This window comes from Aricia agestis, chromosome Z (genome assembly GCF_905147365.1).
Source record: "Aricia agestis chromosome Z, ilAriAges1.1, whole genome shotgun sequence".
Classification (NCBI taxonomy): domain Eukaryota; kingdom Metazoa; phylum Arthropoda; class Insecta; order Lepidoptera; family Lycaenidae; genus Aricia; species Aricia agestis.
Genome location: NC_056428.1, coordinates 21,746,989 through 21,961,330, shown reverse-complemented (window position 1 = coordinate 21,961,330; position 214,342 = coordinate 21,746,989). Strand labels below are relative to the sequence as shown.

General features: G+C 35.9%; 3 protein-coding genes and 1 long non-coding RNA gene across 5 annotated transcripts; 1 reads left to right on the top strand and 3 right to left on the bottom strand.

The window, feature by feature from the left end:
* Positions 1-25,980: 25,980 nt before the first annotated feature.
* Positions 25,981-125,309, bottom strand: LOC121739445 (putative serine protease K12H4.7). Its single transcript, XM_042131929.1, has 9 exons — positions 124,898-125,309; positions 118,321-118,508; positions 113,892-114,127; positions 112,737-112,872; positions 111,860-112,007; positions 93,881-94,046; positions 28,871-29,003; positions 27,593-27,762; positions 25,981-26,687 (listed from the first exon to the last, which is right to left on the bottom strand). The coding sequence occupies exons 1-9, from the start codon at positions 125,099-125,101 to the stop codon at positions 26,575-26,577; spliced, it is 1,494 nt and encodes a 497-aa protein (XP_041987863.1). The 5' UTR covers positions 125,102-125,309; the 3' UTR covers positions 25,981-26,574.
* On the bottom strand, positions 36,148-45,788 carry LOC121739446. The gene is made up of 3 exons (XR_006037449.1): positions 45,698-45,788; positions 43,862-43,866; positions 36,148-36,158 (listed from the first exon to the last, which is right to left on the bottom strand). It is a non-coding gene; the product is annotated as an uncharacterized LOC121739446 (long non-coding RNA).
* A 6,329-nt stretch (positions 125,310-131,638) lies between the features above and the next one.
* On the top strand, positions 131,639-180,510 carry LOC121738489 (probable citrate synthase 2, mitochondrial). The gene is made up of 9 exons (XM_042130560.1): positions 131,639-131,772; positions 152,138-152,299; positions 153,012-153,241; positions 153,866-154,022; positions 154,414-154,613; positions 176,748-176,880; positions 178,705-178,850; positions 179,340-179,502; positions 180,223-180,510. The coding sequence occupies exons 1-9, from the start codon at positions 131,728-131,730 to the stop codon at positions 180,382-180,384; spliced, it is 1,398 nt and encodes a 465-aa protein (XP_041986494.1). The 5' UTR covers positions 131,639-131,727; the 3' UTR covers positions 180,385-180,510.
* A 9,835-nt stretch (positions 180,511-190,345) lies between these two features.
* LOC121738488 (RUS family member 1) lies at positions 190,346-209,662 on the bottom strand. Of its 2 annotated transcripts, XM_042130558.1 has the most exons (11): positions 209,459-209,662; positions 208,971-209,091; positions 206,768-206,929; positions 199,865-200,003; positions 198,213-198,370; positions 197,537-197,678; positions 197,016-197,224; positions 195,881-196,137; positions 191,347-191,545; positions 190,509-190,618; positions 190,346-190,451 (listed from the first exon to the last, which is right to left on the bottom strand). In XM_042130558.1, exons 2-10 carry the CDS (start codon positions 209,047-209,049, stop codon positions 190,509-190,511), a joined length of 1,455 nt encoding a protein of 484 aa, XP_041986492.1. In that variant the 5' UTR covers positions 209,050-209,091; positions 209,459-209,662; the 3' UTR covers positions 190,346-190,451. The 2 variants fall into 2 exon arrangements, with proteins under 2 accessions (XP_041986492.1, XP_041986493.1); XM_042130559.1 differs by lacking the exon at positions 190,346-190,451 and having other exon boundaries at positions 190,464-190,618; positions 209,545-209,662.
* Between the last annotated feature and the right edge of the window lie 4,680 nt (positions 209,663-214,342).

Below are 214,342 nucleotides of genomic sequence, written 5' to 3'. Positions count from 1 at the left end.
TAGCGCCCACGCCCACGTTCTTATAAAGCCTTGTCGGACCAGCAACGTCTTCTGTCAAATTCTGTAATCAAAGTTAAGGTTAAAGTTAAATTAGCCTTAACTATAACCATAACTTTGACCATAACTTAAGAGGCCTCTGGTGCAACCGAACCTTACAGACCAAAATGCAAATTGTATGGAAAAGGAAAAATATGTAAGGGGAACATTGCCCAGTCAATTTAGTAGGATATTATTCGCGATATCGTTTAACGGCCGTTCCCAATATTTGATCTATCTCTGGTTTTGCCCTACTAGAGATAGGAATAACTCACAATTGACATAAAATATATGTCTCTAATGTCTAATGTGAGCTATTCCTATCTCTATTAGGGCAAAACTAGAGATAGATCAAATATTGGGAACGGCCGTTAATGTCTATAGTAAACGTCATCTTTTCCAAAATTATCTTACTGGATTTTGATGCCACCTGTGCAAAGTTCATATTTGCGTGAAAAATCAAGGTGGGCAATGCTGGCTACAAGTCCAGGTAACTTTACTCGGCATGAAAATCAAAAATTATTCGAAAAAAGCTGGCAAAGTTGGCATGTTTCTGGATTCTATAGTTTCGGATTTTGTTTACCAGCCTCCCATTATTTTATTTAACAAAATTCAACCTGTTTATACGAGTAACACAAAGCAAAACATTTAATTAATGACGCTACAATAAACATTGTATAATTCCTTAATGCTATGTTTTTGTCGTCCGCTTCTTTTTATACACGGCAAAAACAGTTCAAGGTATTTCAGAATGAGTTGGGAGAGGGTGTTTATAAATCAATTGTATTTACCACCCTGTGTGTATTTTATCTTGATTCCTGCAGCCTAGCAACTGCACAGTAGCTACCATACTTGTGGCGCTATCTGTTGCTAAATTGCTGATACAATTATTAGGGTTTGAGTCTTAGAATTTTCGTTCATTCATAAAATTAAATAACTTATCTATATAACGGGGTTTAAGGCCCTGAATGGCGCTATTTAAACAGAATTACGTTAGGAAATGCTGTTAAGTTGAATATATTATCCATACTAATATTATAAATGCGAAAGTATCTCTGTCTGTCTGTCTGTCTGTCTGTCTGTCTGTCTGTCTTGCTTTCACGCCAAAACTACTGAACCGATTGCAATGAAATTTTGTACACAGTTATTCTAGAGTCTGAGAAAGGACATAGGCTACATTTTGATGTGGGAAAATATCTTATTTCCATGATAATATCGATGAAAATTTATTCGCATTGCGCAGGCCAGCGCTCATCCCGGGGGTCCTGGGTTCGAGTCCCGCAGGCGGAACAAGTTTTCAATGTTCCTGGGTCTTGGATGTGTATTAAAATAATATTTCAAAAATCTTAAATATATTTTATGTATAATATTATAAAAAATCCAGAAATATATCGATGCAATTTAGTTCTAATACGATTCAACAGATGGCGTTTTATATTATTTTAGTTCTAATACAATTCAACAGATGGCGTTTTAATTTTTTACTTAAATATATTTTATGTATCTATACTTCTATACTAATCCATACTAATATTATAAATACGAAAGTATCTCTGTCTGTCTGTCTGTCTCACTTTCACGCCAAAAACTAATATTATAAATGCGAAAGTATCTCTGTCTGTCTGTCTGTCTGTCTTGCTTTCACGCCAAAACTACTGAACCGATTGCAATGAAATTTTGTACACAGTTATTCTAGAGTCTGAGAAAGGACATAGGCTACATTTTGATGTGGGAAAATATCTTATTTCCATGAAAATATCGATGAAAATTTATTCGCATTGCGCAGGCCAGCGCTCATCCCGGGGGTCCTGGGTTCGAGTCCCGCAGGCGGAACAAGTTTTCAATGTTCCTGGGTCTTGGATGTGTATTAAAATAATATTTCAAAAATCTTAAATATATTTTATGTATAATATTATAAAAAATCCAGAAATATATCGATGCAATTTAGTTCTAATACCATTCAACAGATGGCGTTTTATTTTATTTTAGTTCTAATACGATTCAACAGATGGCGTTTTAATTTTTACTTAAATATATTTTATGTATCTATACTTCTATACTAATCCATACTAATATTATAAATGCGAAAGTATCTCTGTCTGTCTGTCTGTCTGTCTGTCTCACTTTCACGCCAAAAACTAATATTATAAATGCGAAAGTATCTCTGTCTGTCTGTCTGTCTGTCTGTCTCGCTTTCACGCCAAAACTACTGAACCGATTGTAATGAAATTTTGTACACAGATAGTCTAAAGCCTGAGATAGGAAAACAGATGGCGTTTTATATTTCACTTTATTGTAACAGAACTAATCATACTTTATTATAATATGTTTTTATTCATAACTAGCTGTTGCCCGCGACTTCGTTCGCGTGGACTTCAGTTTAATAGCGCGCGGTGTCAACAAAATTGGTGTCAAATTAAAAAAAAATTAAAACCCTGGTGAGTGGTAACCCCTTAATAATTATTCAAAATACCCAAAAATAGCTGTGCAGGGTGCACATAATATTTCATTATTTTAAATTAAACTTTATTTATGCCAAATGAGTAGTGAGTTATTAATAAACGTGTATAACAATCGAAAGAATCGAAAAAAATACATTCAGATGGTACCATCTCATATAGAAACACGCTTGAGTAGCGCTATCTAGCGCGATGTAGGGTCTCTTAGCGCCATCTCATTATGAATTTTTGAAATTTTCGATCGCGGAAAAACGAGACACAATAATAGCTTATCTTCATGAATTAAATAAATGTACGCATAAACAACCCCTTTTTTCAGTTAAAAAGTCTATGTCCTATGTCCTTTCTCAGGCTTTGGACTATCTGTGTACAAAATTTCATTACAATCGGTTCGGTAGTTTTGGCGTGAAAGCGAGACTGACAGACAGACAGAGATACTTTCTATATATTATCCCTTGGTATATTTTGACCCTGGTTATAACGAAATTTTGTCAAAGGTTTTATGAAGCTTTGAAATGGACACCAACTTTGTTTATTTAAATTTTAAAGTTGGTGTCCAATTTTCATTGTTTTAAATTTCACGTAAGTATATATAGGTATCATTGTTTTAATTTTAAAACAAACAATTTAGCGTGCCGCGGGATTACCTTCGCTTTTACGCGAAAGCTACCAAACCGAAAATGTTTGGTCTGCGAGTTACGACTTGCGACCTCCTCCGTGGACCGTGAGTAATATTTTGTATTCTGTGGTTGCGAGTTGCGACTCGCCGGCCGCCGCGCCGCGCCGCGTGCTTTAGGTGGGGGAAACATGTCCAAGTGTGTCTACCCGAACGGGCAGACACGTGAGGGCAGACTATTGTGACACACGTATGCGAAATTGAATTTTTTCCGATAGAAATTCATTGGTATTTGCTTCAAATTGATTACAAAATTGTGCATTAAGTTTTTTTCGTTTTTGGTTTTCTTTAGTTAGGTCATCGCATTGTATTTTATTCGTCATTGTTATATTTTGTTGGTACATTTATACTACAATTTCTTCGTTTTGTTTCTTTAATTGTTATTATAATACTTAATTTAATTGTTAAGTATTTAAATTAATAATTTTAATATGTTTAAGTTGTATTATTAACATTTAGTTTTTATGAAAAAATAAAGAATTTAATTTTTATTTAATTGTTTTGCGTGTATAATAATGTAAAACAATACGTATTTTTTCGTGTTATTATTGCTCTTAAAAAACCAATTTAAGTTATTTGTAAGTAATTTGAGTATTTAAACGTAAAATATAAGTCGTAATCATAATAGGAAGTTTTTCTTTGTACCTATTTAATTACGTTGTTTTTATTCTAATATGCCTAGGAGACGCAAATCTGATCTAGGGCGAAGTTCTAGCGGAGCTCGCGCTAAGAGAATCGCTAGAAGCCAAGAGTCTGAAGAGCACACTCAAACCCGTTTGACTTTAGATGCCGAGCGCCACGCATCTCATAGAGCTGCTGAGACTGAAGAGCAAAGCCAAGCCCGGCGGTTTTTAGATGCTCAACGTCACGTAGCTCAAAGGGCTGCTGAGACCTTGGTTCAAACTCAAGCACGACGGCTTTTAGATGCTGATCGTCACGCGGTTCTGAGAGATGCTGAGACCTTGGATCAAAGTCAAGTGAGGCGGCTTTTAGATGCTGATCGTCACGCTGCTCTGAGAGATGCTGAGACTTTAGAACAAAGTCAAGCACGCCGACGAATAGATGCTGATCGTCACGCGGCTCTGAGAGACGCTGAGACCTTGGATCAAAGTCAAGTGAGGCGGCTTTTAGATGCTGATCGTCACGCTGCTCTGAGAGATGCTGAGACTTTAGAACAAAGTCAAGCACGCCGACGATTAGATGCTGATCGTCACGCGGCTCTGAGAGATGCTGAGACCTTGGATCAAACTCAAGCCCGGCGACGGTTAGATGCCGATCGTCACGCATCTCAAAGGGCTGCTGAAACATTAGAGCAAACACAGGTGCGAAGGGTTTTAGATGCTGAGCGTCATGCATCATTATTTGCTGTAGAGTCCTTTGAAGAATCGCAAAGACGACGTCTTATAAATGCTGAACGGGTGTCGCAGAGGAGACGCGCTTTTACACGCAATACATGGGATGCATTCCATGAGGCTGCTTTTTATTATGACCCTTTGATCGATTATATTAATCACCGATTAATTCTTATAGGACGTATGGATAAAAAGTGTACACACTGTCAGGCATTGAAATGGAAAGAGGAAACTCCGGGTATGTGTTGTTCTGGCGGCAAAATATCACTTCCATCCCTTGGTGAGCCAGAGGAACCTCTAAAATCTTTACTTTTGTGCGCCAGCAACGAATCACGCCGTTTTTTGAACGAAATAAGAAAATACAATTGCTGTTTTCAAATGACGTCGTTTGGAGTAGATAATGAAGTTGTTATGCCCGGATTTTCCACTACGTTTACAGTCCAAGGACAGATCTATCATAGGATTGGTTCCTTGCTGCCAACAGGCGAACAGCCTAAATTTTTGCAAATTTACTTCATGGGAGACGAAAATAGTGAAGTTGATCGCAGGTGTCAAACTATCCAAGGAGTTGAAAGAGATATCGTTTTAAAAATTCAAAGAATGTTACATGAGCATAACAGCCTCATTAATACTTTCAAAACTGCGTTGGAAAGAATGCCGGGAGAAGAATACAAGTTGGTCATGCACCCTGACCGTACACCAAGTGGGGAACACGAAAGACGGTACAACGCTCCATTAATCAATGAAGTCGCAGCCGTGATATCTGGCGAACAGTTTGCTTCCCGTGATATTATTTTACACACCCGCAGTGACACATTAACGAGAGTACCTGACACACACAAATTTTACGACGCGCTGCAATATCCGCTTATATTCAGCAAGGGGCAAGAGGGGTATTACTTTCAAATACCTCAAGTAAGTCCTGCGACTGGCTTGCCCTTGCCCAATAAAAAAATATCTTGCATGGATTTTTATGCGTATCGTATCATGATTCGAGAAAATGATTTCAATATAGTATCACGATGCAGACAACTGGCTAATCAGTTTTATGTAGACATGTACGTAAAAGTTGAAAGCGAAAGATTACGTTACATGTCATTAAATCAAACCAAATTAAGAGCTGAGAACTACATTCATCTTCAAGATGCTGTGGCAAATGACGGTAACGTGAATCCTAATAATTTAGGTAGAATGGTTATCTTACCGTCTTCATTTGTAAATAGCCCCAGGTACTTGCACGAATACACTCAAGATGCTTTTGCTTATGTACGTACTTATGGTTGCCCTGATTTATTTATCACTTTCACCTGTAACCCCAAATGGCCTGAAATAGCTGATGAGTTGCTGCCGGGACAACGTGCGATAGATAGGCATGATATAGTTGCGAGAGTTTTTAGACTGAAAGTTAAAAAGCTAATGACTGTATTTAACAAAGGAAAAATATTCGGAGAAGTATTATGTTTTATGTATTCGATAGAATGGCAAAAGCGCGGCCTACCACACGTGCATATTTTATTGTGGTTAAAAGAGAAGTTAAGGCCTGATCAAATAGATAATATAATCAACGCTGAAATACCGGATCCAAATAATGACAAGTCACTGCATGACATAATTGTTACAAATATGATTCATGGCCCGTGCGGACATGAAAATCCCCAATGTTCTTGCATGAAAGATGGCAGGTGTACCAAAAAATATCCTCGCGAGCTTATTAAAGAGACTGTTCACAATGATAACGGATATCCACTGTATCGTAGAAGGGCGCCAGCAGACGGAGGTCTCACAGCATCTGTAAAACTCAGAAATGGTAGTTATGTTACTGTAGATAACGGTTGGGTGGTTCCTTATACCCCTATATTGTCCAAAATGTTTAACGCCCACATAAATGTCGAAGCTTGCAGTTCAGTTCGCGCTATAAAATATATCTGTAAGTATATTAATAAAGGTAGTGACCAAGCAATTTTTAATTTCAGGAATACAGAGGCCGCTAATCCGATCGACGAAGTACGTACATTTCAGTCTGGGCGTTATATCAGTAGCAACGAATCTGTGTGGCGGCTCTTAGGATTCCCGTTACACGAGAGGCACCCAACCGTCACACACCTCAACGTGCACCTAGAAAATGGTGAACGTATCTACTTTACTGAAAATAATTTTCAAGAACGATTATCTTCACCTCCAAAAACGACACTTACGGCTTTTTTTGACCTCTGTTCCAAAGATGAATTTGCACGAACTCTTCTCTACGTTGAGGTACCGAGATATTACACTTGGAACAGTACAAGGAGAGAATGGAAACGCCGAATTCAGGGGGTACCTGTTCCAAATTGGCCTGGTGTCAAGTCTGGAGATGCCTTAGGTCGTGTATACACTGTCCATGTTAGTAATATGGAATGCTTTTGTTTAAGAATGCTTTTACACCATGTGCGTGGGCCAACATCTTTCAAAGATCTTAAAATGATCAATAATCGAGAACTTCCGAATTTTCGCGCGGCATGTAAGGAAAGAGGTCTATTGGAGAATGACAATCATTGGGATATAACTCTAGAAGAGGCTGTACAATGCAAACTTGCGCCCAAGGTAAGAGAGCTTTTTGCTATATTAATAGCGACATGTGGACTTTCAAATCCTCAAGAATTGTGGGAAAAATATAAAAATTATATGGCAGATGATATTTTACACAGACTGCAAGAACATGATCAAAATGCTGCATACAATGATTTAATTTACAACGATGCCTTAACAAAAGTTGAAGATCGAGTGATGGCAATTACTGGAAAAGATTTATCTGACTTTGGACTGAGCAGACCACACAGAATTGGGGAAGTTAGTAGTGATTTAATGCGAGAACTAGATTATGATACTGATTTATTAATGCAACAAGTAGCAGAAGCCCTTCCTCTTTTAAATTTTGAACAAAAAATTATTTATGACACGATAATGCAAAAAGTTGCCAGTGGCCGTGGTGGTTTGTTCTTTTTGGATGCTCCAGGGGGTACAGGCAAAACGTTTATTTTAAACTTATTATTAGCTGAAATCCGCAAAGAAAAAGGAGTCGCTGTTGCAGTTGCATCATCTGGAATAGCTGCTACACTGCTAAGTGGAGGACGAACAGCGCACTCAGTTCTAAAGTTACCATTGAACTTAGCTCATGAGGAAATGCCGGTATGCAACATAAGTAAAAGCAGTGGGCGTGGAAGAATGTTACAGCAGTGTAAGTTGTTGGTTTGGGATGAGTGTACGATGTCCCATAAAAGGGCAATTGAAGCACTTGATCGCACAATGAGGGATATCAAAGGCAATCAGGATATCATGGGAGGGATGGTCGTACTTTTAGCTGGTGACTTCAGACAGACCCTTCCGGTAATTACTAGGGGTACACCGGCAGACGAAATAAATGCCTGTCTCAAAGCATCTGCATTATGGGTTCACGTGAAAAAGTATTGTCTCACCACGAATATGCGAGTACAACTTCACCATGATTCCCAAGCCGGGCAATATGCTGCTACTCTTCTAAAAATCGGAGAAGATCGTATGCCAACTGACTTTAACGACATGATCACACTGAGTCGTGAGTTCTGTCAAATTGTCGATAGCTCATATGACCTATTAAATAACGTTTATCCGGATCTTCAAACAAATATGACCAATCGAGAATGGCTATGTGAAAGGGCAATTTTGGCGCCCACTAATGAAATAGTTAATAAAATAAATGAACAAATCATGTTAAACGTTCAAGGAAATGTTGTCGAATACCTATCAGTGGACAATGTTATGGACACTGAACAAGTTACATCATACCCTACAGAATTCCTCAACTCCTTAGAATTATCAGGAGTGCCATCCCATAAGTTGATACTCAAAGTTGGTGTTCCAGTCCTATTAATGAGGAATCTTGACGCTCCAAGGCTGTGTAATGGTACTCGGCTACAAATAACACATCTGGGGCACAATATTATAAAGGCTACAATCATGACTGGAATGGCAAAAGGACAAAATGTCTTGATTCCCCGTATTCCAATCATACCTACTGATTTGCCATTTCAATTTAAAAGAGTACAGTTCCCTCTCAAAGCAGCATTTGCTATAACAATTAACAAAGCCCAAGGTCAGACGCTTAAAGTTGCAGGAATTCATTTAGAAAAAAAAATGTTTTTCTCATGGACAACTCTATGTGGCATGCTCACGTGTATCGAATCCAGGAAATCTTTATGTTTTGGCAAAAGATGGCAAAACAAAAAACGTTGTTTATAAAAACGTACTTACTTAAATGTGCTCACTGCTCATATTTTATTAAGCCTAATTATACTATTTCCATAACATCCTAAGCATACCCAAAACACCAACCAATTCAAAATTATTCAAATTATTTTTAAATTAATAAATGTACCACCATACCTGGAGCATCCAAAAAGAACAAACCACCTCGGCCACTATGGCAACTTTGTTAATTAAAATATAAATTATATAATTAAATGAATATTAAGTATAATATATATATACGCCGGTTCATCTCACCGTGTTAGTTCCCGAACCGGTGGTAGGCACCGTAGATTATACGTTCTTCTGACTTTCAAAAAGTGTATTCATGATACCTATTTTGAATAAAAAGATATTATTTTATTTTATCCCGGCATTCCCACGGAAACAGGGACCACCGCGCGCTGTAAAATGAAATCCACGCGGACGGAGTCGCGGGCAACAGCTAGTATACTTATATATCTTAAATCTACATGGCCGAACTTCGTATACGGTAACGGAAGCTCATATGAAGCCGGGTATGTATTATTTGCCTTTGATCTGGATCGTCTATCATACAGACAGAGATACTTTCGCATTTATAATATTAGTATAATATTATAAATGCGAAAGTATCTCTGTCTGTATGTCTGTCTCGCTTTCACGCCAAAACTACCGAACCGATTGTAATGAAATTTTGTATACAGATGGTCTAAAGCCTGAGAAACATAGGCTACTTTTTTACTGGAAAAAAGGGTTGTAAGGGGGTGAAAATGCGTAAATATGTTCAAATTAAGTTAGTTCCAAAAATTCATAATAGATTGCGCCGTGCGTCTCATACATCGCGCTGACACTTGCTCAAAAGTCTTTCTATAAAAGGTGGTATCCCATCAAAAACATCTTGTAAAAAATCATATCAATATTAAAAATATTTTACGTTCTAAATAAATAGATCAACTTGGACATCGCATGGAGGCTGGAGCGCAATAGACTAAACAATCTAATTTTAATATAATAATTATGTATTTAAATTGTACGATACATTGTGTTTTCATGCAATGTCCAAGTCGATCTATTTATTTAAAACGTAAAAGATTTTTAATATTGATATGATAATAACTTACGTAATAACTTGAGATAGAAGGTCCCCTAGGTAGGGACTGAATAAATTAACCGACTTGGTATAGCATGGATCTCATAATTTTTTACGGTATAAAAACTGAGTTGCGAGACTTGGTTTTTTAACAATAATAATTCATGAACTTTGCGTTTGAATACTTTTTTTGACTTAGCCAATCTCACTTCCACTGGCAGTGCATTCCAGAGGAGGAGGAGGATTTATTATATCTTATTTTTTTATATATACATAGTGGCTGAGTGGATGAGCGCATTAATTTATTATTTTATTTTTAATTTTTATTAATTTATTTAATATATTAATTTATTAAATAAATTGTTATTTTATCGCATTCTTTTCGAATAGACTTTATTCTAATGGTAAAGTGTAGGTATGTGGTGATTGAAAAATCAGCACTTACTATATACAATAATAATAAATTACAAGACCACAGCAACTAATTTTTCCCCATTGATTGGGCACCAGTCACGTATCTGGTAACTCGATTATCTACGCACACAGCAATATTTGTGCATTGTTTTACACACACTACAATATTGAGGTGCCGCATTCGGGAATCTGTGTTTCCTATACAGCGCGGTATCTAGTCGAGCGCGCACGCGAGACCAATCATTTATCTAAGGTCGCTGTTATAACCTCAGTGGTCACCTTTTTCTCACTTTTTGGCATGGCATTGCCATAAATTGAAAAATATTTTGTTTAGTTTTTATGTCTCTTTTGTTAATGTTTTTTTTTTTAACTTTAAAAAAATTTTAAAATTAAAAAAAACCTAATGACCTCATGCGTAATATAACACGTTACACGATAATGTGTGAGACAAAAATATTAATATTGGCTACTCGTAACTTAGCTCTCTTCAGATAAAACGGACTTCATAGATTCTCCGTGTATTCTATTGATCCGATGTTTTTTTTCTTGATTATGAACAGAAATGCAATTTATAGTAACTACTTAGCATTTAATATGCGATCAATATGCGTTAGACATTACGTTTGGAGACAATAACCCTTTTAAAATCTTCGTTTCTAATATGGTTGCTACTTTTTTTGCAAATACGAAAATACTGATTAACATAGATTTTGTTTTACTCTCTTTACCGACCATCATAGCCGGCCGAAGTTTAAAAACCTGTCACATGCGGCATGTCTATAAATGAATTTCCCTCGTTGTATAATATATCTATCGACATCTATCGGGCTAGTTTGACACAAAACATAACGTCAGCTACCTATCTTGCCCTAAATGACAAGTTTAGGGCCTAGAGACTTGAAGCTTAGAAACGCAACAAGTGCATATTTTTTTACAACAGATGGCGCTCAAGTGAATTTCGCGCGTAAGCTATCATAGAAACAAAAAAATTAAATATTATGTGCACACTGCACAGCTGCTGCTTTGATTTAAGGGGTACCAGGGTTTTTTTTTTTATAAAAGCTTTTGACACCAATTTTGTTGAAATAAGATATAGGAATACGCTTATCCCAGAATTATGAGCTGGGATAAGCGTATTTCCAGAATCACGTAAAAAGAAATTCAATTATAAGTTTTAATAAAAGTCTATCCTTTTGCTTACGCCCAACTGACAGTTGTAGCCTGTAGCTGCAGGTCTGAATTCGAAACCTTTTAAAACGATTCAATTAAAGCAAGAAACTGCCTTTAGAGCGCCTTCGCACTAAATCAGATCCACATACGTGAAAATAAAGTTGACCTAGAATTGTTTCTATGATAGCTTACGCCCGAAATTCACTTGAGCGCCATCTGTTGTAAAAAAATATGCACTTGTTGCGTTTCTAAGCTTCAAGTCTCTAGGCCCTAAACTTGTCATTTAGGGCGAGATAGGTAGCTGACGTTATGTTTTGTGTCAAACTAGCCCGATAGATGTCGATAGATATATTATACAACGAGGGAAATTCATTTATAGATATAAGTGACCTGATGATTGGATCCATAAGTAATCGAGGGAACTCCTCAAAATTCAAATGGAAACATATGTTTTTTTTTGGTTTCATATGAAGCATTTCAGGCATATGTTACCAAAAAGTAAGATTTTGCACCAGGATACACCATGGTTCGAAGGTGGCGAACAGAACTCCTTACTCCTTATAGATACATATTTGGGGGTTTCGGCGTTGTCTTAAGAACTGAAAGCATATACTACTATGCAAATTTAATTAATCATCATCATCATCACCACTATTCCACCATACGTCCATGAGTAATCGAGGGAACTCCTCAAAATTTATATGGAAACATATAGTGATTTCGATTAAGTATATGAGAAGTAACCTAAGCATATGCTATGCCAGTCACCAGCCCATGAATTATCTAATTATAACCCTATTATTGGTACTTTTAATCGTCTTTAAGATTGAAACCCGAATTTGTCGAACGATTTAAAAAAATATAATGTTATTTCAATGTAAATGATTCGACCTTGGTGTTTAGGTTACCAAGTTAGCAATTTGATCATAAGATCTTTGAGGTATGCTAATCTCCTTAAAATTTATACGAACGATTCCGAACGAACGAAGCATAATATTATATTGTGTTTAGCTGATGAGTTTTCATTAGTGTAATGATAGAAAGAAAGTCACTGAACAGACCTTTAGAGCTTTTAAAGACAGGCGTATGAACATACATTTTATCATTGCTTGATTAACGCCAAGCATATTATACAGTGGTATATGCTTGGAGTTGCTTAAGCAATTCTGAAGTGGTAGTGATCTCAGACAATGAGTTCTCACATCATGAAAGTGTATCCTGGATCCAAAGTCACTAAGCATACTGCATAACACATTAGTCTGTATAGGAAACCTTATAAATGACTAAAAAGAGTGAAATTATTATTTTTAACAAAAAATTAAAACCGACTTCCAGGGTAAAAACAATAATAATTTATAATGAACAAAAAAGTATTAAATAATTTAATCATTCTTACTCTTTGAAGTGCCTTACGCATAATTCTCCTAAACCTCAACTATTTCTGTACACAATATCTTCATTATTTTGAAGTCGGTACCAGTTTTAAATATAAAAAATATTTTGTCATAGAACTCAGTATTATTAGCTGGTACCGTCTTCAAAATAATGAAGATTGTGTACAGAAATAGTTGAGGTTTAGGAGAATTATGCGTAAGGCACTTCAAAGAGTAAGAATTATTAAATTATTTAATACTTTTTTGTTCATTATGAATTATTATTGTTTTTACCCTAGAAGTCGGTTTTAATTTTTTGTTAAAAATAATACTATGTCTACGTCCAACATTTTGAAACCTGTAATTGTTATAACTATTTCAATAGGTACTTGGAATAATCTGGCCGAAAAAATAATGGAGGAAGGTTACATTTATGAGAACACCTATTACACTATAGAGTGTAGGGGAGCCCGGAGCAGCTGCACATAATATGAGACGGTAGAAAGGGCGCCCGTATTGCTAGCCCGCACGGGTGTCCCGGATAGCTGTGAAGCTAGCCTTAACCTACACGGTTGGGTACGGCTACGGAAAATTTCATTAGACGATGACAGGAGTAAATAAAATTCCTTCAGCCGTAAATGTTTAATTGCTCCTAAAACATTTGACAAAAATTCCAAAAATTGAATTAACATTGATTAAGCGAGGAATAAAGTTTTAGAACAATCTCCGAAGTTATGACTTTTGATGCCAAAATTTGGTAGATAGCATAACACACATCTTATGATTTTACAACCAACCAACAGTCTTCAATATTTCTTTCTACGATAATAATAGGCACTGTATAAGAAATCAGAATGTAGAACGTTTTTTTTTCTAATAAAACCTAAAAATATATAACTCTTTCTGACAACTTTGATAAATATAATAATTATAATATCATCATGTAAACAAACGGTTTCATCAAACAGAGCTAAATCGAAAATCCCAGAAACAATTTGCGATTTAAAACATGCACAGTACACTCATTCCCACATTATCCTTTCACGAATATAATTTTATAAAAAAGTGGCTATAAACCATAATATTGTGTTCAACCCATAAAGTTAATATACCTAGCGGAATAGAGAAACATAGGCCTGAGCAAGCGCAGTTCTGTAAACAAGTGCAGTTCTGTAAACGTTCTGATAAAAATCACAAAATCATGCAGATAACTTGTGACCAGCCGTTATCGGCTATCGTCGCGAATATTCTAGCTGCGTCTTCGTTATCGGGCTGGTGACGGTACATCAAAGGGTTGTAGCGCGCTTACAATTCGCCCTGCGTGCTCGCATATGCACGTGCCTTATACAACGCGCGACGGCGCCGTTCACGATTGATAATAATTCGTAAAAATGGAGTGAAGCGATGAAATGGTGTGTTGAGATTTCTTCATAATTTTTAAAATGAGCCCATCATATGGGATCCAAAAAACATCAATCATAAAAAAGCATATGGTGGCTGAATGCTGATGCATGGCGTCGTTTGAAAAGGCAATTCCTTGCTGGCATCCATACATCTTCTCTTTCTGGGTTTCTTTTTAGATTTCAATAAATGCATTAAGTTATTATTTGCAAACATAATAATATATAAGTAGAGGTCGTCGTCAACCATGTTCAATTCAAATGCCTAGATGACGTCATCTTGGATTACATCTAGCACGATAGATCGTACAAAACAGCGAAGAGGCATATGCGATCACTGGTTTATCGCGATAACTTTTCTAGCGTACAAAACGCACGAAACTTTGCCACACATAACATTATATATATTATATAATATAGGGCGATAGACACATGTGCGGCCGCAGCATTAGAAAGATACTTGTGTACCTAAGTATACGTAAACAAATTTTTACACACAGACGTAAATCAATTTCAGTTTCGTTTAACAGCTCGAGATTGTTGCTCTATTCCGCTAGGTATATTAACTTTATGATTCAAACGTATATCTAATAAAAATATAGCTTTACTTTATCACTACAATTAATATAGACCTCATTAACTTATCACTCAGAGTCCCTCGTCTTGTATGCATCTACCTCCAACATTTTGAAACCAGTAATTGTTATAACTATTTCATTAGCTAATTGGAATGATCAGGCCGAAAAAATAATGGAGGAAGGTTACATTTATCAGAACACCTATTACACATACATCGAGATAACATTAACATCTAAATTCAAATTCAAATCTACTTTACTCGTAATCGTACTTTAATTCCAAGAGCTCATTTAAATAGTCTATCCAGATGGCTTTCCAACATCTTAAAATCCATCCAAGTTACCGCCTCAAAAAGAATTGATCATATTATCACAACATTTAGAACACGCGTTTAATAAAAATGCAAAGCTTTGTTATATCTCATCTTGACATGACCATTATTCCAGCAGTTGCTACATGTTTCCCATAATTGTCACTTTAGTGTCGAAATATCTTTTTATTTTAATACCTTAGATTAGGTCTGCGTCTGCCACAAGGTCCGAACCTCAGGTCCGAACTCATCTAAATCCGACATACATGTCAAAGTGGATGAAGCCATGAAGGTAGTGTAAGATTCAATGATATTCTATGTTACTAACAGAAACTCATTGGTAAGATTAGTCAAAAATATCATTTATTGACAGTGGATATTGTATAGCATTTAAAACGCATTTGAAAACCAAAGTAACATAGAATATCATTGTTGAAAACCATTTACTCACGGACGTAAAAAGTAAAAAAAATACGGACGGATCGCCATTAAGAAATGAGTGAAGCACCCTTAATAAGCCCAGGCGATCATATGTACACATCTTGCACAAACACTCGCACTGTAATAAGCCGATCGTACCGCCATTACGCAATTAGACCATAGACATAATATATACTGTGTCTTTGTCATTCATAAATAAAAATAAATATGCCATCTTGTGTTGTAAAATGGTGCAAGAACAATACAAGCTTACACAAAAAACATCAAGGAATAATATTTCATAGGTAAGATAACATATTTTTAAAGTATTTTGATAAAATAATGTAAATATTAATTCAACTTCAACAGGTCAGTAATGTCCATAACAAAGTGGGGAAATTTTCCCCAAACCGGGGAAAATTTTAAATTATTTTTAAATAATCAAATAATTAATTTTATTGTCTTTTATTAGTGTCATGTAAGTATTTAGCATACTATTGACCAGTAATTAGGCAGGAATACAATAATAGGGGTGTAGACAGTAAACGAAATCTAATACAAATTATTGTTTTTTTGAGAGTTTGTATAATAGAATTACCGAAAATGGACATATTTTACTTAATAACTTTATAATATTTTTTATATTTAGTAAGTGATTTTTTTAATTGAAATAAGAGTGTATTTATTTTTTATACATATTTTTAGGTGTGACAAAATACTTATGTACTATCAGAGAAGTTGATTCCTATGCAAATCGGGGACCTAAGTAGTTTGGTTGCGTTACGTCAAACCCAGCTGGCAGATCACAATTAACATTGAATTGACATAAGTATTCGACCAAATAACGTTGGTCTGTCAATTGCATAGGAATCAACTTCCTTGATGGTACATCTGTAAAATAAATATATTTCCTAAAAATAGTCTACATCCCTATTAATTTCTTAATTTACAAAAGTGGATATAATTGTTGTTTGACGACCTATGTGGTTCAGTGGGTGGGCTGTCGGTAGCTCAAGCCGGGGGTCGCGGGTTCGAATCCTGCCGACGGAACAAAAAGTTTTCAAAGTTCCTGGGTCATGGGTGTGTATTAAATATATGTATCATATAATAAAAATCTTAAATATATGTATAGTATAACAGTATTAAATATATTTCCGTTGTCTGGTACCCGTAACACAAGTCCTTCAGGTACTTAGCACGGGGTCAGACTGACGTGGTGTGAAGCGTCCTTAGATAAAATTGTTGTCTTAGATTTCCTTCAGTAGTAGGGGAGGGAAGGTGCTATTGGTGTAGTCACCCGAGCGTCATTGAGTCCTAGTAGGAATGAAAATATTGAATGGACCTCTAGACCAGGAATAAATTTAACACCATGTTAGGTGATTTGATTTGACGTTAGCGCATGGTAGAACTCTCGATAGCTCTAACAGGCCGTTAACTGATTTAACAAGCCATTATTTATTTAACATTACTTGATTGTTTGATGAAACGGGTTACGGGACTTAAGTATCTTATATCTTTTCGTATACAGGTCTCTTATATAGGTTTCGGGGGCGATAAATCTGTCTAGCTAGGAATTATTTTTAGAAAATGTCATTTTATTCGTGTTTTATCGAATACCGAGCAAAGCTCGGTCAAATAGCTAGTAATAATTTTATTATTGTAAATGTTTGTACATAATCATTATTACTAATAATGTTATGTAAATAATATACTTCTCTGTACGTAATATGTGTTTTTTTTTTCTATCTATAGAGTCATAAAAATAATATTTTCATTATGACATCTTTAACAACCGCTTACATTTCTGAAGCTAAAAAAACATAAAAATATGTTTAAGTATAAAAAATACATTTTACTTGTCTGAGTTTACAAAATTTAAAAAGTAGGGAAATTTATGATTTATATGGCAACCCTCATATCACGCACACGTCCTACACGGGCGGCCATAACTAGGCTTCACTCGTGATTAGAGAAGGTTACGTCCGTACTTTTTTTACGTCCGTGCATTTACTAATATAACTTTTTGTTTTTTCATTACGTACTATCATCAAATATAAAATACTGCCCTTCCTACTCAGTGTCCTTCTCTACTCAGAACTATTCTTAGACCCACCAATCCGTATCTCCCCTTTACACTTGAAATAACAATACAAAACCAATTCTCATTTAGATCTCCCACAACGCTTTTTTGATTAGTTTATTCTGAGTGCCAAAGTTCCTCAGTACTGCCCTCCAAGTCCAGTCCACAAACTCATGAAACAAGTCAATGAGCTCATAGGAACAACCACATATTATAACACCGATACGATATAATTATACTTCGAAAGAGATCCATATTGTGAAGCTTAAGTACATGTAGATACTAATCATAGAAATAAACAACATTGTGCTGGTAACGCAACGAAATTTGACTTATATGGCAAGTATTAAATAATTTTATCATCTAATATAACAATACTAATTGATTGTTCGAGTTTTATCTTGAGATGATATAAAGTTGTAATGAAATCAGGATAATGTTTATAGCCCAATATTGAATATGTGCAATATTATTTTAATAAAATGTTCAACAAACATTTCTGTAGATTCATGCGATGATTTTAATTATTTTTAAATTTTACTTCATAAACAGTCCTGAAACTTTTATGATAGGTGTAGAATAATTAACTGTTGCTAGATTTTTAAAGGTGGTGCCTTCCTCCAATTAGGCCCACCTAATTCCAACCATCACTGAAGAAGCAGCTGATAAATTTAACTTTATATTTTTAAATAGTATCTTAAAATAATTTAGTCCTATCATTTACATATATAACAGATATTAGGCAAACATAATCAGATGTTTGAATAAAATATAATCATTACGTAAAGTACATTAATGGAGACAATCTTAGAAACACTTGAATAACTGATTATAAAAGTTTTTGAACAAAAAAGTAGTCTACTAAGTCAGGTAAAGTCAAGGTATAAAAATTTACATCTACTCAATATAATTTTTTATGGTTAGGTTAACACTTACTTATCTGCGACAGTCATACAATCGTCGATTCGAGTCGAAAAGTCATATGATAGTGCTAGATAGGTCTACTATAAATAGACACCAATAACATGAAATTACAATACTTTAACATCGATACAACACTTAATAATGTAGTATTTAATATGATGTGAGCTATACGATAATATTAAAGACACACAGTTAACCTAAACACGCGATTAAAAGTTCGATTATTGACAGGTGACAAATAGATACAAGTCACAGGTACAAAAATTGAGAAAGTAATCAATGATATAAAAATTTGGAGGCAATAGAAATCATCTAATATGGAAAATGGTAAGCTCTAGCACGATTATTGTTAAGAGAGCGAGTATAAGAAAAATCAAAAATATCAAATCGGGACATTATTAGGCTGGGAGCAAATACTATAAAAGTGATAACGACAAAAGGAGAAGAAGACTACAGGCGGGGTAAACGTGATAAAATGATCGACGAAGATATGAAGAGTAGACAACGACAACGCGAAAAACATCAGCGACAGTTATTTACAGGGACACGATTACGCGGGAGGGAATTCGGTGCTTTTATAACGATAAGTGAAACTATAGAGATAGACGATTTACATGACGACATGAAAAAGGGAGAACAGGAAACAACAAATAAAAAGTCGACAAAATCTATATACCGGATGCAAAATGGTTAAAATTTATTACTTTTCTATCGACTTGTCTTACAGTCGTGACTGCAGCAAACCCTGCAAAAATAATGTACTCACAATTGCACGTTATAGGCACCTAGTGACTCAATTTTTTTTTCTATAAGGGCCCATTCATCGCAGTCCGTCGGCTTATGCAGGCCTGCATAGACGTAGACGTTCTAAAATGTTAATTTTGGTTCACTGTTTAGAAATAAGTAAATATTTTTTTCATTTTTAATGATTTTGTGAGTGACGTGTTACATAAATTTTAATCAAATGAAAAATTCAACAATAGCTTACTCATATGCTAATAAGCCAGTTCAGTGCTACTATAATTGAACAAATTAGTATTTGTTAGAAATCAAGGCCTATTCATTACTTTTGTCTACCGTAACACTTTCCTAAATCAAAAATACCAAAACCTTAATAATCACTTACTTATCCTTAGTCACCTTAAATGCTACCATAATATCTAAACGTTTTACTAATTTCACAATTTTCAGTAGCAATCCAAGCGCGCAAACATACACATAGGAACATTATCGACTATCTATATACACCTAATGAATACGGAAAAACTGGCGAATGGCTGAAATGCCTAATTTGGTTACCATAACCATAACACTACGTAACAGCTCAAATGTAAATGGTTAAAAATCTCTCTGAATTATAAAAAAGTGAGGGTCCGTGCATAAACAATACACCTACGATTTTCATTATACACTCATTTATATAGGTATAAAAATAACTTCTTTCCTATTTATGTAAGATCCAGAGGAGCAATAACGACAGTGAGGTGTGACCATACAGTGTACCAAGTTAAAGTACTTACCAATTACTTTGCAGATTCTACCTTTGACTAGCCAATCGTGGGTGGATATCTAAACTTAAAAGGTAAGTCGCTAACATCCTACACTGTATATTGTGTAGACCTCTCAGGCGAAATTACTCATCGAGACCTCGCAAGTTGTTTGTACACAGACTGTTCACTAAGCAATAAAAAAAATATCTGTCAGCGTTTAAGGCACATGGCTACGAAATGAGCACCCATAAGGGTTCCAAATTTCTATTTGGTACAGCTCAAAAAATAACTACTTGTTGCACATTTACCTACTCTAGAAAATGTGCAAAAAGTAGCCGCAGACCTTAGACATCCGAATTTATTGCTATAATTGGAAACGAAATATATCTATTTTGAAACAGAATTTGCGTTATTTTTTAAGGTATACGAAATAGAAAGGAACGGGTTTTGAACCGCTAATTTCGCCTTCTACTTTTAACACGATGTAGATGTAAAAATATCTATCCATAAAAAATAGTCCCGCCGATTTGTAGAGACACCAAAACGCTTAAATTAAATAACACTAAAACGCGACATTTAACAGTCTTGGTAGGCGCAAACCTGGCCAGGATAACAAGGTAAAATAGACAGACCGGCAATTATTATATATGATACAACTCGATTGCTTACCTTTTGACCTAGAGCCGGCGACTGGTCAAAAAGTTCCCTTTGGGGCAAATCATAACGATCGATGAAAAAAGAAAACGTGAAGCTAAAATAATCTTGAGTAAAAATTACCAGAAACTCAAAAATTTTATAGTAATCAAAATTAAATGTTAAGCCTTAATAAATTTACAATTAATGTTAACACCCACAAAAGCTGATGCTCTATACAAATAAACTGGGATATTGAAGTATTGAAATTAGAAAATACTATGAATCGCCAAATATGAAGCTGTGATAAAAATAAGACAGTAGTTGATATGAGTTAAGAGGCCCACGAGCGTCAAGCATGAGGTAGTTTTCCGTGGTTGTGATATCTATAGCGGTTATGATCAAATGTCCGAAAGTTTTTCGTTTCTTTAACTCAATTACACGAGAATCGAATATAACAGTGTAAAATATTCGTTAGTAAGGAGGTAGGTGCGTAGTGATCATTATAAATGAAAAGTTTAAAAACTTTAATACTTATGTATGCATAAATATGGTTCTAAAAATTATTGCTTTAATATAATAAAGTAACTAATCGTCGCTAAGTCCTAGTCTAAATATTTTATCAATTCCATTAATGTTTAATAATGGTGATCTAAAGTTCAGAGTTTCCCTCACATAGAATAATAATGGTGTCGAATGATTAAAAACAAAGAGAACTGTTTGAAATACATAGACAAAGCAGGTATTAATATTATGATCAATGAAGATGAGATAACAGTAGAAGTCAAAACATTATTATAAGTTAAAAAAGTAAATAAAACGAGAGTAACTAAAATGTTACTGAAACTGAAAAATATGAATCCCTATAATATTAATGACATAAGATGAATCATCTATGTAAAGGAAACTTATATAATATAATGGAAGATCGTTGCGAAGCCTTAATATAACGTTCTGCAATAAGAATGTTACTGAAACAAATACTATTTTAAATTTCAGCACCATTCTCAGATAAATTATATAACAATCGTAAATATTCAGGAAAATTTTTAACCATCAAATCGACGGGTGCAAAGTAAAAAAAGTCATCTGCAATTTTGAGTTTTTCGTTTTTTTGTAGAAACTAGCTTAAAATATCATGTTCTACAACATACCAAAAACAAAAATTCAAATATCACCTTATTTTTGGTACTTTTGTCACGTAAAAGAAGACATCTACTCTTGTTTTGTGAAATTGCACGATGTAGATGCGGATAACTACCGCTGGTCGTCTATACGCGGGACGCGCGGGGGTCATGTTATGCGGCATAAGCGGCTATCTGCCATATAGCTTTTTCTACGTTGCGATTGTGATTTAGATGTCTCAATTTACTTTTGCAAATTAGTATTGTTTATTATGTTTATGAGTACCTATTTATGTTAATTCTTATTGTTAGCTATATTAATTGACTTCTAATTTGTTACTGTTATTTTTTACTGTTTTTTCATGTTCAGAAAGTCCAAAACGACTTTTTAAAGAAGTTGAAAGTTTCCAGAACATAAGTGATAGATTTATAGAGCAAAATACTGTGTTGCCCGATGAAATTATTGAACATCTTATAGAAAACCTTGATGTGTCACCGATGAAGACAAATGAATATAAGTTAACTTTGTAAGATAAGTCCCCATGATCTGAATACTCTAGGCCAGTCACACCAGTTCACTCTCAGTCTGAAATATAAAATGATTTTGAAAATTTGTCGATCTCAGCAAATTAACAAATACGCCAACACCCTCAGAATACAGTTCATCATTTCAAGTCCGCCGCGTCCATTATCAGTATTAGATCAAAATATTATATATTCTTTTTTTATTAAACAGATACTTTGATCTCATATAATCTATGACCTGCTTGAGTTTATTAACTCAAACAGGCCATCGAGTATATTGTCCCTCTCAAACTTTAAATCTTCTATAGACAACACCATTGATGCTTCTTCGGCAGTGGAGGCATCAAGTGAATGTTCTACGCCTTCCTCGTTAAACGGTAGAAAAAGACGTCAGTTAAATATTGATCTAAAGAAAAGGCGATTGAGAAATAAAGACACGTGTATTGATACGAGACGTATTACGTCAAATTACGACAAAATTTAGGTAAACAATTACATCAGTCCAGAAATGGTAAATTGCAACCTGCGTAACATCATATCCCGGCATTTGCAAGTTCTCGCGAAGTTTTTCTATTAACTTATCTTTGACCGGTTTTGGGATCTCTGTGATCACGAGAAGCAATTGAGAAATCGTTGAAATAAAATTTCATTTTGTGTTCTGAAGAATCGTATGCACCCCTCCGATGGTGTAAAACGTCCGGCGATGCTTATGATGTTATAATGAACCCATCATGCTTACAAGTGCCAAGTACAAAGACTTAATAAGCCTCTGCCTAAATTATAATAATTTACAACATAGTTCCTGTACTGATAATGATACTGAATAATTTTTAAATTAGTTTAAAATAATTAAAGTATTGACACAGAATTTCATTTTTGTTGTGAGAAAATACGATTTTTACGAAAGTAAATGAATGATTCCTAAGTATATCCATACTAATATTATAAATGGGAAAGTATGTTTATTTATTTATTTGTTTGTTTGTCCTTCCTTCACGCTCTAACGAAGAAACAAATCGTATTGTTTTTTGGCATAAACTTAATTGAAAGGATGAAAAGTAACATAGGCTACTTTTGGTCTTGGAAAAACATCATGTTTCTAAGGGAGCTTACGGGAATATTTGCAATTTACGCGATTTTCAAATTCCACGCGAGCGAAGCCGCGAGCAAAAGCTAGTATTTCATATTTTAACTTCCTTCTAAATCGTGTACCTTGCACCGAATCGACAACGTAGAAAAAGATATCTACGCAATTATGTTCTGAACTTGGTGTGTTTAAGATGTAAAACGTTTAACTACATATTTTAATAATATAACTTACTTTTAATAATAATTTTAATAATATAAAGTGTTACACTTTACGTAGTTACTGATAATCGTACTAGTAATCGGTAAAAATACTTCAATAAATATAATTTTTAATTCCCACGTAGAAACGACCAAGTGGTAGTTAACTCAGTTGTCATATTTTCAAGCGCAATGTAGATGCAGACAACTACAATATCTCGTAAATTAAACATAATTAGAAGAAATTAAATATACATGTGGATTCATTAATAAATAATGAAACAATGATGAAAATTTCAATAAATTTGATCGGAAATTGACAAAATGGGAGCATTTTTTCCTATTATGCGCTCTCCTGAAAAGTTGCTGTTTTGTAGATGACTCTTTTTACTTTGCACCCGTCGAAATGTTTATCACTATCACTTACTGCCGCACTCAGAGACGAACATTAATTAGGTACTTAAGTGTAATTAAATGAAGATTTTGACATGAGCTCCATAAATTGTCAAACTCTTCATTAAATTGAAGTTTAATCGTCTCTGAGTACGGCCGTTACTCTAATTATTACTAGTAATTTAGCCTTATCATCAACGACAAGTAATTCCATAAGTACGGGACGCAGTCATAAAATTACAAGTCGGATTTACCTATCTATTAAATAATAACCAGTTAGCCCTCCCTTGCAAAATATACAACTTACATAACTAGGATTTAATCTAATAAGTTAAGAAAATCAAGTAGCCTATGGTATATCGTTATAACTTATTATAAAAAAAATGATAACACCTTAGATCAAAAGTTTTATAGACCTTGAATTCTATAAGAAAGCAACAGAATTATATTTAAAAAAGGGGAAACGGAAAGCACTGTCGTTTCACACTTTTTAAGTAGCAGGACCTATTCCTGGTTATAACAAATTAACTAACAAAAAAGAGATTCTACCAATCCACTGATCTGGCACTTAAATTCGATATAAAAATTCTAATTTGATAAAAAAAACAGGTAAATTGATTGTATTTATTATTCATATGTCGATGAAAAATGATAAGTAAGCAAAATTGAATGATGTGTGAACCCAAAAAGTTTAAAAATACCGGCATTAGATATTTAATTACTTTCAACAGAGTATATTGTAAACAATTTTGATGATTCACCAATTGAATCAAGATATGACTGCCTGCACTTGAGTCCTAATGTAGAAGATAGGTTCTGCGGACAGATTATGAATTTGCCTTTAATACAGGAGAAAGCATCTACCTAGAGCTAGACAATGGACTATTAAAAAAACCAGCAAGGCATTATTAGTACCAACAAAAAACTCTTAGCAACTAATACCTTTAATAAGAACTTATTGGAATGCCTTCAGTATAGCCACTTGCAATCGTAGTACAACAAGAAAGGTTACAATAAAAATTGGATGTTTGGGTGTTTATTGGGTTACATTGATAATAAAATCTATGATAATATATCAATGATATATACAGTAATTGTTATTATATCATGTCGATACTTAAAAATTTTGTAACTATTCACTACCACAAAGCTTAAAAGCTGGACAAGGCTAACGACAAGTGATCTGCTTCAATATCTATTTAGATTAATCGGTGACAATTTTTCCCTGTGACAAAATAATTCGTAGCCTATGTACTGCCATTTAAGGTTTTGGCGAAGGATGAGGTAAAAATTTTGAAATACCTTAAAATATAAGATATTTTAAGATACTTTTTATTTTTAACCAAAGCTAAATAATTATATATTTTATCGTTTCGTTTCACAGTGCACCTATGATATTTTACAAAAACTTCAAAATGTAGCTAAATAGCTACAATTTTAAACTATTAATAAGATATTTTATTGATAGTAAAAACTACCTCAATTCAAAAACTTAAAAGATTTAGAGGCAAACATTTACTGGATCACATTACAGACTTTGGGCAACTGATTCTATATTAAGTCATTTAAATTATTATTATAGATTTAACTTTAAAGTAGGACTAGTTCAGACGTGTTTAAGTGAAGTGTGTATTATGAATGATGTAATTTATGATATCTATCGCACATGAAAACTAATTGTGATAAAATAATCTTGTTGACTTAATTTGTCATGCGTCATTACATATCTTGTCTTTCTTTGTCTCCTATTTCAAAATATCAACGATAAATTGCAAACATATGAATGTAACAATATATTGTCTGACGCCGCCATTGTCAGCAGTTGCTGTTACAATTTTTTACTTGCATTTTTCAACAGTATTACGATCAAATATTTGCAATACTCAAGTTGCGAATCTCATAGGTGGTAACCTTAATGTCAATCCGCACCAACAGTCTTTACAACTGAACGACCCGACGAAAAAAGAAAAGAAAATAAATGAAGGAAATAAATCAAACAAAAATTATAAGAAAAACATTATTTATGTTTAAATCGAAATCAGAGAACAAAACTAATGAAAAGCAGAAGTCTTACTTACTAACTAGAACAGTCGTAACTTGTAAAGAGATAATTCATAGCCTATGTGTAGAAGAAACACTAAAAACACCGAAAATATATTTGGAACGCTATACTAACTTAATATTAAACACCGACGCTAAGTTCATCATAATCTACTAAAATAACATTTATTACCAATAATATGTTTTCTTTGAGTTACGAAGGAAAATCTTAAATCAACCACTGTTGTTTTTTTAAGGAATTTAGCACAACAATTTGGAATTCATTATTTTACGTGGGGCTAGATTGGGGACAGGAAACCTACAGGACTTCGAGACAATAAATAAAAATAAAGTTATTATACAAATTTCAAGACTGAACTAAAACAAGACGAATTGTCGAGATCCCGAGAGCGAAATCCTTAGATGTTGACTCTACATCATTATTCCCACATTTAGTATTTTACACGAAAACAAAAGATTAAACTGCGCCGTAATTTGTTACTATAGCTAGCCTAAATTTAAAAAATTCCTATTGTTTAGTTTAGATTGGAAGATAACTACGGCAGATCAATCCATGAGCTGATGTACTGTTGTATCTCCACTCTCGCTTCAACCAAAGCCGCCGAATCCCTTTCGCTCGATGGATACATATTTGCGCAATGCGCGGTTCCTGGAATAAAAAAATATGGAAAGTATTATATTACAGCGGACGTGGATTGAACACGTAAGAATAAATGGTTAGCACTAAGCATCCGTCATTAACCCAATAAACGTATAATAATAGATAATAATATAGATATTAGATATTAATATGAATTCCGATTTTAAAAAATCGCAAAAAGTAAAGCTTAAACGAAGCAAAACGTAAGCTGGGTACTCACTTAAAGGTGTAGCATGAATGGTATCAGATACGGTAATAAATGAGTACAGAGTATAGAGATGACGCCATTAAAAAAAAACCTCAAAAGTTGCCGTCGTAGAGTTGTAGGTCATACAATTCTCTACAAAAATTATTCAAAGTTTCCGCCTACTTAAAATATTTTTCTTATTGTATTCAGCTTCATGCGAATTTCTCATAGGTCGAATGTTTATTTTTTCTGGAGTATTGGTGGGCTCGAGCATACGTAGTCACTTAATACCCTTTCTGATCTAGGTTGACTTTCAAGTGTCTAATTTGTCTGGGCTTTAATTGCACTTACACAACGAACTTGCAAGTCGATACAATACATGCAACACTGCTAATTGAGTAGGTACCCAGCTTAATAAGCAAACTACCTAGTTTGCTAATTACCCATGTCGAAAACCGTCAGCTTTTCATTATGTCATAACTCATAACTCATGTGCTTCATTTGTTTGTACCGTAAGTATTCCCGCTGTGTTTTGTTACATCTTGTATAATGTGACAAAATATATTATTATCGCATACTTCATTTTTATTATTATGTTTGTTAATAACAATACTACTCTTATCTAAAATTTTCTCGCATCGCAATGTAATTTTTTTTAGGTTTTTTTTATTCTAATCTATAAAAAAATCTAATCTAAAGTTTACAATAAAAATAGGGAAAATAGTACCGGGAATAAAAATTGCCGGTGCATTGTTGTTTTTTGTTGTAGTAATTCCAAGCGCGTGCCAAGGATCAACTGATCCGTGGACGTAGACTATCCTTTCTGCAGGAATATTAAGCCCACCATAAAAGTTGTTTGTCCAGTCCGCTGCCTTGTTTACAAACTCCTGGTTGAATCTGTAACAATAAGAAATATTTTGTGGGTACAAAAGTTCATACAGATTCATGCAGGCATACAGATTCAGAACAAAAGGGAACGGGATCCCCATTCCCCACACTAGTAAATATTATCTTATATCTTTAAACGAGCAATTCTTGTATATAAATATATAATTGGAATCTCGGAATCGGATCCAACGATTTTCATGAAATTTAGTATATAGGGGGTTTCGGGGGCGATAAATCGATCTAGCTAAGAATAATTTTTAGAAAATGTAATTTTATTCGTGTTTTATCGAATACCGAGCAAAGCTCGGTCAAATAGCTAGTATTGTCTAAGAGATCAAAAAGCTGGACAATATTTTCCATAAGATTTCGTTTTCTCGTAAACACACTTAAGTTATAATTATTACAAAACGATCGCAAAATAAAAGAAAACTGATAGTTAAACATCGCATTGCCAGGTAAGAAATGCACATAAAATTTGATTTACAAATATAATATTATATAAAATTTTGTTTTAAAACCTATATATAGTATATAATTACCTCGCTTGCACCATGTCTAAAATTGATAATTTATACAATAATTTTATTGTGGAAAAAAAAGTAATATACTTAGCAGTAGAATAAAACAATAAAACTTATCCTAATGCTTACCAAAATGGTCCTGTTTTATTTCGAAGAGTTTAACACTATCTTTACACTAATACGGGTTTGGTAATTGACAATTTTTCCAGTTTTTAAAAAGAAATCTTGAAATCTACCCACGAAAAAATCTATGAACCAGGCAGCGGGCTTGAGACATCCGCTTGGCGGGAGCTCGACAATTCGAATGAAGGAGAGTCCTAGAAGCTGCTCCTATTTATAATTTGAGGCATAGGTCCAGAAATTACCACTGCGCGCGCAATAATCGATACAGCTAGCTTATTAAGTCCTAGGTTCTGAGATATCAGACAAAGGAAGTCCTAGATGACCTGTGACCTATTATAGTAGCCAACGCCCTTCAACCGGAAACGAGAACAAAGATAAAGATTAAATAACTTTTTATGTACAGGAAAATAAATAACAATCCAACAAGTAAAATAGTACATTTGCAGGGTGTAATAAAATTTTTACTAACTTACTTTTTTCCAAAAATATCTTGACATTGTTGTATGAAGAAGTCTACATCAAAATGATTTCCGAAGACCTCCGTTTCACCTGATGATGTTTGATAAAAACCAAATTCTGTGCATGTTTGATACATCCACTGCCTACCTGAAAGTAAATAAATTTAAAACAAACTGTTACTCAGAATTATTAATTAGATGAGTACAAAGATGTTGGATGTAATATAATGTTACCGAGGGAGCACAGGCAACATAAATCCCCTACTCAATACTAGATGGCATGAGGTGCGCAAGTACATACTCGAACCTTCTAGAAAGGTCCAATGTTTGTTTACGTGTTTTAATTTAAACCTTATGACTGAGTCCATAAGGTCTAAATTAAATTTGCCAAAAAATTCAACTCACTGCACTTATCGTAAGGACGGCAGTTTTATTGTGGTACATGCTCGAGCCTCCTACAAAGTTCCCACGGTTGTTTACTTGTTTACGTGAATCGGGAACTTTCTGGAATTCGTCTCGCCATATAAAAAGCCGCAGGCAGGCCCGGCGAGTCAGTTCGAATCGAACTATCATCAAGCGATCTTCGGAGTGAAAACAAGTGATCAATAGTGAGTGAATCAGTGAACTTACGACTCGGCAACGACCTAGGACAGTGATAGTGCTTAGTGTTTTGGACTTAGTGCTTAGTGTTTGAGACCTAGTGTTTAGTGCAGTGTTAATAAAGTCTTCAAGAGAGTCAGCAGGTCTTTCTCTCCAATTCCTTCGAACCTAGCACGTAACAACTGGTGTCGGAAGAGAGGATTTGGAGATGTCATTGACTCCGAGAGAGGACTTCAAGGGAAGTGTCAGGACAAGGGCGCAGCGAGCTGCTGCCATTGACTCCGAGAGAGGAGTTCAAGGAGAGTGTGAGGACAAGGGCGCAGTACCATTGACTCCGAGAGAGGACTTCGAGGGAAGTATCAGGACAAGGGCGCAACGGGTTGCGGAGGCCACACCCACTGAGGACCAAGCTCCGCCCACTGCGGGACAAGCCCCACCCGCTGGCCCCGCCCACTGACCACGCACCCGCCCACTGACCACGCCCCTCAGGCCCCGCCCACTTTGGACATGGTCACGCCCACTGGCTCCGCCCACCAGGCCACGCCCACTCAGGCCACGCCCACTGGCCCCGCCCACTGGGCCCTACCTGCTTATCTAGCTTATCGTCTGCAATGATGGAGGCACAAGACCGCAAGCTCGGCGCTTTGCAGGAGTCTCAAGAGCAACAAAAGGACCCCCAAGAGAAAGCGCTTCTATCTATAAAGGATGTCAGTGACACGGTGACTACGCTTCGTAAAGAAGAAAAGGACGAACGAGTTACCGGGCTAGGATTGGATATGGAAAATGTGAAAACCAACATCACCGAACTACAGAAGAAAGTAGTGCGCCTGGAAACCACATCAGTCGCGACGTGTAGTGGAAATTCTGGAGTGGCACATGGGCCAAAGGTAAAAGTGCCACCATACGACGGCACTACTTCTTGGAATGCTTCTCGTCAGCAATTCCAGACTGTTGCTTCCGCCAACAGATGGAATGATGAACAATGCCTGACCGCTCTCACTGTTGCGCTCAGAGGGCAAGCTTTGTCGGTCCTAGAAGCGCATACAGGAAATGGGTTTAAAGACCTGATGGAGGCACTTGAATCCAGATACGGGGAGCGACACCTGGAGCCCGTGTTTCGTGCCCAACACCGTGACAGAGTCCAACGCTCAGGAGAAACTGGTCAAGAAGGCAAACCCAGGAGCCAATTCCAAGATGGTCGACACGAATATTGTGCAAGCATTTGTCGACGGGATCAAGGACCCGGAGGTCAGAGCTGCAGTGAGGCTACGTCACCACACCTCGCTTAAGGAAGCATTGGCGCACGCTTTGGAGGTCGAGGCTGTTCGGCGTGACATACGGTAGACCTATAAGATCCGCGAGGTCTCTGAAGAAGTCAAGGAGGTTAAGGCTTATTAATAAAGAAAAGTTTTGGAGCCATGTGCTACAAGTGCGGCGAGAGGGGCCATCTTCAGCTCAACTGCCCACAGAAGGAGATTAAGGCTCCTACGAAGAGAAGTTCTGGAGCCATGTGCTACAAGTGCGGCGAGAGGGGCCATATTCAGCTCAACTGCCCGCAGAAGGAGACCCAGATGGCAAGAATGAGGAGGCTCGAGGAACAAATGGAGGAGCTGAAGAAGCAAGGGGCTTCGTCCCCTGTCCGAGATCGAATAAAAGCCAGGACTAAGGGGCGAGTACTGGCTGACGCGGAGGAAGCCCCGATAACTGTTATCTCCCAAGCATGCAGCGGGAATAGTGATTCAGGGGACTATTAACAGGACGGATTGCAAAATGACTCTAGACACAGGAGCCTCTAGAACGATAGTGAACCCAAATCTGGTAAAAGCCGCAAGAAGACACAAGAGGAGAATTATTAACTGTCGGCTCCTTACTGCCTCCGGTCAGTCAATACCCGTCCTGGGAGAAATGTCAGTTACGATTAATGTAGGGGGATCCTCATACCCTCATGACGTGATCGTGGCTGAGATTATGGATGATTGCATCTTGGGTTTGGATTTCATGAAGAAGCATAACTGCAGAATTAATGTCGCTGACGGAGTTTTCAAGTGTGGTGAAGAAGAAATTTTCATCCTTGGAGGCGCCTGTGGGAAAGTCGCATGTGTAAACGAAGTCATTATACCTGGACGAGCGGAAGCTAAAGTGCTGGTGAAACTACCGCCAGCTGGAAAGAAGAAGTTAAATAGATGCGTGTTGATCGAAGACACACCTACCAAGACATCAGCGCAAAAACTGATGACGGCGAGAACCCTTGTTAGTGGAAGCAGTAACGTTGTGGTCAGGGTTTTGAATCTTGGTGATCGCGAGATCTGCTTGAACAAAGGTGACGTCATTGGAAAGTGCGAGGAAGTTGTCTGGATGAGAAAGTGTAGTTCGATCACAGGCTCAGACTCAGCAAACACCAGCAACTATGGAATAGTGACTGAGCTACTCGATGACTGCAAGAGTAATCTGACTTATTCGCAGAGCATGAAAGCTAAGAAGTTTTTACAACGCCACGCGAATATCTTCTCCAGTCAGGAAGGCGACCTTGGAAGAACGTCGATGGTTCAGCACAGGATAGATACCGGAAGCGAGAACCCAATTTGTCAACGAGCGAGACGGATACCCATTGCAAAGAAAAAAGAAGTTGAAGGCCTTTTGGAGGACATGAGAAGACATAAGATTATTGAACCGTCTGCGAGTCCTGGGAGAAATGTCAGTTACGATTAATGTAGGGGGATCCTCATACCCTCATGACGTTATCGTGGCTGAGATTATGGAGGATAGCATCTTGGGTTTGGATTTCATGAAGAAGCATAACTGCAGAATTAATGTCGCTGACGGAGTTTTCAAGTGTGGTGAAGAAGAAATTTTCATCCTTGGAGGCGCCTGTGGGAAAGTCGCATGTGTAAACGAAGTCATTATACCTGGACGAGCGGAAGCTAAAGTGCTGGTGAAACTACCGCCAGCTGGAAAGAAGAAGTTAAATAGATGCGTGTTGATCGAAGACACACCTACCAAGACATCAGCGCAAAAACTGATGACGGCGAGAACCCTTGTTAGTGGAAGCAGTAACGCTGTGGTCAGGGTTTTGAATCTTGGTGATCGCGAGATCTGCTTGAACAAAGGTGACGTCATTGGAAAGTGCGAGGAAGTTGTCTGGATGAGAAAGTGTAGTTCGATCACAGGCTCAGACTCAGCAAACACCAGCAACTATGGAATAGTGACTGAGCTACTCGATGACTGCAAGAGTAATCTGACTTATTCGCAGAGCATGAAAGCTAAGAAGTTTTTACAACGCCACGCGAATATCTTCTCCAGTCAGGAAGGCGACCTTGGAAGAACGTCGATGGTCCAGCACAGGATAGATACCGGAAGCGAGAACCCAATTTGTCAACGAGCAAGACGGATACCCATTGCAAAGGAAAAAGAAGTTGAAGGCCTTTTGGAGGACATGAGAAGACATAAGATTATTGAACCGTCTGCGAGTCCGTGGTGCTCACCGGTTGTATTAGTGAAGAAGAAAGATGGCAGCACAAGATTTTGTGTGGACTACAGACGTCTCAATGATGTCACCAAGAAGGACAGCTATCCATTACCTCGAATCGACGACACTCTGGATACCTTGAGTGGAATGAAATGGTTCTCGACCCTGGACCTGAAATCTGGATACTGGCATGTGGAAATTCATCCAAAAGACAAAGAGAAAACAGCTTTTTCCACCGGTAAAGGTTTATGGCAGTTTAACGTCATGCCCTTTGGATTGTGCAACGCACCTGCCATATTTGAGCGACTCATGGAGGAGGCAGGCCTAGTTGGAGAGGCTTGCTTGGTCTACTTAGATGACGTCATCATTGTCGGCCGTGACTTCGAGGACCATTTGCAAAACTTAGAACGAGTTTTCGCCAAAATAGAGGGGGCCAAGTTAAAGTTGAATCCGAAAAAGTGTCGTTTATTCAGGAGTAAGGTCAACTATCTCGGCCACGTTATCTCCAGTGATGGAATCCAGATGGACCCGGAGAAACTGGAAGCAGTTCAAAATTGACCAACACCTAAGAACAAAACCGAAGTGCGAGCATTTCTCGGCCTATGCTCCTACTACAGGCGTTTTGTTAAGGGATTCTCAGAGTTAGCCAAGCCATTGCATCGGCTGACAGAGGATAAACGACAGTTTATTTGGGACGAGACTTCTGAAGATTCTTTTCTTTCCGAAACTGAAGAAACATCTGTGTGATACACCAATCCTGGGGTATCCACAACCTGAAGGTCAGTTTATAGTCGACACGGACGCAAGCAACACGGCCATTGGAGGGGTGTTATCTCAAAAACAGGGTGAAAGAGAAGTTGTAATTGCATATTTCAGCAAATCTTTATCTAAGCCAGAGAGAAACTACTGTGTGACAAGAAGAGAACTCTTGGCTGTCGTAAAGACGCAACAACATTTCAGCAAGTATCTCATTGGCAGACAGTTTTTACTGCGAACTGATCACGCAGCGTTGAAGTGGCTACTACAGTTCAAGAACCCGGAAGGTCAAGTAGCTCGATGGATTGAACAGCTCCAGGAGTATGACTTCAAGACCGAACACCGCAGCGGAAAGTCGCATGGGAATGCCGACGCACTCTCACGAAGGCCGTGTTCAGAAGACTGCAAACATTGTGTTAAGCAGGAATCTAATGAAGTAACATTAAAGTTAACGAAAACAAGTCCTTTGGGTCCATGGGAGAATGATGCTATGAGAGAGGCTCAAGAAAGAGATGACGACCTTCGACACATCATCACATGGAAGAAACGGGGTGACGTAAAGCCAATCTGGAGTGATGTTGCACCCACTGGCGCTGTCACTAAGGCGTACTGGGCGCAATGGGACAGTCTGATTCTTCAAAACGGAATACTTTACCGGAAATGGGAGAAGACTAACGGCAGAGAGTTCCATCTTCAGATAGTTGTCCCAAGAACGAGAGTACCGGATGTTCTCCGTGAAATACACGATGGCGTATCAGGAGGTCATTTAGGTGTTAAGAGGACGTTAACAAAAGTGCGAGAACGATTCTACTGGTTGCATTGTCGAGATGATGTACAGGATTGGTGCCGTAAATGCACTACTTGCGCTGCAGTGAAGGGACCACAGACCCGGAGCCGTGGGAACCTTCGGTTGTATAAAGTTGGCGCACCGTGGGAACGAATTGCAGTTGACGTAGCTGGGCCATTTCCCGTGACGGAATCGGGAAACAAGTATTTTATGGTCGTCATGGATTACTTCACCAAATGGCCCGAAGTGTTCGCCATACCAAACCAAGAAGCTACAACAGTAGCTTCTAAATTAGTCGAAGAAGTGATATCTCGGTTTGGTGTGCCTCTGGAAATCCATTCTGATCAGGGCAGGAAATTCCAATCGCAGGTCTTCCAGGAAGAGTGCAGAATTTTGGGAATGCATAAGACGAGGACCACAGCGTACCATCCACAGTCTGATGGAATGGTTGAGAGATTTAACCAGACCCTTTGTCAGAGAAGCATTTGGCGAAATTGGTAGATGACAAACAAAAGGACTGGGACAAGTATATACCGCTCTTCCTTCTGTCGTACCGTACCGCCGAGCATGAGAGCATAAAAGCTACCCCGGCGTATGTCAATTACGGTAGAGAACTGCGAGTACCAGTAGACCTCTTGACAGGAGGGTCACCGGAGGAACCGAAGACCGTACAAGACTATGTCTGCGATTTAAGGGAAAAGATGCGCTATATACACGCCATGGTTCGGGAAAATGGGTTACAGTCAAGTGAGAACATGAAGACCAGATACGATCGGAAATCGAACACGAGCGGCTTCGAAGAAGGGTCACTGGTGTGGCTGCATAACCCAACTCGCCGAAAAGGCAAATCTCCAAAGTTGCAGACCAAGTGGGACGGCCCATACAAAGTGGTTACCCGATTGAATGATGTGACTTACAGAATTCAAAGGCAACCAAGAGGGACATTCAAAGTGGTACACATAGACCGTCTGGCGCGTTACCATGGCAGTAACAATGATGCTCGGGACGAGCATCTCTAAGAGGGGAGTAGTGTTACGGTACATGGTATACGGACACGTGGTGCCATTTAGCGACAAACCAGCGAAACTTACCGAGGGAGCACAGGCAACATAAATCCCCTACTCAATACTAGATGGCATGAGGTGCGCAAGTACATACTCGAACCTTCTAGAAAGGTCCAATGTTTGTTTACGTGTTTTAATTTAAACCTTATGACTGAGTCCATAAGGTATAAATTAAATTAGCCAAAAAATTCAACTCACTGCACTTATCGTAAGGACGGCAGTTTTATTGTGGTACATGCTCGAGCCTCCTACAAAGTTCCCACGGTTGTTTACTTGTTTACGTGAATCGGGAACTTTCTGGAATTCGTCTCGCCATATAAAAAGCCGCAGGCAGGCCCGGCGAGTCAGTTCGAATCGAACTATCATCAAGCGATCTTCGGAGTAAAAACAAGTGATCAATAGTGAGTGAATCAGTGAACTTACGACTCGGCAACGATCTAGGACAGTGATAGTGCTTAGTGTTTTGGACTTAGTGCTTAGTGTTTGAGACCTAGTGTTTAGTGCAGTGTTAATAAAGTCTTCAAGAGAGTCAGCAGGTCTTTCTCTCTAATTCCTTCGAACCCTAGCACGTAACAATAATTTCTTAACAACGACAATTCTCAGGCAGCAATTGAATAATCCATATAAGTACTTAATGTCTCTAATGCACACATTTAAATAATGTTTTTGGTAAAAGAAGTTATAATTTAGCCTTTTCTTTCAATATAAAATTATTAACGCACAGTAAAGAATAGATCCAGATGGCGCTTGTGAGCCAAAATGAGTTCGCACAAACCCTGAACGTGCAACAAGTGTGTCCCTTGCCTTTTTCAATTTGTTTTGAAGTATGTGAAAAGCTTAGTTCCTATGTGGGGCTTTCAATTTTCGCGAGCTAGTAAAAGGGCTAAAGATTTACAACTCTGCCGTTTGGAGCAGAAGCATGTTCTTATATTCTTTGCAATTTTTAAATACTTTTATAAAATTGAATAAATCAGATAATAGGAAACCCAATTTAAGTGTCAATAATAATTAATAAGTCATTTTAGTTCACAAGGAACCGTAACCTTTGGCATTCGATGTAAATCAATAATTCCTAGGACGCCACCCAGGCTCTGAAAGTACATCAATAAATGCGGAAAGCGCAGTCGCTGAATTGCAGGATGCACTTTGCGCAGACAACGCCCTTGGTAATACGCAGTGGATAATTCACAAATAATTTTGTAGTTAAATCGTACAAATTCATCTGCTTTTAGTACCGTCCCATGTGTCCATATAGATTATGTTAGAAAAAAAAAGTATTTATCTTAGGACAGTAGCAAAAACCATGCACTTTATTATATTTTATTTATTTAATGTTAATAATATCAAAGTAAGTCTCAGAAAACATATATAAACTATACCATAAATCTTCTAAAATTGATATGCAGAGGGCCAAATTAGTACAGTAAATGAAGGCAAAAATCAAGTGCAACCGCCGATTTCGTTGGAACTCCATCGATTTGGATGAAAATTTGGGATTAAGTACGATAAACCCCCAACTTTAAAAGTGACATACGCTCGTAATGCGTTTTTTTTTTTAGGGGTGAAATCCACCCCTTTTGTTAAAAATAGAAAAAATGCACATTTAACCATTTTGGCTTAACTAATAATTGTGTTTAATTTGATAAAATAAATGTTTTTAAGGATTTTATTCACGATTTGTGATTATATTATTAATTATTTTAACCCTTTTAGCAACCATCTTTTTGATCGTGATAAAAACATTTTTTGTATTTCAGAGATTTAAAATCGCATATTTACATTACATAAACAGTTTGTTTAATAATTATGATATAATTTTTGGATAAGAGTGAAATATAAACCTCTAAAAGTACTGCTCTACTCAATCTCTGTAAAAAATGTTATTTCGTTTTTTTCGAAATTTTTATTCCTGAAAACTACCTCTTGTCTGAATAATAAGCTTTAAGTTTTTATTTTAAGTTTTTTATCAGCTTTACTGAGTTCGATTATTTTTTTATAGTTAAGATAAATTTTATTAATATCTATATTTCAAACATTTTATTATTTGGTCCAAAATTTTCAAACAACGATTTCAAACTACCGTCTGTGCAAAAAATTGACGAAAAATATAAAACTGTTGGACTGAAATATTTAATAGACGCACATAACATAATAATTTGACGACCTCTGTGGCTCAGTGGTGAGCGCGTTGGTAGCTCAAGCCGGGGGTCGCGGGTTCGAATCCCGCCGACGGAACAAAAAGTTTTCAATGTTCCCGGGTCTGGATGTGTACCTATTAAATATGTGTATCATTTAATAAAAAATTTAAATATATGTATGGTATAAAAGTATTAAATATATTTCCGTTGTCTGGTACCTGTAACACAAGTCCTTTAGGTACTTAGCACGGGGCCAGACTGACGTGGTGTGTAGCGTCCATAGATATTATTATTATTATTATTATTATAAAATCCATCTCTTGTCGATTAGACTTTTACCGTTCCGTTTACTTTCTCAATATTGAAAGACTTGAAAAGATTAACATGTATTTAGTAAGAACTAGATGACAGCTGCAATCGCGCTGGAACCGAACATTTTACCGAGATAAAAAGTATAATTTGTCCAGTCCCGAGTCTCTAAGTATTTTCATACAAAATTTCAGCAAAATCGGTTGAACTGTTTGGGTGCTAAGAGTTACCAGATAGACAAAAACACTTTTTCATTTATATTAGTATAAATATACCTATTGACATTTGACAGGTTTTCCTACAATATTTGCATCCCAAATCTTTGCCACAATTTTTTTTTTCGAAATAATATATTCGTTTTATCACAATAGCTCTGGAACATTAAGTTATCGGGTTCATTTATGGCCCATTTTAAAGGTAATTTGAAGAGCTTTAAGATCGCATAATGTGATAAAAACCTCAATTTTGTTTCACCGCGTTTTTCTTTCAAAATACTATAGTTAATAGCTATACAGTGGAGGTGCTACATTTTGAGTGGCGAAAGTTTACGCGGAATCCAGAGACTGTACGAGCAAGAAAGCCTTCCTCGTCTTCGTAATAGCTGATTGCAGTTTCAACTATGTTAAATGTAGACAAGATGGAAGTAAATAAGATTTAGAGGTGGGTGGTTTTGATTTTTAATTACTTGTACTGTGTACATAAGTTGATTGAATTTTCTAAATACGCCTAAATGCAAAGGATGTGGTTTAGATTTATTATTTTCTAAAGTGCTTATTGTTCGTAATTAAAAAGTTGTAATTTTTCATTCTTTTAATGTGTATCAATCAATTTTATTCTAAATATACCTGTCTACGTCCTTTACATTTTGACGGTCCTAAGCCCGTCGCGCATGTGTCCATATTTTGTGGTGTTTGGTAGGATAACTTTCGGAGGCTATTTCTCAAAATTTTAGTACTGAGTGATTATAAAAGAAGAAATACATATAATTTTTATTTTACTTTTAACAAGGATCAATATATCCAAATTTGGCAGGAAGGTTAAATTGCACCCTGTATAAACATTAGAGTAAAACTACGACATCGATATTCTTTGTAGTTTTTTTAAAGAGTGTCAAAATTGGCCTTTATCCGGGTCATAAATTTGCATAAAAAATAATAAAAAAACTAATCCAGTAACATTGATTTTGTTTATACCAATTTAATAAGCACTTAATATTAATACTAAACGTTTTCTCCAAATTTGGTTAACCTACTGTGATCAAGTAGGGAATTTATTATTTTTATTTATGAATTTTAGTTTTTCATTTTTAATTTCGCAATTAGAACGAATTAGAAAAAGTTTTAAGCATGGCACGATAGTGTGAGTAATCCTTTATCAATATTATTAAAAATCAAATCTAATAACATCTGTATCAGACGTTATATCCAATTCAATTTATATTCGGATTTTTTGCTAGGGTTGTCACTAAAGGTCTCTTGTTTGATTTATATTATTTATTATCTATACTAATATTATAAAGCGGAAAAGTTTGTTTGTTTGTTTGTTTGAACGCGCTAATCTCAGGAAATGCTGGTCCGATTTGAAAATATCTTTCAGTGATAGATAGTCCATTTATCCAGGAAGGCTATAAGCTATATTTTATCACGGTAAAACTAATAGGAGCGAAGAAATAGAGGAAAGTGTGAGAAAAACGGGGGAAATTATTTGAAAAGGCTTATTTGAACGCGCTAATCTCAGAAACTACTGGTCCGATTTGAAAAATTATTTTAGTGTTAGATAGCGCATTTATCGAGAAAGGCTATAGGCTATATTTAATCACGCTAAGACTAATATAGTCCAATTAATATAGTAAGTTCACCTCGGAATTTGAGATACCCAGCTGTAAGTCTGTAAATATGTGTATATTGGCACCCTAAATGCTGTCTCAAAACCTACTAAGCCATTAGTTAAAAAATACACAACATTTTTTCCTTAAATTTTGGTTTTTCTATGCTTAATTCACGAAATTCATAACGTAAGCCTGCCTGCGTTGCCTGTGTAAGCGTAGTCCATAAGTTTAGCTATTAAATAAGACCTTTTTTATTGATAGGATATTTACATGAGAAGTATTGGTCACATTTTTTTTTTATGAAATAAGGGGGCAAACGAGCAAACGGGTCACCTGATGGAAAGCAACTTCCGTCGCCCATGGACACTCGCAGCATCAGAAGAGCTGCAGGTGCGTTGCCGGCCTTTTAAGAGGAAATAGGGTAATAGGGGAGGGTAGGAATGGGAAGGGAATAGGGAAGGGAATAGGGTAGGGGATTGGGCCTCCGGTAAACTCACTCACTCGGCGAAACACAGCGCAAGCGCTGTTTCACGCCAGTTTTCTGTGAGAACGTGATATTTCTCCGGTCAAGCCGGCCCATTCGTGCTGAAGCATGGCTCTAACACTTAAAAAGTGGACTTGTGTGGCTTTCACACATTTAATGTGAAAGCACGATAAAAACTAAAATGGCTGCCATTTGACTACCGTGAGAGAAAGAAAAAATTTGAGAGCCAATTTATTGATGAAATATGCCATACATCACGACATTAAAGGATAGGACACCGGTGTCACGACACATTGAATATGGCGCGTTTTCGACCGGAGGCACTGGTTAACCTGAAGTGATACTTTTGACCGCGCGCTCTCCGCCCTCTTTATCGGAAACGGTTCACCATATAAAAAATTTTTTTTTGAACAAAAGTTGGAGAGAATTTTGTATTCTACATTATGGTAAAAAATATAAATAGCTAAAACCCATAAGAAATGAAATATTTACAAAAAAAGTGCGAAAAACCGATTTCTGTGACTTTTTGACCTTGAAATTTAATAGTTGCGCACACCCTACCCTACCATATGTAGGTTTTGAGACAACGTTTAGCATTCATACCTAATTTAAGCCTAAGTTGACTGGACCAAATAGGAGCGAAGAAATAGAGAATGTAGAAAAAACGGGGTAAATTATTTGATTCGACTTATTTGAACGCGCTAATCGCAGGAACTACTGGTCCGATTTGAAAAATTATTTCAGTGTTAGATAGCCCATTTATCGGGGAAGGCTATGGACTATATTTTATCACGCTATGCCTAATAGGAGCGAAGATATAGAGGAAAATGGGGAAAAAACGGAGGAAATTATTTAAAATTTCTTATTATCTTAAGAAGCTACTGGAGCAATTTTTAGGCTATTCCGCTAAAGACGACCCTCAACACGAATTTTTAAAGTATAGTATTTGTTATATTTTTTTATTGAATTATAAATAAAAAGATGTATATTTACTAGCGAAAGAACTTTTATGAGTAAAAATTGTAATTTGAATGATTTAGAGCATTTTGAAGTGATATCATCTAACAGCGCGAGAAAAACTGCTTATGCCACACATGATGATGAATGATCATTTTAACTCTAAATCACTATCTCGAAGTTGAATTTCATTACATAATATTGACTGCATAACATAAGTTTCTATTTCGGTGCAAAAAAAGCAACAATTTTGAAATTGTTTTCAAACATTATTAAAGGAAAATTGCTATGGTTGCACCCGCGATAAAAAAGGTACAAAAGTTTAGTTTTCTCGCTAAAATATGTTGTTAATAATTTAAAACTTTGCGAAAGTAAGGAGAAATGTGAGGGAAATTAGAATTAATCATTGGAACAAACTATTTTATTATTTTTAATAAAAAAACAGAACCTTTCAAGTGGTTGCGCCCGCGATCGAAGCAGTACAATTGGAAATGCAACAAATTATTTTTTGACTATTGTAGTGATTTTCGTCTTATTTCATATTATTAAGGTAAGCAATAACGTTAGATTATATTTGTTATTAATACTTTACAAGTAATTACAAGATTTATAAAAATTTGAATGGAGTCACGTCGTGTTTTATATTTTCCGAAATATTTCATGTATTACTAACTACTAACAGATGTTTAAAAATGATGATTTATATTCTTTTATTTTTAAATATTTTAGAAGAAATGCTACAAATGACAGGAAAAATTATAAATATTTAATAATTTTCTTTGAAAAAAAAAATTTTTACTTATAATTCTCCCCTATTATTTTAAATTATAAATATTAATTTTGAATTAAAGGTGTTCGGTTTTATAACAATACATCAAAAAAGGTTTGCTTAAGTTACATTATTTAATTGTTTATAGTGATTTAGATGATTTCTTTTCTCAGATCGATAAATGACTGATAATTAAAAAATAATAAAATTTTAAATAGTATTATTACAATTTACTAATAATATTATGTATTGCATATCAAAAATGTAGAAATTAGTCGCAGACTTATGAATAAATTCAATTTCTTTAGACTCGTTGCGCCCGCGACATCCTGATGTTGCACCCGCGATCGTGAAAATTGTTAATAATTCCTAGTACTAATTACTTTGTCTTTTACACTTTTGAAATATGGGTTAATAAATTACTAAAAGTTCCACAATTAGCAATATTCTCAAATGAACTCGTCCGAGTTCTTAATAGAGGACCAATTTGGTTGCACTCGCGATAGTATTTCAAACATGTTTTGTGGCTTTTCTTAGATTAAATTTTAGTTTACATTTACAATTTATGATTGAACTAGTTAAAATGTATCCCTTCAAAAGATAATTTATTAATAAATATGTTTTATTTTGTCAGTAGGACGCTTTAAGTGCGTCAAAATGTTGCACCCGCGATAATGGAATCGCCCTTTTATGTTATTTGGCACACATGAAGAATAGACCACGTGAAAGGACATAGGTTTCTTTCTTTGCGGAAAAATGTACGGATTCCGTGACATTCCCAAATTACGCGGGCGAAGTAGCGCGGAACATCTAGTTATTTGTATATGTCGTAGGATGATTTGATAAATCCGTGTTTTCGCGAAATCCCTAGAATTTTCGCGAAAATTCGATTTATCAAATCATCCTACGATGTCGTAGGATGATTTGATAAATCGAATTTTCGCGAAAATTCTAGGGATTTCGCGAAAACACGGATTTATCAAATCATCCTACGACATATATATTATTTAAGTATGGTATTAAGTGCTTATTCAATTGGTATAAACAAAATTAATGTTACCTGATTAGTTTCTTTAAAATTAATTTTAAATGCTAATTAATGACCCGGATAAAGGCCAACTTTGACACTCTTTAAAAAAAACTACAAACAATATCGAGCTCGAAGTTTTACTCTAATGTTTATAATATAGATATCAACTACCTAGTCTTGCCATAAATACTGACACAAAAACATTTTTTTTTCTATTGCAAATAAATTTTATTACTTTTACAGTGTATTAGTTTAATACATAAATATAAAACAATTTAAAATATTAAAAGCTTATTCAAATTGGCCTTCATTGGCTACAATAACGTCCTTTAACCCGTCGACATTGTGGCCAGTTATCATTAGAAACACGGACCCTTTCCATGGGAAAATTCTTCACTGCCAATCGTTTGGATTGTTTTAGTGACTCCAAATTATCACGGCATTTACAGCAAGCCATACTCTCTAAAACCGACCAAAAATCATAATCCGGTGGATTAAGATCCGGGACTAGACGACGCCAGTCTTTAGCTCTGATGAAGTCCGAAACGTTCGTTTCCAACCAAGACCAAACCGACCGAGCTTTATGACCCAGCACCGAGCCTTGTTGGTAGGACCATTCTTGATTATTGAACTTGATGTTGAACCTTAGAACTTTAAGCATAAATAAAACCATTTTGTTTGTTAAAATATTGCTTAATTGTAAAAAAAATCTCATCTGTAAACAAACATTTTTGTGACCTCCCTTTGCGTACCGCTTCAGTAGTTGTTTAAATTTTACCATCCTTTCTTTTTTAAATTATCAGTTAGGAAATACCCACTACGTCTCTTGTAGGCTGAAAGTCCTTAGTCATCATTTAAAATACATGACATGGTTCTATCTTTATCTCGTGAGATAAATTTTTTACTTTCGAACCGATTTTTTTTTCAAATTCTTTCCCTTACTGCTTTAACCACCTTTTTCGTACGAACACTGCGTCGACGGCCAAATATTTTTCTGCCACAAGCAGAGGAGGTCTTATTGTACTTATTAATGGCCCGGTACACAAACATTTTACTAATACCAAGCGTATGGAGAGTTTTAAAAATGACATTGGACTCCATACCTACTTTGTGTGATGCAATCACAGCGATTTGGTTCTTTTGATCACCCCACTCCATTTCAATATCGCAAAATATTGTAAAATACATTGGCGCCAAAATGAGAAAACACAATAAACAAACATATAAAAATTACAGAATCCAAATTCAAGTGTAATATTTTGTTTATTTTTACTAGTGACAGTATTTATGGCCAGACTAAGTATAGTATTTTGAAAGAAACACGCGGTGAAAGGTTTTTATCACAATATGGTTCGACTTAAAAAAGTCCTTGGATTTTTTAAAATAGGGGTTTAAGGTCCCGGGTTCATGGTTCTCGCAGTAAAAGTTAGGCTTTAAAAATTGAGACCTTTGCTTATTTTTTGGAGATATTGTTAAAAATTACCAACACTTGCGAATGGTGCAATAATACAGGATACTTATATATTTCTTTTAATAAAACATCCTGTATTATTGCACTAGCCGATAATATAGCTTATTATAAACAATTTAGGTTTTACCGTAGATTACCGATTTTACCGTATATTGTTATATACGGTAAAATCTAGGAAAAGTTAGATTTTTAAGGTTTTATTATTTTTCTATACATTTCTTAAAAATATTAAACAACTAGCTGTTGCCCGCGACTTCGTCCGCGTGGACTTCAGTTTATAGCGCGCGATGTCAACAAAATTGGTGTCAAAAGCTTTTATAAAAAAAACCCTGGTACCCCTTAAATCAAAACAGCTGTGCAGTGTGCACATAATATTTCATTTTTTTAAATTAAACTTTATATTTTATACCAAATTTTAAAGCTTATTTAGCCCCACAATTACACAACTTTAACCATAAACTATTTATCATTGATAGGTTTAAGGTTACGTCACTGTATATAATATAAAGTACTGACTTATTAAATAACGTAAAAAACAAATAACAATCGAAAAAATCGAAAAAAAACAAATGTACGATGATACCACCTCTTATAGAAAGATGTTGGGCAAGCGTTAGCGCAATGTAAGAGACGCACGGCGTCATCTAGTATGAATTTTTGGAACTAACTTAATTTGAGCAAAATTTTCGTATTTTCACCCCCTTACAACCCTTTTTTCCAGTAAAAAAAAGTAGCCTATGTACTTTCTCAGGATTTAGACTATCTGTATACAAAATTTCATTACAATCGGTTCGGTAGTTTTGGCGTGAAAGCGAGACAGACAGACAGAGATACTTTCGCATTTATAATATTAGTATAGTATAGATATACTAAAATAGAACACTTTCCTCAAGTATGCCATAATATAGGTTTTTTTTTTATGGACGCTTCACACCACGTCGGTCTGGCCCCGTGCTAAGTACCTAAAGGACTTGTGTTACAGGTACCAGACAACGGAAATATATTTAATACTTTTATACCATACATATATTTCAGAATTTTATTATATCATACACATATTTAATAGGTACACATCCAGACCCGGGAACATTGAAAACTTTTTGTTCCGTCGGCGGGATTCGAACCCGCGACCCCCGGCTTGAGCTACCAACGCGCTCACCACTGAGCCACAGGGGTCGTCAACTTACTTTCCAGAAACGATTCCTTACCAGTAACAATATAAATTGATGCAATAATACAGGGTGCTTTTTGTGATTTTTTCTTACCTTCTACGTTAACTTTTTTCTCCCATGGTTTAGAGATTTTTCGTCATACAATAAAAGGTTCAACTTTTCAAGCCCTTTCATTTGATATATAAAAGTGCCCCTCCTTCTTTAAAGAAGTTCGTTGTTAAGTTTTTTTAACCGACTTTCAAAAAGGACGAGGATATATTACGTTCAGCAGTGGTTTTTTTTTTAAATATGTGTTCAACGATTACTCCGCCGATAACAAAACACGGATATCCATGTACACAAGCTTGTTACGCTGCGGATTCCTATGAAGAACGCCGACGCAGCACCTGACCACAGTCACGCGGCAGCGTCACAAGGCGCGGAGTCAGCATTCCTCAGTTTACAGCATTTTTGCAATAGTTATTTGCGACACTTGTTATTCAATCGTCGAATAGTCGAGTCACTTTTAATTATAATTTAATTGTAAGATTTAATCAATAAAATATTTTAAGAAATTTTGTTTGTAGCCCTCGTAAAGGATATCGCATTCGTGCGCGTGCGATCGCTACTTGACTTCCAAAAAGTCTTCTAGTACAATCATTTGGTGCTTAAAAAGAGGGTTACCTGGTAAGTTTTCCGGGAGTTTTGAAAATTGGTGATTTTATAGATTTCAGCGTGCTCTTTTAGAATTTTCACTTTACATCCATACATCCAAACAAACTTTCGCCTTTATAATATTAAGTAGGAAGTAGGATGGAAAAACAGTGCGAGCGTACCCTTTTAATACTCTGTATTTCCTAAAGTACTGATTGAGATTGTACAGTAAAAATGTTTGGACGTAATTTATAGGAATAATAATTTTTCTTATGCATCTTAATATTTAATAATTAATGTAGAAGTCACTAAAGAGATATAATAAATAATTTTCGAATAACAAGCAAAAACCTTGGAAAAGAGACCTTTCCCCCCCTCCCCAACCACCGGCTCTTGTCCCACTCTCGGGGACTTTTAGTATATTCATCTAGACACCTTTAGGAACAACTGTAACAACTTTCAAAACTACACGAATTATTCGGCCTGAATTCCTTAATTTTCCCAGGCTATTTCTTAATTTTATTGATTATTTTTCCGACCCAAATATCGACCAATAGAATTGCACCATTCGACGTCACGTGGTACAACCTACATGGTATTATACTGATAATTTTTTGAAAATTTTCTCTGGTAGTTGCTATATATAAAAAACAAAACATGATCCAGACAAATTAACCACACGTCAAACTGACAGGTTGAATTCAATTGTGAAATTTGGAGATTTTGCATGAAAATGAGTCGATTTGGAGTTTGTTCTCTGTCCACCATCGATAAAAAAGTCAAAGGAAATGTTCCTATTAATACGGAGATGTCAGAAAAACCGTTTGGAACCAATTTACTACTTTTTGTACTGAGAGGGATACACATTGAGTGCTGAAACGAGTGAAGCGCAATTGGCAAACATTATGAAAGATTACGCTTACAATATGAAGAAAATGGATGAAGAAGACTATAAGGAAGGTACAATAAAAACAATGTGGAATCAGACTGCCAAATTACTTCAAGAAAAGTATTTGAACGATTTCGACATCAAAATCAACCCATTTTCGGATGCTGCATTCAAGACCGCTCGAGGAGCTCGTGATGCCAAGCGTAAGGCTTTACAATCTATTCCAGAAAAACGGAGGGCAAGTGCAGCAGCGTTGGAGGAAAAAGATTGGGATGCAATGACCACTGTTTGGGACGAGGAAACTCCTGATGGCCTCCAGAAAAAATTATTCATGATAATATCAGTGGAATTGGCTTGGAGAGGTGGTGAGGGCAGCATGGCGTCAATACATCACTTCAAGGCAGAACAGCGAAATGACGGGGAAACAACTGGGAGAATTGAATACAATCCAATTTTCAGCAAGACCACACAAGGTGGTGATAAAAAATTATCAGACAGCAAGTGGCTGGTGGAGAATCGGGAAATCCCTGACAAGTGCCCAGTCAGACTGTTCCAGAAATTGAGAGAGAAGAGAGATGCCAATATCAAGAGCGACAGACTATTCCTGACCCAAAATCCATTCTGGAATAAAGTTCCAGGCGCTAGGTGGTACAAGGATTCCCCAGTAGGCCAAAACACGATTTCAAAGTGGGTTAAGGAGTCAGCACAAAAAGCTGGGCTTGACCTTGGTAACAAAAAAATCACCAATCACTCCAGTCGTGCAACAGCCGTCTCCAATCTAGCGAAATCGGGCCTGGGAGAGCAGCAGATAATCAAAATAACTGGACATGCCAACAGTAACTCATCAAGCCGTATCTCCAACTCGACCAGGAACACCACGAATTAATTGTCAAGAAACTGCGAAGGAGTGAGCCTACTGCAGAAAATGCCATCAACAGCATAAACCTCATGCCATCTACCTCTTCTGGGACCATTACCGATAACTCTGACTTGAAGAAAACATGCACCAATGTTTACAACAATTGTATTTTTAATTGCACTAGCCTGAATCTTAATTAAATGTTGTTTTATTCATTATGAAATTCTTATTTGTTAACTGTACATTTCGTCTCATGGTGCAATTCTATTGGCCGACATTTGGGACGCAAAAATAATCCCCCGAATACCACACGAGCTTCAAAATTATCTGGCATTTCAAAATTATCTGAAATACCCGATAATTTTGAAGCTCTTGTGGTATTATAAGTGAATGTTCTTCTCGAAAAAGAGACCATAAAGCAGCTGTAGCATAATATCAAAAGGCATTAGGTTGTGTTTTGGGCTGACGCTGACGCCACTTTCTTATAGGGAAAGTTCATATTAATTTACGGTAGTTCTATGCTTTTTATGAGCATTGATCCTATTTTTTTTAAACGCCAACCGCGGGAGATGAGATCCTGACGTGGATATGCGGGACTCGCTCGAAAGCCCTACCCACTAAAACTTGGCGGTGCTATGTTAAAAAAATATATTGAACAGATTTTTAATTATTTTGTAACAATAAATGGATGTTATCAGAAGATTAAATTATTTTATTCATCCGATAATCGGACGATTAAATTATTTTAATTATCCGTTTAGCGGACAGCTAACAATAGCCAAAAAAAACCGTGAAGAACTCGGCTCACCCGACATATTATATTGATGTCAACGGAAAAATCTATTTTACAAAATATGGTTTATGCGGAGACTGAAGGACGGTGTGATCAATTACTATACTTAATTTTTAAATACTATGACGTAACTATCAAATGACTTTAATGTATGTTTTTGACTTTACTGTTATAATATTATGTTAAAATATGTAATAAGATCTTTTAAAATAAGACGTAGTTACTTAAGGCACGTTGCATGTTAATTAGAATAAGATCTAAAGAAAATGTTTTGAAATAATAATTAGACAATATTTCCATGCCAATGAGGCAGAAATTTTGATAACATACATAAATATTAAGAACCATTGTTAAACAAATTTCCTGGAAATAAATACTATTCTATTTTACTATTCTATTTTATTCTATTAATATGAAAAGTTGAAAAACAATAATTATTGATTATTTTGACAAAAAATGGCATGATCGTCGTCAAGAATGGTCAATCACCAGTAATTACGTGCAACATAATCATAATTTTGGTAATGATACAAACAAACTTTTGGAATCATTAAATGCTAAAATAAAAATAAATGTTGTACGGCATTTCTTAATTTTATTGAATATTCTTCTCGAAAAAGAGACCATAAAGCAGCTGCAGCATATCAAAAGGCATATTTTAGATTGTGTTTTTGGCTGACGCTGACGCCACTTTCTTATAGGGCAAGTTCACATTAATTTACTGTAGCTCTATGCTTTTTATGAGAATTGGACCTAACACAGAAGGTTTGCGTTAAAAAAAATATTGAACAATTATTTTATAACAATAAATAGATGTTATCAGAAGATTAAATTATTTTATTCATCCGATAATCGGACAATCAAATTATTTTAAATCCGTTTAACGGACAACTAGCAATAGCCAAGAAAACCGTGTAGAAGTCGATTCACCCGACAGATACCTATTAAATTGATGTCAACGGCCTTGGTTCGGAGCCCGACATCACATTAGACAGAACTAAACAGTAGGCCGACTCAGAAGAGTTCTTGAAATGAATATGTGTGAATGTTTTTTTTTACTCGTTTACTTTATAATATTATGGCAAAAGAACGTTTGCCGGGACAGCTAGTAACAAATGGGTTCCAACTCATTCTCTATTCCGAAGTTGATGAAGCGAGACAATTATGCCACCTAGAAATTTGCCATGGAGACTCCGAGGATCCGAACGCGCGGCAGCCCCAACATCATCCTGAAAATACTCAGTGATAAGCTGGACAGCCCCCTCCTGAAGCACTGGGTCTATGCACACGTGCATGTATCCGGTGCACCAGAGGGTGGCAAATATTTAAATTAATAACATTCATTTCCTGCTAGTTTAAGAATTTTCCTATGGGTTATATTTTACCTGAAATAAACGTATTTTATTTTATTTATTTTTTAATGACATGTCAAATCACCTAACACGGTGTTAAATTGAATTCCTGCTGTGGAGGTCCGTTAAATATTTAACAGGGTGTTATATTAGTTAAAACAACAACTGTCAAAGACAATATCCAATATCAATAAAAGAATCTGTTTTGACTTTTGAGTGCTTCCGCCACATCCTTGCATATTTTTTATTATTTTTCATAGTGATGAAATATTATTATTTATTTTCATTTTGACAAAAATTCAGCTCTAGAATTTTCCTTGACATTACAAATACACTGACTTGTATTAAAATTGCCAAACGGAAATAAGTAAATAAAAGTTTGTGTAATGATTCATGTTTTCAGCTTTGACAGATAATAATTATACAATGTGTCCCGACACCGGTTTCCGATCCTTTAATGTCGTGATCTATGGCATATTTTATCGACAAATTGGCGCTCATGGTCGTAAAATGGCAGCCGTTTTAGTTTTTCTCGGGCTTTCACACTAATCTGACCAGAACTGCACTTGTAAATATCCTATGAAGATAAAAAAGGTCTCATTTGATAGCTAAATTTGTGGACTACACTTACACAGGCCATATTATGTTATAAATTTCGTAGAATTAAACATAGAAAATCTCAAGTTTAAGAAAAAATAAAATGTGATTTTTTTATTAATGAAGTGATTCTTCAAAAATGATTCTCCGCGTCACTTTCGTGGGAATTTTTTATTTTCGATTTATCTTTAAATAAATTCAAATACCTTTAAGGTGCTCTAAAGATAATAAATACGATCTTTAAGGCATGTAAATTGGTCCATAAACTACTGAGATAGGATTGTTAGGACGAACGTTAGGAACCACGAAAGTTAGGATTGAATTTCTAGGAACAAAATATGGATTGAAATCTTTTTTCCTAAAAAAATAAAATAAATTATTATTTATTTAATCAGTTTTTATTAAGATCAACAATACTAAAGAGCATGGAACTTTAATTTGTTGCTTAATCTGTCAAGTAACTGGTCCTGAAATGCTGTGATTTTTTCGAGGTTCAGGTGATGGAAAGGCAATAGCGTGTAAATAGCTAAATTGCCTGCGGGTAGAGATGGGCACGTACCTGGGTATTTACCCATCTACCCGGTATTTACCCTCACGTACCCGGTAAATACCCGTATCTACCCAAAACGGTGGGTAGATAAAACTCTATATATGAACAAAACTTTTTTTGCAACTTTTGTCAAATGTATCGCTAATATTTTATTTCTATAGCTTTTATTTAAATTTCTATTAACCCAAAATGGTGGATAGATAAAACTCTATACATATACATATTTTTTTTTGTAACCTTTGTCAAATGTATCGTTAATTTGTCATTTTCATATCTTTTTTTTATTTCTATTATTTATATAATAATTATCTATTATTTTATATAAACGGTGTTATTTATTTAAACATTTCAAAAAGTTTAGTTAAAAAAACTTGTCTTCCACTCTGACGCTGGCAACTCCTAAACGGAGAGGCTTACGCCAAAAGAAGAAGAAGAAGAAAAAACTTGTCTGGTATAGTGCTAGTGAATTGGATACAGTTTGAATAGATTTTGTCTGTACATATTATTATTATATCATCTACTAGGGTAAGTACCATAATAATAGGATTTATTTTATTTATGTTATATTATAACAATTTAGTTTCAAACAAAACTACGATTTATTACATTTTGTTTTTTAATAAACTTCTATAATAATGACATCATTAACGTTATTTACATTACTTAAAATCATGGCTAATATTGTAAAACACAATAGTGAAAACATGTAGCTAAGTTTATTCGAACGGATAATATTTATTGAAGTGATATCTAACCGTTATTAGTGTCACACTCACAGACAATGTGACAGTATTTGAGTTGCAATAAAAAACATACTACAATCCATTTTCATTTTGATCGCGGACTTCCAATTAATTTTTTCTTTATAAACAAAAGATTATAATTCGTGTGTATAGGCTTGTCATTTAAAAAGATGATAGTATGCACATTGTAGTGTATCATGTATCTAATGTTTTATTAATTAAAATAATGTATGTTAAAAGCGTAGGTAATTTAAAACAATATTGACTCAATGCACTCCTACTCCATATTTAATCTAAAACTGTGCCAAATTTCATGGTAAAAATATATGTTATAAAGCGTAGTTACTTGTTTGTCATTATTAGTAGTCAGAATTCCCTAGAATATTTTTTTTATTACTATCAAGCAAATTTTTTGTGAGTAGCTTCATTTTGATAAGATAAACAACATTTTTCATGGTAAAAATATATGTTATAAAGCGTAGTTACTTGTTTGTCATTATTAGTAGTCAGGATTATCAGCACAAGAAATTATAGCAAATAACCTATCAATATACTTATAATGTATAATCATAGTATAATATATTATAATTATAATATTATAATATAAATTATATAAATCTAATTACCTATATCATAAAATTTAAAAGTAACATTGTCCTACAAATAGAACAATCCATATTTTAGGATCATCAAATCAAACTATGAAATCCTTTCTGTCTCTGTTAGCTACCACTTTCAAGATTTTTCACAGATAAAAATGTTAATCGTCTTATCAAAATGAAGCTACTCACAAAAAATTAGCTTGATAGTAATAAAAAAAATCTTTTAGGGAACACTGACTATATTTTTTTAACATTTAGCATTTTAGAAAAAAATTAGACATTTTTGAATAAGTTAGTGACATTTTCAATGTCACTTTACCTTTTTTTCTAAAATTTAAAAGAGCTTTATCGTAATAATAAAAAATTTAATTAAAAAAATCATTTTGTTGAAGGTCAACCATGGGCAAACCGAAAAAGGAGTTAGTTTGGAAACATTATCGTAGATGTGAAGACAGTGGCGTTATATGTTCATTTTGTAATCATAAATACAAAATTGCAAACGTTAACAAAATGGAAAATCATTTAAAGAAGTGCTTCCTGTGTCCCGAACAATATAAAAACTCAATAAAAGAATTGAATAAAGAAAACGATAACCCATCAGCTGAAACATCAAAAATTGACATAGAAAACACGCAATCGAACACTACATCGGCTGTTTCTAACTTATCATCAACTTCTTTACCTGCTTTTGAAGATAAATTTTCAGAAAACCAAATCAATACACTTCATAGTGAACTAGCTAAAGCATCGGGCTCGCCATTTTCAATGGTGGAACATCCACTGTGGATAGATTTCTTTAAACGGTTACAGCCTTTGTACAAACTGCCATCACGAAAAGCTATTTCTACGACACATTTAGAAAAAACATGCCGAAAAATGCACACTGAATTAATGGATGAGCTCAAAGCCCAAAGCTATTTACATTTACAATGTGATGGATGGAGTGATTTACGTAATAGAGGAATTATGAATTTTATAATATCAAAACCAGAACCGATGTTCGTTAAAAGTTTGGACACAGAATCAAACAGACATACGAAATACATATCTAATGAAATATAACTTTTGAAGGAGTGAACTTACAGAAAAAACATAAGAGACAATTTATTTAGAGCGTTCAATTTCCTTCAAAAATATGTATCGCACATCCCGACATGTTAATTCAAAAATGAGTTTGTAAAATTCCAAATTTAAAAAAAAAAATTCCCATGTTATTTAAACGTAAAATAGAAATTCATGATGAGCGACCTTTCAAAATTGATATTAAGAGCTCCCGTTTTCACAGGCTTCTTTTTTCATTACTAGGAAGATATTTCACTGCGGGTTTTGAAAAAAAAATAGTCGATTTTTTTGAACCGGTCTAGTATATATACAAGGTGTAACAAAAATAAGTGATAATACTTTAGGGTGTGTACGTGTTCCTTATAGAGAGTTCACTGTGAAAGTAGCAGCGCTAAAAATGATTAAAATGTCCAGCTGCGTGGAAATGTGGCAGCATCCTGAAAATCTATTGCATCGCTGGAAACCAGTTCCTTAATGACGTCGCAGAACACGGCCCACATTTCTACTCATAATTCAGTAGATCTACGTTCCTACCTAGAGAACTTTAAAATGACAAATAATAAATTACGTTATGAATACAATAAGCACTTTATAGTCATTAAAATATACCATTAAAAATTAATAGCAATTATTTTATACTTTCATTTCATCCTTACCTCAAGCTCACAGCAAGTCATAAAGCTGTTAAGCCCGGAAGAAGCTCTTGTGTTTTACCATAGAGCCAAATTAAATTCTTTCACGAGAGATCAAATTCTTTGAATTTGAAAGGAAAACTATCACGGCTAAAAAGATTTCGTAAGTTAGGTATTGAGTAATAGTTAATCAATAAAAAAATTTATTCGTAAAAGTACAAAGGAACTTTTTGTTTCAACTTAACCCTTAATTAATCGCGTGGGGTGTCACACACCCCAGAGCAGGTTTGCATACTCATAACATTTTGAAATTTGAATTTACCGCGCTGGTTTTTTAAGTAGCTTCGTAAATAAGCGTAACGTTCAGGATTTCAGTTGCAAGCGGCGCTCGGTGGTAGACGGTAGAGGTTGGAGAGCGCGTTTAGGGTGCTCGACACCCCAGGTGACTGTAAGCGTAGTCCAAATTGCCGGTAACTTAATTTTATTATTTATTTTTTAATCATTATATTTTGACAATGAAATGAATTTTAATAATTTTAAATGTTATTTTATAACATTTAAAAGGTTATACTTTTGTATTACAGTTTTTAAAACATTGAATTTTGAGAAATATTGAGGGTTACAAAAGAAAGCCTGAAATAATTCATTATTATAATAAAACAAAAGAAGGAGTTGATACGAATGATCAATGTGCGCCAATTATAATGTAGGAAGACGAACCAAAAGATGGCTAATGGTGATATTTTTTATCTTTTCAATATCACAGGTATCAATTCATATTATGTAATTTACAAATCTAAAATTTACTCGAATATACTCCGAAGAGTATTTTTGAAATCGCTTCGATGTCGATTTAGTTAAACCTCATCAAATTTCAAGAGCAGGCATACCCACATCACCACGACTGGTGCAAAAACGACTAAAAAGGCGTCATCAAATTGAGGAGCAAGAATCTTTTTCTGAAGCTGGAAGATCACAGTCATACAAAAGGTGTCATATTTGTCCAAGAACTTAGGATAGAAAAACAAAGACTGTTTGTTATAAATGCCATAAGCATGCGTGCAATGATCATATGATTGTAGTCTGCCAAAATTGTTATGAAGAAAACTAGTACTTATATAAAGTTATTTAACAGATTAACTAGTCGTTGGTTATAATGTTAATATTAATTGGTAATTTAAAATAACTGTCATAAAACTGCGAAGTCTTGTCACGTCATATACGGGTATTTAATTACAAGTTGAAGGAAACCAATAGTTATTGTGATTGCTTTTTGGGTGGAGAAATAGAAAACGTTCCTCATTATTATCTTTAATGATGGAAAATGGGAATAGGTTTACAGCAAAAGAAAAATCGATCGTCCATTCAATAGATATAATTTTAATAGAATGACATAACAAATGACAGTTGTGAATATCATAGGAATTAAAAAGTTAAGAAACCTTGATTTGAGGTTTACATAATATACTTGGATATTTGTACTCTAGTACGTATATTCCAACAGTCCCCCTCAAATATTCAAGTAGTAACACAATCATAACTATTTTATAATAATTAATTCAATGTTTAATTTCTTATTGAAATAACTTAGCTCAAATTTACACTGAACTTAGCTTACTGAATTTAACTAAAACAAAAATATATCACTTTAACTATTAAGTATAGATTAACTTCAATCATAAAAATAATTAATTTCACAATTTAAATTAAATTTAATTTACTCCTTATTTCAAGAAACTTTGGAGTATGTACCATCTTCGTGAAGATATCAGCCAGTTGATTTCCTGTGGAAACATATTCTAACTTTATTACTTTGTTAGTAATTTGTTCACGAGTAAAGTGGTACTTTATGTCGATATGCTTCGACCTTTTATGATTTGTTGGATTATTGGCTATACTGATGCAGCTATTATTATCCTCAAATATAATTATTGGCAATTTTACTGGAATCAAAATACTATTTAATAAGGATTTTATCCAAATTGCTTCTCTAACTGCTTCAAATAATGCCATATATTCGGCTTCTGTTGAGGAAGCGGCGACAGTGTTTTGCTTACGAGTATTCCACGATATTGTACAATTATCGAAAATTTTAAAAACATGTCCAGTTGTACTCTTTCTATCAATTAAGTCGCCTCCCCAGTCAGAATCTGCATAACCAACAACCAATTGTTTAAAATTACATTTTACATAGGTCAACTTCAAATTAACAGTGCCTTTTATGTATCTCAATAAATGTTTTAAGCATAGCCATAACTCCTCATTATTTTTACTTTGATATCGACTTAGAATACTTATTGCAGCACAAATGTCTGGCCGGGTGCATAGCATCGCATACATAAGACACCCTATGACATTTTTACAAGGTGCATCATAATGTACGTCTGAGCTTAAAGCTTCATAATCTAATGTTGATGGAAATGGTGATTTTGAAAGATTACAATCACTCATGGAATACTTATTCAAAACACTTTTAAGGTACAAAGATTGATCTAAAGTTAATTTACATTCAGTTCGTTCTATTTTAATGCCTAAGAACAGTTTTACTTCATTTAAATCTGTCATACTAAATTCTTGCATTAAACGTTTTTAATATAAATCCATAATTTGTTTATTTATGGTACATAATAAAACATCATCTACATAAAGCACAATGTATACATTTTCATTCATACTATTTTTATTTAAAATATATAAACAAGGATCTACCTGTGAATGTTCAAAACCTATAGCCTTAAGAGTATGATCGAAACGTTCATACCAACACCGAGAAGATTGTTTTAAGCCGTATAGCGACTTACTTAATTTACAAACTTGATTGGAATCCGCTGTAACGCCTTTCGGCACTTCCATATAGATATCCTCTTTAAGGATTCCATTTAAAAACGCGGTTTTTACATCCATATGATGGGCATGTAAGTCAAACTGATTTGCAAGTGCTAAAACAAATCGTAAAGTTGTAATGCGTGCTACTGGAGCGAACGTTTCGTCGTAGTCTTGTAAGTATTGTTGTGTGAAGCCACGAGCGACTAGTCGCGCTTTATAGCGTGTAGGTTCACCCAACTCATTCTTTTTAATTGTAAAAACCCATTTAGAACTAATAATATTTACATTTTGAGGTCTTTCTACAAGACTCCATGTATTATTACTTTTAATAGACTCTAATTCACTCTCTATTGCTTTTAACCATTTACTAGAATCATCTCTATTAAAAATATCGTCATAATTATTAGGTAACATTTCATTTGTTGTAAGTGATAGATAAGAGTCAGGATCATCCATTTGTTTGTAATCAATTGCGGGCAATTTTTGAATTCTTTCACTACGTCTCAGTTTGCTAGACGAAGGTTCAGCTTCTGAGCTCATGTGAGGACTACTGTGTTTGTTGCCTATTAACTTTGCCGATTCATTATAGGGCTTATTAATTTCGGCGGGAATTTTTACTGGTACCAAATTGTTGACAGGTCTAGAGGATTCAAAATTCAACTCGTCAAATACAACATCCCTTGCAATTAGGAAATGATTATTTTCTACATTAAATAATTTATAACCATTTTGGTCGTAACCGACTAGTATGGCTTTGAAAGACTTTTCGTCAAACTTCAATCCCTTAGTTTTGTCATGAACGTAAGCAGTAGAACCGAAAATTTTTAAATGATTAATTTTCGGTTTTTTATTATGCCACATCTCGTATGGTGTTTTATTATTAGGAAGCGCTTTTGTGGGAAGCCTATTTGTTATATATGTAGATGTTAATATAGCTTCGCCTCAATATGACTTATCTAACTTCGCACTTGTAACCAATGTTCGCGCCATTTCGGTTAACGTACGATTCATGCGCTCTGCGACACCATTTTGCTGTGGCGTGTACGGTACAGTCAAATGATAAGTTATTCCCTTGCAAACGCAGTAATTTTTGAACTCATTAGAGAGATATTCTCGCCCATTATCGCAATACAAATTTGTTACTTTGAAGTTAAATAGATTCTCACTCTTAGCTACAAAGTCTTGGAAACATTTAAGTACCTCAGACTTAGCATACATTAAATAAGTAACATTGTAATGCGTAAAACCGTCAATAAAAGTTACAAAATAATTTTTATCATCAATAGTAGTAGGTGTAATCGGGCCGCATACATCAGAGTGAATAATAAACAATGGTCGGTTATTATTAATTTTATCTTTACATTTAGAAAAAGGTAATCGAGCTTGTTTGCCAAGTATGCAAGACTCACACAACTCATCTGTAGGTATTACAATATTATCAAAAATTTTACAATCGCGTTCATCAACTACATTTTTCAAAATATTAAGTTTCTGCTTATTTAAATGGCCAAGTCGACCATGCCACAACGTATATTCTTTTAAACAATCTTGTTGTTTTACAGAAACTACATTTAAATTATACTGAGATTTATTAATTTGAAAAGTAATACTAAATAAATTATTTAAATTCTCACCAGTCATGTAACATTCTTTTTTTTTACCAAAAATTTGAACACCGTTATTACCAAAAATAACCGTCATACCAGCCTGTTGCATGCGATTTACCGATAATAAATTGTAACGTACCTCCGGCGAATACAAAATGTCATCGATTGAACCTAAAATTCCTAAATTAGTGGTTACTTCTATTCGTCCTTTACCGAACGCAAGTATCGAAGCTCCATTTTTGGCAACGCCGATCTTCAGGGGTGTAGGTAATTGCACGTAGGAAGTAAAAACATTCTTAACATTTACAATATGATCTGTCGCACCAGAATCTAAAAGAAAACAAATCGTATTACTGTTACAATAATTTGAAGTGCGTAACTTACATTTTGATAACATAAAAGCGAAACCGCCCTCATCATTGTCGTTGCACGGTTGAACGCTGTTTGCAGTTTTCTTGATGTTTACAGATTGATTATTTTGTTGCAACTTCTTGAAATATCGACAATCCTTCTTGAAATGGTTTCTACGTCCACAATAATCGCAATACATTTTTGATATTTTATGCAATGAATTCCTGGGCATATAATTATTTTTCTTTTGAGTGTAGTAATTGTATTTGTTTTTATAAAAACTTGACGACTTATTATTGGCGTATTCCCTGTTTGCAGGGCTTTCAGTCCTGTCGTAGGTTCCGCCTTCAATTTTACTTCGTGATCTAGTAGGCGAGTTTTTACAAACACCGAATTTAGCTGCTCTTCGCTGAGTGTTTCCAACGCAGTAATAACGCCGTCTTATGAAGTGGGTAGCGTGAGCAATAGATGCGATATTTTATCCATTTCGTCCAGCCTGGCACCAGCGGAGATCAATTCAGTTACCAAATTATCGAAGCTAGTAAAATGTTGTAATAGTGTCAAATCCGGCTGTAACTTGAGGTTCAATAGCTGTTTTCGCAACGCTAATTGCATAGCCAAGCTCCTCCGTTCGTAAATCTTATCCAGATTTTCAAAAATAGATTTGGCCGTTGCTGATCCCTTCGCAAAATTTAAAAATGCGTCACCCAAATACTCTACGACTGTACCTTTGGCTATCATATTTTTCTTCGACCATTCAACATCGGCATCCTTTGGAGTTTCGGAATCAACAACACATAGCACTTGAAGTTCCTCCAGCAACGATCTTATGCGAAATTTCCATGTACTATATCGCTCGCCAGTAAACTGATGGATATTTCTCTTGTTGCGCGAATCCATTATTATTTATGCAAAAAAAAAAAAACTTGTATTTTACTTTTAGCTACAGTTAGCGACCTGGGCCCATTACCTGATGGAAAATGGGAATAGGTTTACAGCAAAAGAAAAATCGATCGTCCATTCAATAGATATAATTTTAATAGAATGACATAACAAATGACAGTTGTGAATATCATAGGAATTAAAAAGTTAAGAAACCTTGATTTGAGGTTTACATAATATACTTGGATATTTGTACTCTAGTACGTATATTCCAACATTTAAACGAGCAATTCTTGTATATATATATAATTGGAATCTCGGAATCGGCTCCAACGATTTTCATGAAATTTAGTATATAGGGGGTTTCGGGAGCGATAAATCGATCTAGCTAGGAATAATTTTTAGAAAATGTCATTTAATTCGTGTTTTATCGAATACCGAGCAAAGCTCGGTCAAATAGCTAGTTATTCCTAATTCAACAACATCTGTGGCTCAGTAGTGCAGCACATTGGTACGCAAGCCGGAGGTCGGGGGTTCGAGTCCCACCGTCGGAACAAAAAGTTTTTCTGTGTTCCTGGGTCATGGATGTGTATTAAATATGTAAATACACATCCATGACCCCGGTTAATATAATAAAAATCTCAAATATTTAAAAATCTCAAATTTAAGAAGCTAATTTCTGTGTAATTTTTATTTAGAAATAAACGTCACAACTGTCTATAAAAGATTAAATGACAGTTTCGAAAACTTCCTTATAAGGAAATTTTGAGCTTGGAAATTTCTAAAATTCCGGAAATATTCCGGGGTTTTCACCCCTAATAGATATATACCATCGCGGAGTTTTCTGTAGACCTTTTCAATGTGTACAATTATACTTGGTACATTATTTTGATAAATCTCGTAGGATTCAGCCTGCGTTTGCAATGTAAGCGGAAAAAAATGTAATTATTTACGACATCACATTAGAAACCCCAACAATAACAGTATTTCTCCACTATTTAATAACTAATGTTATTATACATATAACCTTCCTCTTGAATCACTCTACCTATTAAAGAAAACCGCGTCAAAATCCGTTGCGTAGTTTGAAAGATTAAAGGGAACAAAGGACATGAGGGAAAAAAGCGACTTTGTTTTATAATATGTATAGATGAACATGGCACGGTCCTATGCTGTTCTGGTTGCAGTGCGTCTGTCCATAAATCTTTGCTGCCATTGGTTGCACTTTGCGCATTGGAGATGTATTTGGATCAATATCAGACACGATTTCTAGAATAATACTGGTTTAAACATCAACAGATTTACGACCCTAAATTTTTATTTAAGTGTGTATCCCATCTTAAAGAATGTTTGTCTTTGAAATGTTGTCAATGCACAGGTTTGGGAATAGTTTCCAAAAATTTGCTCCGAAAGAAAAGTTGTAGATAAACAAGACAAGAGAAAGAATATTACATTACAAGTAACAACAATCAAAGACAATCAATCACTCGATTAGAATAATATCTTATAAGTACTTAAAGACAATTTAATATACTTAGTGTTAAAAATTAAAATAGTGTTGAATTTCAAATGCACAAAAATTTTAGCGTTAGTACTGCATCGTTACCAAGTACTAAACGCTTGTTAGTAGAATTTGCAACGCGCTTTTGTTGCGATCTTACTACTACTTACTACTTCAACCATAAATAAAAGAGTATAATTCGTATGTATAGGCTTGTCACTCAAAAATCTGTCATTTTTCCTAGTAGTAGTGTCGTAGTGTGTGTAACGTTTTATTTGTTAAAAATATAATTATATTAGTATTGGAACCGACCGTAAAATCCTGCAGGAATCGTTTTTTTCCATCAAATATATTTTAAAATAATCTTTAGAACGTATAGAACGGATTAATGTTGGGTTGCCTTGTCAAAAGTAGCCGCAAGTACCTCTAATTAAGTTGATCCTCAATTTCATTCCTTCTTAATTCTCTTACTTTTCTATTGAATACACGCAAGTTACGGGCTTTCATTTTGCTCAATTAGAGTTACTTGCGACTACTTTTAACAAGGCAAACCAACATTAATCCATTCTTCTAAAGATTATTTTGAAATATTTTTGATCGAAAAAAAAAAACGATTCATGCAGAATTTTACGGATATATGATAAAAGCATAATTTTAAAATAATATTAGCTCGATGCACTCCTTCACCATATAAACTATAGGTAACTGTGCGAAATTTCATGCACCTACGTTTCCTCGTTTTTCGTAAAAACGGTTACAAAATTTTTCTCTCACGTATTAATATATAGATAGGGCTAGTACGTAACGTTCATACTGCGTCTGTCCGTGCATATTGATTGCAGCTTGCACCACCGCCCAATGGAGGTGACCCCTCCACTGCGCTGCGCGGTAGAGGTGACCGCATGCCTAATTGTTATGTGCAGGAAGGCTTCGCCTCATTTCACTAACGAAGAGGGGTCAATGGAAGGATTTCTCCCTTACTTACCACTTATTAAGACTGTATTAGTGTACCATATTATCCATAAAGTATTAGAAAATCGTCATTTTAGGAATTGAATTTGTACGTTTTAGTAAGTGATGACAAACAGAGACATTACAGGACACTCTTAAACAAAATATAGGCTAAAGCAATTAACTTCATGGAATTTCGCGACATTTTCAAGCGTAATCTCTGCTAAAAGTTGATAAGGAGTTAAGAGTCCGTATAAGAAATTTTGCTGATTTCGCTGATTTAACAGACGTGATTTAAGGGGAGGTTATTCCTAAATTAGCAGGTCGATGTCTGTCAGTGCGAATATCGACGTAAATGACATTAAAATAAAATTCATATCAGCGCGCCTTGTACAGTAGCGGTTACGACGCTCGCCGCGTCCATGATAGGGCGAAATAGGAGAAAAAACCTTTTTACTTAGATAAAAAATAGTATAACTAAACATGTATCCGTACATTTCCCTGTAAAATTTTAATAGTAATCGAACTATCTAAATTATTTTTTGATTGAGTCCCTGTAAGTCCTATAAAACTCAAAATGTTTTTAAAATCGAGGTTGTTTCGGAATTTTTTTATCGAGTAAAATTATCTGTATTGTGTTTCTAACTATAAAAGTCACTAGTTAAAAGATGTATCTATTAGACATGTATATATTTTTCAGTTTTTTTTAATGACGCTTTCTTTAAAAATTACTCATTCTAGAAACGTGAATTTGGAATAACCTAGCCTTAACAGTTAAAATACAGTATTTCTATAAGTTTTAATGCACAACATATAAGAATATTTCATTTATATATATATATATATATATATATATATATATATATATATATATATATATATATATATATATATATATATATATATATATATATATATATATATATATATCTACACTACTATTATAAAGAGGAAAGATTTGATTTTTTGTTTGTTTGTTTGTTTGTTTGTTTGTTTGAGTCGAATAGGCTCCGAAACTACTGGACCGATTTGAAAAATTCTTTTACCATTGGAATCCTGCATTATTTCTGCTGAACATAGGCTAATTTTTATTTTGGAAAAATATAAGGTTCCGTAAGATATTTGGGATTTTCGGACGCAAAGTTTAAAAAATCAACCAGAAAAGTTACTTATTTTGCGTACGCTGCCTAAACTATAAAAGATAGAGGCATAAAATGTTCTAAGTAATTATAGATCTTTTAAATATCTACAAAAAAGTCCGCGACACACTATACCTATCTATGTTGAGTGAGGCACAATAACCATTTTTTTATTAAAAAATCTAGAATTTTTTTTGGACTATATTTAAATGCGTTTATTTAAATCATGCTATTGACCCTTATCAAAATAAATTATTTCATCACTAAGTACAGTTAATGTAGATAATATTTGGTCTTTGAATGATTAAAATTGGACGTTTGGTTTTAATGTTATGGCGAAATTAAAATATTACGATTTCTGCTGCACGTTGCGAATTGGGCGTCAAGGCGCGATGCGCGGGTGTGCGTGCGGTAGGGGAGAGATTTAATTATCAGTGCCACAGACTCGCCCGGAGAGTCCACGTAAATATTACCTCGATCGTGGGGATAGCAGACACAATAGATTTTCAATAGTTATGCGACAGCCGGGTGCTGCTTTATTGATTTGATATAGACTATCGTGCTTCATTATTATAATCCTAATTTCAAAAAAGCTTTAAAAGTTATGACTACGAAAGTAATATTTTTAGAACTTTTTAAAATAAGTTTTGAATGACTATTATTTTTGATTGCTATTATAATTAATTAATTTCTTTAACTATAAATCTCCGATAGCGGCAGCCGGCTGCCAGCATAACAATTGAAGATCTATTGTGTCTGCGATACCCACGATGCCGATGCACGATGGAAGTATTAATGCATATTTTTTAATCCACACTATTTCTGCTGAATATAGGCTATATTTAATGAGAGAAAAAAGGGAACCGTATTAAGTGTTAATAATTGTGTGAAAAATCTACCAAAATATTCCTCCTTGCTTATGCTTTATAAATTATAGACTATACTTACTTATCGCAAAGTGATGTACTATAGTCTTATAGAGGACATTAATATCAACGTAAAAGTCCGCGATATCGTATGTCTGACTACTACAATTATTATTATTATCTTACAATAACTACTTTTTAATCTAAAAATATGCAATAGTAACGTTGCGCTGGTACAAACCATGCCAAACTACTTATCAGCAGGTATTAGTACTTACCAGATTTAATAATCTATACTTAATATTATAAATGCGAAAGTATCTCTGTCTGTCTGTCTGTCTGTCTCGCTTTCACGCCAAAACTACCGAACCGATTGTAATGAAATTTTGTATACAGATAGTCTAAAGCCTGAGAAAGGACATAGGCTACTTTTTTTACTGGAAAAAAAGGTTGTAAGGGGGTGAAAATACGAAAATTTGTTCAAATTAAGTTAGTTCCAAAAATTCATACTAGATGGCGCCGTGCGTCTTTTACATCGCGCTAACGCTTGACTAACATCTTTCTATAAGAGGTGGTATCATCATACCTTCGAGTCCCGATTTTTTTTCGATTGTTATTTCTTTTCTACGTTATTTAAAGTACTTAATATTATAATATACATTATACAGTGACGTAACCTTAAACCTATCAATGATAAATAGTTTATGGGTAAAGTTAAGGGGGCTAAATAAGCTTTAAAATTTGGCATAATATATAAAGTTTAATTTTAAAAAAATGAAATATTATGTGCACACTGCACAACTGTTTTGATTTAAGGGGTACCAGGGTTTTTTTTTATAAAAGCTTTTGACACAAATTTTGTTGACATCGCGCGCTATAAACTGAAGTCCACGCGGACGAAGTCGCGGGCAACAGCTAGTATATATATAAAGTCGTGTTTGTTTGTTAAAACACTTATAACTCGAGAACGGCTGGACCGATTGCCATGGTTTTTGATTTGTTGGATTTGTTTCCGTCCCGAATAGCAGAATACATCTTAAAAACAATGAAAACTCGATATGTGTAATGATTAATGAATATTTTATCATTTCAATAGATGCTGATTTGTTTATTACATGTCAAACATTTGTTGTCCAATCCTGTCAAATAGTGTAACAACTATTTTTTTTTGGAGCTTATGGCCTGGTTGCTGAGACCTTTAGCCCGGCCGCACATTGTCCGCAATTTCTGATACGAAACATTTGAACGTCGGCCGGACCGCCACACCGCACACTACGTCGGAAGCTGGCTGAACCGGCAAGACTAGACGATAAAGTACGAGACGTCATCTTGCAGGAGTCAAAGGGCGAAGAAGGTCATGACAAATTTACCGGCGAAAATTAACAGCAGAGTCACCGGGAATTTTTATAATTTTGTAATTTAGGAGACAAGACTTATTTTATTACTTATTGATTATGTTTATTTTTATGAAGCATTTTTGAAATAGGTTTTGATGATTATTGCGCACATGTTGCCTCCCCCGGGAGTGTATTTATTTTTTGTAAAATGTCTACAAACTAGTACACCTCCCAACGCTACAATCACTGATCTCGTATCGAAATTGAATATGCCTTATTTATAAGCTTTTCAATGTAAGTATATGATTTTCAATGTATATGATTTGAAATAAATAAATTATTATTATTATATTTTTTAAATTTTCTTTTCTCCCTTGCGGGGTCCACTAAAGTTGCGGGCTTGTGGCCAAGCAACTTCAGGTGATGAGGAAGTTTAATCATTAATTGACAAAAATTTACGGACGATGCGACATGTGTTGAGGATGACTGCTTTTTGTAAGGTGATGTAAGTGAGAGGGTGAATGTCAAGTGTTTTGAGGGACGTATGTAATGTTTTCGGTATTATACCAGTAGTCGAAATAATTATGGGTACGGTTTTGACTGAGTTTACTTTCCACTGCGTTTTTATTTCTATTGTGAGATCGGTATACTTAGTAACTTTACTTGTATGGGTGCTTGTGAGATTGTGTGTGTTGGGTATGGCGATATCTATGAGGTAGACTGTTCGGTTTTGTTTGTCGTGTAGTGTTATATCTGGTCTGTTGTGATGAACGGTCTTGTCTGTTAATATTGTTCTGTCCCAGTAAAGTTTTTATTATTATTATTATTAGTTCAGGTAGTGTTACGAGTATATTTGTTTGTTTTAGACATTAATTTTCGAAAAATTTTTATTAACCTAAAATAATACCTAAGATTGCCATTATTGGTTTCGCCACCAGAGCCATTGTGTGCTCCCTGCTTTATGGCGAAACACTAGAATCACGACATTTTCCTTCGGTTTTCCTTCCTGGCGCTATAACTCCAGAACGCACGAACCGATTTCCACGGTTTTGCATTCGTTGGAAAGGTCACGGGCTCCGTGAGGTCTATAGAAAAAAAATCAGAAAAACCTTCAAGAGAAAAGCAGGAAAATAGGGAAAATAATTTTATGGCAAAACAACGTTTGCCGGGACAGCTAGTTATAATCTAATGTTAGAGCTAGATTTTTTTTAAAGTATTTTAAAATAATCCAACTCAAACCCGCGACAGTTTTGTGATTATTGCTGTAAAAAGTTTAGAATATCACCTGTTTATGGATTGTATTGACGTCTTAACGTTATGAAAAAAATGTACTGTTGAGAAAGTCGTCTATCGTTGGAATTGCTTTTTACCACTTTAATATGAAATAGTTGAGTAAAAAAATATGTAACTCGGCAAAATTTTAGAGAAAATGGGCAAGGAATTGTTGTTAATTTCGGCAACTTGGAGCTGTAATTCATTAAAAGAAAACGACAGAAATAATCTATAAATAAAATTCTATCCAATTCGATACTTAATCGAAAAAGAAAAAAAAACAAATTGTGCCAAAAACACGGTTCAAAACTCTTCAAAACAACCTTTATATTACTCGCCGCAAGGCAGCCTTAATAATTTACTATTATTTATTCAACAAATGAACTTATCAATATAAAAAGTAGATGTCCGAATCTCAACCCAAGCCGATATGCTCGCTAAGATTAGGCAGGGTCCGCATCAAGCGAGCAGCCTCGGGCGAGGCATGCTCGCCGAGGGCGAGGCGGACGGGCGTACAGAGAGAGGCAGCCTCGCTCGAACAGCCCGAGCCATTGCTCAGTTGAGCACAAAGACATGATGGCACCGCACGTACACACAGCCGTGGCAGCTTATGCTTTTATTACTATACACAACTCTAAAAAATAGTAGAATCTCGTCTGTATGATCCTAACAGAGACTCCATTTTTTATAGATCCTTAACAGGAATATTCATTTTGCGGCTGATTTCTCCAAGAATCTTCCCTCATCCCCCTGTTAGTGTAATTGGGATCCCTGGCAACCCAAAGCCATACATTTGCGGCGTACAAAATTATTAGTTGTCGACACTGCTCGTTCATTTTTGAACGCACAAACCAAAACGCCCGATATCCACATTGCGCGAGGCAAACGACTGAGGCACCATTGAGAAATCAAAAAACCGACACCGGCCGGCTCGACCGCGCGCTCGTTCGCCCAAGCGCGCAACGTCCACACCAAACGAGCGGTACGACGCAAAACGCGCGCGGCGGGACTCGCCCGAGGCTGCTCACTTGGTGTCGCCTATTCACGAAAATCGGTCGAGCCGTTTCAGAAGAGTTCAACCACGCACCCCGTGACAGGAGAATATATTAGATTAAAAATACGGATATATCTCTGATTATTAGAGACCGGATTATATGCAACATAAAAAGCTTGTTAAATGCATGCAAATATGCATGAAAAATGTTTGAAATATGCAATTAGCAGAATATGCAAAATTAAATGACTAAAAAATAAGTATTAATTTTTTTATTTCAATATACGTATCAAAGTACGCACAGTAACATTATATGACAATTGACATTAAAATAATTATTTTTTTGGAAACGTAACCAATCGAATATTTTTCTAAATATTCAGTGGGAAGATTGTATCTACGATCATATTATATAATATTTTTGTAAATGAAAAGGCTCGCTCCACATAGGTGGAACGACTTTGTAGTAGGCGAGCGCGACGTTCTTCTATCTCTTTCATTTTAGTATTGAAATTCGTAACTGTCAAAACAAAAGACGCGCACGGCTACTGACTGCATTCGAAATGCAGTAGAAAGTGACAACTATTACTCAATTATAGCTCTTATATTTTGTGGCTGTTATTGTCAAATTTGATCGCATTTCGGAACTCATGGTGAGTAAAAATGTTTTGAATGTACCGATAATATTATGCATCATAACTAGATCTTAGGTAAAATATGCTATTACTTATGGAATGAGAATGGCTAAATCTTATAAAATTACTGTTTTAGGTCACCAAGACCAGAAAACAGAAGAAATATACACAGATGTGAACATTATTCACGCCGATTTGGTCACGAATGGACCCGAAGCTGTCCCAGACCCAGAACCACAAGCGCCGGCGGTCAACTTCGACCCTCCGGTACCGACTGACCCGGATCTAGATCCGGAGCTAGCTGGCGTTAGGTGAAACCTCGTCAGATTCGCCGGATTATGGCCCAAAAATATTAGATAGTCAAGCAAAATTATGCTGCCAATTTTAAAGAGGGGTTTACCTAAGGAACCCGAAGAAAATCTATTAAAGCAGTACATTATTCCTGATAATTGTCGATTATTGCAGGCGCCAAAACTAAATGCGGAAATAACGACCGCCATTCCCGATATGGTGCAGAACAGAGACAAGAATACCCTGTAAGCCCAACAACAACAACTCGGCGCGGGCCTCACAGCTGCCAACCGAGCCATGGAGCTCCTCCTTGGGGAAAAGGGGAAAACAAGAACGAGGCTCTGAGACAACTCGGCAACGGATGCTGTTTGTTGACCGACCTCCACTACCAACTTACCCAGAGTCGCATTAAGCTCATAACACCCAGTCTCGATAAGACGTGTCTCAATGTAATAAGTGACGCCGAAAGAGATGAGAATTTGTTCGGAGAAAAGTGTTCGGAAAGGATAAAGGCCATCGAGAAGCAGAGTCTACAATTAAAGAGACTGACCCCACAATAACCGACAGCGAGTACATCCCAACAGGCGGATACCCATCGGGCTTTTCACCAGGGAAACTGGCGAGCCCCTCTTCGCTACCCGTCGAAAAGGGGGGGCGGGGAGGAAACCGTCGGTCGGCCTCTTTTAAATGCGATAATTTTAAGAAGCCTTGGAATGCCCTGAGATTCCTTCCTCATTTTCTGATGTTAAAATGTAAATGTTATAAATCATTTCCAAGGCTTCTCCTAAAGATAAGCATGGTTAGAAGAAGCCTTGGAATCTCTGTGCTGTCTTTCATGTAATAAAATGTAAATGTATTAAATGATTTTCAAAGTTTCTTCTTAAACGAGATATCGTTAGAAGAAGCCTTGGAATGCCCTGAGAATGCACAGTGGTTACTAACCTCTGTGCTGTCTCATTTTCATGTAGTGTAAAAAGTTTAATTATCCATTATGTCTACAGCGAGTTACATAGTAAATGTACCAAAATTGAAGAGACATGAAAATAATGATGATTGGTCATTTGCAGTGAAACATTTTCTTGTATTGGGAGGGAATCGACATGGACGACATAATATTGCCAACGATCACCGAAGCCGAACAAAGAAAAGCAAAGACGAAACTAATAATGACCATCGATCCATCGTTATACTTAGTTAAATTTAATTGTAATTTAAAAATATGACCTGTTGATGGGTTGAAATAATGATTTATTTATTTATTTATTTATTATAAGTACATATTAATAAAATGAAAGTACAATAACGTCGGTATGGAATAAGTTGAAGCAATTATTCGATGACACAGGATTCTCTCGAAGAATAAGTTTATTACGGACATTGATCAACATTCGCCGGGTTAGTAGGGAACATGCAAATAGCAATATTTATGAAAATTTTGCTATTAAAACGTTAAAAAAACATAAAGGAAGGGCCACTGCAAGGTTAATCTTATCCATACTAATATTATAAATGCGAAAGTATCTCTGTCTGTCTGTCTGTCTGTCTGTCTGTCTGTCTGTCTGTCTTGCTTTCACGCCAAAACTACTGAACCGATTGCAATGAAATTTTGTATACAGTTATTCTAGAGTCTGAGAAAGGACATAGGCTACATTTTGATGTGGGAAAATATCTTATTTCCATGAAAATTTCGATGAAAATGAATTCGCACTGCGCGTGGCCAGCGCTCATCCCGGGGGTCCTGGGTTCGAGTCCCGCAGGCGGAACAAAAAGTTTTCAATTTTCCTGGGTCTTGGATGTGTATTAAAATAAAATTTCAAAAATCTTAAACATATTTTATGTATAATATTATAAAAAATCCAGAAATATATCAATGGAATGAACATTTTAGTTCTAATAGGATTCAACAGATGGCGTTTTATTTTTTACTTTATTGTAACATAGAACTAATCATACTTATTAGTTAGTATGTTTTTGTTTATAGTTTTTAATACGTTAGAATATGATGTTTAATAATATTATAATCCATACTAATATTATAAATGCGAAAGTATCTCTGTCTGTCTGTCTGTCTGTCTGTCTGTCTGTCTGTCTGTCTTGCTTTCACGCCAAAACTACTGAACCGATTGCAATGAAATTTTGTATACAGTTATTCTAAAGTCTGAGAAAGGACATAGGCTACATTTTGATGTGGGAAAATATCTTATTTCCATGAAAATTTCGATGAAAATGAATTCGCATTGCGCGTGGCCAGCGCTCATCCCGGGGGTCCTGGGTTCGAGTCCCGCAGGCGGAACAAAAAGTTTTCAATTTTCCTGGGTCTTGGATGTGTATTAAAATAAAATTTAAAAAATCTTAAACATATTTTATGTATAATATTATAAAAAATCCAGAAATATATCGATGGAATGAACATTTTAGTTCTAATACGATTCAACAGATGGCGTTTTATTTTTTACTTTATTGTAACATAGAACTAATCATACTTATTAGTTAGTATGTTTTTGTTTATAGTTTTTAATACGTTAGAATATGATGTTTAATAATATTATAATCCATACTTCCATACTAATATTATAAATGCGAAAGTATCTCTGTCTGTCTGTCTGTCTGTCTGTCTTGCTTTCACGCCAAAACTACTGAACCGATTGCAATGAAATTTTGTATACAGTTATTCTAGAGTCTGAGAAAGGACATAGGCTACATTTTGATGTGGGAAAATATCTTATTTCCATGAAAATTTCGATGAAAATGAATTCGCATTGCGCGTGGCCAGCGCTCATCCCGGGGGTCCTTGGTTCGCGTCCCGCAGGCGGAACAAAAAGTTTTCAATTTTCCTGGGTCTTGGATGTGTATTAAAATAAAATTTCAAAAATCTTAAACATATTTTATGTATAATATTATAAAAAATCCAGAAATATATCAATGGAATGAACATTTTAGTTCTAATACGATTCAACAGATGGCGTTTTATTTTTTACTTTATTGTAACATAGAACTAATCATACTTATTAGTTAGTATGTTTTTGTTTATAGTTTTTAATACGTTAGAATATGATGTTTAATAATATTATAATAATATTATATATATACTAGCTGTTGCCCGCGACTTCATCCGCGTGGACTTTGGCAGCGCTGAAAGTGCTCGCCTCGCCGCTGCCATTCCGGTGTAGCGCGGCCCTTAATTAATCAAAATACCCAAAAACAGCTGTGCAGTGTGCACATAATCTATACTAATATTATAAATGCGAAAGTATCTCTGTCTGTCTGTCAGTCTCGCTTTCACGCCAAACGCCAAAACTACCGAACCGATTGTAATGAAATTTTGTATACAGATAGTCTAAAGCCTGAGAAAGGACATAGGCTACTTTTTTACTGGAAAAAAGGGTTGTAAGGGTCGTAAATTTGTTCAAAAAATTCATAATAGATGGCGCCGTGCGTCTTCTACATCGCGCTGACGCTTGCTCAAAAGTCTTTCTATAAGAGGTGGTATCATCTTACATTTAAGTCTCGATTTTTTTCGATTGTTATATCTATTCTACGGTATTAAATAACTCAATACTTTATCTGTGCAGGCAGTGACGTAACCTTAAGACCAAATTTCACCAACGACTGTTAAAGTTAATGATCGAATTAGTATCACGTTAGCTGTTTCGTTTTTCATATGAATGAAAGAGAAGACAGGATATTTTAACAAGCTGTTAACACTAACAGACGTTGGTGAAATTGGGGCTAAACCTATCAATGATAAATAGTTTATGGGTAAAGTTGTGTAATTGGGGGGCTAAATATGCTTTGAAATTTGGCATAAAATATAAAGTTTAATATAAAAAATAAAGTACTTATTGTGTGCACACTACACAGCTGTATTGATTTAAGGGGTACCAGGGTTTTTTTTATAAAAGCTTTTGACACCAATTTTGTTGACATCGCGCGCTATAAACTGAAGTCCACGCGGACGAAGTCGCGGGCAACAGCTAGTAATATATAAAATTCTCGTGTCACAATGTTAGGCCGCGTACTCCTCCGAAATGGCTTTACTGATTTTAACCAAATTTTATATGCATATTTAGTGGGTCTGAGAATCGGCTACTGGGTACTTATTATATTGATAAGTGCATTTGTTGAATAAATAATAGTAAATTATTACAACTCGAGACTGACGGCGACCATTGTTTGTGCGACGGGACGGGACGGGACGTTACCATGGTAACATACTTATTTAGTCACTTCAATAAAATAATAATAAATTTTGACAGTTTTACCGGAATACATTGGAGAAAAAATTTCTTTAGTATCTCGATATCTTCCGCTTTTGGAAATCTTTAAGTCAAGCATGACGACATTTAGTTTCTTTTTTTATTTTTATTATGGCACTTTTCTATAAAAATTAAAACCATGGCTAGTATCGAGTAAAGGGCGGTAAATTCAAAAAATCGATGTATAGCAACCCTGTCTATAGCCGGAATTATAGTTTTGATCTACAAACTACGAATAATAAAGTTCCTTAGTTTTTATTATTCGTATTTACATTTAATCGACACTGGCCATGGTTTTATAGCCGAAGTGCCATAATAAAAAAAAACAAGAAACTAAATGTCAAAAAAAAAATGCCGCTGCTATAACGGTTGCTATGGAAAGGATGGAAAGAGTTTCTTGTCTTTGTCCACTGAAACTCAAGTCGATGGGTGGCGAAATGCTCAGGAAAAAGATAATAATATATAGACATGGGAAAGAAACTGCCATTACTTTCTTCCGAAGAATCGACTGGGCAACGGCGTGCTAGCTATGCAGGTAGGGCCATTGTCAATAATTGTCAAACAGTAGTGATGTCATACAGACTATAGATCCGTTTTGGCGCCAAAATTGACAATTTTAAACTGCATTTTTTGCAGTAAATTCCAGTGTTTTAATTTTTTTAATATACTTGTAGTCTATTCTACATGTAGTTCTTTAAATTAAACATAAAAATATTGCATCTTCCCTATTGTGAAACAATGACTCAAATAGTGGAAACTGCTCAACGATTAAATAATACAAGTTTTGAAATCAGCGATGAATGGTTTGTATCTTTGCTGCTAGCTAGTCTACCAGATAAAATTTCGCCGATGGTGATGGCGCTAGAACAAGTGCTTTTAGTGTTGCATTCTTAAGGTGGTTCGTTTCCCATACAAAAAAACAATCGACATTAATTAGCTAATTTCATACTATTATTACATAAATTTATATGCGCATCCATTTATTTTGCAATACCATTCCCGCGAAATATATTTAAAATACTTTATTTCACACAAGTCACATTTTTATTGATTTTTTATAAAAATACACATATTTGTGGCTTATGTCACTTTTTATAAAAAAATCAATAAAAATGTGACTTCTGTGTGAAATAAAGTATTTTAAATATATTTTGCGGGAATGGTATTGCAAAATAAATAGATGAGCATATAAATTTATGAAGTAATAGTATGAAATTAGCTAATTAATGTCGATTGTTTTATTTGTATGGGAAACGAACCACCTTCAGCATAGATGATTGGTATATAGACAATGGAGCGAGTGTTCATAATATGAAGGGCGAAGCGGGAAAGTTTAACAGAGATCCGACCAATACGCGACATAAAAGAAATAGTTGTTGCAAATAGATCATCAATGCCAGTAATGTGTACAGGTGATACACAGATCGTGACGTGTGTGAATGAATCTCAGTTTGACAAACCTGTTCGAAATATTTTGTGCATTCCTAACCATACTACAAATTTGTTATCTGTAAGCCAGTTGATAGCAAATGGAAACAAAGTATCATTTCTGGCCCTAGAACAACTTGAAACCAGAGATGCAATTGGCATAGTGAAAGCCCTTTGTTCTTGTTTACAAAAATATGGACTAAATAAAAATAAAATGGTTGGATTTGGAACAGACAATGCGTCAGTCATGACTGGAATTAATAATGGAATGTATAAAATCCCAAAAAATAATGTACCTAATTTAAATCTTATCAGATGCATTTGCCACTCTTTACAACTTGCAGTATCGCACGCTTCAGAACATACGCTACCAAGAAATATCGAATTCTTGATTAGAGAAACGTACAATTGGTTTGCCCACTCTACAAAACGTAAAAATGAATATCAAGAAATTTACGAAACAATTAATTGTGGTGCACCTTTAAAAATTCTGACACAATGGAAAGAACTGACATTACATTTCGGGCTTTGTGATATCGATGTTACACTGCAGATCTATTATATTTTCTATTTTTGCAAAGTGCACTAAATGATGTGCAGATTGCATTGAAAAGCTTTTAAAGCGAAAGCGCAAATGCTCTTAAATTATTAAATGTGCTGATTACACTTCTATGTTCAGTTTGCAACAGGATACTGTTACCGAAGAACGCAGCCATTACAGATAAGGATATCTTAAATATCGACCGAAACCTTAAATCGGTCCCATACATGGGCTACCTTTTTGAATCGGAAAGTTAAAAAACGACGTTAACAGCTGTCACTATATCAGCCATAAAACGTCGCTGTATTGAGTTTAACGTGAAGCTAGCCAAGGAAATTCAACAAAGATTGCCAGCTAATTATAATGTGCTGGAATTGATGTCATAATTAGACCCAGAGACAATACTCCACCTAGGTAAGGACAATTCTATTTCAGAACTAGCCAAAGAACTTAGCTATACTGCTAGTGACATTGACAAGATATTGAATCAGTGGCACCATATCTTTTTTATCCCGTGGAAAAATACATAAACGTCGTTTGTATTTTTCCATTGCCAACCAATTATAATGTGCTGGAATTGATGTCAAAGCTAGACCCAGAGACAATAGTCCGCCAAGGTAAGGACAATTCAATTTCAGAACTAGCCAAAGAACTTAGCTATACTGCTAGTGACATTGACAAGATATTGAATCAGTGGCACAATATCTGTTTTATCCAGTGGAAAAATACAAATGATGTTATAAAATTTTTGGGTGAGGTAGATAATTGCCGAAACGCAGCAGGTATAAATGACTACTAGTTGATCGAGGCATATCTTCGTTATCTTTACCCCAATCGAGTATATTTTCAGTATCATGCATCGTCAAAAGCAAACTACTGAACCAAATTGCTGGTTCTCTTCTAAATGCGATAATTTTAAGAAGCCTTGGAATGTCCTGAGAACCCTTCCTCATTTTCTGGTGTTAAAATGTAAATGTTATAAATCATGTTCAAGGCTTCTTATAAAGATAAGCATGGTTAGAAGAAGCCTTGGAATCTCTGTGCTGTCTTTCATGTAAATGTATTAAGACGAATATCTAAGCAAATGACCTTGGACGTTTGACGCGGAGCGCCATCTGTTTATGAATCAATGTAGGTTGCCAAGCTACGGTAAGTTACATAATATTTCCGCTAGATCTAGCATTTAGCAATTTATTTTGCAGAGGTGGGCAGAGTAATAATAAACAGAGACTACTTGTTTTTCTTTTCGAATTAATTAAATAAAATAAATATGTACATAGAATACTTTTTTATTTTATCCCCTTTTAACCCGTATTTTATGTATGTCCCGTATTATATGTATCTCGAATACGGCTCAAACGATTTTCATGATATTTGGAGCGGGGGAGGTTTCAGGGGAGAAGACGCGGAGATGAATGTTTCATTTTTTGCCACTGAAATAGAAGTCTTTCAGCTTTTTCTACATTTTTGTTTCCCAGAATTCCTCATCACGATGGATTATTTCCGTTTTAACTGGAAAGTTTTTGCCAGACTATATACCAAAAATGCATTTTTTGCTTCTGGTTACATGAAGCTGGCCCTTTATTTGGTAGAACCATGCGTGGTTTTTATTTATTACAAAAAAATAAAAACCATATAGAAGTGCAATCCATATAGAAGTCTTTCAGCTTTTTCTCCATTTTTGTTTCCAAGAATTCCTCATCACGATAGATTATTTCCGTTGTAACTGGAATGTTTTTGGAAGACCATATACCAAAAATGCATTTTTTGCTTCTGGTTACATGAAGCTGGCCCTTTATTTGGTAGAACCATGCGTGGTTTTTATTTGTTACAAAAAAATAAAAACCATATAGAAGTGCAATCCATATAGAAGTCTTTCAGCTTTTTCTCCATTTTTGTTTCCCAGAATTCCTCATCACGATAGATTATTTCCGTTTTAACTGGAATGTTTTTGGAAGACCATATACCAAAAATGCATTTTTTGCTTCTGGTTACATGAAGCTGGCCCTGTATTTGGTAGAACCATGCGTGGTTTTTATTCATTTGTAACCCGCCTTTGGTTTTTTTATAAAACGTTAATTGTTTATCATTTATGGCTTTTTCTACACCAACATTGTAACAACATTTTGGGCACTTTATTTCTACTATAGTGTCGTCATCTACAGTGCCATCTGGGGTTGCTCCAAAATATTGGACTTCTGGATATTGGACAGGACAGGAATTTTTGTATTCGAGTAAATTTGAGAATTATTAAGTTATTTTTTTTTTCCTTTTGGGCAATGGGGCTTGTTGGCTTGAATGGTGGGGGACTAATTTTCTTTTTTCTGACTTTTTTTCATTTTTTCTTGTAACAGTCTCTGTTATATACTGTGGGTCCCTAATAGGTATTTTTCTCGGATATCTAGGATCCACTAATTCAGGCAGCTGATTGTGCTGACAAAAAAAAAATACTACTACTCCCTCCAGTCTGGCTTTTTGTTTTTAATATAATCAATAATTAATATTTACGTTAAAAGATAATAATAATATTTCTTACTGGACATTTGAATCCGTGTTATCATTAATCTGATGTAATGACTCTTCTAAATTTTGTCCTTCGGTTGCATTAATTTCAACTATCCTACCTTGGATCCTACAGGATTACAAAAATAAAAATTTTGTGAATAAAAACAATTTGAAAATCAATGCATTGTCTGATGCGTATACACATGAAGGTATATTAAATGATGATGAAATGTATTTTGCGCTGTAGCTAATAGTGAACAATATCGCGTAACAACGGTCCGGCGCATTATAGCACGAAAGTAAATTTCGCTAGTCCCAAAAATGTTTTTGATGATTATTGATTACTTAAAAATTAATACAATTCTAATATTTCCTTTAGTTAATCTTTTATATAGTGTGTGATTGTAGTAGTGCAAGTTATTGAATGATAGTAACTCAATAAGTGTAACAGATATTTGTTGAAAAACCCAGAAAAATTCATAATTTCGAAAAATTAAACTATAGAGTCAAAATAAATGAATCGTGTTTTCCGTTAGGCAAGTATCAGATAAATATACAATCATTAAATAAATCTCAATTTCATTTGTGTTTCATCGTCTTCCGGGATCGTAATACTTATTAGAAAACACAGCAAAAAAGGGAGCTCGGTCTTAATGCCAAATTACAGCTTTGTAAGTCCTATAGTCTTTGAGCAAGACTGCGGACAGACAGACAGACAGACGGACAGACCGAAATTATAAGGGTTCCTTGTTGACTACAGAACCCTAAAAATTTCATTAAAAGTATTTTTTTAAAATTTTACGGCTTCCTTTAACAATACTGAACCTTCCCTGAAGCTATGGCATATTATCTCCATGTATGGCAAACATTTTTTAAACATCCTATAGTTATGTAGGTATAATAGTGTAACAGTAAAAAATAATTGTTTGAAGTCTCTGTGATAAACTATTCTGTATGCTATACATTTACGTAACAATTTACATTACAATGTCCGATAAATAATAGACTGTTGTAAATGCATCTGATGATCACATGATCATAATATTATTTTTCACTTTTACAAAATCGAAAAGTGCAAACTGTTAAAACTTAAAGCCGGTAAATTGTCAAAGTGAGACTAATCAAAAGAAGAGCACGCACTGCTTGTGCCGTGTGCGCGGAACGGCAACGCCGCGCTCCGTTGTACATATTTTGAGTTGACAACGACGCATTCTGTAACTAATTTACGCCTGTTAAATTTTATGAGCAAATGCTTTACTACATTTACTAGTGGAGTTTGATTTACAGTAGGCACTAAAGAGTTTGATGATAAAACTTCTATTTTGCAATACTGTTTATCGCAAATGGTTCGCGATCAACAAGATAAAAAATAAAGAAACATGTATGCAAAGATTCATTATAAACGGATTAGCTAAACCAAAAAAAAAACCCATCCTAAAATATACATCTTACGCGATTTAAAAATATATTTTCTGATAACTGAATAAAGATCACCAAAAATATCGTTCACGACAATATATTTCAAGATACACTTTCTAATTACACAAAACTTCTGTATTTCCCGATCTGTAATTTAGCTGTAAAACATCGCCAAAAAGACGTCTAAAACGCATTTTGCTTTACTATTCACCTTAAATGATTTTCAAGGATTCTTCTTACAACGACATATTGTTAGATGAAGCCTTGGAATGCCCTGAGAAACCACAGTGGTAACTAGCCTCTATCCTTTCTCATTTCCATGTTATAAAATGTAAATAATAAATATAATAATTATGATTTTCAAGGCTTCTTCTAACGACGAGATATCGTAAGAAGAAGACTTGGAATGCCCTGACAAAGCACAGTGGTAACTAACCTCTGTGCTTTCTCATTTTCATGTAATAAATTAATGTAAATGTATTAAATTATTTTCAATACTTCTTCTAACGACGAGATATCGTTAGAAGAAGCCTTGGAATGCCCAGAGAAACCACGGTGGTACTCGTAACTAGCCTATAGAGGCTAGTTACCAAAGTATAGACTTTCTCATTTCCATGTAATAAAATGTAAATATAATAATTATGATTTTCAAGGCTTCTTCTAACGACGAGATATCGTTAGAAGAAGACTTGGAATGCCTTGAGAAAGCAAAGTGGTAACTAACCTCTGTGCTTTCTCATTTTTATGTAATAAATTAATGTACATGTATTAAATTATTTTCAATACTTCTTTTAACGACGAGATATCGTTAGAAGAAGCCTTGGAATGACCTCAGAAAGCACAGAGGTAACTAACCTCTGTGCTTTCTAATTTTCATGTAATAAAATATAAATGTATTAAATTATTTTCATAACTTCTTCTAAAGATAACATATCGTTAGAAAAGGACTTTGAATGCCCTGAGAAAACAAAGCGGTTACTAACCTCCGTGTGCTTTCTTATTTTCAGGTAGTAAAATGTAATAAATCATTTTCAAGCCTTTTTCTAAAGATAAGCATGGTTAGAAGAAGCCTTTGAATGCTCTGAGAAAGCATAGTTAACCTCTGTGCTGTCTTTCATAATGTAATAAAATGTAAATGTATTAACTTACTAGCTGTTGCCCGCGACTTCGTCCGCGTGGACTTCAGTTTATAGTTGCTCACGTACATCGATTGAGTCGTTTACGCGCAAATCAGAAAATTATATTGTGTGGGAACCGCACATTTTCCGGGACATTGTCCCAAATTCAAATTAGTATCTCCAATCTCCATGCCAAATTTAATGAAAATATCTGAGAGTTTAGGCGAGAATCATAAAAGTTTATTGTGCGGGAACCGTATATTTTCCGGGATAAAAAGTATCCCTTGTCCTTCCCCGAGACTGAAAGTATTGCCATACCAAATTTCATCAAAATATCTTGAATAGTTTAGGCGATAATCATAAAAGTTTATTGTGCGAGAACCGTACATTTTCCGGGACAAAATTAGTATACCTAGTCCTTGCCCGAGACTCAAAGTATGTATCTCCATACCAGATTCCATCAAAATAGATTGAATAGTTTACGCACAAATCATAAAACTATATTTAATTGTGCAGTAACCGTACATTTCTCCGGGACAAAATGTATCCCATGTTCTTAGATATTTCACAGACAAATTAGTCTACAAAAAATAGAAAGAAAGCAGTGATACCTAGCCTTTATGTTTTTTTTATTTTCAGGTAATAAAATGTAAAATATGTAATAAATTATTTTCAAGGTTTCTTCTAAAGATAAGTGTCGTTAGAAAAAGCCATGGAATGCCCTGAAAATGCACAGTGGTTAGTAACCTCAGTGCTGTCACATTTTCATGTAATAAAAATATGTAAATTATCGAGGTATTTTCGAGGCTTCTTTTAACGACGAAATATCGTTAAAAGAAGCCTTGGAATGCCCTGAGGTAGCACAGTGTTAACTAGCCTAATAAAAATAAGATGTTTTTGCGGCAGTACATTCAGCATTACAGTACTGCTGCAAAAACAAACATATTTTTATTTTGACACTATTAAAATAAACTGTTTGTTTCCTGGACACACAACAATGCCAGTAGATAGTGTTCATGCGGTCATTAAGAGAAGCGTTGATAATATGATTATTTATGCTCCCTCTCAATAGCCTACGTGGCCTAGTGGTAGTACGAAGTAATGGCAATACGAAGGCATTTTGTACATATTGTAAAGTAGAATTACTAGCTAAAAAGGACTTGAGAAGACACGCTGATACAAAGAAGCACAAACAAAAATACAAAATATATCCAGTAACCGGATTATACAATTCAAGCATGATGGTGAGAAAATTTCGAAAGCAAAATCGCGCAAAGCTGAAGGAATGCTTGCGCTTTACATAACAGAACAAAGCTCAGTTTCCTGTATTGACTATCTAACAGATTTAGTGAAATTAGCTTTCCCTAACTCGAAAGCAACGGATGACTTAAAAATGCATCGTACTAAGTGTACTGAAGTTATTCAAAATATCTTGGCACCACATTTTACTGAAGAACTAATAAAGGATATAGGAGAACATAATTGTAAATTCTCATAATTGACGAATCAACTGACATCAGTACGAGCAAGCAACTTATTGTAATCAGGTATTTCAGTAGAAAACAAAAAAAATAGTTAGTGTCTTCGTTTCTGGCCCTAGAACAACTTGAAACCAGCGATGCAATTGGCATTATTAAAGCCCTTCCTTCTTGTTTACAAAAATATGAACTAAATAAAATTAAATGGTTGGATTGGGACCAGACAATGCGTCAGTCATGACTGGAATTAATAATGGAGTATATAAACGTATTATTGGTTTGCCCATTCTACAAAACGTAAAAATTAATATCAAGAAATTTACGAAAAAATTAATTGTGGTGAAGCATCTTTAAAAATTCTTTAGGTATATGACACACGCTGGTTATCTATTGAACCAGGAGTGCGAAGAATTCTGGCACAATGGAAAGAACTGACATTACATTTCGAGCTTTGCGATATCGATGTTACACTGCAGATCTATTATATTCTATGTACAAGAATGAATCTAATTGCATGTATTTTCTATTTTTGCAAAGCGCACTAAATGATATGCAAATCGCATTGAAAAGCTTTGAAAGCGAAAGCGCAAATGCTCTTAAATTATTAAATGTGCTGATTACACTTTTACATTCAGTTTGCAGCAGGATAGTGTTAGCGAAGAACGCAGCCATTACAGATAAGGATTTTTTAAATATTGATATCGACCGAAACCTTAACTCGGTCTTATACATGGGCTACCTCTTTGAATCGGAAAGTGAAAAAACATCGTCAACAGCTGTCACTATATCAGCCATAAAACGTCGCTGTATTGAGTTTAACGTGAAGCTAGACAAGGAAATTCAACAAAGATTGCAAACCAATTATAATGTGCTGGAATTGATGTCAAAATTAGGTAAGGACAATTCTATTTCAGAACTAGCCAAAGAACTTAGCTATACTGCTAGTGACATTGACAAGATATTAATTCAGTGGCACAATATCTGTTTTATCCAGTGGAAAAATACAAACGATGTTATAAAAGGGGTTTGGGTAATATTGGCGTCATTTTCAAATTTCGCGGCCACTCACCAAACCAGCATATTATGAAAGAACATATCAAGGGGAGTAAACTTTATTATGGGGGACATATAGCTAAACTATATCGGAGCCGAGATATTAGGCATTTTAAGTTCGTATTTTCAACTAAAAGCAGGCCTATCCCACTCGCGAGAATAGGTATCGAACTGTAAGTACCACCCGCGGGTGGCCAATCAGTAGGAACTCACAAGCGAGCGGTGACGCACGCGCAAGATTTTTCGTCGCGTATCTACTGTTTATTGATTATAGAGGAATTTTATTCATGATACTGACTTAACCGCTGTGACAAAATCGTTATAAATCTTATAAAAATGAACAATTAAGAAAGGCCAATGAAATATGTATTTAAATAAGGTATTTAAATACAAAAAGTAGATAAAAACAATACAATTTACAAACATAGCAAATAAACCAATTTCATACAAAGAAACGCTCAAACTACACAGAAATAAACACAAGTTACTATGTTTAAATTGTAAAAGTTTCCTGCACTATAATCGAATAAGTATATAAAACTACTTTAAAATATAGGTTGGGTTACTAAAATTTGATATTACTATAAAAAGGTTTGCTATTCATACCAATAATAATTAAAAAAGAATATTTTGTTTTCTAAAAGGCGAAAACCTTGATTTCGTCAGAAAAGGTACGAGCTATGCGAAAGACAAAGAGCGGACATGTAGGTGAATATAATTGTAGGCACCTAGCACTGCGCGGTCGGAATTTGAACTTAATAATATCGTAACATGAGTCGTTATTTCTTTAAACGGATTTCGCTAGTGAGACTTCTGTTGGTACTACTAATATATATTCTGTGCTAAAAGTAAATTCAATCATAACATGAATACTCAGGAAAATAAAAAAAACGGCATTATTTATTAGCTTAAAGCCTTCCTCAATATATGGGCTATCTAATAAAAAAATAATTTTTCAAATCGAACAAGCAGTTCCTGAGATTAGCACTTTCAAACACACAAACACTACAGCTTCATAATATTAGTATACAGGGTATAACAAAACTAAGTGATAATACTTTAGGGTGTGTACTATGTATGAGTCTCGTGTATAGAGTTTACTGTAAAAGCAGTAGCGCTGAAAGAGAACATTTTTTTTTCACTTTTGTATGGGGAAACTCTTTACGCCAGGGCGCTTGCTCATGCAAATCACAAAAAAAATGCCTTTCAGCGCTGCTTCTTTCACAGTGAACTCTATACAAGGGACACATTTATATATAACACTCTAACTAAAGTATTATCACTTATTTTGTTACAATCTGTAGATATAGATACAAGTACAATAGGGATGATGACAAGGTCAAAGATTAGCGAATTTTGTTAATAAAATAAAGAAATCACGGTAAAAAATAAGTGTTCCCAAAATTTCAGCTTGATAGCATTTGTATTTTTTTTGTTATGCGCCTTTAAAGTTGGATATTCAAGTCGATTTTTTTTTTCAATTAAATTTCTTAATATTTGTATACAATTCGATAACTTATGCAATTAAAAGCAACTTTTTTTATGAAACCACTTTCATAAACGCAATATTTAATATACCTGTCGAACAAAGTTGTCTCCCGATGCGTACAAACTACGAAAGACTGACGTCAGTCTTTCGTAGCACTTTGTATGGAGCGTTTCGGGCAGGTCTTTTTTATGAGATATTTGAATTGTCTTATCTTGGTGAATTTTTAAGCTATCAGAGTCATTCTTTCAACGATGTTTCTATTTTTTAAGTGTCCTTCAATTACCGATAAGAAAAAAAAATAGTCATCATGCCTATTCATTTCATCATTCATTTTTATTTTTAGTTATTCGTACATTTTAGAAGAATGACTTAACCCGACGTCAATGACGTGAAAATAACTACATGGACTATGACGTCGGGTCATTTTGACCCGAACTTTGTTGATGATTTTTTAATGAAACTAAGTAACACTACAATTTTGTTTATTATTTATTTAAAAAGAGGACTTTAATTATGCATAAAATAAAATAAAAACCCTGTGTTATATTATAAATATTTTTTTATTGGCTTTACGGCAGATGCAAAATCAACCTTGAAAACTTAACCTGTAAATTAATTTAATATTTTCGCAGAATTTTCTTACCTATGAAGGAAAAAATTCATTGATGAAATTAAAGAGACGTTGTAATAACTTACTTACATGAAAATAAAAAGAAATCAGTCTTCTACTTCCTCATTTAGTGTTATAGAACTACTACAGTTATCACAATATGTAATCATGCCCTGGTATATAAAAATTGGACATGCTGTGCATATGTGAAGTGTATTTTTATCTTTTTTCGATGAACAGACTTCATATCTTTTGTAAGGTCCAGGATTTTTTTTACTTTTACCTAGATACGTGGTCCTCAAGTTCAATGCCCAAAGCAGCCTGAAACTCGTCATCGTCAAATTCTAACTCTTCTAATAACTCTTAAATCCTTTCTGCACTGTTAGTAAATGACATTCTTCTACAAAACGTTAAAAATAAGGCAAAACAATATTTTAATACTAATAAAAGTTAGTCAAGAAAATACTACACCGACTATGACGTCGGGTCATATTGACCCGTTTGGCACGCGTGTATCTTGCTTTACATGAGGCGTAGCTCTAGCCGTAACAGCTAGGCGGGTGTAATTGTTGAAAACATTCAATTGGCGCAAGGTCAATATGACCCGGCGTCATTGTCGCCAGGTTAACTAACATACAATTTCGCGCCGTCATTTAATGAGTTTTTTAAGTATTAATTTTTCTTTTGCAAAAAAATGCAAATCCATTTTTTCTCGAATTTCTTAATATTTTTAGTGTAAGTAAATAGTTAATATTCTATAAAACATTCCTGCAGCTCCACGTGTAGGTATAGTTCTAGCAATCTACGAGCGCGCGGCGCCCTTAGTTGTGTGAGTGACCATATTTATACACGCGTACATGGGTCGCTCGCTACTGACTGCTCCGTCAGGTACGCACACTAACGAATATGTACGTTTGCAATTACAACTACAAATAAAGGCTACGCACGCTCGTAGATTGCAAGAACTATATAGTATATGAGCCGGGAAGTAGATTAAAAGCTAGACTAAAAATTCTGCCGAAAGGTGGCGTCCGGCGTCATAACTCATACTGCACTATGGCCAAAATTCGCTAAATAGTGGAAATAATCGACATCATATTATGGGATTACCCTAGAGTCGTTTTACCTACAACACATTAATACACAAGAACAATAATTATAATTGCCTAATATTGCATCTGGCCCTTTGAAAACTACTGTCTAGTGAAATATAGTCTCAAGTCTGGCTATATTTTAGTCGGACGAGAGTTAAACCCAGTGTGAAAATATGTATGAAAAATTATTAATATATTTGACGCGGACGAAGTCGTGGGCAATAGCTAGTGAGAAATATATATCCAACAGATTAATATACCCTTTCTATACCTGTTTTGTTAAGGATAGCTCCATAAAGTAACGTTAATTACTCTTGATTTTGTGAACATAAGGCGCAAAAATAAATATACTAAAATAATCGTAGCTCAGCTCCGATATTACTTAGAACAATTTTTATTACTAATATATGTTTCTCTAATGTAGTGCTACAAAATAGTATTGGTTTAATCCCTGGCCGCTGGAAAAAAAAAATGACGCCACAGGTCCATACAAAGTTACTCAATGCCCTTTCGGGTTAAGATAGATAATTACCGAAACGCAGCAGGTATAAATGACTTTGCAGAACTAGTTGATCGAGCCATATCTTCGTTATCTTTACCCCAATCGAATGCGGGTATCGAGAGAATGTTCAGTGTCATGAACATCGTCAAAAGCAAACTACGGAACAAGATGGCTGGTCCTCTTCTGAATGCGATAATTTACAGAAATAGACTTATTGTTTAAATTATATTATGTCACAAATTTCACAATTGACCTACTATGTTCTATTATTTATAAATTATACGCTTGGAACAAACACGTCATCAATAATTATTATATTATATGTTTAAGATATTTTAGTGTTAAACAGACAATAATAATATTATATCCATATGCGCGTGAAGCATCCTAGACTTCGTTTTAAATAACTTACGGGGACAGGTGGTCACGGAAGACCAGGGACAGCGACGTCTGTCGCTGTCAAAACCTGTGTAATTACCTTTTCTTCTTTTCGTAGCAATGCACTGCTATTTTTGTAAATATTATTCTTTTTTTTTCACAACACATGTTCTGTTTCTTTTAGAATATTTTATTTTTTATTTCTAAGTTCTTTTTTTGTTATTCTTCTGTGTGTGATCATCTATAATGGTGGTGTTTTTGTTACGATAAATTGAATAAATGATTCTTATTCTTATTATTCTATTAAAAGTTACTGATGCAATAATATGTTACAAATATGAATTACCGAGCGATGTTATTGAAGCTATTGAAAAAAACACTAAGTACTCTTTTAAAACTCAACCACATGCGACAACATCTGCATCGACGTCGCATCGGTGTCATCGACAGTAGTTTTGGCGTCAGTGAATTATGATGAAGATATGGAAGATTATACTTTTGACAAACTTAAATTTATATATAAATTTATACTGTGCTGATTAGTTTCAAATTAAAAACTAATGAACATAGTTATGTTGTTTTATTTCATTGCCTATACGTTAGGTACTAAATATTTTTAAGTTGAAACGAATATACTTACTTGTCTAATTTTTGCATAACATATTTGTTAGTTTTATATTTAAATTAGTTTTTTTTTATATGATATTTGAATATGTATTTTAACGCAATAATTTAGAGTTGTTTGGTGTTTTTTTTTTTGTGGTCCAAATTTGTGAAATCTAGCGACATTTTACTTTTGGCCTAGCGCTCTATAAAAATTCAAGGTGGCAACACTGGACCGAATCCGACTCCAATACCGTCTTGTGATTTTGCTTCAATTTCGGCGGTGACGTAGTAATAGGAGCAATGCTAGACGTCTTTTCCGATCCATGCTTTCCTAAAGACTGACTGCGATGTTTTGACAAAAAGCTATCCGCAACTGTGCGTCCCCGCTGCGCCGACGGAACGTTAAAGACTGCGTTGGAATAACGCTGCGATGACGCAGCGCCCGTGTGGCCGGCTATGCGTCAAACGGCAGCGCTGCGTCGACGCAACGCTGACGCAACGCGCCGTGTGGACTGGCTCTAACCTTTGTTCTTTCTCATTTTTATACAATAAAATGTAAATATAATAAATCATTTTAAAGATCTCCATTAACAATGAGATTCCCTAAGAAAGCATAGTGGTTACTAACCTCTGTGCTTTCTCATTTTCATATAATAAAATGTACTTAAATGTAATAAATAATTTTCAAGTTTTCTTCTAAAGAGATATCATAGAAGAATCCTTGGAATGACCTCAGAAAGCACAGTGGTAACTAACCTCTGTGCTTTTTAATTTTCATGTAATAAAATATAAATGTACGAGCTTTTGCTTAACGCGAGCGAAGCCGCGGGCTTCGCTCGCGTAAAGAAGGATTATTATATACATACTTTCAGCCCCTATTTTAACCCCTTGGAGTTGGAATTGATCAAAATCCTTTCTTAGCGGATGCCTACGTCATAACATCTACCTGCATGCCAAATTTCAGCCCGATCCGTCGAGTGGTCGGGCTGTGCGTTGATAGATCACTACGTCAATCAGTCACCCTTGCTTGAGTGTTATATATCTATATTATTATATATTATATTATATATAAATGTATTAAATTATTTTCAAGACTTCTTCTAAAGATAACATATCGTTAGAAGAGGCCTTTGAATGCCCTGGGCCTCTATCATGAGCTCTTAAAGCCAGCCAGAATACTGACTGGCTCGCATTTTGGTACCATGACCTCTATTTTCCAGCCAGTCAGTGGTCACGTGACACAAAACTCACTTCTCCATTGTTAACTGAGTAATAATTTCGTATCATTTGGTATCATGACAACACTTCTGACATAAGCTCGCTTGCTTTTACGTCAAATACAGCAATTCAATAAACACCAACCAACGAGTAGCTTTTACTGAATAGTTTACATTTTAGTAATTTTATTTATTAATATTACATACTTTTTAGTCTTAAATTATATTGCTATTTAGTTGGTTAGTTACTTAATAAGTTATATTTTAGTCTGTAGCATATATTTTAGTGAAAATAATTCGTTATTAAAACCAAAAAACTTAACATTCGAAGTGTCCAAATTTTTGGAAAACGATTAAGTATTCTCAAGTTAATCACGAACTGATACATAAGTAAAGACGTAGAGACCTTAGTAATCCATTTAGTGTTAGTGAGGTTTCAGAATAATAACATAAGTGAGGTGTAGTATACCTATATGTCTAGTCAACAATAAGGTTTGCATTTGTGCGATGAGCTAAGACTGCATTGATTTAGTACACAAGAAACACATACAAGGTATAAGGAACACAAGTGTTGTGTATAATTACTGTAAAACAAGTATGAATTTTCACCAAAAACCTACAGGTACAATCTTATAGTTGCATTGTAGGTTTTTGTGTTATTTCACAAACTATTTCCTTGTAAACCTGAAGTATTTTGGTATATGCATGATAAACACTGCACCAAAGAGGTAAATAATTCAATATTACTTACTTTTAACAAGAATTTTCAGAACACAACCTTTTAACCTTTAGATGTATGTATAACATGCTCCGGATAAACATTGACACACCTAAACTACTAGAAAAGTTAAATAATTGATATGATATTATCAATCCCAATTAGAAACCCAATTAGCTAAATTCTCATATGAGCACTTTTTCATTTATAACTTCTTCTCTTGACGACAATATGGTATTATATGATGGGAATAGTGTAAATCACTAAATTTTACTCAAAAACAAAAACCTACATTATAGTACTTTTCCAAAAAAGACTTACTTAATAAGAATTGCATAACAAACATATGGAACTTATTGTTCATAAAACATAATATTATCATAGGAACATATATTATTATGTATTACCAAAAATACTTTTGTACTTACCTCAATAATAATAATAAGTATTAGTTTTATATTAAATTAAAACTTACTATGTACTTCTTAGGAACCTATCTTAGGAGCATTTCGTACAATCTTTTGATTGCAGTAGGTCTTTGTGTTATTTCACAAACTATTTCCTTGTAAACCATGCATGATAAACGCTGCACCAAAGAGGTAAATTCAAAGGTATTACTTTCTCAATAACAAGAATTTTGAGAACACAACCTTTGAAACTTTAGATTCATGTATATTCACGAATAAATATTGACACACACACATACACCTAAACTACTAGAAAATAAATCATTGATAATATAAAATCCAAATTAGCTAAATTCTCATATGCACTTTTTCATTTATAACTTCTCTTGACTACAATATGATATAATATACAATGGGAATAGTCACTAAAACTCAAAAATATAATCCTACATTACTTATAGTACTTTTTCCAAAAAGACATAACAAAAATTGCATAACAAACATACTTATTGTTCATAAAACATAATATTTTCATTGGAACTTATATTATTATTAAGTACCAAAAATTCTTTTGTACCTCAATAATAATAATATTAGTTTTATATTACTTATTACATTAAAATTTAAAATACATGAGGACTTTAGTAAGTCCTCATGTATTATACATTTTAAAAAGATGTGGTCGTTTTAGGGACCTATCAGACAGAGTGGTCACGCGTTGAAGCATTTGCGTTGGAGCAGTCAGTGTGTGACTGAGGAGCAATTCTAACACATTCAGAACTCCTCCTGTGTGAGTATATAGAGATACTCACACGGGAGGCATTCTACAACATAATACAACACAAAGAACACAAAACCCTTGACCGCTCTCTGTCTGAGATATCCCAGGCAATTTCCCATAGTTGCAACTTGCAATGCAGTTTCTAATTGTTATTGGTTTGCCAAATAAAAGTCTGAAATTATAATATTGTTTTTATCTTTCATCAAAAGTTGGTATTTGAACTCCTTTAATAATAATAAATTAATATTTACACAAGGGATATTTGATTCATCTTCTTTGATTTTAAGTGACAAGACCTTGTTTAAGATTTCCGCTGTATAAATATTTTTATAAGTATAATATAAAAGAGATTTAACACTTGCCTATCTGATACTAGGTTGATAATAAGGTGTAAGACAAATGTAGTACCTATTGATGAAAGCTGTGTATAAATATGTATCTAAGGTAGGTATATTTAAGTGAGAAAATAAATGAAAAAACATTTAAAAACGAGTATTTATTAAATTTCTTTTAATTAAAGCTTTTGAGTGAATATATATTATCTTCCTAGGACTTCGTCATCATTACACTTGCAATTCTTTATTATAAAATGTAGTACTTATAGTATCTCAGTGTTAGCAATCATCCTTTATCCTGAAAAATATTTGGTTCAGCGTACACAGTACTAATAATGTAAAATGCCTTACAAGGCACAAAAAGGGGATTATTAAACTTATAAATTGCCTGTTTATGTTACAATAATACCTATTTGAAAGCTCAAAAAAACGTAGGTGTTCAAGAATGAGTTCAAGTTCAACAAACTATGTTCAACTCATGACATCAACTCTGTTGTAATGCATGTAATTGTAATCCACAAGTTTGATGCATTTCTAAGACTTTTTCATGGTAGATTATTTAGCGTAGGTATCAAGTAGGTATAGGATATAATAAACTTATCAATTTCTTGCATAAAACATAATCTCTATAAACTTAATAACAATATCCAATTATCTTTTTTTTTGTCTCCTTCTTCTTCTCTTTTTTAATTGCCGACTCAGTTAGTTGCCAATGTCAGAGAATTCTTTCTCCTCTAGATCGCCATGCTTGTGATAATATAAACATGAAGGAGTGTTATTTTCTCAGTGTTTTCATAAAGGGCTTATAAAATACCAAAAAATATAAATAAAACCATTTACACATTTATAATAATTACCTTTAAATACAATAAATCGGTGCAAAAGTAACTATTCCTACATTGACCACGTTTTATATTAGAAAATAGTATATTTTATAATAAAAAATATTAATCTTTTTTTAAACTATATTTTCATCTTGATTTACAATTTTTCCGTTAGTCGTTATGGCTAAGCCATTTCAATTCCTAAAAAAAAAAACAATTCCGTTAGTCAAATTTGACGTTCGTGTTTGACATTTCTTAATCCAGTTCAGAGACAAATATTACAGGTTAAAACCGTTCAGAAGTAAAAGTGCACATGATACGGAAACAGAACCATTCACTTTACAACTGTTTACATACCTGCACGGATTAGCTCAGGTTTTGACAAAGTTAATGATAGGGGGGCTGAGAAAGCATAGTTAACCTCTGTGCTGTCTTTCATAATGTAATAAAATGTAAATGTATTAACTGATTTTTAAAGTTTATTCTTACAACGAGATATCGTTAGAAGTAGCCTTGGAATGCCCTGAGAAACCACAGTGGTAACTAGCCTCTATACTTTCTCATTTTCATGTAAAAAAAATGTAAATATAATAATTATGATTTTCAAGGCTTCTGCTAACGACGAGATATCGTTAGAAGAAGACTTGTAATGCCCTGAGAAAGCACAGTGGTAACTAACCTCTGTGCTTCCTCATTTTCATTAAATAAATTAAGGTAAATGTATTAAACTATTTTCAACACTTCTTCTAACGACGAAATATCGTTAGAAGCCTTGGAATGCCCAGAGAAATCAGTAGTAACTAGCCTTTATGCTTTTTTATTTTCAGGTAATAAAATGTAAAATATGTAATAAATAATTTTCAAGATTTCTTCTAAAGATAAGTATCGTTAGAAAAAGCCTTGGAGTGCCCTGAGAATGCACAGTGGTTAACATCTGTGCTGTCTCATTTTCATGTAATAAAAATATGTAAATATAATTAATGATTTTCAAGGCTTCTTCTAACGACGAAATATCATTAGAAGAAGCCTTGGAATGCCCTGAGCAAGCAAAGTGGTAACTAGCCTAATAAAAATAAGATGTTTTTGCGACAGTACATTCAGCATTACAGACTGTAATGCTGAATGCGCTGCCGCAAAAACAAACATATTTTTATTTTGACACTATTCAAATAAACTGTTTGTTTCCACACACAACAATGCCAGTAGATAGTGTTCATGCGGTCATTAAGAGAAGCGTTGATATTGTGATTATTTATGCTCCCTCTCAATGGCCTACGTGGCCTAGAGGTGATGATCCGAAGGCATATTGTACATATTGTAAAGTAGAATTACTAGCGAAATTAGTAGACTTAACAAGACATGCTGAAACAAAGAAGAGCAAACAAAAAATGCAAAATATATCCGGTAACCAGATTATACAATTCAAGCATGACGGTGAGACGAAAGCAAAATCGCGCATAGCTGAAGGAATGCTCGCGCTTTACATAACAGAACATAGCTCAGATTTAGTGAAATTAGTAATTACCTTTCCCTGACTCCAAAGCAACGGTTGACTTAAAAATACATCGTACTAAGTGTACTGATTGTTTTTAAAAATATCTTGGCGCCACATTTTACTGAAGAACTAATAAATCCAAAATAAATTTACATTTTTTCTTAGACACTACAAATCGCCAAACTGCATAACAGTTTGTTGGCGAATTTCACCGGATTGTTGGCGAATTTCACCGGAGTTTGCCTAAAGGTATGGGAATTTTATGCTCGAATCCACTTTCCAGACATTGCCATGGAGACGATGACGATTGTCACGGCAATATCAGAAAATCCGTTAGGCGCAATTCAGTAGGTACCGTTCGTTATTTGGCATACCAAATAACGAACGGTACCTACATACAATGTTATTTCAGGTATCAAAAATAGATTATAAGAAACAGAATGGCCTGGTTGCTGTAATGACAATCGCTTATCCAGGCACACAAAATTTAAACAATCGGTCCAGCCGTTTTGGAAGCGCTTGGTAACAAAGACCGCGACAATACTTTATGATAATATACTTAATATAAAACAATACCTCCTTCCTGGGCAGGTCCCCATTTCTCCATTCTGAGTTCTTGGATCATATTCTTGTAGTCGTAGTCCATACACGTTTGATTAGTCTTGTCTAGTATAATTGAGTTGAAAGCAGCCAACTTCTTATAAGCCATTTTATCACCTGGCTCAGTCAGAATGTCGCACACCTAAAATTAAAAGGAAAATATTTAAAGCGCGTCACATATAGCGAGACCGTAATATGAAAATACATATATTAGATCCTTACATTATATGAAATCGGCGTTTTGTATGGGAGGAATATAGTCGTTTTTTTTTTGATAATATATTTAATTAATCAAAGTACCATTATTATCGATGCATTTTTGCCATCTTAAGGGTAGTTCGTAGATCCCTTTACTAAAAAAAATCGGCCAAGTGCGAGTTGGACTCGCACACAAAGGGTTCCGTACCGTTAAAGAGAAAAAAATAGGCCAAAATTGTGTTTTTGGCATGGGCCCTTTAATTTTTATTTTATTCAAATATTATTATTCATTAAGGCGCAGACAGCTGCCAATTTGACATCTTTGTGCAGTTTTCTAGACGTATGTATTTCATTGATTGGCACAAAAAAAATATATGTGATTTTTGATTATATTTGGAAAAGCTTGTCCGATTTAAATAATAAAATAATGTACTCCTACTGGATGAAAAAAAATACTGTTACGGTACATGGTATACGGACACGTGGTGCGCAAGTACATACTCGAACCTTCTGGGAAGGTCCAGTGTTTGTTTACGTGTTTACCCTTTATTTGTTAGCGTGTTTGAATTTAGACCTTATGACTGAGTACATAAGGTCTAAATTAAATTCAACTTACTGCACTTATCGCAGGGACGGCAGTTTTATTGTGGTACATTCCCGGGCCTCCTAGAAATTTCCCACGGTTGTTTACTTGTTTGCGTGAATCGGGAAATTTCTGGAATTCGTCTCGCCATATAAAAAGAGCCGCAGGCCAGCCCGGCTAGTCAGTTTGGTTCGAGCGATCATCAAGGCGATTTCGGAGTGAACACAAGTGATCAATAGTGAGTGAACTAGTGAAACCTGCGACTTGGCTACGACCTAGGACAGTGATAGTGCTTAGTGATTGGACCTAGTGATTAGTGTTCGGACTTAGTGCTAAGTGTTGTGACCTAGTGTTCAGTGCAGTGTTAATAAAGTCTTCAAGAGAGTCACCAGGTCTTTCTCTCCAAATCCTTCGAATCCTAGCACGTAACAACTGGTGTCAGAAGTGCGATTTGGAGATGCCATTGACTCCGAGAGAGGACTTTAAGGGGAGTGTCAGGACAAGGGCGCAGCGAGCTGCTGCCATTGACTCCGAGAGAGGAGTTGCGGAGGCCACACCCACTAGGGACCAAGCTCCGCCCACTGAGGGACAGGCCCCACCCACTGGCCCCGCCCACATGGATCCGCCCACTGGCCACGCCCACCAGGCTCCGCCCACTTTGGCTGAAGCCACGCCCACTGGCTCCGCCCACCGGGACACGCCCACTGGCCACGCCCCTCAGGCTCCGCCCACTTTGGGCATGGCCACGCCCACTGGCTCCGCCCACCAGGCCACGCCCACTCAGGCCACGCCCACTAGCTCCGCCCACCGAGCTCCGTCTGCTCAACCCCTGCCTACTGGCTCCAGCCACCATGCATCGCCCGTAGCTTCTGCGGCCCCTCAAGTGGCTCCCCAATTACAAAGCCTAATTGAGTTAATTCAGGCTCTGCAAGAATCACAAGACCGCAAGCTCGGTGCTTTGCAAGAGGCACAAGACCGTAAGCTCAGCGCGTTGCAAGAGTCACAAGAGTCACATGATCGCAAGCTCGGCGCTTTGCAAGAGTTACAAGAACGCAAGCTCGGCGCTTTGCAGGAGTCACAAGAGCAACAAAAGGACCTCCAAGAAAAAGCGCTTTTGGCTATAAAGGATGTTAGTGACACGGTGAATAAGCTTCGTAAAGACGTCGACGTAATGGACGAACGCGTTACCGGGTTGGGAGTGGATGTGGAAAATGTGAAAACCGGCCTCACTGAACTACAGAAAAAAGTAGTGCGCCTGGAAACCACGGGAGTCGCGACGTGTAGTGGAAATTCTGGAGTGGCACATGGGCCAAGAGTAAAAGTGCCACCATACGACGGCACTACTTCTTGGAATGCTTATCGTCAGCAATTCCAGACTGTTGCTTCTGCCAATGGATGGAATGATGAACAACGCCTGACCGCTCTCACTGTTGCGCTCAGAGGGCAAGCTTTGTCGGTCCTAGAAGCGCATACAGGAAATGGGTTTCAAGACCTAATGGAGGCACTTGAATCCAGATACGGGGAGCGACACCTGGAGCACGTGTTCCGTGCCCAACTGCGTGACAGAGTCCAACGCCCAGGAGAAGGACTACAACAATGGGCGTTGGAAATTGAAAAACTCGTCAAGAAGGCACACCCAGGAGCTGACGCCAAGATGGTCGACACGAATATTGTGCAAGCATTTGTCGACGGAATCAGGGACCTGGAGGTCAGAGCTGCAGTGAGGCTACGTCACCACACCTCGCTTAAGGAAGCATTGGCGCATGCTTTAGAGGTCGAGGCTGTTCGGCGTGACATACGGCAGACATATAAGATCCGCGAGGTCTCTGAGGAAGTCAAGGAGGTTAAGGCTCCTACGAAGAGAAGTTCTGGAGCCATGTGCTACAAGTGCGGCGAGAGGGGCCATCTTCAGCTTAACTGCCCGCAGAAAGAGACCCAAATGGCAAGGATGAAAATGCTCGAGGAACGTCTGGAACAAATGGAGGAGCTGCAAAAGCAAGGGGCCTCGTTCCCTGCCCGGGATCAGGGAAACGAATAAAAGCCAGGACTAAGGGGCGAGTGCTGGCTGACACGGAGGAAGCCCCGATAACTGTTATCTCCCAAGCATGCAGCGGGAACAGTCTTGTGATTCAGGGGACTATTAACAGGACGGATTGCAAAATGACTCTAGACACAGGAGCCTCTAGAACGATAGTGAACCCAAATCTGGTAAAAACCGCAAGAAGGCACAAGAGGAGAATTAACTGTCGGCTCCTTACTGCCTCCGGTCAGCCAATACCCGTCCTGGGAGAAATGTCAGTTACGATTAATGTAGGGGGATCCTCATACCCTCATGACGTTATCGTGGCTGAGATTATGGATGATTGCATCTTGGGTTTGGATTTCATGAAGAAGCACAACTGCAGAATTAATGTCGCTGACGGAGTTTTCAAGTGTGGTGAAGAAGAAATTTTCATCCTTGGAGGCGCCTGCGGGAAAGTTGAATGTGTAAAGAAAGTCATAATACCTGGACGTGCGGAAGCTCGGGTGCTGGTGAAACTACCGCCAGCTGGAAAGAAGAAGTTGAATAGATGCGTGTTGATCGAAGACACACCTACCAAGACATCAGCGCAAAAACTGATGACGGCGAGAACCCTTGTTAGTGGAAGCAGTAACGCTGTGGTCAGGGTTCTGAATCTTGCTGATCGCGAGATCTGCTTGAACAAAGGTGACGTCATTGGAAAGTGCGAGGAAGTTGTCTGGATGAGAAAGTGTAGTTCGATCACAGGCTCAGACTCAGCAAACACCAGCAACTATGGAATAGTGACTGAGCTACTCGATGACTGCAAGAGTAATCTAACTTATTCGCAGGGCATAAAAGCTAAGAAGTTTTTACAACGCCACGCGAATATCTTCTCCAGTCAGGAAGGCGACCTTGGAAGAACGTCGATGGTTCAGCACAGGATAGATACCGGAAGCGAGAACCCAATTCGTCAACGAGCAAGACGGATACCCATTGCAAAGGAAAAAGAAGTTGAAGGCCTTTTGGAGGACATGAGAAGGAATAAGATAATTGAACCGTCTGCAAGTCCGTGGTGCTCACCAGTTGTATTAGTGAAGAAGAAAGATGGCAGCACAAGATTTTGTGTGGACTACAGACGTCTCAATGATGTCACTAAGAAGGACAGCTATCCATTACCTCGAATCGACGACACTCTGGATACCTTGAGTGGCATGAAATGGTTCTCGACCCTGGACCTGAAATCTGGATACTGGCAGGTGGAAATACATCCACACCAAGCTGCCATCACTGCGACGCGGATAGGGACACGGCTGAGCATACCCTGACAGCCTGTCCCTCCTGGAGTGGACAACGGACGGCCCTCAGGGCTGTCATTGGCAATGACATCTCACTGCCAGCACTGATCCGCTCGATGCTGTGCGGTGAGGAGGAGTGGAGGGCGGTCGAACACTTCGCAGAGGAGGTGATGACTGCCAAGGAAGAGGCCGAGCGCACGAGAGAAAGGGAGGCGCTCGACTCTAGAAGACGGCCCAGGCGGAGACGTCGCGCCCACAACGGCGACAACCTCCCGCCATAGATGGGGAGCTCAGGGTGACGGCAAGGGGAAGCCGTCACCCATTGCACCGAGCCCCCGCGAGAGTCGTGATGCGCAACGTGCTCCCGCGCATCGCGACAAAAGGAGAGGAATGGCCTAGACAAGCCCGCACTGGGGCCTCTGTTTAGCCTGGGGGGCGAGTAATCGCCCCTCCGAAGAGGGGTCTGCCGACCACCAGGCAGACGACCGCTGGTGGAGTTGCGGTCGCGGTGTCGTACCCGTGGCTCCGTCGTCGGAGAGAGGGCGCACCGCCAAGTTTTAGTGGGTAGGGCTTTCGAGTGAGTCCCACATATCCGCGTCAGGATCTCCCCATATCCCGCGGAATGCGTAAATGCATTTCTTGGCGAAAAAAAAAAAAAAAAAAAAAAAGGTGGAAATACATCCAAAAGACAAAGAGAAGACAGCGTTCTCCACCGGTAAAGGTCTATGGCAGTTTAACGTCATGCCCTTTGGATTGTGCAACGCACCTGCCACATTTGAGCGACTCATGGAGTGTGTACTGGCAGGCTTAGTTGGAGAGGCTTGCTTAGTCTACTTGGATGACGTCATCATTGTTGGCCGCGACTTCGAGGACCATTTGCGAAACTTAGAACGAGTTTTCGCCAAAATAGAGGGGGCCAAGTTAAAGTTGAATCCGAAAAAGTGTCGTTTATTCAGGAGTAAGGTGAACTATCTCGGCCATGTTATCTCCAGTGATGGAATTCAGACGGACCCGGAGAAACTAGAAGCAGTCCAAAATTGGCCAACCCCTAAGAACAAAACCGAAGTGCGGGCATTTCTCGGCCTATGCTCCTACTACAGGCGTTTTGTTAAGGGATTCTCAGAGATAGCCAAGCCATTACATCGGCTGACAGAAGATAAACGACAGTTTATTTGGGACGAGACTTCCGAAGATTCTTTTCAGAAACTAAAGAAACATCTGTGTGAAACACCAATCCTGGGGTATCCACAACCTGAAGGTCAGTTTATAGTCGACACGGACGCAAGCAACACGGCCATTGGAGGGGTGTTATCTCAAAAACAGGGTGAAAGAGAAGTTGTAATTGCATATTTCAGCAAATCTTTATCTAAGCCAGAGAGAAACTACTGTGTGACAAGAAGAGAACTCTTGGCTGTCGTAAAGACGCTACAACATTTCAGCAAGTATCTCATCGGCAGACAGTTTCTACTGCGAACTGATCACGCAGCCTTGAAGTGGCTACTACAATTCAAGAACCCAGAAGGCCAAGTAGCTCGATGGATAGAACAACTCCAGGAGTATGACTTTAAGACGGAACACCGCAGCGGAAAGTCGCATGGGAATGCCGACGCACTCTCACGAAGGCCGTGTTCAGAAGACTGCAAACATTGTGTTAAGCAGGAATCTAATGAAGTAACGTTAAAGTTAACGAAAACAAGTCCTTTGGGTCCATGGGAGAATGATGGTATGAGAGAGGCTCAAGAAAGAGATGACGACCTTCGACACATCATCACATGGAAGAAACGGGATGACGTAAAGCCAATCTGGAGTGAGGTTGCACCCACTGGCGCTGTCACTAAGGCGTACTGGGCGCAATGGGACAGTCTGATCCTTCAAAACGGAATACTTTACCGGAAATGGGAGAAGACCAACGGCAGAGAGTTCCATCTTCAGATAGTTGTCCCAAGAACGAGAGTACCGGATGTTCTCCGTGAAATGCATGATGGCGTATCAGGAGGTCATCTAGGAGTAAAGAGGACGTTAACGAAAGTGCGAGAACGATTCTACTGGTTGCATTGTCGAGATGATGTACAGGATTGGTGCCGCAAATGCACTACTTGCGCTGCAGTGAAGGGACCACTGACAAGGAGCCGTGGGAGCCTGCGCTTGTATAACGTTGGCGCACCGTGGGAACGAATCGCAGTTGACGTAGCTGGGCCATTTCCTGTAACGGAATCAGGAAACAAGTATTTCATGGTTGTCATGGATTACTTCACCAAATGGCCCGAAGTGTTCGCCATACCAAACCAGGAAGCTACAACAGTTGCTTCTAAGCTAGTCGAAGAAGTAATATCTCGCTTTGGTGTGCCTCTAGAAATCCATTCCGATCAGGGCAGGAATTTCGAATCGCAGGTCTTCCAGGAAGTGTGCAGAATTTTGGGAATGCATAAAACGAGGACCACCGCGTACCATCCACAGTCTGATGGAATGGTTGAGAGATTTAACCAGACCCTTGAGAGGCATTTGGCGAAATTGGTAGATGACAAACAAAAGGACTGGGACAAGTATATACCACTCTTCCTTCTGTCGTACCGTACCGCCGAGCATGAGAGCATAAAAGCTACCCCGGCGTATGTCAATTACGGTAGAGAACTACGAGTACCAGTAGACCTTTTGACAGGAGGATCACCGGAAGAACCAAAGACCGTACCAGATTATGTCTGCGATTTAAGGGAAAAGATGCGTTATATACACGCCATGGTTCGCGAAAATGGGTTACAGTCAAGTGAGAACATGAAGACCAGATACGACCGGAAATCGAACACAAGCGGCTTCGAAGAAGGGTCACTGGTGTGGCTGCATAACCCAACTCGCCGAAAAGGCAAATCTCCAAAGTTGCAGACCAAGTGGGACGGCCCATACAAAGTGGTTACCCGATTGAATGACGTGACTTACAGGATTCAAAAGCAACCAAGAGGGACATTCAAAGTGGTACACATAGACCGTCTGGCGCGTTACCATGGCAGTAACAATGATGCTCGGGACGAGCATCTCTAAGAGGGGAGTAGTGTTACGGTACATGGTATACGGACACGTGGTGCGCAAGTACATACTCGAACCTTCTGGGAAGGTCCAGTGTTTGTTTACGTGTTTACCCTTTATTTGTTAGCGTGTTTGAATTTAGACCTTATGACTGAGTACATAAGGTCTAAATTAAATTCAACTTACTGCACTTATCGCAGGGACGGCAGTTTTATTGTGGTACATTCCCGGGCCTCCTAGAAATTTCCCACGGTTGTTTACTTGTTTGCGTGAATCGGGAAATTTCTGGAATTCGTCTCGCCATATAAAAAGAGCCGCAGGCCAGCCCGGCTAGTCAGTTTGGTTCGAGCGATCATCAAGGCGATTTCGGAGTGAACACAAGTGATCAATAGTGAGTGAACTAGTGAAACCTGCGACTTGGCTACGACCTAGGACAGTGATAGTGCTTAGTGATTGGACCTAGTGATTAGTGTTCGGACTTAGTGCTAAGTGTTGTGACCTAGTGTTCAGTGCAGTGTTAATAAAGTCTTCAAGAGAGTCACCAGGTCTTTCTCTCCAAATCCTTCGAATCCTAGCACGTAACAATACCAAAGTCACATCTTTCGGGAACTTTAAACAGTTCTAACTAAAGTAATAATACAATCTATGCTTTAAAATTTTGTTTATTTGATACCTTTTACAAAAATCCAAAGATTGCCCGATTTAATTTTCGGCTCTGACATCTAGATTTCCCACAATATTTATTTTTCTTCTAACAAACGAAAAATGTATCCACGCTTCTGAGTGAACATTTCACATCTCTCTCTCTCGCATGAAAACCGACAGTGTTCGCTGAGGCGCGGTGCTATGTGGACGTGTGACGGATTTCGCTCTGCCGATATTGTGATTTAGTGTAATTGAAGCGTTTAGTTCTTAAAATTTGTATATAGGTATTTCTCATTGTTTTATAGTATATTAAGTTTATTCTGTAAATATTTTTCTGTAAATATTTGAAATTATATTGCGCGTCTGTAAAAATGGGTGACAAGAAAAAGAAAAGACGTCCAGCAAAAAAGCGACAGCTTCGTGAAAGCCACAAACACATGATGGAAGTAAAAGTAAGTTCAATTTTATCTACTTTCTAGTTGCGTACGTCTTTATTAAAAAAACAACGAACAATTACGACCCCGAATCAAAATATTTCGTCACTCTCAATGTGTTTTAGGATAGCCAGGATCGTTGTGTCAAATAAAACATAAAAAAACTGTATTACGATTGATTACGATTCACGAAAATCCTCTAAGATTCGAACCATAGACCTTGGAAATTGACATAATAATGTTATCACAATCGTTGTGATAACATTATATCAATTTCCAATCGGCCTATGGTTCGAATCTTAGAGGATTTTCGTAAATCGTAATACAGTTTTTTATGTTTTATTTTATCACTGATAATAATTTTGCTTTGTATCTGAACATTTATGTTGGAGTTTTGCACTCCAAAATAAATGTTCAAAAAGTTAAAAAATCACCACTCATAAAGTTGATAATTTCGTTAGCCTAAATAAGTTTTAGCGTCGCGCGTCGGGGATCGTTCTGATAAATCAATATTCAATCAGTCTATGGATCGAGTTTCAGAGAATTTTCGTAATACTTTTTATGGTTTTTTTTATCACTATTAGCACAGAATAAATAATAGTACAAGTACTATAATTAGGTACTATAAGTTCATGTTGCTTTGAATCTGAAGTTTTATTTAGGCCTTTATTATTTAATTTTTTATTTCAGGCGGCGGAAAACCATGGATAGTGCAATTATTGATAACCCAAACGAATCACCAAATGCCAATTCAGATCCAGCGGCAGGTAGTATGTTGGAAAGGTAATATAAGTTTATTTATCTACTTATTATAAGTTGTAACCAAACGTCCTTCACGACTACGAAACACAGCGCAAGGGCTGTTTCACGCCGGTTTTCCTGTGAGTCCGTGGTATTTCTCTGGTCGAGTCGGCCCATTCGTGCCAAAGCATGGCTCATTCATTGTATTTTTTATGATCCAGTTTATCTATTACAAGCTATTTTAGCCTTTTTATGATATTATTATGATTTAATTTTTTTCCAGTCGACCGAAAACGATGGAATTAGATAATAACACAGTGGAAAATGTAGCAAATGCCGATCGCAATATAGCGACGGGTAGTATTTTAAAAAGGCAAGTATATTTTTACAATTACGATAGGCTAGGTATAATAAGTTTATTACTATTTGAGCGCGATGCGATTGCGCGATTCTTTCAGCTCTATTCAAGGACATGCTCCGTAAGGGCCGGGACACAAAATCACGGCACGACGACGCGACGTCGTACGGCGCCGGACCGTGTTTTTGTTTCCCGGCCCTAATAGGGTGCGGCTTCACTGCGGAGTAGGGGTGAGCGTTATTTCACGTCACTATAGTTACAATAACTAGCTACATACAGTAACCGAATAACTAGTTTCGAGTCGTATTTATATATTAGAGTAGTGATTTTTGTAACGTTTTTATTGCATTGGGTGGTATGAAGTACCGTCGAGCGATCGTCGCGTTGTTTCGTTTGGAGTCGCAGCTAGCGCTCGCCGCCCACTGCACCGGTCGACCTAGCGAGCGACAGCGAGTTTGCTATAGTCCGCGCGGAACTAGTTGGCCGCGCCGCCGGTATGTGAGCATACCGGCGGCGCGGCCAACTAGTTCCGCGCAGATTACCTAGCAAAAATATTAATTAGTTTATATCAATACTAATATTATAATTGGGAAGAGTTTGTTTGTTTGTTTGAACGCGCTAATCTCAGGAACTACTGGTCCGATTTGAAAAAAGGCTATATGCTATAGGCCCGCGCGCGCGCCTCATCCCGGCGTCACCCCCTTTCATTCCCCCGCGCCGCGAGTGACCTTTCTGCAACGATTTTAAATGGGATAAAATATTGTCATTTAAAAAAAATAACACAAATTTTTTTTGGTTAAATGGGCTCTCCTAATGATACCTAAGCCCTGCGGGGCTAAAATGGTAATATTTAGCAATTCCTCTCAATCAATTCAGCAAATGAATTGTCAAAACTGACAAATGTCAAATCAGTGCAAAAATACAAAAATGAATTGCAAGCAGAGTTGCATTTTGCGATATTAGAGAAATGAATCATATTATGATTCGTCTCATGATTCAACAAAGCGACCATTTTAGCCCCGCTGGAATAATTGGGCAGGAAGGTTTAATTGAGAATGTTACTAGGTATGTCAAATTGCTTGAAATTTTGTCACAGTAAAGCCTGTATGTATACAAATACACTAGTTTTTGTTGCAGTCAAAAATATTTTGTAGTTTTGATTTTATAGGCATTCAAAGTTTCGAAAAATATTGATTCCCGCTAACAGTCCCGCGACCGCTTGTGACGTCATATCACAATTTTTCCGCGCGGGTCCTATACAATAAACGTGATTTTTTGCTCTATCTCAATAACGGCAACTTGAAATTTTCACCGAGGCCTTAATTATATGTGTACTTTAATAATTAATAATAATATTATATTATGTTACTAATCGGACTCACTTATGAATACACATACCGTTATAGTGCAAAATAGGCCAAAATTTGTGATTTTTGTATAAGCCCCCCTTAATTTTTTATTTTATTATAATATTATTATTGATTATTAAAGTAAATATATAATTAAGGCCTTGATGAAAATTTCAAGTGCCTACCTGTTGCAGTTATTGAGATAGAGAAAAAAATCACGTTTATTGTATGGGGCCCGCGCGGCGAAATTGTGATATGACGTCACACCGTTACCGGGCGCCCGCGTCGTACAGTTACAACTTGTTTCGTCGGTTAAAAATCACATAACGACCCACCCCTACTGCGGAGTGCAGCGTATTAGCCTAATAAATATTTTAGTATACTTTTTTAATGAAATTAGAAGGCAAACGAGCAAAAGGCTTTTTTAAATATTGAGTTCTGTATAATTTTATCCTAATTCCCATTTCCCAATAATCGAAAAGTTTAGTAACATAATATAATATTATTATTAATTATTAAAGTACATATATAATTAAGGCCTTGATGAAAATTTCAAGTGCCTACCTGTTGCAGTTATTGAGATAGAGCAAAAAATCACGTTTATTGTATGGGGCCCGCGCGCCGAAATTGTGATATGACGTCACACCGTTACCGGGCGCCCGCGTCGTACAGTTACAACTTGTTTCGTCGGTTAAAAATCACATAACGACCCACCCCTACTGCGGAGTGCAGCGTATTAGCCTAATAAAATTTTTAGTATACCTTTTTAATGAAATTAGAAGGCAAACGAGCAAAAGGCTTTTTTAAATATTGAGTTCTGTATAATTTTATCCTAATTCCTATTTCCCAATAATCGAAAAGTTAATCATTTTAATTTATGAAATTTTGTGGTGATCCAGTTTTTAAACTGTTGTTAAATGTCGATGTCTCAAAGTATAAACTTACAGGCTGGAAGAAAAAAGTACCCATGACACTGGACTATGTAGTTTGGAGGCTGAATGTGATGCTGAAAAGCTTATTGTTGAAACTGCACTTCCTCAGAAGAAACCTGATGTCGGAAGAAGAATTATAAGTGTTTCATATTTTTATAAGAGGTTGCAAGAAATTTCTCATCATGGTCCTCTTGGATGTGCTTTAACTGACATAGAACTAGTAGGTGAAAAGCAAGATGGCCTCAATTCAAAATTCACATTTCTATGCATACTTTGCAATCTAATATTGATAATTGATAGTGACTCAAATGAAGACCATTACATGCCTATCAATAATAATAAGGCAATATTCGTAACCTGAAATATGGAGCTGCCCTTGCACCTTATAAAACCAGGAGTGATTTTTGTCTATATTTAATTTGCCCTGTTTATCTATTTTCCAAAATGTAACTTTTTGTTGTGTTATAGCAGCGTCTACGCCAATGTTATATGCTGTGATGGGACATTTAATTTCTAAAATAGTTTTTTCATCGCAAATTCCATCGGGCGTTGCTCCTAAAAATGGCAAGTCTGTACCCGCAAGGCTTTACTTTAATTCCTTCTTGTAATTCTAAATCTCTTATTGCTTGTTTTTAATTTTCTTGGCCATGTTTGATAGAAGAAAGGAAGCTTATTTTTTTTTTTTATATAAAATGTCTTTTTACTAGGTTAGCACTTGCAGTGTTGGGTCTTCTTTTTATCACCCGGCCAAAGTTTTCTAATAATTTTCTAATAACATCATGATCACGCTTTGGGTCAAATTTGTGTCTTTGATGGGATATTTCGTATCAGTTTGTAAATTTTTAGCCTATTACAGAAGTTCCGAAGTAGGTGATTTCGGCATTCAATTTTCTCGACACAGGGTTTGTACGTGTTCCTTGTTGAGAGTTCACTGTTAAAGTAGCAGCGCTGAAAGACCTAATTTTTTTTTGTTTTGTATGGGGAAACTCGTGACACTTGCCCTTGCTCATACAAAAGAAAAAAAATTCGTCTTTCAGAGCTGCTACTTTCACAGTGAACTCTCTACAAGGAAAACGTACACACCCTAAAGTATTATCACTTGTTTTTGTTACACACTGTATATATATATATATATATATATATATATATACATAGCTGGGCATGAACTCGTTAATCCGTTAATCGTTAATTAACGAAGTTAACATTTTGATTAACGGATTAACTTTTAAAAATATTAACGGACTGGTTAACTTCCGTTAATATGCAGAAGTCCGTTAATCGTTAATCCAATGCCTACTATTTACCGCACGGCACCGCGGCGCCGCGCGAAAACAGGTTCAGACGAAACAAAAATAATACTAGATATACATTTTCAGGCGCATGCGAGTGAGAAGATATTTGTTTCGTTTTATCATTTCATTACTTAGCGCCGATGCTTATAGAAAGAGTGATTTGTTTATTGTTATTATAAATCATATTTTGCATGTTGATAAAGAAGAGTGCAGTATAATTTAGTTACCTAACTAAATTATACTGCACTCTTCTTTATCAACATGCAAATGATTTATAATAACAATAAACTATATCTATAATAATTATTGTATTGTAATTTCTACCTAGAATACAATAATTATAGAAGTATTTTGTTTTGTCCCTAACCTGTTAACTTCCAAAACCTTAAACCAACAGGTTTTGTATGTACACTAACGCAATGATATAAGTTACAACAAGGCCATATTACACATATTAACGGATTAACGATTAACGTTAACTTGCGCTAATTCGTCCGCAGTGTAACGCTGTAACGTTTAACGAAGCTAACATTTTTCTTAACGGATTAACGAGTAACGAAGTTAACTATTTGATTAACGGTGCCCAGCAATGTATATATATACAGTGTGTAACAAAAATAAGTGATAATACTTTAGGGTGTGTACTTGTTCCTTGTAGAGGGTTCACTGTGAAAGTAGCAGCGCTGAAAGACCAAAAATTTTTTTCACTTTTGTATGGGCAAGGGCCCGAGCGTCAAGTGTTTCCCCATACAAAAGTAAAAAAAAAATTTCGTCTTTCAGCGCTGCTTCTTTCACAGTGAACTCTCTACAAGGAACACGTACACACCCTAAAGTATTATCACTTATTTTTGTTACACACTGTATATATATATATATATATATATATATATATATATATATATATATATATATATATATATATATATATATATATATATATATATATATATATATATATATATATATATATATATATATATATATATATATATATTCAGTTGGTTTGAGAATCGGCTACTGGGTACTCTGGGTACTTTATATATTGATAAGTGCATTTGTTGAATAAATAATAGTAAATTATTATAACCTGAGACTGACGGCGACCATTAAGTTTGTGCGACGGGATAGCGATCAACGTTGCCATGGTGACATACTTACCTATTTACGGCCGTTCCCAATATTTGATCTATCTCTGGTTTTGCCCTACTAGAGATAGGAATAGCTCACAAATCACAATTGACATAAAATATATGTCTCTAATGTATAATGTGAGCTCTTCATATCTCTAGTAGGGCAAAACCAGAGATAGATCATATATTGGGAACGGCCGTTAGTCACTTAATTAAAATAATAATATTATCGTAAATATAATATTATGGCAAAGCAACGTTTGCCGGGACAGTAAAAAACGATTCCTGAATTTTGTTTTATTTCTTGCTGTACTTATGTAATTGTAATTTTAATGTAAATTGTAATGTAACAGAAAAAAATGTTTCTGAAAAAAATTGAATGTTTTTACGCAGTTGGGTTTTGTCATTATTTTATAATATAATAGGTATATTATAAAAGAATAACTGTGTTTTATTTACCATAAGTAAGCCTTACACGCTACGGTCTACCATGGACGGGAGAGATCCACCTGTACAGCACGCAGGTATGCCTGCACAGGTATACCGGTATGTGTGTGGGACCTGGTCGCCTGCGCAGGTCCAAAAAACTGCACAGGTATATTCCCTCACACATTCCGGTCTACCTGCGTAACGTGTATGGCTTACATTACTACCACAATAGACATAACGAATCAGTATAATATCGACTTCAAACTTTTAAAGATTCCCGCGTATCCTCGAGGACAAACGTGCATTTTTTGTAAGGTTCAGGCATTTATGCACTTTAGTTTAATGATTATAAAGTTTATTTTCAAGTGCGTTAATATTACCTCTCCGCTGTGCTCCGTTCTATCTGCATTCTGCACTAATCTTAACATGAGTAAATAATATAATTTATCATCATCGAAAATCGCTTCCGCTCCTCAGTGGACCCGCACTCTTATAGTTCGCTCACGGAAGTATAGTACATAGTATTTATTTATTACGCGCCATCTATTGAAATCTCTATGCGACAGCTCAATATTAATCAAACCTATCTTTTAGAAGTTCCCAGTTTAGCCGCTAGCAAAGCTGGCGCTGTCTTATCGGACAATTAGGGGGCGTGGCTTAGAAATGCGAATCCTCAAGGTCATTGGCAGTTGTCAGCGTCTTAATACTAAAGTACACATATATCTAATTAAGACCTTCGTGAATATTTCAAGTGCCTATGCATAGTCATTATTCATATAAAGCAAAAATGGCCAAAAATCACGTTTGTTCGTATGAGAAGGCTCTCATACGAACTAAAGTGATTTTTTGGCCTTTTTGCTTAGGAGAGAATCATATATTTAAGGGAGGTCCCTTAAATATATGATATGATATGATATGAGTTATTTTGTTTTAAGTATTTGTTGTTATAGCGGCAACAGAATAAATATACACAATCTGTAAAAAATTCAGAAGTCTGGCTATGGCGGTTCTTGAGATACAGCCTGGAGACAGACAGATGGACATACAACGAAGTCTTAGTAATACTTAAGGATACGGAACCCTAAAAACGGAGGGACGAGAGTCAATAAATTCTTTGAATGCGATTTGGACTGCCAAAAATGGTAATCTGTTGGAGCAAGTTCCGGGAAGTGGTGGTGGATGTCCCAGACATTCCAATTACAGCTCCTCCAGTTTTGCGGCCGTCTGTTGTGCAGTGTGTGGTCTAGCGTTGTCCTGAAGCAACAGTGGCCTAGAGCATTTGACCAGCCTTGGTTGTTTAGCAGCTAGTTCTTCCATCATGGTTTCCAGTTTCAAATCAAATCAAATCTGACAATAGATATCTGCCGTAACCGTTTGGCCAGATTTTAGAAAGCTGTAGTGAACGACACCAGCACTAGTCCACCAAACACTCACAAGTAACTTTTTCTGAGGCAATTTTCGCTTAGGGCAGGATTTGGCTGATTCTCCAGGGGACAGCCATTGCGACGAACGCTTCCGATTATCGTAAATGATCGGAGCAATGTAACGCAGCAGTCGACGCGTGTTTTCTGGTTCGGTTCACTCAATTCATGATCATGAGGTACCCACCTTTCAAGTTTTTTTATCTTCCCAATTTGCTTCAAGTGGATTAAAGCAGATTTATCACTTACACCGAAGCCTGCTGCTAACTCTGAAGTGGTTTGCGATGCTTCCACAATAGCCTTTAATTCTTCTTTATTCATTTTGGTCTCGGGTCGTCCACGGGGCTTGTTCTGAAGGTCGAAATTTCCAGAACGAAAACGTTGGAACCAAAACCGTACCGTGTTTTCTTTTGCGACACCAGCGCCATACACATTGTTAATTCTTCGAGCTGTTTCTGCAGCACTCGTGCCACGGTAGAACTCATATTCATAAATAAAGCGATATTTCAATTTTTCCATTGTGCGAGATGAACGACTCCAAAAAAACCGGCCAAGTGCGAGTCGGACTCGCGCACCGAGGGTTCCGACAGCTTAAAGGTATTATAGACCTGAGTATTTGGTATGAATTTCAATTTAATACCTCTACGCGTTTATGAGGAAATGGGTAGTAAGTTTAAAATTATTAAAAAAATATATATTATGTGATGTAACTAAAAATTTATGGTTTTCGTAATTTTTCCTTTATCTATGCTATAAGACGTTGCTTCGTACCAAATTTCAAGATTCTGAGTTCACGGGAAGCACCCTGTAGGTTTTGATTCCCTTGCAAGTGTCGAAAATTTGCGGCATAAACGGCTGTATCTTTTGATTGCGTTGGCTTAGAAGTTTGATTTTTTCACAGCTTCAAGGGACAGTAGACCTGAGTAATTGATATAAATTTCAGCTTCATACCTCCACGCGTTCCTGAGAAAAAGGGTCTTGACAGACGGACGGACGGACAGACGGACGGACAGACGGACAACAAAGTGATCCTATAAGGGTTCCGTTTTTTCCTTTTGAGGTACGGAACCCTAAAAAAACAAGAAAAAAACAAATGAATTCTTAACCAAAGAGGAGATATTTGAGATCAAAGTAGCCTGTACAATAAAACGCCAATTTCATATGTAAGGATTCTAAGGAAGGATATTTGAACTGTCACTTTATGTAACGGTTCATTACAAAATTCATATACAGCGACTAGCGAGCCACATTTTATTGAGAAAAATGACGCAAAGAGGCACAGGCCCGTGTTGAAAATTAATAAAACGGAAGACCTATTTGAAAAAGTAAAAGGACATTAAAATAAATATAAGATCTAGAACTATGCCGTAACTTGTAACTTGTAAGCTGTCCATTTTATATTTTCATAGACTTTTTTCTGTCATGCGAACAAAACGCGCGCGATCAGAAGCATATTGCAGACGGCATAGAGAGTGAAAAGGGTCCAAAGGCTCGCTTTAACTTCAAAGTAAAACATATTAATTTTAAAATAAATAAGTAAATGTACTAAATCGCTAATGCTTAATCTAATCTTATATATAAAATTATCGTGTCACAATGTTAGGCCGCGTACCTACTCCTTCGAAACGGCTTCACTTAACCAAATTTTATATGCATATTCAGTGGGTCTGAGAATCGGCTATTGGGTACTTTTTATATTGATAAGTGCATTTGTTTTGTTTGCCCCCCCCTGGCCCAGAACCTGGGTGATTTGCCCCCCCCCCCCCCCCCTGGCACCAGAACCTGGGTAATTTGCCCCCCCCTGGCCCAGAACCTGGGTACGCCCATGGCGATGGACGTTGCCATGGTAACTTATTTAGTCACTCCAATAAAATAATATGGGCGAAATACTTTATATGGCAAAACAACATTTGCCGGGACAGCTAGTTGGAATATAAATTAGTTTGTTTCAGAGCGTGTCCAGACGTAAAGCGCGTTTTCTGCTGTAACTCTTGGGAAAACACGCATAAAACGCGCACATCTTAACGCGCCCAGACTCCCCAAAGTCCTTGATTATGAGAAGCGTTGCTGTAATTTAAAAAGCACACAATAAATCTGGCAGTATAATATTGTGAAATCTACTTACTGTATTAATTGTAAGATTTCTATATTTGGGATCAGCACTCATTCTATTATCCTCATTGTATTGGACAATATCAGCAAAGTCATCAGCTATAGAATTAAAAAAATTCTTGATGTCATCCTTACTAGCTTGAGTAAATGGTTTGCATAATCTGTAAAAGACATTCAGGCCCGTGTTATTAAACCGACAAAAATTATGCTCATCATTATCAAAGATTATCGCATCCAAATCACTAGGCTATTCAACAAAGAAATAGACAGAAAATTAAAACCCTAACAAGATTAACAAAATAGTATTTCGATAGATAATTGAGACAAACAACATCTTATTTAGGCAATGAAAAAATTTGTCACTATTATACGGTGGCTCAATGGTAATTGGTAAGTGGCGCTCTTGAATCTAGATTCTGGATTCTCGACGTTCAAAACTAGGGTCAGATGAAGTTTTATTTTCCGCTTTTTTCATGTTTCTTCTTTTGTTACTAAACTAATATACCTAAAGAGTTTGTTTTCAACACGTCTTAGGGTGAAGCCAAACGAGCGTAATTTTGTGAGTGTGAGTAGCAGAATTTCGGTTGGCAGAAATTCTGCTGCATGCAGTTTCATAGAAAATTCCTACTTCATTCACACAAGTCACAAGTCATGATTAGTAAAAAAAATAATATTCGCGCTCGCCTGATCGGTCTTCCAAATATGAGTATGAAACAAAGAAGTTTTTTTTTTTTGTAAAATAGAGCGATTCAACCAGAAAAACATCTAATCTTAGCCCTTTTCGCTTAAAAATTTTTTTTAAGCAAAAAGGGCTTGAATAGGGGAGGGGTACAATGAATGTGAATCTGCGAGGGTCAGCTAGTATATAAATAAAATAACATAATATGTACTTGAATTCCTTTTCCAGTTCGGCTGGGTTTGTCAATATCAAGTTTTCTATTTCTTTATGAGCTTGCTTCACCATGTTCACACAATCATCGCTGCCCGTTTTCTGATGGAGCGCATCGACAACCACTTCATAGTATTCTGCAAAACAAAACATGAATGTAAAATCCACAAATAATCGGAAAAGTGCGAGCCGGACTCGCTCACGAAGGGTTCCGTAATATTTAAGAGCAAAAATAAGCCAAAAATTGTATTTTTTGTATGGGAGCCCCACTTAAATATTTATCATATTTTAATCTAATATATAAAATTCTCGTGTCACAGTTTTCGTTGCCATACTCCTCCGAAACGGCTTGACCGATTCTCATGAAATTGTGTGAGCATATTGAGTAGGTCTGAGAATCGGCCAACATCTATTTTTCACACCAAAAATTATTTATATGGCAAAACAACGTTTGCCGGGACAGCTAGTATTATTATAAAATTACAAATGCTATTAAGTATTTTGTGAATATTTCAATTTTCAAGTGCCTACGCGTATCATTATTGATATACTTAAAGCAAAAAAGGCAAAAAAATCACGTTTGCTGTATGAGTGCCTCCCTTAAATATTTGATTTATTTTGTTTTTAGTATGTATTTGTTGTTATAGCGGCAACAGACGTACATAATCTGTGAAAATTTCAACTCTCTAGCTATCACCGTTTTTAAGATACAGCCTGGAGACAGACAGACGGACAGAGATAGAAGTCTTAGTAATAGGGTCCCGACTCCCGTTTTTACCCTTTGGATACGGAACCCTAAGAAGCAAAACAAAAAATGAATGTGAAATACACAATAAAAAATTATCATAATAAAATATTTAACAGTACTTTTGTACCTACTTTGTTTGAAAGCGCTAATTTCCGAACCAATAGATATGGTTCAGATTAAAAAAATATTTTTGTGTTGGTTACCTACTAGTTCATTTATTGAGGAAGGCTAAAGGTTAAGGCTATATCATCACGCTACGATCTATAATATAATATTAGAAGAGCGAAGAAACAGTGTAAAATGTGGAAAAAGACGGGAAAAATTATTATATTAAAGTTTTGACGCGGACGATGTCGCGGGCAACAGCTAGTTTCATTTTCAATTTTAATTAACAATTTTAGAACTTACCCATAAAATTTACAACGGCTCTCAAAGGTCCACTGGAAGATATAGAGGCAAAGACCAGATGCGGGTACTTCATCCTTAACCACGCGGCTAAAGACCCAGGGTAGGAACCTCCGAAGGCAAACCATTTCACCTCCCTATTGAACTTGTACTTCTCATTCACTGCATTGATAAAGTTGGCCAAGTCAGCCAGCGCCTGATTCGATGAAAGGTATTGCAAATTCTTTACGCTGACATCCCTGTAATAAACATTTTTTCAGTGATAAAATAATCATTCAAACAGTTTTTATTATTCGTAGCATTCAAAGGTATTTTAACCGACTGCCAAAAAGGAGGAGGTTATAATAATAATATGTTCGGCTGTGGATATTTTTTTTGTATGTTCAACGATTACTCCGCCGTTTGTGAACCGATTTTCAAAATTTTTGTTTTGTTGTATTAGGTTTCACTCCAATTTTGTCCCATGATCACAAAAATGGTGATCTGATGATGGGATCCATGAGCAAAGGTATACTATGGTTCCGAAGATACTAAGAGAACTCCGGATTCCTTATAGATACAAGTTTGGGGGTTTAGGCGCTGTTTTAAGAACTGAAAGCATATGCTACTATGCAAATTACATTAATCATCATCATTACCACGTCAGGGTCACCAATGGTTGTATATGAGATATGGATACAATACGTCCCCACAACACCATATATCATCACGTTATGTCCTTATTATTGGCACTTTTCATAGCGATTTTAAAAATATAATATTGTTTCAAAATAAATTACTCAAGTTCTAAGCGACTAATATGTACCACAAAATTTAACATAACTTCTTCATATTTTACTTGGAACTTTCTGTTGGTCAAGTACGATCTCATAATCATGTAATAAGAGTTGGGTAGCAGTGTTTTGAGCTTGTATAGCAATCCCTTGTGCCAGACTCTGTCAAAGGCTTGCTGGACGTCCAAAAATACTGCAAAACAGTACTGTTTTCTTTCGAGCGAGTTTCTGATTTTATGAACAACTCGATGCACTTGCTCTACGGTCGAATGCCCTGTTCGAAAGCCAAATTGATGGTCGGGCACTAGTTTGCCTTGTTCAAGAATGGGCTGAAGTCTGCTAAGATATAGCTTTTCAAACACTTTTGACAGGATCGGGAGAGGACTAATAGGTCTATATAAACTTAGTTCTGTTAGAGGTTTACCTGGTTTTGCTATCATAATTATCTGTGATACCTTCCACAGCTCTGGAAAATAATGGGTTCTGAATATTGCCTTAATTAGCATTGTTAAATACACAATGGGGATTGTCCATTTTTTTTTTTAATTTTGCTCATTACAAAAACATTTCGAGGAATAAGGTAAAATACCCATTGGTTACTTATATTTTTGAACGAATATGTTTAACCTTTGTTTGACCTTCAATGGCGTTAAATTAGCAATAAATTCGACCAACATTACGTTTCGAACTTTTGGTAAGCTTCTCGTATCAGCTTTCACATAATGAGAAAAAAACATACTGCAGAGGTCAATTATTGGCCGCCGATGATGACGTCAGAGCGAAACTTTAAAAATTTATTGAGAAAAAACTAGCCAGCCAATGAATTTCAAAATTATTTAATTTATATTCTTAAAATACCCTATTTTAACGAAAAAAAATATAAAAAGTACATGTGATTTTTTTTGGACAATGCCCATTGCTTTTTTGGCAGCCTTTTCAGTATTTCGGCAGTAATGAGATCAAATCCTGGAGACTTTTTGTTTTCCAGACGTAATATTGTCTTCTTTTGGTGTTACAAGTTTTAGTGGGGGACTTAGTTGTTGGTCACCCGCCAGGAATTCAATCTCACGTTCAAAGTTAATGTCGTCAGATTCGTTTGGTTTAAACACCTGACTTAAGTACTGGGCAAATAGTTCGGTTTTTTCTTTGGCTCGGCGGATCCTTTTTTAATGCTGAAATCTATATATATAAAACTCAAAGGTGACTGACTGACTGATTGACATAGTGATCTATCAACGCACAGTCCAAACCACTGGACGGATCGGGCTCAAATTTGGCGTGCAGGTAGATGTTATGACGTAGGCATCCGCTAAGAAAGGATTTTGATAAATTCCAACCGCAAGGGGTTCAAATACGGGATGAAAGTTTGTATATAATAATACTTACTCGTATTTTGATAAATCACGTAGGGTTCAGGCTACAGCCTGTGTTTACAATGTAAGCGGAAAAAAATGTAATTGATTATTTGCGACCACCATTGCAAACCAACGTTGCGACAGTGCACGCCCGCGCTCTCGCAAGGATAGCAATAATAAAGTTTCCTCTTCGAATTTCATTTCATGAGTTTAGTCAACACGTGTTTCTGCTAACTAAGCCGGAGTCGAACTATGTCTGCACACGACGTAATCCATCTCAACTACTAGCGACAACGCAACCACGTCGACATTTTGTCGGTACCACTATTCACACATAACCACTGCTTGGCGGCATTTTGTCGTTGCGATGTGGTGTGGTTGTGGTACGTGTGGGTTGGCCAATTAGGGAGATCGCAGATGGCACACGTTTTGTGTGATCGAGTCTGTGGCGCACATACAGTTTGCATGGCCGCAAGTGTATCGTCTGCGATCTCCCTAAGTCGGCACTACATATAGGCGAACGCGTTGGCCGACGCGTTGGCCGGCGCACTGGCCCAATGTGTAGAACAGGCGAAATACCTACCGCCAACGCGTTCGCCTATATGTAGTGCCGACATTAGGCTGCGATTTCACTAGAGATGTGTTGCGTTGCGAAGAATGTGTTTTTGAAAACCAATAGAATCCCTTCATTGACGTGAGCTTGTCATGACATCGCTCAGCGCGGTGAATGGTGATGCTATTGGATCTTATGTCGGCACTACATATAGGCGAACTCGACGGAGAGCTGACGACCTTAAACATAATGTAGCTTCAGCTGTATTAAAATTCAAAACTTCGTTAGCTACTTCCCTGAACAACCCTTTCTGATATAATCTGCGTGCTGGCAGGCCGTGGGCGGTGGGTGTGGGAGTAGTGTGGTGGGGAAAAAAAAAAGAAAAAAATGTAGGTTCAGCTGTATTAAAACTCCGTTAGCTACTTCCCTGAACAACCCTTTCTGATAATCTACGTGCTGTCAGGCCGTGGGCGGTGGGTGTGGGAGTAGTGTGGTGGGGAAAAAACTGAAAAAAATGTGTTTTTACTGAAGTAGCTAACGGAATTTTAACACAGCTGAAGCTACATGACTGATTTGGTCGTCAGCTCTTAGATGAAACGCGTTGGCCGGCGCGCTGGCCCAATGTGTAGAACGGGCGTTCGCGCGTTGGCGGTAGGTATTAAGATCATGGAGTGGACATCGGCTAGAATAATTTATGGAAAGAGATTTTAACACACATTTTCCGTATTCAGAGAACAGCTAGAACTTCACATTGATAAATTTAAAAATTCGTGATAAAAAGCTCAACTTACACTGGATTTTTTAAAAATTCATTTATTTTGGAAAAACTTACACATTTCTACTTATTTTTTTATTTACAGTAATTTTTACACAAAATGTCAACTAAGAATGTCATTCTTGACACATTTTCAAATCTATAGATAAAATATAGTAAAAAGTTTTAATGCTTTAGTTTTTTTTTGGATACTTTATGAATTATGAGAGACATGATTGTTTAACAAAATTAATAAAGTGGGCTGGTTTGTAAAAAAGTAAGGTAGGAGATCATCACAAAATATGCGACAGTAAAAAGTATAGGTCTACCATAAAGTTAATATACCTAGCGGAATAGAGCAACAATCTCGAGCTGTCAATCGAAAACGAAATTGGTTTCATCTGTGTGTAAAAATATGTGTACACAATTACACATACACAAGCATGATTGAACATGATTTCTATGAGATTAAATTGTCAATGTGCGGCACGTGCCGACTGGACGTCAAAAAAAGAATGCTGCTGTCATGTATCACACATCTCTTTTTACCACGCAGTGTTACTGATAGTTTTTATATGTATTTGCAAGCGTAGCGTGCCTTAGCGGGGCCCCATATAAAATTTGTTTGGGGGCTCTATGGAAAGGTTGCCTTTTTGAGGGTTCCGTACCCAAAGGGTATAAACGGGACCCTCGCCGGGCCGCTCGCGCTGTAAGAAAGAAAAAGGATAAAATGTTTTATTCCAATTATAATAAGAAATTGACTCTAGTAATAGGGGAGTATTGCTACAGTCAATTTCTTTTCTCATTTTTTGCAATCAGATTCTCGTAGACAAATAATATACATAATATGGTAATATGGAAATAAATGCTAAATTTATACTTGGTAAGTGATCTGTGATCACAATGTATGATGTATTTGTTGAGTCATAGCTTTTTTTATGACAACAACTTCCTGTTTACCCGGGAGAATATAGCACCTTAATATCATTGTACTCACGGTGTTGGATGACTTGCTCCATAATATCTGTGTTCTAATTGAATACATAGTGCATTGAAAAACTTGGCATACTCTATCCATGCTCCTTTGACCATCCATTTTGCATCTGCAGGACCTTCACCACCTATCATCAAGAATACTGGGCCAGGGTTGTTGTAATCATAAAACTGGTCATTGACAAAGTATCTCTGGAAAAAGAATACATTTATATATTAAACTCAAGGAAATGAAGTAAATAATAAATCTTAGTTATTTGAAATACACTATCTCAGGGGCACCTCAGGGTCCTCAGGGGTCACCAAATGGTGGACCTAATTAAAGCGGTCACTAATTGGTGACCCCTGCACTATCTACATGGTCTAAATAAAACCCAGTCATTGAACTGACAGAAATAACAGGCCTAGCTGTTTTTCATTTTTTATTTTTCCAGATGTTTGCCAAAATATATCGACGGTGGAAAGGCAAAAGTTACCAAGCGACACTAGGGGTCAAAATGAGTTATTTATATATTCGGAATCAGCGAATTTTTCTCTATCGATTGGTCTTAGTCCCATGTCTCTACGAGCACTTTTGATGTCGCTTAGGAACTCCGTGGAAACGGGTATTTTTCTTATTTTCGGCGACCAAGCGACAACTTTTTGACACCTTTTTAAAAAGTAGGCATTTGGTAATATCTACATGTTTCTTTTTTTACTTGGTAATTTTTGGCTTTACACGTTTTTAATTCAAACTACAGTTAGTGATTTCTGCCTTTCCACCGATGGTATCAATTAGGTACTTGGGACGTTTTACCTATAATACATTTATTTATTTATGGTATTTCGGACTCTTTTACAAACCCTTGAGATATTTTTTCTGTCGTTAAGTATTTTTTAACAAACCGTAATCATATCAAAAATTCAATACAGTAAATTTTACTCGCCGAAACTAAGATAATATGTGGCGCTTGGTAACCTTTTACCTGCCGTTTTATCTATAAATTTTGTTACTTGGATACCAATTGCAGAAATAATTATTTAATTTTAAATGTGGTTAGCCCAAACAAACACTTGACGCGTTGTCGCTTGTCCCCGCTGTAAATCATACCTAATATGGTGGATAGTAACGTTTTTTTCGATCAGTCGTAGTTTCACTGTCGCTTACCGATGTGGTAAGTTCTTATATTAATTTTAGGGATATTATTAAATGCACATCAGAATAATTTTTCAGCACACTACCTTAACTCCGCTAATTAACTGAATGCATACCAGAAAAACTAATGCTGATCAAAAAAAACAATTGATTAACTGAACATGTCCTTCAAAAAAACTTAAACATCATACAAAACGAGACGACCTTTATAACCGAATTCACACCAAAAATATGGTTCATACATCGGATATATTATTTGTAAAACTAAAATTTAAATTGTTTATCAAAAATACTAACTTGCACTCTAAATTGGACAATCTTACAACGGAATTTCTAAAAACGATATCGAAAGGTGCACCACAATAAAATCAATTTCTATTATCAAAACAAGTCTACAAATTCGTCAAAAAGTCTTCAATCGTGCAACTAAAATATTTTTAGCCTAACTTTATTTTCTTTTTGTTTATCTGTTTTACTGAAAAACATGTTGGGGCCTCCTTATCTAACGCCGCACTCACTCCTTTGCGCTCGCTCTTTACTCTTTAGAGACCACAGATATATCTTGATCTATTTCTGTGTTAGCGACAAAGATTTTTGGTAATTATAATGAGATATGATAAAAGATTTTATCATTCCAAAACTATATAACTCAAGGTTTCTTGTTAAAAATTAAGAAAATTATCAAAATTTACTACTATATTGTAATTGTATGGGTATTTATTAATGATTCTTAAATAATTAAGAGCAATGTTGGCCCAATACGACTTGATTGGGTTAGGTTAGATGGCTAAGGCGGGGAGCGTAGCGTAGCTCCCGCCTTAGCCATCGTGGTTATTTTTTGTGAACCACCCAGAAGTAGGAGCCCCGCGTAGTGGGGCTCCGTCGACTCATAATTGAAGCCAGTTGTTTTTTTCTTTTTTTTCTTTAGTAGCTTGTCAACTCCTAGAGTGCAATTCCTAAGCCGGAGGCTTAATTATTTGCAATATATCGGTAAGGAACCCTTTGTGCGCGAATCCGACTCGCTCTGACTATGAACATAACAGATTAAATTGGGTTTTATTTAGAACTAGATGACGCCCGCAACTCCGTTGCGCCAAAATTAGTTTATCGCGCGGGAACCGTAAATTTTTCGGCATAAAAATTATCCTATGTCCTTTCCCGGGACTCAAAGTATCTCCATACCAAATTTCAGCAAAATCGGTTCAGCGGTTTGGGCGTGAAGCGGTAACAGACAGACAGACAGACTAACTTTCGCATTTATAATATTAGTATGGATAAATTATGTTCCTAAAAGTAATTTAGGTGATGGTTTTCCTTTAAAAAGTTGTAGTATGTTTGTTGAACTAAGGAATTGTTAGATATACTATTTTAATAATAGTTATTCGTTCAGTAAAACAGTTTTGCAAATAACTTTAAATAGTATGCTGAATTTGCATTATTTAGGGTGCATAATTAGTGTGCAAGTCAGTATTTTTGGTGAAACTTTCAAATATTTTGATCGAGAAAAGGGAATATATAGATATTGATTTAAATACGTGCCTTAATTTTATAATAAACTCATACCAAATATTTTACTGATTCCGTAGCAAAAGTTGATTATAAAATAAACGAATTTGTGAAGAAAATAGCCTTTTTATTTTGAACCGACTTCCAAAAAAAGAGGAGGGTTCTCAATTCGATAGTATGTTCTTTATTTAGTTATGTTTGTACGCGGATAACTCCACTATTTGTAGACTGATTTTTAAGATACTTCTGTTGTTGTATAAGGACATAGTTGAAATTTGGTACCACGTTCACAAAGGCTGTGATCTGATGATGCGATCCACGATGAATCGAAGCAACTCCTTAAAATTTGAAAGGAAACATGTACAGGGGTATTACTGTAGTGATTTTGACTTTTTCTGAAGGATTTCAAACATATTATGTACTACCAAAAAGTAACATTCTGCAAAAATGTATAGGTACCTTGGTTCCGAAGGTGCTGTACAGAATTTTTCAATCCTCATAGATAGATGTTCAGGGATTTCAGCATTTAAACAACTAATTTAAGCATAATAATATGCCAATATATTAATTTCATCAATTGTCATCATCATCACCATAAAGTTATTATGCCACGCTGCACGCACCGTCAATCATGACCCTATTATTGGTACTTCTCATGGTCATAAATCAATCACATCAAAATAATGTGTATTTTTTTTAAATACACCCAGGTACAGTTAACTTTTGTGGTAGTTATATACACTTAGGTAAAATTATCCACCACTGACTGCGTACAATATGCGTGATAGATAACTAAAAAAAACCGGCCAAGTGCGTATCGGGCCACGCGCAATATAGGGTTCCGTAGTAACGCCAGTTTTTGATAATTTTTCACCATCTCACTAACATTTAAAGGAATGTTAACGAAAAATTCCTTTATACTTTTCATACATTTTGTTTATGTCATCGACTATTACTAAATAACTTGTTAAGTATTCTTAGCCGTGGGTGTTTTCCTTTTAAATTCAGCATCTTTGCTACTCCCGTGAATATTTTCACATTTCCATTAGACACATCCACAGTAGAATGGGGGGGGCGGGGCACTGGACTCTAACGTATTTTTCAACTGTAGAACTTCATATTTCACAAATGGACCCCGAAATCGGAAAATGATTTTTGAAATGAAAATGTTTTAGGATGGACACGAAAAAAAACCGGCCAAGTGTGTGTCGGGCGACACGCAATATACGGTTCCGTAGTACAGCTAGTTTTTGATAATTTTTGTATAGTTAATGAATGTCCATTTATAACGTGTTTTACATTACTAACAACATCATCTCAGTTACATTCATAGGAGTTTGAAGTTTGAACGAAAATTTCCTTTGTACTTCTACGAATACAATTTTTTAGTTGATCGACTATTACTCAATAACTCATGAATGTCTTCTTAGCCGTGATAATTTTCCTTTTAAATTCAGCATATTTCTTACCGCCGTGAATTTTTTCACATTTCCAGAAGCAACCGTTTAGCTGGTAGAAGGGGGGGGGGGGACACTAGACTCTAACGATTTGTTCCACTTTAAAACTTCATATTTCACAAATGGATCCCTAAATCGGAAAATTGTCTTTGAATACTCATAACATTTTTAAAAAACCTATCCAACGACACTCCACACGGTGGGGTGGACGCGGAAAAAATAAATCACCCCCGCTTAATGTGTATCGAAGGTACCACAAAAAAAATTAAAGGTTTTATATATTTACTTACCATTTTGTCGGTTTGATTAAGATGTACATTCATGCCGAATAACAGCTTTGTAGGCCTTATAGTCTCTGAGAAAAACCGCGGACAGACAGACGGACAGACCGAAACTATAAGGGATCTTTGTTGACTATGACTAGCCGTGTAAAAAAAAAAAATTTTCAAACAAAAAATTGGAACTGACCTCCTTGGCAAAAACAAAATGAATATTCTTATGAATAAACTAAAAAGTGTTACATAATTCTTATTTTATAGTAGTGCCTTTTTAGGGTTCCGTACCCAAAGGGTAAAAACGGGACCCTATTACTAAAACTTTGATGTCTATCTGTCTGTCTCCAGTCTATATCTCAAGAACGGCTACAGCTAGACATCTGTAATTTTTACAGATAGTGTATTTCCTTTGCCGCTGTAACAACAAATTCTAAAAAAAAATAATTTTCCCATACAACAAACCCGATTTTTTGGCCTTTTTTGCTAGATATCAATAATAGCAACAGCTAGGCACTTGAAATGTTCACAAAATACTCAATTGTATTTATACTTTTATAATTAATAATAAAATTAAAATAAAATAGATAAATAAAAAAACCTATTTTAGCCTATTTTTGCTCTATAATGGTACGGAACCCTTCGAGTTGTACACGAGTCAAACTTACACTTGGCCGATTTTAACGATTGGACTAAGCCTAAACTATATTATCTGTACTCAATCTTCATACATTTTAGAAGTCGGCAAGTAAGTTACGGTTCATTGGAATACTGAATAATGTTTTTACCGAGCTAACTAACCTAACTCGGCTTCAATTATTTGTTTGAAAATTATTTATTCAAAGGCATATTTCAAATATTGTATACTTGATAAGTTTTTCTTCAACAGTTTAACTTAATTTTCAATTGCAGCCTAACTATACTGAGCAAATTTCCTCGCTGAGTCTAAAAAGTAAAAACTTTTGAGTTCTAGCTCAAATTTATTTGGCGGCAGGTAAATAATTACTTAGACTAACAGAATTTTATTTGTCGTATAGTAAACATTGCTTGTTATAATAATAGAATATTATGAAATTTAGACCCCTTTGCTTGTTCAATTAATAAAAAAAAACTCTACTTAACCCTTTTTGCTTCTAACCATTTGGAAAAAATATATACTTAGATACCTTTACTAGATTGAAAGATAAAATGTTTTTGTCGGTTGGTAACTTTTACCTGCTTCTAAATTTAGGTAAATCGTAACCAAACGCCACTTCTACGCTAAGTATACAGAAATACCTTTTTTTTAATAAACCAATTAATAAAGGCATTAAAATACTTTAAAAATCCATTGGATTTTCTAAAATATCTGTAATAGCTAATTTTCTACGATATTTTAAAGAAATAATGAATCTTTAAACGGCTCTCCTGTAAAAATAGCTATATGTCCTTGGCTAGTAGCTTGGTAACTGTTGCCTTTCCACCGTCGATATGTTTTTCCAACAAGAATTTGTAAAATTCTGATAATCTTAATTTTAAGAACCATGTGTGTGTTTTTTATTGTGAATGACAAAAAATTAGAATTTGCCTTCCAATAAAGTGTCCAGGTTTCACTCGGACACATTTCAAAAAACCCACTGGTAGGTTCCCAGACACCCTTCAAACAACGACAAATCCAGGGAAACTCGGAATGATGGCAGCGCCCCTAAGGATACACCCTGACCCATGGACCTAAAAATACTACTAGGCTGAGTAATCTTATATCTTTAAACGAGCAATATAATATGTATATATATATATATATATATATATATATATATATATATATATATATATATATATATATATATATATATAATTGGAATCTCGGAATCGGCACCAACGATTTTCATGAAATTTAGTATATAGGGGGTTTTGGGGGCTATAAATCGATCTAGCTAGGAATCATTTTTAGAAAATGTCATTTTATTCGTGTTTTATTGAATACCGAGCAAAGCTCGGCCAAACAGCTAGTATATATATATATATATATATATATATATAATTGGAATCTCGGCAACGATTTTCATGAAATTTAGTATATAGGGGGTTTCGGGGGCGATAAATCGATCTAGCTAGGAATCATTTCTAGAAAATGTCATTTTCATCGGATACCAAGCAAAGCTCGGTCAAACAGCTAGTAATACTTATGTTCATGGTATTATGATTCTATTTTTTAATTATTAACCTTACCTGTTTCCATATCCTTTTATCAGTGGGTGTAAAGTGGTCAAGTTTTTGAATAAACCACAGTGCTGGAGGCAAGTCATCTGGAACATCACCTGCAGGAGCTCCTAAGTTTCCACCTCTGCTTCGGCCTATTTTAAAATACCTGACGCTCTCCGCGATTGGTATCGCGATAAATAATAAGAACACAAAAACTATAAACCGATTCATTTTATTTCGGTATCGCGCCTATACCATAAAATGAAAAGTCATTAGGTTTAGCTCAATCGCATTCTACAAATATATACTAGTAATCTGTGATCGCATTTTCCGTTGAACTTCGCTACATATAAATTATAATATAGACTACCAATTACCATTTACCTAAGAATTTGTTATTTTGCCATTAGCCAATTAAAAAATTACACAAAATCATCAAAAAAAACTAAAAAGTGGCGGTCCGCGGTATTTGAAAACTGTCACAGTCAATATCGTACACAGATTACTAGTTTATGTATATTAAAACGTAACAGGCACAGACTAATAAGAGATACCTACCACAGATTACTAGTATATAATATTTGATACCTACTACGTATGTAATACATAATTTTTTTTTTTTTTTTAATTAAATAAGGGGGCAAACGAGCAAACGGGTCACCTGATGGTAAGCAACTACCGTCGCCCATGGACACTCGCAACATCAGAAGAGCTGCAGGTGCGTTGCCGGCCTTTTAAGAGGGTATACGCTCTTTTCTTGAAGGTTTGCAGGTCGTATCGGTCCGGAAATACTGCTGGTGACAGCCCATTCCAGAGTTTTACAGTGCGCGGCAGAAAGTTATGCGAAAAACGCACTGTGGAAGACTGCCACTCATCAAGGTGATGAGGATGGTATGTTTTTCGCGTGGGACGATAGCGAAAAGTTGCAGGTGGTATGATTCCGAACAATTCCTCAGAGCACTCCCCGTGACACAACCGATAGAGGATGCAGAGTGAAGCAACATCTCGGCGTAATTCCAGGGGGTCCAAGCTGTTTGAAACACTATGGCAGTCAACAATTCGAGCAGCCCTTCGTTGGATACGATCCAGAGGGAGCAGTTGGTATTTTGGCGCCCCTGCCCAGAGATGAGAACAATATTCCATATGAGGCCGAACCTGCGCCTTGTAGAGTTGTAGGCGTTGGTCAGGACTGAAGTACTGTCTCGCTCTGTTAAGAACGCCAAGCTTCTTTGAGGCTAATTTGGCCTTACCCTCAAGATGATATCGGAACTGGACTTCGCTCGATATGTTGACGCCAAGTATCTCAATGCTAGGGGAGATGGTTAAAGATGTGCCCTCGAAACGAGGATAAACGACCATTGGTGACTTTTTAGTGGTGAACGCGCAGACTTGTGTCTTGGCGGGGTTGAATTGGACTAAGTTACGTCTACCCCATTCAGAGACCTTCTCCAATGAATTCTCCACCTTAGACACAAGTTCGTTTCGACTCTCAGTGACATTTTGCCGAGAAATATTAGGGGAGCCGGTATATACAGCATCACCTGTACTATCATCCGCATAGCAATGAATGCCTTTGGTTTGTAACATGTCATTGATATGCAGTATGAATAGAGTAGGCGATAGCACACAGCCCTGAGGGACACCAGCATTAACAGACTGAGTTTCCGAGCATTCGCCGTCAACTACGACCTTTATGCTTCTGTCTGCTAAGAAACTAGTGACCCACTTACATAATTTCTCGGGTAGCCCGTATGATGGAAGCTTTGATAGCAGCGCTTTATGCCAAACCCGATCGAAGGCCTTCGCAATGTCCAAACTAACAGCCAATGCCTCTCCCTTCGACTCAATTGCCTGAGCCCAACGATGAGTCAGGTATGCCAAGAGATCACCAGCCGAGCGACCCTTACGGAACCCGTATTGTTTGTCGCTTAGCAATCCCTGGCCGTCCAAGTATCGAAGAAGCTGGCTATTGATAATGGATTCCATTATCTTCGAGAAGAGAGAGGTTATAGCGATTGGTCTGTAGTTGGAAGGATTTGAGCGATCACCTTTTTTGGGGATCGGGTGCACCAAGGCTGTCTTCCAGGAAGCCGGGACGATGCCAGTGGAATAGGAGAGCCGAAAAAGACGCGTCAAGACCGGAGCCAACTCTGGAGCACACTTTTTCAACACAATAGGCGGGATTCCGTCAGGCCCACTCGACTTTTGGATATCAAGGGAACAGAGGGCTTTTCGCACTGAGCGCTGATGAAACCGTATATCCGACATGATGCTCGTGCATCGCGGTATGGTCGGCGGTTTCTGCCCCCCGTCACCCAGGGTCGAGTTTGACGCAAAGAGCTTGCCCAGAAGATCGGCTTTGTCTTTTGCGTCCTGGGCCAACGATCCATTTCCTACGTGTAGGGATGGATTGGCTTGCAGAAATTTCCTTCAATAGCTTTGGCCAGAGACCAGAATGCACGGGTTCCCGAGGGGAGGCGCTCAAGTCTCTTGCCAATTCTATTGACGTGCTGTTGCTTTGCCCGAGTAATCTCTTTCTTGAGGGACCTAGAGGCAAGGTTGTACTCCTTTTTATATGTGCTGGTATTTAAATCTCGAGCAGACACTGCGTTGGCCCAGGATTGGTAAGCCTCCTGCTTCCGGCGAGAAGCTTTAAGGGGGATGAACCAAACCAGGGACGAAATCTGCCGCCAGTTGGCACTACAGAGGTCGGAATGAAAAGTTCCATCCCCTGCATCACCACATCGGCAACAGAGTTGGCAGTGTTGTCGAGATCATCCGGCGAGAAGCACACGTGCCCCCAAGGATAGGATGCAAAAAACGACCGCATCCCATCCCAGTCTGCTGACTTGTAGTGCCACACACGACGGTATTTAACAGCGCGCTGTCTTAACACCGTCGCAAGTGGCACAGAACTCCTAACAAGGCAATGATCCGATGAACCAAGTGGTGCGGTTACAGATATTTGGTAGCCGTCAGGATTTGAAGTCAGCAGGAGGTCCAACAAGGAAGGATTCTGACCATCCACATCTGGGATTCGCGTAGGCGTAGTAACCAGTTGTGTCAAGTCGTTCGCAAGGGCAAAGTTGCAGACAGATCTCCCCGCGTGATCAGTTTTACTGGAATTGAGCCAGTCGGCGTGGTGGGCATTAAAGTCGCCAAGTATTATGATCTCTGCGGATGGGATCTGCCGCTGCACAAAATCTGAAGCAGCTTGTAGGTGCTCCAAGAGTCGGTCCGTCTCGGGGTCACCACTATGGGACCTATATAGGCACGCATAGACGCGAGGGTGGTCGTCGCAATCTATGCGGAGCCATAAGTTTGATAGGTCCATGACCTCAAGATTGCTGAGGCGGCGAGAGCTGATATCATCTCTGATATACACACACACTCCAGCTTTGGGTAGAAAGGAGTGCTCGAGGTAATACCCTGGGTGGGAAAGGTATGATGTGTCACTCGGAGATGATATCTGCGTCTCGGTTAAAAAGAGCAAAGCCGGCCTTGCCGTCTCAAGGTGGTAATGGACGGCATTAAGGTTGGAGTGTAATCCCCTGATATTACAAAAGTCCATGTTTAATATCGAGGGGGGTGCCTTTGTGTGTTTGCTCTTGCCCCGAGCAGATTGGAGCGCAGTTTTGCCCTCCCCAGAATACGAGGGGCAGCCTGGACGTCCACGTTCAGTTCCAGGGGTTCCTGAGCATGGACGTCCAGAGAGGGATTCTCCAACGCAGTTGGTACCCTCCTGGGGTAACAAATTGTTTTTCAACTGCGGCATTTCTAGGGGGGGTAGGGGATTGGGCCTCCGGTAAACTCACTCACTCGGCGAAACACAGCGCAAGCGCTGTTTCACGCCGGTTTTCTGTGAGAACGTGGTATTTATCCGGTCGAGCCGGCCCATTCGTGCCGAAGCATGGCTCTCCCACGTATAAACGTAGGTATTCTGTAATGTAATAGGTGGACGAAATTTCTGAACAAAAAAAAATTGGGTTCCAATTTTTATTTTGTACTCGTATGGATGTAGATTATATATAAGGTCAAATTCCGTACTACATCTAATTAAATTATGAAAGTTCTAAATATGTAAAAAATTGGACACCCAGACACTTATTATTAAATATAATGATATTTTATAATAGAGTAGAGGTTAATTATTATTGAAAAAAAAGTTGTTGTAATTTGACTACCGCAAATGGCGGCCAAGAAAGCTCAGCAAAGCTTAATGAAGGTGGCGAAAAAAGGGAACTAACGCTGCCACCAATGATATATTATTTAAAAAACTCAAAGCAGATATGTTACTACCGTGCGCGTTGTGAAGCTTCAAATACGACCCAATTGGGTCGTCTTTTATTTAGTCTGTCTCTTTTATGTAAATGGCATTTCGTATCTTTTGTTTCACTTATCTGTCAAATTTGTCAATGTGGTTCGGAAGAGATTTAAACCGGAAAATAGTATGAACGTAACAGATCTATATAAGTAGAATATCATTGGCTGCTACATACAAAAACGACGACAGTTCTTCTTTACCAGCAGCGCCCCCGCCCAAGTTCATATAAAGTCTTGTCGCACCCTTCGAAGGATAATTTTCATAAATTTCAATTTGAAATATTTCCTCAGAATTACCGGTGAACCCACTTTTTTTGGGCTTAAGAAATCGCCAATCGTACAAAGAAATTGATAAGCAGTTTTTTAACTGTTTATCTTTGATACAAAGTTCCCAATTCTGACGAATTCTCAAAAATTGTAACACTTCCGGCAAACATTACGTATGATAAATGGAAATTTTAAAATGAATTATTTCACATAACTTGTCGATACGGTATTGATTTTTTGGTATCAATCGATGCAGGATGTTATATTCTACTATATATTTCGAATTTAGCTCAAAATTTTTGAATTTATAAATGTTATATACATCCTTAATGAATCCCTACGCTGTACGCCACCTGTCGCGCGCAGAGTTATCGAGCGTTAAACGTTGTTTAAAACTTACGTATTTAATGGTAAATCCACGTATTTGAGGCATTTTTTGGCCATTCTTATAGTTTATTATTTAGCGGAACCACAAAACTCAACAATATCTAGCATTTAAATATGTTCACCAAAAACCTTTATTAACACTTATTGCATGAAATATACGAACCAACTCCTTTGTTATGTCCTAGTAAGTAGGACATAACATTACACGCTTTTGACGCTTATACACCGATATAAGGCTCTCTCCAGTCTATAGTACCTCAATGGCTTCTATCATACAAATACGTCATTTTTGACAGTTCTCCTTTACCAGCAGCGCACATTGACTGACATTGACACATTCAATTAAAGCCTTGTCGAACTGTGGACCACTCTGACATTGGCAACTCACTGAGTCGGCCATTTGTAAAGAAGAAGAAGAAGACCTAACAAAAATTATTTTGGACCTATACAGACCTAACGATAAAGAATGCAAAAATATAAAAAATAATCAGTTTCGGTTTTTTTTTATTTTTTTTATTATAAAATTGTGGCCGTCTATGGACTGTTCGTCCATATCCTATTTTTGTTATTTTATTATTTAGATTTTTCGCACCAAGGATAATTGAAATAATATTATGAATTTTAATTAATTGTGGTCCATCACGCCATGGATACTTTTTTTTTATCAGTTTTGGTTTAGATGTGGTACTAAGATACCATTTTTTTTTTTTGCAAAATTTAAGAAAATATTTATAAAAAAACTATAGGGGACCTAACGAAAATTATGGTGGACCTATACATACCTAACGTAGACCTATCGATTATGGTCATTTTGATTTCAAAAATCCTTCGATGGGGTGCTAAATTTGTGCAGGTCATCTTTTTTGCCAATTAAAATGTATGGTACCTAATTTGAAATACAATATCTGTCAAAGTTGCATATTATTTATTTCTTATAGAAACTCAGGTAAAATAACTCGAATGGAATAAACTATCGATAGCAAAATACTATACTATCGATAGTAAAATATACATCACTAGCACACGCACACATTGACAGATCAAAAATGGTCACGCATTTTCGGGTTGTCAGGTGGTCTATACGACAGTATAATATTATTATAAGTTTATGATGCGCACACGGCACTGCAGCCACAAAAGACATAACGACCAGTAGCTTGACTGCAAAAAAACGGACAGGTTTCAATATCTGTCAAATTCGTTGGGTTTCACTAGGATTATGAACCTAATGTGCCTCGCGATGGCTAATATAATTTATTTTTAAATATTTAAAATAAAGATTTCAAAATTGCATTCTGACAATAATTTTAATCGCATGTGCCAAAACATAAACAACAATACGACCAAAGAGGAACACGTCCAGCGAATATGTCATAGTTTTAAATTCGTAGGTAACAAGTTAACAACCCTAGCGACGATTTTCGTCATAATACGTCAAATTTAAAAATTTCAACATCAGTTCTAACCATAGACATAGCATTATAGGTTTATGGTTCTAACATAGACATAATATATACTGATGAGTTCTACGTCAGCATACTCTATAATTCTGTGTACTCTGCTGCAGCGTAGGCCGTAGCGGGCTAGCGGCCTAGTGTGTTCAGAGTTTGAACTTCAGATACATTTTACACTTGGAATGGTTTATTTCGCCACAGCGCCTAATTATAAAAAAATCTCCAAGTCAAGTTTCACTGTCAAATCTACAAATATATACTAGTAATCTGTGCTGTCAAATGACAAGTAGTGTCAACGTCAAGTGTCAACCGAATTTTGAATTTCCTTTGGAATTTGAAAATCCACCACTCGCAAACACTCGCAAACTAGATCGATAGCGAGGTGTACATTGGTTGTGTGTCGGCTAGCGCTTGGTGGGATCAAATATGGCTCTATTCAGGATAACCTCTACAAAATTGGTCGAAATACAGGTAATTTATAAAAAAAAATACGCTTTCTTGTACCTGAATTTTTTTTCAGTCATCTCTCATACATAACCTTGATGGCCACATTTCCAATTTGTAGCTGTTATGTAATGCCGATATTTTTATTTCGAGAGTTATTTGGATTACAAAGGTTGCAGGTTGCTGGTGTATTCTAATTGTAAGCAAATTCAATTTACATAGCTCGAGACTTGTAAAAAAAATTCTGTATTGTCGTAACGATATCAGCGTGGTCTACATTTTTTTTGCTTCTTGCCTGCGATTTCAAAGAACTTGATTGTATTTTTAAATCACATCGACGCAAATTATTTTATATCATTAAATTAGCGTTTACCACGAATTATACTTTATTATAAAATGAAGTGACACAGTATACATTATACAACCTAACATTATATAAAAGCGTATCATCATTCATCAATTATTAAGTACTTGCCTCATTGCCTTCCTTAATAAGTAGCATGAAATTGCATTTTCGTACTATAATAAATAAGTGCATTTAATTTTTCATGCAATAATTTTATTCTAGACTAACTGTCCCGGTGAACTTTGTGTCACTTTAAAACCTTCCCTGGACTTCTACGAATATTTAAAGACTAAAATCAGCCCAATCCGTTCAGCCGTTTTCGAGTTTTAGCGCGACTAACACATTTGAAAATCCATTTTTATATATAAGAAGATCAATATAAAACTGATGTGCAAAATTTACTTTGTACTTTTCTTCATTTAATGAAAATGTTATCTTCTATTTTACATTTAATATTTCAAAACTTTGTTACCATGGGCTTTTTAGGAATCATTTAGGAATCAATCATCATTTTCCTTTAATATATATTTGAAAAAAAAAACTTGCTACATTAAAAATATATCTTTATTGTTTTGTACTAGATGCCCGAAACTTATTTATATCGGAGAAAAAGTATACCTAGTTCTCTTTTTTCGGCTACAAAAATATCCATTCCCGTCCCTCAAAATATCTTAATACCAAATTTCATCTCAATTGGTTTAGCCACTTAAAGAAGACAGACTTAGAAGACAGACAAAAATCATTCCACATTTATAATGACAGGAAAAATATCAGCCTTTAATGAAACATAATATGAAAGCTAAATAATGGCATTAATTAAATCTATTTAAGAGTCTGAAATTTTGCTGATTTCGCTGATTAACAGACGTGATTTAACAGTTAAAATACAGTATTTCTATAAATTTTAATGCACAACATGTAAGATCATTTCAATTATAATCTAATGTTGGAGCTAGATTTTTGTTTTTTTTTAAGTATTTTTAAATAATCCAACTCAAACTCGCGACAGTTTTGTCATTTTTGCTGTAAAAGGTTTAGAATATCACCTGTTTATGGATTGTATTGACGTCTTAACGGTATGAAAAAAATACAATGTACTGTTGAGAAAGTCGTCTATACAATGTTGGAATTACTTTTTACCACTTTAATATGAAATAGTTGAGTAAAAAAATATGTAACTCAGCAAAATTTTGGAGAAAATAGGCAAAAGAATTGCTGTTAATTTCGGCAACTTGGAGCTGTAATTCATATAAAGAAAACGACAGAAATAATCTATAAATAAAATTCTATCCAATTCGAGAAAAAAGAAAAAAAAAGAAAAGCAAATTGTGCCAAAAAACACGATTCAAAACTACCTAAACCTTACATTAGCCTTGCAGCGAGTAACATAATGTGAGATTTAGGTTGTTTTGAATCGTGTTTTTTGGCATAATTTGTTTTTTTTTGTCTTATTTTCTTTTTTTGAATTGGATAGAATTTTATCTATATATTTATTTTATCTATATATTATTTCTGTCGTTTTCTTCAAAATTTAGGCAAAATTTCGTATACGGACTCATAAATATGACAACATGAAAATTATATTAGCAAATATAAGTTATGGGTGATTGGTTTTGGTCACGTGAATCAAATTAACTGTCCAAGTAGGTGCAGCTAGTAAAGTAGTAGCCAAAACAAGTTTAAAAAATTCATGCTTTGTATTTTGTATTTAGAGCTGAGTGTTCAGTGGAACACCTCTCATAAAAGTGACTAGCAATGAACACACCATCTGAATGGCTAGTGAAAGCCGATAGCAGATAAAATAGAGAAAGAAAAAAATTCTTTGTATTCTTAAGTAATGAATACACAATAGAGGAGCTGGTGAACAAAACCGGACAAGCCCACCAGTGTGCAAAAGTATTTTTTTTTCGAATCGTCTTCTCCTGACCCATCTGTGCCAATTCCTGTTAATTATTTCAATCAAAACCGATTAATAAGGCTTTAAAAAGTCCATTTTTAAACAAAAACGGATTAGTTTAGTAGTAGTAGTAGTTAATACTAGTTTTTTAACCACTGTGTAATTTTTTTTCTTGCGGATTCCTGTTTTGTTTGCCGGCTCCTCAATTTATTATCAGTGAAAATCCCTCCTGGCCAATACGTTAGACATCATGGCCTAAAACTGTCAATGCAATGAAAGGATCAGGACCTGGAATTACTTATTAGTTATTAATTATTATATATTTATAAATGGCTCTAGATTAAAATGTAGACAAATGAAAGAAGCACACCATTCTTGAAGAAACGATTCTTGCTTAGTGCACAAGTAAAATGTAACTTTTTTTCAATGATTTTTAAAATTGTTATGTTTCTCTGAAACTGATTTAATAACATATTATTACTTAAAATATAATAATGTCAGTTTATTAAATTGACAAGATAAATATTAATTTATGTTCCCACTTCAATCTTCACTACTATTATAAAGAGGAAAGATTTGATTGTTTGTTTGTCTTGAATAGGCTCCGAAACTACTGGACCGATTTGAAAGATTCTTTTACCATTGGAATCCTACATTAATTCTGCTGAACATAGGCTAAATTTTATTTTGGAAAAAAATAGGGTTCTGTAAGATATTTGGGATTTTCGGACGCAAGGTGTAAAAAATCAACCAGAAATGTTACTTTTTTCGCGTACGCTGTCTAAACTATAAAAGATAGAACCATAAAATGTTCTAAGTAATTGTAGATCTTTTAAATATCTACAAAAAAGTCTGCGACACACTATACCTATCTATGTTGAGTGAGGCACAATAACCATTTTTTTATTAAAAGATCTTGAAATGTTTTTGGACTACATTTAAATGCCTTTATTTCACTCATGGCATTAATTCTTATCAAAATAAATTATTTCATTACTAAGTACAGATAATGTAGATAATATTTGGTCTTTGAATGATTAAAATTGGACGTTTGGTTTTAATGTTATGGCGAAATTAAAATATTACGATTTCGGCTGCACGTTGCGAATTGGGCGTCGTCAAGGCGCGCCGCGCGGGTGTCCTCGCCCGGAGAGTCCACGTAAATATTAATTATTATTACCTCGATCATGGGAATCGCAGACACAATAGATTTATAATATAATAGTTATGCGACAGCCGGGTGCCGCTTCATTGATGGGATAATATTATAGTGCTTCATTAATTCATTACGTTTAGTGTAAACCATTTTTATGTTCGGCTTAACATAAAGATTGACTAAGAAATAAAGATTAAAAAATTTTTATTTAAAAATCAATGTCCACCCGTGCGAAGCCGGGGCGGGCCGCTAGTCATTAATAAACTACTACCCTAACTAACTATATTCATTACACTAATACAAGCAAATGTCTGTGTGAGTGCCCCTTTTGTAATTTACAATACATAATTTATGTTAACAGTAATTTTATGAATACATTACAGTACTCTAGTAGCGTTTACGGAAACTAACTGCCTTTGAATCTATGTTTAAAAGGGCATTCTTTTTTCCATTGAACTTTTTGCTGAGTTTAATGTAGTAAACAAACCATAGCATTACTGGTAATGTGGTTTGTATAAAAAGTATATATACTTTTTATACAAACCACATTACCAGTATATGAAGAGCCAAGCAAGTTTGCATATCCATAGTCCATAAGTAATATAATCATAATAAATTATTTTTGTTACAAATTACAATAGTCCATTTGCTATTTTTAATAGGTACTAAGTTTGTAATGACTAGTGATGTCCTCCGTAAAATTTGAAAGATGTCTTTTCGCATTATTATGTATGAACTTGTCATAAAATCTCTTGGGCTATACCAATTATTGTATTTGGCTGATTTTGGTATCATTAAAATGTTTTAATTTCACGGAAGACAATTCCAAATTCAAATTATGGTAAATGTGAGATTTTCATTTATTTTTTAGGGTTCCGTACCCAAAGGGTAAAAACGGGACCCTATTACTAAGACTTCGTTGTCTAACCGTCTGTCCGTCTGTCTGTCTGTCTCCAGGCAGTAACTCAAGAACGGTAATAGCTAGAGCGTTGAAATTTTCACAGATTATGTATATCTGTTGCCGCTATAAAAACAATTACTAAAATCAAAGTAAAATTAAAATTTAAGGGGGGGTCCCATACACCAAACGTGATTTTTTGGCCTTTTTGGCCTTTTTTGCTCTATATCAATGACAACTGGTAGGTACTTGAATTTTTCTCATAGTCCTTAATTGTATGCGTACTTTAATATTTAATAATAATTTTAAAATAAAATGAAAAATTAAGGGGGGCTCCGATGCAAAAAATACAAATGTTGACCTTATTTTGCTCTATAATGGTACTGAACCCTTCGTGCGCGAGTCCGACTCGCACTTGGCCGTTTTTTTTTTTTTAATGAAATAAGGGGGCAAACGAGCAAACGGGTCACCTGATGGAAAGCAACTTCCATCGCCCATGGACACTCGCAGCATCAGAAGAGCTGCAAGTGCGTTGCCGACCTTTTAAGAGGGAATAGGGTAATAGGGGAGGGTAGGGAAGGGAATAGGGTAGGGGTTAGGGGATTGGGCCTCCGGTAAACTCACTCACTCGGCGAAACACAGCGCAAGCGCTGTTTCACGCCGGTTTTCTGTGAGAACGTGGTATTTATCCGGTCGAGCCGGCCCATTCGTGCCGAAGCATGGCTCTCCCACGTCAAAACGTTTTATTTTTCCCGTTCGTCATTGACAATGTAAGTTAAGTGCATGCCATAAAAAAAGACAAAGATGTAAAATCAACTTTTTTCTTATTCTTAAAATGTGATTCTAATGAAGAAATTCGGTACATTTTAAAATTTTATTACAAAAAAAGGTTAAAATGCAACATAAGCTGCGAGAAAAATATGTGATGTTAAGAGAGATCGCAGACGACACACTTTTTGTGTGATCGAGTCTGCGGCGCCCATACAGTTCACACAAAAAGTAGCAGACACCACGTCTGCGATCTCTCTTATGAACCTAATGCAGTATCTGTGAGAATAGCGCAAATTTGGTTTAAGCGTTTTCAATCCGGAAATTTTGATATCAAAGATGCACGTCGCTCTGGTCGCCCTGTTAGGGACAAAACTGATGCCATTTTTGAAAAAGTTGAGCAAGATCGGCACATTAGTAGTTACGATGTAGCTGAAGAACTGGGGATTGACCAGAAAACGGTTTTGGCGCATTTGAAAAACTAGATACACAAAAAAGCTCGATATTTGGGTGCCTCATGAGCTCACTGAAAGAAACCTAATGAACCGTGTACTCATTTGTGATTCTTTATTACGACGTAATGAAACCGAACCATTTTTGAAAAAGCTGATAACTTGTAATGAAAAGTGGAACATGTACGACAAGAACGTGTGAAAAAGATCGTGGTCAAAGGCCGGTCAGGTTTACAGACTGTGGCGAAACCTGGGCTAGATCGCAACAAGGTGATGCTGTGTGTGTGGTGGGATTAGAAGGGCATTATTCATTATGAGCTGTTACCGCCAGGCAGAACCATCGATTCTGAACTGTACTGCGAACAACTGATGAGATTAAAGCAAGAAGTTGAGAGAAAACTGCCGGAATTAATCAACAGAAGGGGTGTCGTTTTTTGGTTTTTCACCATGATAACGCTAGACGGGATAATAAATTACGGGAGTGTTAATGCATCCGCCGTATAGTCCTGACCAGATTTTCACCTGTTTCGGTCGCTGCAGAATTTCTCAGGCAGTGTCAGGTTGACATCACAAGAGGACTGCCAAAACCACTTGTCGCAGTTTTTTCATCAGAAGCCCCAAATTTTTCATAGCAATGGGATCATGTCCCTACCAACAAGATAGCAAAAAGTTATCCAACAAAATGGCACCTATATACTTACTTTAGTCAATTGTAAATAAACTTTATAAAAAAAACCTTTTGAATTTTTATATAAAATGCGAAGAAACTTTTTCCCCAACCTAATAGAAGACTTAGAAATCGGTCATTGGCATTTTGCTACAAAATATTATTTTTTGCCTTCTTTGTCAGAAAACGTAAAGTAGGTACATAAAATCCGCTTATATCCGCTTCACAATTGTCCAACTTTGTGAAGTCGCTAATAGTTATAACCAAATATTCTAATATCGATTTCACGATTAACAGTATAAATAAGAATATGTCGTGAGCTGCTGTTTACCTAAGGTAGCACAAAGAAGTGTGTTTTTTTAACTTAATAATCTAAATTGCTCAGAATTTCCGATTCATCAGTTCGCATTTTATCTCATTTAGCAAATCATTAACGTTATTATTTTAACTGGATTTAAGCATAAAATAATTATTTATTTTCAATCTATTGTTAAGTATAAGTATAAATTATGTTATCCAAACTAAAGAGTTTTGTTGGAATAATTCAAAGTAACGTTCTTGAAGTAATCAAATTAATATACTTACGGCCTGTCCACATCTTCACGTCACAACGTCGTCAACGTGGAAAGTTGCGGTAACGTGGCACGGACCACGGTACGTTGACGTGACGTGAAAATTTAAGTCGCTACCAGCCCCGAAAAGTTCTGAGATCCTTGACATAGAACTAACGCTAAGGTAAAAGCTGGTACCGACTTCAAGAGCATGAAGATTGAGTACAGAAATAGTTGAGGTTTAGGCGAAGTCTGAAGACGGCACTATGATAAGGAATAAGAATTATTTGATTCTTTTTAGATTATTTTTAAGAATTACTGTTGTTTTTACCTTGGAAGTCGGTTTTAATTTTTTGTTAAAAAATAATAATTTTTATCCTTTTTAGTTACCTATGAGACCACAAGGCTTTATATATGCTTTGTTTATGCTATAGTTATATGTACATAGTGTAGCTGTTTACTGTTCCTTTCTAATAAAATAAAATAAAATAAAAATAAAATACAACTCTAAGACAACAAGCTATAAGTAATATTACTTATAGCTTGTTGTCTTAGAGTTGTATTTTATTTTTATTTTATTTTATTTTATTAGAAAGGAACAGTAAACAGCTACACTATGTACATATAACTATAGCATAAACAAAGTACATAATAATAATAGTGTAGCCCACAGCACTGTCCACAGATTTCTTATATTATATTTTACTTAACAAAAGCTAGGATGGCTACTAATCATGCACCAGATGTCGCTGACACTACATTAAAAAAACTAGTTAAAATATAACAGTAACAATAAAGTAAGAGCCACTAAGAACTAAAAACTAAAAAGTAAACAGTAAAGAGAAATAAAAAATATATATATAAAAAAAAATATAAAATATATATTGACTACATTTGAAGAACAGAAATGACTACTATAACTACTAACATTAACTACTACTAACATCCAAATTATGTTACACCTATAGTTAACACCTATGTTAACGTTTTACAACTTGTAAATCGCTTACATAAGTGTATGATATAAACACAATCTAAACTTAGATAGAGAACATGCAAAAATATCAATGTGCTCGAAATAAATGTTATATGTCTCAACCATACGTCTAATTGGTGAGCGTTCTCCGCTGTTAGTACGACAGGCACCCACAGCGAACAATTTGCCTGCGCGCACCTGTCTTCTATGGACAGTTCTGGGGACCGCGTAGCATATAACATTATTGAGGTCCAGACAGTCGTACTTATTATGTATAATGTTATACAAAATCATGCCTTCTAACTGCTTACGTCTATCACTGAGTGTCAGTAGTCCGTATTTACTGAGCAGTTGGGAGTAGGGTAGATATGACTTGTGACATCTGTAATGCATGGCCCGAAGGAACTTAAATTGGACATTCTCAATTACATCTATGTACTTATTATAATATGGATTCTAGATAGGCACTGCATACTCCAGCTGAGAACGTACCAGTGTCTTGTATAGGCATAAGTATGAGGAGGGATGTTTAAAGTCATTGGTAGCTCTCATTATAAATCCAAACATCTTATACGCCTTATTTACAATTTTATCAACATGGGTTTTGAGACAGAGTTTTGTATCAAGCAGAATACCGAGATCTCTGACACTGTCCACGTTCTTTAGAGGCTTATTGCAGAGTGAATAGGTAAATCTAATGACCATTTTATTTTTAGTGAAAGTAATATAATTACATTTGGGGATGCTTAATTTCAATTTTCTAGCTAAACAATATGCTGACAGTCTGTCAAGATCCTCCTGTAGAAGAACACAATCGTGTGGACTCTTAATTGCTCTATAGACTTTTAGATCATCCGCGTATAGAAGAAATTTGGAGTTGTACATATTATTACTAGCGGTCGCCCGCGGCTCTGCCCGCGTGGATGTCGGTTACGGCTGCAAAAAGCCTACCCAGGTAATACTCGGACAGCAAAATGATTCCCAGGTCAATTCACAGACTCCAACACTGACATCGACGACGCGGACGAAGTAATTATCCGAAAGGATGCATAATATAGACTCATATTATAGTGCACACTGCACCTAGATTTTTTACTAGCCTATGTTCAGCAGAAATAATGTAGAATTCATTGGCTTTTGCTTGGAGTAGTCTAAATAAAGCCAAAATCCTCGAACATGTATCTATAAGGATTCAAAAGTTATGTTGGGTACCTTCGGAACCAGGGTACATCCTGGTGCAAAATCTTCAATCAAAATCACTATATGTTTCCATATAAATTTTGAGGAGTTCCCTCGATTACTCATGGATCCCATCATCAGGTCACCACTTTTATGAACATGGTACCAAATTCGAGTCAAACCCTATACAACACAAAAATAATTTTGTAAATCGGACCACAAAGGGCTGAGTAATCGTTGAACATACATAAAAGAAAGATACATACAGCCGAACGTATTACCTCCCCCTTTTTGGAAGTCGGTCAAAAATAAGAAACGCTCTCAAATTTCTTTATACATTTTCGCCTAATTTTCGCCCTATCAAGAACGCAGCGAGCGTCGTAACCGCCACTGTACAAGGCGCGCTGATATTGAATGTTATTATAATGTTCTTAACGTCGATATTCGTACTGACCTGCTAATTTTTGTAATAATTTATGTGACAGCGTCCTTAAGATTTTGAAACAAAAATGTTTTTTTTTTATGCGTGTGGGGTATCTTAGATGGATAGGTCTTAAAAAATCATATTGAGGTTTCTAATAACATTTTTTTCTATCTTGAACAGTTTGCGAGAGAGACTCTTCCAAAGTGGTAAAATGTGTCCCTTTTTAAAAAAATTTACTCAGAATTATATTAAAGTTTTCCTAACGGCAATTTTTTCCTTCTAAAATCGTCATGAAGTTATCTGTATTGATTTTCATACGATCATAATTAGATGATACGCTTGAGATATTTAAGTATCGGAAAAACCTGACTTTCACCAATATGTACATTGGTATAATGTCAATGGCTTTTAGAAGTAAATCGTTTGTCATGAGTAAGCTATACATAAGGGCCTTACTCCTGCAACTGATTAATTTTAAGTCTGATCCGATGTCGATTTTGATTAAGCTTTGATCGCGATTAGAGATGGGCACGTACCTGGGTATTTACCCATCTACCCGGTATTTACCCTCACGTACCCGGTAAATACCCGTATCTACCCAAAAGGGCGGGTAGATAAAATTCAATACTTAAGTCACAACCACCTCAAGAACGGTAATAGCTAGAGAGTTGAAATTTTCACAGATTGTGTATATCCGTTGCCACTATAAAAACAAATACTAAAAGCAAAATAAAATTAATATTTAAGGGGGGCTCCCATACAACGAACGTGTTTTTTTTGGCCTTTTCTGCTATCTTATCAATAATAGCAAAATGTAGGTACTTGAATTTTTACACAGTCTTTAGATGGATGTTAACTTTAATATTTAATAATAATATTAATATAAAATAAAAAAATTAAGAGGGGCTGCCATACAAAAAACACAAATTTTGTCCTAATTTTTCTCTATAATGGTACGGAACCCTTCGTGCGCGAGTCCGACTCGCACTTGGCCGATTTTTTTTATTTACATTCTATTATTTTATTAATAATTTAAAATATTTGAAAAACCTTTAAAATATTTAAAAAAATATTAGAAGACCCTTGAAAATTACTTTTAAAATAGACAATGTATAAGTACCTGGTTAAAGAAATTATATAAAAAAATATGTAGGTATAATTTTTTATTATTTATACATATAACACGTCCTATCTTATATAAAATCTGATTTGCTTTGATTCGCTTCTGATTTTTTTAACTTCTCATTCTGCTAGCGATCTGACTTCTAGACATTGAACTAGTCGTTTTGAATTTCTTCTTTGTATGGCACGCATCCATTGATGCGTCTATATATTTACTATTTATCTTTATTTACAGAAGATTTTGTGGGGCTCGCCTTTTTAATCTTTTGTATGTTTGGTTTGGTAGAGTTTTTATCAATTTTTTTGCCAATATATTGGGATGTCATTTTATCCTTTTACAATAGTTTTGAAGGGAGTTTTTATTCGTAACATAATATGGGGCTCCAGTTATTGAACGCAGGGTTTTAGATTGGAATCGTTGTAGAATTTCTGTGTTTGATGTGGAGGTTGTGCCCCACAACTGCATCCCATAGGTCCAGATGGGTTTGAGTTTGCTTTTATACAAAATAAGTTTATTTTATCAGCCAGTAAAGCTTTCGTAGCTGCTTGTCTAAAGCCTTTCTTTTGTTCCATATATGTGTTCTCCATGTTAATCGCCTGTCGAGATAAATTCCTAGGTATCTAACATCGTTTGACTGTGGTATTTTTATCCGATTAAGTTCTACTTCTGGACATGTTTCGTGTCTTAATGTGAAAGTTACATGGACAGATTTATTCTCGTTGGCTTTTATCCTCCAATCTTTTAACCACTATGATATTTCGTTTAAGGTTCTTTGCAATTTTGCCGATGCTCCATGGGCTGTTTGGTCTACTGCGAGGATTGCTGTGTCATCTGCGTATGTATATGTCAGAGCTTCATCAGTACTTGGAAGGTCTAATGTGTTTAGAAGGTAGAGATAAGGACCCAATATACTGCCTTGCGGCACTCCTGCTTCGATTTCATGGAGACATGTGACACTATCTCCGTACTCAACATAGAAATATCTATTGCTGAGGTATGCGTTTATAAAGAGGTAGAAGTTTAAGGGTGGCTTTTTACGAACTTTATACAACAGTCCAAGATGCCATAATCGATCAAAGGCCTGTGATATGTCCAGAAAAATAGTAAGATTTGCTTTCAAAAGCTTTTTGAATTTCTTCTACCAGTCTGTGTACCTGCTCCACGGTCCCATGCGCTTGGCGAAAACCGAATTGGTGATCGGGTAACAGTTTACTCGCTCTGATTTCTGGCATCATGCGTTTCAGGAAGAGTATTTCTAAGATCTTGGAGGGCACTGGCAGAAGACTTATAGGCCGGTGAGATTTTTCATCCTATGGATCTTTTTCGGGTTTGGGGATTAATATTATAATCTCTACTTTACATTGCGGGGGGACAATTTTTTTTTAAATACACGCGGATTTGTGTGAGATATTTGATTCTACTTTCTGGTAGCTCTTTTAGTATTTTTGGTAAAATGTTTACGCCAATTTTCATGCTGGGGAAGATTGTTAAAGTGGTTCCCTTAAACGAGGATATACCATTGGTGACTTTTTTGTGGTGAACGCGCTGACTTGTGTTTTGGTGCGGTTAAATTAGACTGAGTTACGTCTACCCCATTCCACCCCGAGAAATATGCGAGAAGTCACATTATCTGTACTATCATCTGCATAGAAATGAATGCCGTTGGTCTGTAACATGTCATTGATATGCTGTATGAATAGGGTAGGATAGCACACAGCCCTGAGGGATACCAGCGTCAACAGATAGAGTATCAGAGCATTCACCATCAACTACGACTGCTAAGAAACTTGTGACCCTCTTGCATTATTTCTTGGATGTATGGAATCTTGGATAATAGTGAAATTGTATATATCCAAACTGACAGCTAATACCCATAGTTTCAATCGCCTGAGCCAACGATGAGTTAGGTACGCCAAGAGAGCCGAGCCGAGCCTTAGTAATCCCTGAGCGTCCAAGTGTCGAAGGGGCTGGCTATTGATGATGGACTCCATCATCTTCGAGAAGGTTATAGCGATTGATCTGCTGTTGGAAGAATTGGAACGGTCACATTTTTTAAGTATCGGGTTCTCAAAACGCTGTCTTTCAAGAAGCCGAAACTATGTGAGTAGGATAGTTGAGCCAAAAAAGACACGTAAAGACCGGAGCCAACTCTGGAGCACTCACTGGAGCTACTTGCACTGAGCGCTGATAAAACCGAATATCCGACATGACGCTCATACTTCGTTACCATAACCAACCATACCGGTTGGCGGTTTCCGCCCTCATCATAAAGGGTCGAGTTGGACGACATGAGGACATGTCATAAGATCGGCATTCTCTTTTGCGTTTTGAAGGAAACAGTGCAAGCGCTGTTTTAAGCCGGTTTTTTCGGAGTCGACCCATCCGTACCGAAGAATCGCTCTCCCACGGTTAAAAGGGAAATTTTTTCTTTTAAGTAACGCCCTGTGCGTACCAAGAACTTTTTATATTTGATCATTAGTTGCGTTTATACAAAAACAGTACTCATTTACATAATACATTAATTTGCATGTACATAATATATAGGTGTCAAGACTGTAAAGGTGCCTCTTCACAATTGACCATACTGGCCCACTACTAGCCATCGCCATTGTGTAAACGGAGTAATGGTGTATGATGGCGGACGATTTTCAGGCGTGGCGGGCAATGGCGTGGCCTGCAGTGGGTCATCGTGACATTGTGTACTGGTTATATATATATTTTTTTTTATGAAATAAGGAGGCAAACGAGCAAACGGGTCACCTGATGGAAAGCAACTTCCGTCGCCCATGGACACTCGCAGCATCAGAAGAGCTGCAAGTGCGTTGCCGGCCTTTTAAGAGGGAATAGGGTAAGGGGAGGGTAAGAAAGGGAAGGGAATAGGGGAGAGTAGGTAAGGGAATAGGGTAGGGGATTGGGCCTCCGGTAAACTCACTCACTCGGCGAAACACAGCGCAAGCGCTGTTTCACGCCGGTTTTCTGTGAGAACGTGGTATTTCTCCGGTCGAGCCGGCCCATTCGTGCCGAAGCATGGCTCTCCCACGTATATAAGAGACAAGATTTTGCACACGTGTTCCTCTAATAAAGTAGGCATCCACTATAATTGTATTTCACAAAATTCTTACCTCAAAGAGGTTTTATACCTTGAGGTTGTAATAGTATAGGCTCAAGGTTAGTTAGTGGAACCTTATAATTTCTTAGACACAATTACACAACAATATTTCGTATTAAGTGCCTACAATTACTAACAAATATTGAATTACGAGAACCTATGTATTTTAGAATTTTTCAAAGTTTAGCCTAAAGGAGGGATGAATGTTTTGAAATTTCGCACGCGTGTTTCCCTTAACGATGAAGGCGTCCACTAAGACGATTTACTCAATTCCCAAAACTTTATCACCATTAAAAGGCAGTATACTTTAAAGAATATTAATATCACACATACAAAACCAAAATTTAGGAAAAAAGTTCAAAAACACAGCGTTACTCTTTGACATGCGGCCGGAATTCATGAAAAACATGGTTTTGTATTGCAAACATACATTAGTTTAAGACTTAAAGGGGCTTATTCGAACAGTTACGGGCTAGTGACCAAATTTGCATTATTGAATGGAGGTTTTACTAAGGATTTACTAAAAAAAAATATGTGAAAACGTACGCTGAATTATAAATACCCACCATTTTTGGGTATTTACCCAATCTACCCGGTAAATACCCAATCTACCCGGTAAATACCCAGGTGGGTAGAATGGGTATTTACCCATCGCCCATCTCTGATCGCGATGCACACTCCCGATTCGAGAGTTCCGATCAGCAATCTCGAATCAAGATCGATATCGCATTAACCAAACTTCTTGATCCTGAGTAATTAAAAAAATACAGCCACAGCATGGTCGTGCGCTAGTGTAGTTTGAGAGCATCATACTGAGATCGGGTTGAATCGATTCGAGATTTTGTCGGGAGTTAGGGGCTTATAGCAGCGACCTAGAAAAGCCTCCATGTTTTGATGGGTCTGGCACAGACAACCGTTGGTAAAGTTGCGGTGGGTTGATCGTGCCCGTAACTTTTGCCTAAGCGGTGAGTGGAGCACCATGGGGTTTTAGTGGGTAGTTCCTCGGAGAGTCCCACATACCGCCGATGTGGCGACGGCCGATGTCCCAATCCGCCGGCGATGCGTAATTTCCTGTACAATGCGATGGTCCCACAAAATGTATCAACGCGCGTGACACACGACAATCGTCTCTTATCTCGTATAATATCTTATCACCGAAACGAACCAACCACTCAAAACGAAATGGCCACTGTTATGCGGACAGTCCACGTTATCTGGTACCTTAAGCGGTCTCTACACGGTCCCATGAGGGACCGAAAGAATGAATTATTATGAATGTGTAGAGGAGCATATTTGTATTTTATATTTTATATATTTATATATGTACAGACTACAGACATATAATATGCTCCTCTACACACACAACCACAGGGTTGTCTTTTTTTGGCACTTGGCCGTGACAAATATTATGACGTTGATTGTGCATTATGTAAACAATCTGCAATATCTGCTTAATGCAAAATTGCAGCTCTTTTAGCCCGGCCGCACTTTGTCCGAAATTTCTGATCAGAAACAGTTGAACGTCCGCGCTGTCTCTTACATTTTGTACTAAGCCGAGTGAGCTCGAACTCGCCGAAAGGAGATTTCGGATAGTGTGCGGGGTGGCGGACGGCGAAATTCAACTGTTTCTGATCAGAATTCGGACAATGTGCGGCCGGGCTTAATGTTGCGACTTGCGAGTGTCCATGGACGACGGTAGTTGCTTTCCATCAGCGGGGCTAAAATGGTCGCTTTGAAGAATCATGATATGAATCATAATATGATTCATTTTTCTAAAATCGCAAAATGCAACTCTGCTTGCAATTCATCATTGTCAGTTTGACAGTTTTGACAATTCATTTGCTGAATTGATTGAGAGGAATTGCTAAATGTGACCATTTTAGCCCCGCCGCGCTGGTGACTCGTTTGCACGATTGTCCCTTTATTTTATAAAAAAACATGGTTTTCAATCCTGATGGGGACACATCAGAGAAGGCCTTACATTACACCTTTACATAAAATATAGAAACGCGAATGTTTAGCATTCTTGTGGTTTGTATGATGTTACAGTAGCATCTGACGATAGTACAGTCATAATTTACGTTGGATTTTCTCTAGGTTTCGATGAGTAAATAAATACAATTCACTTTTATTTTCTAAATAAGATCACAATATTCACAAGGGTACATTTTGTCACTTCCCCTTTTCCCATACTTGTTTTTTCCTGAGAACATTGTTGATTCCCTTTGGTTTCTCAACGTGAAGACTCATGGCTTGTAGTTGTATTTAGATTAACGAAGGTTATTCCACTAGTCTTACAAGTATACTGTAAACAATTTAGTTTTCCGCAACTCTGTTTATAGTTGAGCGTGTTACGGACAGCATTAAGGAAATTTGAAGTACACTGAATACTTTACATTTCTAATAATAATATCATCGTAGATCATGACTTTGGCCAACTAGCCGATTAGTCGGTTGCAAAGAAGCCGACTAATCAGCCGACTAGACGGCTAAACTGATCATCGCCTTTCGCCGACTACAAAAGTGGCCGGATAGTCGGTACATCTCTAATTATTATTTTCCCTGATAACTTTATTGAGACTGATCTACTTATACTAAGTAATATTATAAATGCGAAAGTGTGTCTGTCTGTTACCTCTTCGCCTCCAAAAGCTGAACCGATTTTGCTAAAATTTGGTATGGGGATATTTTGAGTCTCGGGAAAGAACAGAGGATACTTTTTATCCCGGAAAAATTTACGATTCCCACGCTATAAACGAATTTTAACGCAACGGAGTTTCAGGCGTCATTTAGTCTTTATTATTTCACTAGCGACCCGCCCCGGCTTCGCATAGGGTATAAAATATGTAGCCACTGAAAAAAATATTAAAATCGATTCAACAGTTTAGACTTGCATTCATTATTTACTACTACCCGTGGGCCGTGGCCCGCATTGGTCGGCGCCGTAAAAGCTACTTCCTGCAATTTTTTAATCTGTAATATCTTCGAAAATAATAGTTTAAATCATATGCTGTAAAGGGCCATATAGATCTACGTTAAATCAAGTTATTTAATTGGATAAGGATTAATGCTGTAATTATTAAAATTGCTTCGAAAATGAGCCATTATTTGTCGTAAAAAGAAAATGACAAAAAATGTTATTGTGGGATATCCATTATATGAGATAGACATATACCATCGCGGAGTTTTCTGTAGACCTTTTCAATGTGTACAATACTTGGTACATTATTTTGATAAATCTCGTAGGGTTCAGCCTGCGTTTGTAATGTAAGCGGAAAAAATGTAATTATTTACGACATCACTTTAGAAACACCAACAATAACATTATTTCTACACTATTTAATGAATGTTATTATATTTATAATTAAACTTTCCTCTTGAATCACTCTATCTATTAAAGAAAACCGCATCAAAATCCGTTGCGTAGTTTTAAAGATTAAAGGAAACAAAGGGACATGAGGAAAAAAAGCGACTTTGTTTTATAATATTATGTAATAGATATAAATACAGTAATTAGTATAGTTCAAACCCATGAACACCTTTAAATTTAAGCTCTTTAGCCTCCGTTCTACACCAGCTCAGTAGAGAATGTGTGTTTTAAATCCAACTAAAACAAGATTATAATCTGCCTATGACGTGGATATTATTAACCTTGTTCTATCACTATTCACTACGCCTCTTCCGATGTTTGGACTTTGACCAGATTCGATTTTGAATTAAAACAGTAGATAAAACATACGTTATACATCAATACTGGTTTACATTATTGAGACTTATGCTACGTAAATAATTATCGAATGATTGAAATAATCCCCAAATGGAGAGGTTACTTTGAAAAGATAAATTAAGAAATTTAAAAAAACCCCGCCAAACAACTTTAAAAAGTAATGAAATAATATATTTTACTGACTTTAAGTTTAAATAATTCCTAAGTGTAAAGTGATATTTTAGTCCATAATTGTTGTCACGGTGTGTCGGGGGACCGCCAACAGAACTAACTTCGCTGAAAGTATGAAAGACAATTTATACGTATATAGCAAAGTAAAATGAAGATGATCTAAATACTGCGCGAATATTTATCGACTATCGTACAATCAACTGAGTTGCGCAATGCTTGAAGGTCACTCATCTCAATGTCACCCGTAATATTTTGGCGCCAATACTAAGTCTTGTGACATGGCAACGACTATCTCGCCTCATTGAATATTTTCGGTCTGGAATTTTCTAAACCTTAGTCTAAACTCTAATCTGAAGACAATGAAGCCATATGATATGCAAAACTTAGTACTTTGTACGACGGGTTTCTTGCCTTACGAGTATTATTACTGCCATGCGTTGTCATTGTTTTACTTACATTTATCATTCGAAACTTTTCTATAATCTGTGTGGATTTGCCTAGATATTTTATTGATTTGGTAAGTAAAAATGTACACCTATTTCTCTTCTAAGTAAGAGAAACACTTCAAGTATCTTCAGGTCTTTAGTCTTTGACGGATAGACCTAGTCATCACTATTCACGAGGAGTGTAGTGTGTCTTTTTCGCTCTTTTGCCGTATGCCGGCCCCTAGACGATCAATTGTATTGTGCAATATCACGCTTCAATTTTATTGAACAGGTTATTTGACGATTAGATTGATGGCGCGATATGTTCAATATCAACTCTAGACGGTCAATAATATTACGCAATAAAATTGCTTGTCTAGAGGCCCGCTAATATCTTTACATCCATTTTCCTGTATGAAATTTACAGTACGGTCGGAATAAATCATTACATAATATATTTTGCTCCGAACAATATGTGACAATATGTACACCTTATCTGTCGTATTGCGGATTTTATATCATGCTATTCAATAGCTACATGAATGTTATGTACACAGCTTTAATCTTAAAGATAACTATTTCAATGTTAATGATTCTGAAACGTAATTTAATGGGTCTCACATTACAACCTTCTATGACACGTCCATACATCTGGAGATTGGTTCTCATAATTCTACTTGCTATTTATTTTCGTTTATGGATTGATTACCTAATTATGATTTTTGAGCACCAAAAATTAATAATCATAAACTAGATGACTTTAATATTAATAACAATAATTAAACATCTTTATTAAACACACAAGGGACAGAAACACAGCCAGAGTTATGGAAATAGCAAACTATAAAAATAGTAACATAAACGCATTGTTAATATTATCACATGCATATAAATCATATAATTATGTATACCGGAACAGGACTTTAGTTTTTTGGTTTATGAAAAACCCAGCCTGCTCTGAGTCATACCAATTACCAACATTGACTTGACATAATCCGGCCAAATCACGTAGGTTCGCTACTATCAAGAACTAGCGTAGTACTATCAAGAAATTTATTCATTGGCAGATCGCGGACCCGTGTAATTAGGTCGGGCTATATGTCACCTCAGCGGTCAGCGTGTCGATTCCGGCTGAATTTTTCATAACTCGGCCAAATATATGTATAGGTCCAACATGACGAAAATCTCTGATAGTACATTAATCAATAAAATGGGAATATAGTTGGGAAACTATTGGCAGAATGTCAAAGTTGAAGAGGAAATCTCAGGTATTCGCTGAATCTGACCTTGTTTAGTGGTATTACTGCGACTGCGCGATGACCTCGATGCACTAACCCATATATTTGTATAAAAAAATCAGACTTTATTTGCATGAAAACATTTGAGTTGATAAGGGGTGTTCTTACATCGAAGCTTATAACATATTTTGTGTTATATCATAAAGAGAACAATATTTTCATTGTTAACCTGCTCTTAGGATTAATTTTAATAAACGCTTATTTTAGCATGGTGGTAATTTAGCTTTATTAGGATCTTGACGATAGATATTATGATAATTGATAAGCCCAAAAATGAGTAAAATACCTCACAATGATAGGGATATTGAATATTTAATAAAACAGTACGTCGTTTATTTTGCAAATTAAGCTATAGTTATAATATAAAGTCGCCAAATCATCGCCCATTCATCAAATCATCGAATCAGATTGTGTTTGTAGCAGTTTAAATTGTCTGATTGCCCTTACAATTGGCTTGGACGACTTATTGCCGACGATTCTATTAAACTTGCCCTTACGTGACCCGCTATTGATTAATACACGGGATCGAATTATTCGGTCCATTACAAATTGTTCACTGTCTTGTTAATTATAAGGACGTTCTTTTGACGTTTTAGAATTTGTAAATATTGTATTCAATTAAATAATTATACACTTTCCTTGCACTTTTTCCACATTATTTTAATATATTTATACACCTAGTACACCTGATGATGCTTTTTTCGAAATCGGTCGTGTATTTAACAATTTTGTAATAAATATATTAAGATAAAGTGGAATAAGTGCAAGGAAAGTGAATTTCCATTTTCCACCAAGAAGTGACAGTACATTAAATATAGTAATGTATAGTTAAAAAATATAAAACAGCTACCAATTACCTACACACCTTTGCACCTGCGTTCCTGGATTACCACCTGATACCTTCACTGACGCCTGCTGCCTGCATCTCATACAAAGTCGTTATTAGGATTTTCCTTAGGGCCCCTTCCAATAACTTTTTCTTCTCTTTCGTCAATATTAATATATACAATTAATTATGTATTTTTTATAACTAACAATTAAGTTTTGAATGGTTTCGCCTTCTGGACGAGACCAGGTTTTTGCGAATTTCTCTTTGTTTAGTTTCTTAATTTAATATGAACACATTAAATATAAACGGATCCGATTGAATTAAGTAAACACCATAAGTTCGCTATATTATGCTTGGCTACTTCGGGGATTATTAAAAATATTGTGTTTTTTATAGAAAGCATGCCCAACTGCGTCTGTACTCCTGCGCAACCTCAGCGCTGAGAACACTAACCTCAAAGCCATCCTCCAGGAGAAAATCCCCAAGGAACAGGAGAAGATCCGAGAGTTCCGCAAGAAGCATGGCAACACCAAAGTTGGTGAAGTCACCGTCGACATGGTAAGTTATTTCACAGGCTATTTAAACCTTCATGACGATATATCCCGTTGGCCGTTGCCCAAGAACCGTTGACAGAAGCGCGAAAAGGCACTAACCATGCGTTCTGCGTCTTCGTGTCTGCAAACTCCGACTCAGAAAGATCTGTCTCGACTGGAAAAAATCGTCAACGGGAAAATGTACCCAGTAATTTCAGGACTAAGCTCTCCATTTATTATAAACATATTATTCTGAAGTATGTTACATTAAGAAAAAATAATTAATTATGGTTTTACCATAGGTACTTTGCACAAAATTCATTCTAAATTTGTAATTTACGACTTATTCATTAGCATTACATTTACGTAGAAATGTAATTAAATTCTATACATTAGTCACATAAATGTGGCCAAACAAGTTGTAATGCATTTTTATTAACTTGTCGACCTTAATTTTAGGTCATCAGACCTCATTTAAAAGATTTTAATCATTCAATGTATGTATAGACTGTAGGGTAATTCATTATAAAAAAATAGTGCTTGCTTTTTTCTGTGTCCGGTAGCTTATTTTGTTATTTAATTTCTACGAAACTGAATAAGTATACAAAATGGTTAAAGCCGTGAAATGAAAATAGACTAAATTACAATTGAGACGGTTTTCGCCTAGATGTAGTCAAATTCAAACATGATAGCAAATATCAGCAACTTTAGGTAAACATAATATTCTTTTCTCTCAGATGTACGGCGGTATGCGCGGTATCAAGGGTCTAGTTTGGGAGACCTCTGTCCTTGACCCTGAGGAGGGTATCAGGTTCCGTGGACTCTCCATCCCAGAGTGCCAGCAGGTGCTTCCCAAGGCCAAGGGTGGTGAAGAGCCCCTGCCCGAGGGTTTGTTCTGGCTGCTAGTTACCGGAGACGTACCCACCGATGCACAGGTCAAGGCTCTGTCCAAGGAATGGGCAGCCAGGTAACATATTCGCTCTTGAATAATCTTATTATTTGAATTTTCACAATGTAGTATTTCTCATTGTACCCAAGTTAGAAGATGTTAGAACACCGCCACCGCGGCGGCGCCGTTGCATACTCATCCTTGTACCCATTGCACGCAGCGCCGCCGCGGCGGCGAAAAACGCTGCTGCTGCGGCGCCGTGTGTAAACACGCTAAGTGTTAAAAATTTCTACATAAAGACTAATGTTACCCACTTCACAGGAGTACCAGCAAATCGTACTTAGTAAGTCGACTTATAAATCCATTTTGATTTTCGTATATTAGCAACTTAGACTGAAGACTACTTCAAAAACGTATTTTCTATTCCACAATGGTAGAGACATCTTGTTTTTCTCAGAGGTCAATGGTATATCTTGACATGAATTTAAATTGCCGAATTTATTTCATTGTACTGTAACTTTGGCCTGCTCGGGCCGTTTGAATGCTAATGAATATAAAGCAACAGTCACTGTCCATTAAATACTTTATTATAACGATTTTTTTATTAAACAGAAGGCACGGTCAGTTAAAAAAACTTAACGGAGACTTTACAGTTGAAAAAACTCAATGGACTATACAGTTTACGTTTATTTATCTTCATAGGGCCGAGCTACCAGCCCATGTGGTTACAATGTTGAACAATATGCCGAGCAAGCTTCACCCGATGTCGCAGTTCTCGGCTGCCGTCACAGCACTGAACAGCGAGTCCAAATTCGTACAGGCCTACTCCGAGGGAGTACATAAGTCCAAATACTGGGAGGTAAGACTTAAAGAACTTTGCTCACCTCAAATTTTGCTTGAGCATATTTTAATTAAGAAGGGAAAGTCCTAATCATCTAGGTTCGTGAGCTCAAGTGCTTAATATAAACATTAATAAGAGTAGGGCCGAACAATGATCCCTGGGGTATATCAGAGCAATATTTTGCTTAAGACTTAAGACCGATGTATCTCATCCTCAAAGTTCGAAGGTGACTCCATTACAAGTAATCTTTCCATTTTGTGCAGAATTTATATTTTTGTAGCGCCACATGTGCGTTACATTCAACGGAAGTTTAGGTGGTTATTATTATCGAACGCGTCGTAACATTCTACCAAGGTTCTCAATGGGAAAACATTGTGATCCTATTAAACTTTCTCTTACTCTCCAACAGTACGTATACGAGGACACAATGAACCTGATCGCTAAGTTGCCTGTGATTGCTGCTACCATCTACCGCAACACATACCGCGACGGCAAGGGCATCGGCGCTATCGACGACAACAAGGATTGGTCAGCCAACTACTGCAGTATGCTGGGCTACGACGACCCCCAGTTCACAGAGCTCATGCGGCTATACCTCACCATCCACAGGTAAGATACTAAAGATGGAAGCTGGAACTACGTTTAAAAAAATATTTGTTATTGCATTGTCTTAACCCGCTTGTTATGCGACATACAATCAATACACATTAAACTTTTAACATCTCGCCGTTTGCGTCAGACGTTTTTTTTTGGTCGACGTTTTGACGTCATCCGCCTAGAGCGCTGGGGAATAGATAAATTCTTGTATATTATATAAACCTCAGAAGCTGCCCTTTTAGTTGTGATTATTTTTAACAAAAAATTAAAACCGACTTCCAAGGTAAAAACAATAATAACATCCTTATAATATGAACTAAAAAGTATTAAATAATTTTTCCTATCTATTAGTGCCTTTTTCCGAATTCGGCTAAACCTCAACTATTTCTGTACTCAATCTTCATCATTTTGAAGTCGGTACCAGATAGTTGAATCTTTAGTTCTCTGACAGAATATTTGAAACTTTTGGAACTGGCAGATTGTGTTTGTTTTTGTTTTGGCGGGGGACTGCGCCCCCCGAGTCCGCCCTTTGGTATCCGTGGCTGAGTAGTTAAGTAAGACCCACTCATCACAGCCTTGAGATGCCTTAAAAATACTTCGTAAACATCAGAAAACAGATGATCTTATCTGAAGATTACGAAAATTTCAAATTCGAATTTCTTCTAAACGGAGAGTTTACTGGCGGTGGAAACGATAAGTAGGAGTTTTTCTCACCCAAAACAATCCTCCTTAACCCATGTCACCAACATTTAATTGACGTAGGTTCCTAAACCTTAGCCAAATTTTTTTAAGTATTTTCGCCATACTAACAAGGGTCACATTTCGGCCTGTCATTCGACAGGGGTTGATTTTTGAGAAAAGTTTATCTGAGCTTTTTTGCTTCCCTTGGCGCCCCCTATCGATTGGTATAATAAAATGGGGTGGTCATAGGGGGTTGTATTTTTGTCGTCAAAATTTTTCTAAGTATTTTCGCCATACTAACGAGGTTCGTATATAGGGATTGCAATCAGGCGTCATTTTCAATCCGCACCGGATTTGACCGGGTTCCTATCAATCCGGCCGGTTCCGGTCGGATCCGGCCGGATTGACGAAATTGAACTAAAAACCGAAAATTGTCCTATTTTTGCTTTTTAATTCCCTTTAACTTGTAGCTGATTTCTACAGTATTTTCAAAGCGAGATAGTACCACTCTTTAAGATTAAGATTATACATGTCCGTATGGTTGCTCAAGCACATACGGCATTATCGCAACATAGTCGGCCTAGTCTAGAAGAATGAGCAATTGAGCAGGTCAATACGTCTGGGACTAACCATGTGCGGGTTTCATCACGATGTTTCCTTCACCGTACGAGCATCCATATTATTATGTACTTGAAATCTGAAAATGTCTCATTGGTCCACGCCTTTACCCAGGATAGAATAGAATAGAAGAGAATTCTATTCTATTTACCCAGGATCGAACCTGCACCCTCCCTACCACCATACTTAGCTGTAGTTAATGGCAAGTTAATATTAAAACGATATAGATCAATTTGTTATTTATCATTTAAAAGTAAGTAATGGGTCACCACCTATCAACCGGCCCGGGGGAATGGCCGCCAGAACATGTGGGACTCCCTAGGTGCTGCGGTAAAGAGGAGCACCCGGGGTTACCCACCGGTGCCTCCTGCCCAGTAGAAGAGCGCCTGGTGCGGAGGAAGGCTCCTGGGCCACCAGATCCACCTTCGAGGGCGATATCTGCGGCAGCCCAGTTATCCGCGTCTGCTTGAGCAGACTCCTCCTCAGCAAGCTATTAAGCTACTGAGCCTTCAGGGAGCTGGCGCTTATGTATGGCATGCCTGCCTGCGCCCTCAACCTAAACGTCACCTAGCAAACGACTTCTAATAGAGCTGCTTATGGCCGAAATGCTCTTTCAGCTTCTATTGAAAGACTAGTGTACTAATCGGCCTTATTGTCAGCAAAATATAATCATAAAAAATCGAAAAATAGCTCATCCAGGGGTTATGCAATATGCATATAAAGTAAGTTATTTATGCAACAACCATATCAGTTTGCCACAAATTATAAGTTATTATATTATTATTTTTAGCAATATTCCGCGAAATAAGCCTCAACCTGTAAGTAAATGAGTGAGTGTACACATAGGCATGCGTTAGAATAGAATAGAATAGAATAGAATACGTTTATTTTTTCCAACACACAACATATACAGAATAGAAAATAAAAAGTAAAAAGGACTTAAGCTATGTACAATTATAATTATAGGTATATGTTATGTGATGTCAAAAATTGCTCGTTACAGCACCACGAGCACCAGTGGTGGTGTTTGCGCGTTCTTGCATGCAAGTGTACGCATAGGTAGTGTGGGTAAGGACTAAGGAGGTAGGTGCTGTACGCATGCCTATGTGTACGAGTACACTCACTCATTTACTTACAGGTTTAGGTTTATTTCGCGGAATATTGCTAAAAATAATAATATACAAAATTTTAAGCTATGGATTTCCTCAAAGTAACGCTTGATTCAATTAACTTCTGCCGCTAATTGCTAACACCGGATCCGGTCTCCGGATCCGGTACATTGGGACCGGATCCGGTACCAGTAAAATGACGCCGGATCCGGTGGATTACCGGATCTGGTTTTCCGGATTGCAATCCCTATTCGTATATAGGCCTGTATCTGGCCGGGGGTTGATTTTTGAGAAAAGTTTATTTGAGCTTTCTTACTCCCCTTGGCGCCCCCTATCGATTGGTGTATTCAACAGGGGTGGTTATAAGAGGTTGAATTTTTTCGTCCAAATTTTTTTAAGTATTTTCTCCGTGCTAACGAGGGTCACATTTCGGCCTGTCTTTCGACAGGGGTTGATTTTTGAGAAAAGTTTATCTGAGCTTTTTTGCTCCCCTTGGCGCCCCCTATCGATTGGTACCTATATTCAAAAAGGGTGGTTATAAGAGGTTAAAATTTTGACGAAAAATGTTTCTAAGTATTTTTTCCATAGTGCCCCGTTTCCTTCAGTCCAACCCAAATGTGTGCCTTACGCTCTGGAGTAAAGGTTGAATTTGTTACTTATGTTCAATTTTGTGGTACTTGAAATATTATGTATTTTGAAACAACATTATGAAACAACATTAAGTATATTTTTTATATTAAAATCGCTTTGAAATATACCAAATAAATAAGGACATAACGTGATGACTGATGATATTTTATGGTGTTGTGTGTATATTGTATCCATATACATCCATGTGAGTTGTGACATTGGTGACCCTGACATGGTAGTGATGATGATGATGATGATGATGAATGTAATTTGCATAGTAGCATATGCTTTCAGTTCTTAAAACAGCGCCTAAACCCGCGAACTTGTATTTATAAGGAATCCGGAGTTCTCTTAGTATCTTCGGAACCATAGTATACGTCGGTGCAAAATCTTGCGTTTTGGTAGCATATGCTTAGGATGCTTCTTATAAAACCAAAATCACCATATGTTTCCATATAAATTTCGAGGAGTTCCCTCGATTACTCATGGATCCCATCATCAAGTCACCACTTTTGTGAACATGGTACCAAATTGGAGTGAAACCTAATACAACAAAACAAAAATTTCGAAAATCGGTTCACAAACGGCGGGGTAATCGTTGAACATACACAAATAAAAAAAAAATAAAAAAACCACAGCCGAACATATAACCTCCTCTTTTTTGGAAGTCGGTTAATAAAATAACAATAATTTATGTTGGCACAACCACTTACCTGTTTCAAAGAATGCACAAAAAGTTATAACACCCTAATGCCCGTTTTCACCAACAGCACCTAAAATTTAGGTGTCCTTTAAGCCAATATAAGGGGCACCTAACGCAAGTTTTTATTTCACCAACGTTTAAGTGACACCTAAACCATGAATGAAACACTTATATAACACTTCATTAGGCGCGCGTTCTACAATAGTAGAACGCTTGTGCATTTTGTGGAATATTATCGGTTACTCAAGGTCTGTCACATACACAGTCTTATTATTCTTCTATTACAAGACATGACTAATTTAAACAAATTAGTCATATTTTCTTTGTTTTAGTTTTAAAATAAAGTTTTTCTTATTAGTACCAAAAAACATTGTTCAATTTATAAAAAATTCCTTTGAAAACCTTATATTGAAAATGTTCTACAAATGTAGAGCGCGCGACTACTAACGTCCCAAATAGAGGCGCGCCTAATGGAGTGTTAAACACTAAGTTGACGTATATTTTAAATAAGACAACCTATTTTGCGATTCATCCGTTGCACCGAACAATGATAAAATAAAAATAGATATTGATGCGTTATATAATAATATGTAGATATAAAATAATACTATGTATAAAACTTATAATACTTTCGCTAAAATGTAACCTCTATTGATTAAAACTCGTTTATATTTTAGTATCATCTAGATTCTAGTACAAGTAATGTCTGCTTGTATAACAAGGTTATAGTTATTACCGTCGTGATAACAGTACGTCCATGAATTCACACTTAGGTTAATTGCACAATGCAAAGTAAATAGTTTAATGTCTCTTCTATTCAGAAGTATTCATTTAGATTTTAATGTACCAGATTATTATATAGTAGAGCAAAAATGAATCGTCATGTTACTTGTTTAATCTTACGTATAAAATGTTTTAAAACCACCGATCTTTGAGAATATCATTTCTACTAGCTAATTAAGTGTTCAGAGTCATTTTTGATAGGTATAGCGAATTCTTAGCGGTATAAGTTGTTGTAAAACTTATATTGTAAGTTTTATATAAGTTTGACGTGTCTATCTGTCTGTCTGTCTCTCTGTGGCATCGTAGCATCCAAACGGGTGACAATTTTGATCTGGTTTGTTTGTTTTAAAGCCGCGATCAGCAATCACTGTTCGAGGTGTTCTCACCCATAATTCATCATCATCATTGCCTGTAGCCGGAAAAAAATAGTTTTTCTGTTTCTGAAATGTAGTTAAATTAGTATTCTTTCTCTTCCAATTTGAACCTAATATGCCACGCTTTAACTATGAAGTAATTAGATAATTATTTACTATTTAGCCACAAGGCTAAGTTTATTAACGTGTTAAATTGTTTTTATCACGACACAGTTCTAGTTGATGTGGCATTGTTAAATAATATCGTCGTTAATATAATCGTTAATACCCTATAAGTCTATACTAAGACAGCTAAAGGTCCTCTAAAAAGTGTCGTTCAGAATTTACAGATTTGAGATTACCAATCAATAATATATTTTAAAACAATTACTTAATATATTTTAAGTGTTAAGTGTTACTTGCTGGGAAATGATGAATATTCAATACGTTTGGTTACATGTAAAATATTATCTTATATAAGTAGATAAAATTCTCGTGTCACAATGTTAGGCCGCGTACTCCCCCGAAACGGCTTTACTGATTTTAACCAAATTTTATATGCATATTCAGTGGGTCTGAGAATCGGCTACTGGGTACTTTTTATATGATAAGTGCATTTGTTGAATAAATAATAGTAAATTATTACAACTCGAGACTGACGGCGACCATTGTTTGTGCGACGGGATAGCGATGAACGTTGCCATGGTGTCATACTTATTTAGTCACTTCAATAAAATAATACGGGCGAAGTACTTTATATGGCAAAGAAACGTTTGCCGGGACAGCTTGTAATAGATAATAATATGTGACATATTGTGTGGTGTTTTTCCCGTTTCCATTTTGTGTTAAATGGTTTTAAATGACAACTCAGATAAACTGACGTCTCAAACGTATTGTGATGATGATGATTAGTTGATTATGGTTTGTAAGATTCCTACGCTACGTAGTTTTAAATGAGTGACTCGTCAAGGAAGTGATAAAGATGACATTTTATGTAATACACTTCTAGATTGTACTACTTGTACTAATATGTCGTCTGCTGTCTGAGATTCTACTGAAAATACTTTAGTTTAACCTTTAAATGTCCCCCACGGCACCTGTGTCAAATATCAGTAACAGATAAATTTGTAAAATTGTGATTCCTTTCTTCTTTCAAGACTAAACAGAAAACAATTATTTTCTAGAGAATAGACTATATAATAGGTATAATTGCTTGTTATAATGTGATGTAATTGTAATAACATATCTACTTGTATGCAATGCGAAATCTAACCGTTTTAATGGCCACTGTACTAAAATAGAAAATGATGTTTTGCTGTGCGAGTAGGAAGCCAAAGCTTAACATGTTAGAACCTGTTGCCAAAATTCTCTCTCACGGGAGTCGTTGACTCAAGATCTCATGATGCTTGACTTGTTATATAATAAAGGACGTACTTAGTCACTTACACACTTCTTACAACAATGACAAGTCGATGAAAAGTTTTCACTTTTCGCGTCAGGTGATCTGAAACTTATGAAAAAATTAAGTCAAAGATGTTGGCGCATTCACTATCATTCTTGCTGTGCGTGATCTCAAGATCCTTGAAGGTTATCCTACTTTCTTTGCATGCGACGCTCTATGCGAATGCGACCTTCAATTTTATCTCTGTTATCAATCACAACGACACCATTATCTTGTGACGCAAACGTTTGTCTTTTGAACATTGTAACTGTGACATTATCGCAATGCGCATTAGATCACATTCCACATAATATTATTTTACATTATACAATAAACAAATTCCTAAATAATTTGCACACTTGCGAATGTTATGCCGGATGTTATTATTCGACGTATCGAAGGATGCTGTACTCTTTTATAATTTATTAATCTCGGTTTGAAGGGTTAACAATATTGTTTTCTGATGACAGTGGGTTTCGGCCTCACCAGTCACCAGGCATGCTCTTGGTCGGAGTTGCCTGTTGCACTCATATTCCTACAGTTATCACTACCAACTGATGAATTGAATAAGTTATAACCAGGGACCGATTAATCCGCTGTACGGCTGTAGCGGTATCGATACAAACGTTTTATTTTAAATATCCATATGCAGGGTTTTCAACTTTGCGCTTGTCTTAAGCGGTATTAAACCGTTTAATATAGCTGAGGTGATAACCGAAAGAGACAACAAATTAGTGGGAGGCGCCGCGGCTGGGATCAAAGCCATGAAAAGCGGTGTTTTTTCTCTTCAGTAACTTGAATAGTGACTAGTGTACCTTTGCTGACTGCTGTGCAACATTGATTACAATGACAAGTCAAGATTTTTGTATACCTTTTTTTTATACCTACCGGTTCCAAACGCAAATATATACCCGAAACTGAAACAGAACTGAAGACAATAATAAAGAAAATATAATAAGTAGGTACATAATGTAAAATACTCACTTTCAATTTTGAACAGCAATAGTTACACTGGATAATATTGTTTTGTCTGTGCACTGCATCTTTTTTACCCTTTGGCATGTTTATTTACTGCAAGTTAATAATTTAAACTAAATTACAATTCCGCCTCATTAGAAATTTAAAAAATAAGATGGGAATTAACTTTTTGCACTTTAACAAATCAATATCAAGGGAAGACTAAGAATGTAAAAAAACAATAATAAAGAATTGTCGGAGAGCTTGCATTAAATAATATTATCTTGTATCTTATGTCTTATCTAAGAGCAGCACGAGTCGGCGCATGAGTACCGAAAACTATTCCACCTCAATTTTTTTATGCGATCCTCTTCAAATTGCCCTTCTGATGATATAAATGCATGTTGCCATGTCGCAACCCGGTGCCATATTGTTTAAACAAACATTGTTTAAACAATTGCAAGGAATTGTTATTTTTCAACCGGACATTTTTTATATATTTTTTATTAAAATACCAATAAAAAGGTCCTATGACTTTTCAAGATAAAGATGTGAATTTTTAAAGGTTCGAAAAATCTCAAATTTGGGTACTTTCGACCCATGAAAAATATATTAAAAAAAATAATAATGTCTATATATTAAAAAAAATACAGGGTGCAATAGGCTACTTGACCTCATTTTTTTCTTCATGCTAATCGCTTCATAATCATTCATTATTACAAAACAACTAATATTTTAATATTTTACACAGTAGAAACCCATAAAAATGTTAATTGAAAAATATGCCTTATAAAATATAAATGGCGCCGAAAACACTGTCCGCCATAGTGTGACGTCATACTTTTTGTATTTTAAGCTCTCTTTATTGAAAAATTTTTATATGCTAAATGTACGCGTCTAAAAGTGCCCAAAAATTATAAAAGAATTAAAAAAGAAATTAGAAATCATTTGTAATGTTGAAAACTTTTGGAGAAAAGTTTTGGAGAAAAGTTTTGGCCATTTCATTACCCGTCTACAATAAATGGAGATAATTTATAAAACTGATGTTTTATTTGAATTATTCAAGAAAATATATTTTACAAATCTTTCTAGGCTTATTTTTATTATTTATATACAAATAAACTTACATATAACGAGCGCGATAAATAAAAGATATTAAATTACGAATAGAATGACGTCACATCCAATTCGGAAGTACCGCAAAAGCGTTTTCGTCGACGTCGTCGTTTTCAAATCGACTTTATTTATCAATCATAAGCTTTTATTTGATGATAAGGGTGAAAAACGGTTTCCTAGGCCAAGTTCTACTAGAAATATGTATTTGTTCAATGAAATTGAATATAGGTCAAGTAGCCTATTAAACCTTCCTGCCAAATTTTAATATATTGATCCTTGTTAAAAATAAAAATACACGTATTTTTTCTTTTATAGTTACTCAGTACTAAAATGTTGAGAAATACCTTCCGCAAGTTATCCTAAAAAACACTACAATTAATGGACACGATGTCGCGCGGGGGCACGTTACGCGCGGCCTCATCCCGCGCCACCCCTTCTCATTCCCCCGCGCCGCGAGTGACCGTTCTGCAAGGATTTTAAATGGGATAAAATATGTCAACTCTCCTAATGATACCTAAGCCCTGGAAAAAATTTGGCAGGAAGGTTTAATTGCACCCTGTATTTTTGTAAATTCTCTATACAATATCTATACTAATATTATAAAGCGGCAGAGTTTGTTAGTTTGTTTGTTTGTTTGTTTGAACGCGCTAATCTCAGGAACTACTGGTCCGATTTGAAAAATTCTTTCAGTGTTAGATAGCCCATTTATCGAGGAAGGCTATAGGCTATATTTTATCACGCTAATACTAATAGGAGCTAAGAAATAGAAGAAAGTGTGAAAAAAACGGGAGGAAATTATTTGAAAGGCCTTATTTGAACGCGCTAATCTCAGGAACTACTGGTCCGATTTGAAAAATTCTTCCAGTGTTAGATAGCCTATTTATCGACGAAGGTTATAAGCTATATTTTATTGCGCCAAGATTAATAGGAGAGAAGAAATAGAGAAAAGTGTGTAAAAAACGGGAGACATTATTTGAAATGGCTGATTTGAACGCGCTAATCTTAGGAACTACTGGTTCGGTTTAAAAAATTATTTCAGTGTTAGATAGCCCATTTATTGAGGAAGGCTATAAGCTATATTTTATCACGCTAAACCGAGAAAAATGAGAGCGAAGAAATAGATAAAAATGCGGAAAAAATTGGGGAAATTATTTGAAAGGGCTTATTTGAACGCGCTAATCTTAGGAACTACTGGTTCGGTTTAAAAAATTCTTTCAGTGTTAGATAGCCCATTTATTGAGGAAGGCTATAAGCTATATTTTATCACGCTAAACCGAGAAAAATGAGAGCGAAGAAATAGATAAAAATGCGGAAAAAATTGGGGAAATTATTTGAAAGGGCTTATTTGAACGCGCTAATCTCAGGAACTACTGGTCCGATTTGAAAAATTCTTTCAGTGTTAGATATCCCATTTATCGAGAAAGGCTATAGGCTATATTTTATAATGCTCAGACTAAAAGCAGCGAAGAAATAGAGGAAAATGTGGAAAAACACGGGGCAAATTATTTGAAAGGGCTTATCTCATAAACTACTGGAGAAATTTTTCTGCTATTTGGCACAGGTAAGAAGTAGACCACGTGAAGCATCATAGGCTATTTTTTGTGGACTAATGTGTCTGGAAATACCTAATTTACGGGGGCGAAGCTGCGCGGAACGTTATATTATTTCGCGTGGTCACGACATCACGCATAAACGGCTGGCTGGACCCATTTTGCTGAAATTTGGTATAAAGATACTTTGAGTCCGAAAAAGAACATAGGATACATTTTGTCCCGGAAAAATAACTGTTTACTGCACAATATACTTTTATGATTTGCGCGTAAACTATTCAATCTATTTTGATGGAATTTGGTATGGAGATAGTTTGAGTCTCGAGAAAGGACAAGGAATACTAATTTTGTCCAGGAAAATGTACGGTTCCCGCACAATAAACTTTTATGATTCTCGCTTAAACTATTAATTAATCTATTTTGATTAAATTTGGCATGGAGATTGGAGATACTAATTTGAATCTGGGACAAGGAATGTTTTTTGTCCCGGAAAAATGTGCGGTTCCCACACAATATACTTTTCTGATTTGCGCGTAAGTGACTCAATCGATGTACGGGAACAACTATAAAGTCCACGCGGACGAAGTCGCGGGCAACAGCTAGTTAATAATATTGATAATAGAGATTTAAAAAAAAATCATTTTTTATATCTTTTTTTTATCTTAGCAAAAGTAGATAAAAATTGTGTTTTTTGTATAGGACCCTTAAACAATTACTTTATTTTAATTTTATTATTAATTATTAAAGTACAAATATAATTAAGGACTTTGTGAAATTTTCAAGTGCCTCGCTGTTACTATTATTGATAACGAGCAAAAAAGGCCAAAAAAATCACGTTTCTTGTATGGGAGCCCCCCTTAAATATTAACTTTATTTTATTTTTAGTATTTTTTGTTATAATTTCCCATTTTTCTTTATTAATTAATTAATTTTCCCATACATGAAACGTGATCGTTCATATATTGGACATAATTTTACCAATAGGGATGATGACAAGGTCAAAGATTAGCGAATTTTGTTAATAAAATAAAGAAATCACGGTAAAAAATAAGTTTTACCAAAATTTCAGCTTGATAGCATTTGTATTTTTTTTGTTATGCGCCTTATAAGTTGGATATTCAAGTCGAATTTTTTTTCAATTAAATTTCTTAATATTTGTATACAATTCGATAACTTATGCAATTAAAAGCAACTTTTGCTCGTATGAAACCACTTTCATAAACGCAATATTTAATATACCTGTCGAACAAAGTTGTCTCCCGATGCGTACAAACTACGAAAGACTGACGTCAGTCTTTCGTAGCACTTTGTATGGAGCGTTTCGGCACAGATTACTAAATTGGTTTCGGGCAGGTCTTTTTTATGAGATATTTGAATTGTCATATCTTGGTGAATTTTTAAGCTATCAGAGTCATTCTTTCAACGATGTTTCTATTTTTTAAGTGTCCTTCAATTACCGATAAGAAAAAAAAATAGTCATCATGCCTATTCTTTCACACATTTTCAATTCCTGTTTAGAATCCTCTTCCTTCCCTGATGCCTGGAAATCAGCTTATATTGTTCCCTTACCCAAATCCTCCTGTCCCAAATCTCCTTCTGATTACCGTCCTATTTCAATCCTTCCCTATTTGTCCAAAGTGCTGGAGAAGATAATCCATTGTCATCTTACAAATTATGTCAACCGCAATAATATGCTCACACCGCTACAATCTGGCTTTCGTACTGGTCATAGCACGACAACCGCCTTAGTAAAAGTTGCAGATGACATACGACTAGGAATGGACCAGAAGAAGCTTACAGTTCTCACATAACTAGATTTTAGTAATGCTTTTAACTGTATCGATCACGACATTATTTTAAGCAGACTCGCGACCTTAACCTTTCGCCATTTGTAATTGATTTGCTACGTAGCTACCTTGCAGGAAGACGACAGAGAGTCAAGCTATCAGATAGGTTTTCTGACTGGAGTAACATCTCGTGCGGCGTTCCACAGGGTGGAGTATTGTCGCCACTTTTATTTTCACTATTTATAAATTCTATTATAGCGTCAATTCCTTTTTTCACCACCTGTATGCAGACCAGGACCTACACCTGTATACGTCCAGTCAGAAGTAGGTGGTCTTCACGCTGCCATCGGAATGTTAAATAATGATTTGCTGACGATCTGCCAATGGAGTAAAAATCACGGACTTTCTATTAATCCCATCAAAACTCAATTAATTTTAATTGGCAGCCCAGGACTGGTCTCCAGGATTGACTTCAATTCCCTACCCCCCGTCCTTATCAATGGTGTTACAATGCCTTTCAGCAAGGTCGTTAAAAATCTAGGGGTGTGCTTCGATGAAAATTTAACTTGGAACCCTCAACTTCAAGAAATTAGTAGGAAAGTATTCGCAACTTGGCATTCTTTAAAACGTCTCCGGTATGTTCTTCCCACACAAACAAAAGTACCTCCGCTCTATAATATTCTATTTGACTCCCATTATCCTAGTTACCTAAAAAACTGTGTTGTATTTCACAATTATGATAGAAAAGAGCTCCGTTCCTGTTCAAACCTTGTCCTTAACATCCCTATCCATCATACAAAATATTTTAATTCCTCCTTTACCGTTACGTCCATTTTACTTTGGAATTCTTTACCCGCTCATATTAGGCAGGCGAAAACTTTAAATAATTTTAAGTCATTGCTGTTTAATCACTAAGTATATTAACTTATCTGTCAACGATAATAATTAATTGTCCTTTGTAACGTATAATATATTTTATAGAATATGTATTGTATTTATTAGTATATATTATATTATTTATTTATTTTATTAAGTATATAATATTAATAATGTATTAAAATCAAATGTATTGTTTATGTATTTTGTTCAATTTAGTGCTTTTGTTAGATTTTTAATTTAAATAAAATATATACTTTTGCACATCACCGTTTTCCTGGATGTATCACTGTTATGAATGTTAAAATGTTGCCTGGAAGAAATTGCTTCAAAGTAATAAGGCCGCCTTTGTGTACATGTCTGATTTACCAATAATTGTTGTCTATATTTAAGTATTTTTGTAATTTTTGTGCACAATTTTTTTTTTTATGAAATAAGGGGGCAATCGGGTCACCTGATGGAAAGCAACTTCCGTCGCCCATGGACACTCGCAGCATCAGAAGAGCTGCAAGTGCGTTGCCGGCCTTTTAAGAGGGAATAGGGTAATAGGGGAGGGTAGGGAAGGGAAGGGAATAGTTGAGGGTAGGGAAGGGAATAGGGTAGGGGTTAGGGGATTGGGCCTCCGGTAAACTCACTCACTCGGCAAAACACAGCGCAAGCGCTGTTTCACGCCGGTTTTCTGTGAGAACGTGGTATTTATCCGGTCGAGCCGGCCCATTCGTGCCGAAGCATGGCTCTCCCACGTATAAAAATGTAGTGTAACAATAAAGTGTATTTGTTTGTTTGTGATTTTTTTGGCCTTTTTTGCTCGTAATTAATAATAGTAACAGTTAGGCACACAAATTTTCACAAAATCCTTGATTATTTTTGTACTTTAATAATTAGTAATAAAATTAAAATAAAGTGATTGCTTAAGATCCCATACAAAAAACAAAATTTTTTGTCTACTTTTGCTAAGATAAAATAAGATATAAACAATGAAATTTTTTGAAATCTCTATTAACAATATTATTAACTATTGTATCTTATAGAATTTAAAAAAATATATTACTTTGACATTATTATTTTTTTAATACTTATATTTTTCATCGGTCGAAGTACCCAAATTTGAGGTTTTACGAACCTTTAAAAATTCATATCTTCAAAAATATTAACTTTATCGTAAAAAGTCATAGCACCTTTTTTATTGGTATTTCAATAAAGAATATAAAAAAAATTGTCTAAACAATATGGCACCGGGTTGCGCCCTGGCAACATGCATTTATATCACCAGGAGGGCAATTTGAAGAGGATCGCATAAAAAAATTGAGGTGGAATAGTTTCCGGTACTCATGCGCCGACTCGTGCTAGTCTATTACGCAGTTATGATATTTTTTGCGTAAAATAGCGCGTAATTCTCGTAATACTAATCTTATTTAAAAATGAATCTATAAAATATGTGTTGCTAAGCGATAATCTCGAGAACAGCTCAACCGATTTGTATTATTTTGTTGTGTTTTTTAATATTGAAGGAAGGTTATTACGGAGATAAAATTTTCAAATAAAATATATAATTAGAAAATTTAAGAAAACTTATCTTTAATTAATGACGTAACGCTTTTTACAATTTTAACTTCGTAGATAAGACAGGACGACGTCTGTCGGGACTGTTAATATATAAATGATACATATTAGTAGCAGGAAGTAAAAATGAAGGCATGCAATCACGTTATAACTTATAAGTCACGTACGCAATACCCAGTGCGTCTATACATGTGCTATCTTGGCACTAGACGTGGCTATTTATGTCTCGAGTTCTGTTCCGGCTATATGCCCTATTCTAATATTAACAACTGAAAGGTCAATGGGATATTGAATCTCTCGTTAGCGATTGAGAACATGGTATATTTTGGTTCCTTTTAGAAACTTGTTCTCCGCGTATCGCGTCCCTCTTCATCTGGCTCTAATAATTCTCTGGCCCTAAAATCTCTCCAGGGGAAATATTATATTGCCGTCTAAGTTGACAGAAAATTAGTAAACTATACAAAAATCTACTAGGCACAGAATTTTATATACATGTGGCTGTGTAATTATTTTGCTCAAACTACGTAATATAAATAAACCTGTTTTGTAGCATAATGAAAATATTTTAATAACTCATGAACGCGGCTCGTGTTTGAATCATATTTTCCATATAAAGGAAAAAGCGAGGATATAATGTTATGTTATACTTACCTACTTATCTGAATGAAAATATGCCTCCTGCCTAAGTACATATAATCTTATATCTTTAAACGAGCAATTCTTGTATATATATATATATATATATATATATATATATATATATATATATATATATATATATATATATATATATATATATATATATATATATATATATATATATATATATATATATATATATATATATATATATATATATATATATATATATATGTATGTATATATATATATATGTATATATATATATATATATATATATATATATAATTGGAATCTCGGAATCGGCTCCAACGATTTTCATGAAATTTAGTATAAAGGAGGTTTCGGGGGCGATAAATCGATCTAGCTAGGAATAATTTTTAGAAAATGTCATTTTCATCGGATACCGAGCAAAGCTCGGTCAAACAGCTAGTATGAATCTTATTTAAAATATCTGTGACAGCCCATGCAGGCCCATGCGTGCATATTATACTTATCTATACTTATATTAATATTATAAAAAGGAAGAGTTTGTTTGTTTGTTTGTTTGAACGCGCTAATCTCAGGAACTACTGGTCCGATTTGAAAAATTCTTTCAGATAAAATTCTTTAGATAGCCCATTTATCGAGGAAGGCTATAGGCTATATTTATCACGCTAAGACTAATAGGAGTGAAGAGATAGAGAAAAATGTGAAAAAAAACGGGGGAAATTATTTGAAAGGGCTTATCTCATGAACTGCTGGAGCAATTTTTATGTTATTTGGCACAGATAAAAAGTAGACCACGTGAAGGATCATAGGCTATTTTTTGTGTACTAATTTGTCTGTGAAATATCTAATTTACGCGGGCGAAGTCGCGCGGAACGTCTAGTTAAAACATACTGCGACTGATGCAGAGAATCACACTGTCACACTAATATTATAAAGGCGAAAGTTTGTGAGTTTGTATGTTACTTCTTGACGTCTAAACGGCTGGAGCGATTTTTATAAAATTAGGTATGGAGTTAGTTGATACCCTAGATATTAATTCTAGGAAGGCCTAGATTCACAAAGGCTACTTTTTTCTGTGGGAAAATATCACAATTTTCCCCAATAAACCTGCGGGTAACACTGCGGGGCACAGCTAGTTAACTAATAAAGATTTTAAGCCCCATAAAGCATGGAAACAAGTGAAACACGTTGTGAATTTGTTATCATGGAAATCATAAAAGTCGCCAGGTCGTACAATGGAAAGCAATTACAGCTATAAGGGTATCAACATGTAAATCACCATTACGTTACCTCACGGTCAGGTTGACTTTATTGTCGGCTGCGCTCGCGCACGCGAACACTTGCAAATTACATAACGCATAAGGTCGCGGCTACATAATTATCTCAAATGAAGGTCCATAAAGCGCTGCACACAGCAGGTATAATGTAAAATGTATAATGTATATTATAGCATGATACATCTTATTACATCGTTTCTATGATATTAGTGTGGCAGATACGAATTACGAAATAGGTATGCCTATGGCGTTTATCAGAACTGTTATTTCTGTATCCTCATTTTTAACCCCCGATCTTAAAATAGGCATAAAGTTAAACATAGGCCTAATTAGTAATCAAAAAATCAAAATCAAAATTGTTTTATTTCTGAATAAATTTAAAATAAATGTTTTCAGAATGTCCTACATGATGCCTACCACCGGTTCGGGAACTAACCCGGCGAGGAGAACCGGCGTAAGAAACTCGCACGGGGCCCACTTTTTTACCAAAAAAAGTGAGAAAAAAAATTAATCTTTTAAAATAAAGTTTACAGTTTTGTAACTAAATATTATATTATACAATATCCACATACATAATTGTAAGTCCTATAATAATGAAGAAGTAGCCTTGCAAGAAGCCATCCTACTCCCAAGGTGTGCCATCGTTTATGAAATCATTAACCTTATTATAATAGGCTTTGGCACACAAACGATGTTTAACTACTTTTTTAAATTTATTAATGGAAAGATTTTGAACGTTTTCTGGGATTTTGTTGTAAAGGCGTATACATTGACCTTTAAAAGATTTACTGACTTTACTAAGTCTGATCACCGGCATATCTAGCTTGTGCTTATTTCTAGTATTTCTAGAATGAATGTCACTTTTAACTTTAAATTTACTTATATTTTTTGTAACATATATTACATTATCCAAAATGTATTGAGAAGCAACACTTAGAATACCAATTTCTTTAAATTTATCTCTCAGAGATTCTAAAGCAGACATTTTATAAATAGAACGTATGGCTCGCTTCTGCAGCACAAATATTGTATTAATGTCGGCAGCGTTTCCCCATAAAAGGATTCCATACGACATCCTACTATGAAAATAACTAAAATATACTAATCGTGCCGTGTCTTCGTCAGAAATTTCCCTAATTTTTCTGACTCCATATGCTGCAGAACTGAGCCTACCTGCAAGATTGACAATGTGAGGACCCCACTGTAATTTACTATCAAGTGTAATACCTAAGAAAACAGTGTTGTCTACTAAATTCATCTTCTCATCATTTAATACTACATTGGTTTGGACTTGCCTATATATATATATATATATATATATATATATATATATATATATATATATATATATATATATATATATATATATATATATATATATATATATATATATATATATATATATATATATATATAATTTAAAATCTAAAAATAATAATTTGATTATTAGGCCTAAACTTTATTGTTAATATAACAAGTACACTTGTTTACTTAACAAATGTCAAGGTTACTAGCATTACATAATAATTTGAAGGCCTTGTAAAAACCGGTACGTTTAAGCGTGGCTTAACTGAGGTAGATATAAGTTTGTAGACTCATAATAAATTTGCAAGATAGAGATTAAATAATATTATCTATATTTATACTAACATCATAAATGCGATAGTGTGTTTGTCGTTCTGTCTGTTACCTCTTCACTATAATATCGAATTGACATAACCGTCCAAATGACAAAGGTCCGCCATCTGTCTATGAATCAATTTCTTCGATGGTACTTCGGGGAAGTCCCAAGTGCCGGCAAAGCTGTCAGGAAAAACCATTCTAAATGTGTACCATTAATCGCAAAACTGTACTACCTTCAAATTTTTCCATCTGATTTATTATTCATTCGTATTTTTCCATGATACGGGCGTAAAGAAGTTTCCAGAAACGATTTTTATTCGCTTCAATCTACGCGGAAGCCGAGATGGTCGTTTTCCCGGACATGGCGTTGGTTATTATGATACACGTGTGAGAACGTTTTAATAGCGGGTTATATCTATCCAGTAATCCAATCCAGCGCTGGATTGGAACTGGAATAATGTAAGTGGATGTGCAATAGCATTCCAGAGTATTTCAGTGCTCGACGCTCGTTCACATTATTCGACTAACTGCCTAGCTATCGTGGTTCTTGAGATACAGCCTGGTGAAAGACGGACGGGCAGCGAACTCTCAGTAATAGTACCGTTCTTACCCGGTATTCAAAATTGCGTACTCACATTTTATTTCACGCGCCATTTCCGCGAATCCAGTGATTTAATCAACTGGGTCACTACAGTCACAACTTTTTAATAAATATTAAACAGTTTTAAGTGCATGGTAGTATGCAGTAGTTATGTAACACAGAGGTGACCAGCTTTTAATCACTGAGGTTCTTTAACAGGAGGTTATAATATAATACATTGTCCCGACACCGGTGTCAGATCCTTTAATGTATGGCATATTTTATAAACAAATTGGCTCTCAAATTTTTTCTCTCTCTCACGGTTGTAAAATGGCAGCCATTTTAGTTTTTCTCAGGCTTTCGCAATCTGACCAGAAGTCCAGAACTTATCATGTACATATCCTATGAAGATAAAAAGGTCTCACTTGACAACTTAACTTGTGGACTACGTTTACATAGGCAATCTATACTAATATTATAATTCTGCAGAGTTTGTTTGTTTGTTTGTTTGTTTGAACGCGCTAATCTCAGGAACTACTGGTCCGATTTGAAAAATTCTTTTACTGTTGGATAGCCCATTTATCGAGGAAGGCTATAGGCTATCACGCTAAGGCTAATAGAAGCGAAGAAATAGAGGAAAATGTGGAAAAAACGGGGGAAATTATTTGAAAGGCTTATTTGAACGCGCTAATCTCAGGAACTACTGGTCCGATTTGAAAAATTCTTTCAGTGTTAGATAGCCCATTGATTTAGGAAGACTATAGCCTATATTTTATCACGATAAGACTAATAGGAGCGAAAAAATAAAGGAAAATGTGGAAAAAACGGGGAAAATTATATGAAAGGCCTTATTTGAACGCGCTAATCTCAGGAACTACTGGTCCGATTTGAAAAATTCTTTCAGTGTTAGATAGCCCATTTATCAAGAAAAGCTATAGGCTATATTTTATCACGCTGTTACTAATAAGAGCGAAGAAATAGAGGAAAATATGGAAAAAAACGGGGGGAAATTATTTGAAAGGGCTTATTATCTTAAGAACTACTAGAGCAATTTTTATGTTATTTGGCAAACATGAAGAATAGACTACGTGAAGGGACATAGGCTATTTTTTTGCGGAAAAATGAACGGTAGCGTAAAATTCCTAAATTACGCAAGCGAAGCCGCGTGGAACATCTAAGTACTTATATATAATAAAATCGTAGGAAAGTTAATTCTGTACATTGAATATTTTTGTACAATAAAATATAATACTTGGGAGTTGGAATGTGATCTACTATGCTAACGCGGACGAAGTCGCGGGCAACAGCTAGTATGTTATAAATTTCGGACACCGGTGTCGGGACACATTGTATATAATAAAATTGCTGATTGAGTTCATCATCCGTGTTAATAGCCAATCAAATTTGCTATCGAAATCGTGTCAAAAACCTTAAAAACTGGACACTTTTTTTTATGAAATAAGGGGGCAAACGAGCAAACGGGTCACCTGATGGAAAGCAACTTCCGTCGCCCATGGACACTCGCAGCATCAGAAGAGCTGCAGGTGCGTTGCCGGCCTTTTAAGAGGGGATAGGGTAATAGGGGAGGGTAGGGATGGGTAGGGAAGGGAATAGGGTAGGAGTCTCCCACGTCGAAGACCCACGTCGACTTATCAACAATAGGGTCAATAGGATACGAGGGCTGCTATTTATGTATCCGGAATTAAAAAAAGAAACAAACATATATCATTTAATATGGTTTTATTGCTTTTCAAAATATTCGCCGCGATGATCGACACACTTTTGCATACGCTGGAACCAATTTTCATAGCACTTTTTCCATTCTGATTGAGGTATCTCCAAAACGTGCATTTTGAACGCATCAACAGCCTCTTCGCGGCTCGAAAAACGTTGACCACGTAATTTGTTCTTCGCGTATGGAAATAAAAAGAAATCGTTAGGTGCCAAATCAGGGCTGTACGGCGGATGACCAGTCAATTCGATCTTTTGACCCTCCAAAAACTGAGTTGTTTCAGCTGAGGTGTGACAGCTAGCATTGTCGTGATGTAATATGATTCTGCGTTGTCGGTTGTCCTTTCTTATTTCTTCAAAGACTTCTGGTAAACAAATGGTCGTATACCATTCAGAATTAACCGTTTTACGATTCTCTAATGGCACTGTAGCCACATGTCCATTAATTCCAAAAAAAACAGGCGACCATTTGCTTCAAAGTACTTTTTGCACGAGTAACTTTTGTTGGTTTCGGCTCATCTTGGAACACCCACACCGTTGACTGTTGTTTAGTTTCGGGGTCATATGCATAGATCCAAGATTCATCACCTGTGTAGATATTATAAACGGCTTTTGACGTACCACGGTTGTATTTTTTTATCATTTTTTTGCACCAATCGACACGAGCCCGTTTTTGATCGATTGTCAAGTTGTGCGGAATCCAACGCGAACATATTTTTTTTACAGCCAAATGTTCGTGTAATATCTTATGTATGCTCGTCATACTTATGCCTAAGGACGCCTCTATCTCGCGATATGTAACATGACGATCACGCATTATTAGTTCCCGCACAGCATCTATATTTTGTGGGACAACAGCTGTTTTTGGGCGACCTTCTTTATTTTCATCCGTGAGCATAGACCGCCCACGATTAAACTCACTGTACCAGTGATAAACAGTGGTTTTTGATGGTGCTTCATCTCCAAAAGTTGCGGTGAGTTGAATAAAGCACTGTTGTTGATTTAGCCCACGCCGAAAATCGTAGTAAATCATTGCACGAAAATGTTCACGCGTTAAATCCATGGCAAATGAAGACACGCAATTTTCAAAATGACGCCACAATGTAAAAATAATTGACAGTCACATGAAACAAAATGTATTCTTCAACCAAAGAGTTCTATTTTCAAATGTTGTAATTACTTTTTAAATATTGTTCTTGTAAGTGGCCAGTTCCGGATACATAAATAGCAGCCCTCGTATAATTACTGCAATATTTTCACGCTAGAGAATCACATCACATACAGTAAGCAAAAAGTTTCGTTCGATGTTTGACAATTTTTGACAAATTGATAATGATCATGTTGCACACGTCAGATTCAGAAACTCAGAATCTGACGTGTGCAACATGTCCGTCCGGTTTTGGTCGTATAGTTTACTGTATGTGTTAGTAGCGCCCTCTGCTCCGATTTTTGCGTAATTCCCTATTTAAATGGCACCCCAGCAGAGTTCTCAAATACTACGCAAGTTACTGGTGTCTAAATATAATTAATAGAATGTAAAACCGCATTTAGAAATTATATTTAGACACCAGTGTGTCTAAATATATTTGGTGTCTCCATTTAATATTTTAGGTGGCAATAGCGAATTGCGTTTGGCTTTTTGCGTTTGCCTTGGCTTTTTCTGCAATTTTTTTATTTTTTTTTATTTTTATTTAATGACGTAGGTTACACGATCAGTTTCTCACCAATCTGATCCATCAATCTGGTAAAGATTGACGGAAAACTGATCGTGTCACCCACGGATTGATGGACTGATAATTTTTTTATATTATGTACTTTTTATTACCATCCAGATTGATGACAGATTGATCGTGTAACCTACGTATATGAACCAATAAAAATAGCTATTTTATTGACATTTGTATGTTACTAATTACTATCATAGTTCGTAAGATTGTAATTGCACTGGGCGATGATGCAATGCCACCTGCTGCTGCTGCTATCTAGTAACTGTCTGTTCGCTTCAGATATCTACCATCCCCCAAGTCCCAACATATTAAGAGGCCTAGTGTCTAGTCAGCTAGGCTTCGGTTACCTGAGACCAACTTTACGGGCCTGTCTAGTAACAGTCTTATTGATGTTTTGTCTTCTATCTCCAGTGACCACGAGGGCGGCAACGTGTCTGCGCACACCACACACTTGGTCGGCTCAGCGCTGAGTGACCCGTACCTGTCCTTCGCCGCCGGTCTCAACGGTCTGGCTGGCCCACTGCACGGTCTCGCGAACCAGGAGGTGAGTTGTGTGATATCATCTTCCTAGATCGGTGAATAATAAATACCTCCGGGAAGGGAAGGCAGTACCGCTAGTTTTTTTTTAATTTTTGTATGGTCAATGAATGTACATTTATAACGTGTTTTACACTACAACTAACAACATCATTTCAGTTACTTTCAAAGGAATTTAAACAAAAAGTTATTTTATACTTCGCCGAATACATTTTTTTTAGTTGATTGACTCAATAACTTATGAAGTCTTCTTATCCGTGATAGTTTTCCTTTTAAATTCAGCATAATATTTCCTACTCCCGTGAATTTTCTTACACTTCTAGAAGCAACCGTTTAGCTGGTAGAAGGGGGGACACTAGACTCTAACGATTTTTTCCACTATAAAACTTAATATTTCACAAACGGATCCCTAAATCGGAAAATAATCTATGAATACTCATAATATATTAAAAACCTATCCAACAACACCCCACACGATGGGGCGGACGCAAAAAAAAATCATCCCCGCCTGATGTGTAGTTGTACTACAAAAAAAAAAATATTTTTTAAGATTTCATGTACCATTTTGTCGGCATTATTAATATGTGCATTCATGCCAAATAACAGTTTTGTAGGTCCTATAGTCTTTGAGCAAAACCGCGGGCAGACAGACAGACAGACGGACAGACAGACGGACGGACAGACCGAAACTATAAGGGTTCCTTGTTGACTACGGAACTCTATAAATGAGAATTTATTAAACCGATAAGAAGAATGTTTAAAAACAACATCGCTTGTGAGTCGTGACCCGAAATGATTCAGTCGTGACATATCACGTCGGTTAGTGTTTCGACCTTACGACTATGACGATAAGGGTCTTAAGGCGTTATACACAAAGCACGCGACTGTACGTGGTGATGAGTTATCGCTGATTCCTTAGTTGCAAACGTGAGAGCGATTGTACTGTTTACTTGAACTTGGCTTGACAAGCCGCCGCGTGTCTAGAGGATGACACCCACAATGCCGCGTTGTGCCGAAATTCGTTCGCGGAAATATTTTTCCGTGACGAAAACAACCCTATGTCCGTTCTCTTCTGACGTCTCGTAAAGCATCTCCCATATTTCATTTAAATTACTTCAACCGTTTAAGAGTGAAGAGATAACAGGCAGACAGACATTAGTAAGGACTTGAGGCATATTGTTTGAAATTTGATTGAACTGCTACTTTCACAGTAAACTTTATACACGGAACACGTGTATAAACTGTGACAGGGGTTACCTAACCCCAAGTTATTATCACTTCCTCATGGTACACACTGTACAATCCACTCATACCACAGATTAATAAATAGTAGTTATCCATATCTCAATTTCTAACGCGCGAGTGACAGGAAAAGCGCCCTTATCATGTTTCTTCCTCACTTTACGCCTCTAGTCCACCGACGATGCGAACTGCGAAACAGCGGCGAACCGATTTACTGTCTCATCCGCCACACGACAATGCGTTATATTGCATCTCGCTCTATTACAGTTTCGCATCATTTTAGCAGTTGTTTCGCGTTTCGCAGCGTCAGTGGACTAGAACGCCTCTAGTCCACTGACGCTGCGAAACGCGAAACAACCTATGGTGCCTTTCTAAAAAATAACAATAATGTACCATCGAGGAAATTGATTTCTATTTCCTAGGCAGTTGACGGACCTACGTCATGTCTGCTTATATCAATTCAATGTTAGCTGTGGGTCGGTTTGACTTAACGTTAACACATTACTGAGGTCCGCCATCTACCTAGGAATCAACTTCTCTGATGGTACGTTTAGACTCACGCTGGATTTATGTTTTGCTTCACTTCTAGGTGCTCATCTGGTTAGAGAAACTCCGCAAGCAGGTCGGAGACAACTTCACAGAGGAAGGTCTGAAGGAGTTCATCTGGAAGACTCTAAAGGCCGGCCAGGTCGTCCCGGGATATGGACACGCTGTGCTAAGGAAGACTGACCCTAGGTGAGGCTTTGAGATGATTTTTTTTCAAACTAAAATGACGTCCTCCACTCGATATGTTTTGTTTATTGCGCGGGAACCGTATGTTTTTTAGGAATAAAAATTATCCTTTGGTAAAGTATGTCCATACCTATCAAAATCGGTTCAGCAGTTTAAGCGTGAAGACGTGACAACATACACACTTTCGTATTTATAATATTAGTATGGATAGGTTTGAAACTAACGCTTTAAGAAAGTCTACGATGCCTCCGGGACCTCACCCGGCAAAGAGAACCAGTGTAAGAAACTAGCACTGCACTAGGAAAAATTGTTATTTAAAATAATGTTTTACAATCCCCGTGTTCCTCTATTAGCGTTAAAAACGATCAAAACGCTCAAATGCCTCCTATTTAGAGCATTTTGATAGTTTTTAACGCCATTTGTCAAATACAAAGCACAGAGTGCAAAGTGTCGTTTTATGTTACATACAATGTTTTTTTTTGCCAATTCCAGATACACATGCCAACGTGAATTCGCTCTGAAGCATCTGCCAAATGATCCTCTCTTCAAACTGGTAGCCGCCGTGTACAAAGTGGTGCCACCAATCCTAACTGAGCTCGGCAAAGTCAAGAACCCATGGCCCAACGTAGACTCCCACTCTGGTGTATTGCTACAGGTGAGCATTAACAAGTATATTGTTAACTTTGTCAATACATGCTTAATTTTTCTACATGTTGAGCCATGTTGGACAAATGCGTCCGGCTGACACCCCCCCGAGATGATATTATCAAAGGGTTTTCGTGCTTGGTTACGACTGTTCTGCCGACAAAAGAGCTGCAGTGTTCGAATCAGAAGAGCGTCTTTACTTTATGATAGACTCGGGATGTTAAGTTAATGTTTTGCATGTGTCTGCACAAGACAAGCATGTTAAGCCACATCGGAAATGAATAGAAAATTAAATTATTGAATGCAAAGTAATATGGTATTAGAAATAATAAAATAGCAACCGATTCAATGCGGCGCACCTTTTTGAAGACTTTCAGTCGTGGCGGCATACAATTTTCTCGTGACACGTGAGCCGTGTCATACGCCATAGAAGTAGATGACACGGCTCCCGTGTCATCCGCACTGAATCGGTTAAAAAAGATCTCTGATTTCTGTTTAAAAAAGAGTAAGATATTTGCGATTACAATTAAGTGTGAGTTTTGTATGCAGTGCCTGTGGTATGACGTACATAATTTCGTTAATTCATATTCATAACTACCGAAGATGGCGATGGACTGACGGACAGAGCGAAATTATACGGGTTACTAGGGTTCCTTGTAGTTACTACGTAACCCTTATTGAGTTCACATTTTCTGTGCTAATTGAACACTGGCTTAATTTCTATCCACAGTACTACGGCCTCAAGGAGATGAACTACTACACCGTGATGTTCGGAGTATCGCGAGCTCTCGGAGTACTCGCTCAGCTCATCTGGTCTCGGGCTCTCGGACTACCCATCGAACGCCCCAAATCCCTCAGCACTGACCTCCTCATCAAACAACTTGGCAAGTAAATCCAGATCTCAGGAGCATTGAAACACTGCCAATTGACACTCCCAAGCCAATTGGGTAAACGCTATACTCCAATCCCCGTTTCTAAGTTTTTTTGACAATTCACTGGCGCTTTTGATTGGCTAACGTCAAAATAGCCAATGTTGAACAATGCTATAAACTGTCAAAAAACTTTAGAAACCGGACCTATCTTTTCTACACCGCTTTTTAACAAGTGGCCTATATTATGAAGAATGGAATAGAATAAATTTTATAACCCATTCATTTTATATTTTATACGTAAATCTTGTTATTGTTTTTACTAGTTACTCTATTCTATTATATAGCGTTTATCCCAATTGGGGTATGTTGCGGTACATTTTATTAGTGATTGGACTTTCGTTACATATTGTAAAATTTCTATTTAAAATGTACACGTAATGTAATTCACCAAGGAATCTGTACATATCGCCACAGAAAACGTTATTTAGTATTAAGAAGTGTAAGTGGTTAACATTGTTTGTTTAAGAAATTATTGTACTTACGTTTGTGATTTTTTTATTATACAATATACATTGTAATTTATTTGAAATATTTTTTTTAAATCTGTGGCGATTCGTATGTTTTCGTTTTAGCGATATTATGGGTTTAGATCAAGAGTGTTTCACGGTGAATCAGTATGCTGTGCATATTGTAAAACTTAGATATCACAGTAAGTTTAAACGGGGAGACCCGTAGTATTGCATAATGTTGTACTTAGTTTCAGTAACACTGTGATCCGTGTATGTAGGTGTCAACCGTTTTCCTCGAGAAAACGACCAACACCAAAAGTTTGACCATAAAATTTAATTTATTTCAGATTTATTCAATTTAGTCATAGAGTTACCAAAGTATTTCTGTATTTATTTAATCTGTATCCCCTGTTTTGCCGTAATAGTAAATTTCTCCATATTCGGATTGTAGATTTCGTCGTATCATTACATTAGTTGTAATTATTTATTGTAATTTCACCACAGTAATGTATGTATGGGTATGTTCGATGCGTGCGGTGGAGACCACTCACAGTTCGATGACAATACTAAAAATAAAATGGTATGGTGTAGTAGATATTTGTTTTATTTCTTCCTGTATATCAAAATAATATAGTAGTATAGTGACATCAACATACTCCTATAAAACTTAAAATAATAATAGCTCCCACATCGGTTTCGGTGACGGTGGCCGGTTTCATTGAAACCAGGCCAGCTACGCAGGAGTAATTTTATAGTGCCCAAGTGTGTGCGCAGTACACAAGAGCACTCTCTTTTCCTTTACTCTCATAACCCAGTGGGACGGAAGACCGACACTACCGGCGAGAGATCAGGCGTAGGACCGACTTTTTACATGCCCATCCGACGCATGGATCATCTTACTTGTCAGACAATCAGGTGATCAGCCTGCACTGGCCTAACCAAACTTGGAAATAACATGTTTCCAACGCGGGAATCGAACCCACGACGTCAAGAGCCGCGCTCTATACCACTAGACCACGGAGGCGTCATATATAATTATATGATATATAAAACTTAAGTAACTTCATCAACTGGCTAATTTTGTAAGCGTAAAATATAAAATCCACATTTTTATTTGCAATTTGCAAATCATTTCCCAGTCCTTGCAAAAATGCAAAAAAGGGAACATTTTCAAAAATGTTAGCCACTTCATCCACTATGCTTTAATTATTAATAAGTAATAAAATTTATTAGGATAACTTTGTCAGTTGACAATGTTCAACTTTCTCTGTTTGACAATCATATCAAAACTTAACAGGTCAACTATCCCTTGCTGAGAGCTGTGAAAAAGCAAACTTCTAACGGCCGTTCCCAATATTTGATCTATGTCTGGTTTTGCCCTACTAGAGATAGGAATAGCTCACAATTGACATAAAATATATGTCTCTAATGTCTAATGTGAGCTATTCCTATCTCTAGTAGGGCAAAACTAGAGATAGATCAAATATTGGGAACGGCCGTTAGCCAATGCAATCAAAGGATACATTGCAAAGCATAAAGAAGGCGAATTCAGAATATTGAAATTTCGTAAAATAAGTCTCACTACAAATTGAAAATAAATAGATTTTATTGTATGAAAATTTAAATATGGGTTTTTATTTCATAGAAAATAGAATGTAGAAATGTAAAAATAAAAAAATATCCGGTTTGTACAAAATTTGGGTACAATCATGTACTATCTACGTTCTACATATTATGTATTTTGTCTTTATCAGTTTGGGCGAAATCCGACCGAAAGCTGAAGTTTCGGCCTTCAGTAATATACAACTGTAGCACCGGGGCCCGATTCTCAAGCGTCGAATGACATTTCGATCGCAGGTCGTTTTAGTCGCGCGTGAAGTAGAAAGCAATAAGCATACGAAACGATATTCGATGCTCGGAAATCGGGACCCTCACAAAATATTTTTACATTCTTTAGTCTTTACAGCGACGGCGAATAATAAGGTATACAATGATGGATATTTTATTTTCTTCCTAACTTAACTACTAACCCTAACCTCTTGTACTATCAGAGAAGTTGATACATAGGCAGATTGCGGACCTACGGATTTTGGTCGCGTTATGTAAAATCCAGACGACAGATACACAGAATTGACATAACCCGACCAATTGACGTAGGTCTCCTATTTGTCTAGGAATCAAATCAGAGAAGTTGATTTCTAGGCAGATGGGGGACCTACGTAGTTTGGTCTTTAAGCATATTTTATGGTTGATCACTGCATATGTGACAAAGATTATTATTTGGGTGTAAATCTCTGTTATATTTCCCTGAATTCTGATCATTGCTTCTCATACACTGATGATATGTTAATGGTTTCATTTTCAACAAGGAACCCTTATAGTTTCGGTCTGTCTGTCCGGCCGTCCGTCTGTTTGTCTGTCTGCCCGCTGTTTTGCTCAGAGACTATGACCTACAAAGCTGTAATAGGGAACATGCAAATATAATATTTATGAAAATTTTGCTATTAAAACGTTAAAAAAAAAGAAAAGAAGAGCCACTGCAAGGTTAATATTTTATAAAATATTTTTTTACAAAAATTACGAATTTAAAGTACTTGAAACGGAACGGATTTCAAAACACCAATCAGCGTTCAGTGACGTCACACATGCTATGCCCGCGTTCCGTTTAGCGTTAAAAACGATCAAAATGCCTCCATTTTGAGCGTTTTGATTGTTTTTAACAGTAAATGGAACGCAGGGAATGACAACTTTTTGAGAGGTACGATCAGGTGGGGCCATAGGGATCGTGCAGAGCGATGACACTGCCACTAGTGACGAGTAGCCGAAACTTTTACGAAAATTTTATTGTCAAGCTCTAGTCAAGCTACAGAAAATTTTAAGATTTCTTGAAAAATTTGAGTGTTTTCATGCAATGTTGTATTCCCGGATGTTCTAATACATACAAGAAAAATAAAGGCAAATCGAACGATGTAAAATTTTACTATTTTTCTGCCAAAAGTATTCACATGCCTTGGCTTATTGAAAAACGAAAGAAATGGATAAAAGCCGGTAAAAACATACTTAAGCATTAAAAATGCTTCATGAATGTTATGTGTAGACTCGTAAAAACACTGAATTTTGTAGATTATATTATACGTAGTATTATACGTAAATTCATTTTTGATGAACACAATATGAACCTAACCTATAACCGTTGCTTCTTTCAGTAAACATCCAAACTGGCTTCCATCTAAATTGATATACATACATAAGCACCGCTCATTTAATTAGCATAAATTTGCATCAAAAGTAAGGATAATCTTGAGAAGTCCTGCCAGGAATTCAATACTGAGGATAGTATTGAACTTAAACCATCTTATCAAAGTGTTGGTTCTCAAAAGGATGATTCTTCAAGTAGGAAAAAGATTATAGTGCAGTCTTTGTGTGTTATAAAGAATACTTATATGGTGTTTGCGCTAATGAGGTCCAGACTGAAATTAGTTAAAAATAGTGACAGACAAAAGTTGTGAAGATAGTATCGAGCGAATCGCAGAAGGTTAATGAAATAAAAGCATTTATTTTAGTGAACTTGTTATATTTTATTAATCCACAAGTATTTTCTATTATTATTATATAAGTATTTTTGCATCTTCATTATTTTATTGCAATATTTATCAAGTTTTTACTTTCTATGCTGATGGATGCTACTAATTACTTTTTCAGATATTTTCTTAGATAACTGGATAAGCTTTATACATTTTTATTCACGCTTTCGTTCTTTGTTTACGGTTAGAAACTCATCCATACTCAATATTATAAATGTGAAAGTGTGTCTGTCTGTTAGCACTTCACGCCCAAACCGCTAAACCAATTTTGCTGAAATTTGGTATGGATTTACTTTGAGCTCCGGGAAAGGACATAGGATACTTTTTATCCCGGGAAGATGTACGGTTCTCGCGCTATAAATGATTTTTGGCGCAATGGAGTTGCGGGCGTCATCTAGTATTTTACTTTAATCCTTCGATCGCGGATTCTTGGAAATCTGTTGTTGTTCTCGCGGCCGCATGTGGTCACTTGGGAGTGTAAGTATTAAATCATTTTATAGTCTAAAACATAAAAAAACACTTATAAACTAGCCGGGGTCAAAGAGAATGCGAAGCCAAAGTCACTCACAAGTTACTTCTTTTACTCGCATCGTGTCGCTGCTGTCGAATTACGACGCCCTCTATAGTTTCTGCACGGTCCCTATTGTCAAGAATTTTTGTCAAACAGTAGTGACGTCATACAGACTATAAATCCGTTTTGACGCCAACATTTAAATTGTCAATTTTAAACCGCATATTTTGCAGTAAATTCCGTGTTTTAATTTTTTTTATTAAGTATACTTATGGTCTATTCTACATGGAGTTCTTTTAAATAAACAAAAATAAAAATATGGCATCTTCCCTATTCGGCATGAATACAGCACATCTTAATGCTGCCGACATACAGAACTATGTATAAAATTTTTGAAAAAAAAAATACGGTACCTCCCCTACACATCAATGCGGGGGTGATTTTTTTTCGCGTCCACCCCACCGTGTGAGGTGTCGTTGGATAGTTTTTTTTTAAATATAACGAGTATTCAAAGATCATTTTCCGATTTAGGGATCCATTTGTGAAATATGAAGTTATAAAGTGGAAAAAATCGTTAGTTCAATGTGCAATTGGTAATAGGCGATCAAGTAAAAAAAATGTATTCGTAGAAGTACAAAGGAACTTTTCGTTCAAAATCCTTTGAACGTAACTGAGATGATGTTGTTAGTAGTGTAAAACACGTTATAAATGTGCATTCATTGACCATGCAAAACATTATCAAAAACTAGCGGTACTACGGAACCCTATATTGCGCGTGGCCCGACACGCACTTGGCCGGTTTTTATGTTATTATGTTGTCCTGATATTATGAAATCTGTTCATGTAATTTCACTTATTGTGTTTTTAAATCTAAATTGTAATTATTTTTGACATCAAAAAGTGTTTTTGTAAACCTATTTTGAATAAATTATTTAGAAGTTTGAAGTTGAATTTTTGAATTGACATGATCCGACCAAATCACGTCGCGTTGGTCTGTCAACTGCCTAGGAATCAATTTCCTCGATGGTACATAAGGCCTAATAATTAACTACTGTACCAGGCAAATAAATAGTAGTTCCAACAAAACATTTCGTTCTGTCACACTTATCAGAAATATTTAAAAAAAGATATGTGCGGAAAATAAAAGCAATAAAAATATTAGAATGTTTGTATAAATAAAAAAAAACAATAACAACAAATATAAAAAACGTCGAGACAAATTAGAAAAATACAAACTATTGAATAAATTGGTGCTCAATACTTAGAATAAAATATGGTTACACTATTTCACTGCTAACATTTAACATCGATTAATTTTAGTCTACTTACTTCAACACTTGTTTACAGCCATCAAGTATTGTAAATATTTTCTTAAATATACCGGATGTAACAATACTCAGTGACAAACGATAATATTGTGTATTCAGAGCGTGCGAAGTGGGTGGAGGGGGTAAATAAAGCGATTGCCGCGCTTGCCGTGGCAAAAATATACAACCAAAGGGGCTCAGTTAGTAGTCAAACAAACTTGTCAATCTTGTTTTGAAATTTTTAGAAATTGGTCTTAATGGTTTTTGTATCGTAGACTGCAAAAATAACAGCAAAAATAGGAAGTCAGTATACAAATTTAATGTTTTTCGTAAATCCACTAGGAAATTAGATCAGATAGCTGCAGCTGTAAAAATGAAAAAGTATGTGATTCGATATAACCTAAAATTGCATTATCAGTCAAGTCAATTTTATTTGAGTTGCATTTTATAAAGATATTAATTGAGTACCTAACTATTGTTTTAGTGTTGATGAATGATGGATCACCATATTCTCCAAAGCCCGACGACAAAACTTACAGTGATAGTTTCATAGAATATCTATTTCATTTAAATCCAAAGTATCAGGTGGAAGAAACAGTGACTCACAAATGACGATAAACCAGATACTACATCTGGTTTAACTGATCTTTAGAAGCTGGAGATAGAGTTTGAATGAAAAAGGTTTTTCAAGTCTTAGATGAAAGGGGTAAAAAAGTTAAAATTATTATGCCCCCATTTTGAGCAAAACAAAACGAGTACTCTCAAGAGCAAACCGAAAGGACTTGCTCGCTGATATTGCTCGAGAAAGAATCCATATTGAAGTGATTGAAAGCAATGATATTCTATGTTACTATTTTAGAAACTCATTGATTGAAAGTGTATTAATGCAAAGACTCAGAAACATGAAGAATGTTTGCAGTGTTTTAGTAAATTTATAGACTATACTAGTATTAATGCTGTAAAAAATAAATAAAAACAAGATTTTTAAAAACATTACATTTTTTTTTAAGTATAAAGTATTGCTTGTATTTTTGTTACTGATTAAAGCAGCAATATGTTTGCACTTGCCGCTCTGGTTATAAACGCAGCTGCATTTTACTCCAGCAACCACCCGATCATTATTATCTATCTGTAAGAATGAATAAAAATGTTTAGACTTGCTTTATCTAAATGCTTAGTTACGTTTTTGGTTGGTTCATTACTTATGTTTGAACTTGTTTTATAGGGTGCTAAAGTCACCGATATTCAACGAATTATATTGGATCATATTAAATAACATTGCCATTAGTTCTCAGCGCTTCTACATCCCTTACGAGGGCTGCTATTTATGTATCCGGAACTGGCCACTTAGGTACAAGAACAATATTTAAAAAGTAATTACAACATTTGAAAATAGAACTCTTTGGTTGAAGAATACATTTTGTTTCATGTGACTGTCAATTATTTTTCCATTGTGGCGTCATTTTGAAAATTGCGTGTCTTCATTTGCCATGGATTTAACGCGTGAACATTTTCGTGCAATGATTTACTACGATTTTCGGCGTGGGCTAAATCAACAACAGTGCTTTATTCAACTCACCGCAATTTTTGGAGATGAAGCACCATCAAAAACCACTGTTTATCACTGATACAGTGAGTTTAATCGTGGGCGGTCTATGCTCACGGATGAAAATAAAGAAGGTCGCCCAAAAACAGCTGTTGTCCCACAAAATATAGATGCTGTGCGGGAACTAATAATGCGTGATCGTCATGTTACATATCGCGAGATAGAGGCGTCCTTAGGCATAAGTATGACGAGCATACATAAGATATTACACGAACATTTGGCTGTAAAAAAAATATGTTCGCGTTGGATTCCGCACAACTTGACAATCGATCAAAAACGGGCTCGTGTCGATTGGTGCAAAAAAATGATAAAAAAATACAACCGTGGTACGAAAAGCCGTTTATAATATCTACACAGGTGATGAATCTTGGATCTATGCATATGACCCCGAAACTAAAAAACAGTCAACGGTGTGGGTGTTCCAAGATGAGCCGAAACCAACAAAAGTTACTCGTGCAAAAAGTACTTTGAAGCAAATGGTCGCCTGTTTTTTTGGAATTAATGGACATGTGGCTACAGTGCCATTAGAGAATCGTAAAACGGTTAATTCTGAATGGTATACGACCATTTGTTTACCAGAAGTCTTTGAAGAAATAAGAAAGGACAACCGACAACGCAGAATCATATCACATCACGACAATGCTAGCTGTCACACCTCATCTGAAACAACTCAGTTTTTGGAGGGTCAAAAGATCGAATTGACTGGTCATCCGCCGTACAGCCCTGATTTGGCACCTAACGATTTCTTTTTATTTCCATACACGAAGAACAAATTACGTGGTCAACGTTTTTCGAGCCGCGAAGAGGCTGTTGATGCGTTCAAAATGCACGTTTTGGAGATACCTCAATCAGAATGGAAAAAGTGCTATGAAAATTGGTTCCAGCGTATGCAAAAGTGTGTCGATCATCGCGGCGAATATTTTGAAAAGCAATAAAACCATATTAAATGATATATGTTTGTTTCTTTTTTTAATTCCGGATACATAAATAGCAGCCCTCGTACATGTCCTGCTAACACCAATTTATTTCCTTTTAGCATAGATTGGGCCTTGAAACTTATTGAGTGTTTTACACTTTCAAAACCAGTTTTAATGATTATATTCATTTTCCATAAGTAGTTTTTAACTAAATCTAACTCAAATACCATTAATTATTGTTCTAAATATATTTTATTTACTATAATATTTACAAAATAAACAAACTCTTGTTGTTTATTTTTTGACACATGCCCCTAAAACTTCGTTTGAAATATGTCACTACTGACGTGCACGTTCCGAATACTTATTACTTTCCAGTTCACTGTTAAAGTAGTAGCGCTGAAAGTTTTTTTTTATTACATATTTTATAAGCGAATTCATGACATTCAGCCATGTCTCATAGAAACAGAAGTCAAAATTAACTTTCGAAGCTTTTTTACAGTGGACACTATACAAGGAAAACATGAACACTCTAAAGTATTTTAACTTAGTGCTATATTACGCCCTCTATAAAAATCAAACAGAGATACCATTAAATCATTAAATGCCATTTGACACTGATATTTTTTTACATTTTAACCGATTCGTGGCCCCTGCCGCGCCCAGCGCGTCATTTAAAAAGATTTAGTGAGGCCAATGACGCGCCAGTCGCGGCTTGTAAGGATTGTTAAAAAACACGTTAAAACTAATTTATTATACTGTAATTACAATTCCCTAGTCTAAATGTACATGTTGAGCTCTATTTTATGCATGGCCGTTTATTTTAGAATTAAATGCTACTAGTCAGAGATCGTCAATCGTTGGCGTTTTTATTTAAATTTTTTCTTATTAATACTTTCATCTTCATCAGTGTCAGTAATAGACAGACGGACAGGCGGACTGACAATGAAGTCTCAGTAATAGGGTCCCATTTTTACCCTAAAAAAAGAGGTTATCAATTCGACTGTCCTGTCCAGTTTTAGTATATTATATTATTACGACAGACTATCCGTGATGCACTTTTTAGGGAGATCGCAGACGACAGACTTCTTGTGCGATCGAGTCTGCGGCGCCCATACAGTCGGCAAGGCCGCGCCATCTCCCTTAGTCTGTAGAAATATAACCTTTGCAATTATATGCAGTAACGCGCCGGACTTTTTGCACGTCGTATTACTGCATATGTAGTCTGCCCAGAAAGTGAAGAAATTAAAAAGTGGCAACATCGTAGTATCATCCCTTTCAAATCAAGAAAGAGATGATTCTACGATGTTGTCTCTTTTTTATTTCTTCACTTTCGTGACAGACTATAATTGCATAGGTTCTATTTTCACAGACTAAAAAGTGCGTCACGGATAGTCTGTCGACTGCGCTGCGCCTATATCAGCGTCTAAACACATGTGCCAAACAAAAGTGTATGTATGTTTTTATGTTTGTGTTTGCATATCTTCGGAAAGACAAGTCCGATTTAAGTAATTCTTCTTTCGTTGTACTATTATATTATTATTCAACTTAGGGAATACTGCAAGTTTTATCAAAATCAGTTCAGTAGTTTTAGAGATAAGGAATTTTGATTCTCACAATTACGTAGAATTTTGAAGTCGGTTAAATTATCTTTTTAAAATACTATTATTATAAGGATAAGAATGTATTTAGTCTTCTTTTTGTACTTTTCTATAAGTCGGTTTCTGAGTTTTCGTCGTTTCTGTCTTGCATATATTCCTCGCGTGCGTCATAAATACGCCATTCGTCGACTATAAGTAAATGCTTGGACATGTCCCAACCTGAAATTAATAATAATAAAGTTATTATTAATGCAGGTAATAAAATTAAGTTATAATACTTTAGCTAAATACATGGTGTGTGTCCCGTATATATATATTTACTTTATTAAGAGAACCAAACACATTTTCATGTATGTATCATCATTTTCTTTTGCTACATCCTGTGTAAAAAAAGTGCTGTAGGTGGCAGCACATGTCAATATTACAATTTATAATATGTACAGATTTCGGATTAGCGTCGCCACGGGTTAGCCAACGCGTCTTCTTTATCTCTTTTTTATAGACCGACCAAAATACTATGTAATTGTCGAAAACTCTTCTTCGTCGAAATCAAAATTGTATGGACTTGACATGACATGAGCCAAATATCGAGTTCATAATATCGTAAGAGCTATAACTCACCGGGAAGCCAACGCGACGTAGCCAGTGACGTTACCATGGCCACGTCCAAACAACGTCTGGCGTCTTTACGTCGCCGCAAAGCGTTGTTTTTATTCAAGTTAAGTTTAAAAACAGCGCTTCGCAGCGACGTAGAGCTGACATGGTAACGTCACTGGCTACGTCGCGATGGCGTCCCGGTGAGTTATAGCTCTAAGGCTCTTGACGTAGCCTTTCCATACTTTTTCGGTGAAAATCATTAAATGACTTATGTATTACGTATGGTGTATACCAAGGTGATGTATACCTACTACTTGGATGCTAGTAGTCTTTGAATCTTATACACATACCTGTATGCGTGAGACCTATCCTAAAACTCTGCCATGTTTGGCTGGCTGTGTTGTTGACGAATCTCAGCAGTCTTTCAGAGGGTCCGTAACTGAACCCCTTGTCCTGTCGTGGGACTCTACTCCAGTCCGCCTCCTGTAGTATCTGACATAACTGAGCAAACGACTTGGGCTCTCCGTCGGGTAAGTTCCGGAGCACAAACTGAAACAAATAAAAAGCCATATCTAATATTATAAATGCGGAAGTGTGTCTGCCTCTACGAATAAAAAATAAAAGACGGGTTGCACTCCGGGAGTGCCGGCAGAAGTAAAAACTTGATTATTAACGTTGTGCATTTTTTTAACCCATTTTTTATGAAAATCGATTTAAAAAAAAATCGATTTTTTTAATTAATCGAAACCCTTACAATCGATTAAAGTAACCCATTTTTTTTGAAAATCGATTTTTTAAAAAATCGATTTTTTAAATTAATCGAAACCCTTACAATCGATTAAATTTTTTAACCCATTTTTTATGAAAATCGATTTTTTAATTAATCGAAACCCTTACAATCGATTAAAAAATATCGACAATCGAAAAAAACAATCGATTGTTCAATTAATCGATTTCGATGTAACAACACTACTCTCCAACCGTCTTACGGTTTTTCGATCAGCACGAGAATCTGACGCGAGTTTTACAGTTTTTACCCATCCCACAAAAGTGCTCAACGCCGCTAAAGAAGTTTTCACTTCAATAAAAACTAAGGAAGAGTAACTAACTGTGTCAAAAAATTTGTCCACGAGTCTACAAAATGTGACCCGAATACGAATACATGCATAAAGTATGCATACTTTATGCATGTATTCGGTACACAATTTTGTGTAAATATAGAAATGACAATTAATGTCAACGGCTTTATTTCGTTTTGAGCGTTAAATCCTAAGATCCGACCGTAAAATCCTGCATGAATCGTTTTTTTCGATCAAATATATTTTAAAATAATCTTTAGAACGCAAGTACCTCTAATTGAGTAAAATGAAAGCCGTAATACAAACTTGCGTGTATTCAATGGAAAAATAAGAACTAAGAAGGAATGACATTGGGGAATGACAGGATACTACACATAAAAATAAAAACGCCTGTTAAATAAAAATTGCAATCTTGCGAGTTCTCGGCGTCCTCAAATTCTCCCAGGCATAATAATTGTAGGCCTGAACATTTGTCTTAAACAAAAGTGATGGCAACCCCAGTTTGCGGCTATCGTGCAATTGGCAACCATGGATATTCATGCACAAAATGCATAAAACTTTAATTTTGTATCAAAATTATTAAAAAAATCGATGCTTCAATTTTGATGATGAACTATGTCTGTTTACGGGCTGGCAACCCTAGGTTGCGGCCGACTTAGAGCTGGCAACCATTTATACCTTATTTTGTCTCGTCATTTTCTTTCAAATGATGGAAAATTTATTGAAAAAAATATTCAAACAAATTATGCATTTATCTCATGAACATTCAACTTAATTAGAGGTACTTGCGGCTACTTTTGACAAGGCAACCCAACATTAATCCATTCTATACGTTCTAAAGATTATTTTAAAATTTTGATCGAAAAAAACGATTCCTGCAGGATTTTACGGTCGGATCCAATACTATTAGTGTTTCGTTGCTATTGCCATATTTTAGTGTGATGTGCGAATAGGAACCAAATTCAAAACGGTTGAAAGATGGGAGTTACGTTTCCTTAGTTTCTATTATTCGCAGGTCTACTTGCTATCTCTTCACACCCTAACCGCTGAATCGATTTTGCTGAAATTTCGTATGGAGGTACAAGTCACTACCCGCGTGATTAATCTTTGGCGTAACGGAGTTGCGAGCGTCATCTAGTATTGGGATGTCACTTAATAGTTAATAATCTTTCATAAAATAGATCCAAATTTTACAGTATTGAGCGGGTTGGTGAAAGGCCGGTATTTTTTTTTTGACAACAAAAACACGTATGAACTAGTTTGGATAAAAAAAATAAAGTATTAGGGGCAAAAAAAAAATATATATATTTTTATTGTTTTAAAAACGTATTTTTGTGTGCTTGCACATACTAACAATTTTTTGTTGCCTTTAAATGTTACAAAGCTTTTTTGACAATCAACATTTAAATTTAAATAAATAAACTTAAATAATAATTTTGTGGAACGTACGTTACGTACCCCAAATGATAAATATTTGTATTTTTAGGGAGTTTTCCTTGAAATTTAGTGGGTTTTAAAAGTAGCTGGTCGCGGCGCGGGCGCGGCGCTCTCACGTAAGAAAATATATCGGACGATAAAATCGCAGCTGTGTGCAAGGAATCGGGACGCATTATCGCAATATCGCTAGCGATATTATTAACCGATAATACCTGTCTGCGGGCTTTAAGGTTCAAAATAAAGTATTACTTTATTAGTATGTAAAAGTTTAAAGTATAGTTATCAAAAATAAAGTAAGATACGTTATTATAGAGTATGGTTGGCAAGTGGCAACTGGCAACCCTACACTCACCGGCCGCCAGCGTAAGCCGGCAAGTGGAAAAACAAAGCCCCGGCGTCGGGCCGGTGCCGGGCCGGCTTGTCGAAAAACACCCTATAGGCCACATTAATTTTGCCGCTCATAAGTACGAACTCTGCCGCCATTATAGGACGCTGTCGCCCATAGGCCACTGCCTCTACTGCCTGTACATAAATCCAGAGCTGGTTGGTGATGCAATATTTCTAAGAACGCTCGCGATCATGTCAGCTATCAAACAAAATAACTAGATCAAAATCGGTCCACCCGTTTGGATGCTACGATGTCACGAACACAGACAGACATACATGTCAAACTCGCTGGAAAATTTGAGTTTATTTACTTCCAGTAATTTTATCTGTTCAATATGTTTATGATGCAGTCAATAGACTTTTAACCCTTAACCGATTCAATGCGGCGCACCTTTTTGAAGACTTTCAGTCGTGGCGGCATACAATTTTCCCGTGACACGTGAGCCGTGTCATACGCCATAGAAGTAGATGACACGGCTACCGTGTCATCCACCACGTTCAAAAAGCTTTATGGTTTTTTTTTTGTTTTTTACGCTTGCATTAACTTAATTTATTTAATTGAACCCAAACCATTGTTGTTTGCGGAAGGCTACGTTGTTTTAAGTTGATTTCGAGTAGTTTTACTAAGTGTAAACCTGAAAATGGCAGGTAAGCGATTTTTTTATTCAGATGTTGCAAACCTTTTGTAGGTTTCAAAGTTAGAAAAATGAGTACCTACCTATATTAAATAGATCTGGGTTTCCAAAGTAAATAATACGTTCGTAGATAAATTTAAAGAACTTCGTAGTTAATATTTTTTATCCGACTTCCAAAAAAGAGGAGCTTATACGTTTGGCTGTGGATATTTTTTTAATGTGTGTTCAACCATTACTCCGCCGTTTGTGAACGGATTTTCAAAATTTTTCTTTTGTTGTATAGGGTATTTGTTCCGATTGATCCGGTTCCGAGTTGGTACCATGTTCACAAGAGCGGTGATCTGATGATGGGAACCATGAGGACTCCCAATATTACTTCTTTATTTACTTAAAAGTTTACTACTAAAAAGCCCGGCCGCACATTATCCGAATTTATTATCAGAAAAAGTCGGACGCTCATACATTTTGACACGTCAGAATTCTGATAGTATGCGGGGTCCACAACAAAATGTATGAACAGAGTACGTTCCGGTGGGCGTACGTTTTAGTGATCCGAAATTTTGGATAATGTACGGTGGGCTTAAAAAAGGAGACAGCACCTACTTTTTTCAATTCACAGAATATTCAGAGAGGAAGTCTATAAGCTTGTTTTACGTAGAAAATTTAGACGGTTTTGTTCGGAGCAGAACCTTCTAAAGTGTAATTTGAGGGAGATACAATAGTTTTTCAAATGACACGGCTCCCGTGTCATACGCCACACGTTAAAAACGCGTACGACACGGCTCCCGTGACATCCGCACTGAATCGGTTAAGACGGGGATCAATCTCAATCCAAAACGATAACCTTGCACACAACCAAAGACCAAGCGTATACGCATCGCAATAAGATTCATTTTAGCTTAGCATAAAATTGTAATTACTAGGGGCGGATCTTCTCTATTTTTCATGTTTTTTTTTTAATATCTTTGGAAATAAATATTAAGAAACAAAATTGTTCGGTTCAGAAGATTTTAATATAGATTTACTAACAATTTATTCAGATAAAATGTATAATTTTCCTAGTTAATACTTCTATTTTAATGAAATGGATTTTTGTCGGAGGTGAGTTTGTCAATTAATTACAACCAAAGTATTGTGTTTTATTAAAATGTTTATGGTTTAAGGTATTATAAATATTGTGCTTTACATCTCATATTTTTTACATTTTTGTTATTATATTGGATCTAGGTAAACCGGGAGTCACGGAATAACAAATTGGGGTTTATCCTCGCCTTAATAAATCGAGGGTTGTTTTTAAATTTCTTATTATGAAATTGTGTTTTATGGTGGGGCCTAATAATACTTACCAGTTCATGATCATTGATGGTGCATGTTATAATAGACAGCAACACAGCATGAAAATACGAGCATAATATATCATCAACCGTGGCGCCTTCTTTTATATAAACGCACATCAAACGTTGATTCATACTGGGGTATACAATATAGTTTCTATCACTATATATCTCCTTTATAAGTTTCAGGCCAGACGTTTTAGGCACGTCCTTGATTAGTTGCTTCATTGACTGCCCAAGGTGAATTTGAAAACCGCATATTTTTAGATCTGAAATAAAATAAAATGATTCATAGGCAAACAGTAGACCAACGTAATTAGGTCGTGTTAACGACATTACGACATTACGAACTATCCTTGTACGGCATGGTAATAGGGTTACAAAATGCTTTTTATTTCAATAATTCCTGTTGATCCCGAGGGGTGCAAGTGCGCCCTCTGGCACCCCCCTGCCGGCGCCCATGACCGCTTACCAAATCGTTTATAGTGTGCATCCCGTATATGTTCATATTTTAAGACGTAAGTGGATGAAGTAGGTAACTATTTGTTTTTTGCATACATCGAGACTTTAGGACCATGAAAATGATTTAAAATAAAAATATGTGGATTTTATGTATAGCCTGATCTATTACCCTGAATAATGATGTAGTAGGCAAGTTACAAGGTTTGTTCAAATTATAAGAAAAAAAAAATTTGCCCTTATGCTTCAAAATATTAGTCCACTACATCAATTTACGTCTTCATTTAAAAAACCCATCTTTTAAGTAAAAGGTCGCCCCGAGCGAGTTTCTACGCCGGTACTTCTCGCTGGGCTAGTTCACGAACCGGTGGTAGGTAGAGTCGAAGTTCATTAAGTATATTGATACTTATTTCTAATTAAAAAAAACTTGAGAGGTGTCAAGGGACACCCGGATGGAACGAAGTTATTTCTTATGTACAAAAAACCTGTATACACTCAAAAAAAATCGTCGCTACACCACACTGTTCAATGCGAGAGAGAGAGAGAGAGAGAGAGAGAGAGAGACAGAGTTACACACATTTTCGTATGTAACGCGACACACGACACTTCGTTACAACTTTTCGTCTAGCCCCCTTTCGCAACGCGCGATAAGGAACTTCGTTCCAAAAATATTTGTTTAATTACTTACCTAGTAGCTTAGTGCCCAGCTGGTAGAATATAATCGGCTCGGTTCTGTTCACTTCGCAGGGGTTTGGAACCATTTCTTTCCTCAAATATGTTTCAATGACTTGCAGGAACCGCGGCTCATTCAATGTCCTCAAACACACGGCTCGAACTGCCAGATAGTTGAAGACGATGTGGAGTATTATCATCATGATGAATATGAAGATGGAGTTTCTGGAACAATTTTTTTTTTAACTTAGGATGAAGCCTTCTACGAATACACAGGGTGTAACAAAACTAAGTGATAATACTTGAGGGTGTGTACGTGTTCTTTGTAGAGAGTTCACTGTGAAAGTAACACCACTGAAAGTCCAAATTTTTTTTTCACTTTTGTATGGTAAAACTTGCTACGCGACACAAAACGTACAAGAGAATGTCATGGCTAGAGGCAAATGAAACAATTTATTTAAAGCGCTGCGGTCTTTTACATAATATTGCTTATGAATTATGATTGGTAACCATAATGATACTATTAAAAGAACATACCCAAATAGTGTTATAATGAGTAGTGCGGTGATTGAAGCGACAAGATTAACAGCTGTCTCCTGTGCGGAGTCTTTAGCGGATACATCAGCTAGGTTGCCCCGTACCGCATGGTGTTGAGTCATAGCGGCTCGGGTTGCACCACCTTAAATGAGGATTAATTATTAATTTAAGTTTAGTTTTCATACTAAATTCATATCCGCAATACACGGTCCGCTCCAGTAGTTCGGTGCAAATGTCAACGCAACCGCTCTAGAACAGTCAGTCCTGAACTTGTGGTCCGTCAGTGGCCAGTCTAAGACTAAAGTTTTAACTAGTAACTTATTTATGAAAAGTTTTTTAAATATACATATATATAAATCTTTATCACAAAAAAAGGAATAACTGCAAAAGGTCGAAATTATTGAATTTGATTTGATTAGAAAGTCTCACTCACACACAGAAGATAATTATTTATACAGGATGAAACAAAACTACGTGATATTTACTAGCACCCAACTTTGCTTGCTTTGCTGAATTAGCTCACACAGTAATAAAAAGTAATTCTTTTAGAGCTGCTACTTTCACAGTAAACTCTTTATCTAAAGGGACATACACCTAAAGTGTTATCACTTCGTTTTGTTAAACCCTATACAATATTTATATTTTATAGTGGTGACCAACAAACTCAGCTACAAACCTGCAACACCAACAATTGCCTTCATAACAGTGCTGACACATAATGCAAATGTTGTGTAGTTCTTAAACAAGGGTAGTGCTATCTCGATGCACATAGCGGCGTCATTCAAAGTATCTGCATACAATCTCCACTTCTTACTGTATGCATCCAAATATGTGCTGCAAGAAAAAATTGCTATCATGTGCTAAAAGTCTCATGGTTTGAACTGTACAAACCATGAGACTTTTAGCACAGTATAGCAATATGACATATCCCTACAGTAGTGAAACCATAAACCTATAATGCTAAAGACCAACAAAGAGTGCGAGAGAGAAGAAAATCCTTTATGGAATTATAACAAGATGAAAAGAGAGAGGCAGTCTAATGAAAATTGTAACCGCTTTTATTTGACAGGTCGTCAAAAGTCGTCAGTCGTTTTTATGCCCTTTCGGTATTTCCAATATATTCTTGAATTTGTTTGTTATTTTTAATAAATATTATTATATTTAAAAATTGTGACTTGTGCTGTAAGTGTCTGCAGTGTAAATCATAAGAATAATCCTGAAAAATATACATTTTACAGGTAATTAATCTTCATGTCCTAATTGCTACGATATGTTTATTTTTGCTATATTCTGTCTTTAGTTCTCTATTTCAAATAAAATATTGTGAATCCTCCCTTTTACTTTCATATTTTGCGTAACTAAAGGTACTATTGTTCTTATATTACACAAATTTTGAAGAAAAAATTTTTCATCAAATTTTTTTACATATACGCTAGTGCTTGAATCAAATTTATCGATATGTTTATCGATATTTTACAATAACATAAAACTAAAATAAAAATCATTTACCTTTATATTTATCACCTTAAGCCCAGCCGCACATTATCCGAAATTTCTGATCAGAAAAATTCGGACGCCCGGCGGAACGCACTCTGTTCATACATTTTGTTGTAGACCGATCATACTAAAAGAATTTCTGACGTGTCAAAATGTATGAGCGGGGCGGGGCGTCCGAATTTTTGTGATCAGAAATTCGGATAATGTGCGGGCGGACTAAAAAGGACACCGGTGAGCTTATGTGGCTTGATGGGTTAATTAAATTTTTAAGAGAACTATAATCATCTAAAAATAAAGTTTCACGTAAATATCTGGCAGTACGACATGATATTATGTAAATATAACACGCTGATTAAACAGATTAAATGATAACATTTGCATTACAAGCACAATATTTTATTTTTATTTTATTTCTCGTTCCGTGGCAACCCTGGCATATCTGCTCGGTACCTACATCGGTGGCGGCAACGTGCGACATCAAAGGCTTTTCGTTACTGTAGGGACTAATATTGCTATACTGTGCTTTTAGTACTTTGATATTGAAAGTCTCTTGGTTGGTGATTTCACTTTCTTTTTTTTCCACTCACTTCGATATTTTGGATTTACTTGACCAGGAACCAAGCAGAATAATCGAGTATTATAAAAGTCTTGAATCATGTTGCATAATAATGTAGTTGACTCTTAATTATTTAAAATAAAGAAAAAAATATATTAAAAAGTTTGCAATGGTCTATTACTCTATTCTATTAAATGTCTGAATGAATTATTGTAATTTAGGCATAACTAGACAGTATAGAGGTGGCCTGCCAATTTAGATACAGTTTAACAAACCCATGACTGTACGCGAATATAATCCTTCCGAGATGTCCACATCCGTCTTTGATGACCCAAGTGATGGTGGCTGCGAGTGGTGTGGCACCAGTGTCTCCTACACCTACCCCACGCAACACCTCTTGTGTAGCCAGGGTGCCTGAAAATAATATGTACATGTACCATCGAGGAAATTGATTCCTACGCAGTTGACAGACCTACACCATGTGATCGGCTTATGACAATATTAGCTGTGATCAGTTGGATGTTTGACTTAATGCGACCAAATTACTTAGGTCCGCCACCTGCCTAGGAATCAACTTCACTGACAGTATATCATAAATGATCAGTGAAGTTGATTTTGATTTGACACAGGAGATACAGTGGTGGGAATGTGTGGTTGGCCAAAGCCAGTTAAAAAAAATGAAGTTGATTCCTAGGCTGATTTCCTACATAAGTACAACCACCAAGGAACATACTTTTTTAACCATGTATGAGGACCGGAAAGCTATGGAAAAAACATTAGAATTGCACTTTTACTATACTTCATTCCTTCTAAACAGATATATGTGCTGTTTGGTGCTTTAATGGAGGAGAGTAGAGTCCTGACTCCTGAGTCAGTAGAATGAGTTCCCATATTAATACAAAAATGTGATAATAAAGTGTCACATACTTTTATAACAATTTTATATGATGAATATAAAGTCTCAAACTATTTACTTATATTCGCACAAATATTATAAATTCAGAAGCATGTCTTTCTATCAGTTACCTACGAGAATATGGACTCGTTCGTCTTAGGACAGATTCTGGTTTGGACAGATTCTTGTTACGGCAGATTCTTGTTTCGGCTGAATTAGTACTGTCAACTACTGTCGCATAGACTTGGTCATAATTTAAATACTCAGTAATAATAAATTTTATCAATTTAATTACAAATTAATTAGAATACATTGTGGACGTGGGAGAGGCAAATAAGAGGGGTGAACAAGGGCGGACAGTGTAAAAGTGAGGGCGGACGTTCCTAGTTCTAGGTTACCTTTTCCCCCCCATCCGACCTCACGAGTTTTCTTGTATCACGTCCTCCCCCACTTCCACACCGTCCGCCCACAGTTCCACACCATGCTCCCCACTTCCGCATTGTCAACTTCCCCTTCCAAACCGTCCGTCCCCACTTCCACACCATCCTTCCTGCAACCACATCGTCCGCCCCCTCTTCTACGCCATCCTCCCCACTTCCACACCGTCCGCCCCCACTTCTACACCGTCCACCCCTACTTCCAAACTATCCAACACTTGTCCGCCCCCACTAGTTTTACTCTACCATGTCAACCCCCACTTCCACATTATCCTCCCCACTTCCGCACCGTCCACCTTTACTTCTAATTTGTCTGGACCCACTACTACTCTGTCCACCCCCCACAAAAAATAAGTGACTAAGACTTTCACCAGTCAGTTGTTGACGGGTTCTTATTTAGTTAGAATTTGTTTTTTTAATAGTTTAAGATTTAATTTTTAAAATAAACCAACATAAGGGCGATTCCATTATCGCGGGTGCAACATTTTGACGCACTTAAAGCGTCCTACTGACAAAATAAAACACATTTATTAATAAATTATCTTTTGAAGGTATATATTTTAACTAGTTCAATCATAAATTGTAAATGAAAACTAAAATTAAATCTAAGAAAAGCCACAAAACATGTTTGAAGTGCTATCGCGGGTGCAACTAAATTGGTCCTCTATTAAGAACTCGGACGGGTTCATTTGAGAATACTGCTAATTGTGGAACTTTTAGTAATTTATTAACCCATATTTTAAAAGTGTATAAGACAAAGAAATGATTTAACTAGATACAATTAATTTAAGTAATTAGTACTAGGAATTATTAACAATTTTCACGATCGCGGGTGCAACATCAGAATATCGCGGGCGCAACGAGTCTAAAGAAATTGAATTTATTCATAAGTCTGCGACTAATTTCTACATTTTTGATATGCAATACATAATATTATTAGTAAATTGTAATAATACTATTTAAAATTTTATTATTTTTTAATTATCAGTCATTTATCGATCTGAGAAAAGAAATCATCTAAATCACTAAAAACAATTAAATAATGTAACTTAAGCAAACCTTTTTCGATGTATTGTTATAAAACCAAACTACAGCACACCTTTAATTCAAAATTAATATTTATAATTTGAAAGAATATGGGCGAATTATAAGTAAAAATATTTTTTTCAAAGAAAAATATTAAATATTAATGATTTTTCCTGTCATTTGTAGCATTTCTTCTAAAATATTTAAAAATAAAAGAATATAAATCATGATTTTGAAAAATCTGTTAAGTATTACATGAAATATTTCGAAAAATATAAAACACGATGTGACTCCATTCAAATTTTTATAAATCTCGTAATTGGGCATTTTCAAAAAAATGTGTACCCCTGGTTTTTACCTTGTCCCTTGACTTCGCTACAGATTATTTGTAAAAAATTACATACTTACATTTTGTAATTTTAATGTAGGAGCAAAAACAAGTTTTCTTTTATTAAAATACATTCACGTTTGTATAAATTTTTATTTAGTATGAGATTTATAAGGGTTTTTAAGTACCGAAACCTATTAAATTCACCTGTCCCCTTCCCAGAAGTTGTAACAAAATCTTTAATAACTATTTTTTTTCTTAAAGTAAGTTACTTAAAAAACATATGTTAGATTCCTAAATACTTAATGTATCAATTGAATGTCTTGTTATTGAAAAATCTAACATAATTTAACTACAAATTAATTAAAATTATAATCATGAAAAAACAACCCGGCCGGAATGTTCGGTTTAGTGACCGTTTTTTTTAGTTTTATAAACATACTACAAAAATATTTTCGGCACTAAATGATAGCACTATATTTCATTGTACATCGAGAAACTTCAATTTGAATTTAGCAGTTAAAAATCTGCTACAAGACGCGGACGCAGGTTGGGTGGTTCTTCAGGAACGGTTTATTTGTTCAGATAAGTGACCATATTTTGTAAGCATTATTATACTTTCTCCAACTGTTTTTACTGTTAACACGTTGCAAAATAAGCTTAGTATTTAGTAAAAAAAATTAAATTGTGATAACTATTATCGGTTATTTACAAACACTTTAAAAGTAAAAGAAAGTAATATTACGTGACTTCCGACTTGTGACTTTTCGTATGGTCACATATAATGGAACGGACAAGTCACAACAGGCGGAAAGCATAAGGCTTAGTTCACATTTTAAATAAATTATTTTTTTATTCACAGATTTTATTAAGAAAATTGGTGATTTTTAAACTGGTACGATTAACGTACAAATATATTTTTTATTACTTATGTGTTAAGGTGACGCCGCGTTAAAGTAAAAAACCGTTTTGGATATGTTTTAGATTGCTAGTTTTCTATGAAAGGCCGGCCCGGCCTCTCACAGAAAACAAGCAATGGAACAGCAAAAAATGGAAAGGGCGTAAGCGACAAAATAGTTTTGTCGCGTAATTTAAAAACCATAAATACCTACATTTCATATAAGCTATGGGCAAATTAAAGTGTATGCTTGAACCAATCCATGTACATTTTTGGAAGCTTAAATCACTCTCCTCTGTAGGGAAAAATAGGACTCCTTTTTTTTTACACAGGTCTATTTGATTGATTATTCTGTGTTATAAAAGTTGACCAATCGTGTTATGCTATGAGTAAATCAAAGACAAAGACATGATAAATACTGACAATGAACTTTAATTTCTTAGCTTTAGTCATTGAAAAATCGATATCGCTACAGCCAAATTATCAAGGCGTCGCCTTTACTTAACAATAACAAATATTTAAAATTTAAGTACCTAAAAGTTTTATTTTTTAAATAATTTTATTTCCACTACTTTTCTATCAGTAAAGTAGAAAATCATTTTGTGTCATTGATATTTTTAGATTTATAATAACTAGACATCGGATTATATGCATTTGCATACTTGCATATGCAAATGCATATAATGTCACTTTTAGGCGATAGTGCATATTTTGGCAATTTTTCGTTGATAGTGCATATTTCGGTAGTTTAACTTCCATGGGCATTAAGATTGCAATCGGAAAATGTTGGTAGAAAATTATTATTGGCGTATAATAAATAAATAAAAAGTCTTTATTTCAAGAAATTAAAAATCCTGGATTTTATGAAATTATAAAAATTGGCGCTTTTATTAATGTCACTACCGGAAAAGTCTTAAAAAAAAAAAAATTAATATTAAATGACTTTTGATTGTGCATATTTTGTGCATATTTCGACCATTTTTCGTGCATATTTGCATGGATATTTCGGCACTTTGATCGTGCATATAATCCGATGTCATTAATAACTTAGGAATTCGTAGAAATGTGAACACATCTTTATGATTATGAGATGTTCGTCCCTCTAATTATTGAAGTTAAATCTATGAAATCAAAGTATTTTTTACTTTTATAAGTAGTGCAACAATAAAAATGTTTAAATAAAAGGTTTTTGTGTTATAAAAACTTCTTTAAATATGTTAAATATTACTTACTCATGTAAAAAAATGAAAAATTAGCTAGTGGGTAGGTCACATAGTCACACAATGGATTAAAAATAATTGCTACTCTTGTTGATCCTTGAAATTATCTACATTTTTTTTAATAAACAATTAAAGATGCATTTCACTAGATTAAATTAACGAAGAAATCCATTTATTGCTGTATTTTTTTGTATTAAATTATATTTTACATTTAGTCGCACAACGGAATCTGTTTCGTCGAAAATTCGATTTTGTTTCAATAATATCAGAATAATATAACGTTTTCAGCGTTCTTTTTAACTTATTCCATTAGTTCAATATTTTTCCTTGTATATGACATTCAAATAAAGGTAAATAAATGACCTTAAAAAATATAGACATATTTTTGCAAGGGTACACGTTTTTTTGAAAATGCCCAATTACATGTAAAGTAATAATAACAAATATAATCTAACGTTATTGTTTACCTAAATGATATGAAATAAGACGAAAATCACTAGAATAGTCAAAAAATAATTTGTTGCATTTCCAATTGTACTGCTTCGATCGCGGGCGCAACCACTTTAAAGGTTCTGTTTTTGTATTAAAAATAATAAAATAGTTTGTTACAATGATTAATTCTAATTTCCCTCACATTTCTCCTTACTTTCACAAAGTTTTAAATTATTAACAACATATTTTAGCGAGAAAACTAAACTTTTGTGCCTTTTTTATCGCGGGTGCAACCATGGCAATTTTCCTTTAATAATGTTTGAAAACTATTTCAAAATTGTTGTTTTTTTTTGCAACGAAATAGAAACTTATATTATACAGTCAATATTATGTATTAAAATTTAACTTCGAGATAGTGATTTAGAGTAAAAATGATCATGTGTGGCATAAGCAGTTTTTCTCGCGCCGTTAGATGATATCACTTCAAAATGCTCTAAATCATTCAAATTACAATTTTTACTCATAAAAGTTCTTTTGCTAGTAAATATACATCTTTTTATTTATAATTCAATAAAAAAATGTAACAAATGCTATACTTTAAAAATTCGTGTTGAGGGTCGTCTCTAGCGGAATCGTCCATAAATTACTACTTACGGGAGCCCTAGAACATTTTTTTTAATTATTAACAAGCAAATTTTTTAGTAGTTTAGTAGTAGCTTCATTTTGATAAGACGAACAACATTTTTATTTGCGAAAAATCTCGAAAGTAAGACTACGCTAAAGAGGCCCATTCACGCCAGGACTGCACGGCAGTCCTGCCGTGAATGGGCCTCACTGATTGGTTCACACTCGGTGTTTCCGGCCGGCAACACCGACTTTAACAGAGATAGAAAGGATTTCATACTTTGAATAATTGATGGTCCTAAAATATGTATTGTTCTATTTGTAGAAAGAAAGAAAGAAAGAAAAATAAATTTATTTGGTATTTAGCATCTTACAAAAATAATTCTTAACTACTAATACTATCCTATGTAATACCAAATTGGTTCCCATTCAGCAATGTTGCGAACGGATCCGCAGCGCTGATTTTCAATGGACACCTTACTTTTACTTAAAAACATAAAAATTATAAAAATCCTTACTAATCATAATGTGACAAAATATTATTGTATTTAAAGCTACTTTAAAAAATAAGTAAGTATATAAGTTTATAATAAAACAACTCTTGAAGGCATTGGTGACATTAACATAATATAAAAGTTATCTAAGTACAGTCTATTACTAACCTAAAACAGTAGGTACATACAGCATCTTAGATATAATATTTTGGTTACTTATTAATAATTAGCAAACTAAAAGTTTAGTAACAGTAGTTACTGCAACATAGATAAAATATTATAATATAGAATAGGTGCGGTGTGTAGGACAATGTTACTCTTAAATTATATATAACTACCCTATCAATATAAAAAAAAACAGCTTGTTAGGGTTGTTTTAGGGTTCAGTAGTCAACCAAGTAACAGAACCCTAACAGGTTAGCTTGATAGTAATAAAAAAAATGTTCTAGGGCTCCCGTACTATACATAGTTTTTACTTTTGTTGGTCATGATACTTCTGTCATAACAAGAATCTGCCATAACAAGAATCTGTCGAAACAAGAATCTGTCCGTACTAAAACGAACGAGCCGAATATTTCTGTTACGTATCTTTAGTATCGGCTCAACCAATTAAAATGGAATTTAGTATTGTAATTTTGTATGCAGAAAAATTTATGATAAGTATAATATTTTAACAATATAATATTGTAACATTCCATTCAGGAAAACTAATTTTTATCTCATTGGTTTCTTATAAACCTTTAATGTTTGTAAATGTAAATAGCAGATTAGTAATCATACTAGCTTTCCAGAAACACAAATCAGTACAGTTAATAAAAAATTACCTGTAATAGTACTGCAGAATGCTTGAGCGGTGTCCCATATCTGGTAGGCAACATAGTCTTTGCTCACACTGTTTGGGTAACCCTGGGGCATGAATATTCTAGTTAACAAGCCCGACACATCAGCAAACTTCTCATCATCAACAACAACTACTTTAGCTTGATCTGTAATAAATACAAATACATATTATTAGAACATGATGGTATCAGCCAATCAATAGTTGGTGAGTTAAAATGGGTGCTGCAGAAGATAGTAAAACAAAATTAAATTAAGAAATTTAAAAAAAACCCCTGCCAAACAACTTTAAAAAGTAATGAAATAATATTAACTGCCTTTAAGTTCAAATAATTCCTAACTTGTGTAAAGTAATATTTTAGTCCATAATTGTTGTCAAGGTGTGTTGGGAGACCACCAAGTAAACTACAATCTACAACCGTCAAGTCGCTGATTATCTCGATTCAGTTCGCTGTGAATTGATCCTTAAACTTGTTATGTGAAATCAAACATCTACATAAGCGGTCCCCCGACACACCTTAACAACAATTATGGACTTAAATATTACTTTACACAAGTTAGGAATTATTTGAACTTAAAGGCAGTTAATATTATTTCATTACTTTTTAAAGTTGTTTGGCGGGGTTTTTTTTTAAATTTATTAATTTAATTTTATTTCATACTTATAAAACTTGTGTTCGTTTAAATAGTGCAGAATAATTCCTATCAACACAATCATATTCTCATAATTACCATATTCTATCAATGTCCTTTTCGATGAGGCCATTAATATGAGCCCAAACATGAAACCTCCACTTTGGGTTCATACGAAGCTCGGTTCCTATAGAATCTAGGTGATGCTGCAGCAGCATGTACATATTTACTGTTTATCTAATTCTTACTGGTTGTCTCAATTAAAATGAGCCCAAACACGAAACCTCTGCTCTAAGTTGGCGAGGAGTTGGATATCCTATTGATTATCAGGTGATGCTGCAGCACCAGGTCAACTTTCCATTATTATGTGTATACGTATATTGTATATTCACAAATGTCACGAACTAGAATGAAATATAAAACCCATCAAACGACTACAAGTTGCCAACGGCCTTTCATGAACCAGATAAACCCTGATTAATGCCTCCGTGGTCTAGTGGTTAATAGAGCGCAGCTCATAACTCGGAGATCGTAGGTTCGATTCCCGCGTTGGAAACATGCTATTTCCAAGTTTGGTCAGGACAATGCAGGCTGATCACCTGATTGTCTGACAAGTAAGATGATCCATGCGTCGGATGGGCATGTAAAAAAAGTCGGTCCTGCGCCTGATCTCTCGCCGGTCGTGTCGGTCTTCCATCCCACAGGGTTATGAGAGTAAAGGAATAGAGAGTGCTCTTGTGTACTGCGCACACACTTGGGCACTATAAAATTACTCCTGCGTAGCTGGCCTGGTTTCAATGAAACCGGCCACCGTCACCGAAACCGGTGTGGGAGCCATTATTATTATTATTATTATTATAAACCCTGATTGTTCAGCACTGAACAGGCTGATGAGGATGAATTATATCTAAGAACACTCTCGATCATGTTAGCTTTCAAACAAAAAAAACTAGATCAAAATTGGTCCACCCATTTGGATGCTACGATGCCACGGACAGATACACACACAGACAAACAGACAGACAGACACGTCAAACTTATAACACCCCTCTTTTTTGTCGGGGGTTAAAAACTGAATGGCTTGTGACAATATGGTGACAATCCTTTCCCAAGTTGATAAGTATGCCGTGATCTTCACACTCTGTTAAGCAAGGTACAATGACAAGTCTCTGGCACTACACTACTTACGGCCATTCCCAATATAATTCCCAATGCCCTACTAGAGATAGGAGTAGCTGACATTAGACATTAGAGACATAATATATTTTATGTCAATTCGATGTTAGAGCTACGATCGGTTGTTTGTCAAATCAGAGATAGATTGAATATTGGGAACGGTTGTTAAAGAGTAATTACTTCACTCATAGAATATTGTATAAGTATTAAACAAGAGATATAATGGAATAAACTATTTATTAAGCCAGTGATTAATATATTTACAAAACAGTGCCTTATCTAATTATTCAAGTTAGTGACTAATATAACATACAATATCCTGTAAATAATAAATAATTTTTTTTCTAAAAAATTAAGCTATTATATGAATGGCGGTAGTACCTGGTGGTATAACATAGTGCCTCTTTTTCGATGATGAACCGTATCTCTCATTCAATAATATTTCACCGTCATGTAACATTTTGCTTACACTCGGATGAAATCTGACGTTTTTGGTCTAAACCTGTATAGAAATGTCACAAGTATTATTAATCCCATAAACCTATAATGCTAGTATATATTAAGTCTATGATTAATCCCATCACTGTTTCTTGCTTCATTGAGTCTTTTTCTTACCAAACAATAAAATGGTATTCTCGTGAAATGTCAAAACAATAATTAATGTACTTTTTGACTCTAATCGTCCAGGTTTTAAAATGTTTTGCAAACAAGGAAGTTATTGTTTAGATAAAATAGCAGATTTGGACAATGTACAAGACCAATATTATCTAGATTGGATTTTAAGACAACCAAGCTTAAACATGGGTGGTAAAAGCATGTTTGTAATATGACGTACGGTATTAACTTTTGAATACCGTTTCAATATTTACCTTTGTATTTATTTACATGGAAGATAGATCTGGATAATCAAGAAGGTCCTAGCAGTGTCGTGGGCCTTATTTTTAATTTTACTTACTTAGATTTTGTCTGCAAAAAATTAATAAGCATGTACTCCTAATAAAGTCGCACCAGATTATTGCTTACGGCGATTAGAATTAAGTTTATTCACTATAGAGTTTAGTAATTAGTATTAATTTTTGTAAAATGTAAACAAATGTAAATCGTAGACCGTAACTAATCACTAATCCTAAAGCCGGCGCCAGACATGGGCTTCAAAGTTTGAGCTTCCTATTTGTGCAAAGTTTGCTCAAACTTTGAAGCCCATCTTCCCACCCACTTGGGGAGAAACCGAGTTGGCCGTCTGGCGCAGTGTTGCCAGACGGCCAACTCGGTTTCTCCCCAAGTGTTCCCCGAAATCCCCCCAAAATTCGGGATTTTAAGAAAAATCCCCCCACAAATTATAAAAGAAAAATTTTGTTCATTATGAATGGGAATTTCACAAATGGATACGATGAATGTACACTATTTCTGCAATAGCGTCCAATCTTTATAGAATCAGCATCTTCGCGAGCTCCTTGGTCATTTTTATGGTTCCGTAAGTCGTAACCAAAGGGTAAAAACGGGCCCATAGTACTTAGATTTCGCCGTCTGTTCCCAGATTTTTTCCTCCAACAATCCCCCCAAAAAATTGTTCCCCCCAATTTTCCCCCCATCACCTAAAAAAACCCCCAAATTTGGGGGGATTCCCCCCAATCTGGCATCACTGGTCTGGCGCCGGCTTTAGGCTAATCTTCTCCTTCTTGTTTTTTTTTTTTCATATAATGGCACTTCGGCTATAACCATGGCCAGTGTCGAGTATAATATTATGGCGGGAAAACAATATTCTTTATACAATTTTTTCTATATTATCGTCAGGTCAGTCAGGCCTAAAGTCTAGTTAAAGTCTTAAGTATAAAGTCAATACAGTCAAGAAGTCAAGTCGGTCGATTCAGTAAAGTGGTAGGACGCTTTACTAAAACTTTTGATGGAGTTTTGGAGGGAACACAAAAGAGCACGTTTCTGGTTATTACATCACTTTCCTACACTTGTGCACGATAACGAATATTTAATGGTTAATATCCTACCAATATTACACATTAAAAACCCAGATAACACAATTTTAGGAAAATAATATAAAAACACAACATCACTCTTTCACATTCTTCCAAAAACTCCCTTCTTGTTTTCTTTCTTTCTTTCTTTCTTATAATGGCACTTCGGCTATAACCATGGCCAGTGTCGAGTATAATATTATGGCGGGAAAACAATATTCTTTAATACATTTTTTCTATATTATCGTCAGGTCAGTCAGGTCTAAAGTCTAGTCAAAGTCTAACATTATCATTTGTATATAATATGATCATTTGATCATATCTGCTTATTACATTATCATATTTCATGGATCCTATTTTACGTCATATGTGGTTTCAATAGCCAATGGAGAGCGCTAACGCTGACAGGTATTGACGTCAGGGTTACTAGATCTCAGAGAATTCGATTTGTCAAAAGACATCGTCATTTTTAATATGGCTTGTTTTTTGTTATTTCAGCAAGATTATCCAAGTATATATTTAGAAAAATAATTACATTACATTATTTGAAACATATTAACGAACAAGAAATTAAAAACTCTTTTTTATATTAAATAACCGGCAACACCTATTTCTATGACCGTATTGGATCTAATCTCTCAGCAAATGTCAAAAATCTATGATTTTTTTTTTCATATAATGGCACTTCAGCTATAACCATGGCCAGTGTCGAGTATAATATTATGGCGGGAAAACAATATTCTTTAATACAATTTTTTATATATTATCGTCAGGTCAGTCAGGTCCAAAGTCTAGTCAAAGTCTAAGTATAAAGTCAATACAGTCAAGAAGTCAAGTCGGTCGATTCAGTAAAGTGGTAGGACGCTTTACTGAAACTTTTGATGGAGTTTTGGAGGGAACACAAAAGGGCACGTTTCTGGTTACTACATCACTTTCCCACACTTGTGCACGATAACGAATATTTAATGGTTAATATCCTACCAATATTACACATTAAAAACCCAGATAACACAATTTTAGGAAAATAATATAAAAACACAACATCACTCTTTCACATTCTCCCAAAAACTCCAAAATCTATGATCAAGGGAGAAATGAATCATATGTCTATATTACATTATCCAATATCATTGACTCAATGATCTCGGATCCAATATATATTATGATAATCTAATATCCCCCTTAGTATAAAGTCAATACAGTCAAGAAGTCGGTCGATTCAGTAAAGTGGTAGACGCTTTACTGAAACTTTCGATGGAGTTTTGGAGGGAACACAAAAGAGCACGTTTCTGGTTATTATTACATCACTTTCCCACACTTGTACACGATAACGAATATCTAATGGTTAATATCCTACCAATATTACACATTAAAAACCCAGATAACACAATTTTAGGAAAATAATATAAAAACACAACATCACCATTTCACATTCCCGGCAAAACTCCCTTCTTGTTTTTGTTTTGTTATGTTTTTAATCTTAAATAATATTATGGTTGAAAGAGCCCATTCACGGCAGGACCAAAGAGAATGTCATATACTACGTAAGGCAGGACTGCACGGCATTCCTGCCGTGAATGGGCCTCACTGATTGGTTCATACTCGGGGTTGCCGGCCGGAAATAAGTAGGTTCTATAGTGTGAACCAATCAGTGAGGCCCATTCACGGCACGTAGTATACGACTTTGTTTGCTATTTGCAGTGAGTTTGTGACAAACAGCCAGAGTGTGGAGGCCGCTTGACATTCTCTTTGTTCACGGCAGGACTGCCATGCAGCGAACTCACGGTGCGGTTTTTTCCCGCGCCCGCCGCGTTCAGGTATTCAGTATTCAGGTAAGAATTGTAGACTTAAAATGCACTCATTAGGCATCAGTTATATATACTAAAAACAGTGACAATATGTGAGAGTGTATACTGCATGTGTCCCATATACAGGATGTAAGTACACAGGGTGTTTTGTGATTAGTGCTTTGCTTATTTTTTTACTATGATACAAATTGTTTTCTACTATTATATAAAAAAAAATGTATAATAGTCATTAGCATAGAAGACAATAATCAATTATTTTCTTTATTGCAGGTGTCTTTTAGTAGCGCGCCAACTTCACTACAAACCTGATATGGCGGCTAAAATAGTAAACGCCTGTTGCCTGCTACACAACTTAGCAAACAGGGCACAGCTCGAAGTACCTCCTTTGACATACCAGGAGTACAGGAGGCAGCAATTACAGAGTGAGCCAGCAGAATTGCTGACAGATTATAATCCAGATGACCACAAAGAAGGAAGATTTGTGTAGCAACAAATGAGTAGATTGTGGAGCGGTTGAAATGTTAATGATAATATCCTTGAGTGACCATTAACATATAGATGAGCAACGCTTGCAAGTATAGAGTGAGCCAGGGGAATCATGATGAAGGAAGATTTGTGCAGTAAAAAATGAGTAAGTAGATTGTGGAGCAGTTTAAATATCAATGATGATATCCGTCATCCATGGGTGACCATTGACATTGGAAGAGCGACGCTTGCAAGTACAGAGTGAGCCAGGGGAATTGCTCATAGAGTAAATTATCCAGATGATCAAGATGAAGAAAGTTTTGTGCAGCAACAAATGAGTAGATTATGATAAACCATTAAAATTAATAATTATTATACAGCATGAGTTGCTACGTTTAGCAATCATTTTCAGCTTGATACTACTATTCTATACTATTCAGCACTACTATTGAGCTTTTGAAATCAAAATACAAAGCTTGCAAGTACAGAGTGAGTTGGACTTGCTTGAAGACAGGGCTTCAGTTATGATCCAGAAGTTTATAATGAAGAAACTTTTGAAAACACAATACACCATAATTTTATGTCACAAAATGTGTTTTTATGTATATTCCTTGGCTTATTTCAGTCATTGATTTTCATCACTAGTTCAGTCGCTTAAGCGTGAAGACGAACGGACAGACAAACACTTTCCCATTTTAAATATTAGTAAGGATACTTCTTACGCCGGTTCCTGAACTGGTGTTAAGTCAACAAGTTCTGATAAAATTTTATTCGAAAATTATTTTTTATTTTATTTTGATAAGCACTAAATCAAAATAATATTTACTTCGCACTGTAATTATTGGAGCAATTATGATTGGCACCTAATTGGTGTTTTAATTAGCTACTTACATGAAATAATTGCACTAGTATCGTGTTTCAGTATTTGGTAAGTGGCCACTAACTCGTTTTATAAGGTACTTCCTCCATAAATTATCGTCAAAGATTGCAGTGAGCCATAAGTGCGATTATCAATACATGATACATCTTATATACCGATTATCGACACGTTAAGGGTCCGTACGCTGCGTTGGGAAATATGTGTTTTTAAGAACCAAAAGAATCAGTTAGCAATAGAAAAGCTACTAAGAAATTAAAGCTACTACTAAAGCTACCTGCCCTTATGCAAAACGCAGCCTTAGGGACCTTTCAGGCTAACTTAGAAGGCCGGCAACGCACCTGCAGCTCTTCTGATGTTGCGAGTGTCCATTGGCGATGATAGCTGTTGCTTTCCATCAGATGAGCCGTTTGCTTGTTTGCCCTTTTATTTTATATAAAAACCATACAAGGTGTAAGGAAAATAAAGTCATAATATTTACTAAGTTTATGGTATTCGTTTGTCCCTTGTAGAGTTCACTGTAAGGGGGGATTACATTATTATTTATATTGGATCATTTATATGATCATATTATATAGGATCCAATATATATGATCATTTTATCATATCTGCATATTACATTATCATATTTCA

What these genes read in the sequence shown, in the direction of transcription:
- LOC121739445 (XM_042131929.1), bottom strand. Translation starts at nt 125,101, where the DNA reads ATGAATCGGTTTATAGTTTTTGTGTTCTTATTATTTATCGCGATACCA. An exon ending in GAAATCTTACAATTAATACA is followed by an intron (nt 94,047 to 111,859) that starts GTAAGTAGATTT and finishes TTTTAATTTTAG; the next exon opens with GTGTGCGACATTCTGACTGA. An exon ending in ACCGGCAATTTTTATTCCCG is followed by an intron (nt 26,688 to 27,592) that starts GTACTATTTTCC and finishes TTTTTATTCCAG; the next exon opens with GAACCGCGCATTGCGCAAAT.
- LOC121738489 (XM_042130560.1), top strand. Translation starts at nt 131,728, where the DNA reads ATGGCTCTATTCAGGATAACCTCTACAAAATTGGTCGAAATACAG. An exon ending in CAAAATTGGTCGAAATACAG is followed by an intron (nt 131,773 to 152,137) that starts GTAATTTATAAA and finishes TGTTTTTTATAG; the next exon opens with AAAGCATGCCCAACTGCGTC. An exon ending in ACGGTCTCGCGAACCAGGAG is followed by an intron (nt 176,881 to 178,704) that starts GTGAGTTGTGTG and finishes CTTCACTTCTAG; the next exon opens with GTGCTCATCTGGTTAGAGAA.
- LOC121738488 (XM_042130558.1), bottom strand. Translation starts at nt 209,049, where the DNA reads ATGTTACATGACGGTGAAATATTATTGAATGAGAGATACGGTTCATCA. An exon ending in GCTGGGCACTAAGCTACTAG is followed by an intron (nt 196,138 to 197,015) that starts GTAAGTAATTAA and finishes ATTTTATTTCAG; the next exon opens with ATCTAAAAATATGCGGTTTT. An exon ending in GATAGGTCTCACGCATACAG is followed by an intron (nt 190,619 to 191,346) that starts GTATGTGTATAA and finishes TATTAATTTCAG; the next exon opens with GTTGGGACATGTCCAAGCAT.